Here is a 203,917-nt window from a genome sequence, read left to right on the forward strand (position 1 = left end):
TAGCTTTACTGGAAACCTCCCTGCACTAACAGCCTCTGACCTGCTTTTAGAGGTGTCACGAAATGAGGATTGCCCCTCCTGGAAACAGAAGGATGCTGGCAGGCTACATGCCAATGAGCTCTGTACTTCACAAAGCGAGTGTGTGCACACTCCTCCCCCCCTGCCAGGGCGATGGAGAGGGTCCCTAAGGAGTGTCAGGTCCCTAAGGAGTGTCATCCCTAGACATGAGAGCAGAGTCTGGCCAGGACACTGCCTGCCCCCATCCCTCATGGCTGCGATACTTGGCAAAACTGCAATGGTCTCACTCAGCGCCAAGCTGGCACCCCAGCATGCAGGAGAAGGGCTGGACAGTTGCACACAACGGACTTTCTGATTCTCTCTGTTCCCTTTTACAGAAGGATGATGTTTATCAACAAATTCCTCGCCTTAACCTGCAGTGAGACCTGGGCTGAGACACAGCAGAGCTCAGGAGCCCTGAGGGTAACTTGGCATAACATGGTTGTCCTTTGGCAGCTCTCTGTCATCTGGCCCATGCTGAGCTCACAGTGGGTCTGTGGGACACAGCTCAGGCTTTTCACGTTACATTCATGAAAAAAAGAACAGATTTTGGGGCAAGAGGGCACAGACTGGTGCCAAGCCACTGGCATTCAGGGCACAAACACCCTTGTCTCCCTGTCTACTTCCCCAGGTACGCCGCCTAAATCTCCTTGTAGCTACTTTAGGGCGAGGTGTTTGAGACCACGTGCTCTGCCTCACAAGCGGGGTTTGCCTTCCAGGCCCGCGGATCCCAAGTGAGGCCAAGGGGACCCGCTTCATGGGGCAGACACACTCTCCCTGTCCCCACACATGCCAAACCTCGTCAGCCAGAAGCCCTGGGGCAGCCTGCAGCAAGGGCGGTCGGGCACTGCTGGGCACAGGGCTGGTGCTCTCAGGGAAGGAGGAGGGAGCCATAGTGGACTGGAACATGCTCTGGATACCCAGGAGCACCAAGGAGGGCTATGCAGCAGGTGAGTGTCCCTCCCCTTGTCACTGCTGCCTGACAAGGTGTGAATGCACTCAAACTTGCCCTTGTGCCTGGGGCTGTCATCTTCCTGTGGTCCAGTGGCAGCTGGGAGTGGCAGAAGGACAGGTTGGAGAGCTGGCAGTGGCCGTGCATGTCCCTCCTTACAGGTCAATGGCAGCTGGGGATGCTGTTCACAAGGCAGGGGCTGGGCTGGGCAGAGCTGCTGGCTGCAGCTGGCACACAGCTGGATTTGCTTCTGCACTGGCTCTGACCATCAGGTAGGCCTTCCCTTAACAAGGGCTAGCATGCTACCCATACTTAGAAAGTATAGAATATTCATGTTTAAAGTCTCCTCATGTTGAGGAGACTCGGGGCCAGGTTTGGAAGTAGCAGAGTTTTCCTGGGGAGGAAAGCTCAGGCAGCGAAGGCCTCTTGAACAAGCCTGATGGGAGCCAGAAGCAGCAGCCTGGCACCCAAGGGGAGTGACAGCACTGGGTTTCCCACCTCGTGCTCCCATCGCTGGGTGCTGCAGGGCACCTGGGGCTCCCCACAGGTGGGACAGGACAGCAGTCTTGCACAAAGGGCTTCCCTCCATCTCCATGAGCCGCTTGCGCAGGATGGCAGAAATCTCCCCGTAAAGGCAGTTTCCAAGTGGTTTATCATCTTGGGTTCAGCTCTGCAGACAAAGTTGTTGCCACCCTACAGTCTATGTCTCCCCTTATAAATGTAAGGTGGTACCAGATAATTGCTTCATCCAAGAAGCTTTAAAATAGTTGATTTGTTACTGAAACTGTTCCGTATTTCTCTCGTGCTTCACTGGTGCATTTTCAACAGCCTTACAAATAACTGGGAATTTGTTTTCACAGCATCTCAGTGGGTGGGAAGGCCCATGCTGTCCCTGTTGATGGGAGGGGAAAAAGAAAAGCACAGAAAACTGAAGTAACCTTCTCCAGGTCATACCAGAGGCTGTGTTGCAGGCAGGGAAACAAATGCTCTCAATGATACCTTCAGCATGTCGTCTTCAAGACCTCTGCTTTAACTGCAAGCTTCTGTTTTGTCCACATGTGGCAATCCAGCATAACCCAGAGGGATAGCCCCTTTATTCCAGCACAGGCTGTGCCTGACGGGAATTCAGAAATGGTAATTCGGAGATATTGATCCTCCTCACTGTGGAAGCATAATGCCAAGGGCAACACCTGCTACATAATCACTCTCTTTTCATTCTGCCTCGTGGCTAACTTGAGATAAGCCAGGCAAAGCTGTGCCCCGGGGAATCAGCTGGAAGCCCTTCTGTTCCCAGCATAAGTCAGGTCAGCAAGGACTCTGGGACAGTCATACAGGAAGGTGAGCTCTCTTCTTTGCTGCATTTTTGCAGCAAAATCAGGAATTTCAGAACAAGGTGGTAAAAATGCGGCTGAATGGAGCATGCGAGGGGGCAGATGATGCTGGGGTGCAACTGAGATGCCGTAATTAGGTTTTCTTGCTTACTAGTGGAATAGGGAACAAAGTGTGTTGCTGTTTCGGTTGGTCTCTCAGTTGCTGGGCTGGTCGTGCTCCCTGTGAGTTGAGAACCAAAGATTAATACCTTGTAGTTCCCCCTCCTGCAATTGGGAGAGACAATTAGGAGAGGTCCAGGGACATTAAGTGTTTCTTCCTTTATTTATTCCTTGTTCTATATTTTTACAAAGCCATTCTAGTCATTTTATACTGAGGATTTTTTTTGTCTGTTTTTGAGGATGCACCTGGACCTTTCCCACCGGAGGAAAAACTCACACAGCAACATCTTACTGCTCCTCCACCAACCACGGTGACAAGGAAGGGATGTGGAGGGGTTGGAGCGCAAGCGGCCTTTCCAGTCTCCCTCCGGCGGCGGCTGGGGGTGACACGCGGCAACCCAAACAGGATTTTTTTTTTGGGACGCGTGGGGCTGCTGTGCCACCCACTTTACTTCAGCGTAATGCCATGAGGATCTCCCTCCTCCCTTTGTGTTTCCAGTGATGGGTTAAACCCCGGTTTTGCCAGCGCGGTCAGTTCTTGCTGGCACAACCCCCGCGGGGGCGGCAGCCGGGACCGGCGGCCCGACACCGCCCCCTAGCGGCCCCCGCTCCGCGCTTCCCCGCGCAGCTCCGCACGTCTCCCCGCAGCTCCGCGCATCTGTCCGCAGCTCCGCGCAGCTCCCCGCCCCACCGAGATGCCGCCAGCAGAGCCGCGTAGCTCGGGGGTGGCACTCACCGGCTTAACGCGGAGGTTCAAGGATGGATGTCTGCGCTTTCACAGGTTTCCCGTATGTCCTCTGGTAATGAGGCACAGGTTAGGAGTTAAAAACAAAAATGTGTTCCTCTAACCAAAGAAATCATTTTGGGAGGGACTAAAGAAAAGGTTCTTTGTATTTAAGATCAAAATAATGGAAGGATTTTTTTTTTTTTTTTAAAAAAAAAAAAAGAAAGTCACAACAGATCTACTTTAGCAACCAGAGTGCTAGCACAGGGATAAATGGATCCAAACTGTCCATGAGGCTCAACAAGGCCAAGTGCAAGGTTCTGCACCTGGGTCAGGGCAAGCCCCAGTATCAATACGGTCTGGGGAATTAAGGGATTGAGAGCAGCCCTGCAGAGAAGGACTTGGGGGTACTGGCGGATGAGAAGCTGGACCTGACTGTGCAATGTGCACTTGCAGCCCAGAAGGCCAATTGTATCCTGGGCTGCAAGGATATCAAAAGGAGTGTGGCCAGCAGGTCGAGGTGATTCTGCCCCTCTGCTCTGTTCTGGTGAGACCCCACCTGGAGTCCTGTGTCCAGCTCTGGAGCCCTCAGCACAGGAAAGACATGGACCTGTTGGAGAGGGGCCAGAGGAGGCCACGAAAATGATCAGAGGTCTGGAACAGCTCTGCTGTGAGGACAGGCTGACAGAGTCGGGCTTGTTCAACCTGGAGAAGAGAAGGCTCCAGGGAGACCTTATTGCGGCCTTTCAGTGCTTAAAAGGGGCCTGTAAGAAAGATGGTGACGGACTTTTTATCAGGGCCTGTAGCAACAGGGCAAGGGGTAATGGTTTTAAACTAAAAGAGGGAAGGTTCAGGCTAGACATAAGAAATTTTTTACTGTGAGAGTGGTGAAACTGTGGAACAGGTTGCCCAGAAAGGTGGTAGATGACGGAAACACTCAAGACCAGGCTGGACAGGGCTCTGAACAACCTGATCTAGTTGAAGTTGTCCCTGCTTGTGGCAGGGGGGTTGGACTAGATGACCTTAAAAGGTCCTTTCCAATCCAAACAATTCTATGATGGAAATTAGGCCAGAAATTAGGGTCACCACCATCAGTTAGGCAGTAGGGAAGCCTTGTGGCATGGTTAGGGGAATTTGGGAAGCTGACTGGTTTTAAGATATAGTGTGATCGCTTTATGAAATGTCTAACTCTTGCCCAAGAATGGGGCCTTGCAAGTGTTGTTCCTAAGCTGGGCTTTCTTAATATCAGAAGAAGCCTCCATTAGCACTCCAAGATGGCTTCAATGGTGCCAGCAACAGTGATCAAGTTAGAAAGAAGCAGGTAAACGCAACTGCCAGGATATGTAAGCCAGAACAGACACTCAGGACGACAAAAGTTGAAATAGTGGTGGCTTTGGTCTTGACCAGCAGGTGTTCTGCTGCAGCTGTGAAGGGCACAGCGGCAGGGCCATCACCACCCCGAGAAAGCCACTTGAAGGATGTGCGCTGGGAGGCTGTTGCTCTCCATAGGCTCTACCCTGGCCCTCGTGTCTGCAGAGGGTCACAAGCCCACCCTGAACATGCTCACCTGGCTTGGGCCAGAAACTCCTTGGCAGAAGACTTGATTGTAGATTCTGGTGGGGTTTTTGCTTTGTTGGGCAAAAACCTGCTGATTTCTTTAGTGCAAGGGTGTCAAATTTGTTTGTGGGTCCTAATGGCCATTGGGAAAACAAATCTCTGCAGCTGCTGGGGTTGATCCTTGGTTCCCTGCAGTTTGAGACCTAGCCTCTTCCCTCTGCTGTTTGCCAGAGCAACGGAGTCATTTTCTTACAAGAGAGGAAAAAATTCTCCAGATATTATGCCCTCCTGGGAAATTGTTGCAGTTTCTTCTGAAATTTTAAAAAATACAAAATATGATTCTTTTTAACATGCTGGTTTGAATGAAAGTGAGTTAATTTTCTTCAGGCAGATAGAAAACTTTCTTTTTTGTAGCTAGGATGGTTTTTGTCTGAATTTAGTTTGAGAACAGGAAGATAACACCCCAGGACAGAGAGGAAGTTTTTCATTGTTATTGTCTGGGAGTCAAGGTCTCTGAGCTCTGCCCACAGATGTGAGGCAGCTGGGAAGAGAGGCATAGATGGGGCAGAGCTTGACTGACATCCAGACTGATCAATCAGAATATCCTGTGCCATTAGCATCATGCTTCATATTTATGAGAGCTGGGATCCTCTGTCTAGGGTCAGAGTTGGGATGGAGCCGGGACAGAGTTCTGTTTGGGAGTTTATTTAGTTCGGCCTTTGCCATTCTGTCATTCCACAGAGGCCTCTGGGCCTTTCTGCCTTTTTTTCCTCTCCTCTTTCTCCAGGATCGGCTGTTGGTACCAGGCGCTGCTCCCTGGGACAGGCTGCTCAGTATGGACAGAGTTCTTAAGGAATTGCATCAGGTGTCTTTTATTTTATATTCTATTTCCATTTTATATATATTAGTAGTAGTATAGTAGTGTTATTTTGTTATTTTATTAAACTATGTTTATCTCAATCCAAGTTTCTCCCTTTCCTTTCGATTCTCTCCCCTATTTGGGGGGGCTGGGAGCAGCTATCACGGTTATATTCCTAGCTCAGGTTAAACTGCAACACTAATGTTTTTCTCATTTATTTGGTTTCCTAACAAAAAATAAATAATAATAATAAAAAAAATTACGTGTCTCTTTTTAATCTGGTGAGGGAGCAGAGGGATATTAATGCTTGAGGGGGATTGCCTCCCACTCCTGCTTCTCAAAGAAATCTTGCCTTGTTTTAAGTGATTTTTTAAGTGTTTTCTTTCTGCCTGACTCCATTTTAAGTATTAGGGATATGGGGTCTGGTATTCATTATGAGCTCCCAACAGAGTAAGTTCAATGAAACTTTAAATAAAGCAGCTGTCAGCCAATATGTCACATAGCTGTTGAAATTAAAAGCATGTATAACAAAAAATGGAGCATAACCATTTGGTGAGGGTCTTTATTCTCTCTTTCAGAAGCTTGCGTGATTTTGTCATGCTGCTGATGCTTCACAGTCGCACAAGGTAGAGCTTGTCTGAATTTTCTTCAGTGTACCTACCTATCTAGTAGAACATGAAGCCCAGATCACGAAGTACTCAGCTGTTATTATACATAGCCATAGCTACTTTTACCTTTGCAGTCAGGGTGCCCGACAGTTTAACCACAAAGTTGCACTTTTTTTCTTGAATGTGAAAATAATTAGATAAAACATAAAAGCTTATTAAAATTGTCTTTTCTTTAGATAGGTAGTGAAATTAATCTCCCTTCCCTCCCCCTCCCCCTTTTTTTCCTCCTAGGCTTAAAGAAAAAAAAAAACACGACTTAATAACCCCAGCGCCGTTGTCAGGAATGCTCCAAGTTTCCCTGTACACACTATTTGGTTGCAGCATTTACATACCGAGAGCAGAGCCCAGCACTATTTTCTCCAGGTCACTATTCTCCACCATGAAGCCACCTGTCAGAGCCAGTGGTGTAATGTCCATATGTCCATCCCGGCCAGCTGGCTGAGCTGGGGTCACGGCGGCCTTTTTTCACCAGACAAGGAGTCCATTTTCCTTCGTCTTCGTCTCTCAGCAGCACAGCCCAGAGCAGCGGAAGCTGATCAGGTCAGCCTTGTAACACAAATTCAGCTCTGCCCAAAGAAAAGCTCCCCGGGCTGCCAGGAGGTTCCTTCTCACCAAGAGATGGGAAGGAAGGGTGGGAGGCACCTGGGGGAGCAGCCACACGTTCAAGCAGTGTGGTGTTTGTTATTTTAACTAGCAGCATTGCAGTTTAATTGAAGACTCAGGAAAACAGAGGGAAGGTCACACAAGAGCAATGAAATGATCAGAGGCTGGAAGGGCTTAACAGAAAAGATGAAAAGTATGTATATCTCAGCTGAGCAGGGACAGCTAAGGGAGGTGGATATTACTATCCAAAAGGAACTATCCTTAGGGAAGAAAAGGGAGCCTTTAGCCTACTTCAAGGGCTTATAACTCAATGTGGCAGGAGCAATTTTGAAAGACAAATATGCGCTAAACAGGAAAAAATGCTTATCATAATGTTATCCGTTAAACTGAAGTGATTTTCCACAGGGAGCAGCAGAAGCTCAGGCTCTCAGCTTGTCTGTACGCTGGGCAAGGGACAGACTTTCCTGTGCTTTGGGAAAGGCAGGAGGTGGTGGCAAGGAGCTGGGGCAAGTACTGAGCAATGGTCTGGCCCACCAGGCTCTTTGTCTTCCAGCGTTCTGCCTGCCAGAAATAACGGTCTGTGCCTGTTGCTTATCCTATGTGCCATCTGACACTTGCATTTGGCAATAATAGCAAAAGAAAACTCCTCTGCTGGTTTATGTGCTGGGAATTTTAGCAGGGTCTGTTACAATAAGACAAGGCATAATGGCTTTAAACTAAAAGAAGGGAGATTCAGGCTAGATAAAAGGAAGACATTTTTTACACTGAGGGTGGCGAAACACTGGAACAGGTTTTCCAGAGAGATGGTAGATGCCTCGTCCCTGGAAACATTCAAGGCCAGGCTGGACGGGGCTCTGAGCAACCTGATCTAGTTGAAGATGTCCCTGCTCATTGCATATATAAATTTAAATTTAAATTTAGATGAGCTTTGAAGGTCCCTTCCAACCCAAACTGTTCTATGATTCTATGATTCTAATTAGTAACTGGGGGATGCTGGAGGGTCATATAGTAGGATCAGACCCTTGGAAAAGCTGATGCAGATTTATTTAATGCACTGTGCGGCTCAGGAGTCTGTATGAGAGATGCCTTGGCTGTTTCAGAGCTGCAGAAAAGATGCCAAACAGACAACAGATCTGCATAATCATGTCTTCTGTTGCTGGCAGACACATGGTTAGGACGTTGTGGTGGCCAAACACTTAATTCTAGAGTGTTAGGTGCAATATATGGCTCTGAATGGTCTGAGGGGAAGAACAAATATGAAATGTGGCTATTACTCCAAGCATTTAATCTTCTTAAAACAATTTAAAATGTGATTTAAACAGCAGGCTTTCTGGCCATTGTGTTTTTGAGCAAAGCCCAAAAACTATCTGAACAAAGAATTTATTTTCACCAAAAGGGATGTCCTCAGCTCAGCACTGGAAATGTAGCAGAGTCACTGATCTGAGTGCAGAATTTGGGAAGGCAGCTGTACCATCGACATTTCCTTATGGGAGGTGACATCAACTTCTGTGCCAAGTAAGCAGGCAGTTTGGAGCAAGAACTGCAGAAGGAGCAAAGCTAATGCACACAGATAATGATTCCCTGGCAGGAACCAGACACCAGCACTCCTGGCCCCATCTTCTGCAGCGTCCAGACAGCCCCAGGATGCCTGTGCATTTGTTTCCTAAGCTGGAGCAGGAGACCCCTGCTCCTCTCTGGCTCTGCAAGGAGAAGCTGCTCTCTGGCCGGCCCAGCACATGGTGCCAGCAAGACCAGGGCAGTGCAGGTGCTGCTGGTGAAGGTCTGGGAATGAAGCTGCCTTCCCTCTGGGGTGGGCAAGTCAGGCAGCAGCTCTGCCATTATCTCATGATGGTCCTTGTGCCTAAACTCTGAGCCAGAGGAACCCCCTGTCTCTGAGGCTGAAAGCTTAATTAAGTTCTGGCACCAGGTTAGCAGGATGGCAGATAATTAACTGAAAGCAGCATGCCCAGGTAGATGTGGGTCTGGGAACCAGGATGAGATACCAAGCCACTCCATGTAAACCTAGTGCATGGCTAGAAACTGTCAAATCTAACCATGTCAGCCAACTGCTGGAGGAGGCAAAAGTTTGACAATGCTGACCAGCTCCTTGTGCTTCCCTGGCCCTAGCTGAGTGACAACCAGCCCCTCAGAGGCCCTTGGAGGTGAGAAGAACGGAGGCCAATGCTGGAGATGTCTGTTAGCTTGGGTTACTGCTGCCTTGCAACCTGGTGTGTACAGCAGCTCACTGTGCACTGATGTCATGGCTCTGGAGTCAAATTTGGTATGAGCTGACCCTTGCACCCTAATATTGGCCTTTAAAGCCTACACAGAGTTGCACACAGAGTACACGCCGGGTGCTTAAGGATCAAGAGGTGCACGTGAAATCTTCTGCTGAGCTTTCTAGCTATTGCACCCTGCAGGCTGCCCCGTCCTGACCTCTGTATTTGCTGGTGTAAATCACTTCTGAATGCCTGCAGATGACAGCACTTTGTAGCACCGACCACTCGCTGTGCTGATGGAGAGCTTCTTCCAGAAAGAGCCCCTGTCTGAGGATAATATGAGCCGCAATCTGCTGATCTTCACCTTCAGCTAAACAAACCTTGCAGCACTTGTGGCTGCAAGGGGAAATACTCAGAGAATGAGTTGTCTTCTTGAGGTCTTGGGTGGCTGTCGTTGTGGGCTAGAGGAAGGGTGAATTCCAGTGTCCTCCCTGATTATACCAATTCTATGCTGTCACACCTGTCACATGGGTCACAGGATGGTTTAAAGCTCAAGGGCCTGATGCCCTGTGGTGGCATGCTGCACTGCAGGGAAAGAGCACTTTGGAGGTAAATTCTCTGGTGTGGACAGAGTGAGATGTGGATCTAGTTACTGCTCCTCTGACAGCAGAGCCCTGGCAAGGGGGAGGAGTGATTGGTAGTTTGGATTGAAAATTAAAAAATATATATAGTTAGTATTATAGTCACCCTGAATGTTGAGTTGATAAAACTGAGGGAGAAAACAGTGAGTGAGAGAAGCTGGGGCAGGAACCTCCAGAACAAAGGCTGCCACTGAATTGACTGTAGCATCAAATCGTATCTATAGAAAGACCATGTATTCCTGTATCTTTAGGCAATATGAAGAGAAAGACCTCTGCATTGGTATGAGTACTTTCAAAGAGTTATAATGCTTAAACATACCTTTTCAAAGTAACTGTAGTGGCATAAACATTCCATTCATGCTAGGCATAATTCCTGGGTGGTTAAATAGTCAGTGAAATTGCAGTTTGTTTTCCAGCAAGACCTATCAGAAGGTTGAAGGAACCAGGATATCATATAAATGTCATATATACATTTAAGTTTGGTCCTTCTGCTTTGTGTTTTTACCTGTGTAGCCTGACAACTAATTTAAATAGTATCTTGTGATTACAGCTTAATGCCACTTTTCCTGGATTGTGCAACAATGTGGTATATTGTTTTAATGTTGTTTTTGCTTAGTATAACAGTTGCCTAAAAACAAGAAATAAAACCACTAGTGATGGGATAGGTACCAGCCTCCCCAGGCTTGAAAAGCATGTGAAAGATCGGTGATATAAACATGACAAGACACTTACAGCACTATTAACACTCCAGCCTTCTGCAAGGCTTTGACCTCTGTTTCTTAAAGATATTGCAAAGCTGTTCATGAACTGTGGGGCAGCCGTATCCATGCTGGAGTAGTATGAGTGCAGTGGTTGCATTTGCGGGCACATTTGTCATTGGGTTAAATCAGAAAGGGGCTTGGGTGGCTTTCAGGAAAGGCCTGAAGGGGCCAGCCAAGGAAGGACACATGATCCAGCAGAAGCTCTCTAGTTACTGTCTGGAGGTTTATAAAAAGCTTTGACCTAGTAAAGTGTTTTTGTAGCAGTCTACAACTTGTTCTCACAGCATTGTGAGATTTACTCACGAGTTCACATTCGGCATCTACAACTGAACACACTGAGCTGGTGTAAACTTGTTCTGATGATTAAAATATTAACCCAAGGAGAAAAAAAATTTCCACTTTGTACCTATAAGCTTCATGTTGGATCAGGCATCACCTGTCCTTCTGCAGCTGGCATAAATTCAGCATAAAAACATAAAGCTAATCTAAACTTCATTGCATGTACTAGCTAATACAAGGTATGTGATGGTGTGTTATGCCTTATTGGTATTAAATCTGTGTTAGGATGTGATCTGATGTGATTTGATTTTGCTGTCAATCTGCCTTAACTGTTCCACAGACTGCAGAGACACAGGCAGTGCCCGCTCCATACCCTAGAGAAGAGGAGGATATGGGTTCCTGGCTCTGGCTCAGCCACTCGTACAGCCCTGAATAACAGACTCACCTGAGCTACGAGCTGAAGTTTACAACTTCATTGGTCCACTACAGATCCCCCTGTTCCTACAAGGTACCTCCGAGACTAGCTGAATATTGCTGCTCAGCTGTAATTAATAAGATGTTAATTATTACATTTGGTTAGGAAAGACAAGTGTGAGGAACTGTGTCCAAGGGGTTCCAGCAGGAGCCAGCTGATAGCAGGCCAGTTAGGCAGCCAGGATCCCTTTGGGGTGTGGAAGAGCAGCCCTCAGTCAGGTTCCCCAACTCCACTTACCGCTGGGTAACACAGCCCCACGGCAGCACGTTTCTCTCTGAATTACAGTCTACTGAAAAACAGTGCTACAGTTAAATATATTTCTGGTTGGTGGGCAAGGACTCTCAGTCTGACACTAACATATGACAAATCTGGGTATTTGGATTGAAGCAATTCAAAGAGTTTAGCTTTCTTGAAAAGTGAAAAAGAAAAATGGAACAACCCAGTGGCAAACTCATTTCTGGATGTCTGTTATTCCATTATTTATAGGTCAGCTTTCACTTTCTTTCTCCAAAGATTTTGAAGAAAAGCAATTGGTGCTCAAAAGTGAAATTCTCTATTTAGTTTTTGCCATCTCCTTGAGACTTTTGCAAAGCAGCTCTTGAGCCCTCATTGCTGCTTCCTCTGAGAGAAGTACACTTAGTGTTGCAGTAACAGAAATACGTTAGTCCACAGAGCCTTGGAAAGAAGGACAGAGAATGCATAGGCAAATAAGTGTACAGAAAAGGACAAAGTAAAGAAAGGTGGGAAGAGATTAACATAGAGAAACACTATGCAATAACAAATATATTCAGCAATGACAGAAGTGGATGCTAACTACATTTCTGCTTCTGTTCACAGAATGGTTGCAGACGCTCAGCAAAGGCCAAGTCTGGCTGTATGACTTATACAAGGAGCTTCACCTTGGACCTGAAGGGCAGCTTTTGCAGAGGGTCTTCAGCAGCTGCTGGTAGAATCTCTGAATTTGAGCTTCTCTTTTTTTTCCTCTCTTTCTTCTCCTGTTCCCCTTTTTTTTTTCCTGTTTCCTCCCCTCCCTGGTTTAAAGCTGTCTGGTAGGGTGTATCCAGAGCATCCTCCAGCAAGTTATGTCAGAGATCTACTACCGGTTGGTGAAGAACCACCTCCTTTTGCATGTTTTGAACTTGGACTTCCTTAGTTTCATCTGATGACATCTAATTTTTTTTTTATTCGGAAAAGACAATGAAGAGTTAATCCCTATTGACTATTTTCCACAAGCAGTACCAGACAGTAATGGTGGCTGGTTGGGACTTTATTTCTGCTTTAATTTAGTCTTCTGCCACCTCGTGCCCTTTCTGCTTCTGAGTAGTGACTATATTTACCTAGTTACTTTGGTGATTCAGCTAGAGGGATTTCAGCCTGCTTGTGTGACTTTCAGCAGCCCAGAGTTGTAAGAAAGGTAGGTGTGGTGGAAGTTACTGGGCTGGCCAGCAGCAAGAACAGTAACAAGATAGTCTTCAGACAGCCTGCAAGCCAAAAGGAGGAATATGCCTTCCTGTTAAGATAAAATTTGGAGAAACTGGGTAGGAAACAGACGTGCCTTCTCATGACACTCCTATGAGCAGGTAGCATGGGAACCTTTCAAAAGTGATTGTGGCCTCCTGGGTCCCCTCCTGACTTCTGCTTCTCTTCTCCCACTGCTCTGAAAATGGGACGCAGAGAAGAGATTAGTGCCTTGCAGGAAAAAGGAGAATGGGGCTGCATTTTCACACTGCTAGAATGAACAGCTCTGCCTTAACAGGGTGCTCCTGCCCCTTCCTCTACTCTCCTCTCTTTCCAGTACAAACCCTTGTTTTTATCCCACTGCAAGCTGCTTTTTAGGGACTTAAACCAGCAGAAATCTGCTTGCTGACTTTTTCAGGGCTAGTTTTTGCTGGTTTATCTTTGCGAACCAGCTCACTCTGCAGTCAGAAGAGTCCCAGCGCTGGAAGGAGCAGGACTGCCTATTCCCATGGCACCTGTTAGAGCACCATAACTCATGAAACTATCAGTGTGAAATGTTAGATAGCACACTTGAATGCATATTCCTCAGCAAGTAAAGGTTATGATCCACTGGGGTAATGACAATTGTTTTTCACTGCTCAAAGTGCTCCCTCTGCTGCAGGTTCTCCCATGACTGCATGGTACTTTCTTTTGGACCTAGAGGTTGTGCAAAATGGAAGCAGGCAACTTTGTAACCCAGAAGAAAACCCAGGGATGCTGCCAGCCGCTACACTTTGGCTACACTGTAGCCTTTCTCCTCCTTGCCTGCACATGGCAGAAATAGCTGTCCCAGTTCGGTGACTTTGCCCACTGCTGCAGTTTGAGGAGCAGGAGGCGGGGCGGCGGATAAAGCCGTGATGTCAGCGGCATCACGCGCAGTATTGTTCCAGGGACATTTACGTCAGTGACTAAGCATTAAAAAGAGAAGTTCATCTCCAGAGAGCTTATTAATAACAGACAGGGGCCGTCACAGAGAAGGCGTTTCACAGTCCGTCAGTGGAATAGGTGGTGGGTAAGACTGGAGGCAGCATGGGACTCACAGTGACAGGTCAGGGAAACGCTACCAAAAGGGTCACGCTGTCCTCAGGTCAACCTGACGTAGCTATAATTGCCAGCTAATTCTTTGCATACAGCCAAATGATCCAGCAGGGCACAAACCTGACAGCGACAAGTCACAGAGCCACAACCTCAGTCCGTATTAGAGAACTAGTGGGTGTATCTTCAACTTCCAGGTGTCTTTCGCATTTTGAACGCCCTTTGGGATTATCTTTTGCCTTCACTGCAATGATCTTGAAGCCAAGCTGTGCTAAATTCTGCCGAGTTATGTAAGACAGGAACAAACTCAGCTCTCTACCTTGTCATTACACACTTGATTCTAAATGAGGATGCAAATAGATCAGGTGCTCCTTACGTATTTTTCTCTTGTTCCTTGCTCATCGGGGCCAAGAAACACCTGCTCCTGCAAGCCCATACCCAGCCTGTGCCTGCCTGGCACACAAGCACAGCAGTTTTCAGTCTGTTACGTGCTGTACGAATAAAAGAACCTGACGGTTGTGTGCAGCACATCGCCTCAGCTGTAACGACAGCCCCGTGCTATGCGACACTCTGAAAAACGGGGTTGGTTTGTGCTCTTGCTGCCTTTTCAAAATGGCTTCCAGGTGAAGTACCTCACTGCGCCTTCCGCGCTCCGGACCAGCGTTAACGCCGCTGCCCGTTTCCCCCTCCGCCCCCGGGCAGCTTCAGCGTGCGGGCCCCGGTCACCTCACCCGCGCGCCGCGAGGGTCTCGGCAAGGTGCGGTACAGGGGGGCACGTAGCGAAGGACGCCCGCCCGCCACGCTCCTCCGCAGGGCTGGGCCCCGGGTCACTGCCCTGCGGGAAGGCTGCGGGCGCTGACAGCCCCCGTGCGGAGCCAGCGGGCCGGTTCCCCCGCTCTGATGCCCCCGCTCGGGGGGTCGGGCCTCGGGTCCCCCCCTCCCGGCCCTGACCCAGATTCTCCAGGGAAGAGGCGGGGCCGCCGTCTCCGCCAATCACTGCGCCGCGCTAGCGTCACGTGGGGCCGCCTCCATTTGGCAGCGCGGCGGCGGGCGGCGCAGCAGTGCCGAGCCGGCCGTCACGGAGGGAGGAGGCAGCTGCCCGCCAGCCCAGCACCGACTGCCCTGCGCCACCGCCCGGCTTGGCCCGCACCGACACCCGCAGCCCAGGTTTGTGACAGGCCGGGAGCGCGGTGCGGTGGAGCGGGGGGCCTCTCTGCGGGGCGCCCCTGCGGAGTGTAGCGCCGCGGGTGTGTGTTGTCAGGGGGCAGGGTGGGCGGCGTAAGGAGCTCCCGGCTGCGCAACCCGCTAGCCGGTATTGTCCTTGCTCCGTTTAGCGCCCTCGGCGGAGCGGGCGCTGCTGGCGTCGCAGTTGGGCGCGGCCCAGGCCGCCATTTTGTGGTGGAGCGATGGCGTTGGGTTTTATTCCCTTCCTCGGCGGGGCGGTGCGCATGCGCTGGCAGGGAGGGAAGGAGCAGCAGGGGCTCGGCGCGTTGTGGGTGGGGCTGCAGGCTGAGCGTCGCGTTCCCATTGGCGCAGGCGGAGGCGAGCCCCACCTGCCTCGTTCCTATTGGTCCGAAGGGGGGGCGGGGCCGGGCCGCGGGCCAGCTGCAGACTGCGGCAGGGAGGGCGGCTGCGCGGGCCGGGCCGCGCTGTGCTGAGTCACCGGGCGGGCTGTCCCCTGCAGCGAGCTCCGCGTCCACAGCCATGAGCGGCTGCCGCGTCTTCATCGGGAGGCTGAACCCGGCCGCCAGGGAGAAGGATGTGGAGAGGTTCTTCAAGGGATACGGACGCATCCGGGACATCGATCTGAAGAGGGGGTTTGGGTTTGTGGTGAGTGCGCTTCCCCGCAGCGCTCCGCGGTTACCGCCCGTTGGCGGTCGATGCGCACGGAGCTACTTGTAAGGATAATGCCATTCATGTGCTCAGCTAATTATACTGTGTGGCACATGAATATTTGTTGATTTTTTAAGAGATGTAATTTTTTTTTTTTTTTTACTTTTTCTCTTTTTGCTGTGGTGGTTTTGCAGGAATTTGACGATCCGAGGGATGCAGATGATGCCGTCTATGAATTGGATGGAAAAGAGCTTTGCAGTGAGAGGTGAGGTACCCTATTTCACGAATTTATAAACTCAAATAACTGAAATAAAAAGTGAGTTGGTTTCAACTTGTATTGTGTAACCAGTATTATTTAGACTATTTTGTGTTGTGGGTTTTTTTTTTATGACTGTAACTATGAAAGAATATGTAAGAACAAAAATGTAAAAATGTGGTTTTTTCTCCCCTTTTTTTTTTTCCCACCAGGGTTACAATTGAGCATGCAAGAGCACGCTCTAGGGGTAGAGGCAGAGGGAGGTACTCTGACCGTTTTAGTAGCCGCCGTCCACGTAGTGACAGGAGGTATGTATAGCTTTGAAATGACGTAGTTAAGAATACTGTGGTCTCATCTGATCCGAGAACTTGAGGCAGAGTGAGGTATTAATAGGTAGTATTTGCCTTTTTAGTCAATCATTTGATGTGGCAGTAGGATAGTGAGGATTACAAAACCTCTCAGATGTGCTTGTTGTCTTCATGCTCCCTCCCTAAAGTACATAATGCTTGTCCTAGATTACTCAGGGCATTACGTAGTTAAGTTTTAATAGTAATGGTGGTATGCTGATGCTGGTTATTGGTACAGCCTTTGTTAATGTGTGGTTCTAGTTTAATTACTAACAAAAGTCCCAATTGTTTTATTTCCAAACAGAAGTGCCCCACCTTTAAGAACAGAAAATCGCCTCGTAGTGGAAAACTTGTCTTCCAGAGTCAGCTGGCAGGTTTGTTGAAACACGATTACTATTTTGACTTCATTTAATGGGTATGTAATGTAATTATTTTGTAAAATAATTAATTAAAATTAAATCTAATTTATTTTAAAATGTTTATGTAATTAATGTAATTTTAAATAATGTTATTTTATTATTTTAAATGAAAACTAGTTAATTTTAATTTATAATAATAATAAATGTATATATTTGAGGTTATATATTTATTTTTTCTTGTTTTTTAAATCCATTTTAACCACATATTAAACCCTTTATTTGCCAGCCTATCTGTGTCGTTGGCCTTATGACGAGGAGTGCCTGTGGGTTATCCTAATCGTTCTGTCTTGGTCACTCTTGGTCGGGCCTGGTTGACTTTCCAGTCAGCTCCTACAATGTCACTTGGCCACCTCTAGATCTGTGTTTGCCGGTCTAGACGTAATCGATGCACTCCTTAAAGTGCCACATTGCAGCGATCCCAGAGCGTTAACGAGATCTGATTCCTAAGTTGAGAGCTGTTCCTCCTGTAACGCTTCCGAATAAAGAGGTCCTGGTCGAAAAGAGTTGAAAGATACGAAATTAGGTGGTCGTTGGAATCCTGATCGCAGTAAAGTGGTCCTTGGTGACATCAAGCGTAGAGAATGTCTGGATCCATCACTAGTCTCCCAGTAGGGAGAGCAGTGCGATTCATGGCTTCCATCGACTGGGTAGTGGTCGTCCAGTGGGTGGCGAAGAGCCAGTCGGGCATATGTCATGACGGTATCTCCGGTCGCTTAATGCAGTTTGCTGCTTGGCTAGCCTAGGGAAATGTTAATAAAGGTAAAGTAAACTATATTTTTAATGACATATGGGGCACAAAGTAATTTCTTTTAAGTAAATGTAATTCTCTACTCATATAAGAATTGTAATGTAAATGGAAACTGAAATAGTAAAAAAATCCATGGGTAGTATTTCACACTCAGTCCAATATATATAGAAATGTACTTTCTTTTATTTCTTTCTCTCTCTCTTTCTCTCTCTTTGTTATTTAATCTATATAATCCTTGTAGATTAATATTTCTCTTAACGTTAAGACACTCTATTTGCATTTTGCTTAAAGCAATATGCTTTTTCATTTATTTCGTGCCCTAATATAGATAATTCAATTTTGATAGAATACAAGTATGGCAATTGCCATGTCTATCTAAGATCTCTCTTTCAGTAGTCATAAGTTTCTTTTGTTTATTTTTAACTATTTTTATGTAGATAAGTATTAATTTCACTTCTTTGCATAACGTAATTTGTCTTGTGTTAGGATCTCAAAGACTTCATGAGACAAGCTGGGGAAGTAACCTTTGCAGATGCACACAGACCTAAGTTAAATGAAGGGTAAGCCTCTTAAATAATCTCTTAAAAGCTGTAGTGTAATACTTCTGCATATTACGTAGATATTTCAGGAGGGAAGCTGGTTGCTTTTTGGTGCTTCCTCAGCAGCTGTTCATGGTTTAATTTAGCTACCCTTTGAAAATGCCTTCTCTGGTATTTGGGGAGGGGAATTCTTCAGTTCGTACTTGAGTTATGATATTGGATGACTGCGCTGAGCAGTGTGAACTTTTATAAGTTCCTTTTCTTTTCCCAGAGTATGTTTTGCTCTGTCGTCAAAAATATAACTTGTAATTGTGAGCTCTGTGGTGTGTTTGTGTTTTTTTTTTTTTTTTTTCTGTAGGGTGGTTGAATTCGCCTCTTACAGTGATTTAAAGAATGCTATTGAAAAGCTTTCTGGTAAAGAAATTAATGGAAGGAAAATCAAACTAATTGAAGGCAGCAAACGGCACAGGTATGTATTTCTGTTCTCTTAAATAATGCTTAAATATCCACTAAGAAAGCTTCGAAGAACTGTCAGTGAATTGTCTGGCTATTGTTGTGGTTCGTGGCGTTTCATTTGTAACACCAATGCTCTTTGTTTCCTCAGTAGGTCCAGAAGCAGGTCGCAGTCTCGTAGCGGAAGCTCATCCAGGTCTCGTAGCCGTTCCCGTTCCCGCAGCCGCAAGTCTTACAGCAGGTCAAGGAGTAGGAGCCATAGCAAGTCCCGGTCAGTTAGTAGATCTCCAATGCCAGAGAAGAGCCAGAAACGTGGTTCTTCCAGCAGATCTAAATCTCCATCATCTGAGGATCGGCACAGGTCTCGGTCAAGGTCCAGATCTGTTGACAGTGGCAACTGAACTATAAGTAGCTTGGCCTGGGGGCCTTTTTTTAAACCATACTTGCTAAAACTTGTGGTAAGTATGTGACTTTCTGTGGGGAAGGGTTTGGATGGGGAGGGGGGAGGGATGAGGGGAACTTTGTAGATGTGGACTATGGTGGGAAGGGTTATTGACTAATTGTATTAAATGTTTTTTGATAACTCTTTTCTCGCTCACATCTTTTTGTGAATGTCTGAAGTGTATAGTTTATGTATATTGGCAGAGCTCTTTATAACTAAAGCAGACAACCTAAATTTTTTGTACTGCAAAAAAAAGTCATCTGAATACTTAATTCCCAGTATATTCAACTGTGTATAGTAACTCAGAACAATGAGTATATCTCAAACCAGTAGCTTTAGGCATCTAAGAGCTCTACATGTGCTGTACATAAAGCTTTATTTTGGAGGTATTTTTTGTGCTTTTGAACCATTGTTTCAGTTATAGGTCAGCAGATTTAAGTGCTGGTCAGTACTGGTAATAAAACTTTATTTTAAAAGCTTTTCATTTAATATGACTTGCACTACACTAAGAAAATGCCCATTTCGCTGCCCTGTGGTAATATTCTATAAAGCACCCTAATTCTTGGTACTTAAGAATTAAATAAATAAAGTATAAAGAAACATGTCTCTGCTTCTAGTGTGTTCTTACTGTTAGTGGAGTGTTTGTCAGCGCATCTCATGTTGGACACTGTTAAAATGTTTCTTGAAGATGGGTCTACAGCAAAGTTGTCATCGAGCATTTTGGATGTGGAGGAGAACTTCCTTTTAAATACATCATGCTATGTCCTTAGGTCTCTTTATGTTCAGGAATGAGAACCTTGATAACGAGAATCAGGCAAGTAATGTAGCTTTTAATCACTGGATAATAAACATGAAATATGAAAGATGGATGTAGTTGGCATACTTCATTAGTGTGTTTGTGCGCACACATATGAGAGGACATTTAGGTGTGGAGAAAGCATTTTTACAGGTGTTAGTCCTCACTCTGGAGGAAGAAGAAGGATTTTTAAGTTGGTGGGAGTGCTGCAGCCTGTGTTTCAGTGTTCGTGCCTTGCAGGAGCAGCAACCCTCTGCAGTCCCCCTGTTTCTCAAACCCTTGTCCATGTTGAGAGACCTTTAGAATTAAACTTTTTAAAAAATGTGTTTTCTTATAAAGTGCTTTACAAAGGTGGTTCTGTAACCCACTGAGGCCTTTAAAAAGATCTTTGGAGCCAAGGCTGGGCTTTGGATTAAATCCTGGGAAATGCAAGGTGGTTCTCAGAACAAGGTCTGGCCCTGTGGGAGGTGAGTCGTTCAGGGTCTCTGCAGGACCCGCTGCCTTTTCTTGGTGCTGTTGCACAGTTATCATAAATGTGTTTTGAGCTAATGAACAAGAATGAGCTTTTATGCCTTGGGAATCTATCTGTGAAGGTGGCACTGTACCAAACTGCCAGGTGCTCCTCGGAGCAGGTGCTGAGGTGGTTGGATTGATATGCAGTTAATTGGCCTATTGCTAGTCAGCTTTGGGGAGTGGAAGGTGTCATTCTCAGAGGCTCGTAATTCAGATGCTGGACCACTGGAAGAGGAGTGGAAGAAGAGGGCTTTACCCTCCACAAGTAGGGGCAGGGCTGACACAGCCAGGTGTAAGGTCAGCTGTGTCACCTCAAGTCAGTTGGTCCTTCCTGCTTACTTGAATCATCAGGGGTGTCTGTTCAAGTGGGCCTTGGCTCCAACAGGAACGCAGGTGGGTGAAGGCACCTGCTGACTGGAAAGCAAGATTTCAGATACTTCTCTCCCTCAGGCTAAAGGCGGAGGACTGCCTGCTCTACGAATAGCTGCTCCCAATTCTGTTTCTGAACCATACCACTTGCCTTGCAAGCAGCCTGAATAGATTTCTGCATTTTACTTGGGGAGCTGGCTTTGCGATGACAAACCTCCAGTTTATAACAAACTCCCAGGCTTTGCATTATGGAGGGTTATGTTGACTTCTGGCCAGAAATGATTCTGCCTTCATGAAGCATGGGTTCTTGGTATGAGCCTGTTCAGTCTTAGTTAAGGGGGGTTACTTTCAGGTTGCAATGTATACTCAGCATGTTGGAAGAGTTAATGCCAGTCTGCCCTCGTACTCCTATTTATAGGGTGACAATAGCTAGATGGTGCCCTGGAGAGGCATTGTGTTTAGTTCACTGACTCCTGCAAAGCAAGGCACATTCAAGGCTCATGTATTTTCAGAGGTACAGCTTGCCGGACCCAAACTTGGCATACTTAGGCAGCTTGCGTAGCTGTGTTCAATTTTTGTGGTCTCTGCTGTGTGGAGAGCAGTGGAACACCACACAAAGCTCATGTTTTGGAAAATGGGAGTGACCAGCAGCCTGTGAGCTGCTTAGCTGCGTGCTGGGTATCGGTGGCCTGTGCTCTGAGGAATTGTATACCTCACTTTGGGTCTGTCTTAGAGAAATTACATTAATTTTCAGTGATGCCTTTGGGAGCTGCTTCCAACAAGTGCCAGTGGGATAATTCCAAGTAGATGAAATTAAACAAGGGAACTGATGTGGGCAGTGACTTTCATCTGGGCAAAACTGGGGGTGGTCATTTGGGAGCATGGCCCTAATCTGTCCCAAAGGGTTGTCATGATGACTTGGAAGTCTCTCTCATGGGCAGGCAGGGACAGGCTTAGTCTGGAGCAAGGTCTTCAGGAAATAACAGTGAGGGTACAGTTAGCTCTGTGGTGACTCCTTGTCTGGTGTAAACTGAGCATAGAAGTAAGTCTTACACAGAACTGCTGGAGACCTGTAAGCCTGCTGCAGAAGGTGCAGCTTGGAGGGGTTGTGATAACAGCTGCCGCATGATCAGTCTGTATCGTTTTCCTGGTTTGCCACTGTTTCTGCAGGGTCTTGACACTTCCAGAGCACTAACTGTGTCCACAGCTGTGCACATCGTTTTTGCTGCATCTGAAGAAAAGGAAAAATGTAGTGAGAATAGGCATTCTGAAACCTGGGTATGGAAAGGCTGTGAAACAGCTGTAACTGGTGTTGCTGGATGATGTGAAACAAAAGGAAGGAACTTGGAAGTCTTGCCAAAATATTTAAACCATTTTGTTCTCAGTCATTTATGAATTGGAGCCTGGAATGGAAAGCCAGCCTTTCTGTGGTAGTCCTGCAAGCACCTGTATGGCTGTTTCCAGTATCAACTGTTCCTGTACTGGAGGCACACCTAGGGATACAAATTGGGTGGGGTTTTTTTCCCCATTAACAGTCATCCTTCAGCTGAGCTATAAGATTTGATAAAATGTTCCTGTAGCAGCTGCTCAGCTGCTTCTCTGTCCCAAGGGACTGGAGAAAGCTGGTCTGGAAGCATCAGAAGGGTGACTGGTGGAGGATCTCATTCAGCAGTGCATTCTCCAGATACATACACAGACACTCAGATGGGCTTTGACATTATGGACCTGCTGAAGTTGGAGAAGGGTCTGCCTCACATCTATACCAACAGCATACATGTATTTTAATTAAGCTTAAATCTACTTACACTTTTCTAGCAAAAGATCCAAATGTTTCCTTCCTTCAGCCCTCTCCAGAAGTGATAGCCATCAGTGAATCTCTCAACAGTGTGCAGTGAAGCTCTGATTTGTTGCATTACAGAATATCTGATATTTTGTGTGGTTTTAGGCACACACAAACACCTCTGTTCTTTGCATGTGCTTGGTGCAAGTGATAGCTTTTGCAGGATGTCTTAGTTTAAGCAGAGAACTCTGAAAACCTCTGAGCACTGATAGTATAGATAGTATATAGCTATGTGAAACATTCTGCTGATGCAAGAAGTCATCATTTCTAATGCGTTCGGTTACCCCTGAATTTTTGACTGTGATTTGTCTTTAATATGTTGGGTATGTAACCCTGAGTTAAAAGGCAACTGTATTCTCACTCCAGAAAGCAGAAATTCCTTGGTAGTTTATGGTTTGGAGTGGAAAACATAAAAAAAGAGCAAAGCTGTACTTGCCATTTCCTTTTTTAATTCTGTCATGGATCCTAAAGACCAGGATGAGCAGGAGTCCCTCTCCAAGCTGGAACAGCAAGTAGAGTAGTGGGAAGAAATACAGGGGGCCAATGATTTCTGGGGCGAAGGTGACCTTGAGGATGGTCGAGCAAAGCTGTACGTTCTGGCAGCCAGTTTCCATGCACACTGTTCGCCTGCATCTGAAGGAGGAAAAGTTAAGCAGATTACAGATTTAACCCACTTTCAAACAACTTAAAAAGAACGCTGCCTACCTTGCTGTTGCAATGCTTTGTGTGTTTGCCCGTGCTAAAAGTTGCTTTATCAGGAGCAATAATGAGATCCCTGGAAGGTTTTGCCACTTGTTCCCTTTGCAATGGGCGCAGACAGATCATGCTATAAATGTGGACTGTGTGCTTAACGGTGTTTGGAGGACTTAAGCCCTGCTATGGGCTCTGCAGCTTCCCACAAGGAAGGAGTCTGCTTCCAAGGTGAAAAGAAGAGTCCAAGGTGTGAAGGTAAAAAATAGTGATGACTAGCAGGCTTCCTGCCTGGATTAGGTAGGATGGGAAAGGAAGGGAGTGGGTTTTGTATGCAAGGTTTCCATCCGGAATTCCTGGGGCTGCAACTGAATGCACTGACTGGTTTGAGGTATTTATCAGCTGAGGAATAATTGTGTCACTTGGGGTCTGCTCTCTGTTGGTATTTCCCAGTTTGCTGGTTTTTCATGTGGTGCTATGAATTGTGTTCTTCCCTCATCTTCATCACTGAGCAGAGGCAAGTAATGTGTGCTTAGCAGGTTACTAGTGATCTTAAGTCAAAACCATCCATCTGCTTGTTCAGTGAACCTTCTACCTTTTCCGTGGTGATCAGGTACCTGTGTCAAAAAAAACTACCCCAGCTACTCCTCCCCTCTCTGATGAGACAAGCAAAGGTTGAACTAATTTCTCTCCTCGCTCAAGGTGTGGGAGTTATTGACTTGGGACCAGCTTGCAGCATGTCTGCTTGTACACCTAGGGCCTGTTTAGGGAGACTGCAATCAGTGTTTATTCTACAAGAGTACATCAATGTTGAAACCTGTGTTTTCGCCATTGCTCTGTAGACCAGAACTGCCATGCCTATCTGTTCCTTCTGGTGACAGAGAGTGAGGGGAGGGGGCGGGGGGGAACATACCGGTCATTAAGCTTGAAGACTGCAGAGAGAACATAGCCCAGGAGGAATCCAATAAAAGGCATCAAGGCAGAAGATCCCAGGAGGGATGGTGAGAAGACAACCATGATATTGCTTCCCACATTGGCCACGGACAGAGCGATTATTGCAGAAGATGACAGTAGAAGCACAACCATCCCTGCCTAAAATAAAAGTGATCAAGACAAGGACAAGGGAGAAACCCCCAGCAAAATTTTCCTCAGCCATTGGAAGCAGCTGTGCCCAGTTCCCTGTCCAGCACATGTCAGTATATAGTAAGAGTGCATAAATACCTTTCAAGGATATAAATGTTACAAGTAACCAGCAAGAAACCATACTGAGGTATTACCTAGAGAGACCTTAAATAACTGGATACCTTTCTGATCTACCTGCAAAACGACCGAGGCTTTCTCCATCAGCCACTAGTTTCTCGGGCATTGCTATGCGTATGTCTGTCCAGGTCCCTTTGTGAACCTAATCCACCCAAAGTCCACCCAAACCACTCTACTCACAGGCAGAGCCTGCCTATAGCAGGTGTGGAAGGTGGTGGCTGTGTTTTCAAATTGTCTCATTGGTATCTGATGATTTGGCAGATAAAGGAGCTGGGGAATTTTGGGAGGCAGAATACACAGCTTTCCTGCCTGTCCCTCCCCTTTAGAGTCCCGGTGTTTTTTTAAAAAGCAAGTCTCTAGCCCCTTCCTCTTTTGTAGAGAAGATGAATGGAAAGGTGGTGTTAGCAGAAAGGAACATGACTTAAGGGTCAGCTGGGCCAGTGGAGGTCGCTTTGTCATGCTGGGCTTCTTTTGAAACAGTCCAGTTGTCATTGCCCTGTGCTGGGTAAAGGGACCTCTGAAGAGCTCTGGGCCTCCTATGTCTGCTCTAGCTGGGTTCCCATCCTTCTAAGATGTGATTCCTAATGTCATTTTATCAGGTCTGTTATTAGGTCTTGGCACCCCTTTTTTGCTGTGCTTGGTCGCAGTTTCTCTGAAATGGAGCCTTATTGAAAGAAACCATGAAAAATAGGTTTACAAAGTTGTTAACAGCTTTCTGGGTATTGCTGGTGGAACTCTTGAGTTAGACAATGGTGGAATTGGTTGTCCAGATTTCCCTTTTTGCTTTTTAAATGCCTGATGTACAAAGGAGGTAGGGAGATGACTCCAGGCATAAGTGGGTACTTAGTGATCTAGTGGCTTCTGCTGGATAGATACCTGATTGATGTATGCAGCAACTACAGCAACTTTGTGATGTGCCTTTTGCCCTGTCCTACACCTTTGAGAACAGTGGGATGGTCTTGTGGTCTTTTTTTTTTTTTTTTTAAATCTAGGGTCTGCTTTGGATACAGCAGTAGCTGGGGGCAATGCCTATGAAGCTCCTTAGTGCTGCTTGTAGCAAAAGAAAATGAAGTAAAAACTGAAGTCAACAAAGGAGAGCGAGGTAGGAAGCTGCCTACAAAATGTTTGTCTGGAAAAGGTGGAGGACTTCTCTTTGGGCAAATATTTTAATGATGAAAGTGGTGAAGTGGACGTCTTGAGTTCTATCCTCAACCCTTTCATTGATCTGTGACATACCTTAAAGAAGTTAATATTCCTGTGCCTCTATTTTTCAAAACTTCCTTGAGGCCCTTGGTTGAAAGGCAACTAGCACAGGATACTTCTTACCTTGATGATAAAGCCAGTGTACTGTGGTTTCTTCTCATTCAAGATGATGCCGATTGCACAGGGGATTAGCATAATGACCAAGGAGGTGATTATTCCTTTGTAAGGCACCTTGCCCTCCAAATCACCCTCGTATAGTCCTCCCGAGTAAAGGTACAGAAGCAGAGGCATTAGTCCAATTGCCAGGACTGTTGAGCATGTGGTCATTACAATGCTGAGATGAAGAAAGGACCCTTTAGTAGAAGAATTACTCTTCTTTTTATGGAATAGGCTATTTTTTCTTACTAACCTGGACACATGGATACAAGACTTTACTTTGTTCTTTCCTGACCTGTCACTGAGATTTCCCCAATATTGCTATCAGGTTGTAGAAGGATGTGATATGAAGAGAGAGAGGGGGAGATGGTTCAAGATCTGTACAAGCTCAGAAAGGACCTTCATTATGGGTACAGCTCACATTTCAGGAATACACAAGTGACAGAGAAAGTAATGCTTCCTATTGTGCCCCTGGATCTTGTTTTATCACTAGGGTTTTTTAGGTTCTGCTAGTTCAACTTTTCTCACTGGTGCAGCTTCTCCAGACACCGTGCTCAGTTTACACAGAACAATATGCTGCTATATGGATAAATATAGCATATATATGCTATTTGTACCGCTGTGTGGAGATTAAAAAGTGTTCCTACACCCATCTCATCAAGAACAGCATGCCATATGCTTCGGAGAAAGGTACAGAATCTCATCTTATTGTAAAACCAGGACAAATTGGCTCATTGAGCAATCATGAGTGCTTAAAAAATATTCTAGATTTAGTATTTCAGTCTTTATCCAGCTTCTTGGGAATTGCTAATGTTGGTTAAGCTAGCTTCTGAATCAGTTATAAGACTAGATTGGCCTGGGCAATGGGCAATGAGCTTTCCTTACCTGAGGTTCATGTCTCCTCTCAGTGCCAGACTGAAGATGTTGGAGAGGTTTCCCCCTGGGCAGCAGCCACAGATGAGGATGGCCAGGGATTCTGTAGCACCCAGCTGGAAGAGCTTGCCCAACACAAATGCTGTCAAGGGCATGATGCCATACTGAGCCATTACAGCAATTGCCACGCCTTTGGGTTTCCTGAGGTGCGTTGTGATCTTGGCTATCTCCATCGTACACCCCAGAGATACCATGATGACAAAGAGGACCACAATAAAGATCACATTCAGGGCTTTGTCCATGGCCTGCTGGCCGAATGCAGATGGTGGTGGCACACTGGTCAAGGAGGTGCTCTGTATGTGACTTGGGCTCCAAAGCTCTCGGCTCTCAAAGGCTCCCTTGGTCTCATTCATCCTGCTGAAGAGTTTAGAGGTCCCTTCTTCTCTAAGTGGCTGGGAAGGTGAGGAAGTGATTGATTCAGGAGTCTGGATAACATCCAATTAGTGCAAGCAAAACATAAGCTCTCCTTCAGCAGCTGTTGAAACAGAAATCCATGTTTTGAGCAATCAGCTCTGAACCCCGTTCTCTTTTGTAATAGGTTATGCAGAATAGGTTATGCAGAAACTATTGCATAGTTTCTGCTCTGGGCCCCACCTCTTCCAGTGTCTGCTCTCACCCTGAGAAAGAGGATATAGCTGGTGAGAGAGGGAAGGTCATTCAAAACTGGTAAAGACAGGTGCTTCATACAAAAGAAAATGAACCAGAAGAACTCTTGTCCACAAGAGACTGCCTAGGCCAATGCTTAAAAATGTGGTGCCTCTAGGGTACTGTATTTTTAACAAGGGTTACAAAATACTTACGCTTCTGGCCACAAATCAGTTTCTCAATAGGAGGGCTAGGAAGAAACTTCCTCCATGGACAAATAGTTTCTCTGGCAAAACTCTCAGGAGCATTCATGTCTCTTTTCCTTCAAGGTATTACTCCCTCAGTGTTTAGGGGAGGTTCTACGTGACAGGAGACTCAGCCGACCTCTGCAGTGCAAAGCTGTGCTTAGAATCACAGAATAATTTTGGTTGGAGAAGACCTTTAAGACCGAGTCCAACCGCTAACCTAACACTGCTCGCTGCAGCACGGCAGTGTTGCTTTCAGGACCTGAGCTGCCCTGCACCATGATCCAGTGAGTGGTGCAGGCACCACCTGAGCGCTCCAAGTAAAGGCAAATAGGTAACTCTTACCCACCCTGGACTGGTACCTGCCTGGTGCTTTCAATATAAGCACATGTGCAAGGAAATGGCATCTGGGTGGCTGGTAGAGGGACCAGAGAGGTGTCTGTCAAAGATTGTTCCTCCAGCTGCCGCAGAGGTGGCCTCTGTCCGTCACCTCGCTGCTCCCCGTCCCTGGCTGTACAGAGGATATGCTTCCCTGCCATGCTGGGGAACAGCACATTACACAGAATCATACAGAATCACAGAGTGGTTGGGGTTGGAAGGGATCTCTGGAGATCACATTGCCTGCCCTGTCCCCAGGTGCCACCCTCCCTGATACTTCTGCAGGTTTTGCCTTCGTTTATGGAGCAAAACAACCTGACCTGAGCACTAGATCAGGCATGGAAGTCTAAAACATACAGAGCTGAACACTTTAAACTAGAGCAAAGTGAATGTCGTTACCTTACATGCCTACAGGAGACTTCGGTGAGATTGCTTGCTGCTCCATGCCTTCCTTGCCAAGCTTGGTCCTTTAGTCCTTCTGCTCCATGAAAATCTTTCTCCCTTAGCAAAATCTTGTCCTCTGCTTGCAGAGTGTAAAGCCTGGGTCTAAAAGAGCCTTTTAGAAAGGGAAGCTGTTATATGATAGTTGTGCTACAGGGCTGCAGTCTTTTTCTCTCTGGTGGGGGATTTCAACCAGGGAGGTTTGCTGCAGCAGGGCTGAGCTCTAACCCTTTTGCTGAAGGGCATTATAACACTGCAGTGATGTGTCCATCGCTCCTATTCATCTGGCAGCTCTGTGGGCTCAGCCTCTCCAGCCCCATTGCTCTGGAAACGCTGCTGGTGGCAGGCAGGAATGTCAGAGCCATTCTTCCCCACTTGCTCTCGCTTTGGTTGGGAACTTTGTTTTCCAGGCTGGCAGCCAGGCCGGAAAAGCACCGACAGCAGCTCTGGAGCCCAGCACGGGCATCCCCCGTCGGGCAGGAGGAATGGTGCCCACAGTAGTGCGGGAAAGGGCTGTGCCAGCAGCTCTCGGTGGCTCCGCACCTCCATGCCAGCGGCTTCTCCTACACCCTTGAGAGCACCGCACTGTCACGCTTGTGGACAAGGGCCCTTCCCATGAATGGCAGGTGGTGCTTTGAGACGTCTGTGTCACCATGTTGGCAAGGAGTACAAATAAGGGTTGATCAACTGGTATGTGGGCAAGACCCATAGGAATTAGGAGAAAATGCAGGAGCAAATCCTGCAGCAATTCCTTCTATCTTTCTCTCCCTCCCTTTAGATTTTTCTCACACAGAACCCCAGCCATCCAAAGGAAATGCTTGTTTTCACTGGCTGTCAGAAAGCAAGAGAAAGATCAAATCAAACAAGTGGTTACAAAGCATCACTGCTTTGGCAGTGCCCAGACTCCCCCAGCAAGCCAAGTGCAGCTTGAGATTTTCAAACAACGATGTTGTAATGCTCTCACCCTTTGTCTTTGCAGGGCTGTAGAAGAACGTTCCAGCTGCCCAATAATTTTAAAAAATGCCTGCTAGTTGTTTGCTCTTCAAGCATTCCTGCTGGTTCCCAGTAGTTAACACGCAGGAAGTGCCACAGGAACTAAGGGAGAGACTGGTTGAGAGAAGCAGAATAAATCAGGATCATTATTTCACCCTGATTCACGCTGGGGACGTCCAGTAGTTTTACGTGGGTGCCGGTCCCGGGGGTCTGCATTCAGAGGTGGCCAAAGAGCTGCATCTCAGCTCTGAAGCCACTGCTTGCTTTGGTGGGGCCTGGGAGATGGGACCGGTGAGGAACGTGGCTGGAGGAAGCAGCAGACTCCTGCAGTCTCCTGTGCTGGGAGGCAGTGAGGTCTGGGTGGTGCGTGGCCTGCTGCTGCTGGCCCATGATGGGCTACTGCTGACTTGATGTCTATGTCATCTGTCTCAGTTCAGAGGAGGCTTTGGCCTCAAGAGGAGCAGCCTGCTTGGCAAGGAAGCCCCTAGTTTCATCCCTAGGTAAAGCATGCCTTTTCCTTCCTTTAAATGCTTTTCAGGCTCGGTTTTTAAAAGGTAAATTTCTAAATGTTCTTCTTTAGATGGTCTCTTTTTTTCCCCTTCTTATGGCCCAAATAGCTCGCTCCCTGCGCAAAGGTCTTTGTGTTCTTGCTCTGTGCAAAGCCAAGGAGGTTCCTGACAGGACCTGCACGGCTCATGCCACTTGAGGGCAGTGGTTGCATGCCCAGAGCCTGGTTGCTCTCTGAGGATAAAACCTCATAAAACAACAAAGTCTCACCGTAGGTGCCATTGTTTAGATCGTTTTTATTAAGTCAGATACGCCAAAATTTGGAGATATGATCTAATGCAAAAGGCATCACAAGATGCTTAATAAACATGAGGCATTAAGGGAGATATTTTTAAAAAACCTATAGTATAAGTTTGCAGACTTCCTTTTGGATTCAAACTGAGCCATGTTGTAGATTTTTTTTTTTTTTAAGACACTGAAGGAGTCAGTGCTTCATGTTTTCATAATGCAGCTTCATAAATTCACTGGATAAATACGAAATGGTTCGTTCGTCCCTTTCATTGGTGGGGAGCCGAGGTCCAGTTTGCTGCTGGGACTGCCATCTTTTCTGTGTCTTTGTAGAATTTAACATTAACTTGAGCTCAGCCCAGTAGTTGCCCATGGGCCATACTTCAGAACACACACCTGATAGGAGCAGCAGTGACTTGATTTGTGCCAGGTTTCACACTATACTGACCCACAATCCAAGACCTTGGTATCTGGTACCCGTATTTTGCTCAGATAAGGTTTTCTCACTGTACAGTTACTTGCTTGGCTAATCAATCTGCTCACTTCTGTGTGACTTTGAGGCAATTTGCCCACCACAGCCCTGCCCACATGGTACGCACTGTCTTGGAGTGGCTGTCAGGGGGTTGAAAAGAGAGGGCTTCTGTAGGGACAATCACAACTTGTCCCAGCTGTGGCTCTCCCGTGCCACAGTTTTAGTCCTATCCATTTTTTTTTCCACTTCTGTCACCACCTGAGGATGCAGCCCACTTAAATGGAATTTCCTCCAATTAAAATCTACGTCTTGTCTGCCCTGTCGTGGGAAAAGTTGTGGGTTTGGCATGGTGGTTAGCTCTGCTTGTGTCTGAGCCCCCTACAATAGGGTCAGAAACAAGAACGGATTGAATGGGCTTGTCTCGAGATGCAAACCACTCACCACCTGGCGTGGAGCAGTCTGGGCATGAGCTGCCACATACCATTGGCCAGGGCAGCTGTAGCCTGATGCCACAGTGATGGCCATACTCCCCTCTCCTTACCCCCATGCTGCGTGCCATCATCTTGCCATGCCAGCTCCATATCAGGGATGGCTACCCGGTGTGTCATGGGGAAGGGGCACATCTGGAGTGGGACAGGGCAAGGGGGGCTGGAGAGGCTCCCCCAGCTCTGCACAGTCCCACTGGCTCCCTGCAGTGGGAATGGAAGCGCTCCCCTCTTAGCAGTCCTGAGCCCAGATGGGAACCCAAGTTGGTTTTATTTATTCAGATCCCATTTAGCACCCATCAGGCTTAAAAATCCCATGACTACCCTCTGATACAATTTTGTTTGATAGGAAAATAATTAATTTTGCAATTAAGCTGTGCCTAGAACAAATGATGTAAGAGAACTCTGTATGGGCTAAATTAGTGCCTGCTGAGACACAGCGCCAGCATCTGTCTGGTTTAGTGACACTTATTTTTAACAGCCAGAGGAGGCGATAGTGCACACTCTTCTGATTTTACTGATGGCTTCGTCTCAGATAGAGACCCAGAGAGGACACAGCAGTGTCAGCTGGAGTGCGCTCTGGTCAGTCAGCAGTGAAAAATGGTGTTTCCGTGTTAAGGAGGTAGGTTTAAATTTAAGCTTGCTGGCCAGGTGGGCATTGCTTATGCCTCAAACAGTGTGGGGGGCTCTGGAGAAAGGAAAGCTGCTCCCAAGAGTGTGGCACTTCAGCCACTGAGACCAACATTTCAGTAGGCAACCCCTTTCTCTGAATTTCTAGAGGAAATTCCACTGGAATTTTTCCCCACCAGCACTGTGATGTGCCAAAGGGCCTTGGTGGCAGGGAGAGGTCCTACCCTGTCCTTTCAGTGGTGTTACTACCCTAAGGGATTTTAAGTTAGTCCAGACAGAGAACTCCACTTCTGGGGAAGAATGATTTTTATTGTTAGTTAACATAAGTTTCTGTGGACTTCTGATGCCTGTGATAGCTGCTCAGTTTCCGCTAAGGAGTCAATAGCAGTCAGTGCAACATGGTGATATGTGAGAGAGGCTCTGATTTCCCTTGCTGGGGAGCAGTTTGCAGGTCTGGGGCAGAAAGCCCCCCTACTGATGGGAGGGGGATCCTTGCATGGATTGAGGGGAGCACAGGGGGCACCCCATGTTCCTGGATACGGAGAGTGGTTCTGGCTTTGCCACTCATGCTCACAGGAAGGGTGTCAGCATGGTGCTGGAGCAGATCACTTCAAGGGCGGAGGTTTTTTGAGGAGAACTCCACAGAAGCAGAGTGTAGGAAGCATGTTCATGTATGTGATGCTTATTTTTCCTTGTGGGAAAAGATATATTGTTTATTATCTGTTGTAGTTCCTTATTCACTATGTAATTAGTAGATCTAGTTAATCTTGAGTGTTTCATTTCCTTAGGGACCAACTGTCAAAGATGGCTTCATAAAAATTTGGCAGCTTACGTTTCTTTGAAACTTTGGTGAAATGTTATCGGCAGGCCAGCAGGACCTTCCTTTAAGCCTATGTCTGATCCTTGTAGCTTTGACTATTCCTCTTATCTTCATGGGAGAAACAAGCCTTGTCTGCTGTTCTTCTGACCTTTGCAGGGTGATGACTATTCCGCACATGCTGTGTTTTCGCTGGGTCAGGTGAGAAGCCTTCTTGGCACAAACTTGGGAGAGCTGATCCGGGCAGCAGAAGGTTTCCTAGTCCCTCGTCCAGCTTCCAGCTGTGGACACCATACACCTGTGAGAAGGCCACTGCACCTTGAGCTGAGTGTGCTTCATTTGTATTATATCAAAGCTTATATTTTAAATAATTTCATTGGGTAGATTGTGCTTGAGTCCTATCGCCATAGCTTTAAATGGCTCAATCAGTGACATGAAGTAGATCTTCTTTCTAATGATGAAGATTTATTGAAGAATAAGGCTAGGAAAGTGGGAAGTAAGAGATAAAGTGACCAGGAATAGCCAAGGGTTAATGAAAGAGTCTAAGATGTGGACAGAAACTGTAGGTGAGAACCGGAGGTCTATGAAAAGGCAGACTCATCACCTAGTCTTTTTCCTCCTGTTGCTTCCCAAGCTCCCATCTGAAGGGCAGTCAGATTGCCTTGATAAGAGAGAGAAATTTCCATGTCAAGGAGAAGGCAGAGAAACTACTACCAGGGTTTAATCTTAGAAATTAGTTCCCAGGTGGCCGTGTGGAAGACTACCAAAAAACTTGTAAGGACCGGGCTACGTAAAGGGGATTAACTCCAAGCAAGATGCTCCAACAGGCACAGAGCATCAGTGCTTGGAGCCACTCAACTCAATGCAACGGCTCAGTGGGAGCGCTGGGGCACACAGCATTAGAGGAGGGCATCTCATGCTCCTCATCAGTGGGATGCCAGCAAAGCCTATGTCCTGACATGGCTCTGGAGACCATACCTGAGCTGCTGAGACAGTGCTCTAGCCAGCGAACAAGCAGCTTGAGCCAGCTGAAAACTTTAATTTTCACCTGCAAATCAGTTTGGGTAAATTATCTGTTGACACACTGACCCCCATATCCTCTTGTCCCTCAACTCTGTTGTGATGCCCTCAACAATCATCCTTTCCAGCACGAGGAGGAAAAATCTCTCTCTTGGAAAACAAAAACTAATTTAAGTAATACAGTCGAAAACAGAGCTATGTTTAAGTGCATACCTGACCTTGTAGGGCCAAGATGACACTTTGGAGTTACAGGGCTAATAAACAGGAAAACAGCATTGCCACTGTGGAGCCTGTGGCTTTGCCTGGTTCTTTTCTGCTCCTTTGGCATCCTTGCATCACTGACTGTGGTGCCTGGGAATGATTCTGTCTCTCTTCTCTCTTACTTCTGTGGTTTCTCACGGACTTTGCTGGGAAGCTGTAGGCTGTGTAGACTTCTTTCTCTCCCATGGGCACATTAGGATTTTCAAGAAGAGGAGATGTTTGTTTGCTTAGCAGCAAAGAACTCCCTGAGTTGCAGAAATGGCTGCAGCAGCCACATTGCACTTGTTCATGAGACTCAGGACCAAGAAAGTCATTGAGGCAATGGCTAGGGTCAGTCTAGATCTTACTCCCTGCTTTATCACCATCTCCTGTGTGGGAAAAGCAGTGGGGAAGGCTGCTGAAACAATCCAAGCTTGATGAGAGATGAGCATAGCACATTCTTGCTGCAGAAGGATTTCCTTTCAAGCCAGCAGTCACAGAGAGGCAGGTGTGACAGCCTGGCTCCCGTAGCACACCAGGAGTGTACCAGCCTCAGGGTCACAGAGAGGCAGGGGGGACAGCAGGGCTTCCCAAGGCAGCACTGCAGCTCAGCTGGGGCACCTGGAACCTCGTCCCCAGGGATGTCTGAAGCCTGGTCATCCCTGGGTCAGTCCTGGACTACTGGCCAAGCTCTCTCCTGATCCACAATCAATCAGTGGAGTGTAACCTTAAACTAACACCTGGGTGTACAGCAGTCCTTGGATATGGTCACCTGTTTGTCTACAGGGCAAGCTATGTGAGTGCTCAGTGATGTGGTTATGCCACTGCTTTTTAGTTTGGATTTTGGGGGACTTTTGCTCTTTTTTCCCCATTAATTTTGTTCCCTTTTTCTTCAGCTTGCACCTGTTGTGATGGGACCCTGATTTAAACTGGAGAGGCAGGACACACAGAAGTTTTGGTGCTTGCTTGCAACGAAAGAGAGCTGGACCTGTGTCCTTCCTTACCCCTGCTGCAGGACACAGGCAAGCAAATTTCTGCCTCTCTTCCACTGTCCTGCTAAAGTCTTGTTGCCTGCTGCCTGAACCGAACCATTCTCCTTTCTACGTGGTGCAGATGGGTCATGAAAAGTTCAAGAAGACTGTTGAAAAATCTTTACTTTTTGTGTACTTCACCATCTGCCTTCACCTTTTGCAGCTCCTTAGGCCCACGTGTGCTGAGCTCTGCCTAGAGCAGCACCTCTGGGCAGCCAGATCCCGCTCTGGGCATTAAATGTGTTCCTCATCTGCCTGAATGTTTCGATGAGATTCTGGTCTGGTGGAAGCCTTGTGGCTTTGAGTTTGACTGATGCATTAGGCACTGTTGTCTTTTGGTTATTGGCATTCCTGTGGTCAGCCCCTCTGCTCAGGCTTGTCCAGGCACCCAGGCAGTGGCGAGCCAAACCCGCAGTGCAAAGCTTTTGTCTTGCTTTAATTAGAGGAGGGCACAATTATTAGTGGCATGTTTTTATTTCAATTTGTTCATTCTGACAGCAACTAAAGGAAGCCATTATCTCTACAACAGAATGTTTCAGCAAGTGTTACAGTTAATAAAGCTAACAGGACCAGTGCAAAAGAGAGTATCACATTCTCTTAAAGGCAGCACTTGATAATCAGGCTGTTACAAGCCAGATCCTTTCAAGAGGCACAATACCAAGTCTGCACTCAGTTCAGCCTTTAATCTGGGAGGATCACTGAGCTCTTTACAGGCTGATAACATTTATCACAGTCTATCTGCCCCGTAACATAGACATCCCTGTAAAGACATATGGCAGTTCTTTCAGCACCCTTGGAGATGAAGAAAGTAAAATGGATGGCACTGCCCCGTTTGGGCAGTAAGTTTCTGTATGGATCAGGCTAAAGATGGAAGGCCAGGCTCAGGTTTGACCTTGGATAATGTTTCCCAACCTTCTCTGCCCTTGAACAGCAGCAACCCAGAGCATGTAACATGCTCTTGGAGATTTTGTGCTCCTGTGGTCCCCTCAGCCTGGCACAGCAGCCTCAGTTTTAACTTTTCTGCAGCCCTTGGCTGTAAGCAATGTTGTTCTGGGAGGGAAAATGTCACTGAAGACCTGCCCTTAATGCTGGCAAATAAAGTACTTAAGCAATGTGATGTTTGTTAAAACAGCAAAATATCTTCTAAAAGGGCTTTTGCGCAACACTGGAGAAAAATGGTAAGAGGCATGTATACTGCAGGGTGCTCATTCTTGAGGTCTCCAGTATTTCCTGTTCTCATTTTAGTGTAAGTCTTTTGATCTTCGGTGTTTGCCCCAAAGCTGTGGGCATTAGGTGAGCTTCTCAACTTTATTTTATAATAAAAATGTAGAAATTTGTAGCCCTCAGGGATCTGGAGAAAAGTTTGAAAACGTGATCATAAAGTTTAAGAAACCAGAGTGCAATTAGGAAAAACTCAAACATTTATAATTTTCTTTAAAACTCAGAACAAAACCCCTTGTGATATTTAAGCTGTGATTCTCTGGAGCCTGACGCATAATTTTTGAGTATGTGGGGTTGGCAGTGCTGGAAAGGATGCTTTTCTCTGCTTGGATCATGTTTTTCTTCTGGGATTTTTATTTACCAGCTACTTTAACCACTTCTGCCTCTCTTTCTTGGCTGGTCTCCCCTGAGGCTGAGGAGCCCTCTCCATCTCTGAGGGCTTGGGAAGGGCAGCCATAGGTGGTGGTGGCCAGGACTATCCAGGGGCAGAAGCCAGGTTGCCCCAAGTGGGTTTGTCTCACCATGAGCTTCAGACCTGCCAGGCAGTAAAACCTCTCAGAGGACTCAAAGCCCACTGTCGGGGTTGGGAAGGATCCAGGGGAGCTCACTGGGAGCAGCAGCACCCCTTGTCCCCTGCTCAGTCATGGCCAGGGTGTGCAGCTCTCCCTCCACAAGACAACAGCTTTGCTTGGAGGATCATCTCCAGCCTGCAAAACTCGCTGGAGGGATGTGAGCTCCCCTGAGGGCTCACGAAGGGAAGAGGATCTTTCCTTGGGGGTCTTGTTTGCATTAGCATGGTGGCTCCTGTGAGCAGGGCCACCAGCGTGACCCTGCTCTCAGTGAGGCATGGAAAGGCAGGGTGCCTTCCCGAAAATCTCACAGAGATGTGGCAACAACGCCAGTCTCTTCCCTCTGCTTCTCCCGCCCTGAGCCACCCTCCCTCGGGCACTGCTCTTTTATATTTTTAGAAAGCACAGCTTATATTTTTCAGCCCTCGCTTTGCACGTCAGCAGCCACTGCACAATGAACTCTCAGGGGCCCGTTTGTTTTGCAAGCAAGGGTTGTACCCCGTGACAGTGTTTTCCACCACATCGTCAAATGCACGCTGGGCTCTTGCTGCTTCAAAATGGCAGCCTATTGTTCCGTGTCCCAAGCCCTGCTTGAAACCAGGTCCCACCGGCACCCAATTTAATAGCTCCTCTCTGTGATCTTTCTATCCCCCAATGCTTTCAGGGGGAGCGGGGCAGGGCTCATTCCCTTTTTAGGGACCCATGCAGCAACATTCGGCAATCAGACCCTTTCTCTGCCTCCTTCCCAACTTTTTCGAGTAGTCCTAGTTTAATCGAGCACGAGTCTCCTGCAGAACTGGAGGGTTTGGGGCTGGCCATGCTCGCTACACCATGCTCTTTGCTGCAGGGGCACAGCCTGGTGCAGGTTTTGCAGAATGATGCCTACAATAGCAAAATTATGTTTCAGGCTGCTCAATCAAAGACAGTTTTGAATTACAGAGACAGAGGAGGACAATGATGAACAGGGCTTTGTTCTGCAGCTATAGGATGACTGTGGGGACCAGGGGAGCCATTTACTACATTTCTAAGAAAAGATGGCAGGATCAGTAGAAAAGTTCAGAGCCGACAGCCTGGCTGGACAAGGCCAGGATCTCCTCGTCAGCTGGCCCTGGGGACTCTGACAACTCTCCTTAGAAATGACTTTGCTCCACCTCCCACTAGCCCCACTATGTGCACCCATATTAACATTGTGTACCCATCGTTTCAAACAAAAATAGCTTATTTCAGGGAGCTTGTTCCTCCACCTCCCTCTAGTAAGCACTTGTGAGTCATGTGGCCACTGTGGAACACCCTTGGCTAACCTGGACTATCTCAAATGAAGCTTTTAGGCCTTTGAATGTTTTCACAGTTTCCTAGCCAGGCTGAGCGCCCTTACAAATTGTCAGCCTGACGCCACCCATGCTGATTTATGTTCCCTGACAAATGCAATCATAACTATTTCAATTAAGAGAGCCCTCGGAACCGTGAATGGCTCCAAAGTTGTGAAGCATTCCCCAGTCTGGGACTGCAATGCCCCTGTCTCCCTAAAAATTTCCTGTTATGTTTTCCTGAATTTGGCAGTATCCAGTGCTTCAGCTAGAACAACGTTTTTACTTCCAGCACGTGCATGCATACAGCGCACAGTATCTGCTTACCTTGATATGGTGCCCACACTTCCAGACTCTACCAGGACTACTTTCTTCTGCTAAGGCTTCTCCCCAGGTAAGTGCCTCTTTCGATTGTGCTGTTCCGTCCTATATTTGCTCACCTACTTTGAAAATAAGCTCGTCAGAGCCCAGGATATTATAATTGTTTTTCGGGGGTTTGTTGGGGGTTTGGCTAGCAAAGAGGGCACAATTCTTGCATGGTTCTTAGGAAAACACGCTTTATTTCAGACACAAGCAAACTCTAGCTTGCACTTAGCATATGCGAGCTGCATTCACCTACGGAGGTATATAAAGGGTAATGATAATGTTGCCCAGAAGGCTAACACATCAAAGGCCAAGGAGCAGTTAAAATGTATTACGAGCTGTTGGCAGTGATTGTGGGGGGTATTTGTGTATTGCTGGTTTGGACAGCCTGAGTAAATGAAAACCCTCTGGATTAATTGGTACACCAAAGAGATGTAGAGGAAAATGGAGGCTGAGGGAAAATGGCAAACAAGAGAAAATACAGATAGCTGGGTGTGCTGACCTGTGGCAGGGCTCTGCTGATTAACTTGTGGCTCCCCACCGTGCCCTGGGGAGCCATGGGGAGCTGGGGGAGCCCCACCAGCATCTCGCCCGGCACTTCGTTGGGAGTGGGCTGAGCCCCACAGGCAGCATCTGCACCACTACTATTCCGGCACAGCTGAGTGGGTAGTTAGAGGTGAGACTTACCAGGTGTCTTGTGACACCTGGACACCACGGGACAAGAGTTTAATTATTTTTAATGATGTGGGGGCTGGGGGAGGGAGAGGAGGCCGTGTGGTGCCTGGTGTAACAGAGAAAATGAAGCTGGGAACTTCAAGATCGATTTGCACAGAGACCGCTGGCTGAATCAGATGACAACCAACATGGACAACGTTGAACAACACAATCCCGTCTTTTACTAGGGTACCCATATTCCAACTACTATTATGTGTTTTATTACTAGTGTTTCAGTGATACCAAATGGCATCTAACCCAAGCATTACAGCGACAGCCATACAAACACCAATCATACTGGCTCATTCACATGCTAATTGACTGGCTGGAGCAGGACCACAACCTCTCAACACAGCACGGTCACACCAGGTAAGTCCTGCCCTTGCAGACTACCTGACTGCTGATCAGGGCAGGGTCCCTATGTTGATGGCAACTGGCACTGACCTGGGGGTCTTCCACCCATCCACACTGGGGCTGCAAGGGCAGGGTGTCCGTGTCTTCTCTCTGATCAGCAACTGGGTTCACCAATGGGTTTCCAGAAGAACTTCCCCAAAGGAAATCTGACAAAACTTGTGCTTGTTATCAGTGATCCTTCATCTGGATATCATGTGAGTCAGCCACTGGGTGCTTCTTCGGTCCTCTTGCCACAATCTCACCCAGTCGTCACTGATTCTGGTAGATTGCACTTTTCTACTGTCAGCCTTAACTAGACACCTCACAGTCTGGATGGTTTCCTCTTCTGTTACACCAGTTCCTCTGCAGCTCAACAGATTGCTTCATTCCTGTACCAAACACCTTAACCCCCCACTTTGCATATTTGTCTCTTGCAGACTTGAGGAATCCTTGTTGTAGGAAGAAAAGCACAGAAGGTGGTGTGCTTTTGGTCACCTGGTGATTTACAAGCTCTCTTTCTCCTCACATTATCCATTCAGTGCATGGAAGAGGGGAAGGAAGAGTCTGCTCAAACTGGCAGGTTCTCCAGACCACGTCTTTCTCCTGGCAGCTGTGTGAATAAGATGGGGATGGAACGTAAAACAACACTGGGTGGGAGCAAATTCCAGAGGGGCCTTTCTCTGTGCTTTCCTTGAATATACTTAGGAGAAAATGATGCGAGTAAAGAGTTGGCAGAAAGACAGAGAAGGAAAGCGCAATGCTGTATGCAGCGCTAACTGCGCAGGTAGGATTGCTTATCTCCCCAAAAGCTTGATTCCTGCTGACTCAAGTTTGACAGGCTCCTGTCTTGTCTCCCAGCTCACAGTCACAGATGATTTAAAACATGGCTCAGCTCTGCAGCCTCCGTCACTACCCATCCCACTGTCCCTCTGCTGGCAACCTCCTTCCTTCCATGGGTGATATAGTAAAAGCCTTGCTTTCTGCTTGTGCCAGGGAGCGTTGTAGCAGGGTGGCAGAAGTAGCAATCTTCTATACTTTTTTCATATAGTGAGGGGATAAGAATAAGCATCACCAAATTATTTCTGACATGTTCCTGAAAAATTCCTTGCTTCTGCCATAAATCTGTGGCATAAAGAATCTGTTTTCAGTCGTAAAGCTAAAGACAAGCACCAATTTAAAAATCTATTTTTAAAGCAAATTGCATTGTAATTTATAATATTAAACTGAAGTTTTTAAAGTGCTCTCATCCTTCATTTTTAGTGACTAATGATGAAGTGTTTTCTAAAGGTGACTAAGCATAGCATAAAGAGTCCTAAATATATTTATTAACTTATTAAACATAATTAATTGAATCTGGTTGCTAAGATTAGCTATGCCTTCACAAGTGAAAAGCTCTTTTGGTTAGTTAGACGGTTTCTTCTCAAAGAACAAAACCGCAACATTAAAATATACACAGCTTACTGAATAAGCATGTTATTTGTCAGACAAGCAGAAGAATCATCACTGAAGTGCTCTCAAAGTGCCAAATTGGGTAATATACATAATTAGGCCCCATTTGATTAGATATGTGCCCATGGTAACAGCCACACTCTTGATCCACATATTAGTACAGACTTGAAATAATCTTCAAGGGGGATGATGACAACAGAGCACATCTGAAGCTTAACTGAGGAGACTTTTGGAACGTAACCAACACACAGATTTCCTCTGTTCCTGCGGTTATTCTTTATTTTATCGTGTTATCTTTTACTTTTAAAACAATGCATGCCTTGGTTCTCAAAGGTGATATACTGCTTCCACGAAATGTCACTATACTTTTATCCCTAAAAGGAAGATCTCTTAATCATCTGCATCACATTTTAAAGCCTAAAACCTTCCTATATTTAGGGATGCATCCCAGCAACTGGCAAGGCTGCTGCAAGCTGCTCCTGCGAGGTGGAAACAATCATCACCTGGAAGCCAGCCCATCACAGATCCACTCTACTCTCGCAGCCCAGGACAGCCCAGTGATGGATAAGGCCTTCTAGATGTTCTTTTAGGCTTTTGCAGGAGCCTCATGAGGAGACTGCAAGGTCTCAGCAAGAAGACTGATTCTGCATCAGATCCAAGACTCTGAGAGAGCCTGCAAGCGCTGAGCTACTGCCAACCCACAGGGAATGAGTCCGGAGGGTACTGTTTGGGTAGCAGCAGAACCCAAGGGAGTTTATTTAGCTGTAGATGCAATACGAATTGTTCCTGCCGTTTATTTTTACATGCTTGGAGGGTGAATGAGTTTGGAAGAGCTGGAGAGAATCAGAGAATTAGCAGAATGAATTATTATTAGGGGTTATTTATACCAAATGAGAGAAATATATCTCCCGGTGCAACAGTCTATGTCCAGGGCTAATGAGAATTGCTGCTTTTGCAGTAATGCCTACTGGGAAATACTTAAAATAAGCTTTTTACCCCAATAAGGAAGAGACAAAGATATGGAAACGTTCTCCCAGATGAAGGCACTAGGGATAGACTGGTCTGTAGTGGGGAAACCTACACAACGGGTGCTGAGGGTCTGGCAGAAGAGGAATGTGGAGCCCCAGTCCTGGCCAGTCTGGTCCAGAGGACTAAGGTGTACGTGGCTAGTCTGGTCGTGTCAGCTATCGCACCAGTGCAAGAGAGCCACAGCATTCCCATGTGCAGGCACCTCACCCTCTAGGAGCAAGATAGGACCTGGTGTCAAGGGACCCTGTTTGGAGATATGCGATGGAGAGGAAATCAACACTGAAAGACTGTGAAAAATAAATGCGCAAAAACGATCCGGGATGTCTTTTAGCTTTTGGGAAGAAGAGGGCTATCCCAAGCATACAGGAAACACAGAACAGCTAAAAAGCTGTGGCGAGTGGGTGCACAGGGGAAGACTTTATTCCCTGGTGTGCCTGTTACCTGGCACAGGGGAGGGGAGCATTTTCTCCAAGGGGCCAGTGACACAGTCATGTTTGCAGCCTTCAGCTGGAGGGCAAGAACACTGTAAGTCACATCCACACAATGTTGCTGAACTGTTACTAGATGCAGTGTCAGGATTATACCTACTGAGGTGATAATTAGACCTGTGGATCCACCTCGGGTGTGCAGTGCATGATTAGGAGTATGCCACCTTTCTCCATATTAGTGTGCTCTTAGCCACACTTGGGGGACAGGATCCATAATCCTCAGCAATATAAATTAAGATCACTGGTCAAATTACACTAAAGTGAAATTCCTATATGCTTGCCTTTTTCAGTAAGTGTTGTTTTTAGCATTGCCCCTCAAAGCAAGGGATTATTCAAACCAGTTCCTCATTATTCACATCAGCATCAAAATATGAGGTCTGAAATGGGTCAGCTCAAACCCAGTGTCTGCCCTTACTGAGAGCGAGAAGAATCTAAAGGGAACTGGGTTGTGTTTGAACCCTGTGGTGATGGTAGTGACAGCTGTGCCAGCTCTAAACACCCTGTTTTTAGGGAACCTTATGGACAGCTACCACCTGTATTTGACAGCACACTTGTGCTGGGTACGCCTAGGCACTTGGGACCTCCTGGAGACTGAAGGGTGTCCTCCAGTCATGGGGCTGGAGGCCTGGCAGCTATATGGGTGGTGAAACCAGTCTGGAGAGAGGCCTGGAGGTGCCACGGAAAAGCACAGTGAAGGTACTGTGTGTGCAAGTGCTCATGCACATATGCATCTACAAGCAATATTGGTCCTTCCTGTGATAAATGGCTCAAAGTTGAGCTATGTGAAATTTTGAATTTATGCTTGCGTTTTCCAGAACAGAACAAACTGGGGCAAAAAAATAGGAAAAAATTGTTTCCTGGAATTAAAACAGTCGTGTTCAGAAATGACTCCGTGTTCTGTTTTGACACTTTTTGGATCAAAGTGAAGCATTTTGACGTTTCTGAGGTAGGAATGTTTTGTTTCAATTTGTTGAACTGACATGAAACATTTCGTTTAAAGTCTGCTTAACATTAAAGTAGGCAGCGCCTTTCCTTGGGTTTGGGTCCCATTCTCTCCTCTGGGCTGTGCTCCCTGGGAGCTCTGCCCAGCTCCCATAAAGCTTGGGCAAGGTCCACGTTGTTCTCAGTAAATGCAGCTCAGCCGCAAGCCCCACGCACAGGAAAGAAGAGAGGCCTTTTTGGGAAAGTTCATTTCGATGCTGAACTTGACTAAAATGAAAAATTTGGGGGCAGCTGAAGCAAAGCATTCTGTTCCAGTTCACCTCCAACAAAACAGCATTTCTTGTCAGCAGCATCTCTGTCTTCCCACAGGCAGTTTTTGTGTTGCAGAAGCCGCTTTCTGATCAAAAAAGAAGGAGATCTCCCAGCGAGTGCCTGCGTAGGTGTTGACATGATCTACACTAATAAGCTTTCTGAGGGCTGCAGACTGGTCCCCCGGAACTTAGTGGGGTAGGTGCCGTTTAGTGTCGGTCGAGCAGATTCTCCAGCAAGCTGAAGATCCCCACTCACCTACTTGGTGCTGGCCAAAGTCAGGGCAGCCTCTGGCTTGGCTGTCCCCAAGGATGGGCAGGGGCTGCAATAGGAACAGGAGTTTCTCTTAAGACATCAACAGACTCTGCTCTTTTTATAGAAGTGGCTGTAGGGTCTTCCTGGGATTTCTGGAGAATTTTACCTGAAAATCCATCTAAAAGTTGCTTTGGTTCATTCTCAACAGCTCTCAATAGGACCAGGCAGATCCTACTACTTACTGTGGGGGATAACTGAACCCTTCTCCCTCCCCCTTTCCTGGGCAACAGCTTCAAAAGATCTCTGATTTTGCTCACCAATCAAGCAATCTCATTTGCAAAACAACTGCAAGGGCCCTTCCAAAGCAGAAGGCCAGGTCCTTTGTTAAATACTCGCTTTTGGTGACACAAAGGAACCATAAAGGTGATGGAGCTGCAGCCTGGACAGCCACATTTCCTGGACTGTGCAGACTGGCCTCACTCCCCCTCCCGCTGTAATTTCAGACCCCCAGCCTAAGGATTATGCAGGGCTTGAGCCCAAGGAGAACAAGGTGCATTGCAACTATTCTTAGCTCCAAAAATTATTCCTGGCTTTGCTTTGAAATCTGAACCAGGCTTAATTTCTCTCCCCCTTCCCCCAGTCTGTTTCCTCTTCTCTTTCATGTACCTATTTGCATAGACTGTCATCGTAAGAATCTCCATTAAAATTGAAAGCCTCCTTCCTGCATGTCACCTCTTGCAGCCCCCTTCCGCTTGCCCTGTGTGACTTTTAGAGGGTTGGAGAGCAAAGGTCCCGTGCTAGCATCGCCTCCCTGAGCCCTGCATTCCCCCGCCGTCAGTCCTGCTCCTCGGTTGCTATAGGAACATCTATCAACTTCGGAGTGCCAGAGAAAAAGAGCAGAGAATTATCTTAATTATTTAACGATTGATTAATATATGTTTATAGAACTCTTCAAAACTGTGCATCCTTCTGTAAGTTGTTTATTAACTGGGCATAATTTGCTGAACATCCTCCAGTCTCATTGATTTCACAGGGAGGAAAGGGTGGTAGGTAGCTTGCAGGTTTTGTGATAATTGTATTACTAAGAGTGTTAGTAGTTCAGCTTCAGGAAAGTAGTTTAAATACGAGCCTCTGTTTCAAGTTTTTGTAGGCAGAGCTGCTCCCAACACCTGCCACTGAGGTTGCTCAAATGCCTCCATGATAAAGACCTATGTTCAGCTGTTCTTTGGTGGATTTTTCCCACCTGGAAAGAAAGCCTAGGCTTGCTTCTTCTTGAGGCTAGGTGAAGAGAGGAGGTTTGGGAGAGTGCGTGCAGCTGGTGGTGCAGTATGGCTGGTTGGTATGGGGAGGCTTCTTGCTCAGCTGCTTCTCTCCTGCTGAGTGATAGTGTTTTTTGTCAGGAGGTCACGGAGGCTGTTGCTAAAATTTTTGTGCTCTGTGCCTGTAGTAGCAGGTTGGAAGGACTGTACAAGCAGGCTGTGTCAGCTGGGTGAAGAAGCATGGAAGCAGGAGCATGGTGCTGTGCCTGTTGCCTTGTTCCCACGTCCACTTGAGGATGCCAGCTAGACCCACGCCTGCTGCCCATGCTGGTTGTGGATCCTGATCTCTGCCCAGCCTGACCCAAGTGACCTGCTGAAGATCCAGGCTCTGCTCCCTCCAGCCTCCAGGATCTTCAGGCACTGTGAACTGTGAGTGCACAAAATCCACCAGGACTTGTTGTGCAGCACCCTCTCCTGATGCCTGGCTTCTTTCCAGATCCCTCCATCTCCTGCTAACAAGCTGAGACTATCCCAAAGCAGGATGCAAGGTAAATGCAGACTGACTGTCTGAGGAGATCTGCTTCACCACAAGCGCAGGATACTCTGGGACATGTGACACATTGCCCTGCACACTTGAGGAATGAGACTTGCAGTCTGAATGGCTTTGGTGTTTGGTGATGTGTACCTTGGAGAGCTGTTGGGCTGGTATGACCTCAGTGTCGAGCCTGAATGTCTGGGTAGGTGCAGGTGGTGAGATGGGCTGATGCAATAGGATACAGGCAGCTGCTGAAAGCTGGTGCTCCCTGTCCGGCTCATGCAGGCTCCTTCTCCGAGTAAGGCCTGTAGCACCATGGCTGCTGTGATAGCAGATGATTGGGAGGGTAATAATTATAGCTGGTGCTCTTGGAGGGGCTGCTTTCCCCAGGTGTTGCTCTGTACAAAGCACTAAAGACCTGTGATGCCATGGGATGGGTGTTGATCAGGTGTGTGATGTGCACAGCTCCCTAGTTTTTAAGTGGAAGCACGGAATGAATAAGGACATTTGCAAAACAGAACAGATTTGCCCTGAATTCCCAGTAGTATTTAGGAGGTATTAAGATCTTATTCATTTTAAGTACTCTCAGGCTTCTCAGTCCTTGTGAATCCATCTGCTGTAGAGCAGTCATCCCATAAAGATGCGTTCACATGTGGCAGCCACCTTCCTGGTTTGTTTATAGGGCTAGATCATGGATTGCCACAGAAAGTTCTATGCTCCAGCTGAAGAAAGCAGGGTTAGGTTGTTATTCTGTAGTAGTTCAGCACTAGAGGGGGATGTAGCATGTGCTTTCCAGCACATTTCATAAGTCCATGCAACAATATTTTACAGCAGTATTTATGAGGAGGCTGTTTTTTTAATTGCCGACGTGAAGATTTTTTTCTCTTGCAGGGACAATTTTCTTGCATAGGATAAAAATCAGACAGGCTGCTATTTTCTAAGCCTTAAAAGACTGTGCTTGTAGCCAATTAATTTTGTTACATTTAATGCGTGTCTTGGATATCGGGGCCTCAGAACTTAAGGCAATTCTCAGGGGTTTTTTTGTTTTTTATTTTTTTTTCTGTCTGACATGAGCAAACACCAAACAGAAGTTGCTCTTTAGCTTGGCCGTAGCTCTAGTCCAGGCTGCTGGCTGGAAGGGTCTGAGCTCTGCCTTTCTTGCCATGGGGATACCCTGTGTGCTGTGCCAGGGGGCTGCAGCTGTGCGTCCTGCAAGGGGCTGAACGAAGGCATTAAAGCTGAATCTACCCAACTCTGCTTGCTCGGAGAGCTGCACGTTTCTGTTCCCATTAAAAATGGCTCTTTAACTTCGCAGACATACCAGTAAGGAAAAAAAACACAAACCAACAGTTGTCTGCTTCACACACGAGCAAAACGCTTTACCAAAAATGCTGCTGCCTTGTGGAGGTTTTGCAAAAGCTGGTCAAATCCCTGTTCTCTTCTCATCTTTTCCTCATCTCCACTGAGCAGTTCTCATACCATGTTTTACTCCACCGTGCAGGAGTGTGTCTGTGTGGGGAGGCGACTTGCTAGCCTGTGAACCCAGGGAATTTCCCGACGCGTTTGGGTATGATATCTTGGGAGAGGAGAGTTCTGGCTGGTGTGTGCCACACATCTGCACAAACCCAGCTGTAGAAGAAAGTGGGAATGCCTTTTGCCGAAGAAAACCTGTATTCAGGCCAGCGGGTACAGACTCTTACAGATCCAAGTTTTGCTGGTTTGCTGTCTATGGGAGCCCTTGGTACACAGCTCCATGCCCTTCTCTCCTACTTGCATCCTGGACATTGCATGGGGCTGCGGTTCCCACCTCGCGCTGAGGGCAACATCAGCTAGCCAGAAAAGATGTTCCCATTCACATTTCCACATAGAAACTTTTCTTCCCCTACTTTTAGTGCCTGTAATTACCTCTTTACTCCAGTGCCAGCAATCTTCCATCAGGCATCATTATTAACAGAGAGAAAAGAGAAGGGGGGAGAGAGAGCGCCACAAAACTTAATTTAATCGCAGCACCCCATGCTCAATTTAACAGACACAACAGCTCAGAATGGGGTCCCTGTGCAACGGGAGGGCAGGCAGTGGAGTGTCCCTGGAAAGAATTAATTGTGGATGACAACGTGTAAACAGTGCAGATGAATAGGGCACGCAGGTGTGAGGCACCGGGGCCATCCCGGGGACTTTTTCACACGAATTTCAGCTCCTTCACTGCTGACCTGCTCCCGAAAACGTGATTAGTGTCGGCGTTGGGAAACCATTCAGGGTGTCAGGATTTGGCACATATTAACTAGCCCCGGGGGAGAGGGGAGGCAGTGCATGGGGGCTATGAAAGAAGGAAGTCTGGCGGACAAGGGGATTGTTAAAAGGCCAGAAAATCCTCATTGCTCCGAGATGCCCTCTCTGCTTGGAGCAAAATGGAAGGGAGCTGAAGCAGAATAGAAGTCTGAGGCATCCTAGCTCTAACTGAGCTGTGTGGAAAACAAGGCATTGCATCGTGGAATATTTTTCTTTTGGTGTCCATCATAAATATTGATGATGTTTATATTACTGACTTTTTCTTGGCTGTAGCTTTCACAGTTCTAGACACTTCAGCTCAAGAGATAAACAGTCAAAACAAGCAGGAAAATTAATGACACAGCAGCACTGAGAACAGGAAATATCTCCTGGGTAACATATGGATGTTATTCAGCGTGCAAAAATCCCCCTTCATCAATACGTACTCTATATGTAAGGTGATACATAGAGACAGAGAGCTGTATAATGGGCCCAATTTACCAAGCACAGGGCTAGACACTCTTAAATTATGTTCTCCATGCCAGCCTGGTCTTCTGCATCCAAATGGAGGATAGAAGTGCAAAGAGGAGATGAGGTTACTGATCTTTTTTCCCCACTTGGCAGAAGGATGTGAGGGCAAGGACAGAACATGAGGTCTGCCATGAATACCAGCGCCTCTGCTTGACTGTTATGCTCTTTCTCCCTTGCTGGGAACCCTTTTACTGCCTGTGTTGAGGCTTGGGCAGCATGGCAGGGCTACTGTGCAGATGCCTGCTGAGATTCCCAGCCTCGCACTCCCTAGACTGCTGCAGCCCAAAGGCTCCAGCCTCACCTAATATAACAATAATAAAAGTTATTCTAACTGCACACATACCTGTGGATGTCAAGGTGAGGCTGGATTCTTGCTGGCCTGGTGAAGAAAATGGGTATTGCCACCGGTACTGGTCTGGCAGCACAGACAGCCGTGCGGGATGCAGAGTGGACCAGCTCCTTGCTAGGCTGTTGCGGCTTGAAGAGATGAGGAGGGGACATTAAATATCAGAGCAGAAACCATGAAGGCCAGTATGCCCAGTAGAAATCTCACTTCAAATTCAGAGTTGAACTTAGTTAATTGCTGTTGGAAAATTAGCTACTTATTTTGTTCAGTAACCCACGCATATGTGACAGACTAGTTCAGCATCCTTTTGAGAAAAGGCTGTGGCCATTGCTGCCTTCAAGGGGTGTTGTGGGGCCGAGGTCACATGGGGAATTACTGTGCTCGAGCAGTGGAAGTTTTGCCTTTGGTTCTGATTGTGGCAACTATAGATGACTTCTCTGGTAAATCACAGCAATGGTTGTGTGGGAGGTTCGTAAGTGCTAATGTGACCTGGCAACGCTTGTGTGCTCAGCTAAATCATTGGCATAAGGGCAAAACTTGTTTGCTGTTAAGCCCAATGATATCTTGATTCATAAGAAACAAGAAGTAGTGACACAGGCTTTATTCAGTGTACATCTGGCGGAGTCCAGTCCTGCAGCTCTTGAGATGGGACCCTCTCTGCCTAACAAGCTTCCCAAAAGCTGGATACCCAGTTGAAGCCATTCATCTTGATTCCCTCTGGGACTCCAGAGAGTGCAGCATCTCACTTATCTTACATGCCCTCAACAGGGACGAGATACGATTATTGCATTGCAACCTGCTTGACTGACTGCTGTTTCCATAAATGATGATCAGTGCTACTGTTATTTCTTCCCATGGTCTGTTCCCCATCAGATGTTCCCACCTCCCCCCACCAAGATATCTGCTCTCTCAGAGTGCAGCTACTCTTGGGAAAGCTGATGCTGAAAGGAGTTTTTTCCTATGAACTGTGCACAGTAGGTCTTTTAAAAACCATTACAGAAATAAGTTGATTCTGTAATGGGTGTTCTCGCCAAGGTGAATGTGATGTTTTTCAGGAGAGTGAATTAGCCTTGTTGCCTGAGACAAATTCCAAGATATTGGCTTCCTGCAGTTTTCAGGAAAGCGTGTTTCATTAGCTGCAATATGGCTGTTTCTCAGAATCCTGAGTTCGATGCAGTGGTGCCGGTGTTTGGCGAAGTGCTCCTTATGCTTTTAAAGCCCTTTTTTTGTTTGTTTGTTTTTCTTTTCCCCATCATTTGCATGGACTCATTATTTTGAGAGGTATTTGCTCATATTTTCACTTTTGCTTTTCTTTGAGGAAGAGTAATGTGCTCGACATCTCACCAGTTGGACAGCAGGTAATTTACCCACTGGAAGGAGGAGGGCTGCAGAGGTCAAGGAGATCAGCTCCCCAGACATCCGACCTAGGGACTATTGCAGGCAATGAAGGACTGTCTCCAGGCAGGCTTTGTGTATCCTACAGTAGGAGCAAACTGGACCTTAACTGATACACAAACAAAGACTGTTTTATCAGAAAGGCTGTAATACTTCATCAGCTAGAGGACCCAAGAAATGTTCTTCATTTATACTTACATGGATCACTGGATCTTCACCTGCATCATAATTAAGGTTCTAGCATCTGTCCATGCCCCTGCCATAACTCCCTGTGGCAAGCTTTCCTTGGGGCCATCCCACTATGACAGTGCTGGAGCCCTAAGGCACTCTGGTTCAGAGCTGCCTGAATAGCAGAACCATTCAGGTTTGTTTATGGACCTTGGTTCTAGCTGAAGAAACTGGTGCCACACCAGCAGCATCAGCTCTGCTGATGTTTGCCAGATGAGGACTGAACTAAAATGCTGATTTTTCATGACTCTCTACAATTTTTTGTGCAAGATCTTGCTTTACAGCTTTAGAACCAAGGGAGGCTGTGTTGAGTTGCCTTAGTTCAAGAGTGGAAGAGATGGGGCTCATGGGAGGTCAATAATTTGCAAGCACTGAAAACGGGACAACTGAAGAAACTGAGGATGTGTCTCCCCAATCACTTGTGTTAAACTTAAGACCATAGCTGTAGCTTGAATTTTTCACAAAACCCTCACAGCACTCCGAACTGCTATTGCATAGGAAATATGCCATGCGGTGACAACGTGCCCTTTCTTGTAGGGTCTCCAATAATTGCAAATGTTCTCAGGCTTGCTGAGAAAACAGTGCAAGGAGGGACTCAGGGATATTCAGAAGTCATACATGGATGTACCTCTTCTCCAGCCAGTGCCACTACTGTTTGTGGCACTTAGCATGGAATCAGGTCCTGGGCAGGGTGGTGGAGAAGGAGCCGGGCTACTGGGCACTGTGACCTTTGCAAAGGTGCTGATCAAGTTGTGGTGCAGGCAGGAAGACCTGCTGCCATCCCAGGATGCAGGAACCTTTGCATGCAAGCTCATTGTGGCTGTGGATTGAGTGATGGATTTACCTACAAAAGTCTGAACAGTTTACATCAGAATTCCTGATGATATTCCTAAATTGTGGTGCCGTTTATGTTGCTTTTCTTGTCACTGCTTTTTTTTCTGACACGAGCTGCACTTTCTCAAGCCTACCAGCCTGTTGACTGAGCCTAGACCCACATGGCCCCTAAGCCTTGTCTTCAGATCCATCCCACTGGTTAACCAGGGGAAGAGCTCTGCTCTGGAAGCAGACGTGACTGCAAATGAACTTGTCTGTCTGACATTTCTCTTTTACATGAGAAGGGAGCTTGATGTGACAAAAAGAGAAACCTACCCTTCCCCCAAACCAGGGCAACAATATCTAAATTTCTCCATAACAGTGGGGAAAAAAAAATCCTAGGGTGGCCAAAAGGGGTGTTGCTTACAATTAAATAAAAATGCAACTGGATAAGTAGTTCAAATTGTGGAGAATTCTTCATGGTGGTTCCCTTTGCCAACTGTACTAAAGGTCCTCAGCTATCCCTTTCTTACAAATGCTTCTGCAGTGGATATTGGTTATCATATCTGACGAATATGATGATAGACTGAGTCTGGCTTTGCACATGTTTCTATTCTGCAAGAGAGCATTCAGCAAAATATTTGGCTTCTTTCAGCCCCCTGCCAGTGTCTTGGCAACACTGAAGTTTTCCAGAGTTCTCTTAGATACAGAATCTCAGTAACTTATTTTCCTTGTAGCGAGGCCGGAGAAAAAGCTGCATTCAGAAGAAGTTATGGTGGAGGGCAAGAAAACAGGAGCTCTGGAGTGAGAGCGAGCTGTCTGCCCTAGGAAAGAAGAGCTGAAGCTCTGAGTGCTGAGGACTTCTGTCTTGTCTACACAAAGTCCAAGCTAGGACAAAGTCTGGACATGCCAGGGGCTAGACACCTGGGAATATGGAGGAAAGGCCGTGATGAGAAATTCACTGCTCAATATGCAGGACAAGGAGACATGTCTCACACTTAGTCTCCAGGGGGTCATATATCACCGTAGCTTAGCTGGTCTGCCCACAAGCTGTGATGGTCTGGCTGCAGGACAGAAATGTAGTGATATGGCAAAAAACGATACCGAGAAATTATGAAAACCGAAGTCTCTGCTGATTCATAGGTGACCTGAGGGATGGTTAATGAAATGTTGTGGGACTCGAAGTTAAAATGTGTTTCTTTTAAGTTAGAAATGGGTTGACTAATTTTGGTAAAATAAGACTCTATCAAACATTCAGCCAAATCTCAGATTAAATTAATTCTGAGTAACTTGCTTTTCCTGACGCGTTTTTGAAGTCTGCATTTGTAGTTTCTGCTGGGAAAGCTTGCAGAATTGCTAAGTATCACTTCAGAGACAGGCTTGTTGCGTATTTTGTATTTCCTAATCAGTGTCTGTGCTAAGACAGCGGAGAGGCAATACTGATTTCTTAGTGCAAATAGTTCTCCTGGAAGACACTTTTATTGGCTGTAGACCATAAGTTTGAAGGTAGACAGGGCACTTTCTTTAGTCACAAGAGCTTTTCTGTATTAACTGAACTGAAAACCAAAAAAAACCCAGAACCCCCCTAAATCCTATCTGTTACACAGTGGTGGCCAGTTGCTATTGCCATCTGACCTGGAACAGGCACCAGCATGGTGATGCTGGGATGCTCCATCTGCCCATCCAGGTGTTTGCTTGCCAGCAAGTGAAAGCACCTCCCCTGCACTCACAGCCTCTGCCTGGGGTAGATGCAGGTCTGACTCTGCTGGCATGGCCAGAAACACAGGGTTTAGTTTATTGTCTGGCTCCAGCTGTGGTGATCGAGTGTAGGGCTGCTTGAGAAATGCCCCCAGACAGCTTCAGCCACATAAATTGCATATCCTTTTAACCATTTCTGTGTTTCTTGACTTTCTTTTTGCCACTCCTGCATCTCCCTTTTCCTCAATCAAGACAGACAACCTGCACCTAACTACTTTTCCTCATTAGTCCTAGTTTTGCCATATCCATGCCTGAATTTGGCATTTCTGATACTGCCAGCCAGGTTATCTCAGCCTTACATGCTATTACAGGTATGGTTACCAGGCACACTGGCCTGGCAAGGTCTTCTTTCCCAGAATGTCCCCAGTGCTCCACTCCAGCTATCTGTGTGGTTTGGCTGTTGCTCACACACGTCACCCTTAACCACTTGAGGGATCCAGCCAGCCCTGACAAGACTGTCTGTAGCTTCTGCCAGCTTCTCACAATATTCCCTCTCACATCCAGCTTTCCACATGTCACATCTACTCTCACGTCCATTGGCTTCCACACTCTTTCCAGGTAGTACAACCTCAGGCCAGGGCCCAGCTGACAGCCTGGTGCCTGCACTGCTATCCTCATCCTCTAGGCTGCAGCGTTATTATTATTTGTTTGTAAATTATCTGTATGAAGACTATTAATGTATTTATTTGACAATGTAAATCTAAGTCATTACTGAAAAGTCTTGCCTGTATGAAAATATATGATAAGAAAGACAAGGCAGATGTCACCTCTGAGCAGTTTTACGTTCAGCTTTCCAGTTAATGCCAAAACCCATGGCTGTTTAATAACAAAGCAGACTCAAAGAAGGTGGTCATGAAATGTTTGTGGATGTTCTTGCATGTTCCTTGGCAAGTCTATGGTATCACCTCTAGTACCCCAAGGGTGGTGAAACGATTCAGCTTGGTTGTTTCTTTCACACCTTCAAGAATGTGTGAGGTGTCATTTTGGATCTGCTAAGGATGCTGGATGTCTGCCCAAACCAAAATGCTGGCCATGGGAACAGTTGAAGTCCTTATGAGAGAGACTTGGGAGAGAGGAGGCAAAAGCAGCCAATGGCCAAAGGGAAAAGCACTTGTGAGATGCTCCCTGTGTCTCTGCCCTACTCCTGGCACTCCAATTTTGCATCTCTCCTGAGCCCCGGTGGAACTGGTTCCTCCTGGCCAGCTGAGGACAGGGGTATGTCTTCTCCCCTCAGAGGTGCTGGGCAAGGTGAAGCCAGCTGCAGCTGCGCTGCTCACTCCCAAGAGGGCCACGCTGCCGGGGGTAAAGCCCTGCCGAGGGTAAAGCCCTGCTGGGGGTGGCTGCCATGGCTCAGCAGCCGCTGCAGCTCCACTCAGCTCCAGTTCCCACCAGCAACAGCAGATCCCTGCCTGGCACTGCTGAGCTCTTTGTGTCCTGGGGGCTGGCACACCTGGGGAAAGATCCTTTACAAGACTGGCTCTTGTGGATCTTGAGCATTAGCACCACAAAATATTGTAATAAGGTAAAGAGCTTGCTCTGAAGCCACAGGTGTGACAAATGAATAGGGAACCCACACCTGAGGGGAAGGGATCTAGTTCAGGCTACTGTTTTCTACCTTGAGAACTGAGACTATCCAGCTGTGATTGCTCATTGGATTTCTATCCATCTATAGGCTACAAATGGATTGCAACAGCATCACTGGTTAATCTTGTTGCAGACTAAACATCTGCTCATTTAGGCCTACAGAATCTGAGCTCATTAGGTATAAATCATCTGTTTGTCCTCTGTTTGCATGGCAAGATCTTGGCCTGTGATTATTTCACCAAATTGTTGGACTACTGAGTCTTCGAAGTAAGAACAATATAATTTACATCAGCTACCTAAAAACCCTAGAGAAATGGGATTTTTTTTTTTTGAGAGGCAGATTATGTTTAGAGTGAGAGGGAGACACTGAAATACCTGAAAACATCTACTAACAGAAATACATAGAAACCTCTGTTTAATCGCACCGAAGAGTCCCATTCTTTCCACATTTTGGGCACCTTCGTCTTCTTTTGCATATATGAAAGGTGAAGTACTTGGCTAGTTCCCGACTGAGATGGCACACCCAGGATTTCACCCAGCTTCTCTGCTCCAGTTGTGCACACAGCTTTACTGGTTATGCCAACAAAGGCACTGATGGGGTGTGCAGCCTTGGCTGGTGCTACTGCTGGGCCCCAAACATTTGAGAGGTTAGTTGTTGGTGGCCACAGTCTGGTAAGGCTGCAGAAAGTTTGGCTGAAAATGTTTTCTGAGAAATGTACAAGAAGCAGTACTCTGACAGTATATACGTACATGCTATTCTCTGCTGTTCTGCCAATTAGTTTTCCTTTGATGCATGGTGCCTGACAATGAGTCTTCATCTTTGGGTCACATTCAGGAGACATCACTACTGCAGACAATTAGAGACACCATTTTACAGTGGGCCTGCTGGCTTAGGCAAGTATTCAGAGGCCAAACCAAGAGACCAGTGCCAGCATCTGACTTGGCTGATACTGCCAGGCCTGAGATAGGCCCAAATGTACCCCTGCCAGTGATGCTCTATCTGTATTTTGGAGGCCGGAAGGGACTTCTAGGCTGATTCAGCCACCAAAGGGTCACCTCACCATTAGTAAGACAGGGTGTGTTGCACATGTAAGTGGGGAATGGCTGTGTCTTGCTGCTCGTGGTGGAGGGCAGTGAGGAAGCACTATGCTGGGGAGCTGCCAGGTGAACAAACTCTTTCTGTAGCTCAAAGGTGCAGAGAGGCCTGTGGTTCTAATATAATGCCTGACCTAAAGCTCGTTTTAGCAAATGGAGAGCACTCAGAAAGCTTTGTGTCAAGCCTGGAGCAAAAAACCTCATACTTTGGGGATGACCTGCATAGCCTAGAGGCAATGGAGGATCTTCACAGGAGTGGGGAAGGTCCTGTGCCTCCAGACAGTCCATGCACCCACATGGTTGTTGTCACCATCACCTGGTTGCCCTTTCTTCAACAAGCAGCTAAGTGGAAGGGAGGCCTCTTTGACTGCTGGAGTGGCATGGGAGTGTATTCCTCCAGCAACCCAGGAGCATTTCCACACACCTTCATGGACTGTGTGGGTCAGGAAGAACCTGTGTAATGAGCACACTTCAGGAAACTGGAAGTTCTGAGGAGACCGTAGATATGCCCCCAGGAGGTCTTCTCTTTAAGTCAAGTTGCATGTACTGTGAGGACTGATTTTCTCAGCAGGAATGGGAGCAGCCTTTGGCAGAACTGTCATATGCATAGGGCTCTGGCACCCACCTGCAGTGCAGTTAAGGTAGGTCTGTGTATCTGGAAGATGTTTCCACACACACACAGGAGGGCTGCTTGTACACAAATATATCTATCTATCTTATGTGGCTGTGTTTCTTTGAACTGATTCAGTATCCGACTTAAGTGAATGGGAGGTGGGTAAAGCCTACAAGCCTACTCATGGGAGTACCAATTTGCACGAGCATATCTTTGTTTTTGAAGCAGGCTACTGTTCTCAGCAGACTGCAGCCTTTTCCCCATCTCTTTTTGTACTTTTCAGTATGAAAACACTGCATATGCTTTTCCTTGCTGAAGTCTTCCCTTGCAATGCGAGACACTCATCTCTGTCAGTGTTCAGCACCTGAGGAAGCAAATGGAAAGCAGTGGGGACCAATGGAGTTCAGCACTTTGCTGGGAAGTCTTCTGGATCAGCCCCATAAGCTGTGGTCTCTCTTCCTGCTCTCTGCTTCATCCCCAGTGTGTATTACACTTGCCCCAGCTTTGCAGAGATAATTTGCACTCTCCTAGTTCATTAGCTGCTACCCCCTCCTGTCCATGGGCAAAAAAAAAGCCCTTACTGTTCAAAAGAACACATGCAGCAATCATTAATGCTGACCCTAATTGTGCCAATTCAAACCACTCAATAGCTCTAATTAAAACTTCTCTTGTGCAGGGCACTGAACAATAACAAAACTGTCACCCCAAACAATCAAATCATGGAGCTAAGAAATTTTTTTTCCCCTGTTGTGTTCAAATGTTGTTACTGCTGTCGGAAGGGTCATCTGAAGGGATTAAGTACGGGGCTTTTGTAGGCTGCAAAGGCGGGGGGAATATCCAAACCCAACCGATATCTTTTGGTCACAGTTTGAAATCAGAAGACCCCAACTCTTTTCCAGGTCTCCTTTCATCCCCTTTACCCACCCCCACGCAGCAAGCAACACCTGCAAAGTAGACAGGCTCTTGGTTATGAGACACATGGACACCACAAGTCAACTTAAACATCTGCAAAGGAGGGGGTGAGGGGGAAACCCAGGCGTTCCTATCCCTACAACCTCGTTTCTCAGGGTCCCTGACTACACTTTCCTGTGCACCATAAATAACTCTGCAATTACATTAATTGGTTGCATATTTGTTGACACAGGGGTGGACAAGGGTAGGTTACGGTGGGAGGATTTTTGCTTTCAGTGCAATTTTATACTACTTTCTTCAGATGTCCCTTAATCCCTACTCTCCCCTCCCCCATTATTTAGGATTCGCATGTCTTCCAGAATAACTTTATAAGCCTGTGGGTGGGAGGGAGGCAGGGGGGAGAAAGAGCGTTAAAATTCATTTGATGGCACCCATGCACACACATCTGTTCTGCCGTGTTTCCCTAGCAAAGTCTATCAATCAAAAGAAAAAGGTTGATATGTATCACAGTGGGATATTTTAAAAAGCTGGTTGCAGGCGATTGTGTGCTGGAAGGCTTCTTTCTGCACCGAGTTTCTGACAGGGTTCAGAAGAAGGAAAAGGTATGCATGTACACCTAGAATTTTTCTGTATATTTACCATTTTTTAAGAAGGTAGCAATATTAGTAGAGTAATAGCATTAACTAACAAAATTCCAGTCTTGGTATCTTTTGCTCTGTTTATTGTTGAATGTGTTCTGAATCCTAAAACTGCGATCAAATATGAGAGCCTGAAAATGCTGCAAGCACTTTTGTATCTGTGGTTCTAGTTTAGATCATTACAGGCACACATGCAAGCTCTGGGTTCCAACCACCATCTCAGAGCATTTGGTATGGTGTACTTGACTGAGTCTTTCCTTCCAGTGTCTCCTTGGCTGGCTGTCTTTTGCCAGCAGTAATCAGAGTTCATGGTGTGTTGTGTTTCATCTTCCCTCCTTTCATCTCTCCTGAGCTGCTGTCCCGGCTGAGGACTGGGGAGCAGGATGATACCCATAGAGCTCTGGCACTGTGCCTCTTCAAACACTCTGGGCACTTTCTGTTAGAAACCACCTTCGCAGTTTCTTGTTCCGACTGCTGGGTTGTGCCGGGTGCCCTTACAACATTGCCTTGTCTCAGCAGTGAAGCTGTTTCATTTAGCGATGGGTAAAACAGCCCACATTTAGAGTACAGCCTGACTCAGCCTTTAAGTATTTAGCCTTGGTTAGCAACTAAGCACAAAATCTTGATGTATAAACATATAAAAACACATTCCTTACGTACAGAAGCAACGGGACAAAACTTAAGAATGTTTTTAAAATGCTTTGAGGTGAACAGTCTCTTTTTGTGCAAACTCATAGCAAACTCGGCCGTCTGAGCAGATATGTTCAGGATAAGGTCAATTTTCACCAGCTTGCCCTGGACCCTGCGAATCCTAGGGGCAGCAGAAAGGCCTTGCTCTTTACTACAAGTGGTGGTGCTGCACTGTGACGTGTGACAGTGCTGAGCTGCTCCTGTGTTTGTGTCACCACTGAGTGGTATCACAACACTCTCCAGTTTCGACGGTAACGTGCTCTTATAAGGGGATGAAGAGGAATAGGTGACACTACTATATGGCATCCAAAGGAGTGCTTTTCAGAGAAAGATTCCTTCAGCAGCAGCACTGGAGAGAAGAAACCAGAGCTCTTTGATAGTTTTGCTGTCTTTCAGGGGCTGTGGGAGACAGCACAACATTCATGTGAGGCTCTTATACTTCCTGACACTTCCTCAAGACGGGGAAACAAGGCACAGAGAGGTTTTTTGACTGACTCCAGGTCCTTTTAGCAAGCCAACAGCAAAGCTGAGAACAAACCCTGGGACCCCGGTATCAACTCTTGCCTCTGGAAAGCACCACCTCCTTTTCTGAGCTGCGTCTTGCCTGTCTTCATATGGGAAGCTCCATGTCTCTGTTGATCTGCGAGCTGAGAGTAGGGGATTTCTGTAAAATATGCTCCAGTGTAGATTCCCATCGCCTTCCGTATGGATCTCCCACGGTCTCCGTCTGCCCTTCCGTCCTCATTCCTTGCCCCTGTTTTCTAGGCAGCAATGCTGGAGCCTATCCTTTTGACTAAGCTGTTGCACTTTAATTTTCAACAGGCCTCTATTGCTTTTGCACCTTGTGTGTGGTCTTTGAACGTTATGTGGCTCGGCAGCTGGGAATAGTGAGTGGGTGGGCAATTTAAAACAGAAAAGACTCTGTATCAGCACAGGGCTGAGGTTTGAACTCTGCTCAGCTTTGGATACATGTAGCTGGTTCTCAGGGCTGTGATTTAAGTGCAGTTTTGCTGGTGTCAGTGCTAAGAAACTCCTAGGGAAGAAACGACAAACTTCGCCTGTCCGATAACAAGTGTTACTTTTGGCCCTGATGAAAAAATTCAGGATCATGGCATTTTAGAATTTGCATCCCACTGTTTTGTCACCATTTTGTCTCCCCAACTTGGAAGTCAAAGCATGTCTAATACAATGCCAGGGCTTCTTTGCTGGAGTATGTTTCTGAGCTGTTTTCATGCCATTTAGGATGCAATTCGGATTCTGAGTTTCCTGAGGACAAGGACTGCTGATGCAGGGAGGCAGATGAGGGGGGTGCCAACTTGTGATGCAAAACACTTCATTCCATTTGTCTGAGCAACTCTCTGAGGCAAGGTAAATGTGCTCAACAGACAAAAAGTAATCTCAGTGTCATGACCTGTTGAGCTCACATGGCCTGATCCTCAGCTACTTCCTCCTCCATTTTACTGTTGTCTGTGCTGGTGGAGGATCACATGGAGGGGAGGTCAGGCCTCCATGTGCCCTGGCGTGATCTCCCCCCTACATTTCTTTTGAGCTTTTGATAGTAAGTCCACTCTGCCTGGGCAGAAAGAGCTCATGTATGGGAGATTCACCACCTGCTCTCCCTCACATTTGCAGCCCAGAGTACCCAGTCCTCAAAATTTCAGTGTGGAGGTATTTCTTCCCCCACCCACTTTTCATCTATCCCACCCAGGTAGACAGGATGAGCAGAAAGAATCCTTGCCTTGATAAGATTGATAAATGAGGTTGGAACAGAGCTCTTCTCTTCTGGAGTCCATATGGAGGCCAACCCAACTTCAATCTCATAGCTGACTCAAAAAAAAAAAAAAAATTGGCAAGTCCCTTTTAAAGATTCTAAAGGTTAAAGATATGGTTGATTGGCATTCTTTTTAGAGCCTGGAGTGATATAATATTTACTTCACAAAATTAAAATAAGTGTGCAATGAACATTAGAAGTCTGTTAGATAGATTATTGGAAGAGTCATTTAATTTTCCAGTGCCACATAAATACCCATTATTCACCACCACTGCACTGGACCTCATACCAGTTCTCAACATCATACCCTAGAATTTGCAAAACATAAGAGTAAAAAGGCAAAAAAGGAGAATATCTTTGCTCTCAAGGAGCTGGCAGATTGTAACTGCAGACTAACATCAGCCAGGTCATTGTAGGGGTTCCACCCTCAAAGACAGGTATGTGCTTCAGCACTATAAAACATACTGAAGCTCAGATGGTCTTTACTGCCTCTCTACTACATCTTGCACTTCACTGCATTGCTTTTTTGGGTTTTGTTTTCACAATAATATTGGTGTATGGCCAACCACCTCTTCCTGTAGTGGAATAACATAAGGGCATGAAGGCATGGCTGGGTAGTAGGATCAGATGGACAAGCATCAGTGAGAGGTGAGGGTTTGGCAGTGATGGGGAACTAACCAGAACTACTAGCAAACCATTGGGAAAACAAAGCAGCATTGCCAGGAGCCACAAAATTTAACGTAATTTCTAGAGAAAAGCTCTGCACAGGATTTCTATATGAAGTCTAATGAATGAAGTGGCGGACTTTAGATTCAGTTAATGGAAAAAGACTTGCAATGCTGTCATATTTTTAACAATGCTTTTTGTTCAAGTATAAGTGAACATTCTGCAAAGAGCTTCCAGGATGAAAAGCCCAAAAGGACATTTACTACTACTAACAGGGATTCTGTTTCTTTCAGGCATATATATAATTAGCTTTCATAAGAAGTTGAGACTCCTTTTTGTTGACATAATCCAGCAAGTACACCCCAAGACATGCTAACAGCAATGCATCTCTATGTCTTAACAAGTGTGAATACTTTGCCCACAGCAGCATCTGTGCTGACAGTGGGATGACACTGTAAAAGTGCTGTGTGCTGTGATGTGAATCCTTTCAAAGCCAAGGACTTTTGATTTCTAGCCTCATAATCACTATGAGTCCAACTTACTCCTCCTCACTACCCCCATATTCAACTTGTGTCTGGCAAGCTGGGGAAATTATATTCTACCTCATTTTAGGGTGACTGCACAGACTTTCTCATTCTGTGGCTATTATTCCAACCTGCATAGGGTCACGAATGTGCTCAACGGTGGCTTTTCAGTCTTTATTCTGGGTTGCCCTGAACTTGCTTTTGGATGGAGATTTCAGGGTGTTAGCATAGTAGAAAAGGCTCTTCCAGGGCTGCAGGTCCTCAGCAAGTAATACCTGTCAGCAATGGATAATTTTCTGGTTAAAGTTATCCAAATGATTCAAGAGGCTCGTTGTTAAAAATATAGCTCTACATTCTGCATCATTACAATCTACAACAATGAATCTCACAGCAAATCTCCTGTCTTCTTCAGTCCTTTTGTGACAAAAAGTGAACTAAAACTAGACCTGATGCAGGAGCAATTGTAGCATCGACTGACTTAAAAAAGGGCCACTAATATTAATTTGGTCCCTAAAAGTAATTAGCTCACATTTGGAGGCAGCATATAGTTCTTTATTGAAAGTGTGAGTAAACATTTCTGCTAAACGTGTGCAAGAGGGGATATGTTCACTGATAGAAGCTGTGGCAGACAGATCCCATGACGGTTCTGCTGTGGGTGCCAATACTGTTCAAAAGAGGACAGCAATCCTCTGAAGCTTGTCTGAGGACAAGTAGATGCAGAAGCAAATAATCAAAGCAATCAAACAGTTCTTCCTGAACAGCTGTCAAGACCACCAATACATACGTCCTGTGCCATGGACTTGTGGTGGTGCGCGTGATATGCATGCACCATAGCAACAAGATATTAATCATCAACACACACAGGCACGTGTTGGGGAATGTCTTGAGAGGTGCAAGTTGTAGGCTGTATCTGCTATACACAACAAGCCCCAACTATACCAGTTTCAGTACTTCCTCTAGCAGCATTGCATAGTTGAATTCCTTATGGCTGGGCTTACCTCTTCCTCTGAAGGATCTGAATGTTGAGCCTGGTGTATGAATGCCTGGACAGGAAGAACAACTTCTCTTAGTTCCATGCCCTTCTCCCTTTGTAGTTTTCAGTTAAACACTCTGGCCAAGTGCTTTGCTGGTGAGACACCATTGACTGAAGTGGCACTGGGCCAGCACAGCATTTGGCACTGCATCCTCAGAGTGGTGGCAGGCATTTTCGGAGGAGCTCAAGTGAGACGGTTAGGAGCCCAGTTCCTCTTAAGTTTGGACACCAGCCTCTTCTTGGCTCATCAGCATCTCTGCAATGCCACCAATGCCCAAGGCAGGCACTTCCTGCTTCCCAGTAACCTGGAGAGAATTAACAGACAATTTAGCCACACAAAACTTTCTGTTTGGGCAGTTTCTTTTATTTATCTAGATTTTTCTCTGAATATGACACACCAGCGAAGTGCACCTACACACAACGGAGTACCAGGTCCAGTATGCCAAAGAGTTAGGCATGCACTTTCAACAGTGAACGTGGTTTGCCACTGAAACAAAAACATGTACTCCTTCTCTTGCTGGTATCTTTAAACTGGGACTGGATGTCCTCCATCCATCTGGATGGTGCTTTGCTGAAGTTTTCGGGCTCAGAACAGCTCAGTGAAATTTAATGGTTGTGTTACATAGGCCAGGCTATGAAGACTCTTCTGGCCTGGTTGTTGCACTAAGGCAGTTACTATGTGCAAAGGAAATATATGTCCCTACAGAGAAACATCTGGCCACGGGTATATTGGTCATGGCTGGAAGTACATGCTGCAAGGTTATGAACAGCTTTGACCATAAAGAAGTCAAAGTGTTCAGTTACTGGGAATTTCTGACCCTCTCAGGAACTTTTACTTGGTGTTAAGATGCTGCTGGTGTCAGGGCCTCATAGGCATTGGAAGGCAGGCTTCCAGTGTAACTGGTATCCTCTGTTAGGGAATAGGAATAGGAAACAAAAATTTTTTCATGGTAGTAACAAGCATTTATATAGCAGAGAGATCCTGGTATCCATGGGTTTGTCTGTGGAAGGTATGCCAAAGAAAAACATTTGTGTTTAAAGTGCAAGTGATAAAGAACACATGAAGGCATCACACAAAGTAGGTCAGATGCAAAAAAACTCCCTATGAAATTGGAGAGGGGAATGTAGGCAAGTGGGATATCGTTATCTGGACTGGAATTTAATCAAGACTTAACTATGAGATGATGTGGTACTTCAGTGGTGGGATAACCGCCTGTCTTTCCACAGATGTCAGGTGTGCACTGGTATAACTTGTCCAACCTCAACAGATCTGATCCTGATGTACACAAGGACACTCATACTTAGATTTCCCAGCTCTCCCCCTCCTCTTTCCCTCAAGGTCTCTCTGCTCATGTCATGTGGAATGGCAGAAGTTCAGGTGTGGATCAGAGAGACTTTGAAATGGAAAATCAGAGGATACCGCAGGCCATATTGAAGAAGAGCTGGCAAAGCTTAGGGCCAGGATAGCAGAGTGGTGAGGGTTAGGACTAAGGTACATCAGTAGGCTTGTGTGGTGTGCTGGCTTTGGAGCTTCAGAGAGATCTGCAAGCCAAGAATAATGAATACTGGCAGAAGTCCGCGTGAGTAACAAACAGCTTATCCTGCCTAGGCTAATGACAAAATGTTACATACTGGCATTTTAAAATAGATACTTTTTTTTTTTTAAAAGAAAAGAAAGATTAAAGCAACCGCCATAGCTCAACACCCTGCTTTGCTCTGATAAGATGCCAGAATTACATGACTTCTACTGTGTAACAAGGTTCTTCGTGTGGGTGTAGCAGCCCCTCCCCATACCTAGCGGATACACTCTAGGGAGTTTTCACAAGTGTGAGTATTGCCTCTTGAAAGGTCACTGAATAAATAAAGTTAAATACATTGTATGAAGAAATTGCATGTCTTGTGTGTTTCCATAAGAGCACCACAAAACTGTCCTACAACAAGGTTTTTATCACTGTTATGTGCACAGCAATGACCTCCCATACATATTATTTTGCAAAATGTTGAGCCTCTGCCCTGCCACGTCCACCACCAAACTCATGCCTGTAATTTAAAACTCAAGGACTCTATGTAAATGCAAGTCAGTCCAGTTCAGAGGATACATCTGTCCCACAGCAGGTAGACAGAGGCTTGGCATTGCTCTCCACCTCCATTGCTCAGGGTCTACAGCTTATTGTCATTACATGGCCATGGTGCTGCTCTCTCTTTAGCTCCTCATTGGACAGACACGCCTGCAGAGACTGGGCCCTGCCTGTAGATGCATCTCCATTTTTCCCCACTCTTGTTCCACAGCTGCATCCACTTCCCTCTTGCGTGACACAACACTTTCTACCCAAGCTTCCAATTATCGAGTGCCTGGTTATGCTTGGACATACTGGGCCCACATGCAGCCTAGAAGATATTCTTGTCTCTACAGATGTCAAACTTGATGTTGGGACGGTAGGGCTTGTTGTTTCAAGAGATATCAAACTTGGTCTGGGAATAGCTTTCCAGGTGCAAGGTGTGGATTACCAAAGCCCCGCAGTACATCAGCTCCACAACAAAGTCTCCAGGCTTTGCTGGCCAATGTAGAGCAATGGCCTGTGGGGCTACACTCGCTCTTGGGAAAGCAGAGGAAGATCTTCAGGGATGGGCAGCCTCTGTTGGTTGTGGGTCAGCCATGCTTTGAGTCCTGGCATGGAGCTGACAAGAGGACCTACACTCCCTGAGACACAGATTTGTTTCTACAGCAGCCTTGGCCCAGGAATGCCGAACGGAAAGAAAACGGTATGTGGACCAGGAGGTAATTTCCTACGCCAAATTTGGCTCATTGGCCTGAACCGACCGCGTGGCTCGGCTGTCACTGCCACCGCCAGGGCCAGCCGCCGCCGCGGGGCTGGGGCAGGGGATGCCCAGCAGGGCTTTGGGGCGGGCGGAGGGGGCGAACGGCGCTGCCGGCAGCCTGTGGGCGAGTGCCGGCCGCGCTGGCCCGTCGTCTCCAGCAGCCCCGGCGGGACCGCCTGGCACCCGCGCACCCCGCCAGCCGCTGAGGGCGCGGCGGCCGCTCCAGGTGCCGCCGGCACGGGGAAGGTGTCCGCCCCTCGCCGGGCCGCCGGCAGCACCGCACAGCACCGCACAGCACAGCACCGCCCGGGGCCAACCTGCGCCGCCCGCCTCACGGCCGGCAGCGGCGGCGGGGCGGAGGCCGCTACCTCCCCGCTATTGGCTGCAGCCCCTGGCGGCCGCGCTGCGATAGGTGTGCACCGCAGTCAATGCCGCCCGGCCCCGCCCCGCCGCGGCTTTATAACGGGCATCCCCATGGCCGAGTCGGCTAACCTGCTGTGGCGGGAGGGGGAGAGCCGGCCCGGGGCACTGTGCGCGCCGCCCGCTGCCGGACACGCCGCTGCCGGGCTGAGGGGCGGCCGCCCGGGAGAGCCGTCTCCGGTGGCCTCAGAGCCCCGCCGTCCCACCGCTGCCCCGCCGCTGCTCCCCCGAGGGACCATGGTGCCGCGGGCCTGGCGCAGCGCAGGGGCTCGCCCGTTCCTGCTGGCGCTGCTGCTGGTGCATCTGCCTCAGGGTCGCGGCCACCGAGCCACGGGGCCCCGGGTAAGTGAGCCGCCGTCCGGGCGGCGGGGCTGCCCTGCTGCCGCCCGCCGCGGCAGGTTGTCCTGTCCTGTCCCCGGCCCGCCGCCCCCCGCCCTGTCAGCGCCGCAGGTGAAGCCCCGGCGCTCGCCGTCGGGGAGCCCCGGCCGCCCCCGCCCCGCCGCGGGCACGCAGCGGCTCCCGGCCCGGCTTCCCGCGGGCGCGGACCCTCGCAAGGGCCTCCCCGCTCATTAAAGGCCGGGTACCGGCTGAATGCGCGAAGTATGTACATACTTGTTGGTATTTATTGCAGGGAAAAAAAAAAAGGGAGGGGGGGAGGTTAGCAGGCTGTATTTTTATATTGCTCGTCTTGCATTTAATGTAGCCCCTGTTCCCAGCACATAGCTTTAGGACTTTTTTTTAATGTTCCCAAGTAGGGATTAAATGAATCCCTGCAATAAAGCTAGATGCCTTCAGCCCAGACTTCTCCCTGTAGGAGTCTAGCTCTGTTTTTTAATCTGATGATGTTTGACTCTTAGTGGGGCTGTTAATTTCACTTACCAAACTATTACATTGCTCTGGGGGAGAACCCAACATCTTTTCTAAATATGGTCCTCCCAGTGAGCTAATGTTACCACTGCAGCAATACTACAGAGTAGCACGAGAGGTTTCAGTTATAAAGCTGCAAAACAGTAGCTGTTCCTCAGCCAATGCTGCAATAAAAGCACAGCTCTGGGTGAGTGGAAAAACTTGGTCTCTCTGCAGGCATGTTGGATGCATTGACCATGTGCATTCTTGACCCATCAGTCTGAAATGCTGTGAAATGTAGTACTTAATTAACTTACACCATGGTTAGGCAACACCAGGAGTCTTCGGAATCTCTACTCAGCTGAAGTATAACAATAAGAGATTTTAGTGTAGTGTTCTAGTTTTTTAATAGAAATGCTGTTTGACCATAATGGCTATTAAACTCTTCTCGGAGCTGTGGAAAGTGTACTGGCTGCACTGGTGTCCTTGTGTTCAGCTGTGTTGTGTAGCCTCTTTTATGGCCAGATATGTAACAGCAACTGTTAGAACAACGCAGATCAGAATTAGTAAGTGCCGTGAATTCTTGGAGACCTGTTCCAAAGGATGGGGAAATATAGGAGTGCTTATATATCTATCTGTATTACCTGATATCAAACATAAACCTCAAAAATAGAGTGGTGCCAAATAGAGAGGAGCTTTGAGGTGATAAGTAAGAGTGTGGCTGGATGACTAGGGCCCTTCATCAGCACTGGTATCTAAATACTTTGAAGAGCAATTGAAACAAAGAACAAAATAAAAAATACTGATGGCAGTGCATAATTGCACAATGAGCCTGTCTATCAAATGGTTTTCATATATGCAATTTTTGTGTAGTGTACTTTACAAGGCAGTTTAATTGCTCCCTGTGCTGTGTCGTGCAATGGGAGCTACTTCAGGAGAGTGGGAAGCCAAATATGAAGGACTAGTGATTTACTTTTTGCTTGAAGTAAGTGAACTGACTTGGCTGTTTTTCCCAACGTCTACAGTTCTGTAGAAAGATATGCCTAAAAGTCTTAACTTCAAGTTTTGATTTATGAGCTCTTAAGTGGAAGGCTGTGAACTTCCAGAATGTTTAACTCATGAAGCCTGTCTTCTCACTCTTCGAGGTGTCATGCTTAAGTGCATATAAAGGTGGGGAGTTTGATTTACTAATTTGAAACCACATTGGTTGATATGATAAGCCCCTGAGCTTCATCTCTCCTAGTGATTAGACATTGCCAGTAAAGTTGTCATTATTATAAAGGTGCAATACTTTAGATTCCAGTGTACACAAGAAAATTCCTTTATTAATTTTTTTATTTATGATTACCGAGTTACACCAGGGTTTGTCATGCTGACTTGTGATTAAGAGTGTATTACTGTCAGGAACCCTCCCGGGATGGGTGGGTCAGTCTTGCAGTTCTGGGGCCTGATGCTGTAGGTGCTCAATTGCTAGGTGTGATATTTACCCTTTCTCACTTTTTGTATGGTAAGCACTAGAACTACAATATTTGCAAGCTGAAATGCTTTTAAGGGTGAACAGCCAATGAGTTTACATGAGCAGTAATGCTTGAATCAAGTTCTTGATCTTTCTCTTTGCATTTCTCTCTTACTACTGAGTGCTGCTGCTAAGCTAGGCAGCCAGCACTGTCACTGAATACATAGAGGAGTATGGCTTGCTACTGTTTGCAGAAAATTATGAAAAACTATGGGTATTGAAGAGAAATAGGTGTATCTACGTGTCTTGTGCCAATAAGGGATCAAACCTTTGGATGAAGTGAGTTAGTACAAGATGATAACTTGAATACCAAGGTAAACTACAAGTGCAGCTAGTACTGGCCTGCTGAGGTATCTCTGGCTCTCAAAAGATGTCGTACAAAGCTTGCTCTTTCCTGTTACAGTAAAACTATGAGCAATGACATGCATCCCTTAGACTTGGGAAGTGTCAATGACCTGTAGGAAACATCTGGCCTTTGTACGTATGCTGTGACCCACTGACAGTTAATAAGAACTGTCCCAAGTGAAGCCCTACAGTAAGTCTAATATCTTGTGCGTCCTAGAAATAGCTTGGAAGCCCAAGGCTGCTGTGTGACTTGCTTTCTCACTTGACAGACTCCAGGAAAGCTTCTTCTGTGTTATGTGATGGCTTGATCACTTCTACTCTTGTAGGTCTAAAGAGCACTCTGGAAGTGATCAGCTGACTATACTTGAAAAGTGTCTGTATGAAGGATGTTGCCTTCTGGAAAAAGATAATCAGACTTTATTTTCTATTAATACTCCCTTCCTGTGTGCCTCTTTCTCTGTGATGGCATGAGATCTGGAGTTGTGTGACAAGCCAGCTCTTGCTGTTTCCCCTCCTTGACCCCAAAGCAATAGATGGGGAGCCTGACGGTGCTGGCTCGTGCATCTTGTACTGTGTGGTGCATTTGACCAGTACTCTTCCATAAGAGATTAAATAGATTGTGCCACCAAGCTCTGGTCTCCCCCATCTGGACGATAAATTGTCACCTTTGTCTTTCTATTTCAAGAAGATAGATCTATGTAGGCCCTCTGCTTTTTGAGTATAATGTCTGACTGTTATGAACTTTCTCCATTTATGGCAGAGAACTGTTAGTGGCAGTAGTGACAAATACTAGCACAGGAAAATGGTGGGTGCTTGCAGAAGGAGCAGAACATGACTGCAGCAGTCAAAAGCTGTCCTAGGAACAGGCTTGGATTTCTGGAAGACTGGGGGTCTGTACCCCCTAGTGACTGCAGAGGACTAAGAAATGGGAGAGGAGGGCAGTCACTTTAACTTTCTTCCTAGTTTCATGTATGGAAACATGCCATATCCAACCTTGAAAGGCATGCTGGATGGAGATGGGGACATCTTCCAGTTCAGTACTGTTGTAAAGGGAAAGTCATAGACAGTAAAACTATGAAGATACCTGCAGATTCCATTGCATAAACTGGAGTGGCACAGAGCAATGGGAATTCCCTGCTGCAGGTGGCTACTAGTTAGAAGCCCAAGTAGAGAACCTTGATGAAAAGTGCTGAAAAGGTTCCTGCAGCTTTGCCATTCCCACTGGAGGAGCAAGCAGCATCACAGCTTGTGCCAAGGAGCCTGTGTTCTGTGTGTTCTCGCTGCAGTCCTGCTGTGGAGGGGGGTCCACAAAGCAGGTGTCTTTACACATGTTCTACTAAAATTAGGGAGCCTGGGTTCTTTGTATTGGGAAGAAATTAGAAAAGGACACGTGATAAAAATATAAACCAAAGGGCTCTGTAGGAAAGAGATCTAGAAGAGTGGTACTTAGGGTAGAGTTTCAATGACCGAGTTTTGTTTCTTGGTTTGAGCTTAATCATCAGTCTATGTTGCAGTTTACACTGATAAATAGGAACTGAAGTGCTTTAATGTTTTAGGTTTCCTTACTGTTGGAGATGCATTTTAATGAAGGAATGAGTACCCAAAGGCAAGTTTTTAGAAAAGCATCCCCTGACAAGTGAGATTTGTTACTCTATGGCAAATAGCTTTTGGTTACAGATACTGTTTTGGCTGAGTGAGAGATGTTCTTACCTAAGTGGAAGCTCTAATTGTGGGTGGAGCTATACTAATTATTTCTCCATCTCCTTGTTCCTATTTAGATCTTTAATGTTAGACAGCTGAATTCCTTGATGTGCACCAAAGAAACTGATGTGACTTGCTTTTGATGTTATGCAACTGTGCTGAGGAACAGGATTAATTCCTGTGTGGTAAAGTATTAAAACATGATGTTCCAATACATTAGGATTGAAACAGCAGGTCCTGTTCTAAACAGGAAAATACTGTAGGATCTGACTTGCTCTGTGTAGTCTTAGAGTTGGTGTTTTAACTGCCTGAGCTTCTGAATTGGCTGTGAGAATATTTCACTCATGTTAATGACCTCTGCCACCAAAAGCTTTGATACAGAAAAAGAAACTGCTCATGTATTTCTGCTGGTGGTGGCAGCAAGCTCTGTAGCTGGTAGAACACCTACAACGATAACCTCTTGGACTAGTTTTCAAGTTTCTAGCACTAATCATGTGCTAAGGTAATCTTCACTGCCATCAGTGCAGAACAGATGCTGTCTTGGCTTCTTTCATTTCTAAATGGCCTGAAGCAATTGGTAAGATGACTGTAAACCTCATTTCAGAGGTATAGTAGCTCTGAAATATTAATACTCCTGTTTAAATATCTTAGATGTTCTTATCCTGCCATCTCAAACTAATTGCGACATTACTATGTCAAAAAACCCCAAACAAACAAAAACCCATTTGTCTCCTACTTGGCTGCTGAATCCTGAGTTTCTCTGGGGCAGGCCCATCTGAGAGTGCAGTTAAGTGTTACACAATACATTTTATGCTCACGTTAAAAGTTAAGCACAGAGGCAATACAGGTGAAACTGCAGATAATCCCTGAAGGCTGCTGTGCTGACTGTTATACTTAGCGTCCTGTGTGACAGCATGGAGTCCTGTCAGAGCCCCCCAGAGCTGCCACGAGGTTGCTGCTGCTGGTGCAACATCCAGGGACTTTGTGGCACAGCAGACCTGAGCCAAGCTTGGTGTGCAGTGGTGGTAGCTCACTGCTTTGTCCTCAAGTGAAGTTCTGGCAGAGGAGCAAATGTTACAACTTGCGACTTGAACTATGAGTTTTACTCGTTGTGTTACAAGTTTAACTGCTGTCATTGCATTGGTAGGACTCTAGCCTCCTATGCCTGTTTGTGAGAAGCTCTTCCCTTTGTGAAGTTCTTGCCCCAACGCTGAAGGCTGCTGTTGCTGTGAGTGAATAGCTTCCATGCTGGAGCTTTCTGGGTAAGATGTGAGGTCAGTGAGAGATGTTCACTTTCACCACATCCTGACAGTTTCTCCATGTATGTGGTATGTGACTGTCTCCCTCTTCTGACTGGCTCACATGAGCAGTTAAGGCTTGTGTTCAGCAGCTCACATGGGAGCCCTGCAAAGCTTCCTGTGTGTGGTGGCTTTACTGTCCCTAGGTACGAGGAGGGAGTATTCTGGCACCTAAACCCTTCTGATGATGACTGAGAAAGCAACTCTGCCCTCTTTTTTTAGGAGGCATTGTAGCTATAGGAGAGTAACAGCAGGAAAGTGTAGCTAGTCACACCAGAGTGTAATGCCTGCACTCAGGGCGGTGAAACAACCATCCACCATACAAAGGAGCTTTTGTATGTGACCTCATGTAAGCTGTTGGCAGCTCTTCAGCCTGAGAGCAGTCAGCTCCCTCAGGATGAGGCCTTACCTTGAAATCAGGCTCATGGCTCCTGTCCTGCGTGTTTTTTCTCCTTATCACAGTAGCCTTCTCATGCAACTTGGACTCCAGTTGGGTGCTGCAGTTAATGCTGTATATAGTGTTAGTGATATATTAGAGAAGAATCGTATGCTCCTTTGCTGAGGAAAACATTGCATTGTATAGGGGGCCTGTCCACTCACAAATGCTATTTCTTATGAAATTGAGGAGTCAAGTGATGATTGTTTCCCCACAAGAACTGCTCTGAGGGAACCCTTTGCTGTCTGAGTAAAAGGCCTGCATGCTGGAAGCACAGTCCCTACAGCGTGGGGAGGGATGATGGAGCAAAGAGAGGCTTTGGCTCATGGAGGGATGTGTTCTAGTCTGTGTGACCCTTCCAAGGTAGCTTTAAGACTGGCCTGGGCCTGACTAGATGATGCAAAGGTGCCACTGGCAGCCTGGAAGGCCTTGGTGGGAGGCTGTCCTGTCAGATATTTCTCATGCTGGCTTCTCTGGGGCAGTTGTGCTGCTGCTCTCAGAGCAGTGGCCTAGAAGCCCCCATGAGCCTCCAGCCGTCTGCAGTGTTAAACTCTTCCCTGGTGGTCTCCCAGCTGTAGCCTGCTTGGGAGGATGTGCCTGCATGTTGAGTTTGTGCATTTTTGCCTCCCACTGTCTTGTGGCTGAGCCAGCTGCTTTTGAGGGCTCACTGACAGGTGTTCTCATTTGGAGTGGCACATAGCTATGCAGTGGAGAAGTGAGTGGTAGGGGTGAGGTGAGAGCAAACTTAGACCTTGAGGGGAACACCTGTGCCTAGAGATGGGGGAAAAATAATGCTAGTTACTGTAAGGACAGAGACTGCATCATTAAAGGTTGACTCAGGGTTTTGTCAAGTAGTCTGGCAGCAAAGCCTAGACAAGCAACCCACCAGTTCTGCTGGCAGGCTCTTCCATGCAGGTGGAGGAAGCCGTACAGAAACTGGTGGGTGTAGGCAGATAACTTGCTCTGCCATGGACACCCAGAATTCTCTCCAGGACTGGAGCTGGAGTTCCTAAGGAGTAACTACTGCCTCTAGATGAAGAACATGAATGAATGTGAGTAGGACAGTAGTGCATGGTTAAGTGCCACAGAGAACCACACTGCTCAGTACTGGAGTAGAGACCCAGACCATGTGCCATGGTTCTGTAAACTGTGTTGCCTTGCCCCAGACACCTTGACTTGATGTGGCTAAGGGGAAAGAAGCATGCAGCATTCTTTCCGTGCAGGGTGTAGACTGAATCTACTGAGACTGGCACAGTAGGTTACATGGGAGCCCTTATCGGTCTAAAGTTAAATTTGAACCACTATTGGAAGAGCATTGGCCTAACATAAGTTTTCTCTTTTCTGAGTCCTATGGCAAAGTGGAAGAATGTAATTTAACCCTTTTCAGAGTGGAAGGAGCCTGCTGTTCTGTGCCACTGAGTCATTTGATTGAAGCTGGGGTTGAGCAGGTGGTAAAGCTTAGGGTTTTCTCATGGGTGAGATTCTGATGGAAAGAACCATAGGAAGTCAAAGGTGCGTAGGAATCAGGAAAATGGGGAAATAGGACAGATTAAATAACTTGCTTTTCTGAGGTTTTTCTTGGACACCGGTACATTTAATGGTAGTTTGAGTTGTATGCAGAGGGAAGTGCTGATCCTCAAATAGGGAGGAGAGGTTCCAAACACTTAGTGGTCAGATTCTGTTTCAGAGTTTCTCTTGGCTACCAGTCCTCCGTTACCATTAGCTAGGTCACAGACTAGAAGGAATGTGGAAAATGTTGTCCATCCCTGTTCTCTTCCCTATTCCATGACTGAGATCAATCACTTAAATTGCATTGGGAAGCCATAGTCAGCCTTCTGATGAGAAACGTACACTAGTTTAACTGCTATACTTAGGCTTGTTGTGTTGCATGGAATAGTGCTTGTTCTGTATTCTTGTGGAATTCAGAATACTGGGTTAGGAACTTTTGCATTGGTTATACAGAGGACTTGAAATAGAGATCATCTGATTCTTCAGTGGTAATTCTAATACTTCAGGGTTTGACATTCCAGCAAATTAAAACAATCCAATGCGGTCTTAATCTAAAGGTAATTATCTTATGTTTTATGGCCACTATGAAACTGAGTGGACTCATGGTTGCTCCTTGGGCTACCTCTGGTATAGAGGTGGAGTAAACCAGGAATCACATAGATAAGGAAGCATCCTCAGGTGAAAACACCTGGTAAAAGTAGTGGTATCCTTTAATGTACATTAGGGACACATGCCTAGGAAAGACATCCAGATGTACACTATCTCTAGATCTTGCTTCTGTGTGTACCAGATACACGCTAGTCAAAACCAGATAGGATGATAACCTTTTGTTGCAGCATAGACTCTCTTGAGTAGCATGAAGATTAAAGAGCCTAGTCTAGCAGGTACATCAAACCATTTCCCTTCCCATTTCTTTGAAGCAGATTTACATGCAGTCTACAGTTAGGCTTAAACAAATACTTGGTGGAATGAGGTGCAAGTTAAGAACTAAAAAGCCAGAAGCTCTTGGGTGTAATTTCCAAGTGGAGGATATTATAATAAATGAGTTGGAGTTTGTGGATACTGGCCAGATAAAGGGGTTTCTGTCTGAGCCAAGTAGCTACTTCTGATTTGGTCTAGTTACCATACAGAATGGTGGTAACTCTTGTTGGCTTCTGGTGGAGTTCGGTGTTTGGCTTATTCTTCTGTTCTTAAAAGTGTGCAGGCAAGTGTTGCAAAAGTAGATAAGCTGTGTGCAAAAGTAGCTTTTAAAATGTGTATATATCTGGAACACTAGAGGATAATCTGCTACAAACTTGTAAGGGAAAGGTGAGTTTTAATGTATACATTTCTCAGTGGAAGCAAAATACTTCTAAGGTTGAAGTCCATAAAGGACTGAATGTATAAAATGAACGGGGCTGTTCATGCGATGAACTGTTTTGCTACACAGTTGTAGAGATTAGTTTCACTTATTTCCCCTTCTGTGTCTCAATCTGAAAATATGTGAATCTAGAAGAACTTGCTTGACCCTTTAAACTTAAATACCAATATCTGCCTCCAAGGCTCTGGAGTTCTGTCAGGTGAGGGATCTGGTGTAAGGCAGTAATGTAGCACTCCTGCCATATCTTCCTGCTGTTGTAGTAAACTGTAGCCAACTGGATTCTCAGCACTGCTGATGTTGGTGTTGTTTGCCCTCAGTTATATGCAATGCATCTGAAATATTCCTGAAAGTTACGCTAGATGCAGAAATCTACCCTGCTAGAGCTTTAACTTAGCTTCTGAAAGCAGTTGCCATGGGATAGGATATCCTTAAGTGCACTGCATATGTGCACAAGTCCACAGGTTTACTTCTTGATTGTAAGAGAATGATGCTTCTGTCTGCTGTACCTGAAGGCCTCAGGTTATTCTAGAGATGGTGTCTTGCAGCTTTATGTGTAAAATTTGATGTGGTAAAGTGCTTACTGCTTATATGAATAGGTGATAACCTGATGGTGGAAGAAGGTATGTCAGTAGTGGCTGGTGGCTGTGCTACCTAATGAGTAGCTCATGCTTTCCATAAGGGGGTGAACATTGAAGGAATTTGCTATGAATTTTTATAAGGGTTGCTATCAGCATTCCTCTGTGTTTGTCAGTGTCTATGGGCTATCTTTCCATCTTTACTATTATGTGGGCACAGCCAGTATTTTTAGGAACAGGACTTAGACCCTGAGGTGCAGGACTGAAACTCAAAGCTGTACTCTGTAGGCTTTAGCTTGTGTGGTGCTCTGTAGAGCCGGTGATGTTCTGCTGCATTGAAGCAGGATGTTCTCTCAGTGGCAGTAATTGGTCTTCCACTCATTCTACTCTTCCTAGTTAAAGCCTGAACTGTAGAAGGAGTAGTAGCTGCAATTTCTACAAACATTTACCAAATGGACATAAAAATACTTTACTAGTGGTAGTATATTAATGATGGTTAAACCCATTGTCTGGAAGTGTGGGGGAAGTATGTCAGCCCAAATTTAATTTTTTGGGTGCTCATCTTTAGGGACTTCCAGGGAGATGAACATTCTCTTCATAGTGAGCTCTGAAAGTGCTTTATGCTCCAACTTGGTCGTGATTTTATTTTTTAAATTAAGGACTTTTTACACTGAGGCAGGCCAGTTGGCTCCAAAGCAGTCTGGATGCTGCTGGCTGCAGCTGTTGAAGACTTAAGTTTGTCAAAGCTGCCAGATTTTGTCCTCTCCTCAGTTCCCCTGAAGTAACAAGTGTGTTGGTGGAAAAAAATTGTCTTCTGCTGGACTTGAGCTGTCACCTAAGCTACTGCCCTTCTTAAAACTTGCAAAGTTGTTAAAATTTAACTGCAGGAACACCCTTGAACTTCACAGCGCATCTGTCAGTTATGCATACCCTGAAAATCAGGATTACATTTAAGGTGACTGATGGAGCCTTAAGTAACTAGTCAAGTTAAACTTTTGCCATGTTGTCACTAGTGTAGGCTCCTGTTGAGGGTGAATAGGATGAGGAGTGGGAAGCAATCACTGTGAAACTAGGGCTGCTGATGCTTTTCTTGTCTTTGTCATCAGCTGCCAATGAGACTATCTAAGTTTCAGGATTTTTATTGTGAACAACAGATAAGTAAAGGAGCGCCAAACTAGCTGGATTAGGAACAGAAAGAAGTTCAGCATTTCTTTACCACAAAAGTGCTTATTTACCTGAAGCACTTTGGCAGCGGGATTGGAACTGAAGCTGGCTGTTGCTCATCAACGTATTGCAGTGTATGGTTTGCAGATTTCTGCTCTGGATGTAAAAGCACCCATAGGACAAAGCACCTTAACTCATCTGCCCTGTTTTGTAAAATCTGACAGTGCATAAAGAGCTATAATGTGTAGCTATGTTAGCTCTTATCCTAGGAGGATGAAGCTATCCTGGTTCGTGTGTGTGGTTCTTGCATGAAACTAATTTAAAAGAACCAACCAACCAAAACCAAAACTAGTCCCAACTTCCAAATTGGGTTTTGCCTGTAGAGTTAACTTCAGGAAAAACTAATTTTCTAGAACACTAGGAGTTTTGGTGCTGAAATTGGAACTAAGTGGGAAGAAAAATGACTGCTACACTGGAGTAAATTTGGGCATTCTTAAAACCTATCCTTCAACATCTCTGGAATCAACCCAGTTGTATGACAAGTACATTTTGAGCCCAAAGACTTGACTCTGATCTAGCTTGAATAGCTGGTGAGTGTCACAAGTAAACTAAGATTTTTTTTTTTTGCTGAGTTTCCTGTTGGAACTCTAAGAATTTCCCTAAAAGGCTCCAAGATTTGCTTCTAGTTCTGCTGGCATGAAGCTAAACTAAAACTGAAAAAGCTTCCACAGTTGCTTCACATAACCCAGGATCTTCCCCACACCCAGGAGCCCGAGAATAGATGGGGAGAGTTCAGTATGAAAATCCTGTACAATTTGTAAAGACACATATTTGATATTTATTTGAAACTTTAAAAACCACAAGCAACACTTGTGCTGTCAAGTGAATGACAGTCCAAAATAGAAAGTCTAACTTCAGCTGTCAGCAGGTTTTTGTCTGTAGCAAGGAATACTGAGTTCCAAAGGTGTATTTTTTTCTCCCTTGTGTTAATGAAAAGGTAGGTATCACAGTGACTGTTCATGTTAAAATTGTTACCTTCTCAGGCGTCCCGTGCAACTCTTAGCTTATTATTGCTTTTCTTAAGAAAATGTCCACATCTGACCTTATAGTGGGAAGCCTCCACTGTAACTACTTCTAAGTTAACCAGCCCACTGGCAGTGTCACCCTGAGAACAGCTGCAGATAAAAAGCTTCTGACTAGCTTTTTCCTTATGTTGAAAGTCTTGTCAAACTCCACTCCATACCCTCCGAGATGTATTCTCTGTGTGCACCTCCGGTCAGGCAGGGCAAGGACAGTGGGAGAACAGTTCTGAGCTTGGTAGTTCTTCCTGAACCCTGCCTGAAGCCTGGTTCCTGGAACAGGTGAGTGCAACTTCAAGAATTCATGCTTTTTTTTGGAAATCACTGTGACAAGTAAATAAAGTTAAACTGCATGTACATTTCCACCTGATGTGCTTTCCTTCAGTTTGTTCAGCTTTGATAAACTTCTCAGGTGTAGAAATGTAACCAACTTTTCAGTGTGATGATTAAGTGCAGCATGTTGGAGCAAAAGCTAAGGATGACTTTCACTTCTCTTCCCTTGTCTTCACCTTACATGAAACCATGGAGAATACAAGCTCTTGTGTTCAGGAAGTGCCAGAAGGCTGATCATAGACATGATGAGGTCACCTCAGATTAAGAGGACAAAATAGGGTGTTATCTTTGGCTTGACTCTGGTTAGTATTTACTAGAAAGCAAACCTCTGGATTACCACAAAGAGCCTAAGCCAAGCGTGTCAACTCTTTACTGGATAGCAGACTAATGTTCATGCATATCCATGCATTTCCTAAGGCAACCAATTAGGATCAAGTGAGAAGAGATAATCTTGTTAAATCTCGTGCCAGTGTTCAGATGGGTAGAACCATACTTATCTAAAATTGCTTTAGTGGGACTTACTAGTGGCTTTTGTTTCACTAGCAGATGCTGATGTAAAAATACAATGCTCTCTTGGCATCTGTTTTGTTGTGAAGTGATTGACACCAGTACTAGGCATTGTTTACACAAAGCATCTGAGTGAAGTCACTGCTGGATTCAAGAAGATACTAACTGAAGACAGCATTTCTAAATGCTGACACAGATAAAGCTTGCTTAGTTAATGCTCTGTACTAAATTGCAGTCAGGATTTGATGACTCTGAAGAGAGGAAACCTCTTAAGTAGGCAGGGCACAGAATTTGAGGAAGAATTTCTTTCCCAAAGAGTGTACTTTTTTTTCCCTCATTCCCAAGCTCTATCCTTATTTTTGCTGATAAAGCAGATGCTGGGTTGCAATATCAAGTCTTTAACTGAAATTCCTGTCAAGCTGTTGTCTGGCTTGTTATTCAAGCTTGGAGCTTGTTATTGGCTTGGAGCTCCAGATCTCTGAAGTGAAGGGAAACCACCAGTAAGTTTCTTTCTTACTTTAGGAAGAGACATGCCTTTGTCTTAGGTATTTTCTGGGGAGGAAACTGATAGTACGCAATGTCATCTTGTTATCAGTTGATGATGGTTAAAGTAGACAGTTGGGTCTTGTGAATCTTTCTAGATGTATTATAGGGCAACATCTTTGTTAAATCTGGTGCTGCATGCAGAGGCTGCTCAGCTTGAATGGTTTCAGTTGGACCTACTGCTTTCAGACAGTGAACTTGACTCTGTAGGAAACTTCCCTTTGAGTGCAATGTCCCCTTGGGGAGAAGTCTTTGTGGAAATTGGGTAAGACTATAAAGTCATCCCTCTTTAAAACTCAAATGGCAGTGATTCAACAAGCACTACAAGCTACTAAAGAGGCAATTGTGAAGGGCTGAATAAATAACTGGCAACTGTCTGTCTTAGTTGAAGCTTGGCATTCACTCTGGTAATAGCAATATAAGCTCTTAGGCTAGAAAAGAAAAACAAAGCACAGATTTTTCTTTATCAGTCTGAAAGGTCAGCAATTCCCCTGGAAAGATGAGAGAGCTCAGAACCTCTGACTTGGTGTCAGTCAACATGACAAGTCTAAACTGAACTGTAATTTATCATTTGCATTCAGTTCATTCTCCATTCCTTCCCTTGGTTGATTTATTTGCTGGCTTATTCATTTATGCCAGAGAAAGCTTCCTTTCTGGATTTCAAACTATCTCTGTTTCTTAGCTCTCACTTATGCTACAGTCACTTTTAATGACAAGAAAGATGTGAACAAGTTATCCACAGTACCAAATGGCATGGGCAGTTCATAGCAAGCTGGGAAGGTTTCTGGTTTTCTCCTTGCTGGTGTGGTTGGTTGACCTTGCCTAGTTGCCAGACCCCTCCTCACTTCTTCCCCTCTTCCAGCATGAGTCTTTCCCATGGACTGCAGTCTGTCAGAAAAAATCAGCTCCATTGTGGGCTCTGTGGGCTGCTGCTTCCTTCAGGAAATGTCCAGCTGCTCTGGTGTGTCATCTTCTCTGTGGTCTGCAGGGCAATATCTGCTCCACCATGGCCTGTTCCATGGGCTGCAGGGGAATCTCTGCTCTGCCATCTGGAGCACCTCTTGTTTGTACTGTGGCTTCTCACACTTTCCCCCTTCCCCTGCTATGTGACATTTTGCATTTTCTTAAGTGTATAAGATGTTAAGTATTTTGCTGGTGTCCTGTGCTGGCAGAGCTTTCTACCTATGCTACACCTAGTGCAGGTATAACTGAACACTAGAACTGTCCAAGTTTGCTTTAAACATTCATATTGGCTATCTGTGCTAGTTTTCTGTTAGCAGATAAGGTATACATCTCTCCAGCAGAGATCTGGGGTAACTTGTATGTCCCAACCTTAGACTTATAATTAGTTTTATTGTGCCACTTGTCTGGAAGCTTTCCTTGCATACTTGGTATAGTGGTGGTGGGTACATGTTTATATGTACTTTTGAACTCTGCAAGGATGCCCACCTTTGCCAACAACTGTAGAAGACATGCCTGTGATCTGTTAAGAGCATTGCCTGGTCTTCATGGAGCTGGGTGGACGACCTGGAGATTCTCTCAAGTCACATGCTTTATCATGTTGTACTCCCGCTTACTGAACTGCACAAGGGTGAGATGCAACTCCAGGAATAGTGTGGTTGTGTCACACTGGTTATGACACTGCTGTGTGATGCCCTGGGCAAGCTGGTTTCAACCTGGATATGGAGCACCACTTGAGGGGGTGATGTGGCTTGTAGAACCTGGAAGAGTTATCTGCAGTGCACTAGAAACTGAATTTTCAGGAGGTTTTGATGAACGGGTTTGGCCCTATGTATACCCTGAAATGTCTTTATCTGAATAGGGGAAGGAAACTCTGAGCCCTCAGGTGTGGATGTGATGAACTAGGTTTAGCCCAGCTCAGGCACATTATTAATTTGGGCTTTTAACATCTATGTTCTCTGTGCAATTGAGTCCCATTGCCAACCTGTGCAAGGTTCTTGACAGCTGCTTTTTATTCTCCATTGTTAAATATTTTAAGTACTTGCTTGAAATAGAACAGTGAAATAATTCAGCTGAGTGCAGAGTTTCTCTGCTCATCTGTTGCTTGTTAAATCTGAAAGCAAGATTGTCAGTCGCCTTCAGTTCTCCTTGTTTAGGTTTGCAGGATGCAAAAGTGAAAATCCGTCATGGGTGTATGTAAACACAGCATGTTAAAGCATTCACTCTGCAACTGTGAACAAAGCGTTGATGGGAACGAGGAAAGTAGGTCTGGAATGTGTAGCTATGTCAAATTTAGCCTACAAGGGAAGAAGACAGTTTTGCTGTCTGCAGGTGAGGTAGAGAGACAGGGCAGAGAATGCTCAGAAATCCTTTCTGCCTTTCAAACTACCAGAAAATTGAAATGAGATGGCAAAAACTTGACCAATGTACCCAGTGATATGCCAGGGTAGGGAGATACAGATTGATGTGATTTGTGACTTGATGAGGTGAATTTGCTGACATAAGCTAAAGGCTCAAATTATGCATTAAGGCAATTATGATAACCATGGGATGTCTTTCATGTGGTTCTACGCATCAACATCTGAGTGGTGATGTGATCTCTGCGGACAGAAGACTTTGAGAGAAAGCCAGCATCAAAGTCTGAGTTCTCTATAAAATAATGGGGCAAGGCCTGTCTCTCATGCTGCATCCTATTTTCAGAGTAAATGTCTATGCCCTCTAGTGGCTTTTGCTGCACAAGGAATGGCTGGCTTGTTACCTACACCAACCTCGTGTGTTTTGCTCAGCAAGAAGTAGTAGCTGGAGGTGTGTGTTCTGGGGACACAGCTATGCTGTAACTGTATGAGGATGAACCATGGAAAACATGCAGGAAATGCTTCCCAACTTGAATTATTTTAATAGTACAAAATGCCAAGCATTCAAGAAATGAAATCTGGGGGTACTTTTGCCTTTTTAGGCTGGGAATAAACCTTCTCCGAGGAGCCCACTGCAGAAGAGTTTCAGCATTCCCTTCTGTAAGAGCCTGGGTTTTAAGAATCAGATACTCTGATACTAAAATGAGAAGCTAGCCAAGACAGACCTTCAGAATTGCACAGTGCAGAACTGCATCAGCAGTGTGAGGTAAAGCCTGTTTTACCTCAGGCCATGCAGATAAAATGCACACCACTTCATGTGCGGTGCAAGAGCCATGTAAGATGTACAGGCCTGCGGACTTGGAGCAGCTGGAGGTCTGCATGGGCAAATGGGCTACGGGTGTGAACTCCTAGCAGCTAGGTTAATCTCCTGAAGTAACTGCTTAGCTTTGAATGCTGTAGCTTATGTGCTTTCTAACACCATTTCTTGCTCTTTTGAGGAGAATAATCTGGGATGTTCAGTGTTTTTTGTGGCTATAGAGGGTAAAAAGGTGTTTGGCATAATTGGCTGTCTGTACTTGCTTACTATCAAGAAGGAAAACTGCAATATGCCTTAAGGAGTTTTCAAGATCAAAACTGCTTGCAAGACTCTTGCCTTTAAATCTGATCTTTAAATTTACTGTGGCTTCTAATAATGATGTAGTAGTTCAGCTTTCATTCAGTATGTTGTTGGTGAAAGTTAATTAGATGCTTTAATTCCACTTGAATAGTCTGCTTGACCAATGATATAATTAATTGGCTGTTTGTGCCATTTGGAGGTGTATGAATTGGTGTGCAGCATACTGATAAGGTGTCTCAAAGATGGCTTTCTTGCATGCTTAGTATAAAGCACTTTGAACTGGAAATTGAGCAATTACCTCTGGAAGTAACTAATAAAAGCAGTGGAAGTTGTAGTTAGTAGATTGTACGGAATGAACAAAGATCGGGTTATGCATCAGGCTTTTGAAGACTTAATCTAATCTGAGAGTGCTTGTGGACTGGAGAATCTGTTCTGATGATTTTGCTCAGATTGTGCTTTAAGTTAGAGAACTCCTAAATAGCTTCAACATGGTAAAAAAAAAAAAAAGCCTAAGATGTAATAAGACTTGTCTTTTCTCTTTCAATTGGTGTTCTTTGAAGTGGTGATCCCCCAGCATATTAAGGCTTTGTCCCAAGAATTGAAGGATTTCATTTTGCTAGGCTTAGGATCTTGAGTAACTCTTCAGTGTAGTGAATCACATAACTTTGCTTCAGGGATACCTTGTCCTATATTAATACAGTGGCTGCATACCTGTCAAAATACTCGCCTGATCCTTCTTTTTAGTTCTGTGGTTTGTTTACTTCAGTAGAAAGAGAATAGAGCTTCTGAACAAACTCAGTGTGGTGTTTCTTTTTGCCATCATGCCTACTGCAGCTTCATATTTCCTTGTTCTAAAGTTACTTTGCAATGTAGTACTTCTGCACAGACATGGTGAGATGTCTGAGTGGTTTAGCAGATGCTGAACGCTGCTTCATTCTGTACAATGTGGACCTGTCTAAATAAGGAATAAGTAAAGACAAACTTGTCAGGCTTCTTCTCAAGTCTAGAAACCAAATTGTTATTTAGCAGGTGAGGAAATTCTTTAAGGCTGTCAACCACTGTTTTGGCAGATCTAATCTCCAATGATTAGGCATTGAATTGGACTCTTCAGCTTCTGGTTTTGTCATGGATACTGTACTAGGTTACAACTATGTTGCTGAGCTTATCCAGTCAATTCTGTTTGAAACTGAACTTGGTGGATGTTCCTGTGCTGGACAGACAGGAGCAATACTGAGATGGCAAAACAGTTGCTAAAGCTGACATGCAGCTTCTGTACCCTCTTTGAGCAGTTGGCTTGGGTGCATCTGCCAAAGCATATAGCTGTTGGTCTCCCATGAAGGTACATGCCTTAAATCCGATATTTTTAACTCTGAGCTTTTCAGAAGTTGAGTGGGTTTCTCTGTGAAAAGGAATGATGTTAACAGCAGTCCTACTTGATTTTTTTCCTCATATTGTAAGCATACTAAGCCGGTTTGTCAGCGGTGTCTGTATTCTGCCACAGGTTTGCAGGGTGAGAACAGTTCAAAGGAATTTCCCTCAAAGTTTTCAGGAAGAATTTATGTAAGCTGTGAGTCGTCTTGAGGATTAAATGCCACATCTGACTCGCAACTTTGTCTCCTTTATTGTCTGCCTCAAATTAAGAATTTGAAGGGGATCTCTGCGTTTTTACATGTGCTGCCCCACTGCTTGTTTTGTGGAGGTTTACCCTTTTCCCATTTCTAGTTAGGAGGGCAAGTGATTTTTTTTTTTTCTTCTACAAAGGAGCTGCCATGTGTTTCTAGATCTGCAGCTGAGACGAGTGCCAGCACTGGAACAGAAAACAAACTCATCCTTCACCACCTCTCCCAATGCTTTCTATCCTGCAGGCCAGTTAGATGATGGGAAGTGACAGTGCCTGGACCTCCTGTGCTGTGCTAACCTCTGAGGGCACAGGGTACTCCTTTGAGATCTTAAATGGTACTTGGCTCTTCTGTAGTCAGGTCGATGCCATGTTTACACTTAGTTTGCCCCAAACGTGGGGAAAGGGAAGCGAGGAATGTCAAGTATCTTCAGCTTGCCACAGAATGTGATTAGATAACTTCAGAGGATTTTTCAGTCTTTCAAACAACGAGTAAACATGTCAAATGTGATGGAAAGCTCCAGAGTCTTATATGGACAATATAAGTCTCTCTGTCAAACTTGGAGCATCAGGTTAGTGTTGAATTTCTACTCTCTTTTGACCCCTTTCCTTGGAGTGGGAATGTACCAACTGTTGTGGAAGGGGGAACAGGCCTTTGCAGGCTAATAAAGGAATAACTTGCCCCTTTGCTATTGAGGATTAGTATCTTATGGCTTTGGGTAAGCTACTAATTAAGTTATAATCCAGTTTTATAAGAGAAACTCTGTGGCATGTTACTCTTAAACTGCATGAGTCTGAGTTCACTTGTCTTGGACTTAGGTTAGTATATGTGTAACTTCTCTAAAAGCCCAAACAAGTCAGTTAGTCCACAACAAGCATGCCATGTATTCACTGTAGTTTTTTGTACCACCTTTTGTGTGTTTCTACCTAACCTTTCCTTGACAGGTGAAGCACCTCAGGCAATACACAGTGGTGTTATGTCTTGTCCCCAGTGCAATACTCATGCAGTAGCATAAAACAACAGTGGTGGGTTCTTGCCTAACTCTTCCCTATCAAAGGGTGTTCACTGCACTCCTGTCCAATGTTATTCATCCATCTTCTATGTTAGGTAGCCAGGCTGCATCAGCAAGTGCTTTCCTGTGGTTCACACACTGCATTTAAGTGAAGCCTGTACTTCCTCACAGCTATAACTGCTCGGAGAAAAGAGCTCTGAGGGATAAGGAGTTAACTGCATACCACATCTCACCACAGTGATGCGTTATTGTGCTCTTCTCTTGGATGTGCCTCTGGTAACTAACTATGAACATGACTGGAGGCTAGGAGAGAAGAACTTTTCCAGGCATTAAAAGCCTGGTGAATGGTGGTAGCTTGTGCTCTTTTATATTTCCTGCTGGCTTGTTTTGTGAACTTGAGTGAGCTACCAGCTCTAAAGCTTTTCACCTAGAGTGGGATAATGCCTGTCTTACAGGTATGTGGCGGAGCCTTTTTCCTAGTACATATGCTGTAGTCCACAGATAAAAGAAGTCTTAGAGAGGTCTTAAAAGTGCAAAACCTCTGAAGCTGCATGGCATGCTTATGATATCCCATTAAACAGCTGTTTGACAATGTCTAATGCAATTTCCAGTTAATGAGGGATGTTTTTAGGCCCAGCCAAGAGAACAGGTGATGTTTTAAACTCATGTTTTCCATAAGTCATATTTATTTCATAAGAGGCAACCAAGGATGTATCCTGTTGCATTTGATGGGGTCTTGGTCATTTTTGTTCTTAAACAGGACCCCAAATTATTGCTGTTTGTGTTGCACAGCACCTAAGAATCCCTACCTTAAAGCTCAACAAAAGCAAAGAATGCCTGGAGTGCTTTTGAATCTGTATCAGTTTGGGAACAGTGGAGAAGAAACTCATCCAATATCATTCCTGCAGTCTGGTAAACCTTGGAATAAGATGCACTAGGGTCTGGTATGTCTTCAAATCTAAGAGGAGGGATGTGCTCAAGAGGAAAATCTGTTCCTCCAAACAGTTTTTCTTGTCACTCATGTGGCAAGTGCTTATCTCATGCTTTCTAATTAACCTGAAAAAGGGGTGAGGAGAGTAGAGGGGTGTCAGGCCAATTTCATTTAGGATAAGATGCGAGTTTAGAGTTTACGGAACGTGACAAAAATGCTGATGTAAGTAAGCTTGGTCCTTTGCCTGTAATTCAGGGAAAAAAATAAGGATTTTGGACTGGACAGGCTGGAAACACATGGCAGGGGAGTGAAGGCCAGTTTCTGAGAGTAGTATCTAGTGAAGGCATTGGCCATTAGTGTATGTAGAAGGGCTTGAAGGTGGAGAGAATGAGGAGGGGAGTATACCTGGTGCATAAGGCTTTGATTGCTTGCAGGCGGTTCCACCCTGGTGCCTTGAGGCTGGTTTGCAGCCTCCAAAATGACAATGCCTTGGGATGGAAGTGTAGTTGTGTCCCTCTTCTTTGCTTCTGGGATATGGAGCTGTTACTGGAAACGCTGTTTCCATTGCATCAGTATACAGCAATGCTCTTTCACTCAGAGGTGCTGATTACTCAAGGGACAGGCTAATATGGTAGAACTTGCCCTTCCCCTCAACACTAGGTGTTCCTGCACCCCGGAGGTCTGGTGCAAAGAGTAGGCTTGCTGAGTGGCAAGAGATTACTCAGCTGTTCTGAGGGCTGGATGCAGCCTGTAGGGTACCAGCTGAAAAGTCCTGACAAAGTTATCCAAGGCCTGAGATGGCAGTAGTGTCTCACTGTTTTCTTTAATCCTTGGTTATTTTGGGCTGCTCATTTATAGGCACTAAGTGTCAGAAACAGAATTCATGCTAATTGCTGTATTGGCTTGCTGCAGAAGCACACACTTCCCATGTAAGTGTTCATATGGGAGGGGAGGTAAGAGGTTGAAGTGATACTATCTGTGAGCTGCCTTGGCACTAGAAGTGCTGTCCTCACTGCTTCTAAAACAGCTCAGAAGGAAAAAGGCTTATTCTTGGCATTGTTTCCTCTTTATTGTAAAGTGCAAGAAGCTAAATCTTACAGAAGATTGTGGACAAGAGACTTGGACTGAAAGACTCAAGCAGATAGAGATCATTCCTGATAAACCGTATTTGGGTTGGCTAGAGATAAGAGTAATTAAAACAACCTTTGTGATGGACATTGTTTTGAAAAGCTCATACAATCTTTAGAAAGATCTTCACAGTTACATACTCTGACTTTTGTACTAGGCTTTCATTTGACCCTTTCCTTTGCCGTTCTGCCTGCTGTCCTTTAAAGCTCTGTCAATATCTTTCCTGATGCTCAGTTTGCTTTTTGTGCAAGTTTTCTTTGCAGGTGTCATGCTTTTTCCTTAAATGCTGAGTTGAAGCTCCTTGCTGATGCTTAGCCTCTGAGGTTAGGATACCAAGCTGGTGCCATGTATTATCACCAAGTAAAACAGTTCTTGAGACAGTCAAAAGCTACAGGATTTCTCTGGTATTCCTGATGTATTGCCAATATCACTTAAGGCTAAATAACTTACCTTTCTCAGGCAACATTGCTTCACTCTTCTTGACAAGGAGAACTTAAGCCTGGTAAGATGAAGAGGTTGGTGGACTTGAGAATGCCAGTTCTCTGTGTTTAGGACACAGATATTCTTCCAGCACTTGAACCTAGTGCAGACAGTTTAGTGTGTGGGGAGGAAGGCTAGAGGTCAGTGAGCAGTTCTGCTAATCATAGAATCACAGAAGACCAGGTTGGAAGGGACCCCAAGAATCATCTGGTCCAGCCTTTCCTGGCAAAACCACAGTCTAGACAAGATGGTCCAGCACCCTGTCCAGCTAAATCTTAAGTGTTCAGTGTTGGGGAATCCACCACTTCCCTGGGGAGATTTTTCCAATGGCTGATTGTTCTCATAGTGAAAAACTTCCCTCTTGTGTTCATAAGAGCAAGCCTTCCGATGAGCAAGCTGTTGCGAAAGCCTCAAAGTGATTCTCTTGTTTTCTTGTTGCTGTATGACTACTTATGGGAATTGCTTTCCATGCAACTACCTACTGTTTTCTGACTGCTGGTTTAATTCTTTAATATGACTCTACAAAAAAGGAAAGTAACTTCTGTGTTTGGATAAACAGGATTAGCTAGTAAGAGTGACTTGGTTGCTTCTTTTTTTTTTGCTATGTACTATGTACCTAATGAATTTGACCAATTAATTTGGGTTAATTGCTACCTGTTGAACAATATGCTCTAGCCTGTAAAATGCTGTGAAGGTTAGCTACTGGTTTATGCATCCTCTTATAAATGCAATCTCCTGGTTTTAAGATAAAAAGTATTTTAGATCCTTTTCCTTGCAGGATGCAGTTTTGGAGGAGGTACAGTATTTCTGCCTCATTTCAGTTGACATATGCACTGGACAAGAGCTCCTTTCTGCATAGAAATACTAAAATGAGAGCTGCCATCATTTCACAGAATCTTCAGGTCCTTGAATTTTCCTGGGAAGGCAACAGTAAGACAACCATCTTCTAACAAAAATCTCATCTCTAAATTCAATCTATGCTGAGTTTCTGTGAGGATGCTGTTTCCATTCCTTGGGTTGATCTCTTCCCAGTTAAAGGTGAGCCTTTTTTATAAAGCACTTAGACACCTAAGGCATTGCATACATTTATAGCTTGCCAAGTCAGAGAACTGACTTGAATAAAAATGTTAGGGGCAAGTGTCATTAGTGTGTGGCGACCTGTGATTTGGGGAGACTAGGCACTCCAGCTCTGTTCTTGCTCTTCAGCAATTAATTCAGTAATGGGTTAAGGATCCATACTTACATTTTGGCACTTCTGAAGAAACTTTTCCATACTCAAGGATGTATGCAGGTCCTGCTTAAAGATTTTCTCATTTGAGTTACCACATAGAAGTAGTTTATTTGTTGATTACAAACCTGGGGTTCATCTGATTTAGAGGACTTTAAGTGACTCCATTATAAGAACAGTGTTCAGCTGAAGATTTCTGTTCAGAGGCAGTCCTCTACTCTAACAGAATCCACTCCTGGGTGTGAACATGGAGAATTATGAAATAAGCAAGGGATAGAAATCTGAGTATTGGAGCCAAATACTGCTGTAAACCTCATTGCGTGCAAACTTCAGACCTTCCCTCCCTTAAATGTTGCTCACAGGTGTTCGAAATCTGGCTCTGATTTTACCTATTGAAACTTTCCCTCCCTTTTACCTAGGGATTAAAGATGACTAAATTATCCTGCAAACTCTTTTAAGAAGTTTGTATTGGGCTCCGCTTACAAATGAGGAAATTCCACTGGTGGGTGGCAGAGGGAAGAAGGGAGCTCCGTGGCAGAGATTCACAGCCAGACTTGAGAATTGCGATGATCCTAGTCCTGTGTGAAAACCTCACATACCTGTGCTCTTAGCAGGCTTTGGGCAACTTAGTATTGTTTTCAGATGGCTTTTATTTTCTTAAGGATAATTTGAATTTGCTGCTTTTTTCCTTTCCACTCTGCTTTTATTTTAGGTAACACTAATGTTTTGATACCCGAGTGTAACTGCAGTGTGGTGCTTCTGAAATATCTTTACAGGAAACCAAACTACTGCTTCACTGCCTCATGGTCAGCCACTATGTGATATCCAGGGGCTTGCTAGCACTAGGAAACTAGGCTATGCTTATCTTGCTTTGCCGCTGGAAACTAATAGGAATAAAATCTTCTTTCAAGATTTTAAGTTGATCATCTGGCTTGATGGATCAAACCAGGGCAACATTGAAGTGATTTATTTCTCTGTAGTCTGGAGTTGGAAGTCATGTGAAAACAAAGGAATATGCTGGTAGTTGAGCTGTAACCAGTGACAGAGGACTGGGGATTGAAATAATATCCAGTGATAGAGCTGGATTACTGGGTCTGAGGGTCTGGTTAATAACTTCTTCCTTCTACTTGAATTCTAATAAGAAGAAATTGGCTAGTGAAGTTGTATGGGTTTGTAACTGGTACTGGGAAGAGAGAAAAGGTCTAGGAAGCTGAACAAGTTGAGAATGAGGAGGGAGGAGCAGGAACAGTGGTGAGGGATGGGAATGAACCAGCAGCCTGGCATGTGAATAAACCTGGGAAGAAGATGCCAGGTGCATGAGCTGGTAACAATATTTTTATATGTAAGATTAATATAATTGCTAAAGGAAAAAGTCTTTCAAAGTCAGTTATAGGTCTGTGTGTAAGAGCTGGCAAACTTAAGCTGGGAGGAGCAGAGATGACTCTTCTTGGCTTTAATGTTTTCTCCGAGGTTTCAATATTTTCCAAGTATGTACTGGAAGAGATCTGATTAAAAGTGTAGGACCTCTCTGAATCTTAAGAGCATTGGAATTAAAAAGGACCAAAGATGAAGAGCGAGCAAGTATGAGTTAGAAACTGGGAGTGTCTGGTGACATGGAGACTTGACTGGAAAAATGTGGGGACCAGACAGTCATGGCAAGAGTTGGACAAAATCAGGATGGACAAGAATAAGCAAGCTGATTCAGACAAAATTAGGCTGGAATCTTTATTGGTGGCCACATCTTTCATTTCCAAAGGTCCATGAAATCTTATAGCTAGGCCAGGTATACAGCCATTTCTTCTACACCTACAAAACCAGTTTTAATGTGACTGTCAGCCCAATTCCTTAAAACAGATGTTTCCTCTTGGGTCACAGTTGACCTAAACTGACTTAGTATCTGTCTGGAATCCTATCAAACAACATAAAATCAGTGGGTTTTTTTAACTGTTGCCTTCCTATTTGTAAGGCTGAATTTCACAAGATTTCTTAAACTCTGTTTCCCCCTCCAATGATTTTTTGCCTCCTGGTATGGAGAGAGAAGCTTGAAAGAAGTGGCATGTGAATCAAAGTCAAGATTTTTTTTTTTTTTTTGGTCAGGTAAAACTAGGACTTCTCGATGTTTATGAAGATAGCCATCTCTCTACCTCTTTCTAAACAAACCTCAACTGGGGTCTGCAGCACTTCATAGCTATAGTGACTAGAGGTCTCTTGAGGCTTACATTTGAGCAGGGTGAGGGAGTATGATTTGCTAGTGTCATCTTGGATGAGAAGTGCATGCTGTAATTCCTACACGGGTGGCTGCAGGTGGATGAGAAGTGTTGCTATTCAGTGATGAAGTCCTGCTGCTTATCCTTCCTACTGGTGCCACTTCTTCCTGGGCTCATCATCTTCTAGGCCATAGTCCAGGCTGCAGGAAAGATGGGCAATATCCTCCAATGAGAAGAGGAACCTTGATCATCGGGGTCAGAAAAGCAAATTCCTTCAGATGAGATCAGGCTCAGCAGCCTCTTAGGCTATGGAAGGTATGAAAAGAAAAAGCTGCTTAACCCTGTGCAGGAGCTCACTGTGCTCTTCCAGATGTGGTGATGGTATGAGTACTACTACTCTTCATAGTCTGAAGTAGTCACAAAAGCTATGTGGAAGCTGGTATCACAGCCTGCTTTAAGTCTGTCAACTAAAAATGTCAGTTTGGTCTTTGTCCACTGAGATGTCTGACCAGTGAGCCTGAGTATGTGTTTGTACTGAGGCCAGGTCTTAGACCAGACAGAACGAGATCCAGAAAATCTGAGGAATCCAGATAAAGCCACAGCTGTTTTGCCACAGCTTTCTTAATAACATTCCCTGAAAAGGAAGATGAGAGGCTGCAATAATCTTGCCAATTATCTGTGTCAAAGATTTATTGTGCAAAGGTCTCATATTTGCTTATATTAAGACTGATATGCTGCTCCCTTCAGGGAGGCAGACAGCAAAACCAGACCAATATGTATGTTAGATATTTTTTAACTTCCACGAGAGAGACACATACAAATTGCAGCACAGAGTTAGCTGAGCACTTCCAGAACTCCAGTGAGTACAATTGGAGGAAAGTTAACCTGGGGAGTGCATGTGATTATTATTTTTTTTTTTTGGACCAGAGGTGGTTGCTTGTATGGAAAGCTGTCAGTCCTGGACCAAATGGCTCATGTATGAAGATACTGCACTGGTTTGGGTGGCTTTTGACTACAAGGCCCTTAGTGACAATGAAAGTTGGCTTCACTTGTGTTTAAGGGGAAATACTGTAGAGCTGTAAATGCTTTAAAACTTATTTCCACAGAAAATAAGGAAAGCATGTCTGCCTCTAGCAACAAGGAATCAGTGTGAGTATTCTGTACCTTCTCACTGAAAGTGTGAAAAAAAGTTCAGTGTAGCTGGAATAACCCTTTCTGCAAACTGAAAGTAAACACACTAAACTAAACAGTGCTATAGTGCAAAATGCTGTGAAAAAGTTGTCAACCTGAGAGACTGAAAGTGTATATATAAATGTGATGGGGTGGGGGGAAGCACTTTAGGAAAGAAATTTTATCTTGCTGGGTAAACTCATACCAACAACCTACAACAGCATCAAGATACCTGTAAATGTTTCTTCTTTTGAAGATACCCCTGTTCTTGCTTCTCTTCTACATGTAGAATAGACTACTTCAGTTGGAAGGCACAAGGAGCAGCTGAGGGAACTGGGGCTGTTTAGCCTGAAGAAAAGGGGGCTGAGGGGAGACCTTATCGCTGTCTACAACTACCTGAAGGGAGGTTGTAGCATGGAAGGGGTTGGTCTCTTCTCCTAAGTAATCCAAGTAACAAGTGATAGGACGAGAGGAAATGGCTTCAAGTTGTGCCAGGGGAGGTTTAGATTGGATATTAGGAAAAAATTCTTCACTGAAAGTGTTGTCAAGCATTGGAACAGGCTGCCCAGGGAAGTGGTTGAGTCACCATCCCCGGAGGTGTTTAAGGGGTGGTAGACGTGGTGCTTAGGGATATGGTTTAGTGGTAGGTGTGGTAGTCTTATTTTAATGGTTCTATGATTCCTTGTAGATCTTGACAGGAGGGATTCTTCTGGGAACATCATACAAACCACATCTATCACTTCATTATGGAAAATGCTCCTGACTTGTGTAAACAGGTTTGCATGGTAAAACAAATTTTTGTGCTACTGTAATAGTAATATGGCTGAGTAGTTCAGCAGCAGTGATAAAATGCATCATCTTATTCCCAAGCTATTGGAAGGCATGTGAACTCTATTTGAATAGGCTCAAAAACCTTGCACAGGAGCAACTTGCTAGTTTGAAATGGTGTTGCCTAGTTTGACTCTGCAACAAGTAGCAGTGCTCTAGTGATGCTTGGCCTGTTTTTTTTCTGCTTTGTTTTTCCCCTTTCAAGTTCAGCAATCAGCAGTTAAGTTACTACTGCAACCTTGACACAAGTAACTACTGTAGAGGAATCCTGTCTGCAGAAATCAGAAAATGTCTTTACTCTTCAGTGTATACAGTAATACTTTTCTGAATACTGTCTGTCAGTGACAGCAGAGGATGCCATTAAAGCTAACCATGGTGCAGTTAACAAGGATCCTTCATTCTTGTCTCTCATGACCATTTTATCTTAGAACTGTCTCTCTGTAGCTTTTCCAACTCATGAAGCAAGCACTACATGCATCTTGTCTGTTATGGAAAGGTTTTTATTGTATTATTTAAACAGTCACATTAAGTGACTTTTTTGAGGTGGGAGCAAATAATTGGTTTCATACCAGCAGAACTGAAGTTGATATCCTGAGCCTTCTGTACACAGCAGCTTCTTCCATTTGTGATCCGGAAAGACTTTTAATACCAGGGAAAGCTTCACTGCCTGTGCTGTCCCAGGAGGCTTTGACTGCCTGACAGTCTGAGGAAGTATTGTCCAGCACTTAATTCATACAGAGGGCTAAACTCTGTGGGTGGTTACTCTGACAAATCTGAGGGAAGCATTTGGTTTAAATGTAAGTAGAAAGATGAGAATTATTGTAAACACTGCAAAATACAATGCAAACAGAACTGCAGAACAAAATAATGAAACAGTGACTCTTTCCCTTAGGGAGTTAGGGGTAAAAGTTTATTTTTTCTGACTTTTGACAGGAGTTCCAGTGCTGTTTCGTACATCCTTTCCTGATTCTTCCCCTCTTGCTTCAAATTCCTGGCTGGCATATTTCTTTTCTTGGTTAGCAGGACTATTTTTGTTGTTGTTGTTCTGAATTTAAACCTTGCCTTAGATTTAGTGTCTGTTTTGGTCACTGTAGAATCCACGAAGGTGGGTTTGGCACTTGGAAGCAGTGAGTGTTAAGAAGCTGAGCCTGGGATCCTTATGACCCCTATTGGAGGGCTGTTCTGAAGAGTCACTGGCCTGCTAAGCAAGAGTTAAGATTTCTAAATGGTGTCTTCAAATGTTATAATTTGACTTGTGTAGAAATTGAATCTCTGAAACTACCTGTCTGCAGGTCAGATGTATGCAATCTTAATGTCAAATACCTGCATGTATTGGTAGGTGGACATTGCTACTGCAGGGTTTTCTTGAAAGAGCAAAGAGTACCTCATAGATATTAACTGAACAGTTAATACTTCTGCTAATGAGAATGTTTGTTTGTTGTTGCCTCTTTATCCATAGGCTAAAAGTCCAGGGATAACACAACCTCTATAATATTAGGGAAAAACCTGGTTCTTTTAAAGAATGCTGGAATGATGTTAGCTGTAAATGTGAGAAAGCTGCTGCTTTCAGAATATTTGCGACGTGAGCTACTCTGTATTTAATATGGGAACACATTATGTATGAACAAGGTGAAATTCCTGTCCTTTTTTTTTCTTCAGTTTCACTGTATTTGACACTTTAGAGGAGTAATAGAGTACATAAGGGCAACCACCTTTATTCTGTAGAGCTGATGGAGCCAGAACCCAACTCTGAATATCTGTCTGGAGGTGGCAAGGTAAGCCTATAGGAGACATGTCAAGATAGTTATGTCCCCAAACAGAAGTAGTAGTAGCAGTGCTTCAGAAGCTTTGACACTGAAGTGCTGATGATAGTATATGTAAAGTTAAGTGAAATAGGGAGAAGCCACTGATGCAGCCATCTTCCCCTGAGTTATCTTTGGTTAATCATAGTATTTGGATCATGTAGGGGTAAGAATATAGTTAAAAGTGAACCCTTTAATGTTCACAGTACCTCCTTTTTTAATATCCCTCCTGTGCAATGGAATTTCAGTCTTGGCATTCAGTTAGTATACCTCTACTGATGGGCAGCCAGCCCTTGCTGGGTTTCGAACTAATGAGCTCAGCTATTCCTAATATCTACTACTTGGTTCTGCTGTTCGCAGCAGTAACAACCACCATAATGAAGGCTGGATGCCAGCTTCACTTTGAATGCTTCCTTCAGCATTTTAGAAGAATTGATTTAAGAAGGACTGAAACTTGTAGAGCTATGCAGTTTTAATGGGTTGCATTTTCCATCTTGGAGAACTATAAGAACAAAACACAACTGTCCAAAGGCACTCCTTATACCCCAAGTATTTCCATTGGAGCTCAGCTCTGAAGATGTCTGACAAAGTGTTTGTAAACTATATTTAATCATAATGTCTCCTCGTGTGATGATCTAGCAGAGTAGAGTGGTTCCAGAGATGGTAGTCCTCTTCATACATCTGCCTTGGTTACAATGATAGTGTCTGATACATATGGCGGTGACTGAAGTGAGACATTGTAAACTAGACAATGGGGAAGGAGTATCTGGCTTGATGTAAGCTCAGTTGCATCTGTTTTGCTGTGTGTGCCTAAGTAATGTGCCTTGTGTGCACGCTAAAGGGAATTGATGGCTCTCACCTAGGAGGCAGTGTTCAAGGGGTTTCAAAGCTCTCTTTGGTAAGACTTGATACTGAGTTTTTGCAGTGGGTGGTCTCTGGCATATATAGAGGGTTTTGTCTTATTGGAGAGAATGTGATGAGATGAGAAAATGTGATTTTTTTTTTTTTTTCTTGCCAGTTTGGGATGTTTAGAAAGCTTATCAACTGACTTGGAGATTCACAGCTTGCCCATTCTGTCTACAGTACTCCAAACTCTTGTAAATGGGGAAGAAGCTTTCCTAGGCTGGCTGCATAGCCAGCTCTACTGCAGGTAGTATGAGGGGGAAATAGGCTCAACAACATACGGTTTTGTAGCTACTTTCTGTATGTGGCTAACTTCCTATGTGAGTGTACAGAACCCTTAAAATCCTGGGATTGACTCTTAGTGGTTTATACAGTGGAAGGTAAGAAAGCAGGTACTTCAATCTCCTCCATTACTGAAGAGAATCAGTGCCAAGAGGGTTTGCTCCAGATCATGAAGAATGCATGCGACGGTTTAAAGTATTCAATGTGACAGCATTTGTGTAAGGATAGGGATCATTCTACCTGGAAGTCTTGCTTGAGTTACTGTCCTTTATTGAAGTATACACCTGACATTACTTCAACCCTTCTGCTTTCCTGAGAGCTGCTTTTGAGGAAAACATATTCCATTCCAGTGGAACAGCTGACTTCTCACTGAGTGACAGCACAAAGCTGTAATCCCGCTACATTTGCCAGGGGAGAACAACAGCCTCACCTATCATTATGAGAAACTAAAGTAGGGGATATGGTTACTCAAAGGAGACTAACTTGGCATATGTTATACAGAAGGATGTTTTGAGTTTGTTCTTGAGTTATGCTGAATAAGCAGAGGACTCACTAAACCAGAAAGAGTGGTTATTAAACAATACAATGTAATAAAGACAAGATTCCACGTTTTATGTTAATGGAAGTTTTGCTGTTGTTTTCTTTGGGACAAGAAGTTAATTGCCTGACTATGCAAACATCTGGATTTTCTGTCTGGTTCAACATGTATAGTAGCAAAGCTAAAGAGAAGAAATAGTCCAAGTTAAACATGCCTTCTCTAGTCAATGTGTTTGACGAATTAAATTTAATCTCAAGTTTGTTCTAGCCTTGCATGTCATATTGGCTGGAAGAATAATCTGAGTAGGAGAGTGAGCTTTGACAGAAGCTGAAGTAATGTTATTTCAAAGGAGTTAAATCAGTCTCTGCCTTAATGTTGCCAAACTTACTAGAAAGGTTTAGAAGTCATGTGTTAGAAATGTGAGACTTGAGCTGAAATTTCTATTTCGTTTTAGAGTTTTGGCTTCCTCCTCTGTTCAGTTGGTAGGTATACTGATCTGTGGTACAACTTATGAGATGCTTAAACTTGGTGTTCATAAAATTCAAGTCAGTTTTTATAAAGGTGATACAGGCATGTGGATGAAAATTCTGTGGGAGAAGGGATTATTTTAAAATCTGGTGAACTCCTTGTCCTTAATGTCTCTGGCATTTTCCTTCCCAGAAGTCAACTGTAGCTAAGCACTTGCACAAGCTTGCACCTCACAAGAAAAAGAAGATGTATAGCTTTAAGTTCACTCCCTGATTGCAGTGGCTTTTTCTTTTTCTGTTAAAAACAAAGCCACAAGAACAAAAAACCCCAGTAGAGCTTTTCTGGGATGAGGTCAGAATCTGAGGGTTTCCTCCTGAACAATTTGGTGTAAGTAGGCTCTTCAAATACGCTGTTGGGCAACCTCTTTGGACTTAGTACCTCATATTCTAAAAGCGGAGCACAGCTGCTGCATCGTGTTTGGGTATCAGTTTGTGAAGAAAACCAGGGTATTATTTCCTAGCTAGAATTAATCTAGCAGATGAAGCACAGTACTTAAGTGCTCTCCTTTATTGTAGTGGCTTACACAACGCAAAGATTGAGGGAGGATGGTGGGGGAAGGGAGAATCACTGTAGAAAAATGAGATTTCTAGCCTGTAAGGGCAGAAAACTGTCTTGAATTCAACTCGTACAAATACAGCTAGAGTTTGCCTGCTTTGTGGTGTGATCCCATGTGTTTGCCCAGCCTTCACCATCCTCAAGCACAGGCTGTATGCTTTGAACCTGTTCTTGTTTGCACAACTGAGGGACCTGAGCTTGAAACATAAGTGGTGCTTTAACTTAGGCTAGACTCTTCACTTTGCAGGTGGGATGACTCAAGGAATAAAAGTATTCCAGTATCCTTGTAAGTCCCTCCTGTCTGAGGAAAGTGCTGTGCCCTTCTAAAATTTGTTGGGAAAGCTTTAAGTTTGGGGATAAAAATCTAAGATGCTAGAAAACAACACACACAAGGACTGGGACTTGTTTAAGATGTGGGACTTTGAGAAACTTCAGTTTAAAAACATTATTAAACTGAAATTGTCCAGATGCAAGTGAAATACAAACTTCTGAGCGTATCCAAAAAGGAAATATTAAAATAAATTAATTTCTTCCTTCCCCCCATCTCAAAACACAGACTTTCCAGTAAGCTCACTTCAAAAGCCCTTTTTCACTAAATAGGTTCTGAGAGTGGATGGACCAAGGCTGAACACCTAGGTCAGCTCTTGGGAGCTGTGATGGTTGATATGTTTCTGCACATGGAAGACTGCAATCCTTGACAGTCCCATCTCTGCCAGAGTTTCTAAGGTTTTCAAATTTTCTTTGTATTTTTCAAAGCCAAGCATTTTGGGTCTCCCACTAAGAACCTGCTAGGCTTCTGGTTCCATGGCAGGAAACTTGGCTGAAATATCAAACCCGTGGTTGATGTTGAAGTTCTTGTGGCCCTATAGGCAACCTGCCATGGGGCTTAGAATCTAGCCATGACTAAAACTGGGACTTGGCTCCAGCTCTGCCTCTACTATGGCTGGTTGCACCAGGTTAGAGCCTGAAACCAAGGAATACATCAGTGTGGTTAAAACTAAGAAATGTGAAATGATGCTTTCCAACAGCAACAAAAATGTCCAGAAGTTTATAGTCTCCTCTAATGTATAAAATAGTATGGTTCTCAGGTGGAATTCTCCCTAGGAACAAGTTGATCATCTTAAAGACAGGCCTTCTCCATGGGCCACAATGCCCTCAGAGATATACCTGCTCCACTGTGGCCTTACCCATAGCCACAGTCCCTTCAGAAGCGTACTTGCTCCAACATGACCTTATCCATGGTTGCAGTTCCTTCAGGGGTGTACCTGCTCTCTTGTGGGCTTATCTGTGGCCACACACTCTGAGGTGCTCCAGCATGACCTTATACACAGCCACAGATGCTTCAAGGGGTACCTTCTCCAGTGTAGACTTACCCTTGGGCCACAATCCTTTCAGAGGTATACCTGCTGCAGCACAGATATAACCACAGCCACAGATGCTTTGAGGTGTACCTGATTGGTGGGGCCACAGATACTATGCTGTGTCCTGCTCCTGTATGGACTCATCCACAGGTCATTGTCCCTTTGATTCAAGTTCATGCTAGAATTGCAGCCTGTCCAGTAAAGCAGCACAAAACCAGCAGTGATGCCCTGGCCATCTGCCAGCCCAGGCCCATCACCACTGCTGTTATCAAAATGTTCCCAGGCACAGCAGTGCAAAATAAGCCATACAGCAAGCAGTGAAAGCAAGAAGTGGCCACTAACAAGGATTAGACTCTAATGTATAGTAAGGCAAGCCCTAGGGTGAACACAGAAGCCTGCTGATTAATAGCTAAACAGCGATAACACCTATACACTTGATCTAGCACGTTCCAATTGAACCCGCCATTATCTTGAACCCTTTCAGCTCCACGTTGGGTGCCAAAAAGGACTATCATGGTTTAACCCCAGCTGGTAACTAAGCATCTCACAGCTGCTCACTCACTCTTCCCTGGTGGGAGTGGGGAGAGAATTGGAAGGGTAAAAGTGAGAATTTTAGGTTGAAATAAAGAGTTTAATAGGTAAAGCAAAAGCTGTGCACACAAGCAAAGCAAAACAAGGGATTCATTCACTGCTTCCCATCAGCAGGCAAGTGTTCAGCCATCTCCAGGAAAGCTGAGCTTCATCACACCTAATGGTTGGGAAGACAAATGCCATCACTCCAAATGTTCCCCCCTTCTTTCTTCTTCTCCCAACTTCATGTACTGAGCATGATGTCATATGGTGTGGGGTATCCCTTTGGTCGCATGGGGTCAGTTGTCCCATCTCTGTCCCTTCCCAACTTCTTGTACATCCCCAGCCTACTTGCTGGTGGGTGGTGTGAGCAGCAGAAAAGGCCTTGATTCTGTGTAAGCTCTGCTCAGCAGTGAATGAAACATCCCTGTCTTATCAACACTGTTTCCAGCACAAATCCAAAACGTAGCCCTATACTAGCTGCTATGAAGAAAATGAACTATTCCAGTTGAAACCCAGACATTGCTTAAACAAATTGGTGGGTGATCTGTACTGTATGAACAAACCTAGATAGATTTTTTTTTTTTTTTTTTTTTTTTCCCCCAACAGTGTATTCAAAGGGTCTTCAAACTCGAAGTCTGCCAAAACAGGAGTAAGACATTGCATGTACTGTTTTCTCCATCTCTCTACTCCAGGGGTGTCAAACTCATTTTCCCTGGGGGCCACATCAGCCTCGCAGTTGCCTTCAAAGGGCCGAATGTAATTTTAAGACTGTATAAATGTAACTACTCCTACATTTATACAGTCTTAAAATTACATTTGGCCCTTTGAAGGCAGCCACGAGGCTGATGTGGCTGCTGGTGAAAATGAGTTTGACACCCCTACTCAGTTTTTTGGGGCAGCTGCCTGCAGTTCTAATCAGCAGCAAAGCTGCTAAACAGCAGAGGCACCTCTGTTTTGATCTGTAGTGGACTCTTGTAGATTTGTTTCTTAATAGACTTCCACTTTCTCACATTTATGCCACTTGTGTCCCTTGCTATCTCTTTCCCCTGAAAACTTACTAAAACACATTACTCTGGTACTGCAGTGCCTTGGTCATTTCTCGTTACCCCCATCACAAAGGGCTGTGCTGTTCTGTTTGTGCTTATAATGTACCCAGATGGTGAATAGAATGAGTGACCACCAAGCTCATTTTCACTTGTGGGGTCAGACCTTTCTCTGCTAAATAACACAAGTGTTCCCAGCTGCTGTGCAGCTGCAGGGAGTCTGCTTTCCTTCACAGGCATTAAAAAGCCTTTAATCAGTGTTTGTTGTTTGTCAGCAGTGGTGTTGAGGTGTGGAGAAAAAGAACAGATATGCTTTGTTGGCAAAGTTAACTTCATTCTGACCTCTTATCTTGCCTTTTTCTTTTCAAGTCTGAAGAAGCAGAAAGTAGTTTGGGAAGTGGTTTCTGCAAGCACCTGTGTAAATGTATTTGCTCAAGGAGGAGGTTTATGTCTTTATGCAGATATAGCATTGGACATAAAAAGATGCTCTGAGAGCTGCATTGAACTGGAAGCTCTTTAAGGCAGGGACTCAGGCTGGTGCAGAGCTGTTGCAGACTCCCTTAATGTAAGGAAATGCAGTGAAAATGCAAATATTGTTTTCTACTACTATCATTACTTACGCTTATTTTGATATTGAGCCTACATTTGAGGGATACCATTTGCGATCCTGATCAATTTTAACATTTCCCTGGGAAATAGATGATTTCAGCTAGTTTGTGTGTAATTTTTTGTGGGATTTTGTAGTGGGGTGGGGTTTTTTGTTTTGTGTTTTTCTTTTCTTCTCTTCTTTCTTTCTGCTTTTAATAGTTCTCTCATGGAGGAAAAGGGAGGAGAGAAAAGGACTGATAACCCAGTCCTGTTTCTTTTGGGTGCTGAAGTAAATGGGAACACAGGTATCAAAAAGAAGCTTTGAGAAATCTCAGAGCTAAGATTGTTATTTCCCTCTTCTTTCTAGATGATGCTGGGAAACCTAATGGTTCTGCACATGTTTTTGCAGGGCTACTTTTTCCCTGATCAATTCACACTGTGTGTATACGCACCAAGCGTAGCTCTGTGAGCGTTGATTCTGTTGTTTGCAAAGCCTGTTTGTGCAGCTGTCCTGAGGCTGGTAGGATCCACAAGCTTCGATTTGAGCACCAAGGATCATGATAGGACATTTGGTGTTCAAGGCAGAATACTTTATCTTGTTGTGCTTCCCTTGGTTTGAAGGGACCAGAGAATCATGTTACTGCCTTGGCTGTGTCTGGGGAGGTTTGGTGGCACCCTGTGTACATTCTCCAGCGCTCTGCCTGGCTCAGCAGTATCTCCTGCAGCAACCAAGATGCTCTGTTGGAGCAGGGCTGTGCTGCTTATACAAGCAGTGCCTGCTTGGTCGACAGGGTAATAAAGAAAACAGAACAAGTAACATATGAATGGTAGTCCCAGCTCTTAAAATGGTAGATTCAAGTACTTTCTCCATGGGCATATTTTGGTGTTCATCCAGTGTTTTTCTTCTTTAGGTGGCTGAGGCTTCTTACAAAGGAAGGTAGTTCTGCTCTTGCACAGAGAAAATGCTAGAAAGAAAACTTTGTGCTGGGCAGGAACGGATGGGCAGTCAAAACAGCTAGTATGTTAAATGTCTCTGGATGGTCTGTGGTGATCACCGCTTCTGTAGCATGAACGCTTGCTGTCTAGAAATGAGTAAAAGAACCACCATTTTACTGTCTGAAAGCTGGCAGGGCTGCTGAGCAAAGACAAGGGCTCTGAGTTACAGGGGAGCAGGTGTCCTGCTGTAAGGGGGAGTTTTTGAAGCCCATCAGTAATATCTCCAAGAGAACCAGCCTTTCTGGCAGTGCTGCCTGATCACATGAGAAGAACCCTGATCAGACAGGCATGATCCTTCTGGAAATTAATGCAGACTTTTACAATTATAATTTAGCTGAACAAAACAAGCACCATCTTGTGCAACTACGTAAACCAGAAACTTTTTTGGCAAGGCAGGTGCGGCATCTTCACTGTCTGGAAAGCACCTAACATGCTGTGTGGGCTCCCTACTGTAATCCAAATTACAAATGCTAAAAAGACTTTGATTTTCTTCTTTTTTTTTTTTTTTTTTAATAATGTGGTTCTTGGCTTAATTTGGGTAGGCAAGAACTTCACAGACTGCATTAGAGCACTCTGCGTGTTTCCTCAGGCCCTCATAATTAATCAATGCTGAGTTCTCCCTCCTCATCCCTCTGCGAGGAGGCACCGAAGGGAAGCTGTTCCATAGCCTTAGGTTTAGCTCAGGAAAGACTTTCTATTCTTTAGAGATGCCCTTTCTGGAAGGAGAGGTATTCCTGGCCTGCAAGGCCCCTCTATACTTGGTACTTCGATACAGGCTGCAGAAGGCTTAGGTGCGTTTTCATGATACAAGCCGAGTTTTCATTAGGTTCATAATATGGTTTGATACTGGGAGCCAGTATTCTAGCTTTTTTGGTGTACCTCTGGATAACTCTGATCTGTAGAATTTGGCTTCTGACAGAAGGAATTTGCAAAAAGTTTCATGCCAGTAGCTCAATTCCTCAAAGCTGTGATAAATGGCAGATGCATGCGTTCCTTCTAAACCAGAATGGCTGCTGTGTTTAACTGAATATTTAATCATTCTGTGTGCACCATACTGTGCTATCAGACAGCTCTGCTTTTAAAGGCTGTTTATACAGACAGCTGAAAAGCCTGGCAAGTCTTTCAGGGTCTCTGACATCACACGCTGGGAGGAAACGTCAGCATCTTCAGTCTGCTGCTTTTTGCTCTGTTTATAGTCATTGGTGATCTTTGTACCTCAGGGGCTTCAGAAAGACATTACTGTAGCCAGAGTAATTCCAAGCTAACTTGCGATAGTCCAGCCCATGACAAGAACTGGGCAAAAATCTGGTCCAGCTTTACAGTGTTTTTATAGTCTAGTCCAGGTCTATATAAACCATTTAAAATTGCCTTCAGGTTTAGATTTTCCAATTTCCCATTTGGAACAGGTGTTGCCAGGTTATAGAAAGTGTTGCAGAAAAGGAACAAAAAACATTTTAAAAACTCTGTGCTGTTACAAATGTTGGCAAGTCTCTGCCAGGAGAGATTTTTTTTAAAAACTTTGCCCCACCCAAATTAAAACAAGTGCAGACCTTGCTTACTTTTCCCAGCTGTCATGTTTAAATAGGGTTTTTAGTAATGCATGAGTCTTCAAAAGATCCAGCAGTACAGAGCTAATATGTTCTTATATGAAAATATGCAACTTCTCAATTGTTTTTCATCTCATTTAATTGGGGAGAGAAAGGGGGTGAAGAGTTGGGTTTTGCTTAATGTCAAAAAAGCAAATTTCAGAGGTGCATGTTCTTGGAGTGGTTAAAAACCAACCTGAGCTAGGCTTCGGGCGATGTTTTTTCAACAGCCTTAATCTCAAAGTGTAGAGCAGACAGCTTTGTAGGCAACTGTAACACCAAGGTGATTATGACGATGACTCAGACTTCCCTGTAAGGCATCCAGCTATCAACACATGTGGAGGGCATGGCGCTGTGCATGCAGGCTGGCTGTCAGTCCATGCCCACTCGCCAGCCAGCTCCCAGCTGCTGCGCCAGGTGAGATGTTGGTGTGTCAGAGACAAACTCTGCTCCCCCCGGGCTTGTGAGAGGCTTAAGAGATGGGAGCTTGGGAAGGGGGAAGCGCAAGGCAGGTTTATCTTCCCTTTTCTTTGCTTTACGCTCATGGGACTTGTTTCAAGAGTCCCCTGAATTCTTCCTGTGAGCAGGTGATTGGGTTTGGGTAATAGTTAAGGGTCAGACTGGTTAACCACTAAGTGGGGTAGCACGAGAAGTGAAAAGAGCTGCTACTATTGCGTCCTGGTGAAACTCTTCTGATGGTAACGAAAAGAGAACTGACAGTCAGGGTCCTCAGGAAGACAGTATGATCTTGGGAAAGAGACCTGGGTACCCCTATAGGCAGCTCAGAGTACGGCTGAAGGTACAGCAGTAAACTACTGCCAGATGTTGGGATTTGCAGGGAACAGGTGCACAGAAAATGGGGACTCACTCGTTCATGTGCATTGGGGGTTTCCCCATCACCAAAAGATAAGGCAGAAGCCAAGCTGTCTTCAGAGAAGGCAAACAACAGTGATCGTGATATGGAGGAGAGCTTCTGGGAGAGGAATTGGGAGACCAGGGTTATTGTCATTGAGAGACTGTCGAGAAAGTGGTGCCGTGTTCATACAGAACAGGCTGCATCTGAACTGAGTGCTTGGGAAGAAGAGGTATTCAGAAACATGACAAATTCAGACTTCTGAAAGGAAATAGCGTTTTATGTAGTGTACAATTAGATTGTGGGATGCATGGAATGCAACTGCCAGCTGGGCAGAACATCATCAGGAAGGAACAAAACATGCGTTTGGGAGTGGGCAGGTACACTGCTGCAGGTGGTATCCACAGGTGACATAAGTAATGCTTTAAAAAACAAATAACTGGTGATACAAAGCTGGCCACATCTGTGGTTCAACTACCAAGGCCAATCTCGATAGATTATTTAGGTTCCTCCAGCCTCAGTGATACATTTCTTGCACCTCTGACTAAAATTGTCCAGTACTGGATACTGTTTGCGGCAGGGCGCTGGGCAAGCTGGGCTGTTGTGACTCAGTGTTGCCCTTCCCGTGTGGGTTGTGTTTGGCTTTGCGCATCTTCTGTTTTCAGAGGTGAGGCAGGGTGAGTAATGTTTCCATTCCATTAAAGAAAAAGGAATGGCAAAGACCCCTTTTTTTAAATTTTTTTTTTTAAAGATGTATGTGTTTCATTTTAAGTTTCCTTCAGGCAAAGTCAGCTTTGGTAGGCGGCTTAAACTGCATTATAGACCATATTGCTATTGTAATAAAAACAAAATACTCCGTGTTCTGTTTTGGGAAACCAAACAAATCCACATTTTTTTTCTTCTTTTTTTCACTTCCTTCAGTTTTTAATAAGTGACCGTGACAGAGACCCTCAGTGTAACCTGCATTGCTCCAGGTCCCAGTCCAAACCTCTCTGTGCTTCTGACGGCAGAACATACGAGTCAATGTGCGACTACCAGAGAGCCAAATGCCGGGATTCAAGTCTGAGCGTGACACACCGCGGCCGGTGCAAAGGTAGGTGGATTTCAAGTACCTTTGAGGGGAGGAATGCGAGTCCTACCTCATAAGAAACTGGACTGTTACACCCTTGAGTTTAGTACCATGCTCTGTGAGTAATCCGATTAAAATTGTGCATTTGTGTTAGCATGGGTATCTGAGTCTGGGTTTAGATGTTACTGAGTTATCAATGAAAGAAGGCAAATGAGCCAAAGACATCACTGAAAAAGGGCCAAAATATGTCCGCTGAGCAGAAGGAGCTGGCCCCATGGAAATGCAAAATCAAATCCTGAAAGAAGAGTTCTTCCTTGCTGCCTGTGCCAGTGAGGAAGTGAAATACCTTTGAGTGATAGCAATATGGAGTGGGGAAGAATGTGTGGAGCACATTAGATGTCTGTTCCCCTTTTCAGACAAGCACAGCCTTTCTGTGCTGAGCTAATTAAGAAGACAGAATGTATGTAAGGCTTTACATGGGCTCTTTTTTGCCTGTTTGCTGTTACACATCTACTTTAAAGTGAGAATATTGTTTCTCTCTTGGTTGAGCTCTTCTTCAGCACAGTCTAAAGATGAAGTTGCAACTTTAAGGAATATTAGTGTCATGCCACACAAATGGTTTGCTTCTGCAGTGAAGTGAAAAATCAAGTTGAGTACATTTTTTTGAGAGCACAATTGACTCAGAGGGCAGATGGCACAGATGTTTCTAGCAATTGGTTAAAGTGACAGGAGAAACTCATTAAAATCCCCATGGAAGGATAAATAGGCATATGTTTAAGCCGGACTTTTGTTTATGAAGGCTTTTTTACTATTATAAAAATGTATCTTTGTCAGAATTACTTGTTCTAAAATGGAGACCCCTTTTCAATGTATTGACAAGCTTTATAGTTCAGGTGAATTATGAGCATGACCTCAAGTACTGCTCTCATTTAAGCTATTTCTCATTGGAAAAAAGCTTACTTGTATGATTTTTTTTTTTTTTTTTTTCAATGCTGCTGAATTGCTTTATCGCAGCTTCTCTCCCATTGCATAGAAGAAAGCTTTTGAATCATGCTGCTTTCTCAGTACTGGAAACCCAGAAGCCCAAGAAGTGGTTGGACTGTTCTTGCAAGTGATGTATTTTAGAGTATCACAATAAGAAGTGGTAGGGTGGGAGTCCTGCTTTTGCTTTCATCACTTGAGCAAAGTGGCTTAAATAAGCAACTCCACGGCTGATATTGGCATATAAACTGGCACTGTTCATGTGATCTGGAATGTGGTACATCCATATGTAAAAGTGTCTGTTTCTGGAAGCGAAGAAAATGCTGATTGCCAAACTATACAGCCTACTGTATATTGTGATTGCAAAGAGTCTCCAAGAAGTAGCTAAGGACTTTTATGTCCTAAGCACAGTTACTTTCTGCTCTCTCAGACACAACTGAAATGTTTAGCTGATACTACTAGTGTTCTTCTTTCCTTTTCCTCTTACCCTGTGGTACTATACACTACCTAAAAACCTGAGAGTGTTTGACAACTGTAAGTCTTGCTTTTAACCCACTAACACTCCCGTGAATCCCTGGGAAGTAGGAATATTCTTTTAACTATCACATTCAAATTTAACCTTACTGGTAATTTCCATTAAAGTTACTTTGTTTCTCTAGCTGCGTTAGGAATATGACATCTAGTTGTGCATAGAGATCACTGTTCTTGGCAAATACAGACAGTTGCCTGCCAAGTGTGCCTAAGTACAGGTGGCTGGCGAGGTCTGTACCTTGTACTCCCACAAGGGAAGGTATCACCAGCAGTGTTCAAGCACCTTCTACTGCTGCAGTAGGGCACCAGGTTTTCCCTGAACAGCCTTTGCTGCTTCTGCATGACAGAGGTACTTTACAGGGGAACTCTCATAGAACTGGAAGGGAACCCATGGGCCATCAAGCCCAGTCACATGCGGTTGTGATAGGTACCGCATCCAAGAAATTATCCTCGTGAAATGAGCAATTTTAGCTTGTGCTTCCTCCTCTGAGGCAGGGAAAAAAAACAGGTAACTAAAATAAGGAAAAGAGAAAGTATATTGTGGGCAGCGAGGCATAGTTCTGCACCCCAGATTACCATAGGTTTGCAGTTTCATATGTCGATAAGTTGAATTGTGCTTGTTCCAAGCCAAGCAGAGCGGTTTTCCATAGTGAGAACAGAACCTTTTTGATTTGTCTTATCTCTCTGCCCTCTCTCAAGAAGCAAAGGACCTTTAAAGATGAAATCTTACCAGCCCTTTGGGTACTGTAACTCTTATTAACTTCTCGCTCCTTGCTAGCTTCCTTACGTGCTTTTCAATGAAATTCCTTTGGCACTAAATTATCTGAACTCCCTCCAAACCCTCACTTGCACATCAGAAAGGGTTAAAAGTCAGGAGTAGCTTAAAATGGTCAAACTATGGCATCCATGACAAATGGAGCCTCATTGAAATTCCAGAGAATAGTTCCAGATGGCGTAGCTGTGAGTAAAATACACAGCCAAGCACTCCTACCTGGATCTTTTGTTAGCAGGCATCTTAAGATCTGATGTCAAATAAGAATTTTGCCTCAAAATTTTGCAGACATGAAGGACAAATACTTGTTAAATGAGTCTTGGTGAGCTGTCAAGATTATGCAGTGATTCTTAGGGTATATTAGATATCTGTGGCCTAAACCATATTTAAGTTCTATGTTAACTGGCTGGTTTCTAGGAACTTGTTTGTTCTATTTAATTACAAAGAAAAGAGGAGGTGTGTTCTAAAAACTTCCGTTGAGATTTATAATGGTTAGTTTTGAAAGTCTACTGGTATAGGCTCTATTCTTAGATCACAAGTCACTATGTAGAATGAACCTATCTCTAAGTTACTAGTGGGAACTGTAACAGTCTCCAGCTCATGTCCTTGCACACCTGGATGAACAAGGTTTTGGCTAAAGTGCTGGAAGGGAACGTCTCCTTCTGGTTAGGGATGGATTGTTTGAAGGTAATCTTTCTTTTCTACCTACTGTTGTCATTGGGCAGGAGATGATATTTTCAAATTACTTTTTTTTTTAAATCTACTTGCTAGATCCATGTTTTGTCTTTGCACTTTCTTATTCCTAGTCAGGTGAGAATAAAGTGGGTACCTCTTTGGCAGTGGTTAGTCAATAAAATCTTTCAGTCACTTTCCAAATTTAATCATGTTTTTAGGTATGCTCCAAATAAGTTAGGGAACTCTGCAGTAGAAATGGTATGTGAGTATCGAAGGTGCAAATCACATCAGCATGAAAGAAGTTGGAGATTCCAGGTGCAGGACTTGTCAGAATTGAAGTGGAAAACAATGGGGAGAGTGAAGAATGATTGACACCCTGTAAGATAGATGGGCATGTTTTTGTAATTTGCTCAGGTTCCATTTTTGCCTGTCTTATGCAAAGACACAGATCATTTGCTGGAGTAAATGTGTCTGAATCTGCTGACTTGGTGTAGCTGGACTGCTTCATGTCTGGTGGGGACCTGGCTGGTATGTGAGACAGTTACCTAATGCAATTTGAAATAGTTCAAAAGCTGCTTGAATCAGTTTTTGCACTTTGAGCTTTTGAGAAAAACAAAGTAGAATTAAAATTAAATAGCTAGATTTTTGTGGTTGCATTGTATAGATTTGCTGCTAGTGTTACGTGGATGCCTGGAGATGTTTTACTTTGTATTATTAGGATAGCTTAGGTCTTTATACCATGATATTGAGCAGTGTCAAGACTGTCTCTGCCTGTTGAAGAAGAGAGTGCTGGAATTCTTGGGGCCTGTTCAGAAGTGCACTGTGTATATTATTAGGGACACGGTGGTCTCATTTGAATAAACTGTTCATGGATAAGATCAGCCATGGGAACTAGCCAACTTCATTGCAAAATCCAAAATTAAGTGCACCTGCATTCTGCAGATTAGGCCACAGATGTCAAAAACATCACTTGTAGCTCACAATCTCCTAGTTGCCAGCTACCAACTTGAGAATGAATTTTCTTTAAAGTGCAGCTTTCTGAGCTGCAGTAAATCTGTCCTAAGTCTGAAGAGATTTAAAGTCAAATTATTAACCAGGTCAGCTTTAAAAAAGGTCATCCTGTTTTGGTTTTTCACCTTATGTAAGTGGGTGGGAAAGAGTCCTATTTAGTTTGTCTGGACTGTGAAACTGGAATGCATTAATGGCATTTTGTTTTATAAGCTTCGTGTTTGATACTCTAGGGAGCATTTTTAAGAAGAGGGAAGAAAAAGTGCTGAAACACTCAGGTAAACAATCATCAAAATGCAGAATAGGGTATATGAATCTACATCATAACATCAGACTTTAGTAAAATTTGTAATGCATCTTATTTGGGGTGATCTATTTGGCAGCTACTTTTTAACATTTGGCACTTATATAATATTTTACATTTTCTAATTAACAAAGCAAAAATAGCAAGGTGAAGTCATCCCACTGAAATCACATGTTGATGCAAACAGTATAAAAATACCAGCCTGTGGAGTGAGGAAGAGAAGGATTGACAGTCCTTTTAAAAACAAACTGGTAAATGTTGATATTAAAGGCACTGTTTTTACTGGAACTGAACTGTGAAACAACAGACAAAGATAGCGGTATGCACACACCTCTCCAGCCAGCGTGGTACATAGGTGCTTGTTCCAAGTCAAGGCTGTAAAAGGACTGGTGTGACCTTTGGAAATCAATGAGGGAGGATGGGAAAAGTAATCAGGGCTGAGTGTTCATGAACAAGAGAAAAAAAAATTGTCTTTGAACTTCAGCAGCAATTGATGAAGAGACATCACTTGGGCCAAGGGTTGAATTGCAGAAGAGTGTGCTGTGGCAACGACGAGCTCTTAAACACTTTGGTGTAGTGCTGGTGTGCAACACAGTGGGGTCTACTTGGTGGGAGTAGAGAGTTCAATCTATAAAGACCAGTGAAAATTTCCAGGAGGGACATAGTCACCTTTAGCAGTAACATGTTTATATTATCTTCATAGTAAGGGCTTGATTTGGCTGCTCATTAGACAAATTGGACAGAGATCTGAGTTTGTCTTCCTTCTGCCTGGGCTCCTAATGTATTTGTACTACACGGGATACCACAAAATGTTTGTTCCTACCAGCTATGTGGTGAAGCATCCAGATTCAGTCATGTAGTTGTGAGTGTGCCAGCACTGAAGTAGATGCTATGTGGAAATGCTTTATGCTTCTGTTTTATGTTCAGGAGAGGAACCAGATATTCCTGTCTGCAGTCCTCAGATGGAGAGACTAGAACACACACTTTCATTTGTGAATCTGTGCTTTGATTCTCACGTGAGAAATTCGCAACTCTTTTTTTTAATTTTCTTTCCTTATACATGTGGATCTGCATAATCTATGCTGATTTTTTTTTTTTTTTTGCTACTTAAGTTGTCTCCTGTGAAGCAGAACTTGAAGGTGTTTTTAATCAGACAGCTAGCTATAAAACAGAAGGTGCAGCCACACCATCTGGTTTTGTAATAATGTTCTATGTCATGCCAAGCGGGATTAGACTCTTAAGCTTGAACAAGAGATCTGCAGGTGATAGGTGTTCCAGTTAACAGCATGGCCAGTGCTTCCTTTTCAGCTGAAAGAAGGAGCATGTGTTGGAAGGATCAGTACTGCTGGCAGGACCACCCTCCAGTGGAGATGTGCAAATAAGGTGTGATCATCTGGTCAATTTGGCAAGGAAGGGGAAAAAAGGAAATTTTACCTTAGACATTATATCATTGCTAATTAGAAAAAAAACCTACTGCTTCTCTAAATTCAGTGTAAATTTTATTCTAGAAAGTCTTTTCATTCTGTGAGTAACAATCTTGCTCTTTATACAAGCTTATAATAGGTCCACCTGAGATGGAAGCTCCATATGCTAAGCGTATTGTGCAAACACCACTCAAATTATAATCTAAAGATGAGAGTGATACAGGATCAGAAGGGACACAAGGTCATAGGGAGGTGAGGTGACCGATTTGTTGTCACTCAGTGGGTCAGTGGCAGAGCTGATATAGGCACTCTTGCTTTGTAACCAGTGTCTGAGCTACAGGTATCTGTGCTGAATACTACTGCTATGAGTAATGACTTTTTCCAAAGAGAAAGGTTTGATTTCCATAATTTCAGAAGACTTGTGAAATCCTCCTTGGGGAGTAATGTGATATGTTTAAAATTAAACTGTGTTGTCAAACCAGAAACTTAGTCTCTTGAGTCATCAGTTGTGTAAATAACATACTCAGCTTGAAAGCTTTGGTCTTTGTCTTTATCAAAACTATTTACAGCATTGTCATTGGGTTCTGCATTGAGATATCGCTTCTACTGCCATGCAATGTGAATTCAGTTGAACTGAGAACCTTGACTGGCTTTCTAATTCAGTGCTGGTAGTAGTGATCCTGTTGTTGAAGTTCATGTGACCTGTGAAGCAAAATATGGGATCTTCAGGGATCCAATGGTATTTTTTTGTTAACCAATGTGATTTCTGTGCCTGGTAGAATGGGGATTCAACCTCGATCACTATAGTGCTGCTGAAAGATTCCGATGATCAGATTTTGCAGTTTCTGCACTGAAAGTCTTTCAGTCAGTGGATTAATGGGAAAAGGAAGAAGGTGCTAGTCCCTGTGTCAGAGCCCCATGGAAACAGATGTTTACTGTTTTTCTTCTCTTTCTAGACTGACCAGCAGTACTGTTAGACATCGTGTTTTTAAATGTAAACACTGAATCAATCTGTATCTCTGCAGGGCAGAACTCTCCTCTTTGACCCATCAGTCATCAGTGTTAGGCTTAACTGGGTCTACTCTCTGTAACAGTGAGCTGGACCTGGAAGGGGTTAAGGTCATGCTACATGCTGCCATCATCTGAAATAAATGCAGAGCTGAGATCTTAACCCCTTCAAGCTGTGCTTGCAGAGCAATGTTTTCTCTTGGCAGCAAAGTGAGTAACTGATATGAGAAAGTATAACGCGCACTTGGCTGTAAGCACTGGGACTGGAGGTGGAAGCTGGGTTTCAGGAAAGCACAGGCCGTGGCATATCTGCCTTATCTGAACCACACAAAGGTGGAAGTTCAGATGGGACGCTTGTTATTTTAGCATCTCACTGGGAGAGCTGCTCAGAGAAGTTTTGCTGGGGCCATCCCTCCTTCTACATTGCCGTGGGCCTGAATTGCTTGGCTTATGCTCAGCCATCCAGTTTCAGGCTGTTAATATTAACATAAACACAACTCCCTCCAGGAAGCACTTTCACCGTGTGGACATTGTGCTCCAGCACTTGTTGGAAGCTTCTTCCAACCTCTTAGATGACCATAAAAACTCCTGCGTAGGAAATTTGGCAGCTCTTCATTAACTGGCTCGTAGTTTGATTGTCTAGGTTCATATTTGTCTTTGAGATCCTGAGTGCTAACTCCATAGCTGCCTCGTTAATGTGCAGGTAATGGTCCTTGGTGCCTTGTATTTGTTTGAGATTTTCCTCCCTGTAGCTGTGTGGTGCACCTGGTAGCTTTTGAAGAGGCCAAATGGTGTTTGCAATCTAAGTGGGTTTTGCTTTTCTCTTTGTAGATGCTGGCCAAAGCAAGTGTCGATTAGAGAGAGCTCAAGCACTGGAACAGGCAAAGAAGCCCCAGGAAGCAGTCTTCATCCCAGAATGCAATGAGGATGGATCATTCACGCAGGTAAAATTGCTGTTGGCTTCCTTCAGCCAGGCTCCCAGTGGCTGCAGGAGATTCACTGTTGAGGCATGAGCCAAGTGACGATAGCAGCATGGGTGCACACTCCGACTCCGTTACTCAGGTGAAAGTGCTGAAGGCTGGGGACTTGTTTAACCAACTGGAAGCTTTGATTCGGTCACCATACTTTGAAAGATCCATACACGTGTAATGGCATCCCCCTTCAATGTAGCACAGAAACAAATGGCATCAACTCCAGCATAGCACAGAAACAAAAAGAAGTTGCAGGGGGTATTTCTCCCCACTCCCCCCTCCACCCCCAAAGACGAGCTGCAAAGAGAACTGTGGCTCAGACAGAACAGGGTGGACCAAGCTTCTTCTGCTGTTACCTGTGCTTCCTATACCATAGCAAAAAAGAGTGGTCTGATGAACCTCTTCTGTCTGCAGGGTACTTGTTAGTGACAGACTCCTGTTTCCTGTTCTATGCCCTGTTGTGGTTTGGGGATCTGGCAGAGAGGTGATGAGGCTGCCTTGTTTGGGGTTTTGATTCTTCACTGTTCACTTGCTGTAACTAAATGACATGCTGGGATTGCAGGCTGTTTCATAATGCCACTTCTCTTGAGAAGCAATTGTCTCAGGCAGGGGTAGCAGAGGAGGCTTGTGGTTTGTTGGCCTTCAATATCTGTGAAAAAATGAATAGTCAGTCCTGGTTACTGAGCATCCTTCAGAAATAGTTGGGCTGGGAGAGATTATACAGAATTCCAGCAAAGCTGAAGTAGTTATGGCAGAAAGAAAGACATTCTGAAGGAGATTTTGAGATAAGAGTAGTTTGCCAAGGCAGGGCAGAAATGAAGACTGATACTTGGTTCTGTTACCACTAACGTATTGAATAGTGTCCCGGTACTAACTGAACTGGGTGTTAAAAATGGGTCATGTACAGTTCCCTAACATGTAGGAGGGTTATGCTGTCTCCTCAGTTTGGCATGTATCTCAAAAGCCAAAATCCTGTGACCCTGATGACCTCTGCTTTGTAAACTTAGGTAAATCACATATTCTTTTTTTCCCCTTAGGTTCCATACATCTAGCAATGCTCTAGAGATCTTGTGCCTCAGAGAAATTTTAGGATTCATTAGTTATTTTTTGCAAAGTCTTTTGAAGGTAAAAAAAATCTAAAATATGATCAATATTGGCTTCTAAAAGATGAGAGACAAAAAGCTTTGGGGTTGGTTCAAACACTTTGTGATGCCTGGGGGAAGAGGAAGGGAAAGATTATTTTTTTGTGATAACCCACCAAAAATTTTTATTTCCCCCCCTTAGCCTTACCCTCCCATTATCAGGTGTGTGGGAGTGTTTTTGGTTTTTAATGTTGAAGTGGGAAAAGTTTTACTCATCCTGCCAACTTTGCATACTACTTTGGAGCAGCATCATATTTGTGTGCAGTGTGGACCATCTCGGGAAGGTGGGGTTAAGAGAGAAGGTGGCTGCAGCTTCTTGCAGGCTAACTACGCTCTCAGTTGTTGAAACTTGGTGTTGCGTAAGAGCCGCTCGGGTTATGTTGGCACTGGAGGGGAATACTTATAAAACCTAGCACAGAGAGAGCCAGCTAAGTGTTCCATGTTAAACTTTATAGTTCAAAAAAAAGGAGGAAGGAAAGCTGATTTTCCAATGTCTCTGTCAGCTGTCCATCAACCTCTTGGAGAGTAAAGTAGGGGGTGCAAGTAAAACTTTTATCTTAAATAAGCTGGACTGAGAGTGCTGAGAGCTTTATCAACTGAGAGTTGATAAAGCTTTGTTTCAGACAGGTTTATTTGAAAGGTTGGTACCAGTGTCTGGATTGCAGAGCAGTTTCCGGGCCTCTTTTCTGCACATTCTGTGGCAATTGCAGGTTGCTAGTGGAGGGGCAGCATGAAACTGCTTACAAAAATTGTTTGTTTTCAGCTAGTAGCCAAGTGATATTTCACATTCCTCCTCTGTTCAATTCTATCTGTGAACACTAAAATGCTTTTGTTTTACCTGGCACAATGAAGGAAGACTCTGATCCCTTCGTAGCTGGGATTAACCGAAATTCATATCGTTCCTTGGATCATAAAAATACCCCATGTTCCACATACCTCAGGAACCAGCTTCATCATTTATATTGCAGCATTTAATGTCATTGTCCCTGCATAAGATGTGAATGAAAAACAGCGTCCAAGGAAGCTAGCTGGTTTCAACCTGCATTTGAGAAGAAGATTTCCTTTAGCTTCTGGTCCAAGTTAATTAAACTTTGATTTTTAAACAGATGTATAAAATTTAGTATTTTGGTGAATAGTGTAAACAGTTTTTGCCTTCGGCAACTCGTGAATAGATCTCATCTGGTGGAGATGATTTGGATACTGCATCTCTTGTGCAGAGAATTGGCACCCCCAGGTTCTGTTCTGCAGAGAAGCTGTTCTTGAAGCCAGTTCTTGAAGTCTCTGAGGCCTTGCTGAAGCCCGCTCTGAGCTGTTATTATAATAGTTTATTCTGGTTCAGTACCTGGAGATTTGATCCATCTAAACTCCAAAATCTCACTTGGAAAGTTCAGAACAGAGCAGCATTTCTCAATGAAGTTTCTGGGAGAAATACCCTCCATACTCTTCAACCTTGAATCCTCATCCCAAGAAGAATCTAAGCAGATACCTATGCTGCAGGGTATACCCTGTATGTAGAGTTGGATAGCAAATTTTTTTTAACAACTTTGTCTCTTCTGTGTAACTGTTATTGGAGGAATATTTTGGATAGAAGAAAAATTACTATCAGACAGGTGACAAAGATTCATGCATATATTTGGAATATCGAATATCTTGTTACAGCACTCATAATGTGGATGACTTGCTTTCATGCCTTGAGCTGAGCCTCTTGTTTGTAGATGCATACACAGTAGGTGTTCAGGCCCACATCATTGTCCTTTCCATCAGACTTCAAAAGGTCTGGGTTTTTGTCTAATTAATTGTCAGAAATTCTTGAAAGTTTTGCAGGAGTGAAAGCCACAAATAGTGTAGGTTTGGGAGCTGCATTTGGTAGCGGTAACTGTATGCTCACAGGACCTGCTTGGTTCTAACCAGATTGAACTGCTGCTTTTGTGGTTTATCATCATCCTTTTGATTAGAATCTGTTATAAATTGCAATCACTGTGGGTACACACTGAAAGCAGAACTGAGGTGAGGCTGTTCCTCTGAAAGCAGCTCGAGTCTGCCCTTTCCAGCTCCTGGAATTGCATACAGTATAAAACTGTGTGGCCTTGTGGCTGGATCCACTGCAAATGGGATGGGGCTGTAGGGTGGTGAAGAGAACATAGCTACTCTGCTGTTCTGTGATCGGCAGCATGTGCCGCATGGGGCAGTGGCTGCAGAGGGGAGATCATGCTCACCTTATCTCCTCCTGCTTCCCTGCAGGGCAGCTGGCTCCAAGACCCAACAGTTGGACGTGGTAACAAAAGTTGAAAGGGATGAAGGCCAAAGACTTTGGCTTGGCTTGCATTTAAACCCTGTGTTAGAGTTACATCCTGGATGTCTTAAACACTTGTATAATGTGGTTTTTTCCTCTTGTCTGTAAAATCTAGACCAAAGTGTTGCCACTGATTCTGTTGCTTGGATGGTGAGCTTTCCTAGGCATGGCTGGTTAAAATGGGTTTTGTGTACTGCATGCAGAGGAGCAGGCACCTTTCAATTCACTGGTTTTCATTACTGTTTCTCTGCACCATGTCTGACACTTCCCTTATTCTGAGAGTTTGTGTGTTGCAAAGATCTTATCAAATCCCTTTTTAGCACTGCTTACACATCTAAAAATGTGGCATGGATTTGCAGCATGGAAGAGGTGGTGGCGTTGCAGACATGATGGGATGACTGTAAATGGGAGCAGACCTGGTGAGTTGCTCTGGAATTGCTATTTCTTTATATTTCAGCCTGTGTGGGGAATATTGCTTCCTATAACAAAAGCTCTCTGCACTTGGCCCACAGTAATATAAGCATGCAGATAAAATTTAAGTTATTCACAACATAAGAATGTTTGTTTGATAGGAGTAATTTGATTAATTGGATAACTGAGGTCACGTTCTGTTGTGCAAAATTGGACATGACTAAAACCAGTTTCTGTTCCCAAGACTTGCTCTCTCCTTTTTGCTGTTCTGCTTTATTTTGCATAAATGCCATTCTCTTTCCATGCTGCACTTAACCTGCTGTGATCTGTTCTTCATAAACAACAGGCTCTATTGGGTAATCTGCACACTTTCTTTTGCTGCCTAGTGCCATTGGGCTTGTTGCCATGGGCTGAGAGAGACTTGCATTCTTCATAGTTTTCCCCCAAGCAGTTTATTAGAAAAGGTTGCTGAGGTTTTAAATGGGATCAGTTTCAGACAGATTAATATGAACATGAATTATGCTAACTCTGCTTTGGGAGTGTAGTCTTGTGGGACTTTTTGTGGTGTGTCTTGCTATTTGCCACCACCTTCCACTGTCTAGCTGTGGTTTCTTTTCCTTGCAAGTCTGCATACAAGTGGCTGAGAGCAAGTCTCCTTGGAGAGTTTCTTTGAGTTTGGGGCTCTCAAAACTGCAGCTGCTGGTGCACTTATGATGCAACTGAGATTTCTCTTAAAGCAAGTGCATCAGTTAAACCTGTCGTCTTATGATGGGATCACTGACTGGGCTGGCTTTGTCAGAGCAGTTTTCCATTATCAGATAGCTTCCAGAGCACTCCCACATCTGGTAATACAAGTCTGTTTGGAAAGAGCGATCTATATTGTGGTCCACAGCAATAGTTTCATTCCGTGCTATGCTAATACATGTACAAAGTACTGCTTTCTCCTGAGTCCCACAATCAGACTCCCCTCTAAAGAAGTGGGGAACCCTCTTTTTCAGCCTTCAGTGTCACCTTATGATCCAAGTCTGTTCCTCTGCATTGGCTAGTGCAGCATGATGCTGGGCAGAATTACAAACTCATTCCTAATGCAGCATGGCGCTGTGAGGCACTGTGTAGACATGTCCTGCATTCCCTGGATGCTGCCTATTATTCCATTATTCAGTGCTCATGCTCTAGCAATACTAAGCTCTCAAGGACTTAACCTCTCCTTTTAGAAGGAAAAAACACAGTCTGTCTTGCTAGATTAAAGAAACTCTTCATAAAGAATCTGGGCTTTAATTAGTAGGTGGCTCTTTTTTTTTTTTTTTTTAATTAAAAGACTTCCCCTCTATAAGAGACTGTAGCTGGAGCTCTCTGTGAATACTGATCTGCAGATTTGTCTGCTACTTATGCACTTGCCTTCTTCCTGCAGGTCTCATTGTGTTTCTCATGTGTATATGGAGCTAAAGATAACCCATGCATGGGTAAGGAGGGAGCAACTTTGGTTATGTATGGCATTTCTTCAAAGAAGTACCAGTCACGACAGCAGAAGAATAGATTCTTTAAGCAGGAGTGGACATCCTTAAGAAAAGCGGCAATGTCAGATCATTCTTAACTTTAAAGAGTCACATTCTGTGTCAGAAGCAGAAAGCCTCTCTTGGGCATCTATCTCCTGAGCTAAAAATGGTATCTGTGCCAGAGTGTGTGCTGGGAATGCCCTTGACCATTGCTAAGATTCTTTTGCCACAAATCACTTCTTTCCCTGGTTATATGAATAGTGAAATTCCTGTGGAGCAAGCATTTCTTGAATGGTGCATAGACTTGAGGGAGGTGGATGCTGCATAAAGCAGCCTGGTGGGAATATTTGTCTGCAGAACATCATTTGGGAAGAATTAAATGTGAGCAGGGAACAGAGAAAGTGATGAGAATGATTTAAGTGGTTGCAGTTCCAAAGAAGCTCAAACTTAAGATGCAGACTGATTCATAGCTCCCTAAAATTGTCTGTAAAGGCAAGGCAGGCGTATGACAAGAGTCAGCTGACTCTTAATCTAGCAGAAAGTATGACAAGAGCCAGGGTCTAAGCAGTACAGCAAGACATTTAAATCTAAGCAGAGGCATCACCACTTAAGAATTAGGATAAATAGCCATCAGGCCAGTATGCTGATTGTATACCAGTAACTTGGGTTCAGAGGACTTTCTAGATGAGCCTCAATGGCTCGAACAAAGGAAAAGCTTGATTAAAAATTGCTGTGTGGCACTGTGGCTTCTGCTCTCTAGGTCACACCAGGTGAACTACTGGCTTGGAACAATTTATTTAGCTAGTTTTACAGTGTTTACAAGGAGACACTAGGCGCCGCCATGGTTTGGAGCCTTGGCTGACGCTGCAAGCACGGGCAGTAGCTCTGCTGCCTGCCCTCCTCAGCAGTGCCATTCAAAAACAGGGTGTGTTTTTTATTCTTGCATAGAAGTACTGCTTTTAATGCAGAAGGAATGTTTTTCATCCCTTCTCCTCTCTGCCCCCCATTATGGAAGGAGCCAGGGAATGTTTGCCTGATCTGTGATGGGAAAGGAATCGGTTACCAAACTCTTTATCTGAACAGCAGTGAAAGGCTAGCCTGAGTTTTGCTGTTCCTGTGCTCAGCCCAGTGCTTGTCCAAGGTGCTCTCAAGCTTCTTACAGCAAACTACTTCTTTCTGTAGCTCTGTAGAGACTGGTTTCAGCCATCAGAGAATTACTGCTTTGCTCTTATTCTCTCCTTTACACATGTGCATGCCATTTCTCTCCTATTTCCAGTTTACCTTTTGGAAACAACCCTTTGATTCTCCTTTGTCAAATGACTGTAAAGGGATGCTGCTGCTGCTTGTTGAAAAGCTTTGAACTGCTTCGGAATCTGATTCTGTAATTGCCAGTGAGATACCGAAGAAACCCAAACATGGGCTGCTTTTTTCCCCCCCTCAGGAAATTAAGAGGCAGAGTTGTCTGCCAGTGACTACACTTTTAATGTTTTTGTATTTTAACGAACTTGATGAGAGCAGGTGTTTATTCGTATGGCCAGTGGTGAGGATGGTGGCTGCTATTTGATTTCACACATCGTCACGGCAGGAGGGAACAGAGGAACTGCTGCTACACTCTTAATTTGGGCAATGGTGACACAACAATTTTTGTTGGGTTTGTCTCTTGTGCTTTTCATCCTTCAGCTGAGGCACAGTTGAGATGGCATATCTCTCACCCCTGAGAAACGTAACAGTGTCCTCAGGCTTGATCAGAGATTTGGGTGCTTGCAGGGCTTTAAACTGCAGCTTTGTGGTGGTTGTTTTTTGGTGGGTTTTTTTTGTTGTTGTGTTTTGTGGGGGTTTTTTTAAGTGTAGATGTTAACGGAGAATCTGTTGGAAGACCTCAAATGATTTGCAGTTTTTATGTCTCTGCCTATTATGGAACTTAAAATGCTCAGCTGTTGGACAGATGTATGTTCATCTGAGATGTCAAATTCTGTCTGTCATTTGCCTTTCCAGCAGTAACGAGTATTCTGTAGCTGCAGCTTGGTTAGCAATCAAGTTTATGTTGTATATAAAGTTGATAATGTATTTTCTCTGACACAGTGCTTAGCTTTAGAAGACCAAGAGCCAAAAAAGTCAAACACACTTTTTCTAATATGTATTTTGGTAGGGCCCAAATAACCTCAATAACTGAAGATTAGATCTGTGCAGTAAACAGGTGTCACTTTTACACAGTTACTGGTCTGAATATAACAGTATTTAAAAATCTTACCACTATGGGAGTAGGATTATGATGAAGTTGAATTTCAGGTAGAAGATTTAAAGAGGATTTAGAAGCAAAGATTCAAACCTAAGATAATTGGAAACTCATTGGAAAAATTTAAAGTAAAAAACATGAATTTTCAAGATTTCTTATTATAGGTGCTCTGAAATAGTTGATGCTTTACAGGATTTGTGGTTGCACACAGTGTTTAGAAATGGTACTGGATCAGCTATTGCCTTTACATGTTTTCAATGCCCTATGAGTACAATGTAGCTGTTTGTTTATTTATTTTATATACATATATATATTTCCTCCCCTCACTCCCAGCCTTTAAGCTGCAAACTTTAGGCTGTAGGCCACTGTTGTTCTGACACCTAAATACGCTGAGACCTGGTCATGTGTCATGGTGAAACATAGCATCTCTCAACATGAAGACATTCAGGAACACCAGCTGCAGTGACTTTTGAGGTTTCTGAAGTGTCCGTTCTTCACGGGTAGTTGTCTGGCCTTGCGGATAAGGGCTGAGATTTAATTCCTGCTGTTATCCATAGTAGGGAAGTCCTTTGGTACTGCAGTAGAACATGTGGTTTTTCTGAAAGTCCTGTCAATCTGATATTTTTCTTTTTTATTTTAAGGTGGCAAGGGAAAGAAAGGGTCATGGGATACCAGTCCAAGGAAGAATAGCATTCATTAGCTTAGTTATTTACAAAATTACTTTTGCTTTTATGGATGTAATTTGCTTGGCTTGCATAAATGAGTGTATGTAATTGGTAACTCTCCACTAAGATGAGTTGCATAACATGCTCTTAGTTAATGTACCTATCCTAAATTGAAGTCAATACATTTTTTGAACCCCTCTGCCATGTACTTAGTTATTTTCTGAAGGCTTGGCTGAAGGTCTATGAAGTCACTAAGACCTGAATTTTTTAAATACTGGGTACACTGGATTTTTTTCTGTAATGTAACATGGAATAGTCTTGCCCTATGAATTCAAGACTCTGTCCTGGAAAGTGGCTTCATCTCTAGGTAAGATTTTTACAGTTAATGCTCAGATGTAAAGACAGCTGCTTGTGCTGTTGGGAATGCAATCATGTGCTTGTGATCTGCAAGATAAACACTAAACACAGAAACCCAAGCAGTTCCATCACACTCACTTTGAATGTGCAGTTGTTCAGATTGAGCAATAAGAAATATTTTGCAACTTGATTATTGTTAATTATATTCATAGTGCTTTTGAGTAATTTGCAATCAGTTTTGTGATATATTGAGGGAATAAAAATGAAAGTATACAGATAGCAGTGACAGTGACTTTAGTAACATGGGCACATGAAGTTATTCTTGATTTTGGCTGCCAAAAGTGAATTTTCTTGAGGCAAAACGATTGATTTGCGCTTCAGTAAAATGCAAGATAAACACACGGTACCACGTTATATTTGCTCTTAGATCATGTTTTATGTGATACTCAAAGCCTTTTAAAAAGACTGTCTCTGAACAAACTCTACTCCCTTAGGGAATCAAAGGTAGCTGTCAGCAAGGGGGAACGACTGGTTTAGCTCTGAAGGATCCCTAATAAAGGAGTGGCACAAACACCTCATCACTCTTCTGTGGGGAGAGGACTGGAATGGGAAATTGGCTTCAGTGAACTTGTTTGGAGAAAGAGAGAATGGACAGAATTCAATTTACAAGTAAAATAGAAAGGCAGTTGCTGAAGTGATCTCGTTTCATGGCTTTTTTTCAGAAATGTGTTGGAGGAGCAATCTCTAGATTATAGTGACGCGGGCATTTCTATACCATTTCAAGATGCTGACAGAAGATACAGAGAAGGCAGAGTTACTGAATGCCTTCTTTGTCTCTGTCTACACTGCTGGAGGCTGTCCTGAGGAGCCCCATACCCCTGGGGCCCCAGAGGAAGGCAGGACAATGGAGGAGTTTGCCTTGGTTGATGAGGACGGGGTTAGGGACCCATTAAGCAATCTGGACATCCATAAATCCATGGGTCCAGATGGGATGCACCCGCGGGTGCTGAGGGAGCTGGCTGAAGTCATTGCTGGACCACTCATCATCATCTTTGCCAAGTCTTGGGAAACAGGAGAGGTGCCTGAGGACTGGAGGAAAGCAAATGTCACTCCAGTCTTCAAAAAGGGCAAGAAGGAGGATCCAGGTAACTATAGAGCGGTCAGCCTCACCTCCATCCCTGGAAAGGTGATGGAGCAACTTATCCTTGGTGCCATCTCAAGGCATATCAAGGATAAGAGGGTCATTAGGGGCAGTCAACATGGCTTCACCAAGGGGAAGTCGTGCTTAACCAACCTTAACCAACCAGCCTTTTATGAGGATGTAACGAGGAGGATAGATGATGGGAAAGCAGTGGATGTGGTCTGTCTTGATTTCAGTAAAGCATTTGACACAGTCTCCCACAGCATCCTTGCAGCTAAACTGAGGAAGTGTGGACTGGATGATCGGATAGTGAGGTGGACTGTGAACTGGCTGAAGGAAAGAAGCCAGAGAGTTGTGGTCAATGGGGCAGAGTCTAGTTGGAGGCCTGTATCTAGTGGAGTCCCTCAAGGGTCGGTACTGGGACCAGTACTACTCAAAATATTCATCAATGACTTGGATGTGGGAATAGAGCGCACTGTCAGCAAGTTTGCTGATGACACCAAACTGGGAGGAGTGGCTGACATGCCAGAAGGCTGTGCTGCCATCCAGAGACCTGGACAGGCTGGAGAGTTGGGTGGGGAAAGTTAATGAAATATAACAAGGGCAAGTGCAGAGTCTTGCATCTGGGCAGGAACAACCCCAGGTTCCAGTATAGGTTGGGGAATGACCTGTTAGAGAGCAGTGTAGGGGAAAGGGACGTGTGGGTCCTGGTGGACAGCAGGATGACCACGAGCCAGCACTGTGCCCTTGTGGCCAGGAAGGCCAATGGCATCCTGGGGTGTATTAGAAGGGAGGTGGTTAGCAGGTCGAGAGAGGTTCTCCTTCCCCTCCACTCTGCCCTGGTGAGACCTCATCTGGAATATTGTGTCCAGTTCTGGGCCCCTCAGTTCAAGAAGGACAGGGAACTGCTGGAGAGAGTCCAGCGTAGGGCCACGAAGATGATTAAGGGAGTGGAGCATCTCCCTTATGAGGAAAGGCTGAGGGAACTGGGTCTCTTTAGCTTGGAGGAGACTGAGGGGTGACCTCATTCACGTTTATAAATATATAAAGGGTGAGTGTCATGAGGATGGAGCCAGGCTCTTCTCTGTGACAACCAATGATAGGACAAGGGGCAATGGGTACAAACTGGGACACAGGAGGTTCCACTTAAATGTGAGGAGAAACTTCTTCTCAGTGAACAGAACATTGGAACAGACTGCCCAGGGGGGTTGTGGAGTCTCCTTCTCTGGAGACATTCAAAACCCGCCTGGACGCCTTCCTGTGTAACCTCATCTGGGTGTTCCTGCTCTGGTGGGAGGATTGGACTAGATGATCTTTTGAGGTCCCTTCCAATCCCTAATGTTCTGTGATTCTGTGATGCTGGAAGTGCTGATGTACACACTCAGCCACAACTGAAAGTGTGTTTGCTAGAAAGGATTTTGGAACCTGTTAGTATTTACACAGATGGCTGTATGATGATCATTTACTGTTGTCTCAAGGGAAGTCAAAGACATCCTGAATTTCATCCACATGCTGAACGCTCAGTGAAAGCTGAGGCAAAGACTGTAGTTAGTTTTATTAAACTAGATGAAACTATAGTGCCACTGAGCTAATATCTGCTTAGATGTTGCTAAGACCAGTCTGCTAGATTGGAATTTATCTATTCTGACTTCCGTTAGAGATCCACATCTGAAGTAGTCATTCTCGTGTCCTGCTGTCTTGAGGGAAGGAACTGGGCAACTCCAGATGTTTAGTTCAGAAGTAGAGCTTTACAGCTAAGCAAGATTAATCTTATGCTGTGTACCTTTTGGCTCATTAGAGCCTTCATAAATGTTCTTCAGTCCTTGTCAATACATGAAAAGCAAGAATTTTGCTTCTTCTGCCTAGCTTGACATAGTAACAGGAGAGAGCTTAAATCTGTCTGGAGAAGGTTTGTTAACATAACAAATCAGCGTTGCATTTTCCCATCCATGTTTACTGAACAAAATGCTCTTGAAATGCCCACAGATGCTGTTTTCAGGCAGCAGCTGTGGAACTGGGCCAGAGTGGTGTTTCCACATCCCAGCTGGGATGCAGTGGGAGAACCACTTAATGGTAAACAGTAAATGGGATTTAGCAGAGGGTGGAATGAACTGAGACACAACTGGTGCATCCCCAGTATAAAGGGTTCTCAACTGACTATTGTAACTTCTTTTGCCTCCTGAATTGCAGCAAAAAGAGTTGGAGTAGGAGAAATAACCTTTCTTTGGGATGGGAGATGATGGGAGAAAGAAAAGATACTCTTTTTTTGTGACCTCCTCACTCTGAAGCATGTGTTTGTGATGTGTCTGGGTTGGGACTTCCACTAATGTGCTGGATTATAATAAAAGTGGTGGGTGGTAGAATGAGAAATGAAATGCCGGCTCTTTGTTTTATCAAACAGGTGCAGTGCCATACCTACACTGGATACTGCTGGTGTGTGACACCTGATGGCAAACCTATTAGCGGCTCTTCTGTACAGAACAAAACTCCTGTATGTTCAGGTACTGTGGGAGTGGCTTCAACAAATACTTATTTGATAACCAAAGGGGACTGGGGAGATTGTGTCTTGTTCAGAGTGCTTAATCTTTTCAGGTGACTTGACCAGTTTACCCGATTTAACACCACAGTTGTGCTTGTGTCTCCCTGTGTGCTTGCTGGCATTTGGAAGCTATGTGGGAGCCTGAACTGTGGCACGTCCACCCTGCAGTTGAGGTACAGATGCTCCTGCAAGGCTCACTGTGGAAAATCGCTGAAGTATCAACCTGTGGTAGCCAAGGCAAGAGTTGCAGTGTTGCTGTGTACACCAAAACCAGAGATTTCTTTAACAGATGGGGCAACACTTTTCCATGAGCTGTATTTTAAAGAAGTGGTTCTTGTGCTGTATTGAGTGGGCCACGGGGCCATTTTGCCTGCAGAGGGACTGCAATTAAAAGTTTGATAAGGTGGTTCTGTGAGAAACTGGTAGTTGTTCACTACTCACTCCCAAATCTGGGGTCCTGGAGTTACAATGAATTTGGGTCTTCTGATCATGTTGCTCAGCTCCAGGATCCCCATGTTTTTGTCATGAGGCTGGACAGCACTGGGCTTGCACCACAGCTCACAAGTGGGAGGTCCAGAGCTAGGCTGTTATTCATGGGTTTATTAAGTGATGTGCTTCTGGGCTCTCAGCCTGACACTGCTTTGCCACCTTATGGTTTACTGGGCCCAAATCCATCATTTTCTCTACTTAAAACAGAGTTATGTTTGTTTTTTCTCCCCACCATTCAATGTGGCAGCAGCCCATGGCTCAAATGGGATGAGGTTGGGCTCTAGATTTTCATATGACCCTGTAGTGTTTGTGAGCATGACAGCAATAAAATTTTTGGATTTTTTTTTTGATCCTTCTCACCATTTTCAGTGTCCTCTTGGCTGTAGAGTGTCCAATGTGGCTTAAGGGGATGCTTGGTGTTTCACAGGGACACAAAAAGAAAATAAGACTAATGTCCTGGTTTTGTGTAAGGTGAAATGCTACAGTAATTTGGCTTAAGCCTTAGAAATATTACTTTCTTCCACCATTCCCAGTATACGGTTTTGGTAGGGCATGTTTTAGAGTTTTGTTGATTTATTCATTTAGTCTTGAGCTTTTTATGAAATTGTGTTACCAGGAAAGTAATGATGTATTGTAGGACACACAGATGTTAGGCCTATGATGATTAATACTGGGTATGTGCTTCCTACTTGTAATTCAGCACTAGATCTGTGATGAACTGATCTGCAAGTGAAAGTGCCTGGGCAATAGAGTTTATGTTTAGAGTTTGTCTTGACCAGACTCTTGGGCCTGTCAGAGCTGCTTTCTTTAGAGCTGACTTTTGATCCATGTTTCCTGAACGAACAGTAATCACAAATCACTGGAATTGTTCAGTAATGGTGCATCGAAGAATCAGTTTCCTGTGAATAAAGCTATTCTAAAAAACAAAACAACAACAAAACCAAAAATGCTTGTCATAGTTTTTTATACAGTTTGGTAATGGATTTGTTCTAAAAGCTTCTATTTTCACTTCAAGTTTTAGTGAAAAACTGCATGATGAAGCACTAAAGCAGACTGCAGAAACAAGTGTAGAATCATATATATTATGTGAAGATCTAAGTTATATTAAAAAACTCAAGATGTGTTCTATTCACGTACATGCTGGATCTTATTAAGTGTCCTGTCTCAAACAGCTGGGGATGTTCAGGGGTTGGTTGAAATCCATTTTCTGCAAATTGTCCCACTTAATCCCTTTCTTTTAGAATACTGCCCCTTGCATTCCCTGCACACTCCCCACCTGTTTTTGATTTGTTTTTCCTGACATTTGCAAACGAAATAAGTGACTCTTATTGATCTTTCCTCCTTGCCCTTGGATTTATTCCAGATTTCTTACTAGCACAGTGCTCTGTTGAGCTCTTTCCAATCACTCAGCTGCTAAAGATTTCTTGTTTACTCTCATCCTATTTTAACATCTTAACACATAAAACTTCCTTATGCTATCCCAGTTGGCCGAAGCCACAGGCTCTCTGAATTCTAAACTGAGCTGTTGACAATCAAAGCAGACACTTTGTGGGTTGAAATATTGACTGTATTAATGTGACATTACATGTTCTGTGTGGTCATGCAACATCTAAGTAGATGTCTTTTTTTCTTTCTTTCTTTTTCCTCCCCTTTAGGTTCTGTAACTGATAAACCATCAAGCCAGGGTAATTCAGGAAGGAAAGGTGAGTGGAGTCCTATGCTTCAGCAACTTATTTTGTAGTAACAGCTGCCCAGCCAAGCCCCTTGAGATAACTCAGAACCCAGGTTCCAAACCAGCTGGGTGTGCGGGGAATTTACGTGCCTTTAGACCTCCTCCTTCAGTAGGAGGAATAAGATGATGGTCTGTCTGTGCACCACCCTGTGGAGCAGAAACTGGTGCTTTCTGCTCTGTGCTCCTCGGCTGAGATGTAGTGCATGAAAGAAGAGCTTTCCAGAGGGGTGGCTGGCACAGAATAACCTCTGCTTGTTCACCCTGAAGTTTACTACTGTTTCTCAGTAAAATCCCTAGAGATTAGGAAGGCTATTGGTATGACTAGTACACTGGGAATCAGGAGTGACAATGTCATGGTTGTGGCTTTATATACATTGAAAGGTGGGGTTTTTAACAGAGCATAAAACCCTCTGGCCAGCTGGAACAGTGCTGGATTAAACTCTAGCTGTGCTTGGAAACATCACTCTTTTGTGCATTAGGCATTGGTCCTCCTTTACACTCCTTTCTTCAGTCCTTGGCTTTCCTGACCAAGGTACTAGCTGTGGTGGTGTTTTCCTTCTAATGTGTGGATTCATAGCCCATCTCTGTGTCCTCTGTTTTGCATTCATTGGAATAGTCTTGGGAGAGGTGACCACTGAAGTATACATTAATGAGCAGACAAGTTTGCCTTTAAGCCTTCTCCACGCCCTGATTTTCAACCCTTCACCCCTTTATCCCCCATTTAGAGTTGACTTTTGAGTTTGTCTCCTTACAAGAAAGCAGTGCTGAATGCATCCTCACTGCGGCTGGTGAGGGCGAAGGCTGTTTCCTGGGAGAAGTTCCTGTTTTGATATCAGAAGCAGGTTTTTTACTGCCGATTCACTAAACCAATTATTCCTGACACTTCAAAGTGCAGGAAAACGCCTGCCTTTATGCCCATGCTGTAATTTGAAGTGCCATCTTCCATGCTCGGACTGTCAGTCAAGTCCTGAAAACACTTAACAGGAATTATAGGTTGCTATGTTCGGAGCAGTGATGCACTTTGGGCATATCTGCTTTACAGTCTATTAGTGGTAGCTTAGGAAAAGTTAGAGAGAAGAAAGATGCAGGGAAAACTACTTAGTTAAGACTGAATGCTGAAGTCTGCTTCTTATTTTAGATAAGGATATGTCTCTATAAACCTGTAATTATGTGTTAATGTATAATTGGCACCTGCATGTGTTATCATTCTGTTAATGTAATCATTCCTACTCTAGCCTGAAGCACAAGCAAATCAAGTAGCTCTTGAAATGTGCATTATTTTTGAGTGGGGGTGGTTTGTGGGCTTCCTACCCAAGTAGTCCTGATCTGTTCTTCTAGAATTGGAAGCAGCTGACATGGGATTTTGTAAGAAACAGGAGCAAAAAGGGAAAACATCTGAGCTTGTTTTTCCTGTGTCACTGCCTTTATTAACCTGAGTTAAAGGTTGTAACAAGCAAGAAAGGACAACTGTAAATGGCATTAATTAATCTAAAAATTTTAGTATAAATTGATTCTCCTTGGTGCTGCCTGTGGCATCCTGTTTCAAGAATGGTACACTTGGTCACGTGGCTGCAGAAACATCGTATGCAGTAGCTGTCAAGAAAAGGAAAATGATTCTCTTTGGGCCAGCATGCTTCAAGCAATCATGTAAACTTTGTCTTGTGTAACTCTGAATCCGTTCATATCTGTTGGAAGCCTCTGCACAAACCACTTTGTCCTTTCACCATCATGTTAAAAAAATACTCGTGAGCAATTATTGAATAGGTCTTTTAAAATCAAGAGGGCTTTTAGAAGCTGAAATAATTTGGTTTAAAATTTGATGGACTTTACGTAACTTTTTTAAGCTAGTGATGAATGCCTAATCTAAAAACGGATTTGGCTTTCTTATCAGTGCTTTTTCTTGACTTAAGTTACCTTGATTCGAAATTCCAGTATCAGGTCCTGTTGTAAGGAAGTTGGAACCAAGAACAGCCTGGCTTCTTTGAAACAAGGTGGTGGTTGAAGGTCTGGCTTCTCTGAAGACTGGTGGCTAGACAGCTTGCACAGAACCATCCATTCTAGCTGAGTGTGCAGACTCTTTCTGCAAAGATTGCCCTTTGCAAGAAGACAAAACAGGCAGGGTGAGGAGGGGTCCAGCAGGAACTGTGTCAGTGACCTCTCTCTTGTAGAGGCACGTCTTGGAAACTTCAGACATGACTTTGGGCAACTGCCATCAGACTTGGGAGCTTTTGGACTTTTCCCACTGCACAGCAGACTCCTCTCCCCATCCTTGGATGAGGGTATCTGAGTCAAAGAGCATTATCTGGCACAGAATAGGCGCTCTCAGGAGGAAGAGGAATAGCTAAAGCTCCCCAAAGTGATTTCTTTTGTCCCATTCATACAGGAATGTAAAATATGGAGCTAATAAACTTTGTGTGATGCTGGTGCCTTTCTAGACTTCAGGGCAAACTAGCTTTTTGAATGGAGGCTGTTCTGCCTTTAGAAATAGTGCAAATGGTAGGCTTAAGCTGTTGGGTAATAAATGAAGACTTCACTAGCATATTAGCTCTCATTTAGAAGAGACAAATTAATGTTGGAAGGAGAAAAAGGCTGGCTACCAGTAATAACTCTCTTTCTCCAAATGTTTTGGCCTCTTTTCCTTCCAGTTTAGCCATAATTTCTGGGTTCAATAGGTATGCTGGAGTCACCAGTGGGTGTGAGGTAACCTGCAATTCCACTCACAGGCGCTCTCACTACTGATAAAAAGAACATGGAATGGCTTTACTGTCATGTGGCTTGGCAAGTAGTTCCAGAAGTGGCTCTGTGGGGCTTTCTGCAGAGAACAGGCAAGACTGCTGGCAAGAAATCCTTTTTATTTTTAAATCCAATGCTCTGATTGCCCATGTTTACATTGCTGCTGTTGCTGTATGATGCAATGCCAGTTACTTGTACAATTTACCCTGTAAGGTAATTTAAATCAAATTAAATTGGCACCAAGCTTAAAACACTAGAATAGGACAGACTGATGTGTTCTGTGTCTAGGAAGTGTTCTGTTGCTGGAAGGCCGAGCAGACCTGGGCCCTGGGAGATGAAGACATGATCGTATGAGGTGGAGTGGAAACCCAGGTTCTCCAGGACATGCTCAGTGTGTGGACTTTGCAGCTCAGACATTTACCACTGTTCTTTCTATGCTGAATTCAGCCTGCAAGTGAAGCCCAAGTTTCCAGGACCTTAGTCAAGGAATGCTGTTATTCTTGGATGGGATTAGGATATGCAGAACCTGCAGATTTCTGTTGCTGTCTGTTCCTTATTCTGGCTTGTTCATTGTACTATCCTTTCTCATAAGGAACTTCTTGGACTAATTTACTCCAGTTGCTGCTCAGCTTGAAAGGCCTGAGAGACTTGGAAGATGCATGCTGTCCCCTAGAGGGCTGGATCTCCCCCCTCTCTCCCACTGAGAGATTGTTAATGTTTTAAGAAGCAGTGAAAGGAATCCTTGGAGCCAACATGACTGGATTTCTTCCCTGCCTAAAGAATGCAGAACGTTCCTTTCCAGCCAAAGTGAAATTGTGCCACATGTTTGAAACAAAACAAGCAAACACAAAACAAAGCAAAACTTTATTTTCTTTATCTGTGGAATGCTGGGGCTTTAGGAGCTCAAAGCTACAGATTTGGCATATTGTGGCTATGAGGGGTGTCTTTCGCAGTCACCAAGCAGGTTTTAAAAAGTAGGCTGGTCAGGAGATGAGGGATGTAAAAAGCAGCCGTGTAATTGCTTATCTCCAGAAAGTCACTTGGTCTGCCGCCTTAAAACGGGAAACCGAGTGAATTAGAAGTGGAGAGATTGGAAATGAGTGAAGAGGAACACCAAAGGAAAAAAAAAAAATCTAAGTGGGGATACTAGTTCATTAGTGATTGTGAACCGTTCTGGACACTGCGTGAGAGGTGTTGATACCATTTTTAAATCAACTGAGTGAAGGAAGTGAGAAAGGAGGCTTGGTTCTGTAATGTGGGATTAAAAGATGATGCAAGTACAGGATAAGTATGGGCTGGATAAACTGTCAGTGTCAGTCATGAAGAGTCTTGAGTGGTGTGAACTCCCTTTTTCTTCCATAAAGTCTGTTGCAGGGCATAAAGCTTCAGGCCTGTTTTGATTAGCTTTATTTCCCTATTGCAGAAGCTGGCAACAGCACCTACAGTTCTCTGAGCCTGGGGCAGGTACAGTGATGTTGGTGGAATGTAAGCTCTGGTGGCCCCGCAGAAGGCAGAGCCTGAGTTGAGCTCATTTTGCACTTACTATCTTGCATGTAGACACGACTCTTGTATGGAGTTGTGAAAAGCTTTGCCCCGTGAGTTTGCAGCCTACAAGAAAACACTGAAGCAAATTGAGGAACCGAAGATGAACAACTTAAAATTCCTGTCAATTAAACTTCTAGAACTGGGTTCCTTTTTGTGGGTTTAACTGCAAGACATGGGCTTAAAGGCAGGCTTTGTTAGAGGGACATTCTCTGCTGCATCTGTGGGCAAGCTGGCCCATTCTGTGGCTCTCTTCCTGCTGGCTTCCAAGAGTCTTACCTCTAGAAAATGTTAATGGCCTAGTTGTACAGCCAGTAGACTGAGCAATTTGAATCAGTAATGAGCCATTAGTCTGAGTCAGTAATTAGACTGAGCAGTAAAGGGTGAACGCTCTCCTCAGGTAAAGCCAAGTGGAGCACTGCTTGTGCAGGTTTAAATAAATGGAACCCTTTGTACATGGAGACCTGGGAGCTTTGTCTGCTGGTGGTAAGAAGTCAGGTGCAGCTGGCACTGATTCACCTGCCGTCTGCTCACAGGGAGGGGAGCACACTGCCTCCACAGTGGTTAGTACATCTCAGAAGACAGATAATATCTTGACAAAAATGTCAAATTGAAATGTGACCAAAACCTGAGACTGGGACTTTGGTCCTTAACTGCTCTGGTTCTTTCTGGATTCAACCAGATACTGACCAAATCTGAAACAGAGCTGTACTATTACACAAACCAGGCTTCAAGTGCCCAATTATTCCTGCCTCTCCAACCTCATAAATACTGAGAAAATGCTTTATGTTATCTTAGGAGCTTGTGGAGAATACAAGAAAGACAGAGAAATATTGTATTGACCTTCATCGGTAAGGTGAAAGACATGAGAGTTTACTGGGGCAGTGATGGTTCTAGCTGGTGAACACCATCTTATGATAAATTTCTTGCAGAACACAGGTATTATGTCTGCAGTACTACCCAAACAATTCTTCTGTATCCCTCATGCTTCTTATTTATTTTAAAATAAATTATATGCTAGTTTATTAGTCTAGATGAAGGAGAATTTTCATGCAAAATTGGGGCTGACATGTTTCTGTCAGATCTTTTCTGGGTAAAATATACACATATACACAAAGCGTGTGCATACAATTTGATACTTCTGGACAGAGCTGCGTGTGTAGTGTAGCTGTGTGGAAAGTCAGACTGTGCTATGCGTGCATAATAAGTCTGCTTCCTGAAAGCAGCAGATTTGCTGTGCATCTGCTACATGAACGCTCCAAGTCCTCTGGATGTGCAAAAGCTTGATTTGTCCTACCATGCACTGATGGTGACAGTTTCTCAGTCTCCGCCAATAAAACTTGACAAGGGGGGTGGGATATCATCTCTGGGAGAAACATGACCATGTGCTGCTTTTCGTGAAGCTGGGATAAAAACTCAGGTGACTGAAAAGTAACTGGGAGAGATGAGTGCAGCAAAAACACTGTCCTGCAAAGGCCCGATTGGGCTGTGAATAAAAAATTCTGTAGATGGAATTTGTAGCACATAAGATTTTGGTTAGTTCATATTTATATTTCTAGGCAAACTTAGCGGTGGGTTTGAAGTGTGCTTCTCTATTGTAAAAATAGTTCTGTAAAAAATACCAATACTTTAATCAGCAGGTTTGCCAGTTTGCAGATACTCAGACTTCTGGCTCCTATCACTGTCCCTATACTGTACGTAATCTACAAAATTGTTTATTAAGTTCCAGTTAAACGTAATTGTAGAAAGCAAGTGAATTTCACAGGTATGGCAGATTGTAGTTGGACAATATTACAGATTTTATAAGATAGAGATAGAAACCAGCTTTAATTGGGGGTTGTGATTGATTTTAGTGAGAACAGAAGAATGTAATTTTACAATACTGAGTATACTGGATCACTTTTCTAGAGTAGAACAATCTAAGAAACACTTAAATACATTTCATAAATCGAACAGGTTTTTTAAACTGTTAAGATCTAGAAGAAAATTCAACCTCAAATTTGCTACATAAACAATAGAATTAAATCAATCCTTTTGGGTCCCCGCATCACTGATTTGTCTGAAATTGTCTAGTTTTTATCAAGACATTTTTCTGTGGGCCTCAGAACATATGTACCAAATTTGAAGCTGAAGAAAGTTTCATTGGCAAGTTTAAGCAGAAGGCAAATTCTGTTTTAAAGTATATTTTGTTTGATATAATGCAAGAATTCTGCTTTCATCTATAAAGCAACAGTTCTAATCAGTAGGTTAGTCTATATAATATGACTTAATAAAACTGTAGTTTACAAGTGTTATTATAGCAATCTACAGACTACTCATGTCTGTAATGTCTTAAGAACAGCTGTAAAGCTTTTTAAATGATTAAGTCATGGCATCGAGCAGCCTGGTGAGTAGATCTAATAAGCAGGCTAACAATTGATTAAGCAACATCTGTTAAGGTATTATTAACTGTTTATGTGCTATACACGGATTTCTGGTGTCTAACCAATTACAGCTTGCAGAGAAATTGAATAGTTTTGGGGACTGAGAGTTGTTTTTGTCATTTAAATGCTTTGTAGCTATGTGGCCTCAACACCTTTTCTTTTTTAAAGAGTTGTTAACGAAATTCTTTCCATGCTCTTTGAGTGTCTAGATCAGCATACCAAGATGCTATACTATTACACTATGTATTTCTCTAGATCTTTTCAAACAGCATCGTTATAACTTTGAATTTAATAGTCCTAGACTTCCTGTCTTCGGTAGCTGTTTCTTAAAAATAAACCTGAGGATAAATTGGAGAAATTGCTGCATTTGCAGATAAGCGAAGCTAGAAGTTGTTTTCTTCTATCAGCCTAGCATGACCCTATTTTGTTTGAGTATTTACATCCTGCAGAGGGATCTAGACTTCGAAACTTTAGTGGTGGTGTTTTTTCAAGGCAGAGTAATGCAATGAGAAATGTGTTTTGTTGTGGGTGCAGGGACTCGGTTGAGTGGCTGGAAATACTTTTCTTTCGACTTCTCTGCCTCACGAGCTCTGTTGAGGTTTCTCTGTAAGGGAGAGAAACTACAAAGTTGTGATGCAGAGCATGTGTGCTTGTAAATAAGATGGGGGGAGTTGGAGAGGCAACCACAATGTTTGTTCAAGTTCTTGAAATCACACCTATGGGAATTAAAGCTTCTTTAGGACAAATAGCTGGAATAATAACTTCCCTCCATGAGCTCATCTGGGGTTTTGTTTATGTTGACAGCAAGGGAGATGTATTGCAAAATGCTTTGATAAAGGCTAGGGATGAGAGAAGTCTTCCTGACAGACTGAATTTCTCAGAGTTGCGTCCATGTCTTTTATTACACATAACTGTGCTCAGATTCTGATGAGACCTTTAGGTGTTGCAGCAAAACAATTCTCAAGTGCAAAGACTTGACAGGTTTCATCTTGATTGTTCAGCTGCTCACAAATATATTTTTAAATGATAATGTTTCTTAAGATCAGTTGTCTTGGGCTCGTTTTGACCAGTCAATCTGTAGATGTCTGGCAGTCTGTAACTTTGAGGAATAACCTTCCTCCTCTTCAAAAAAAAAAAAATTAATTTTGAGAATGTGGTGTCAGTTGTACCCTAACCGTGTACATTTTTGAGACGTGCTTTGTTCTGTACATACGGATTTACTTCTGAAGCATGTTAGATCCTTTGGAGGTCCTTCCAGCACTGCTCAGTTACTTTGCCTATCTGCCTCCCTCCATTCTTCCACATTCCTTCCCTCATATAGAATAACTATTCCTTTAGCTTCATAATCAAATACAAAAACTCCTTTAGACTGAATTCAGATCCTGAGGTGAACTAGCCGAGGCAATAGAACTAGAGAGCAGAGTTGTGCACACTCACTAAAGCTCTGAACCTTCACTTTTGACGATCCTGGGGAGGGAGGGAACCTGCAGAAACAAGCAGTGAAAAAAATACAGTTCGTTTTTTTTGCCTTTCCCTCATTTGCACACATGCGATACAGACGTAGCAGCGAGGTATCCATTCTCTCTGCCTGCGAGGAAATGAAAAGGCGTATTGTAAGCCCAAAACTAGTCTGGTTGTCAGCCAGGAATTAGTCCTCTAAAGGAGAATGGAAGAGGCACTGGCGAGAGAAGAGGCTGGGCAGGGGGAAGGGGGGGATGGAAGGGGGAATGTACACTTTTGAGATAGGCTAGAGATGGAAGGAGAGTTGTGCTTCTTCAGCATGCAGGTGTCAGGAGAAAGGAAGGGAGCTAGTGTTCTTATATGTGGGCATGTGTCTGGGGAAGCAGGATCAAAAATTCAGACTATTTACTTAATCCCTTGGAACGGCTTTTTTCTCTTCTGTTTTCTTTTTGTGTTTAACAGACTGCTTTACTGGGGACACGTGTGGTAATTAACACATGCAGCTGTAGGGCTTCAGCCATATGTCTGAATTTCAAATGGCCATTGATCTGGGAAATTTGCTGCCATCTCCACCCCCACTTATAGGCTGTATTCCTTGAAGATGTAGGGGAATTTATAGAGCATTTACCTTGAAGAGACCAGAGCTGGAAGGAGAGGAGTGAAAGGGAATGCGTGTGATGCTGGGGAGAGAGGGAAGTGAGACTGTGTGATTGCAATCACACCCTTCATGCCCCTTGCCCCAGGCCACCATATATTTCAGGTAGCTACTAAAGCATTCCCAGAGCTAGGGATCTGATCATTGCTCATATGAAGCTTGCATAACAATTGGGTTTTTTTTCCTTGTTCAGCACAGCAGTCTAAGATCGGAAACACGATGTCCTTGTCTGCTTTTTCAGACATGTGTTTCCCTTTCCACAGCTGCAGGTATCTGGCCTCTTCTGCAGCCTAGAACTGGCAAAGTGGAGTTGGTTGTAGACTCTGAGCAACCTTTCAGGAGAGGCAGTCAAGGAGGTGGTGTGTGTGTTGAGGTGGAACAGAAAATACTTCACATCAAAGCAGACACTCCTGTGAGAAGATGTGATATGTTGTAGGTAGAATCAAACCAGAGAGGCTAAACTGAACAGTCATACGGTGGTTGTTGCTTTTGCCATCTGTTCAGGCAGGTATTGACAGTGCTATAGAGTTTTCTGCAAACTTCTCTCCAAGTTTGGGGCAATGTCAAGTGCTAAAGTCTTGCTATGAGATATGGTGTCTTAAGTGAAATATTTCTTTGTGTGGAAACTTCTTTGCTCCCTGTTTTATTTCAGATGTCACTCAAGGCAATAAGCCAAATGGAAGAAGGATCGCAATTAAGATACTGTGGTTTAAAATCTTGCAGTATGTATCTCACTTCTAGTGCTTACAGAGTGAGATAAAAATATGTTCTACCAAGTAGGAAGTAATAAAAACTATACCTCTCTTCCTCCTTTTCCCTTCCTTCAATCTATTTCTAAACTTTCTCAATGCTGGCTGTCGCTGATTCCTTGATCTCATCACTCACTCCACAGTGTAACGCTGGCACTTCGGAGTTGTTTCCGCTATGAAAAAAAAAAACCCAACAAACATTCCTAATAGTGTGTACTACAACTCTTGCTGAAGAGGGACTGTGATTTACCCACCTCTTATAATATTGCTGCTGTTTTCCTGTGTTCTGTCTTCTCCACTTGCCCTGTGAAGCTTAGTGCTGGAGCAGCTGTGCACCATAGTGCTTCTTCTGAGTCGCCTCCCTTTTCTCCCTTTATTATGATGGACAGCACTCCTTCTTGGGACAAGATGGCCCAACATCCCCTCTGTGGATTGGCATCACCTTTTCCAAATAATTTGGTTGTAGCCTATATTGATGTGCACTTGGACACAATTTTTCTTACACAGATGCAAGGCCTAATTCTTCTTTATTCACTGTTTATTATAGCTGTTTTATTTCCTTTCAATTGTTTATCTCCCTGAGGAATAAGGTTATTCCTATTCTTCCTCTCTTCTTCTCTAGAGAAAAAGGGAAGTGCTGTATTTACAACCATATAATTGCTGGGTTGCATTTACTGCAGCAAGGCTTTTTTACACCAGTTGACCCATTAAGGTGTCTGCTCGTCAAAATGAGCCCTGGAGACTTAGTTTTGAAACTGAGTACCGTCCCCACAGCCAGCTGCTGTCGTCCATTAGGAAACATGGCATGATTCTTCAGCAAGCATGAGGCAGTCATGATTTTTGGTAATGGGTATTTTTTAATGCTGTGTGCTATGACCAGTCCCAAAAGCCATCCAGTCCCCTTGTTGCTTTTAGCTATCCCTCCATTTCTCCTAGGGTATGTGTATCAGTAGGGGATGACATTAGACTTTTGAAGGACAACTAAGTATGCAGCTGAATGAAAAATATCCATTACTTCCACAAGGAGCCTCTTTCTGCAGGTTCTATGAGTTCTTTAGGTTTGAAGGGATTCCGTTAGCCTTCTTGCGTGTCATTGTAGCTGAGCTTTTTAAGCCACTGAAATTGCTGCTGGTACATGAGGACAATAGCCATGCTTTGTGCTGGTTGCAGGTTCTTGTCTTTAGCTGTGTATAATACTGCTGTAAGCTGTGAAACCTTGGTCTGCTATGACAAGCAAGCTGTGATCCTGTCTGAAAACTTAACCAGATGACACAAGCAGAGCCAGAAACTGAACTGGGGCTCTGAGCTTTGCTCCACTTTGCTCTCCTCAATAAGTAGTTGAACTAGCGTTTTTTTAACCATGCTCATGTGGCTGTTGAGGATGGGCTTGCAGTTTGTGTGTTGCAAAATGCTGTGTTCTGAAATGATCTGCTGTGAAATAAGCAGGTTTACATGTGAATGTATGGCATTCACGTTTAGCATTTCTAGGCAAGCTGTACAAGCAAGGCCAATGGACTCTAGGCCAAAGAGGGCTTTTAGTGTTGTCCCTGCTGCTGCCTAGCTGATTTCATGAAGTATATGAAAAATACAAGGGAGGATGAATTCTGAGACAGTGGGATTTGGAATATACTTGTTTTTCAATATGAAAGTATTGCACAGTTTATACAGTTATTAAGAAATTACTTTTTTATTATCTCAGCGGGGGGGCAAGAACAGCAGCAGGATAGAAAAGATGCAGCAATACCAGGGCAACACTGCCTTCTTCCAAAGAATTATGACACTTTGCCTCTGAGGGAAGGGAGGAACTTGGCTCCAAGGGGGAAATGGCCAAATCTGGTGCAGTGGAAATAGTAGATTAGCAAAAATATATATGGCTTGCATCTTAGCAGCTCCCTCAAGAGCCTTTAAATGGATGATAAGCAGGTTCTTTGAAGATTTTGCCTTTTTTTTTTTTTCCTTCTGGCAATTTGAGCCACTTTGGGAGTGAATTGAAGGGTTTGACTTAAATCAAGACAATTAAAACCATTGCCAAGCTAGATGCCATTCTCCTTGGGGAAGGGACATAACTGAAGGAGTTAAGGCTTGGTTCTGTAGGTCAGGGCTGATGACAACAGGGTGTATTTCTAAGTCATACAATGCCATGTGATTTCTGTTCGGCTTCACAAATGAAACTGCTGCAGGGTTTGGGGGAGGGTGGGAATAACTAGTCTCTGAAGATGGTGGGGGGGACAATGCCTTCACAGCTTGAGTGATTTCACATTGATCAAAACAAAGCTTTTTGTGCAACTCTAAACTGGAGATGGTCTCAAACTACCCTGACCTTTACTACCTGCTTCTCTTTTTTAGCAGATAAGGTTCAAATCTGGCCTTGGGCATTTATTTTCACATTACGTCTAAATCTTTGAAGATACTTGTTTTGCCTTTTGGGTAGGAATTTGATTGTGGAGTCTGAAAACTGTAAAACTGCATAAGGTAAATCTATGTGAAATTACAGGTCTTTGCCACACAGGCTTCCTTGTATTTGACCTTAGAAATGGTCCATTAACCAAATGGGAATCTGGTCATTTCCTTCTCTGCCCATCTCTTATGGACGAACTGCTTTGATAGAAAAGATCTCAGTATTGGACTTTGGCCCCAAAATGACCTGAAAATTCTAGTTAAGTTCAAACCAGCAGGACTGTGTGCAGGTTCCTTGTTCTGAATTGCCTCTGTATTTAGGCTACTTAAGAGATATTACTGCTTCTTGTCCAAAACTCCAGGCCTCCAAAATTGGCTAAGACTGCGTCTTACTGTTCATAATTTGGAGAGAAACTGGCTGAAACCCAAGAAACCTTATTTCACAGGTTTTGAGGGTTTGGACCCCTCATTTATTACTTACTAGAAAAAAAGAGCGATCACATAAACTTGCGGCTCCATGCTGTCATCCCAAATTATTTGATAGCACTATAGTTGGGATCTTAGCTTGAAAAAGGGGAGAGCAAAGGGTGTGTCTCAAGTTTGAATTAGATGAGTGCTCTAAATGCTAAGTTTAATTATTTTAAGATTCTTGCTTTGTATTCTGCTTGGAAGCATGCCCATATACCTGAGGAAAAATATTATTTGGAGTGCTATGTTTCTATGAGTGGGTTAAAACAACAGCTTTTCATAAGTATTGAAGCAAATTTACATCACTAGAAGGTTCACAATCAGCTCAACTTAATTTGCTGAGCCTTCATGGCTGATGCTTGTTCCTAGAATAACATGTATGTCTCTCTCTGCATTGGCACCAAAATCTGTAAGAGTTTTGCCATGAAAGTGGTAAAGTATAACGGCTTAGTTTTCAGCTGCATTGTCTTCCATGCAGCAGTACTAGGAAGATTTTTTTTTTAGTTTTTTTTTTTTCTTCTCACCAGAAAGGTTTGCATAACTTATAGAAGTGAGTCAGGTATTTAAGTGGTAATTACCATAGGGCTTGGTTCAACCTGCAAAGTTCAAATCTGAATCTGGATCTGAACTTTCCCAGAGGCAGGGGGTGTGTTTGGACATTGTGTTGGTTTGACCTATTATAGTGCAAGCTCTGAAATGCAGGTGCAGATGTGGACTGGGATTCTGTATCTTCCCAAGTATGAGACATTCAGAGCCACTTGTATCATTTAACAGGAGTCAGTTTAAACAGCACATAATTGAAATAATATAAAACTGGATCTCATTTGGGGAAGGTGTCTCCAGCATTGTGTCTGAAGGGTAATATCTTGCTGTGCCTTAATTTTTCAAAAGGAACTATTTGCTGAAAGGTCCAAAGAATGAGAAGTTAGAGGGCAGGTTTGTTCTGGCTAATTACTGTAGAAGTACCTTGAGAGCTTAAGCAGTAAATAAGGACTTTGGGCTTTCGGGAGATCCTATCTGAATCTTGGGATTCAACAATATTAAAGCTGCCGAATCCCAGAGACTATAGCATCACTATTAATACAGAGTGCTGCTGCAGACCCCTTTTGACACGTTTGCTTTTGAAGGACCAGGCCTAGGAAGAGGGAGCTCTTTGTTTTCAGTCAGAATAAACTCATTGTACACCCAGACAATTAACTCTTCAATTGACTTGCCAGCCTATGTAAAGCACTCTGCTCCCCTCTCTATCTCCAGTTCTATTCAGACACTTAAGCACACCAATGTTTTTTTGTTTATTATTCTGCAAAAGTCCTTCACAAGAATAGTCAGAGCGGATCAACATTGTCCTCCCAGCAGCATTTATCTCCGCCTGGCAGTGAATGTGTCAATCAGGAATCAAAAAGCCAAACAGAGAAGGCTTTGAATTGTGTCATGGGGGTCAGAGTTACTTCCAGCTGTCTGTGCGTGGGATAGGCTTTCTCGCATGGTGAAGAATTGTGCTGCCATACAAATGCACTGACTACATTGGACCACAAAGTCCTCGGGGCTTGAGTGGCTTTTTTCATGTTGATGCACCTGCGAGGGAGATGTGAGGAGGAAGCGGGGGGAACTAATGCTTTCCAGAAGGCGCAGGGAAAGGCTCCTCATCCTATCTGGATGATGCCTGGAATGCAGTGTTGAAATAAACACAGCCTGCGTCTGCACGGCAAACCAAGTAGTTGATGTAGGAAGGGAAAAATCACCACAGTGCCAGTGCAAGTCAGCCTTTGCAGTTAAGAGCTCCCTAAGCCATACAGAGCCCTTTCATGTTCAGCACTCAGGCACACTTTCACCTTTTTAAGCAAAACTTTTCCATATTTCGGTCCATGTCCAAGTGTTTGTGGGTTGTTATATCCAAAGGGAAGCACATTGTTGCTACTTCTTAAAATGAAGGCAATAAAAACGAGAACTTGCTTTTGCTGATTTGGCTTTAAAAGTTGTATGTTTTTTGTTTGTTTGTTTTTTAACAGCTATGGTATCTTCATGCATAGAAGTAGAAAGGGGTGTGAAAACCTGGCAAGGAAGTCTCTCTGCTCTGGTGCTTTTCCATTTCAGCTGCTTGGCAAGAAATTATCTCAATTTGGCTGGATTGTAGGAATTTAAGGTGTTTGTGTGTGTGAGAGAGTGCTAACTTTCTGCAGTTATATTGGCAATATATGTCTCTGCATAAAAGTTGCATAGACTATTAAATTAATAATGACTTGCTGAAACTGTTTTGCTTGACATAGGGAAGGACTGTGATTAAGGCAACAATTTGTTCAACCCTACGATACTGGAAGGGACATGTATTTTTGTGTAAGACCCCATATAGTGCAAACACAGGTTTTGTTGTAGTTTTTTTTAATAGTTAAAGCACCACCCCCAAGCCTGGAGGTAATACATAGAATTGTCAAATGTGTAAAATTGCATCTTAAATTTAGGAACTGCACAGATACAGGGAGCTCGAGTTGACCTGGCAGGTCTTTGCTTCATCTGACCAGAGTTATTTAAGCCACAGAAAGGTATATGTATGCCTTAAGTCCCTCAGGAGTGCTCAGGCCTAGGAAAGTTCTTCTCCCTTCCCGTTAGTTTGACAGACTCACTAAAGGTGGGCTTTGCTGCATTGAACAGGACATGCCAAGAATTCACTCAGTGTCGTGGCTACCTGTGCTCCAAGTAGCTTATTTAGCTTCAGCAATGCTCTGAAATGGCTCACCTGAAACCAGATGATGGTAAGTGAAGGCATCCCATGACACTTGGAAAAAAGGCTGCCTCCTCCTAGGGCAGAGCTATGCATTTTAAATTGTCATCCTCTTATTCTATCAGGCTGACTCAAAGTCGGGGAACAGTTGATGTTTGAGCTGTAGACTTAGAAAAATACTAGAGTTTGTACAATGCCTGGATGGTTAACCCCATAAACACTAGCGCTCTTTAAAATGGTAGAAATGTTTACGGAGTGTCTCATGAATTCCAGTGAGAATATTAATGCAAAAGTGATGTACCGAAGATTGAGGTTGCTTAGGAAGAATATAGGCCTTTGTCTGTCAATGTGGTGATGCAAGTATACAGACGAGTTTTGTAGTAGGTATATTTTCCTGGGTAGGAGGTGTGATATGGGAGGTTAATTATATCACTGAACTTTTCCCTTTTCTGCAGCTTCCATGAAGCAGCTTGAGACAAGAACAGTGATTCACAGCAGCAGAGAGTTACTTCACATTTTTCTGCAGTAATTTATGCTTTCTCTATGTCAGGGAGTTTACTTTTCTCCTGACATAACTAGAGTTGTTCATGGCCTCAGCGCCTGTCATTCAGAGTAAAAAGATCACTTTAACAGTTGTCTTTCACAAGAACTGAATCTCCTTGTCTCTCAGCCTCAGTGTACATGGTAGTCAATCCAGATGTGGATGCTTGCTAGATATTCTGCAAGGATAAAGGTAAGGGAGGGGAGTCCTAGTGGGAGCATGAAGAGTTCTTGCCCACCACTAGCCATAGATCTGGACACGCAAATAATTGTCCTTGAGTTATTGTCATGCTAATGCAACCAAAACTGTTCTTAAGCTTATGAGCCTCTGACAGTAGTAGTGCAAGTGGGCTTCTGCCTTATAGGCATGGTATCTTAGTGTGAAAGTGCATTAGGGACAGTTGTTTGGACCTGCCTGTTTCACTCTTATCAGTGATAAAATAAAAATACCATTTTTAAGTTGACACCAATTGAGTCAGAAAAATCAATTCAAATTTCACAAGTGTAGCCAAGGAGAAGGAGGCTCACTGGAAAGGAGTTTTGTGGCTTGAAAATTATGTCCCCTTGAGATGTATTCTGTTGAGTGGTGCTGTCTGTATTCAGTGGTTGTCTTGTAAAAAGAAAGTGGATATTCATGCTGGGTTGTAAAAGATGGAAGAGAAGCATGTCAATGCACTCTTCATCGAGGCTCTGAGCATATACTGCAACCACGGGAAATTATCTTTGATGGTTCTACAGTACATGAGTTCGTGATCTGGAAGCATTGCCATCTAGAGGGATTAGGAAGCACCTACCTGACCATTTTGATCACTCTGTTTGTGATGTGCTCTGCATGAGGAACTATTGCAGTTACATGCCTTTTTTGAAAGTGTGGAATTTAATAGCTTTTTGAAGAGAGGAATAGACTGTACTTGATCAACATGCTTCATTACCTTTGGCTCCAAAGTAACAATATCCTGTACATCTCGTATGGTATCACAGGAGACCCCAGGTCTCTGAAATAGCTTGTTTGTTCTATTCTATATTAAAATGATTCTTTAAGGAATACAAAATGCTTTTTTCAAAGCTTTCAAGTATGTAAAATAGAACTTATTCCTTGTTTATCAGGAGCAAACAGGCCAGTGGAACAAATGTTTGGTGTGATGAACAGTGTATTGAGTGAGAGGAAAAATCAAATGAGTAGCCAAGTATTAGGGTTGTTCTTTTTGCCATAAGCTAATCTAAAACACTGAGACCTACTGAGAATTCTCCAGTTTAAGAAATAGATTTGATAGTTTCAGACTAGGAAGCTGGCAGCTGCAAAGTAGTGGTGTTTTTAATAGCATGGTGTTTTTAAAAGCATGGTGTTTTTAATAAAGTGTATTTTTTGTCTTTTATGTGACTATCTCATGACCCTTAAAAAAATAATCAGAAATATCCCTGGCTTTTGATTTTTGACATATGGTGATTGTAATTACAGGGCTTTTGTCTGCTGCATTTTTTCTTGTATGTGTGATGAAAGTACTGTATTGCTCCAGCAACAGGGGAGTAATTATCCTTCCCTCTGTTTGCAAAACCCTTAATACTCTACTGGGTGCTGCTGTGATGTGGACTTAGTTGACAATTTGGCCTTAGTAACCCAGTGAGGAAATGATTGTGTAGTTCACAGAGCCATTCTATTGAGCTTACCCCTCAGTTCAAAGGTTACTTTGGTATTTTTGTCTATTTGCAGCATTTATTAATATTCTGTCACTGTTTAATACTCTTCAGTAGTTTAATGGGTAACTTTATAAAAAAACTGCTACAAAATTCTCTTTCCTTAAAAAGAGTGTATTTCCCAAATTGTAGTTGCTGCTGTCTCTGTTCCTCACACACACAAGAGCCTGAAAGAAACTCCCTGAAGCGTCCCAAATTCTGCCAAAGTTCACATAACGGTTTGGATAAAATGCTGTGGCTCAGATTCTCTTCTAATTTTTCTCCATTATTGGCTTCTGGCTTGCTGCTTTAAATCTGAAAAGCGATTCTGTAATTACTTGGTGCAGAAGTATTCACAAGAACAATAGGAATAAACTTATTATCATACTGGTAATTTTTGGTTTTATGCCAGGTCTCTTCCTGTTTTATATGATTTAAGAATTATTAACCTTTCCGGTTGTTCTCCAAGTACCTTTCACAGTTCTGGGTTGGTTTCTCAATCTGTAAAGCCAATTATGCTGATTACATACTGCTCACTGCTTCATTACAGCGTGAAGTGTCATCCTAAATAAATAAGAAGCCATAGCTGTGGTTTCAGGGATCTTGCTGAAGCAGAGCAGCCTATTCTGACCAAAAAATGAAGATCAACTATTTACTTCTCTCCAAAGATTTATTTAAAGGGCAAAAATCTTCCTTCTTGTATATTAAGCAAGATTCGGGGAATATTTCCAATAAATCAGTTGTTGAGGCTTCTAAAGAAAAATACTGCTTATCTGTGTTACTGGTAATACCCTATAACAGGAAAACTCAGAACAAGAGTTGAGTGAGGAATGGTAAGTATTTTTTCTTCCAAATATTTTTTGCTATGCTTGCAGTTAAGCAAATAATCAAATACAATGATGAAGAGGAAAAATGACAACAGGCTCTCTCTTGCTTGTTTCTGTCAACCTCCTTTACTTCAGTGGATCTCTGAGGCTGAAATGGAATTACCAGCACATTTTTGCTTTCTGTGAATTAGGTTGCTTTCTGTGGAAATGCATAAAATTAATGATCTGTGTAAGAGGTGTTCAGGCTTTAGCTCACTTTTAAAAACTGCAAATATAGGTATGGGTGGAAAAAGAGTCTACAAGCCTCTGTATTCCATCTCTCCTTTTCCTTTCCCCTTCCAATGGTCTCTTAATTTTGTAATTTGGAAATAATATAAGGGACGGCTGAGGGCAGTTATTGCTGCCTCCAGGAGGGGCTGTCCCTTGCACCTTTCCTCCAAATGTTGTCAGCCCTGTGCATCTGACAGTCACGGAGACAGTGGCAAGCCTGGCTTTTCTGGCACGAGCTCCTCCCTCCAACCGATTTTTGCTGTGTAACTTTACAGTTTAGGTTACTGCCCTCTTTGCTGATGTCTAGTGTCATCTTTGCCCATAACATATGCAAAAGATAGATGTTATAAATTTTAAGTTTTAAAAGTCACTGTATTTCAAAAAGGGAAAAAAAAGGCAATTCTAGGCTAATCTCATCTTAGTTTACATCCCAACAATACTCTATTTTCTAATCTTGCAATGGTACAACAGACTTTCCTCTACGTTTTTTTTCCAGGTTAGCTTGCGCACAGTTTAAGGTTTTTCTCACTTAATGCTATGCCACTGTTCTATTGCTGTGTAAAGATGCTCCAAGCTGGGGCTTGAAATCCAGATCCCCCTGAGTGCTGAGGAAATCAGATTCATCCTGAATCCAGGCTGGGCCTGTAGATATGATGGATAGGCATACTAAGCCAAACAGACTGTAAAAATGAACACTTTTCCCTGTGGTCCATCTCTAAATATTAAGATTTATATTTCCTGTGGAATCTTTTTTGGTTGAAGCTTTTAATTATGAAAGACTTGTGGTCAGAAGACATGGAGTGCCTTTACACATGAAAAACCTCATGTAAGAGAAGTTATTTTTCCACAATTTTACATTTAGAAGACATTGCCTTGATGTAGACATTGTAAGAAAAAATATTTGCTATTGACCGTCCCTTTCTAACAGCTCTGCAGTGAATGCTGGTGCCAGGTTCTGCACAGGTAAGTTGCAGAAGAAGGGTTTTAATTTTGAACAAAAAGAATAAGGAGAAAGGCACAGTGGGACAGCAATCTCCAGAGCTCTGCTGTCTCAGGAAGAGACCTGTGTGGGATATATAGCCACCTGAAACTCAAAAGGCGATTTCCTGATCAGTGCAACAAGGGGATACTACCAGGTGATGCACACCAGCGGTTTATGGAGGCGGGGGGGTCACTTCTTTTAAGTCTAAGGTTAGTGCTTGATGCATGTTTGCTATGTAAAATGTTATTGCTGTTACCGTATACTGTTTTCATTCTGTCTGTCTTCTCTCTCTTCTGGACTTGGCCGGGCCATGTACAAATCCCAATCATTCAACAGTACTGGAGAGTAGATAGTATTTACCTCAATAATGGTAGTTTCTTTTCGATTCTTTTTAACTCTCAATTCAGATGACGGTTCGAAGCCAACGCCTACCATGGAAACTCAGCCTATTTTCGATGGAGAAGGTAAGAGCATCCCTTAAAATAACAGCAAAAAAGTTACTTTCCTCTCCCTTATCCTTAGGATTTATGGCTTAAATGTTTTCTTTATCCCTTAAAGCAGAAAAGCCAGTGAATATCATAAGTTATCCAAATTTCACAGTGCCCTTGGGACCTTAGGCATTTTCCCTAATCCTTTTTCATCCTCCCCTCTTCCCTGGAATCCAACAATAACAGCAGTTGAGCAGATTCCTGGGGTAACCTTGGAAGAAAAGGTGTCATGGAGGAAAGAAAAAAAAAAAAGGTGCATTGAGTCAGAAGTGGCAACTTCCTTTAGACCATCCTTACCCCCTCACTCTTTCCACCCTCATGATACCACTGCTGGGAGTTTCATAACTTCTGCAACACGTTAGAGCTTCACGAAAGGGAGGGTAGTGCTAAACCACAGCTTGTGAATGTTGACCTGGAAAAAAATCGCTGGGAGGTTTCCCTATTTAGCAATCACTTTCATTGACGCATGTAGTATTGAAGCAAATGAAGTCAGTGTCCTGGGCCCACTTAATTCATGGCCCACCAAGGCAGTCTCCATCTCAAATGGGCCAATCTTGTGATTGTATTATTTTGGACAGGGAATATTGGACATGAGTCCATTGGAAGTTTTGAAATAAGGATAAAATGGCTGTCATTACAGAGGGTTCAAGCCTTTTACACATACAGAAATGCCAGTGGAGATAGGGGCCCTTGAGTAGTGAATGGGCCTACTAGCAGCTGCTTATATCTTGTATATTGTTTAGAAGTAGTGCATGTTTTCTACAGATTTAAACCCACAACTGTTATAGCCAAACTATGGGCTGAAGTCCGAACCACTCTGTGACCCATCTGAAACTGTGGACCATAAGGCAATGAGGCTTATGCATTTTCATAGTGAACTGCTGTACTTGACACTTTTTAAAACCGAATCAAAGGCAGAAATGAAGACTGCTGAGCAAGAGTAGGTGGTGCTGTTGATACCTCCTGCTTGCCTGTAAAAACAGGTGATGACGTGCTGGATTTTGGTGCTAAAATAAGATGCTTTAATGGCAAGATACTGTAGTCATGTCACTTCCATTTAGTGATCATAGGTTTGTAAGAATCTTCCTGTGAGCTTTAAGAAACAAAGCAAAGCCCTCAGAGCAAAAATCGTTCTCAAATAAACAAAGGAGACTGAAGCCATGCTGACTATCTCTTGTTTATATCAGAAGAAGGCTCTCCCTGGCAGCAAGCCGATGTTGTATTAAATTGCCATTCATAATCACAAACTTCTGACCATTAAGTTTTCCCCTGAGAGGGTGCCCATAGATTCAAAGGAAAGAATGCACTAGTAAAATGCAGGAGTGAGCTGATCTGGTTAAAATAGCCTGCTCAGAAGCTCCTTCTGGGAGAGACTCAACATTTTGGTCATTCAAATAGAACTGGGCAAAGTTCTTGAGAGGTGGTGCAGTGAACAGACCTCTTCTGATCCTTCTGGTGACAGGCAGTCTGAAAAAAAAATCTTACCCTATCTTCTATGAAAAACATTTTCAATCAAAAACCTTCACATTGATTTGTAGGTGAAATCAAGTTTGATAAATGGACTTGGACCATATGATGAAAGATTGCCTCTCACAAATCTTGCAATATATTATGTAAGACCTTATCTCCTAGACTTCTAGAGGGAATGACTAATGTGGTGGCTTCCTGTTCTATTAGCAGTGTCTCTTATGACTTGGGAGAAGATAACATGACAGGCAGGTTAATCAAGAGATGCATCAATGAATAACCTGCTCTAAGTTTGTCACTCTCTATTTTTGTCATGCCTGTTAGTAAAATAGGATTAACTGGATTTCAGTGGTGGTTGTAGCAATACGCACAAGAAAATCCATTCTGGATCTGACCAAAACTTTGTGTAATCCGCTACCTTTGAGCATACTCTCTCCAACAGTACTTAAAGTGGGTGCATCAGGAAAGGTCTAAGAAGCGTTTAGCCGAGAGAAGAGTTAAAGGTGACCTAATAGTAGCCTTCCACTACCTAAAGGGAAGTTTGTCAAAAAGATGAAGCCAGGCTCTTCACGGTAATGCATTATGAGAGACAACAGTCATAAATTGAAACAAAATGTTCGGACTTGACGTAGGGGAAAAGTTAGTCACTGTGAGGATGACGAGGGAATGGAACAGATTGCTCAGAGAGGTTATATTCTATCCTTCCTTTCCAAGCCAGTTGGATAAAGCTGTGAGCAACCTGGTCTGTTCTTATAGCTGACCCTGTCTGGAGCAGAAGGTTTGACTAGATGCATCAGGATGTCATCTTGAACCATCTCTTGATTCTATCTGAGCAAATATCATGATACTTCACTAGAATACTCTCCCAGTGTCTTGGGTAGATCTTCCTGTGCTTGGTGTCTGACACGAATGTTAGATGACAAAAAAGGGCAAAACAGTTATCCCTTCACGTATCAGGTCTGGAATCTTCATAGATGTTCAAAGGAGTTAAAGTCCAAATCCCATTCAGTTTCAGTGGGTTTGAGATCTGCCAGGCTCCTGAAAACCTGTGTATTCAAAGTCAGGCAACCAGGGTGAAGCTGATAGCAACATGAATGGACATAAAAGTGTGGAGTTTATTTTTGCTTTCTTTTTGGGTGCCTACCTTCAATCCACAAGGGACTGGGTTTTTTTAAGGGCATTAAATACCCTTAGCTGCCCCTGAAATGTGTGATACCTCTTGGAATTCAGCTTCTCAAAGATGAAGGTTTACCTTTCTCATGTTTTCACCTACATTAGAGGATGACGAAAGTTCACGTTTCAGGTATAATAAGTTCCCCTCCCACTCCTACCATCCTCCCTGAGGGCATAACAGAGCAGTGCCAGAGATACAATGTAGGTCAGGTAACTTAAACTCTCCTGTCCAAGGTTTGAATTGTAAAGCAGCTGTCTCTTTAAAAACTACTTCTTTTCATTACAATATGGATCTCAGCAATGATTATAGTGAATCTCCTCTTAGGACAAGATTTTCATCTGCAGAAGAGTATTTTATTAATGCTCTTTATTATAGTTTTAAATTTTAAAATTTGGATCTAGCACATTGGTTTATGGACTTCTACCTTTGCACTTCTCCCCTTCCTGCTCTCACCCAGTGTTTGATTTGATGTAGTTCTCCCCAAAAAAGGCCCAAAGTATATAGATGTATATATTTATAGGAGCGCATCATGACTGAGTGATGATAAAATAGCGTAGTGAAACCTGCAGATAAGGCAATATTTGTTAAGTAAACTTTTGCTACTGTCGGAATATCAATGTCCAACCAAAATTTCCATATGAAAAAATGCCCTGAACCTGGTTACAATAATGTCTACAATCAATGTGGCTGCAAACATTTGGCAAGGAAAAATTGCCTTTTGTTTTTCCTTCATGCTCTTATAATGTATAGTCAGTTCCTCTTGTAGTCAGCCAGCTCCTCCCTTGCTGAGCAGACCCATGTAAATGTCAAAAAGGGATCAAGAAAAATCTTGTAAAAACTTCATAGAGGAACTCAAGACAAACTCCAGGATCTAGTATTTGAGGCATGCTCTTGTGGAAACTGAAAAATTTTCAGAAATATTAGTTCTGAAAATGTCACCTTAGGAGCTCTAGCCGTTAGTGTAGGCTACCGCTCTGCTCAGTTCTAATCAAATGCTGATGTTGTGTCATTTCTGTGGCTTAGGGCAGGTTCTGATGTGTTTTGAAGTTGATTGTAACTGCTCAGATGAGGTTCTCGAAGCACTTGTTTTCCACAAATTGATATTTGGATGTCCTGGTTGTAGTGCATCAGACATGCTTTTCTAATGAGAACTTGTTTCTTTAACAGACTTCCCTTCAACTCTTTCCAGAAATATCTCCATTTCTCTGCCTACTTTGGTGGAAACCAATACATAGTCCAGCACGCAACATAACCATTGAGATCTCTAAGTCTTGAGGAGAAAGGTTTAGACTTGAGAATTTAGGAAGCGGGGGGTAGAGGGAGGGGGGAAAAAAATGTTTTGCCAGCAGAGAGCTACTCTCTGGAACAGGAAGATAATGAGAGAACCTTGTGAAAGATTTACAAACAGTAGTTCATAAGAGGTGGAAGAACTCACCAGGGGATGAGCCAATCTCTACAATGATGATGGATCAGTTAAGGCATGATTGTAGCAAACATCTTGTCCTCATGAGCAACAACTGCGTGTATTCACTAGTTGCTGTAGTTTCTTTAAGGCAGTTATTTTTTCTCTTTCAGAAATCACGGCACCCACCCTTTGGATTAAGCACTTGGTCATCAAGGATTCCAAACTGAATGGCTCCAGTATAAGGAATTCAGGTAATGTTCCACCTTAAAAATAAAGGTTTCTTTTAACTAGGCTGCAGTCCCTTACTGACTGTTCTTGTTTCATTCTTTCTTCATTGTAGCTATCCTACTGCTTTTCTGTGTTGCAGGACTTGAATTGCAGGCTAGAAAATAATTTCAGATAGCATCCTTTTCTGTGTCCAGAAGGCCACAGTTGATTTGTGATGAGCGATGTTTGTTTCCCCACGCCGTAACTGGAGAACCTCAAATTTCTTCATCTGTTAGTTCATCCCAGCCAGCTGTTATCTTTATTCTGATTGCTGTTCGGCAGTCTTTTGTGGATGTACAAACTGATGCATTTGGCTCTGAGATCTGACCTGTGGTTTTGGTCTAAGCAGTTGAGAAAATACAGAGAGGGTCGTCTTCTCTGGCAATTTCAAGATTCTTCTCTGCAGGGAATGTTTTTTGATAGAGAAATGATTGGATTATTTCACAACTGAAAGTAGGTTACTTATGTCTGAGCCTAAGTAAATGCCGAGATTGTTTTTGTGGGTAATAGAGTGGATGATGGAAGACTGAAGCGTAAAAAAACCAGCAAAGAAAAGATCATGACCATGAGTGGCAAAAGGGGGAGCAGGAAGATGTGAAGTTAGGATGTAAAACTTGAGATTGGAGATGAGGGTGAAACTGCGTAGAGTCACTGAAATCACAAGAAACTGGAAGAATCTGAAGAGCAAAGTTAAAGATTCTCAGTAACAATGGTTTCTATCTGATATATTTTAACTCAAGTGGGAGAAAAGAAGGCAAAGGGAATATCAAAAGAAGAAAATTGCCTTAAGTAGCCGTGGGTTTATTTTGAAGTTTAAATAGGAGCTGCTACTATTGCATATATTTTTATGAAACAATGTATGCTTAGAACAGGTATTGGGAATAACTTCAGTCCCCAGAACAGTTAAGTTGTGATAGCCTGAAGTACCTCATCACCTGGTGTTTCTGGATTAGCCAGAGAGCATTCAGGGCACTCAGCAGTTCCCTTAACCTTCCTGTTCCTCTTCCTCACTGCAGAGTGAAACCAGGGCTGGGTTAGGTGGGGCTCTCTTTCTGCAGAGTGAAGAAGGGCTCTTGGCAGGAGGACATCCATCATTGCCCAGTTTTAGCAACAGTCTCCTGTGCCTCACTTCCTGACTGTTTTTGTAGCAGGGTGGGCTGTGTAGGAACTGCCAGTGGGAATCATTCAGAAGCTTCAGATGGTGTAGGAGTATCAGCATTCTTTTTTAAGGATGTCTTTCACAGGAGAGCAAATGCAGCTTGTGTTTTGTGAGCTGCTGGGACAATCAGCAGCTCACAGTGCAACTTCAGGTGACAGTTTAATATTAAAATCCTATGTAATGGGTCCTGCTTTTCTTCTAATGCAGCAAACCTGGTAGCTGTGATGGAAATAAGAGTTCCTAGATCTGGGTTCCAGGAGACTGCAAAGGGACTTGGGAGCAGGAGGGTCTTTGACTTGAGAGCCTGTCTCCTACCCTTTCTTGGCCCAACAGGGCCAAAGTAGACTGGCTTTTATGTTGTAAAGGTGATTGTTTTGTTCAAGTGTCTTCTCTGGAAGCTGCCTCATGTAAACCGGAGTTTTGTTCATGGAAGAGTTCCTTTTGTGCGTTTACTTTTGTCTACTTTTTTTTTCAGTTGACTCTGATGTAATTTCTGTTATTCAAACGAGATTATTGTGGGTGCATGCTACAAATCAAAAATGAATGCTCTTCTGGAAAATTCAAGAGTTCTGTAAGAGGTGGTTTCTACAGCAAGCTAAAAGGACATGTGTGGTTTATCTGACTCAGCCTTACTGATTGCCCTGACAGACACTCATTTGCTGTAGAATCTCATTAAGAGACTGGGTTGCCAATTTTTAACCTCAAATTTCCACATTAGACCATGCAAGTACATAGCCATTTCTGTTTCTCACACTGAATTATTGTTATCAAGAAATGCTACGTTATCGAAACAGGGCTGTAGTTTAGCTGATATCAGGTGTGGGCTATTTTAGTCTGTTTCTTTCAACCAATGAAGCCTCGTCCCCTTGTTTGGTATCTTTCATTCCTTTTATCCATTGTCATGTGTGTTAAAAGGCAATGTAGGGTAGGTGGGATCAAACAACAATGACATGGGAAGGCTGATTGTCATTTAGAATCATGTTCTTCAAATGTCTTCAAGTCTGTTTTGGCTGAAGATGATGCAAAAGCTGTCATGAGATGGGCATGCAAAATTAGGGGATGTTTTTAATTGCTTTTGGCCCTTGTCAGCTTGAAATATTACTGTTGAACACATTTCTGATTTTATTTATTTTTAAACGGCTAAGATAAGTTTTACTAGGGCAAGATGGGATTTTTTTTTTTATTATTTACTCAGCTGTATTGTCACTCTGAGTTTGCACATACTGTCTTGAAGCAGATACAGCCTGGTATCCTCTTGCAGCAATTTAATGGGATCACTGAAGTTAGAGGTGAGAAAAGACATAGTAAGTCATCTAATCTACTTCCTTAGTGAATGTTTGTACTGTATGAAGAACAGCATTTTCTAGTGTAGCATTAATGCCTTAGGCAGTAAAGATTTCACTTCCCACAGGAAGCTACTCTGCTGTCTGAACTCAGTCTCAGGATTTTACTTTTTGTAATATCCAGCCGAACTCTTTCCTTTTTTATTTTTAATTAGTCTTAAGTTCTTGAAAGCCTGCCCTATTCCTTGGAGTTTGTATACCGAAACACTTAACCCTGATCTCTCTCCTCCCTGCGGTGGCTGTAGAGCCCTGTTCTTTGCAGTCAAGTCCACTAGATACTACTGTCAGAGGACATGTGCTGCTATCTAATCAGCACTGACATTGGACATACTGGAAAGCTAGCACCATCACTATATCAACCACAAGGAGAATTTAAGAATTGCTATATGGAGATTAATAGGCTCTGTAATTTGCTGTCATTGTCTCTGGTCATCATTAGGCTTCAGAGTGAACCAACCGCCAGGTAGCTGAGTGTTGCAGAGCTGGTGACACCCCATGTTGCATACACAGCCTGTGTCTCATAAGAGCTGCATTTGAAATCTGAGTGTTCCACCTTCTATTTAGTGTTGACAAACAGAAGAGGTTCTCCTGATACAGTCCTCTCTTTTGGAGAATTTACGTTTTGCTTGGCATGTGTAAATACTAATTAAGCCAGGGGATCAGGAGAAGCAGAATGATTCTAGGCTGGTGATTAGAGCACTTGACTGAGAATCTATATGTCTCCAGGCATTCTGCCAGTGAATTTTTCTATGCTAAGTAAACCAGCATTTACAGGAGGGATTGCCAGTGCTGCTACTCCAGCCTGCCTTAAAGAATGAAATAATGAGTAGATCTCTTTCTCAGTAGAGTTAGATGCAGGTTCAAATCTTTTTGGCCACAGGCAGGAACCAAAATGTGAACATGCTCTAACATCTGGACTCTTGAGTAGCAGGAAAGTTATTGTTTTTCTACACTTAAAAACTAAGTCTTCTGATGTTATCCTAAAAGCCCAGAAGTCAGTTTTTCTTTTTGGGACAATTGGAAGATGTAGATCAACACAATATTTTTTTCGCTGTGGCAAGATGAGAAAAACATTTTTTGATGTTTGTTTTCAATTGATTTTCACCCTCCCTAAATGTGCACACCAGCGTGTGCACACACATGGATACCTCATACTAAGCCTGTTATTTAGCCCTTCTCTCTGATGTGTCATTTATTTTTAACACTGTCAGAGCAGGAGGCAATACAGATGGGAACTTTGCAGTGGCCATTTGGTAATCAGCATGGGTGGGAACTGTCTTTTCGTTCTACTTTTACTGTTTTAGCCTCCTACTTTCCTGCCTCCGCCCCTCCACCTATTCCAGCCTGCAATAGTCCAAATGATTATTCTTTTAGATTTCTTATTCTAGGGAAACACTTGATAATGTATCCAGCTTCCAAGAAGATAAATCTAATGGCTGCCTGTTTGGGAGCACCTCATCTCCACTGAGGAATCCATGGTTGTTTCTCATTTCCAGAGCTGGGTTGTCTCCAAAACTATTTGTGCTACTTAGTGATTTGGTTTTAGTTAGCAAGAGATTCCAGCCTGTATCCAGCTTACCCTGACAACCTTTAAGAAAACCACAGAGTGATGTAATGAGCTCATGCATGGAAAAATAAACAGCTCTAGAGAAACTAGCAGTAGCAGCCTCAAGTAAATTTTCTGCAGTCACTGGGGTTTTGAACATGACGTTATTTGAAAGGAAGAATGAGTAATATATTAAGGTTAGCAGCTGAAGACAGGTTTGTGTGTGCTTAGTTTAAAAAAACCAAAAAAACCCCCAAAAAACAAAAAACACACACACAAACCAAACCAAACCATAGCTGTTTTTTTCAAAATCTTGCCTATTGAATGGGGGCCAACTCCATGTGGCCTACTCCGTTCAGCTCTGCCACTCAAGCATCATGCAGACATCTCATGTGACAGCTTTCCAGTGATAGAGCTTTCTGCTGTCAGGAGCTCTTGGTGGACAGAGTATAACTGTAAATGAGATTTGAAAACGAGAATGGTGGTATTCATATTTCTTTTTGTTAATTGAATTCACTCGGAGCCCAAAGTTTAGGGCTTCTCAAAGGGAGAAAGCTGCATGGCTGTATCTACTTTTGTAAGAAGCAGAATCACACCCCACCGTCCACCCCAAAGGGAGTCTGTGTACTCTTGGGTGCAGTTTGCCCCCAGAGATCAGGACAGTGAGGTGGGATGTGATTATATCAAGTAGTACTACCAGGACCTGAGTTCTCTGGTTTGTCTGTATTCCTTCCTTAAGGTTTTTGGGTTTTTGTTGTTTGTTTGTTTGTTTGGGGAGGTTTTGTTTTGTTTGGTTTTGTTTGTTTGAGGGTTTTTTGTTGGTTGGTTGGGTTTTTTTGTGTTTGTTTGTTTGTTTTTTCCCACTTGCAGAAAAAAAGGCAAGAAAACCCACATGGCACCCCAAAATAGCTCCCTCTTCCTCATACTCACCTAGGAAGTGATACCATTTTGCTTCATGCCTTTCTTAAGGATCAGAGATAGTGATTGCTCCTAGGAGGAATGTACGCATGGTATGTTGTCTTAGCCGTATGGAGTCTTTCTAGAATCCCATACATTAACAAGGAGTCTGCTTTCTATATAGAGAATCGGTGTAGTTCCTTCTGAGTCAGACTGTCAGGTGAGATCAACCAACACATAACAGGACAGGGCCTGCTGATTTGCCTTTAAAAAGGAATATGGCAGTTCTGGTGGCATACACTAAAAAAAGCCAAGGTTAGACAAAAGTTTGATTTGTTATTAGGACTTTCCTTTTTAGCAGTGAAGGCTAACCCCAAGGAGCTTGAACATCTATTATTTTCCAGAGTGGTGGGACAGTGTACCCATTTGCGTTGAATGTATAGTTATTTGGAGTTGGAGCAAATTTCCTTGTGCCTTGGAGGTGTGGAACACTGCAGAGACCAGGGAGCCACAGCTAGATTCAGATGGGGCTCTTGGGAAGCAAAGCACTGTTTTGAACGGAGGCAGTTTCTCACCTGTCTTTATCCTGTCTTCTCAGCATTCCCCACCTCATTATTTGAAGATGTGAGACCATGGGCTTCTGCTTCTCTTGATACTTTTCTCCTACTTTCTGCTACTGCTAAACTAGTCGTGTTAGTTCCAAACTGGCTGGCTGTCTCTCAGTGCCAGATGTGTTGATGTTACTGTCCAAATGTCTATTAGAGGACCGTAGGCTCTTCCCCACGCTCTGTGGCTGGTTAGTGTTATTCAGGACACCAAGTGGAGGAGATGAGTGGAAGCAAAAGTTCATCTCTCTTTGACAGGAAAGCAGGTTGAGAAGGGGACATTGCCAGGCAGAACTGTACTTTAGTGACATCTGAATAAGAAGTTACAGTGACATTGGAACTGGAGAATTTTGGTGCCTGGGAATGACATCCTAATGCTGACTGCAGGCCTCCTCGGGACACATTTTGGTGCTTCCATCTCCTCTGGGTGTAGCACCTGGGAGTTGAACTTCACCATAGCTGAAGACAAAAAAGAAGTGTCAGTGATGATGTCAAGAACAAGAGGTCATGGGAGGGAACCAGTGAGTCAGAAAGATTTTGCCTTTTCTATTGTCCTGTGTTAATGTGTGCCCTTGGCTCTTGTCCTGCATATTAAGTCAGTGCCTCCTAGCGCAATGCTCCTCTGACCTGTCAAAACTATTGGGCTAAAATCTGTCACTTTGCTGTCCCACCTACCAGAACTATTTAAGACATTTGTATTAGTCCTGCTACTCCTTTTTGTGAAGGTTTGTTTTAGTTTGGTTTTGAATTCATTTTAATTTAGGTTCTGGCTTGATATCAAATGAAGCAATCTCAGGAGAAGCTCCTGTTGAGTGTGATATGAAAATTTACTAATTCTATTACATTTTCACAGCAAATCTCTATGCTCTTCTCTGCTCATTTCTTGCTGCTTTGCAAGCCAAAATGTGCTGTTTCTCCCTTACTTTCTATCCTTCCTTTCCCTGCAACTCCATCTGTGCTTCAACCACCCCTTCTTGTCTTGGCTGCTGCTTGGGAGGCCTCTGTCTCTTCCTTCCTCCTGTAAGTTCTGAGGAGGTACGATCTAGGTGATGCCCAAGAGTGATTCTCCCACGGTCTCGGGGAGTATGTAGGGGAGAGCAGAAGCAGGGAGAATGGAAGAATCTAGGAGCAGGACCCGTCCCAGACAGCCAGCAAACAAAGTTATAAATAACCATGCCATTGGGGGGCAGTTAATCTGCTCTATGAAAAGGCGCAAAGTATACAAGTGGGAAAAATAACATTGTATAATAATCGGCATGCAACCATAGGTGTTAAACCATATGCAGCTAGCCAAATAAATGAAGCTCCCCCTGAGTGCTGTGTGATAAATCATTCCCAAAGAATTCAGTCACTCCCCCCTCCCAGTCCCCCAAAAGAAAGAAAACAAATTACTCTAGACATGGAGTCATAACTGCTACTCTACAGCTGCCAGTTAAGGTGAGTGGACAGAGAGCAGCACAAGGGCAAAGATAGAAGAAGCTGGGGTAAAAGGGGAAAAAAACCCCAAAACAAAACAAAACAAACTACATGTAAAACCACTGAGGATTTGGAGGGGAAACAAATGGAAATAAGCTCCAGCACCAGACATTACATGGACATACAGGGGAGTAGAGTAGAGAGGTCAACTTTATGGATTTTTTTATTTACTTTTTAGTAGAAGCTGGTTCATATTGGAGGGCTTGCATTGATTCGATGGAGTAATTCCTTGGCAGCAATGTGCTCCTTACTGTATGCAATGGCAGCATTCTGCACAGGCTTGTATGTGGATCTGTACTTCAGACACCCATTTGAACATATTTTGATGCCTGCAGATAGACTACATGTACTGACTCTTCTTGCCCCTCTTGAAATGTTCCTGTCAACTTCACAAGAAAGTTTATAACATTTCTAAGATGCCACAGATAAGGAGGAGCTGTTTCAAGGTAACCGTTTGACCTGCACTCTGAGATTCCCTCTGGAAAAGGTTTAGACCTAGGCCTCTCCTGAAACCAGAAACCCTGGTGGGGGTTGCAAGTGATTTGTGAGGACACAGCTGAAGAAAAAAAGGGTTCAGTGGTACACAGATGAGCATATCCCTACGAGTGTCTGCTGCCCCCAGAATTGTCCAAGGAGGCCATGGATATCACCCAGTAGAGCACAAAGCTGCTGGAAAACTCTACCCCTCCCATGAAAGCTTCCTTCTTCTTGTGCTAGAACTAGAGTGAAGAGGTTCTCCGTTTTGGTGGGTCTTGGACATGGATTGAGGAGACGATAACAAGGGAAATGTGTGAGGCCCTGCAGGAATATCAGTATGGCCTGTGGAGAAGCAGCATGGGAAAATGTTACAGAATCACAGAATCATTTAGGTAGGAAAAGGCCCTGAAGTCAAACCGTTAACCTAATACTGCTAAGTCCACCACTAAACCATGTCCCTAAGCACCACGTCTACACATCTTTGAAATACCTCCAGGGATGGTGACTCAACCACTTCCCTGGGCAACCTGTTCCAACGCCCAGCAACCCTTTCTGTGAAGAAATTTTTCCTAATATCCAATCTAAACCTCCCCTGGTACAACTTGAGGCTATTTCCTCTTGTCCTGTCGCTTGTTACTTGGGAAGAGAGACTAATACCTGCCTTGCTACAACCTCCTTGTATGTTGACTGTGCTCTCTCTTTACTTTCAAACTGATGTCAACAGAGCTGTGTTGTAAGAGTCCTCTGTATATTGCGGGGCATGAGAGAGTATGAGTAAAAGCTGCCATCCTCGTGTTCACTTTCTCTTTGTGGTCATCTCACTTTTGCATTTTGCCAGACTAAGATAAGAAAGTGGTCAATGGGAACCAGTGAGTACATTTTGTGGTGTAGTTCAGGGGTGACTTAACTGCATGTTTTTCAGGCCGTTGAAATGGTGTGTAAGTAGCTGGAAGGACCTCTTGGTAGAAGGTCCCAAGGATTGTCTCTGATGAATCAGGAAAGGAGACTGGGCAGAGAACCCAGGTTAGGAGCCAAGCAAAGAGATGGGAGTATGTTTAAAAAGCAAGGTAATCTCCTGGAACACATGAGGGAGGAAGATCTGTTGAAACTGCCTAGCCTCACTCTGAGCAAATGGAATGGCACTTCTCTGGCTTCACCGGTTATGATGCAGGGAGGTGTCATCCTGCTGGTGTCTTCGGTCTCCCACCTCATCTTAGGCTCAGTGAACAGGCTCTGACAGCACGAAGTTGCAGCTTCTCTCTGGAGCTGGGAACCCCAGAATGCATGGAGTCCCACAGCTAGAAGAACTGTTGCCCGTGTAAGGCTGCAACTCGGAGAAATCCTCCTGGAAAGAACACTCACTTCAGTTACAGTATCACTCCGTAGTCCTTCCCTTGCCTTTCAACCCAGAGAGTGAGAGAGGGCTACCTCCATCCCGTAACGCTGATGAAGTGGGAGCAGTTTCTCTGTCCCATGGCTGATGTCTGGATCTCATGTTATGTCACTGAACTTCCAAAGCTGAACATTTTGGCCAGGGACAGCTGGCTCAAACTAAATGTCCAAGAGTGAGTGCTAGCACTCCTGTCAGAGGCAAGTCCATCTGCTTCCTCGTAAAGTGCTAAATACTACAGGATAAAGCTGATCTGTCATTATGTGAAGAGACTCATGACACTGTGAAACTGTCTCTCTTCCTCCTTTTACTCACCAGCAGTAGCATAAAAAAAGAATGTTACTGTAGTTAGGAAGACCAGCCTGAAATACTTTTTACCTGCCTGTGATGTTTTTCAAAAGCTTTCTGTTTGGTGTGCTATAATTATACACTTAAAATACTGTAAAAATGGTGTGCTCATATACTCCAGCCAGCAGAGGTAGGCAAGTTCTCCAACAATTGCTGTGCTAGTTGTTCCAAGCACTATTAAAAACAGGTGTGGAAGTGAAAATAGTTTTCCAATAATCTTAAGGCTCCAGTGGAAACACCTATGGCTTCTCATTTTATTGAATAGCATTCCTCAGTGTGGAAAGAGTGCAGTGAGAAAGGAGTACAGGGAAAATGAATGAATGTTCAAAGACAGGTGGCTTATCTCAAAGCTAGGTATGCTGTGAGCTAGCAATTCTTAGAAACAATGTGAAATGGAAAAGAGGAATTAGGGAAGAAAAAAATGCAGAGTCTGGGTAGCTTTCTTTCAAAAATCACAAATGCCGTGTCTAAGGTTGAAAACTCTTCTGGTGAGGAACCGTCCTGATGTGAAGAACTGAAGAGGGTTGCGTTTTGGTGCCAAACTTCCTCTGTTCAGACTGCAGAAGCCATTGTCCTCGTGAAGGTTCTGCACAGCTACAGCTGTCACACAGAATATGGAATTCAGGTGCAGTAGGAAGAGCAGACTCCAAGATCCGGTAACTTAAACCAGGTCAAATATCTTCAAGATTTTAGGCTGTATTTGCGAAGAGGCTGCGTCAGTCATCTAGGATTTGCTGGAGCTTCTCAGCCTGTGTGAGGAGAGGGGAAAAGACCTGAAGAGGTCACATCAGTTTTTTGTTCCTCATTTTGACTCATATCCAGTTAACAGCAGCTCTGATGTGTGTAACGTGCTCCTAATGCAGCAACAGGGATGCTGCTGCCTCTTCCAATGAGTGAACACTTAATCACCAGGGCTTTTTTATATCAAACCTAAATCTCCTTTCTCCAAGTAAGCTGACTGCTACTTGAACTACCCATGGGGAAGAAAAAAAAGATCTATGACCATCTTTTTTTATATAACAACTTTTATGTCTCAGAAGACTGAATGTCATCTCTAGACTAAACAAATGGAATTCTTTCAGCCTTTTCTCATAGATCAAGTTTCTTAGATTTCTGCTTGTTCCCTTTGCTCCCTCCTGCACTCTTGCCAAACAGCCCACCTCTCCCTCAAAGTGCGGTGCCCAGAGCTGGACACAGGGCTGATTTAAAGGCTCACCAGTCCTTAGTACCTGTTTCTTATGTGAGGCCCCTGTCACTACACCCCACAGCTAGATTTACCTGTTTTGATTTTGTTCTTGTTGTTGTTTGCAGTGTGATGAAGTTGCAGACTTTTTTGTGGTCTACCATCCTAACAATTTTTTTCCAAGTGTTGCTGTCTTGCCAGTAACTTCCTTTCCATGCACTGGATTTCTGCTTGCTGGTTGTTATGGTTTGTACTTGTAAGTTGTGATCACACTGATTTAAAACCATTTATCAATATGACTTTGAATTATTTCCTGAATTTCAGTCTGTAAATTGGATGCTATATTCCACTAAACAAATTGGTCATTTAATTTGGCACATGAGGAGTATCATGATCCCTTTCAGTACTGAAGAACTGTTTCACAGAGGACTTTTGAGACCTTACAGCATGTTTTTCTTAACCTGCAGTGTTAGGCAACTGTCTCATAGTAGTTGTATGTAGTCTACATTTTCCTCATTTGCTTATGAGAATGACACAACTTAGAGTATACTACAGTGAACCAGAATTTAGTTAGAGCTCTGTCTAATGCATTGTGTATGAACATACTTTTCCCGCCCCCCCCCGCCCCCCAGGATGAAGTACTGTAACCATAAAAAAATAAACAAAAAACAAACAAGAAAGTCTCTTTCTGCCACCCTTCAGCTAGTCTGGCTACAGCTCTAGGAGTGCTCAGACTTCATCTGACTGCTTGAGAGATGGGGTGGCAGAAAGAGTCCAAGCCCTGCCTGAAAGACAGTTGAGTCAGAATTGCAGGGACAAGTAGCTTTCGACTGGCAGGTTTCAAGATGTGTAGGCATGGATCTTTATTCCTGTGTGGTCTGGAAACCCTGTGGAGCAGATTCCTTTCCTAGCTGGGCAGCACCCAATGCCCCCAGGTTCTGCAAAGTGAGGACAAGTTGTGCATCAAAAAGTCCCTCAGCAAGTTCATGCTAATCCCTAGAACAATACTTCCTTCAGCCATTCTTCCTTATTTCAAGCTAGAGGGTAGGAACAGGCTTCTCACCACGTAATGCTGGTGGGAGTGCAGTGCAGCTTTATCGTTTTGAGCAGAATAAAAACAGCAAGGGAAGGATGTGTTCCCGGATAGCTGAGGTTTAATGAGCCACTCGGAACAATGCATTTTTAAAAATTATAAGCCACCTGTTAAACCTTTGCATTGTACTTGTTCAGCACTGGAATGTGTATTAACCTCTGCTTCCTCTGTAGCCTATGCCTTGAGAAATGAAATTTAGTGAGTACCAAGGTAAAGCAAGGACTGCTCCACTGGTACAGTGTAGGAGCCACCTGCAAGGCTTTTTTTTTTTTTTTTTTTTTCCCCCTCCTCTTTACCTTTACATTAGCCAGAATACCCTGGAAGGACTACAGTTCCAGACAGAACAGGGTGGAGCGGGTAGCAGCACTGATGACTAACAGAGGTGTGGAGAGATTTATGCTATCCCCACGAGCCGTATTTGCTCAGCTGTTATTGTGCTCCTAGTAAACACAGAAGGGGTTGTTTCTCTCCCTCCACCCACAGCCCGGCTCGGGGCACGGGCAGCTTGTGCCTATTCACCATATTGCTTTGCTAGTCCTGCCAGCCCCTGTGCATTTGTGTACCCAGGGCTTTTCAAATTCTCTTTCCCCTCTGAGGTGGAAGGGATGTAGATTCAGGCTGCTGATATAACCTGTACCGAACTTTCTCTGTGGAATGAGGCCATGCTTTCTGCACACAGCTTTTGTAAGCTCGGTACTGGGATGAAGCACCTGTTCTTCCAGAGTGGACTTGGGTCCTGTTCCTATTAGAGCTCCCTCACACAACAGAGAAGCACCTTTGTAAGCTGGTGTACATGCTATGACAAAATAACTAGTTCAAGGCCACTCTTCCCTGCCAGAGCACTGTAAAGACGGGCTAAATAAAAACAAGAAAACAACCCTGTTTGAATTAGGCACCCCTGGGAGACAGTTAAAATTTTCTCTCACTGAGAGGAAAACTGGGGCACAAAGACTCTTAGTCCTCACTTTTGGATTGGCACCGAATGTCAACAAGAACGTGGCACTAGGTATCCATACTGCTGCCTTTTGTTCTGTGCTATACTAGTTCCTGACAGAGGGGAAATCTGGAAGTTGAGGAAAAAAAAATCGGGAGACGCATGTGTTTGATTTTTTTTTTTTTTTAAGTGTTATTTTGAAGTCAGGTCCCTGTTTCAGCACTAACAATGGAGATTGGTCAAGAATCCTTCAGTAAAAGACCTTTTTCTCCCCTTCAGATGAATGCTTGCTCATTAAAACTGAAGCTTTTTGTGGGAACTCCATGGGAGAAGTTTCCCTGGTCCAGACAGAGTTTCTGGTGAAAAGAAATGAGAGAAGGAAAGAGAAGGAAATCTGCCCTGCCTGGCGTAGCCTGTAGCTCTGGGGTTAGGCTATTCACATGGGTTCACTGCGGCTGGGCAGATGCACAGAGGTTAGACCCTCTCTTTTGCCTGGTTTGGGAGAAGCACTCCTGTGTCTCAAGGGTGTGGGGATCTCTCCAAGGTGGTTGGTTTTGGTGTCACAGTCTCCTTCTTTTAATAAGAAAAAAAAAGAATAGGGTAGAGAAGAAGAATAGTAAAAAAAATATCTGCTATGGATTGATAGCAGATCTTGCTTATGTCCCACCCTAATTATCCACAGCATCCTCGCAGCCCCAGTGACCGATGCTTGATCCTTTGGTTCTGATAGCAGTGAGAGTTATGTCAGCAGAGCAGCTGGGGGCTGCTGCCCTGTCCCCAGAGCAGCGCGTTGGCTGCATCTCACCCTGCAAGCTGAGCAGGAGAACTGCTCAGCACAAGCCTTTGCTTAGATGCTTCTAGACACCCTCTCTTCTCAGCTTTGTGAGGTAAACAAACACCCCATCTCTTTAATAACCGTCTAGTTTATTAGATAGTCAGATGAGTCCCCTACCTCATCCATCATTTTTATTTTTATTGTGGAGGCGCTACATGTATGTTTGAATGTGTGTACTTAAGGGACCAGGAATGAGAGACCTTTTTATGAATCTGACCATGTATTTCTCAGAAGGCCATTACTAGGGGAAAACCGTTGCATAAATAATGTACAACTGCAGATGTCCAAGCCCTGTTTTCCTGCAGTAGATCATGGTTTTGGAGACGTTACTTTATAAAATGTTTTAAGGAGTGTTAGAAGTAGTCAGAGGTAAGAAGGAACGATCAGCATTTTAGAGCTGAGCAGTTAAGGTAAAATGAATATTTCTGCCAGTGAGTCTCTCCTTTGTGTGCGTGTGTATGCATTCACTACGGGTTTTTTTGTGTTGTTTTTTTTTTTTTGCTGTCATTGAATTTGTTGTAATCTAGATTTACTGTCTTCTGAAGGTTTCACTCCTCAGCAACAGCAAGTTGGCAGATGTTACTCAGCTTCTTTGCTGATGGTTGTCTTAAGTCAAAGCAGAGATGGCAGGAAACTTGGGAATATGACAGTGCCTTTAAATGAAAAAAAAAAAAAAGGTACAATATTATTGTTCATCCTGGAAGGCTGTGTCTCACTGACTTGCTGTCTTAAATATTCTTCTCTCTCTAAATGTTTAATATAGGGAAAGAGGGAAAACTGGTTTTTCTTTATTTTTCTGTGCCTGCAACCCCCATTAACTCAAACAGGCAATATGCCTTTAAGTACCCTGCACATGTAATATTATAAATATATGCTTCTTGCTAAGATGACAGCTTAATTTCATAGCTGGCATTAAACCTTCCAGCTTGGCCATAGGCTTTCACCATCCTCCATAAACCTGGCCTTGGCAACAAGAGCAAAGTTTCCAGTAAGAAGTCTGACTGGAACAGGCTGACTTCAGTGTCCTGGAGCTGGGATAGCATTTGATGGTCCCTTCATTACCCATGAGACCATCTTTCAGGGTGACAGCATACACAGTTCATGCCAGGTCCCATACTAGGAAAGCTGATGGTATGGATTTCCCAGCTGATTTTGCTGGCTGTTGAAATATACCCCAACTGTTAATATTCATGTTTATTTTTTAAGAGAATTAGGTGCTGTAAGAGTGGTAGCCTGGAGGAAAGAGCCTTTCCGGCAGCTAGTGCTAGTTAAGATTTTCTTCTGTGTAGTAGACAGATGTCACTGAAGGAACTTTCCACAAGGCTGTTGTCAGAATCTCCATTTAGTGTCAATGCGTTTGTTGTTGTGATCCTCTCTAGCTCAGGGAAGGTATGGTGGATCTGGGAAGGGTTCCGAGGAAGAACTGGGTCAGCTGGGACTCTCCAGCGTGCAAAAGAGATGAAGTAGGAACCTGTAAAGTAGTGACAGGCAGGGAGGGAGACTGCAGTGTTCACTGCTTCATCCTGCAGAAGAACTAGGGTCAGCAAACAAAACTAGTTGGAGCCAGGTCTAGATGAAACCAAAGGATGTGCTGTGTTCCACACGCAACATGTAGTCAAGCCACAGAACTACCTGCAGGATGTCGTAGTCAATAAAAGTTTATGGAAGGGACACATGGCAAACTGGTGGAAGGGAGAAACTATTGCTGCTCACTAAATACAAATGCTGTGTCTGTCTCCGCAAGTTTCTGATCCACAACTGGTTGTGACATGAAATACATGGGAGAAAGAAGTACAGGCTTGTCCTGGTCCTTTGGTTTGCCCCAGTATGTCTGGTTTATGTTCTTCAGGATGTGATGAAATAAATGACACTTTCCTAGTGGCTACTTTTAGATGTAAGCCAGAAATGAGAAAAATCTGATCTCCCTGCCATTTCAGTTGTACTGCTGTCATTGCTAATGATGGGCCACTGAACACTGGTGACAGGGGTGTATTTTGCATCATTACATCTATTTGATGCCAAGTGAGCAAAACCTGTAAGATTTGTTTCACTCAGCCTTTAAACACCCTTCAAACAGGAGTGACTACCAATTAGTTCTGTATTCTGGTAGTAAATGATGTGACTATTCATTTCTCACAAATTTCTGTTGATATGTCCAGAGAATTTTTTGCCAATTTTTATGGCACAGTACAAACATGTCTAAGGAAGGACATTTGTTCTGTGTAATTTGCATACCTAATTGCAAAGGTATGTAAAATAAGATAGTAACTCTTTAGAATATATTTATTTCTTTTTTTTTTTTTTTTATTTCAATAAAAGTTACTTTTTTTTTTTTGTTCTGGCAGACAGCGCCACCCCCCTTTATTTTTTTTTCGGAGTTATTTTTAGTGCTAGTTTTGCAAGACTCAGAGGACTTGAGAGATCTTGGTTTGACTCTGTGCACTCAGGAAGTTTTGGGGATTTAGATAGAAAAATTCCTGGAATGTACTTCTCTTCAGCAGAAGTTAGTTTTGTTTTGTTTTCTTTTGCTTATTATATAAAATGATGCTAGGGAATTCTGCCTCTGTTTTTGCTTCCCCAAGCTGCTTGAATGATCCTCCTCACCTGAGGGCCAAGGTGTGAATTGCTGTCACAGACCGCAGGGGAGCCGGGCCTCTCCTGATGTAAGAGGTTTGTTGGGGAGCCTGCAGGCCTCTTGCTCAATGACTTCTCTGTCCACATACAGCTTGGGAACAGTCACGGGGCCTTTTTTTCATATGTGAAATCTGTCAGCAAAGTGAAGTCAGCTTAAATGTCAGCTGAGGCTTGAGCTCACTTTCAGTTTTTGTTGACTTTATCCCCTCCTGCTCCTTCCCGATCAAGTTTCTCTCTGCTTGAGTCAGACTTGCCGACACTTAAAAGGTTTTATTCTGTGTTTCAGTTGCGTGGATTTGTGTGTGGCAAAGTTCAGGTGCCCTTCACATTCCCAGCCTCAACAGTGATCTGAAATGCTGAAGAGAGGGAGACCAGTCTGGGTCTCTGAGACTTTTTAGCTGCTACAGTTCAATTAGAAACCCGTAGAAGTGCTTCTGGTACCCAAAACATGCTGTTCTCAGGTGATGCTGTGCAGACCTACTGGAGCATTTTGTGCTGTACCTGCTGCTGCCAAGCTGAGGAATTCGAGTTGTGAAATCAGCACTTCTGCTGCTCCTCAAATACAGAATAAAAAATTACTTTTTACCCCAGAATTTTTCACCAAAATATAAGATGTAACTGGTGGGGTACTTACAAGCAGGCAAAATACACAGAAACAGTGGGTGTTTCTTGGTTGTGCGCTAAGCCTGTTGTGGGGGCAGGATGCTGAGGTCATGCCATGTCTGCTGGCTGACGCTGCAAACATCTGCACCTTTGGGATGAACCTGTGGTATCACCGCCTGTCAGTGTTGAAGCATTTTATGTATTGAAAGTTTGAGGGGATTTTCGTCTGTGGCAAGGCGTTTCAGATGTTGTGGCTTATTTATGAAAAGAAAAAACATAGTAAACGGCAAGGGTGAGGAAAATTAGGGAAGGAGAGAGAAACTGCTCTTGCTTCTGGTTTTTGTCACTCTCCTAAGGATAAAAGTTAGGAGTTATATTGTTGTCTTTTTACCCTGGGCTTAGATGTGTTTTAAATCTTGTGATCAGTTGCCTTGACTGCTTTCTGTCCTACATGCTTGCTTTTTTTCCTCCTCTCTGTGACACCTTCAGTGGTTTCCAAAGTTGAAATAATTTTCCTATTCCTATGTTTGAAGACTTGTAATTAAGAACTTCTGGCAGTTCGGCCAAATAAGTCTTAACATCCCGCAGGTACTCTGTGCATCTCTTCCCCTTTTAGTGGCTGGTCCACACGAGCGGCAGCAGCCTGGCACCTCTGCGTGCATCTGTCGCTCCTCTGCAGGTGGTGCGTGGTTGAAGAGGCAGCATTAGGGCTGAAGGTGCCAGGGTGGATGCAGAAGCCACTTCTGGGCTTCCTTCTGTTCTTTGGTGTGTGCCATCTGTGTACTCTGTTCTCTGGTTGGCAACGTCTTTGGAAATAACCTTTTCTGTCTAATAAACTATTAAGGGACAGGGTCCTAGCCACCCCTTGGTAGGAAGCAAAGTTGGGTGCGCTCTGTTTCCCAGGTGAGGACAATGGTGGAGTGTGCAGTGTGGGTAGAATAGGATATCCCATTCTGTTCCCTGACAAGGTGTGTGCAAGCGCTCTCTGCACTGGATAAACTTCTGCTCCTCTTGAGATCATGTTGGAGAGATGTTATTGAGAGGGAAGAGTGCATTGCAGTCTGGAAAAAGGTGGTGGGGCAGGGAAGGTTGTTTGCCTCCTTCGTTTAAAAGGAAAATACAATTCACAATTTAGGATCTCTCAGTATGTGAAAAAATCATCTGGGAAATGCTAACCCCAGGCTGCAGTAATAGTGAATTATTGTCGTCTGATAGCTCTGTTCCATAACCCAGGTGAACAGGAACAGTTTTTCCTGCTGTTCCTGGCTTCCTGGGCACTTGGCAGTCAATATCTGCAATCCATAATCTTGTTGTGTCATAGCTAAACACAGGAGGAAGCTCTTGAGCCAGAAGTCCCTAGGGATGTAGACATACTGGTGTTTGGTGAGAAGGAAACAGACACAAAAGTCTCCTGATGTGAAGGATACTCATCCTGCTGAGCTGAGGAAGATGATCTTGATTTGGCATTTTCTTCTCCACCCCCTCTAACATCTCTCCTGTCTTCCAGAGAAAGTTCACTCCTGCGACCAGGAAAGGCAGAGCGCCCTGGAGGAGGCCAGGCAGAACCCCCGTGAGGGCATCGTCATCCCCGAGTGTGCTCCTGGAGGGCTCTACAAACCAGTGCAATGCCACCAGTCAACTGGGTACTGCTGGTGTGTCCTGGTAGACACAGGACGTCCTCTGCCTGGTACTTCCACTCGGTAAGAGCTACAGACCTGGTGAGATGCCTGCCTGGAGAAGATGAGATATAAAAAAGTACTGTTGCTGTATCGGATAAGTTCCTAGTTCTAGAGCAGTCAACTCTGTGCTGCCTTAACTGAGAGCTAGCAATGCTGTATGTGATGTACCCTATTGATGTTACTATGCAGCTCCCTCTCTGTAGGAGCTGGTGCATATTAACTACTGCTCTTACTTTGCTCTGTGTTAAGTACTCTTGCAAAGCAACGTCTCTTTCTCTGGCTTGCAGCTTTTGGGTGACAGCAGGAATCAGGTCTTTGCTCAAAAGAGGCATGAGCAGTGAAAAGACAAGTGGCTTTGTTACACTTTCCTCTGCTTTATACTTCCATGCTGCAGCCACTTGGATCCTGATCAGTACAGATTTTGGTTGCGTGTTGATAGATCTTTAAGCCAGTGATAGATTTTGCTTTAACTTACTCTGTATCTTAAAACTACCTGGGGAATCTTTTCTCACTTGGGGTTTGGAAACAAATTGTGGGTCTGGCAAGTTATAAAAACAGGCCAGTATGACCTGGGACATAAACTCTGCTAGATACAGTGATTCTGCAGAGCATGGACAGCTTTGAAAAAAAGCTTGGCCTGTGCCCACAAAAGTTGGAAGAGAGCCTTGTGCTGTATGTGGGTTTGGGTTGGTAGCTGGTACTGGCTTAAGACTATGCTCTTCCTTCTCTCTCCACTGCTGCTGTTGTTGCTTACTGTCCGTAAGCAGACTGATGTTTGAGAATAATACTTCTTCTGCAGGTTTATTGGTTTCCTCTGCAGTAAGCAGATAAGACACAACCCCTTAGCAACCATCTGATGACACTAAAGCTGTATCACATAGTTTAGCACCTCTTGTTCTCCTTTTTCAGCTATGAGACTCCAGTGTGTGAAAGTGATGCCAGATCGAAGAGCACAGAGATTGATGATCCATTCAAGGACAGAGAACTTCCAGGTCAGAGAGGAGCAAGATCCTATCTTTGCCTTCTTTCCTTATTTCACCTTGGGACTCTTAACAAGATAAGAACATTGTTGAGATGGAGGGTTTCCCTCACCGCGCATGTTTTACCATGGGTTTTATTCTGTGATCTTTTGGATCACCTCCAGTTTCAGCAATGAACTGGAAAAGGGTAGGAGTGTCCTGGGGGCTGGTTTATTACCTGTCTGCCTTTTGAAAGCATGTCTGGGATCAGAATTTTCGGGAAAGAAACCTGGATGCCTGGAAGTCCCCTGGGGGAAGAATGGGTTCAGAATTGAAAATTCTTCTTCAAAGCCTGGCCAAGTCAGGATCCTTTCCACTTAGCAGCAATTTGCAGCAGCTTAGTGCCCCCTGAGCAACAAAAGAGGACACAGCTCGCAATTGTCAGTGGACCAACTGGCTCCCTGACACTGGTCCGACCAGGCAGGGCAGCATTCTTCATGCACTAAGGTCCCTTAACTAATGTTGACTCTTCGCTTAGCTTGGACTTTATCCTGCATTTTCTGCCTGGGACCTGCTTTATGTCCCATTGCTGCTTGGTTTATATTCTCCTTTTCCCTCCTGACAGAGTGACAAGCTGTAATTGACTGTTTGCCTATCTTGTTTTCTGCTAGGAAGATGTGCTGGGCATAGGTGTCTGCGCATCTCTTAAAAATGCTCTCCTACTTGCCTGTGCTCTGTTTTTTCCTTCCCACTGCCTTTCTAAGGAGCAGAGTGAGGGGCCCTCACTGACAGGTCAGCCATTGCTCTCCTGAGTGGAGGCTGCTTGAAAACAGAAGCTACAAAGCAAAGGAAATGAGATTTGTTCCAGACTTGCCTTCTGTGTCACCTAATTCTCCTCCTGCCGGCTCCTGACCTCAGGCCCTGTAACTTTCTGCTTAGCAACTCTGCCCTCAGCAGGACTCTCTTCTGTGCAGCTCCTCATTTTCACAAGTCATGTAGAAATTTCCCATCTGCCTCCCTCTCACATTCAAATGGAATTGGCCAGTTGGTTCAAGTATTACTTTAGGGGGTAGGGAAACCAACTAAATGATTGCATTAAGGCTCATTTCCTTAGGAAATCACACTAAAATAGAATAACCTTACCTCCTTTCTTCCCCATCCCCTTCTCCCCTTGCTTTACTGCCTCTCCCTGCATTGCCCGCCCTGCATCTCCAAAACTCCTCTGTGAAAATCCTTTGCTCTTGGGCTTTTTCTTTGAGACTCTCTTTCTGATCTCTTAGGAAGACAGAATGGTTTTGTTTCCCCTCTCCCTCCTCTTCTGCACTGCAGCTGGACAAAGGGACAGGAACTGTTTGATGCAGAAGAGGACATATGATGCTTTGTAGCTTAGTGGTCTGGTCCCAGCATCAGACTCCAGGAGAGTTTCCCTCTCATCTCAAGCCACCTTTCTGTGCCTAAGTAAACTTTTAACTCTGTGCTTGGCTACACTGGCTGGCATGATGGTTCCTGTTGCTGAAAATACCCTTGTCTATGGAGAGTCTAGGAGAGGGAGGATCTGATCCTGGTTTGTCTCCCTCAGATATGCTACGCTGCATGATCTTTTGATACAGGCTTGAAGTTGGTTTGATTAGCTGCTCTTGTATGCAAAAATTCACTGGTGAGACAACTGCAAGGGATGAGACAGGGTGTTTCTTTCTACTTTTTTCCTGCTCTTATTTCTTAGCAGAACTGAATTTTAAGAAAAATCCTTGCTTGACTTTGAGACTGATTATTCCATTTGCACTCAATTATATAAAGGGGACTCCATACCCTATTCCTCTTCTAGAGGTTTGCTCATTCTGCAGACACTCTGTGCTCCTTGGCCTGTGTGAAGAGACCCTGCAGAGGCCAAGGTGAGGGAGACATAAGTCCAGATCCTTGCACACATGTGCATACCCTCTTCACAAACTGTGTCATGGCTGTGGCCAGAAGAAAAAAAGGAGGAGGAAGTAAGGAGAGCTTTGCTTGCACATAGCAAATGGCAAGCTGCTAATTCCTGCAGACGGTGAGATGCTGAGGCCCCAGGGAGATGACTTCTAGCAAATGGTTTTTCAACCTTCTCATTACTGCAACAAAAAGCTCCTTTAAGTGAGTGGTCTACTCTGGCTGCCGTAGCAGCTTACCCGTTACAATGCTGACATTTTCTGGACCGTGTGCCAAACGAGTGCTGAGGGGTTTGCGTGTGTATAATGCACATAATATGGATAGAAGCAAGGGACTGTTGGTTGGCTATTGCAGAGAACAGAGCCTGTAATACTGCAGAGGAGGGAGTTTTGTCAGATCAATTTGCAAGCTTCTTTCAGCTGTCAAGGGATTACAGTAAGTTTCTGGTGCTCTGTTTGGGGTACACGTGCTTCTCTGCTTGTCTGAGAAAAGCAGAAAGTGTTGACACTGCTATATGTCGCTGGGGGAGTCTGTTTTCTGATGCCTGCTGCCTTAATCAGGTGACTAATTGGTAGTGCATGGTGGTTTGGAGAAAGAGGAGAGGTGAGGGATGTGGCGTTGGCTTTTCTATCATATCACCTCCCAGCCTATTGTCTTCTCTTGATGGGTTTTGGACAATAGTTTTGGAAGTGGTGGGCTGAAGTATGCTCATTTCTTGGTAGGCTAGAGTAATTGTTACAGTATCAATGCGATAGTAAGTGAAGCAAGCTTTTGCTCCTTTAAGAAGCAAGGAAACAGCATAGATTGCCTCATAAAGGTGAGGAGATGGAGAATTTAATCTCAGCTTTGTTGTAACAGGCTGGTACTGTTAAGGACAGAAGGCTCTGTCAGTCAGTGGTTATGATGGTGGGGAGCTAGATGGCCTCAGCACTAAGTAATGGAAATGGTTACCAAGCTGGTCTTTAGCCTGTTTTGTCCTGCTTAAGCCAGCAGTGGCTGGAGGCGATTACCACGTGTTGACTTAGACTGATGTATTTCCCATGCAGTGTGATCATGCAAAGAACTGAATTATTATGGTAGCTGGTGGCAGGCGATGCATTCTGTGCCTGAAGAGGAGAGCATGAGCAGCACTCCTCGCGTTGGCCTGTACATGGGGAAGCTTTAAGCTGTCAGTTAGGACCTCAAAACAGTCATGTTTGCAGAGGAAGATGACCCAGGAGGCTATGACTTGTTTTGTAAACATCTCTGCAAGTGTCACCATGGGAACTCCGGTCTGCCAGGCGCTTCCAACGCATCCCTGTGGTTATGCTGGTAGAGAACTGGGAGAGGCCATAAAGCTAACCAGATCCTGCCAGACATTGTTGGTGACCCTGTGTGTGCCCAGACAAAAGCTGCAGGACAAATTGCCACACAGAGAAACCCACTGAGGGATTCTTCTGCCTTTCCTTAGGGACTGTGGTGATGGCTGATGTTACAAACAAAGGAGATTCTGACTGATCCTTGCTGAGCTGGGCCAGGAGACCAAACCTGTGTGTTCTTGCATTAACCCCTCTTTTCTTTCTGCAGGCTGCCCAGAAGGGAAGAAAGTTGAATTTATTACCAGCTTACTTGATGCTCTGACTACGGACATGGTACAGGCTATTAACTCAGCAGCACCTACTGGGGGTGGGAGGTGAGTCCAGAAAGCACCCAGGCTGAATGCCACCAAGGTGGCTGCAGAGCTCTGGGTGCCCCTGAGGTGGGGGCGGGAGGGAAAGGTGGTGTTCTGCACTGATTTGGGTTCCTCTGGGTTGCTGGGAGAGGAGCTGAGGCTGCATCTTCAGATGCTGCCCTATCCTGTTATCCTAGCCCTGCCTGCCTCCTCCTGCCCCTCCTCCCTGGCAGCTGTTCCACCATAAAGGTCCGTATAGCCCATTTGAAGTGTGAAATGAGAGCTCAGTGGGAGGAAGTGGCTTGTTCTTTTGTCCCCTGGTGCATGAAAAGACCTAATAAAATGCAAATGGATTGAAGGAGACCGTGTGGCCTAGTGGCTACCACAGGGAGTAAAGAATGCGAACCGAATTCTTGGCAGTACCAGTGCTGTGGTTTTGCTGTGGGGCCAGAGCCAGCCTGCCGATGAGGTGAGGAACTGTTTTTCATGGCCCTCCCCTCTGACCAGCTGCCTCTTCATCCCTCTTGGAAGGAGCAGCAGGTCAGGCCTATTGCAGGAGGGGGGCAGAAGTCTGCATTTCTGGGGAACTGAAGAAAAGCTGAGGTCTTGTCTCCCCCTTCTGCTTGATAACAGCAAATCCCCTTAGTGCAGCGGCTGCAATGCTGCGGCAGGACAGGCCATTGAGAATGGGCTGTGATGGATTTAAAAGAAGCACTTTATTGCCTCGGCTAGGCAAGGCTTCTGTGGTTCTGGGTTCCCCTGACTGGAAGAGAAGTCAGTGCTAGTTTAGCACACATGAGTGCCACAACTAATGTGCTCATGTTCATAGGAGTGTAGGGATGAAGGAGGTGCTTCTGTGCAAAGGTTGTTTCTGTAGATATTGCTCCAGCATACTGAGAGTAATGTTGATCTCCTGCTTTCCTCTTTCAAACTGTAGAAGGAAGCAGTGCCATCTTTAACTACTCAAGACAAAAAGCTTCCTGGGTGGCACCTCTGTGACTCTTGGTTTCAGTATGGAGCCTGTGAACCCATATGGTTTTAACTTTGCATTTGGACCTTACAATCAGACCAGTGGCTGTGTGCCTGCATGCTGAATATTCTGTAATCCATTGAATTAGTGGTATATGAGTAGCATGTCTATATTCATATAAACAGGAAGAAAAATGCCCCAAGGATGGGAAATGTGTTGTTTGCTCTCAGCCATAAGCATTCCACTGTCAATTCCGTCTAATTTGCATGGTTCAAATGCAGTGGGTAGGGGTGGCGGGAAGCCCTGGAGAGTATTTGGTATTTGTTTGGCATCTTTGGCACTGGGACTGAAACCCAGCCAATGTAATCATTGCTCTTAAAATAAAGCTTAATATAAACCAATATTGTAGAGACCAGAGATGTATGCCCCCACTGCACTTCTGTAAACCAGCAGGCTTTCTTCCTAATGTCTCCCAAGTTTTGTGTATTTCTCAGCTTTCAATAGAGGCCTTTCTGGTAGGATTTTTCACTGCCCAGCTCTTCACACAGTCGTCATGTTGATTTATTTTCAGCTCTAGTGTCAGCAGCCCAGTTGCAAGGGGAAAAAGAAATCTTTTAGCAGGCCATCCTTTGTATGGTGAAAGATTGCTACCACCCAAATACTCTGCCCACAGCCACAATTAAAGTCAGGAAACTGCCCTGGTGTAAACTTCCACGTGCATCAGCCTAGACTAAGCTCATAGCCCAAAGAACATGCGTTAAGCTTTTCTATCCCACCATGCCATGATGGGACCATTAATTTAAAAAAAAAAAAAAAAATCAAGGAATTTTTGGTACTTATATAAAAATCCAATCGGTACCACTTTTCATTTCATATGAGTTTGCGCCAGTACCACTTTTCATTTCATATGAGTTTGCGCAGTTGGGAAGCTGTTTCTCTGCAATGAGTCCTGCTTTCCAAGTTTCCTAAGGGGATGAATGTCCTGAGTCCTCTCTTCAGGAATATCTGAAATTGTCTGGGTAATCTAACTTGACTTTGACACTGGAAATGAAAGCTCTTTTCCAAGACGAAGGGATACTTTACAAATAGGGTTAATCATGGGGCAAATTCATTTCCAGTCTTAACAACTGCCAAAGTAACAGGTGCTTATCCTGTGTCTCCCTGGCCCAGGTTTGCTGAGAAGGTCATGTTGTAAAGAAAAGCTGGAGATCTGGCTATGTGATTTTTCGTAATGTCAGTCATGTCAGTTTTAATGTCTTAATGTCAGTTTTCTTATTGGTGAGGCAAGCTTCACTTACTGCAGGCTCTTCTCCAACTTTGCCATAATGGTGGCAGAACAGGTTCTGTATTTAAACACACACTCGTTCCCTCTGTAGCCTCCCTCTTTCTGTTCCTTTACAGTGTTCAGCATTTCATCCTCCTGGGCCTTTATTTATGGTTTGAACAAATGCATCCAATGATCTAAGGTAAATTTTTAAGTATCACCAGCAAAGCTTATGCCTGTTGCAGAGGGCAGCCCAGGCAAACAGCAAGCCGTACCCCCATGTCACTTGGCCCCGTATATTGTCCTATGTATTTTCTTTGATCAGAGAAGCAAGAAGTAGGAGTTTTAGGGAAGGGGAGCAGTATTCCTGTTTGTGGCAGCAGAGAGAGTATACTAGCATGCAATATACGTCTTTAGTATCAACATTAAAATATGGGACCAAATGCAGAGATGAGCCTTTCCAAAGTGCCAAGGGCTGAGAAAGCCTAACAGTGAGAGTCTTAAGGAGCTCAGCCTTCTTTAGGATATTAACAGAAACAAAATCATCTTTCAACCTTTTTTTTTCTATAATCTGAATATCTCCATAGGGACAAAAGCTCTGCAGGCTCTTTAGTCTAGCAAGGAAGAATGTGATTAGCTGAATATAAACAAACTTGTGATCAAAATTTCTTTAAAGCAAGGGGAATTCTAAGGCAGAATGAAGTCATGAGAGAGGTGACAGATTCCCTCTCTCTAAGGCTTTCATCTTAGACCTGATGCTTTTCAGAAGGACTTGCTTTAGTCAAACCCGAGTTAGGGTCCTAAGAGTAATTTGATTCACATTCTGTGTGTATGATATACAGGAAATCAGGTTAGATGAGCCTGCGGCCTTTAGTCCGAATCTGGATATGAGGAGTGAAAACTTCTTGCATTTACTGAGAGTCTTCATCTTCAACACTACCTATTTATACTGCAAAGCTGTGACTTTGCAATTAATGTACGTATTAGCTTCTTGGGGGGAGACGGGGGGTGAGCACGGGGAGAAATTATAGAGATCTGTATTTAAAATGCTACATTGAGCTGTGCTAAACTGTACACTTTATGCTTGACACACACAAAACCAATCTACTAGCAGCAAAGTGAGGCTGTACAACTCGGATTGCTGCAGGCCATGTAAGTAAAACCTGATAAGACTTTTTTTTTTTATTGGGCATGCTTAAAACAACCTTGTAATCCCTTATAGGTCTTGTCTCGTTTAAGCAAGTTCAAAGCTATTGACTTTAATTGAGTTACTCTTGCTTTACAATAATGTAAATGAGATGAGAACTTCCCTTCCTTGTGGCCCTGGTTTATATTACAGCAAAATAGCCAAGTAGACTTCATTTAGACTTTTGAAACAGAAAATCTCTGGTAAAATTCATTCTTAATTTTAAGTTTATGTAATAACTCCAAGGCACATCTTGTTACTGTATGTTTTCAAAGTAATTAAGGGAGCGCTTGTAGGAAATTGGTTTATTAACCGGTGTTTGGTATCCTTTTTGAAAAGACGCATAGCTGAAATTGTTCATGTGTAAATACTATATAATAGGAGCAGCACTTTCTGAAATTTAGACTCCGCTTTAGTACAGTTTAGTCTATTTTCTAATTCAGACATACTCTTATTACACGAGGCCTAAACTAAAAGGGAACAAAGGGGATCCCAGCCTGCATTTCCCTGATTGGAGAAACTATCTTCAGTCCTTGCCAAATCAGAAATTAATTTTAGTTGCCAAAATATGTGCACTATGGCTTCCTACTTTATCAGCAAAAATATTAATGCCCTATGAAATTTTTGTTTAAAAGGGCAGCTTACAACAGCTACCCTTGTCATGTAACACAGCAGCTGCATCCCTTCATTTTAAGTTGCCAATGGTTCCCCATGTAATAGCCCTAAAAAGTACTCCAGAAAATTGTCCCCGAGGTTCCCTTTCAACTCTAGTTGAGTAGTTTGAAGCAGGCAAGCACGGCTCAGCACATCTCCAGGGTGTTCTGAAGCCAAGCCATGTTTTAATAAAGATTGACACTTTCAAACAGTGCAGGGAAGTTAATGCCCAAACCCTAGTGCATTTCAATTGAAGTTAGATACCAACTTCTCTTTGTGCTCCTCTGGAAATTCTAACCTAATTAAAGATACAGCAGCGTTTGTATAAGAGGAGGATCTTTGAACAGTCAATGAGCAGTGAAAGGAGGTGATTTTTAAACATTCTAAATGGTTTATCCCACAATCTTCAGAAAAATTGTGTTCAGAATAGTGTTTCTTACACAACTTGGCTGGAGAAGAGGAAGAAATTGGGCCTGTAATAGGAGGTTAATTTAAATTTTAACTGTAGAGGAATTATGCATGCCCTGTAACAAATTTGGGCTGTGTAGTACCCTTTTGTTTAGTCTGAACACAGATTAGTTTTTTGTTGAGTCTTTGGCTACAGGAAAGGGAGAATAATAAAACAAATACATGATCCTTTTGCAATTCCATTAGAGTAATCCTCTTTGATTCAAGACATGTTCCACCAATACAGCTTTTAACTTCAGAACAGAAAACCGCAAAGAACAACAAAAGGAGAGTAAGAAGTGGAAGTGGAAGAATAATTCTGAATTTTACTTCAGTTTGTTGAACTCTTATTGCTTTCCACCACTCCCTGAGGCACCTTGGTGAACATCATGAATGCTGTCGTGGGCATTGACGGGCAGGGTCTGTCCTGTCATTTCTTTAGCTTTGCTCTCATCTATCCTTTGTTCAGGGGCAGCACCAAGCAAGGTATACATCCTTGCAAAATATTTTCAAGTCATAGAAACTTAAAGTTAAACTTCTGTAGACATCCCATTACAAACATACCTTGTGTGTTCGGAGTGGGAGCTGGACTAACTTTTTTCTACTCTGTTGCTTCCACTAGCAGGTTCTTGTCCATCAGTGTTCTTCCATCATGGAATAGCTCCCTCTGGTTTACAGTATCTGTTTGCGGTCCAGTTAGGTGATGTTAGGCTGGTCTTATTCCCCTTCTGTCCTTCTGCCTCAGCTGCTATTGTTGCTATGTAAAGTTTGTATTACAAAATAATAGGTTTTTCTAAAGGTCCTCAAACAGGTGATCATCTGCTGGGTACTTCAGAGATTGCAGCCTTGCTTTCTGTCACAGCAGTATTTTGCACCAGGATTTTCTGTCACTGCTGCAGCACCATGGGTCTGTGCAGCCTGTGCAGTGGGATGCAGTGGAGCTGCAAGTGTGCAGGGAGCGAAGGATGAGCTTTGGTAGGAATGGACTGCAGTTTACTCAATAAGATTTAGTGGGACATATTACGCTTTGATAGCACTGTTCCGTGGAGGGTAATGTGATTGCGCATGGTTCTCTATGTGAGTAATATCTGACATTTGCTGCTCTTGTATACTTTATCCTATATACCTCCCCTTCTTCACTGCTCCTTCCCACTGAGTTAATTCCTCCCTTCTTGCAAGGGGCCTCAAGGGCTGGAAAGCATTACAGACTGTATGAAAAGTGCATATTCAAGCTGCCTATTTGATATTTTGGCATATTCTTCTCTCTCTGCTCCAGAATTCACTGCAGCTGCGAAAGTACATGTCCATGTTTTTTTCATAGCCTCTTTGCTTTATGCCTGTATCCCAGTTACACTAGATGAAATGAAGGTGTTCTTGGAAGTGTGTCTCAACTGGAAAACAGTATTGTTAAAAGTAACAGTACCTCCAAGCATAAACCACCTAAGAAATAAGTATTCTACTCCTATCAGGGAGCTGATAGCACATTATCCAGGAGGAGGAGCAAAACCCTACTTAGAGAAGACCAAGTGCTTGATGCCAACAAATTAGTAAGAAAGCTGAGAGCACAAGTTCCCTGTCCTGGGCTGTTAATGACAGATCACACTTCTCTTTATTTTTGGACTGTGGGTGGGCTTATGCTCCATAATGGAGCTAAACTTTTGCTGGCTTATGTACAGAAGCGATCCAGCAATAGCAGGTTAGATTTGGAAAATCACCTTGCACAGAGCTCTTTGCTTCCCCAGCACTCATGCTTTAGGATTGATTGTTTTGCCATAGAGTGCTAAAGAGGAAGAATTAAGTAAGCACAGCTGTAACGTAGTCAACATGAGAAGACTGAGAGGGCTGCCTGCATTTTGGTAATGTCTATCTTTACTAGGACTTACAAAGCTGCTACAGCACTGGAATGAGAGACTGGAATTCAGTGGGGGTTTGTATGACTGGTGTTAGTGCAAGATATGTTGTTTTGCTGGGAGTTGAAAATGTACAGGGTAGCTTTGTTCTCTCTTGGTTTTTCTGATTCTGTTATGGTCTGAATGAGTAGAGAGGCAGCTCAACAAATGAACTTTGCATCTAAGGGCTGATTTATTTCTCTTGCAACAACAATGGAGAGGTAAGAGAGGGAAAATCTCCTGGAGCACTCCTGCAAAGTCTGTGCTTACAGGACAATTAAAGCCTCCAGATTATTTCAGCTGACCTGGCAGGGATGGTTGTTGTCATGGCTCATCCTCAAAGCTACGTGGTTTAGCAGGGCTGTGAAGTTGCATCAGTTCATGTTTCATGGATGGTGCATAAATGTCTTGCATGCACAGCCGTCAAAGTCAAGATAGTTAGATACGGTGTTGTAACCTCAGCCTTCTTTGCTGTATGATGTAATTTCATGAGCTAGGGAGATATGGCTGAACTGAGATGATGTGGCTGTACTGGAATTCTGGATGATCATAAGAAAGGGCACGGAACCAACTCAGGAACTGTAGTCCTGCTAAGCCAGCCAACAATAAGCGGTAAAAACTCAGAAATGGCTGTATCTTCCTTCATCCTACAATCACAGCAGTTAAATTAATTCCCTTTAGCTCCATTAGCATGCTGCAGTTTTCAGCATGAGCTCTCAGCATGTTTGTAATGGCCAAGATTGATGTATCATCACCTCATGAGTCAATGTATTTGTATTAGCCTGTGGATTTCCCGGATTTTCTTTATGGACATCCTGAAGAGAGCTATATTGCCTCTCTTGGTAACTCATAAGAGTTCCTTCTTGGTATGCCTCTGAAAAAGAGGCACTTCCCAGTCCTGCTTCTGAGTGTCTCTTCAGCAGATAGAGAGAAGCTTGTGGTCTCTTCAGCAGGTAGAGAGAAGCTTGTGGTCCTACCTGTTGTCTTTCTGCTGTTGGTTCTAAGATGCTCTGCTATTTTCTCCATTTCTGCCCCTCCAGTTATGAGCCTTCAGGAAACAAAGGGCAGACCAAGGTGCAGATGGGAGGAATCTAATATGCAAAAGCTCAGGTTTTATTCCTCTATCCCAGCAAAAGCAGAATATTGTCCCTTGAAATACAGAATTTCCCTGTGGCTGTTGGAAACATGCTGTTCTTCAAACGATAGCCAGCTCATTTCCAAAAGGGAGAGAAGCCAATGGCTGTGTTCGTAAATGTCATAAAAACAAGCTACAGGATGTGTTTTTATTCTCTCCTGTCGTCCTGGTCTTCACATACAGTTTCAAGGCTCTGAAAAATCCAGGCACTTCCTTAGTTTCCTTGAGAGATTTTTGCAATTTCTGCTTGTCCATAGGTGGCTCCAGGGGCTTGCCTTGTATTTTGGCTCCCAAAACTAAGCCAGACTTATTCCCGACCTTTTCTTTCTCCTCCACAGTGTTTGTCCCACTGTACATTGACCAGATGCTGTGACTGAATGCCAGGCTGCTTCTCAGCTAAGGATTAAATGATGGAGATAGTTTCAAGTAAAACCTGGGGAAAAATGTGCAGTTTATTTGCCTCTCCCTACTGTTTGTGTTTACTTGTTGCGAGCATCCAGATGTCTCTGTATAGGGGCTTCCTTTCTAAATTGTATTATCATTTGTAAAAGCTATCAGAGAAGGTTAATGGTGATCTCTGTTCTCCACCTAAGCTCCAGTGCTTGCTTTCTGCATATTGCAGACTCCCATTCACTAGTGATGTAAATTACCATGGTAGGGTGGGGTTTGTATTTTTCAGGCTCTGTAGCTTTGATTTAGAGGCAGAACTGGTCATACTGTAAGGTAAAAATAATTTTCTCCCTTCTAGTTCCCAACAAAGACATTTTCAGTGACCATTTAAATATATATCCTACCAGTTTCTGAAACAAGGTTGGCGACAGTCTTAGAGTGCATTTTACAAGGTACCTGAGTTCATATTTCCCCATCATCTAGAATGCCCCAAGCTCACATCAGAATCTGGCTGCCTGCAGCATGCAACTGTCCCCTCTCTCCTTGCTCAATAAGGAATTTAGGCAGTAGCTGGAGATGTCTCCTGGAATAAGTCAGAGCAACCAATGCCAGTGTAGCATGTCTTGACTACCTATCCACTAATTTCCATGCACTGAAATGCTTTATTTGTGAGAGGAAAAAGGCTCAAGGCTCAGCCTCATTTCAGCATCATTTCAGCTTTCTCTGTTGGCACGCTCATCACATGGAGAAAAGACAGACTAGTTTAGTGCAATTCTTAAAGAATTCTTCTTAAAAAAGAGTTTCTTCCTTGGTTCTTTATCACTGAAGAATAATCCCTTTCCTACTGCTGCTGCAGAGCACCAGACACCACTGAAATGGTATGACATAACACTGCCTATTTAGCTATGGCTTTATGTTGAATCACAGCATTCTCTATTTGTGCATCTTCAACTGTTGCTTTTCCTCCTCCTCTCTGACATTGTTTCTTGTTGAGCACAGAAAGAAAACGTGATCCAAATAATGTCAAACTTGTAATATCACAATGAGTAAGAAATGAAGCAAACTGAAGTTACCAGTTCTGTAGTATTGCTTTCCATGGATTTGTGGTGCTTGTCTGCTATGAAATTTTTGTGTATAAATCAAGCATGTGTAAAGCATTAAATATGCTGAAAATACAGCACAGGAGTTCAGATCGTATAAATAGATACAGCAAGAATGTTGCATCTTGCCAAGGACATTTTCAAGTAATGAATGTGTCTTGCATTAAATGAATTTGTTCCTTTTCTGAAGTCTAGATGTTGCTATCACAGAAACCACCATGACAGCTGACACTCACAGCTCTCCCGCTGGTAACTTGAATGAGAGCCCAAGGGTCGAAAGAACCATGGAGCCTCTTGCCCTCTAAAGGGGATCATTCTGGGATTAGGCAGAGTTTCAGCAAGTGATGTGAGGAGAAGCAGAGCTACTGAGCGTATCAGTCTCCAGGAATCTTTGGCACCACTTGTTAATGCTAAATGAGACGTTTAGAAAAAGTTCATCTCTCTCAGAAGAGCCCAGCTAAAAGGAGGAGATTGTAAGACCTGCATATTTTGCCTCCTTTAAATGTGGCGTAGTGTGTGTCTGACTAGGTGAGCAGCTCTGGCTCCTCAGCACGTGCTTGACGGTGTTGGTGAGAGTAGCCCCTTGTTGGGGGCCTGTGCTTCCTCTGTTCCAGGTTCTCTGAGCCAGACCCCAGCCACACACTGGAGGAGCGAGTGGTACACTGGTACTTCAGCCAGCTGGACAACAACAGCAGCAATGACATCAACAAGCGGGAGCTTAAGCCTTTCAAGCGTTACGTAAAGAAGAAAGCCAAGCCCAAGAAATGTGCCCGACGTTTCACTGACTACTGTGACCTCAACAAGGACAAGTCCATCTCTCTTCAGGAGCTGAAAGGGTGCTTGGGAGTCAGCAAGGAAGGAGGTGAGTGTCTTTCCTTCCCCACTGCATGAGCATGTAAGGCTGACATGGATTTAAAGCAAACTCAGGAATCAGTTTCCTCCCGGGTGATTCAGAAGTACCACAGTTTGTGTGAGAAAATGAGTGGGATTCACACCCCACCATGCAAATGTAGTTAGTTGTGTTACAGTTCTGTCTTGTATCCCTTATCGTGGACCTTTGTGCGAAGCACTATACAGAAACAGGGCAAAAAGATGAGCTTGCCCGCAACCCTGCTTGTACTGTAGAAGTCCTTGGAAACTGTAGTTCAGATCAGGTCCCTTCTGACTAATACACTGCTAACAGTATTCTGTTGTCTCAGCCATGTAGGCTGGATGATGTATGAGCCAGCACAGACCCAGTCCTTCCTCAAAGACCCTGTTGACTAACAGAAATAATATTTATTTTAGTTGCTAAATCCAGCTTGCAGGAAAGTGGATGATGCAAAGAGAACATCTCAGAAAGAAAGTGCAGGATTGCCCTTTTTCAGAGAGATATTGTACTTTAAGATTGAAGGAGAAATAGGACATATAAATAACATATTTTCCTTTCTGTTTAGTGCCTGAGCAACCAACCCACCCTCCTTCCTTTTCTTCCTCTTTCATCTTCACCTCATCTTCTCTTGGGACCTGGACCAAACTGATATTTTTGGAAATTTTACAAATTGAAACTGTTCAACCCAAATTCAATAATTAATCAGTCATTCTTGACTGTGAGCAGACTTGCTTGGCAGGAGAAGGCAAACAGGGAGATTCCAGGGGACTCATTTCCTGTGCAGGTGTTTTGGCTGTGCAGACTGCTCTTGTTATAACCATCGTGCCAGCTGGGAAGGGTGGGTAGTTCCTTTCTCCAGACTTAACCTTTCCTTAGTTCTTTCCTCAGGTTTAGCACGAGTGGGAAGGGAGTCAGTGCATCTGAGTGTTGGGAAGTTGCCTTTTCTAGGTGTTTTGCAAACATCTTAGTTATCATAATAAGCCTATAGCATTACTTGTCAGCTGTGAGAAGCATTTAGCTTCCTTAGCTCAGTGGAAGTTTTTTTCTTAGTCATTGGTACCTTACTGAGGAATGACATACAAAAATAGAAACCCTGTTCCTTAATTTTATTACCTTCCCAATAAGATGAATATGCCAAATAAGTTTTATTGCCATTTGGCCTGGAATAAGACTTTCTGGAATATGCTGCCTTGGCCAACCAACCATTCAAAATTTAATTTATGGAAAAGAAAAAAAAAAAAAAAGAGGAGAGAAGGAAGGAAGAAAATGTGAATCTTTGAGCCCATGTGAAGGGGAAAGAAAGCAGGAAGACATTGTTGTGAATGCCTGATTATCCAACTATTTCCTGAGAACACAGCCTTGACCTTGCATGGTTTCTTCTGTTGTATGATGACAGGATTGTGTGCAAAAAGGGGCTCTGACCTGAGGGAGAGTCCTTTAGAGGTGCAGTAAGCGAGTTTGTGATGGATCTCTTTTAAGAAGTCATGAATTAGTGAGGTGGTAGATGATGTTTGCTCTGTTTTCTATTCACAAGAACTTCTAAATTAAGAAATAAGCAGTAGCTTACCCCTTCTCCGGCTTTGCCTTATCCTGATCATGGGTGCATGCAGTCAGTCAACTAGTCCATGTATTTGCTCTGTTTCTTTCTCTGTACCATGCCCTCCAAACCTCTGCTGGGGCTGAGGTCACTGTGGGTCCAAGCCAAAAGCTAGTTGGGAACCTCTTTGATGGCCTGCTTTCAGTTGTAAACTGCCAGTCAGGTGAAACCAAAACTTTTCATGGAAATGCTTCTGTTTCAACAAAAGTTTTGTTGGAAAGGTTTTTCTGGTCTGGATTGGATGAGGAAGGGTTGGAGGGAGGCAAGGAAGGTCGTCATTTCCCCTTGATGAACTTCACTACAAATGAGCTTGCCTCAGATGTTCCAAATCCTGGTTGGGTATCCAGCAGTGTAAGGACTAAAAGGAAGTAGGTCATCGTTCCAGGTAAGTGTGTCTCCTACTAGGCACACTGAACAGTTGTAATGATTTTGAAACTAAAACTTAATACAAATTTTGTAGGGTTTGGAGTGCTGAGGAAAACAAATGTTAAGGCTTCTGCATTTTTGTCAGTGTTCTGCCTTTTTTGTTGGTTAGTTTGGTTTTTGTTGGTTTTGTTTGTTTGGTTTGTTGGTTGTGTGTTTTTGGTGGGTTGTTGGTTTGGTTTTTTTTGTTGTGGGTTTTTTGTGGTGGTTTGTTTGTTTGTTTATTGGTTTGGGTTTTTTTGGTGGCCAGTTCCATCCAAACATGGAAATACTGTCACTTGAAGGAAGCACAGAGTTCAGATAAATCAGCACTGTTGTATGCCTCTTGGGCACTAGACAGTCTAAATAAATAAGATTTATGTGGGAGAATTCAGCTGGGATATTCATATGGACAAACCTGAATCTGAGCTCTTTCCATCTTAGGATCAAATCTGTCTGAGATGCATAGTTCTGTCTATCTTCACTCCTCAGCAGGTTCTTGATGCCTGTGGTAACTTAATACGTGGGTGCTGCCAGCCAATGTTTCTTCGGTGTGGAAGATAGCTGTCCAGCCCACCAGCAACCCTTCCACTTTTCCATCTTTATGATGACCCAGAAAGTTGCTGGGAAGTTTGCTGGGTCTGGTGGCCAGTTTGCACAGCTCTTGCACCTCTGCTTAAACCAGATGTGTTTCCATCAGGGGCAACTCAGATGGAAAAATGCTGTTCCTGGATCTCAGAATGGAGTAGCCACAGAGACACAGCCTTTGAGGGCTTGCAGAAACCTGCGAATGGTATCTTAAACAGGAGCAGAACAGGCAGAGAGGGCTTGTAGCTCAGAGTACACCAGGAGCAGTCTTTGCCATCATTTGAACTAGGATTGTCTGTTTGAGGAATTGTGGAAGGAAAACAGACTGATTTACAGCCTGTTAAAAGTTAGCATTCATCAGTGCAGTCTGCACAGCCTGAGTTAAGGGAGGAACCATCTGTGATCAAAGAATAAATTTAGCTCTATGCATTAGTCAAAAGGCAGGGTCCTTGAGAGGATATAGACACGCACTATAAAGCTTCGCTGGAAAGTTACTGGACCCAAGATTAATTGGAGTTCACCGATCTCAGAGAGGAGGACTGCAGATCTGAGCAAGGCTTATACTAGTTGTGCTGGCTGCAAAATGCTGGACTTGAGTTTTACCTCTATATTCTTCCAAATTCAGAAGACAAAGTCAGCATTTTGTGCACGCCCAAAGAGGAGCTAAGGGATTAAGCAGCAAAGTGTCCCTCCGCCAGCCGACGGGAAGTTTCCTTGTGCCAGTTCAGATCCTGTGATTGCTTTGCCATCCAAAAGTTTGTCAGATGGTAGGTGTTGGGCGCGCTTCACAGGCCATGAGGACTTCTGGGGTGGAATGCAGCCACCTCCTGTGCCAACAGCCAGCTACCAAGAGCACAGTCCAGAAACAAGATCAAAATGTCTTCATTAAAAGGAGGGGTGAAGAGAAGGGTGTGTGTGTAATTAAACAGTATATCACTTTCTACTGGAGCTGAGCAAATACTACAGAAGAAGGAAAAATAATAATAGAATAGTTTGGATTGGATGTGACCTTTAAAGGTCATCTAGTCCAATCCCCTGCAATAAGCAGGGACATCTTCAACTAGATCAGGTTGCTCAGAGCCCCATCCAGTCTGGCCTTGAATGTCTCCAGGGATGGGACATCTACCACCTCTGGGCAACCTGTGCCAGTGTTTCACCACCCTCATTGTAAAAATATTCTTCCTTATATGTAATCTGAATCTCTCCTCCTTTACTTTAAAACCATTACCCCTTGTTCTGTCACTACAGCCCCTGCTAAAAAAAAAAAGTCTGTCCCCATCTTTCTTGTAGGCCCCTTTTAAGCACTGAAAGGCTGCAATAAGGTCTCCCTGGAGCCTTCTCTTCTCCAGGTTGAACAACCCCAACTCTGTCAGCCTGTCCTCACAGCAGAGCTGTTCCAGCCCTCTGATCATCTCTGTGGCCTCCTCTGGCCCCTCTCCAACAGGTCCATGTCTTTCCTGTGCTGAGGGCTCCAGAGCTGGACACAGGACTCCAGGTGGGGTCTCACCAGAGCAGAGCAGAGGGGCAGAATCACCTCCCTCGACCTGCTGGCCGCGTTCCTTTTGATGAAGCCCAAAATATGATTGGCCTTCTGGGCTGCAAGCACACATTGCTGGATCATGTCCAGCTTTTCATCCACCAGTACCCCCAAGTCCTTCTCTTCAGGGCTGCTCTCAACCACTTCGTCCCCCAGCCTGTACTGATACCAGGATTTGCCCCAACCCAGGTGCAGGACCTTGCACTTGGTGTTGTTGAACCTCATAGGATTCACATGGGCACACTTTTGAGCTTGTCCAAGTCCCTCTGGATGGTATCTCATCCCTCACGCATGTCAACCACACCACTCAGCTTGGTGTCATCTGCCAACTCGGTGAGGGTGCACTTGATCCCACTATGTCATTGATGAAAATGCTAAACAGTACTGGTCCCAATACAGACCACTGAGGGACACCACTTGTCACCAGTGTCTGACCAGACATTGATCCATTGACAACTACCCTCTGGATGTGACTATCCAACCAATTCCTTATCCATTGAACAGTCCACCCGTCAAATCCATATCTCTCCAATTTAGAGAGAAGGATGTTATGGAGGACTGTGTCAAAGGCCAGATAGGCAACATCCGTAGCCCTTCCTTCATCCACTGATGTAGTCACTCCATCAGAGAAGGCCAATAGGTTGCTCAGGCAAGACTTGCCCTTGGTGAAGCTTTGCTGTCTGTGTTGAATCACTTCCCTGTCCTCCATATGCCTTAACATAGCTTCTAGGAGGACCTGTTCTATGATCTTTCCAGGCATATAGGTGAGGCTGACAGGTCGGTAGTTCACAGGGTCCTCCTGTCTACCCTTCTTAAAAAAAATGAGTGCAATGTTTCCTTTTTTCCAGTCACCAGGGGCTTCACCTGACTGCCATGACTTCTCAAATATGGAGAATGGCTTGGCAACTGCATCTGCCAGTTCCCTCAGGACTCTGGGATGAATCTTGTCAGGTCCCATAGACTCATGTATGTTCAGGTTCCTCAGGTGGTCACGAACCTGATCTTCTCTTACAGTGGGAGCGACTTTGCTCCCTTAGTCCCTGTCTTGTAGTTCATCCACTCGAGAGGTATAGGAAGAGAGCCTGCCAGTGAATGGACAATCTAAGTAGCAGGTTTAATTCAGTGATGTTTGGGACCCTTCTTATTGGTATCCTCACAAATGACTGATTCTCTGCATGCTTGGGAGGCTTTTGGGAGTGAGGATGTTCTGTACCACTGCCTCTGAACTGGTGATAGTAGAAAGTTTACAACAATCTGAGAGGCTATGAGAAAACTGTAACCAGGTAATGACTGAGTTAATGAAAGCAAATTCAGAGTACATCTACTTACAATTAGATCAGAATGTAAACAAGCTCCTCTGGTTCAGTGCTTGGTTTTATTTGCCTTTTTTGGATATCCCACTTTGGACCTCAATAGAGATGCTGTAGTTTGTCACCTTTAATCTTGAAGAAAGTTACTGATGGTTAGTATGAAACAGTACTACAGTACTGTGTTGAGGACACAAGATAGGGCTCATGGTAGCATGTTCCCTGACCGCCCTGGTCAAAGGGGAGAGCTTTGCTCAGTAAGTCTGAGGAATCATTTCTACCTATAAAAAGCTGCTGGGGTTTCCTTGGGGCTTTTCCTTTTGAAATACACCTGGCCTAACCTAGTGTGGCCAGAATTGTTACCCAAAACAGTGTACTTGTAAGGCTGAGCAAATACTCCGCATTATGAAACTTTGTGGATGTTACCTTATAATACCCAAGGCTTTCCCAGGTATATGTTAGTAACCTGCTGTCACTATCTGCCATATTCTTTCCTCTCTTTCATGTCACCTTTATGCTTGATGCAGTGTTGCTTTGGTGGGGTTTGTCTTCTGTAGGTGTTGGTGGCTGGCCTGTGACTGTATTGAAGGCAGCCGGCTGAAGGCAATACTCTCTGCTTTTGGAGTGACAGGTAATAAGCTCCAGGCTGGTTTCCCAGGATGGATCTATGGGGCCAGCCCCACAGAAAGCCCAGAGTCCCACCAGGCTGCAGCAAAGGCGTGCCCTGCCCAGCCTGGAGCATCCCTGCCTTTTGCATCGACTCACCTGGAGCTCCCTACCTCTTTGCCAAGACAAATATGTCTCATTCACAGCAATGCACAGTGGTCTTGGCTGCACTGGATGCAAAAGGAGGGGTTTTTTCAGATATTTCCCATGGATGCTGGCAGCCACTGTGACTGGGCTGTGCCCAGCAACGCCCTTTGTGGGCCCAGCCCTGGGAGCGGCCTGGGCTCCGTGGCTTGCAAAGCACATGGGTTTTCACTGAGGGTCCCAATTAGCTCTGGAGGAATCTACCTCTTGGCAAAAGAGCTCTGCTTTTTATACATGGGTGCAGAAATAAGTGAACAATGATGGTGCCTCTGATCTCTCCAGGGCAGACAGCTGATACGAGCCTGGCATAACTTACTATGTTTATACAGTTTCTCCTATTAACAGTCCCTAAAGCCAACAGATTCTGCATTGCAACCCATTTCAAACTCAGCCACTGCCACCTTTCCTGCCCCATCTCTTTTCCTTTCCAGTGGTTCTACTTCTGTCCTGCAGCCCAGCTTCCCATCTCCCGGGGCTGCCCCAGTCTCACTCCTGCTCTCTGAGCTCCTCAGCATCTTGCTCTTGCATGAAGCTACGTTTGCTTTATCTGCGAGTGTGAAAAGCACTTAATGTGGAAAGCAAGCTGTGCAATCAGGTCAGATGCATGCACAAATCAAAGATGAGTCAGATTGGGCTGCACTGGAGGGAGGCAACAGGCTTACTGCCTCTGGCTGGGAGCAGGAGTTCCCATTTCCAGCTAATCCCTCATCTGAAATCAGACCAAGGAGCTAGCAGGAAATGTAATGTGCTTTCCAGAGCTCCTGTAATCCCTGAGCTGTCTGTACCCAGTGCATGGTAGTAACAGGTTTATTGTTGAGGTGAGAGCCCTTGTCATGAGCTCCATCTGGTGTAGGGTGCGTGTGCCTGTATCTCACGATGCAGTCGCAGCTTTGCAGTCTGTTCCTGCCATTTGGCTGGATATGAGTTCAGATCTTTGATTTTAGACACCTGCTTGATTGTTTGGTCCAAGATAAAGATTTAGTAAACTTGGGCTATGTGTATTGCCTGCACCTTCACTTTTCTGCCTATTCCCCCCAGCCCCGACTACATGACATTATTTTGCTTGCTGTTAGCAGAAACTGTTTAGGGAAATTTCATGACTCTACTTGCATCCTTCCCTTCTTCTTCTTCATCCTTCCACAGTTTAGTTTAACCTTGTAATTGTTGCTTCTTGCCCACACCAAATCTATGGATTTGATGATGTTCAGGTACTACAACACCAGGTATTTAACATCGCACATCTCAAGCATATTGATCTGACTCTGGCATGTGAATCTTATGGTGTGCTGGCAGGATTTGCTGTGTGCACACACAGAAGAGCTCGTCTGAACCTGTCATCTGGCAGCAGGCAGTGGGGAGGCTCCTTTGTCATGCCAGGGCATTTATTGCCTTTAACATGGTTCTTGGATTTTACAGGTAGCCTGAGCAGTTTCCCCAATGGAAAAAGACAAGGCCTTAACCCTTTAAGTGAGTATCTTGTCAAAATGTTTCCTTTTTTCCTATGATAACCACGTGTCCCAGAATTCATTCTCCCCTGCTCTCCCCTGTTCACAAATATAAATATAGAAACAGCTGGAAACCAAAGTTGTTCATAAGAGATGTGAATATAATAGCATGCAGCTCCACTGCGTCACTTCAAAGTTCAGCACTGTGTGTTCAGCTGCGGCAGACAGCGCACTGCTAAGGAATTAGAACAGGATACAGCAACTACGGGAGAAACGCTCCCCTACCCTATTCTCCCTGCTTCTAGCAAGCAATGATTTATGTGATTTCTTGTGTTTACATTGTATTACTCTCTGGACAGGTTCCCATGAAATTCTCTATCCCAGTGAAGGTCTGCTCTCCTCTGTATTTTGTGGCAGTGAATCATGTGAAGAACAACTTTTATTTGTTTTGCTTTTAGACCTGCTTGCCTCATAGTTTCATTTGGATGCTTCTCGTTTTGAATTGTGAATAACAGTGAGCAGTTCTCCCCTGCCTGTGTTTCCCATGCCACTTGTTGTTCTATAGCCCTGCAACATACATCTGGTTAGACTTCATTCTGTGTAAACACCTAGGCTATGTATTTGCTTAATAACAGAAGCCTTCCCATACCTCTTCTATCCTCCTTACCTTTCTGGGTACCTTATCTGGTCCTCATGAGATGAGCTGAACAGAGAACTGAAGATAAAGAACAGCTAAGCCTTATACATTGATGTAGTGATGTTTCCTGGTGTGTCCTCCGTTCTGAGCATGTATTTGATTTTTGTCTGCTGCTAAGAGCTGAGCAGAAGCATTCAAAAAATTGTGTACTGTGGCTTCAACCTCTTTCCTAGTCACCTGAAGTGCTTAGTGTAAGACAGGTCATCCCCACTTCCCACTCGTGTGCTGCTTTGCATCTATAGACATTGAAGTCAATCTTCTGTTTTCATGTGTGAGCAACTGTGAGCAACTTTTGCAGAGCTGCGCAGTCAGTTTCAAATATGACTATCTGGAATAACTTTGCATTTGACAGTAGTCACTCCACATGGCAGGGCATGTCAATTAGCACCGATCCCAGTGAGGCTTGTCTGGTAACCTTTCTCATTTCTGAAAACCAAACCCATACTTCTGCCTTCTCTTCACTGTGTTTACACCTCTAATTAATGCGCAGAGCTCTCGCTCTGATATCATAAGAGCTTTGGTTCTTTAAGAACCTTTGATGAGGGGCTTAACAAAAGCTTTCTGATGAAACAAGCTTGGAGGAGTGTGCATCCATCTGAAACGCCAAGCAGCAACCTCACACCATCCACTGGGACACTAACAGTTCAGCAGGGTCCTGGGACCCCCAGTATGCTGTATCCCCACCACAGATTCAGTAGCTTGGTGGGCTTTGGAGCACCTCGTGCAGGCAGTTCTCCAAGAACCACTGAGCAGGGAGACAGCTGCCCTGTGCTGTGGCAGCTGTGGCAGAGCTGGGGAGAGGCGGTTTGCTCTCACCCTGCATGCCTGCTGCCTCCAAGGCCGGCCAGATGCCTGCAGCTCCAGGGGCTTCTGCATCAGCCCTGGCAGGACAGAGAGCAGAGGGAGAGATGTTGGACCAGTTTTTTTCCCCAGACTGCATGCCCGTTTCCAAGGAGGGGGAGGGAAAGCGGTGGTTTGTGTTTAAAAATACGTCAGTCCCTAGGGCTTTGTGTGACTCATTCAATGCTTTTTTCAGCCAGGCTGTCTCATTAGCCCCTGGTTGTTTTCAGCCTCACAGCTTACTCTGGGAACTCAGCCTTCTGGGGCCATGGCTGCAGCAGAAGCTGTACAGTATCTTTATCAGTCAGGTGCCCTTTTGGTTTTAGTGTGCCTCTTTTCCTCACTTTCCTTGCTTCTGATTTTTTGTTTGTTTGTTTTTCATCCTTGCCACCCCATCTTTTCAGTAGGTCGCCTGGTGTAGCAGCAGAAGACAGGAAGGGAAGGCAGGAGCCAACCCAAAGGAAAGAAAGATCCAGCGACAGACGGACAGATACCTCGCTGCTTGTGAGCAAGCATGCAGCATCAGCAACATCCAGCGTAGCAGAAGTGGCACCCAGAACGTTTGCACTTTTTAATGATTGGTGTGGGTTTGGGGTTGGTTTTAGTTGCTTTTCAATGCCATTATCTAATACTTTGGAGAGTGGGGGGAAGCAGGATCATGACTTTTAAAAATTGGAACAGCTACTGATGACATACAAATGAGTTCACTGGGACTCAAAGAAAGAGAATTTTATATACTGTATATAAATATATATGTAAATTGTACAGTTGTCTTGTACAGGGCTTGGAGTCACTGTTCTGTTCCTCCCTTTGCTTTTGAAGGCTCTTAGTATTAGAGGGACACTTTGCATGTAATGGGTTACAGTAATGTTTGCATTTCTGCCACCAAACCATTATTCAGTTGCAAACCTTAACATCCCCTTGCACAAAGGAGCAAGTATATCAGCATGACTTGTGCTTGCAGATATGCACACAGTGCCAATGCTTCTTGTGAGCAGCTGAACCCCTTATTTTCTTACTGTAAAGCCCTGTGCAACCCACAGGCAATCGGGCTTTGAGAGAGCACAGATTTCACCTAAGTATTGGTGCACTGCAAAGCTGCTTAAAGTAGACATAGAAAAGGGTTGGATTAAGGACATAGAAAAGTAGTTTCTGCACCTGTTGCAAGTTGGGCAGAAATGAACTGCAAATGCATTACTATCCAGGCTCAGAAGACATGCTTAGCAAAGCTGTGCCAGGCCTTGGGAATCTAACGCTGTAGGAAGGACGTGGGAGCCGTAGGCCTAGTAGAGTCAGTGGACTGAAGTCTTGCATCTTCCTCTCTGACAAAGTGTTCATCCATGTGTTGTACAACAATAAAAATACTGAGAAGCCTGCTAAAAGCAGCATCAGCCTGCCTGTTTCTTTGCTGAACTGCAAAGGACTTTTTGTTAGTGCAGAAAGGCAAAATCATGTTGCTGGTCCCCAAGAGTCTGGTTTTACTTATGTTTCAACACTACAGCTTGGGCCATGCTGACAGGTCAAGGACCGTCTGCAATGACTGTCCTTATCTTTGGTGGTTGTGAATCGCAAGCTCCTCTCCTGCACAGCAGTGTACCTGCCTAGCTTAGGGTATCCACCCAGTTCACTGTTATCAGTACCTCCTGTGTTATCACTCTCCAGTGTCACATTACTGTAACAGTGAAGGCTTGGGTTGTGGAGACTGGTCTCTTGGAGGCTACAGGGCTTGTTTCAACTACCAGCAGTTTTTCCAGAATTGTTTCTTACTTAATCTCAGATACAATTGTAAAGTCAACAGTGGGGCAGGGACACCCATATCTGCAATCTTCGGTTTGGGCAGAGTGTGGTGGGACACACAGTATTTTTGCTTTGTGCATTTCCAACTGTTGGCAGCACTTACCCCTTTGTAGGAAACGTTCTAAGCAGCCTCCCACTTCAGAGCTGGCAATCCTTGTGCCACTTGTCTCTGAACTAAGAACCTGTAGTTGGAAGTGATGATGTGCCGTGCTAATATGCGATCACACCAACTATTGCTTATAACAGCATTGTGTTACTGTAGAGACCGGGCTTGTCCCTTGAGGCTTTGTTGCTTTGGTAAAAGCTGTTGCAACACAGCATCTTCACTCTGTGACATGTCATCGTGGTGATCGCTTGAGATAAACACATCACAGCAGGAGTGTCCTGATGCAGTAAGTTAATGCCTTGTTGACAAAATGGGAAGTTTAAAAACAATCTTTCTATAAATAACTGTTCAAGAGTAGTAATAATTCTTCCTCTGGGAAGCAGATTGGAGTTAAAGCATTTGGCATGGTTGAAGACACCTCTGGTAATCTCTAAAGTATGTATCATACCACCATAATATGAAGAAGCAGTGTCTTTAGCAAGAGAGGATCCTGCTGCTGGAATGTCATGGTTTCTCACATACGATGTATGTGCTTTTTTTGGCCTGCAAGCTCCCATCTTCTTGATTGCATCTTTTTAAATGCTTGGGGAACATCATTTGTGTGTTGAAATGATTTGGTTTAGTGTATAGTTAGAAATGTCCCTTTCACTCATCCTGTTGTAGGAGCGAAGAAAAAAAAATCCAATTGTATTAAAAAAAAAAATCTTTTTTAATATGGTAGTTTTAGGAATTAAAGCTCTGGCTGCTGGTGGTGTTTTGTTTTAATGTATAGTTGCATCCAGCAAAAGCAGCCACTTGGATGCCTACAGGAGTTCTGTCAGCTAGCTGCTGAGGCTGGGTGATGCCCCACAAGATTGCTGGGGGAGTGCAGAGCTGCTGAAAGTCACTGCATCTTTTCTTCTGGAAAACCAGCCAGCCAGTGCTCCTGCCTGTCACATCAATCCTCCTGCAGCCCTCCTATTTCTCATCCTTGTGTCTTTCCCCTCCAAAAGGCCTGTGTTCACATGTACTTAGCAATTAAAATTGGGTCTGTTCTTCAAGGAAGCCAAACAAGGGGTGGCTGTTGATGTCAGCTTTGGTATTGGTGGGTATTCATGTTGCTATGCTAGAGCTGACTTTATGGATGGATTGAGGTCCAAGCGTTATATTGCTTTCCTCTTTACTTTCACGAGACAAGTCCAAGTCACCACCTTCTGACTTGCTGGGCCTCTGGGCAGGTTCTGGAAACACTTGTACATTGGCATGCAAGACCCAGCAAGCATAATTGTGTAATGTCCAGATAGAGGCTGGCTTACTTGTTCTGGGTTTGTGTGTTGGTAGATTGTGCAGATAGTACTGGTCCAGATTCATAAAATGCATCCTGTGAGTTGTGCAAACCATCTGTACTCGTCAGAAGAGAGCAGGGCCTCAGTTCCCCTCTTCCCTCATTGCTTTTATTGCCAGATAACTGGTTGGTCTACCTGGCTGTCAGGCCAAACATCCTTATCTGGCAGTGGTAAGGATGTTCTGCTCTGCCTTGCATCAGTAGCATCCTAATGAAGCTGGGGATTGGAGAGTGTCAGCGTTGTGCCTGGAAGCAGACCTGGGCAAGTCTCTCCTCATCCTTCAAGTCCTCCTGGGCCTCTCCAGCTCTGCTTTGAATGACAGCTGAAAACAGCTGGGACAGAGAAGAGAACCAGGGCTCCACAGTGCAAGTCATCTGCTCTTCCTGCCAGAAGCAAAAATCTTTCCTTTTTATGCTGATCCTCCAAGGGTGTAGTGTGTTGGAGGGAACTGCATTACAGTGGGATTCATCCATGTGAAGGCACCACTTTCTATGGCCTGAGTTTATATTGAACTTACCCTGCCCCAGCGCATTTCTGTCTATGGCATTGTTTTTAGACTGAAAGGCATCTGTTTGGTTTTGGTTTTGTAATAAAATAGATAACTTTTGCTCCAGTGTCTTGTGGTCATTTCTTGTTGAATCTTTATTTCCAGAACTTCTCTCTTCCACATAATGTTTTGTTACCTATGCAGTGCTATAGGAGAGGGAAAGGGACTTTCCTGCTCCCAGAGTCATGTGTCATTCTTTGGTTGGCATCTGAGGTCCTTGGATGTTTCTCTCCTGTGTGTAAGCCTCCAGGTTGAATTGAAACATGCCCCAGAGTGCTTCTCTGCATCTGATGACAGCTGCCTGAATCTGCCCAGGCTGCTTCAAAGGACTGTAAAGCCTTGTCGGGAGAGTAGAGGTGACTGCGGAAGGTGGGACCCACAGCCAAGGGGGATCTCATAGCACAGTCTCTGTAAACCAGAGATAGAAGTCAGGCACTGCACCTCACATCTCCTCATCCCCACTCACCTTGGGAGCCTCCATACTTTACTTCTGCAGGTCAGGCCCCACTACATGGGAGCCTGAAATACTATGTTCTATGTGTTGTCCAAAACTTTTTAATCCTCAGGGGTGACAAGTAGCAAGCTATGCTGGGTAGCTGCTGCTATTGTAAAACATGCTGTTTCCTAGCGTACAGGAAGGTGCTGTTCATCAGAGGCTGCAGCACCAGGTCTGTGACACCCTTCCCATCAAGCAGATTTGGCCAGTTTTCTCATCTCTGTCTATGTTATTTTACTTGATCACTTGTAAATCTCTTGCAATTAATATTGCACATTGAAGGGTCACAGTCACAGTCCCAAAGGGACATTTTCTGCTTGTATAGAAGTCACAGGATGGCTTGTTTGTAAATGAGTGGAGAGGGTATCTGCTAAGGCTGTTGTCTTTATATGCAAGTTCAATAATGAAAGAAACTGCAGGGATGAATGACAGCCAGTGTTGATTTGTCAAGAATAAAATGGCAAACAACTAATTTCCTTGTATTACCAAAGTAACAAGTTTTGAGGCTAAGGGAAAAGCAGTTGTTATCATCTCTGGAGTTCTGCAAGACTTAATTAAAAATGGGAAAATAATTTTTTTTTTTAAGAGCAATTATTTGGCCGTGTTTCCTGTTTCTGGGGTCACCATAAGGTACTCTGAGAGGCCTTCACCCTTCCCTGGTGGTGCACTCATTCTGTTAGCAAGTCAAAAGAACTACAATGAGCTTGCTTCTTCCTTTGCTTCCAACAGTGATATTGCCAGAAGACTTTACCTGCTCCCCCACCTCTTCTCACATTGTCTTTGACATAACTAACAAAATCCACATACAGAATGCTGACCTCCTGACTTCTCAGCAGCCAGCCCTTGCAAGGCATTTTCAGGCAAAATAACTTGGCAACCCTCCAAAAGCTGATATTAAATTGGGCAGCGGGATCTGCAGAAGTGGTGCTCCTTGGTTCGGAAAACACCTTGAAAACAAAGTGGGTTAAAAAAACACCACCTCAGGAACTAGGAGTATAACAGCAAGTATTTTCTGTGGAGTGTTTGCCAGAAAACCTAAGGCTGTCTGCTTTGGGAAGCAATGATGTTTTCTGCCATTCTGTATCTGAGGGCCTATTTACTGATTTCAATGGCTGGTTTTGTTTTTCAAAGGTGCCTTGGCTGTGCACACTAGGAGGTGTCTAGTGTTCCTTCAGAAAACACCAGCTCTGTGCTACATGTTGCAGCACAAACTTAAACCTACACCTCCTGCAAAAGCACGAATGCACATTTATTCCATGTTAGGTTGCTCCTTCGGCACATTGGGAGTGGGCTGAAGGCCGCCTGGCTCTCAGCCCAGGCAGAGGAGCCGTGGCCTCACCACGGGCTTAGCCGGTTGTGTTGGCATTCCCCTGAGGACAAGGCACTGGCAGCGGGTGCCAGGCTGCAGGCAGAAGGACGCATGTTGGGTGATGATGGGGACAGAAGTTTGTGGCTCTTGGGTATTGAAGTTGTTGCCTCCTCTGTGGTGCCAGGAGGAATTGCAGGCCCAACTCTCCTGCATGCAGTTCACAACTAGACGGCCCTAGTTTGGAGCTCAGAGTAGCTCCTCGGTGCAAGGTTTGCGAGGCTGGAGTGCAGATGAATTCAGCTTACCTTACTAAAATAAACAAATTCAGTCCCAGTACAAAACAGATCCTTAATTCATTGCTTTTTGATATGTGAACAGACTCAGAACTATCCGTGACTTATGTCCTCAGTTTGGCGAAATGAGTTCTTCTGCAGCATCTTGGTGCCATGCTTCAAGCGATAAAAACTGCAGGGTTTGAATGTCCCTTCTATAGGGCAGCTTTGGCTTTGCATAGCATAAAGCACGATTGCTATCTCCCTCAGTCATGATTTTGGCTGGGACCACTCAAGTAATCCCTGCTGACTTCACCATGTCAGAAAAGAGTTGACACAGCATTTGGCTGAAGAGAAGAAGCTATTTCTGAAGTGACTTGGATGTTCTCGCTATGAGCTGGCAGGTTGTAACAAAGCTGTATGAAGGTGGCTGAAGTTGGATCAGTTCATCTGCAGCCCAACGTGAACTTGATTTTTTGCATCCCTTGAGCTGTTATGATTATTTCAAGTGTTCCAATGTTTGCTGCAAGCTTTGTCTCCCCAAAATGCAGTTGAATACCAGACCTTTGTAAAATGAGTTAATCTAAAGTACTTAGACTCCAAAAAAATAAAATATCAAATATCAATGAATTCAGAAAACTGATGGGTGGGGCTCTGTGAAGAGATGCCTTGAAGGATAAAACAGATCTGAGAACTGATAAAAGAGCTGGGATGAAAGTCCCAATAAGAAACTATCCTGCTGCATGGGAAATGAAGTAGAGACCAATAAAGGGGATCAAGAGCTCGTCAACATCCTGAAGCATTAAAAGGAAAAACCTGAAAAGTGGGGTTGGCGCATTGTAGACTACCTGTGAGATTCTGGGGGACTTAAGGATGGCATGGCAATGTCACCTGACTAGAGATGAAGAAAAACCTAGGCAATTATAGACCTGATGTCCTAATAACTCTCTGTGAAAACTCACAAGTGCAAGCTACTGACCAGATAGATTTATAAATTTGTAAAAAACCAAACAAAACCAAAAATACAAACAAAACCAAAACAACACCACCACCAAAGAAAAAACCCACACACACACCAAAAAAAAAACCCTGGAATGAATTTGTTGATGTTTTACTGAGGACAAATCGTATCAAACTAATTTGATTCCGTTCTTTGACAGGATAACTGGCCTCGTGGCTAGGGGGGTCAGCACTAGATGTGATATGTCTTGACTTCGGTACGGCTTCTGGCACTGTCCCAGAAGACATTCTTGTAAGCGAGCTGAGGAAATGGAATTAGACTCACAACATGTTGAGCTCAGTGTCAAAATCAGCGTGCTTTCTGGGGAGATCTTCGCAGTGGCTGCCCAGGGTCCGGGCCTATTCAGGATTTTCATCGGCAGCGTTCAGAAATTGCTTTACTATGAAATTTCCTGGTGATATCTAACTGGGAGGGGCTGTACCTATGAAGGGTAGGACCAGAATGCTTGATGAATTGCAGAAACAGTCCAAGTCAGCAGAATGAGTTTCAGCAGAGAAGCAGGAGGTGACCTGGTGCAAGGCAACTGGTGTGAATGCACAAACACAAAGCGAGACCCAGCACACAGCAATCCAGCAGAAACATAGAATCATAGAATGGTTTGGCTTGGAAGGGACCATTAAATGTCGTCCAGTCCAGCCCTCCTGCAATGAGCAGGGACATCTTCAACCAGATCAGGTTGCTCAGAGCCCTGTCCGGCCTGGCCTTGAATGTCTCCAGGGATGGGGCATCTACCACCTCTCTGGGCAACCTGTGCCGGTGTTTCACCACCCTCATCATAAAAAAAGTTCTTCCTCATGTCTAGCCTGAATCTCCCCTCTTTTAGTTTAAAACCATTACCCCTTGTCCTATCACAACAGGCCCTACTAAGAAGTTTGTCTCGATCTTTCTTAAAAGCCCCTTTTAAGTACTGAAAGGCCTCAATAATGTCTCCCTGGAGCCTTCTCCAGGCTGAAGCAACTGCTCAGGACTGGAAGAGGAGAAAGTGGAGAACCTGGCTTACCATATACAAAATGCTCTTATGACAAGAATAGTAATCACTTGTTTTCCATGCCTTTGTGAATAAAACAAGAAGGAAAAAAAATAGCAGGGCAAAAACCCCCAACATTTGGGTTTGCTGTTATTTTTCTGCCCAAGATGCTACTGAAGAAGAGGGTGTAATTGAATCTCTCTTCATAGCTTTTTTAAGAGCTTATTGGACAATGATGGTGTTGATAGATGCATGGAGGCACTCTGTACAGTATGTCTCAATGCCAAGGAGGTGTTCAGGGGACCTTCTGAGAGCTGTATTGAAGCTGTTGTGTTGAATTTTTTCTTTTCCTACATCTTTTCCATAGACCCAAGTTGTACACAATTCTCACAAAATGGACTAGAGTTTCTGTAATACACGCTTATATTCTGAGACAACAGAGACATCTTCCTGGAAAGGTATTTATAACTTCATATCTTACACTCTCAAAAAAAAAAAAAAAAAAATCTTGCTTGGCTGGTTTATTTCTTTAATTCACTTGTATATCACTTATGTTATTTTTTACTGCATTCTTTGAACTGGGCCTATTTCTGAGCGCATGCCCAGTAATCAGTTGTACGTAATGATTTTTCCTTTAGCCACGGCTCCCACTCAGCTTGCCGGATACACGGCAATAGCAGCAGTACCGTCTGGGACATTGGTGAATGCTCACATTCAGGTGCAGTAGGAACATCTGATGAGCTCATCAACCTCACATCATGCCTGCAGGCCCCATGTCTAAGCTTAAATTACCACCTGAGGCCAGGTGTGGGGAAGGGCTGGGTTTCTCAGTTCCGTGTGGAGAAGGGCTGAGGGTTTCTGCTGCTGGCAGAGGGGGCAAGCGTGAGTGACACTCCCAGCCACCTACCGGGATGCCCTGTGGGCCCGGGGTGCTGGTCTCTCTCCATCACTGTGTGCTGCCAGGCAAAGCACAGACCTCCCTGGGCAAAGGGAAGGCAGATGTGTTTGTGTGGGGGTGAGGTAAATCAGGGTGTTAACTATCGAGAGAGTTTAAATAGGTCATTTTAAGTGCTGGGAGGTCCTTAACCCCTTGCCCCTATGAAGGCAAGGTGGGGGCCCTGTCTTCTCTGCTGGGCTCTAAGCGTCATTGGCACATGCAGCTCTGTTATTAACAAGCTGGCTGCTGCTGGCACATGCACACAGATGGCAACGGTCATTGAAAACTTTTTTTTTCCCATATAGTATTCTATATACTTTAATATTCTATTCAAAGGTTATTCTTGGTCACAAGTGCTTTTCAGCTTGTGGTCAGGGCTCGCCAGGGCTCAGCAACTGCTGCTCCCATTCGTGTGGGCTGGGTCCTACACCTAGGTTAGGGCTGTGACCACTTCCTAGTGGAATTAACCCAAAAAAGCTTTTGTCTGTACTGTTCCTCAGAAAAAAAAAAAAAAAATCCAAGTGAATTATATGAGAAATTATCTGCTTCCAACTAACACTGAAGTGCAACTGAGAATGGGTTGAAATTTCTTGGCTTTGAATAGTGGCATGTGCAAGCAGGACCAGATCTCCTGGAAACCCTTCTGTTACTGTCTATGTCTATCCTATGGTGCTATCAAGAAGTGGATGATGGGCATTCCTCAAAGGTCTTGTTACTAACCCTTTATTTCAACAGCATCCAGGTACAACAGTACCATGTGTCCTCCAAAATGCTTTCCCAAAGCCAAGTGCTATGCTGGTGGAGACATGCAGGTAGGCATCATCTCACCACAAGAGTGGACCAGAGTGTTTGAAGCCTGAGGTGGCACATGCAGCTGATGGGGGCTTCTCCTTGCAGATGGTGCCATCAAGTGAGGTCATGTTGCTGCTTTGGGATGGAGAGGGCGGGGGGGGTCCTCCCATACCAGGGACAAGTGGCTTACAAACCAGTCCAGCAGCCCAGCCATGGAATCAGAGGAAGTGTGCATCACAGGATATTTTTGTGGTTTATTTGTGCTTTGTCCAGAAGAGCCTTGATCACACCAATAACACAGCGATTGCCAAAAAGGTGACAAAGCCAATTCTGAGAGCTGCAATTGCCTCCTCCCGGGCTTAAAACCTTTGCTCCCTGGCTCTAACAAACATTTCATTATCACCGTACGGTACTGCAGCCAATTCCTGATGCCTGCACACTCCTGTCACTCAGCCCAGCT

At 44.1% G+C, this 203,917-nt stretch overlaps 3 protein-coding genes across 6 annotated transcripts; 2 read left to right on the forward strand and 1 right to left on the reverse strand.

Annotated features, from left to right (window-relative positions):
- Window positions 1-14,848: 14,848 nt before the first annotated feature.
- Window positions 14,849-19,333, forward strand: SRSF5 (serine and arginine rich splicing factor 5). Of its 3 annotated transcripts, none has more exons than XM_065637029.1 (8): window positions 14,849-14,984; window positions 15,502-15,647; window positions 15,845-15,915; window positions 16,119-16,214; window positions 16,558-16,627; window positions 17,907-17,980; window positions 18,318-18,428; window positions 18,564-19,333. In XM_065637029.1, exons 2-8 carry the CDS (start codon window positions 15,522-15,524, stop codon window positions 18,811-18,813), a joined length of 798 nt encoding a protein of 265 aa, XP_065493101.1. In that variant the 5' UTR covers window positions 14,849-14,984; window positions 15,502-15,521; the 3' UTR covers window positions 18,814-19,333. The 3 variants fall into 3 exon arrangements, with proteins under 3 accessions (XP_065493101.1, XP_065493102.1, XP_065493103.1); XM_065637030.1 differs by having other exon boundaries at window positions 18,567-19,333; XM_065637031.1 differs by lacking the exons at window positions 17,907-17,980; window positions 18,318-18,428; window positions 18,564-19,333 and adding an exon at window positions 16,899-17,900 and having other exon boundaries at window positions 14,850-14,984.
- Window positions 19,334-21,581: 2,248 nt separating this feature from the next.
- Window positions 21,582-26,967, reverse strand: SLC10A1 (solute carrier family 10 member 1). Its single transcript, XM_065636871.1, has 6 exons — window positions 26,567-26,967; window positions 25,961-26,002; window positions 25,649-25,859; window positions 23,976-24,154; window positions 22,809-23,005; window positions 21,582-21,763 (listed from the first exon to the last, which is right to left on the reverse strand). The coding sequence occupies exons 1-6, from the start codon at window positions 26,965-26,967 to the stop codon at window positions 21,582-21,584; spliced, it is 1,212 nt and encodes a 403-aa protein (XP_065492943.1).
- A 38,950-nt stretch (window positions 26,968-65,917) lies between these two features.
- On the forward strand, window positions 65,918-195,328 carry SMOC1 (SPARC related modular calcium binding 1). Of its 2 annotated transcripts, none has more exons than XM_065636006.1 (13): window positions 65,918-66,026; window positions 105,461-105,632; window positions 113,143-113,255; window positions 125,425-125,524; window positions 127,707-127,754; window positions 147,631-147,687; window positions 151,928-152,008; window positions 170,055-170,247; window positions 171,136-171,218; window positions 174,675-174,780; window positions 184,409-184,656; window positions 192,323-192,373; window positions 194,293-195,328. In XM_065636006.1, the coding sequence occupies exons 1-13, from the start codon at window positions 65,922-65,924 to the stop codon at window positions 194,307-194,309; spliced, it is 1,374 nt and encodes a 457-aa protein (XP_065492078.1). In that variant the 5' UTR covers window positions 65,918-65,921; the 3' UTR covers window positions 194,310-195,328. The 2 variants fall into 2 exon arrangements, with proteins under 2 accessions (XP_065492078.1, XP_065492079.1); XM_065636007.1 differs by having other exon boundaries at window positions 194,296-195,328.
- Window positions 195,329-203,917: the final 8,589 nt, after the last annotated feature.

The sequence above is a fragment of the Caloenas nicobarica genome, chromosome 5 (genome assembly GCF_036013445.1).
Source record: "Caloenas nicobarica isolate bCalNic1 chromosome 5, bCalNic1.hap1, whole genome shotgun sequence".
Taxonomy (NCBI): Eukaryota; Metazoa; Chordata; class Aves; order Columbiformes; family Columbidae; genus Caloenas; species Caloenas nicobarica.

Coding starts and splice junctions, on each gene's coding strand:
- SRSF5 (XM_065637029.1), top strand. CDS start 15,522: ATGAGCGGCTGCCGCGTCTTCATCGGGAGGCTGAACCCGGCCGCCAGG. Junction 16,628..17,906: donor CTTCCAGAGTCAGCTGGCAG/GTTTGTTGAAAC, acceptor GTCTTGTGTTAG/GATCTCAAAGACTTCATGAG. Junction 18,429..18,563: donor GAAGGCAGCAAACGGCACAG/GTATGTATTTCT, acceptor TTGTTTCCTCAG/TAGGTCCAGAAGCAGGTCGC.
- SMOC1 (XM_065636006.1), top strand. CDS start 65,922: ATGGTGCCGCGGGCCTGGCGCAGCGCAGGGGCTCGCCCGTTCCTGCTG. Junction 147,688..151,927: donor GCCTATTTTCGATGGAGAAG/GTAAGAGCATCC, acceptor TTTCTCTTTCAG/AAATCACGGCACCCACCCTT. Junction 184,657..192,322: donor GGGAGTCAGCAAGGAAGGAG/GTGAGTGTCTTT, acceptor TGGATTTTACAG/GTAGCCTGAGCAGTTTCCCC.
- SLC10A1 (XM_065636871.1), bottom strand. CDS start 26,967: ATGAATGAGACCAAGGGAGCCTTTGAGAGCCGAGAGCTTTGGAGCCCA. Junction 26,003..26,566: donor AGAGGAGACATGAACCTCAG/GTAAGGAAAGCT, acceptor ACAACCTGATAG/CAATATTGGGGAAATCTCAG. Junction 21,764..22,808: donor CAGAATTAAAAAAGGAAATG/GCAAGTACAGCT, acceptor CCTTTTCTTCAG/ATGCAGCAAAAACGATGTGC.